Here is a 288,358-nt window from a genome sequence, read left to right as displayed (position 1 = left end):
CAAACTGCCGGGCCCCCTTTCCCATAGCAAGCAATGCCTAGTGTGTTTGCCATATAAAAAGAGGGCCTGCAGGTTCTCTGGGACGATTGCTTCACACAACACCTCATCCCCACCTCCCTGCACCCACCACGTGGCTCCGATGAGACTCTGAACAGGGATGAGCCCTTTAAACTAAACGCAAACAGCCCAGCGCAGCTGGGTTTCCCCCCACCGCATGGCTCCGATCAAACTCTCACTCACCGGAAGTGCCTTCTCCAGGGTCATGGTCTGGGAGCCTGCCTTGGGAGTGGGGGGAGGCTATTGGCTCCAGCGTTAAGACTAGTTCCTGGCTAGGGGAGAAAACGGATTCCCCACTTGCCGCCTGTGCACTGTCCTCCTCCTACTCCTCTTCCTCTTCGTCCTCCAATAACTCATCCTCCTCGCTCCATGCAACTCCCCCCTTGCAGGTGTCCACGGACAGTGGTGGGGTAGTGGTGGCGTCACCCCCCATAATTGCATGCAGCTCATGGTAGAAGCGGCATGTAAGGGGCTGTGACCCAGAGCATCCGTTCGCCGCTCTGGCTTTTTGGTATGCTTGCCTGAGCTCCTTGATTTTTGAATGACACTGCTCTGTGTCCCTGGAATAGCCTCTTTCCGTCATGGCCCAGGAGACTTTAGCGTACATATTTGCGTTTCTTTTTTTGGAACGTAGTTCTGCCATAACAGATTCATCTCCCCAACATGCGATGAGATCCAGTACCTCCCATTCGGACCATGCCGGAGCTTGTCTGCGAATCCGGAACTGCATGGTCTCTTGTGATGGTGGACTCTGCGTGGTCTCCTGTGATGGCGGACTGTGCTGATGGTCACCTGTGATGGAGGACTGTGCTGATGGTGACCAAACAGGAAATGAAATTCAAAAGTTCCCGGGGCTTTTACTGCCTACCTGGCTAGTACATTGGAGTTGAGAGTGTTGTCCAGAGCGGTCACAAGGGAGCATTCTGGGATAGCTCCCGGAGGGCAATAACGTTGAATTGCGTCCACAGTACCTGTAACCCAGAACTGTGACCTCAATTTTAGCGCTACTCCACTTGCCGAGGTGGAGTACAGAAATCGGATTAAAGAGCCCTTTAAATCAAAAAAACTGGTTTGGTTGTGTGGACGGAATCAGTTTTATTTCGAATTAACTCAGCTAATTCCGGAGTAACCGCATACTGTAGACCAGGCCTAAGGTGCCACAAGGACTCCTCATTGTTTTTTCATAGGAAACAGTACGTCAAATACTTCTGGGAGGCAAAATCAGGAAGCACACAAATGGCAGACATGTTTTTGTATTTAACAACAGAGTTTGCAGAAGTGTGGAAGAATCCTCCATCTGTGCACTTAACCAGACCTTTTTAGAGATGAAAAATCACCATTAAGACATGCCTGTGTATCTTCAATAATACCGAACAACTTCTGAGAGTGTCTGCAAGTTAAAATAACTTCTGTCTTGTACTCCATAGAAAACGCCTGAACAACAAGTTTAGTGCTAATCTGGGTTCTTTTAAAATTCAAATTAAGACAGAGTGGAAAAGTACCTTTTACTTTGCAGTGGTGTAATTTTTGCTGAGAAATGCACATTTATTTAAGAGTGGAAAGTAAAGAAAACACTGATGCCTCAGTGTCTGACTTCAGTACAGTTCAGTGCTGAAAAACAAGAGTTTTCAGTGCAAATGATTAGGCAGTCTTGCTCCTAGACACAGCACTTCGTCAAAGACAGACACAAAACAAAAACACTTCATAAAAGGCTGGAGACTAGATAACAGCCATTCGTCCCTATTGTGAAAACAAAATAGTCTGCAGTCATGCTTACCTGACAGAACTGATCTGGTTTACAGTATTCCCAGAGGTTTTTTTTAACATAATGGACCATCTCTGGGGTAAGTCTTTGGGAGACAACACAGTAACTCAAGCGATGAAATTTGGCCCCACTCTGAAATGAATATTTTAGTTACCAACAATTGTCCATTAGCTGAAAAGAGAAATTGAGGGGGAAAATAGCACTCCAAATTGTTTATTTTCCAGAACAATGAACTACTGACATTTTCATTAGAACTTAGCTCAGGAAACTCCAGCACTTCATTACCAAACCAGCCAAGTGATACAGCTTGCAGGGTAATAGAATGATATGTCTAGGTGACATAATATATATGCTGTAATTCAGGAATAAAATTCTTGATTCAAATTCATCCCTGCTATGATTCTATTGAAGCCATTGGAGTTACACTGGGATGAATTTAGCCCTACACATGTGAAGCTATACAGTCCAAAGAGAAATATTGTGTATAAAAAGAACACAGTATATAAAGACTATTTGCAAACTGTTATGTCATTAAGGGCTTCATTGCCTGAGCCTTTATTTTTCATATTTTCCTTATCTCCAAGGCCTCTGCTAACGTTAAATGTTTTATTTTTTAAAATTCTCCTCCACATTCTTCAGAAAGGTTTTTGTATTTGTTGATCCTTCATTGGCATTGGAGTTACAGATACAAATATTTTCATTTGTTTGGTACAATTCTTGTGAGTTAAGCCTCCTTTCCTTGTTTTATCTGCTCACTTAAGAGTTTGCCATTTAGGTAGAGTGATGGTTATTTTATTGGATTTTTGGCAGATCTATTGAGTTGGTTGAACTGACATAAAATGTCTATAAACCAGTTCAGTGGGTGGCTGAAAAGCTTAGCAGCACCTTTGGTTATACATTTATTTTCTACTGTGAATAATAACCCATTCACCACTACAGTATCTAAGGAAGGCCACAAGATTCCAGTCTTCACAAGTAAATGCAAGAGGGTTCCACTCAAAACATCTCCTAGTCTCATTGCAATAATCAAGTTTTGTAGTTTCCCGTTATATTCACAATTTAGATTACAAAAATTAGATACTGAGTCTATATTTTAATGTCTTGTATACTCTGACTTATGAAAGTTAAACTACTCTACTTGACCTCTTCAGAATTATGTAAGTTTTTCTATAATTGATTTAAAAAAAATCCGAAAAAATTATATGGTTGCATGAGCATACAGTTGTTTTTCAACCCTGACACACAGACTATCAGTTCCCAAACACAGAAGACTAGCATAGGTCAACACAGAATATTTATTAATAGTATCCCTACACATGGATCTATTCCCAACCATGTCTTTTCATCTCATCTGAAATGAGTGAAAGGCAGGAACATTATCAAAGTAAAACGTTGGCTTCTGTGAAGTCTGTGACAGCCTTTGCCCATGATATTTTATAGTTATTGGGCATACCACATCATAACTAGACCTTGTTATCTACAGTAATATTTCTCGAAAGATCCTCTTCAATGAACCAGGACTAAATAGTACCATCTTACTGAGTTCTCACTCAGAGGAGAACATTTTGAAGAGTTGCCATACTCGAACAGCCGTGAGCAGAACTTTGGTGCTTAATTGGGAAAGGGACTTGTATCATAATAAAACAAAAAGTATTTTAATTCAATCCTAACAGTTCAGAACAGGGTCCCATATAGAAAAGGAGGGAGGAAAGCACCTTTGTTATCCATTCTTCCTTTAGACCAAACACTCCCTGCTCACTTCTTCTTTTCTCATAAGAGTGAAATAATTTATGCAGAACACCGCTTCGTCTTGGACGAGAGGCTGGATATGAGTCAGCAGTGTGCCCTTGTTGCCAAGAAGGCCAATGGCATTTTGGGATGTATAAGTAGGGGCATAGCGAGCAGATCGAGGGACGTGATCGTTCCCCTCTATTCGACATTGGTGAGGCCTCATCTGGAGTACTGTGTCCAGTTTTGGGCCCCACACTACAAGAAGGATGTGGATAAATTGGAGAGAGTCCAGCGAAGGGCAACAAAAATGATTAGGGGTCTGGAACACATGACTTATGAGGAGAGGCTGAGGGAGCTGCGATTGTTTAGCCTGCAGAAGAGAAGAATGAGGGGGGATTTGATAGCTGCTTTCAACCACCTGAAGGGGGGTTCCAAAGAGGATGGCTCTAGACTGTTCTCAATGGTAGCAGATGACAGAACGAGGAGTAATGGTCTCAAGTTGCAGTGGGGGAGGTTTAGATTGGATATTAGGAAAAACTTTTTCACTAAGAGGGTGGTGAAACACTGGAATGCGTTACCTAGGGAGGTGGTAGAATCTCCTTCCTTAGAGGTTTTTAAGGTCAGGCTTGACAAAGCCCTGGCTGGGATGATTTAACTGGGAATTGGTCCTGCTTCAAGCAGGGGGTTGGACTGGATGACCTTCTGGAGTCCCTTCCAACCCTGATATTCTATGATTCTATGATTCTATGACTTTTTGGTTAAAGTCTTTCCAAATGAGGAAAAGGGATACATCAGCCTTTTGATAATCATACTGTCTGCTAACATTATGATTTGTTCTTAGGATGAAGACTGAGTGCTAGAAAGTAACACTAATATGGAGACCTGTACTGAAAAAAACCAAAATGAGAATGGATTAATGATCCCTATCTTCTCCCCCAAGTATCCCACAAGTAGCTAAACCATCAGCCATTCTTGTTACTGTAATCTTGTGGGCCTCATCACAAAGTTGTATGCTAGGCTGGATCAATATATTCATTTCTCTAAGCCCTGTGATTGGAAAGTAACATTAATCCATTTTCCAAACCTCTAGGAAACATGGCAGATTTCTTACCTCTTTTTCTCTCTGCCTCCTGAAGCAGCAGGATATTGGAAAGGATGTGTGTTCGGTGGATTTGGTTCTCAATTCCCATTTTCCTAAGATCAACTTCTGTCAAGTGTAGTAAGTCCTGTAGCAAACCCCAGGGAAAGAGAACATGGTAGAGAGATATTACTCCAATAGTAAATTAAATTCTCCTTGAGCCACATTGGTGGCCTTCTGTTACTGTGGGCTAAATAACAGCAGGTTTAGGAAAATATTTATACATTATGTGAAGTCCCTTTTCAATGATAATTCCTGTCACTGAAGCAGGAAGGATTTCAAATTGTCATTAAAACTAGTTAACCATTTAAAAGACATCTGGCTAATTATATGATTATAACAACATATGATGTAGCAGCACTTGGGCCAATGTAACTTTACGTAGGTTAAAGAATGTTTTTCTTAAAAAAAGCCAGTGTTGCGATGAACAAAAATGTGCACTTTTCTCAACACACACTGAATGGTGAAGATTCTTCATATTTAGTTTGGGATCCATGCTGATGGAATTTTTAACAATAAGAAAGGGTTTCTCTTCATTTATTACATTTTGAGAAATGGAAAATACCCACAAGCTAAGACTCTTAGAAGAAAAACTACTACTTTCATACTTCTTTCATTTACATTAATGAAGGGAGATACAGTTCAAATTTGATTGGGGGGGGGACATGAAAAATTATGGACTGTAAAGATTTTGGATAATGAAGAGACTACTTAATGTAATTAACAGCCATCAGGGGACATGACCCTGTTTTGAATGACATGGGTTCTGAATAACTGAGGTTGAACAGTTATCTTCTTCCATCTCCCCAGTCTCTGCAAAATCAGAATTAATTTATCAAAATAAGCTGCTGAATAACTCAGGGAATTATTTATGAAGGTCTAGAATGCTTCGATTTTACATCAACATCTTTAAAAGAGAGAGGGGGAAAATCAGTATTTTAGTTTGGAGAAAATCCTTTAGGTCACATATGTTTCCTTTCCCCTTTGCTATTTTGTCTTTTGTCTGTGGAGCGTAACAAGGCAATTCTTTGGAATTTGCTCCACTTTAGTGCTGGCAGGTGGGACTCATAACATTTCAATCTTTTGTGGTATCTTTTATGAAGTTGGGTATCTCAACTCTCGGATCATAAAATAAGATTGCATTGTTACAGTTACTTTAATTGCACCATTAAGACCAACAGCAAAGAATTTATTTTTTCAGTAGAGCCACAAACTAGCAAATCTTCATTCTTTTAAATAAAACCATAGTGCCTGAGAGACACTACTGGATTTAGGGCACCCACTTTTACTCTCTGAACCCTCATTTCAGATGCCAGTAATGAGACAGTTCAATAAAGCTGTAGAAAGAAGACCTCACTATTTTTCATTTGGAAGTGTGAAATCAACTGTGAGTATTTCCCAGATGTTGATGCATTAAATGCATGTCAATAGAAGGGGCAGGACTTTCTGATCATGAAACTGTTATGCTTAGTTTCCCCCTCTCACGTTTACCAAAAGGGGAAAATACCAAAGGTGAAGCCACAGAGAAGTGGGAAAGGTTTTAAAACTAGTGCTAATGCTGGCACAGGATCCCTCACCTCCTTCCACCCTCCCCCGCCCCCAAAAAATCGAAACCAAAAAACTCAGCCTGGCCTTCTGCCTGTCCAGCCTTTGCCAAACATAAAAGAATGGCAAAACAGCTCTAGTTCTAGACAACAGACACTGGTGGTAATACAGTGTGGGCTTTTACTGGCAGATTTCTGAAGTAGTGTTAGAGAAATTGTTATGACAGCAAAAAATAATGATACACAGACACCATGATTGTAGAAGGGAGAATAATCTCCTACCTGAAAGTTTTCCTGCTTTATTCGAGACTCCCACACAACACTTTATGTTCCTCTCTAAGAACCAGTTAAAGTACAGGATTGGGAATCAAGAAACCTATGATCTACCCCCAGCTTTGCCACTTGACCCATACTGTAGCTATGGGCACGTTACCTCTCTCTGCCTCAGTTTCCTCATTTGTAAAATGAAAATGATGATACCCTCTGCTGTAAAGATAAAAAGCCCCATGTAAATACTATTATTATTAAAAATACTAACTCTAGATAGTGGATAACATAGGTAATAACTAAGCCATCTGACAACTTAAACCCCAGTTCAGCAAGGTAATTAAGCACATGTCTAGGTAAGCACATGAGTATTCACTTCAGTGGAACATAAATCAGGCACTTTGAATCAGTCTATAGTATTTAGCTCAGAAACTGGGGAAAGAGCATAAAGATGGCAATGAAGTGGAACCTCCAGAAACAGTAAAACAGTAAATGGAAAAGTGACTGGTGGTTCTAACTCTCAGAAAAATCCATTGTATTCAGAGTGGTGCACTAAGCCTATTATTAAGTTTTGAGCAGCAGCTGATTTCTCCCCCAGACAGGCTTTCAGGCCTATTAAACTAAAAGAGTAATTTTGCTGTATGTTTCTTTCAATTTGTTGTCTGCCAACTCAGCCCTCCCAGGGTTCTATATTGGGATCTTTTGTGTTACAAAGCTAGCATGAATCACATAGCAACATGTTTCAACTTACTACTGCATTTTACTGACTGCCTGCTTGGGGACCTAGGTTATCATAGAAAATGAGTATTTTTATTAGCCTTCACAGACTCTAAATTATCTTTGAAATCCGATTATCTTTATTCTGCTTGGATTATCAGATTACCCCTAACACTCTAAATACATCGGGAGATAGGCAGCACAGCTGTGACATGAAAACCACTTTTAATTAAAACCCTATTGTCTGACTCTGTGTAAAATTTGATTGCGGGGAATGACTGGTGAATAACTGTAATTCATTTACAAATGAATCCACGAATGTTTTCAGTTGATGAAAATACTTTTAACAATAATATTTATTCTATTTATTTTTTGACTTTGTGAGATATAATTGAAATATTTAGTGATAAAAATAACAGTTCAAAGCAATGTACAACTGTTGATAAACTTGTACGCTGAGTGCAGTGCAGAATATTAGCGGTAAAGAATTTTTTTTTTTCTGGGATGTGCGGACAAGAGGTTACTCATACATGCCAACAATGCAGACAGAAAACACAGCATGGTAGACAGAAGGGTGATTCTGGTTCTGACTTCCATACATAGGTTTATAGGGGTAGGACTTTCTCAGAATTCCTGCAGAGCTTCTAGAGATGTTGCTGAGATCCCCAAAATTATTGATATGAGGGGCCAGAATTCCTTCTGGTATTGCTGATTCAGTACAGTGGGGAAGAGACACAGCAGAGGTTATCTGTAATTTCAAAAGGCTACCTCCCTCCACTCACTACATGAGTGGAAAGATGTCATAGAAAACTTTTTCTGCACATGCAGCAGGGCAGGATCCCTTTCTAGGACTCAAGAGTACTGGGAGAGAGGGCCTGTAAATTTGCCATCCTGCATACCATGATCCCAAGTGGACGTGGTCTGCCAGCTAGATGAGACGGACGTCCAGTCCTCCAGCCAGCTAACATGTATGCTGTAGTCAACAACACCTGCTAACCTGGTACGCACCTGGCTCCTGTTTAGAGCAGCAGCAATGTGTTCCCAACAGAATCTTATGTTGGCTAGCATGATTCCTGTAAAGAATGATGCATCTGTTGGTGTTTCTTTTTCTGGCTCAAATTCCTACAGTGAAGGATTTGGACTGAAGTGTTTAAAATGGGGTTAATAGGTGTATAATAATTATAGTACTTTGCACCGCTACACAGCCCTCTGTATTACATACAATTAATTAATCCTCACAACATTGCTATGTTGTAGGTTTTATACACATTTTACAGATGAATAAGCTAAGAGAAACTATGGTTACAATTACACTACTAGCGAGGGGTGTGATTCCCCTGTTTGCACACACACTAGTTCTTCCACTCGCTCTCAATCTCCCTGAAACTAGTGGGTACATACTCAGCAAGGCTAAGCCATACCTCTGTTGCTGCTTCCCACGCTACACTGCTATTTCTACTTGCAGTAGCTCACTAAGAGCTAGTGCGCGTATGTGTACGCAAGCAGGGGAGTCACAGCCCAGGCCTGTAGCGAAGATGTAGCCTAAACGACTTGTCCGAGGTGACAGAGCGAGTCAGTGATAGAGTGAGGAATGGAATATAGGAGTCCTGGTTCCCAGTCACCTGCTCGAGTCACTCTATACTCTCCTGCTGTTGTTAAACAGAATCAGACATAAGACTGGAATCAAGTGGGCTACTGCATGATGTCTTTCAAATGTTACTGCTCCTATTTGATATTTATCTACTTTCAAATGGTAACAAATAGCTCTAGTGACCCTTACCAAACGAATATTGATAAATGTGGTTATGGGCGAAAGTGGGCAGATACAGTGTATCGGTAAGAAGCCGGTACTGGCCCATACGCAACCTATCTTAAAGCCCTGCTACCTTCCCCCTCCTCCGGGCCACTGACAGGAGGGGGCAAAAGGGGCACCTGCCCCGGGGCTGATGATTTAAAGGGGCCCGGAGCTCTTGGCCGCTGCCGCCGCTACCGCAGCAGTGGCCGGAGCCCCAGACTCTTCTAAATCGCCGCCGGAGCCCCGGGCAGCGGGGGCCAGGCAGTGCGGATGGGCTGGCTGGAGGAGGTTGACCCCCAGCCCCACCCCTTCCACCCGAGACCTCGCTCCTTCCAGGGGCTGGAGCCGGCCCCTTTGCTGGTAAGAATTTAATATTACTTTCACCCCTGAATGTGGTTCTTCATCAGTATTGAACTATATTACTAGTCATGTGTGCCATTGTTCTGTATAAAAAAATACATTCATTATCACTAAACTATTCATTAAATTCAAAATTAGATATAAGATAATGCAACTTATTGGTTACAATTTGGAAAGCAAAAGTTATCTACTTGTTCTCATTTTAGTAAATGTGTCCATTAAAGCTAAAGTCTCAGATTGTCTTGGCTAATACTGGATAAGTGGCACTAGAAATAATAAACTACTCATCTTATCTTGCACTCTGGCAAAGTGTCTGTATTTCATGATGAGTTTTATTATACAGAATTACAAAAGGTGTGGGGTTTTGCTTTTCTTTTCATGTTTGCAAGAGATAAAGGGAGAGCATCATCCTTCAGTTTCCTGTGCTTGAGGCTCAGTTGGACAAGTAATTACTACTAGGCATATTGCTTACTACTTATTCCATGAGCAATAGTTAATAGAGCTACTCTTGGTAGTAAGTGTTACTCTTGATAGTTAGTGCTTGCAGAATCAGGCCCTAATGTTCACCTCTCCACAGTAATGTTACTTAAATTTAAAATATAGTTTTATCTTTACTTAATTCATTATGAAAAATGAAATCCCTGCTCATTTTGCCTTCCTGTCAACCATACACATTATCAAAAGTTCTTCTTTCACAGTTATATACAATATATTTTAGCAATAATGGGTAGGCACGAAGGATTACACACCAAACATGTTCAGATCTTAGATTTGATCCTGCAGTGAGATCTGTGTGGACCTTAGTGTATTTACATAAAGTTATACATTCTCCTGAATGGTCCTGTCTAGCCCCTAGCAGAAGTACTGAGAAATAGCTTAAGTCTGGAAACATTCAAATGAACAAAGTAATATTTATCAGGAATATTAAAACAGAAAAGTTCTACATTCTTGGACAATAGACAACTGGACTTTTGGCTAAAATAAAATCAGTCAGGGAACTATACTCTGCATTTGGGATCAGACTCAGTAAGTAAAAAAGCTTTTTCCATCACTAACTTCTGGGCTCTTAAAGCTTCTATAAATCCAGTGAATAAGGGTAAAGAAAGTATTACTTGGGCAACACTTACCTACTCCAATTCCCACCAGAGTTCTGCTATTTTAATGAGATTTCTATGTTAGCATAAAGCTTCAAAGTTCTCATTTTCTAACTGATAACCTATCTAGTCTGAGACTAATTGTACCACTTGAGACTTTCATAGGAATTTTCCTGAAAAAAAGAGAGTTTCTTACCTCTACACCATTGTATTGTTTATCAAAGAGCATGCAATATTCTGGGAGACCCAGCTGGGTTAGCCAGTTAGAAATGGCTAGATGCTTCATAATCTGTTACTCTCCTCTCCTCACAATGCCTTTGACTCTGCAGAACAAAACAAACAAAAATGTTTAGCTAATGCTAATAATGCTGAGCATCAGTGGAATTCCAACAGAGCACTTAAAATAGCCCCTTTAACAGCAAATGAGCTCCTCTGATTAATGTTATCACCATTAATTCCAAAGATATGAAGAATGATCTGGTCATTGTTTTAGAGCTCCTGTTAATGATGTATTAAGGTTGGTTACGTAAAATTAAGATTGAAGGACAGATCCTCAGCTGGTGTAAATTAAAGTGAATGGAACTATGATAATGTATGCCATCTGAAGATCTGCCCACACGTCTACATGTAATTTGTTGTTTCATTTGTAACCTTGATGTTACTGGGTATGTCAAAGGCTCTGTGTTTCTTTTAGCCTTCTCAGAAGGTGAATGACACACAGGCTTACAATATAATCATATAATCAGCAATAAATGCTCAGTCCTTCTATTTATAGAAGATATTCCTCAGTACATTTGTCCAGCAACCATGCCTTAGTTCCTCCTTCATGTTGAATAAATTGAGTGATAAAATGTATGAGAGGAAGACAAGAGTGAATGAGACTGTAATGTGTGTGTGAACATGGAGGAAGTGAATGGGACTGTGTGGTTTGTAGGGGACAAAGAATGAATATGATCCTGTGGTGTGTGTTTGTCAAAGATTTACAGACAACCTGGTCACTGAGTTACAGAGTATCCCGTAACTAGGAGATAGAAGCTTCTCCTTTGGCTCCATCAGGATGCTGGCAGCTTTGAATTTGAGCCCTCCTTCAATAAGACCTCCCTGAGCACTTTTTTCACCAATTTCTGTCTTTCTGTTGTTGGGACTCTGTTTTGGTCTCCATCTGCAAGATCTCAGAGCCCACTATTGGGCCCACCTACAATTAATTGATGGATTGGTGTATTAATTAATCTCTTAGACTGCAGTGGCCGATAAGGCGAGGGATGGGGGGGAAAACTTGCCCCGGGGCCACATCCGGCCTTTCAGACATTTTAATCCAGCCCTCAAGCTTCCGCTGGGGAGCAGGGTCCAGGGCTTGCCCTGCTTCGCACGTGCTGTGGCTCCACTTGGCTCCCAGAAGCAGGGGCATGTCCCCCCTCTGGTTACTATGCATAGGAGCTGCCAGGGGGCTCCGCACGCTGCCCCCATCCCAAGCACTGCCCCCGCAGCTCCCATTGGCCAAGAACCTCATTTCTAGCCCCACCCTAGAGCCCACACCCCCTCTTGCACCCCAACCCCCAATTTTGTGAGCATTAATGGCCTGCCATACAATTTCCATACCCAGATTCATAGATTCATAGATACTAAGGTCAGAAGGGACCATTATGATCATCTAGTCTGACCTCCTGCACAACGTAGGCCACAGAATTTCACCCACCCACTTCTGCGAAAAACCTCTCACCTATGTCTGAGCTATTGAAGTCCTCAAATCATGGTTTAAAGACTTCAAGGAGCAGAGAATCCTCCAGCAAGTGACCCGTGCCCCATGCTACAGAGGAAGGCGAAAAACCTCCAGGGCCTCTTCCAATCTGCCCTGGAGGAAAATTCCTTCCCGACCCCAAATATGGTGATCAGCTAAACCCTGAGCATATGGGCAAGATTCACCAGCCAGATACTACAGAAAAATTCTTTCCTGGGTAACTCAGATCCCACCCCATCTAATATCCCACCACAGGCCATTGGGCCTATTTACCATGAATATTTAATTACCAAAACCATGTTATCCCATCATACCATATGGCCCTTGGGCCAAAAAGTTTGCCCACCCCTGCGATAAGTGTTGGTCTCCTGAGCAGCAACAGCATCAGGAAGATTACCACCAATATTATTAGAATGAGAGACCTGAGGAGCACACAAGAAACAATTGTAATTTATCACAAGTTCCTTCATTAACGAATCCACTCAGCAGATAAACAATCCCACAACAGCAGATAGAGCGTACAAAATGTTTACCCTATGACAGGCATTACTCACATTTCCTGCTTGGAAACCATGGACTGTCAGTCACTATCTTGCTCATCATCATCACCAGCTGTCATCCTAGCATCTCCCATGGCACACAGGCCAAGTTATTCCTCTGATGAGTCACACTGATGCCTATTTGGGGCAGAGTGGGAGGGGGTGAGGGTTCCGGCTGGGGGTGTGGGCTCTGGGGTGGGGCCAGGGATGAGGCTTTGGGGTGCAGGAGGGGGCTCCAAGCTGGGGGGTGGAGCTGAAGGGTTCAGAGTGTGGGAAGGGGCTCCAGCCTGGGGAGGGGTATGGGAGGCCATGAGGGCTGTGGTTGGGGGTGAGGGCTCTGGGGTGAGGCTGGGGATAAAGGGTTTGGGTGCAGGAGGAGGCTCTGGGCTGGGGCCAAGGGGTTTGGAGTGTGGGAAGGGGCTAAGGGCAGGGGCAAGGATTTGGGCTGCGGGAGGGGTGTGGGGTGCAGGCTCTGGGCGGTGCTTACTTCAGGTGGCTCCCGGAAACAGCCGGCATGTGCCTCTAGCTCCTAGGTGCAGGGACGGCCAGGGGGTTCTGCATGCTGCCCCCGTCTGCAGGTGCTGCCCCCGTAGCTCCCATTGGCTGCAGTTCCTGGCCAATGAAAGCTGCAGAGCTTGTGCTTGGGGCGGCGCTTGTGGGCAGGGGCAGTGCACGGAGCCCTACTGGCTGCCCCTACACCTAGGAGCTGGAGAGACATGCTGGCCGCTTCCGGGAGCCGCATGGAGCCAGTCACTGCGGCCAACTGGACTTTTAGCCGCCAGCTGACCAGAGCCAACAGGGTCCCCTTTTGACCGGATATTCCAGTCAAAACTGGATGCCTGGCAACCCTAATTACTGTAACTGTTTGATCTTATAACATAGGGTCACTGATCAGTTAGCTACTCATTTCAGCCTCTGTTTAGGCTTGATGCCTTGTTTTGTTAAGTTAAATATCTTACAGGCCTCAGGTCAGTAGGCCCTGTGTTATAACATTAATTAATATTTATATTTCACTTCTATATCACAAATACACCCAATATCTTTTATCCTTGGCTACACTGGCTCACAAATTATGCCACTCCACTTTACCCATTCTGGATGATTGTGGATGGCAGTAGGGAAAGACCATACTTCACCTTCAAAGAAGGAAGTGTAAGAGCATACCTTCTGTGACGTTATTGACTTGAATGGGGACCGTATAAAACATTGTTGCAACCAAGGTCTGGTAGTGGCACCAAATCTTGTATAAAGGGGGTCAAATAAGGTCTCTAAGACAAGGTTATGGTTTGCTGGTTATGATTATGCTATCTGCATGCATGTATCACTTTTGAATTTAAAGTTGTAAGTATTGGCTCTACACTGCCTGTATTCCAAATTTATGCTATGCTTCTGGATGACACCCCAGACAAGTTGGTGTCAGCTCTGCCTAGCCTGCTTGATGGCCCATTAAGGACCATCAGCTATACAACTGACCCACTGAGAGAAGGTAGATATGCCTTGTGACTCAGCAAAGTATGCAGGGACTTGCCCATGTGACTCCAAACTCCATTTTGCTGTAATTTTCCACAGTAAGAACAAAGAGGTGTTCTTACACCTGGAAAAGACTATAAAAGCTGATGCCTCATCTCCATCTTGTCTTCAATCCTGCTTCATACCTCTGGAGGAACTTTGCTACACTGAAGCTTTGAATCAAGGACTGAAAGACCCATCCCAGCTGTGGATGTACTCCAGAGACTTGATTTGAACCTGCAATCTATTCCATCACTGCTACAAGTCTGAACCAAGAACTTTGCCATTACTGTATGTAATTGATTCCATTTAACCAATTCTAGCTCTCATCTATATCTTTTTCCTTTTATGAATAAACCTTTAGATTTTAGATTCTAAAGGATTGGTAACAGCGTGATTTGTGGGTAAGATCTAACATGTATATTGACCTGGGTCTTGGGCTTGGTCCTTTGGGATCAAGAGAACCCTTTTTCTTTTCCTGGGGTATTGATTTTCATAACCATCTGTCCCCATAACGAGTGCACTGGTGGTGATACAGGGAAACTGGAATTGCTAAGAGAATTGCTTGTGTGACTTGTGGTTAGCCAGTGGAGTAAAACCAAAGTCTTCTCTGTTTGGCTGGTTTGGTTTGCCTTGGTGTGCATAGAAACCCGAGCCTTGGGCTGTAACTGCCCTGCTTTAAGCAATTTGTCCTGAATTGGCACTCTCAGTTGGGTCCCACCAGAACCAGCATCATTATACCTTCCCCCACCTGGCAAACATGGAGGCATTCTGTCTGTCTCAACTCTCAGCAGGTAGTCTCCACCTATTATCACTGGTGCAGTGCAACTTGCTGTACCATGGCCTCAGACTGTACAAAGACTGTGGTTTTGAATCTTGTCAGAGGAGACCTAGCTGGTAGTTTGCGGGTAGATGGCCAGTCACATAGTGCTGGCTCTCCTTGTTTCCAGCTGCTCCATTGCATTAAAAAACAAATAGAAATTAAATACTCTCCTAATACCACTGCTCCATGTAACAAACTGCTGTATTTGCCACAGAGTTATGGACTTGTGAACAGGAGGACAGACATCCACAAGGCAATTTCTATTAGAAGGCGGAGCACACAATGAATAAATTTGAAAGCCTCTAATCTAAACCTATGACTTGAAGCCTGAAAGTTTCAGGACTTCTCCAAAATATTTGAGCACCAAGACCAGAAGAAGGACATGTTCATGTTCAAACATGCCACTGTCTTTAAGTCTTAAATATATGTGTTATCTTTTCAAATATTTTTCCTTTTTTGTCCACTGTGCAAGAAAAAGAATTTTTACCAGCTCTGCATAAAACCCAGTGGAATTATGATTTTTTAGCAAGACAACACTTATTCTAACCTGCCTGCCTACTCTAAATGCGTCACTTCAAATTGCCCACAGGCTGATGTATTATGGTCAGCAAAGAGCCCTAATTGCTTACTGTCAAACAATGTGATCTGTTCAGTGTTGTTATAATTCTTGGAACATTGTAACAGTGCTGAGGTTATACATTTAACTGCAAAGCCAAAACCACTACCTTCTGAAGAAATGCATGACACAATGCAGGCATTGGGTGCCTTAAAATACAAATATGTCTTATTCCCGGAAATGTTTAATAGGAATTTAGGCTAGAAAGACTGCCTTTATTAGCCTGCGGAGGGTCTCAAAACAGACAGTATTTTGGAAGTCACTAAAGGCTTGTCTACACTTACTGGAGGATCGACGCTGCAGCTATTGATGCATCGGAAGTCGATTTAGCAGGCCTTGACCCACTAAATCGACCACTGATCCCTCTCCAGTCGACTCCTGTACTCCACCTGATCAAGAAGAGTAAGGGGAATTGATGGGAGAGCGTCTCCCATCAAAGTCGCGTAGTGTGGACCCCACGGTAAGTAGATCTAAGCTTTGTCAATTTGAGTTACGCTATTCACGTAACTCAAATTGCATAGCTTAGATTGACTTTTCCCTTTAATGTAGACAAGGCCTAAGAATTTACTCTTGATAGTCACTTTGGAATGGAGCCAAAAGGGCTACATTTCAAGGACATGAATATACCGTTATATTGTGAAAGGTCCCCAACTCAGGGGGAGCCTTTGGACTGCAAGATGATCAGTAGGAAAGATACACTGGTTTCTGGGGAAGAAGGGGAATGGTAAAGAGCAGACAGGTGAGCTTATGAGACTGGTAAGTAGAGCTGGCCAGAAAATGGAAATTGCCTTCCCACAAAATTTTGTACATGGAACGATGCTAATCAATGGCACATGGTATTATCAGGGTATAAAATATATAGGAATAACAGAGTAGGTTGTGCTGGTGGGTGAGTGGCACTATATGTGAAAGAAAGCATAGTAAAAATATAGTAAAAATCTTAAATGAATCAAACTGTACCACAGAATCTCTATGGATAGAAAATTCATGCTTGAATAATAAGAATATAGAAGTAGGAATATACTACTGACCCACTGACCAGGATGGTGATGGTATTGTGAAATGCTCAGGGAAATTAGAGAGGCTATAAAAATAGAAAACTCAATAGTGGCAGGTTTCAGCTATACCCATATTAACTGGGTACAGGTCACCTCAGGATAGGATGCAGAGAAAAGTTTCTATACACCATAAATGACTGCTTTGTGGAGCAGCTAGTCCTGGAACCCACAAGGAGAAAGGCAATTCTCGATTTAGTCCTAAGGGGAGCACAGGATCTGATCCAAGAGGTTAGTATAGCTGAATCACTTGGTAATAGTGACCCTAATATAATTAAACTTAATATCCTTGTGAGAGGGAAAGCACCAAAGAAGCCTACCACAGTAGCATTTAACTTCAAAAAGGGGAACGACACAAAAATGAGGAAGATAGTTAAATGGAAATTAAAAGGTACAGTTATAAAATGGAAATGCTTGCAAGGTGCACAGACACTTTTTAAAAACACCACAATAGAGGCTCAAATTAAATGTATACCCCAAATTAAAAAACATAATAAGGGGACCAAAAAATTCCACCATATCTAAACAAGAAAGAAGTGGTGAGAAACAATAGGGCATCCTTTAAAAACTGGAAGATAAATCTCTTCTGAGGAAAATAGAAAGGATCATAAACTCTAGCAAGTCAAGTTAACAGTATAATAAGGCAGGCCAAAAAAGAAAGAATCTGAAGAACAACTAGCCAAAGACTCAAAAAGTAACAACACATTTTTTTTGTAAGTACATCAGAAGCAGGAAACCTGCCAAACAATCAGTAGGACCACTGAATGATCAAGGTGCTAACATAGCATTCAAGGAAGGTAAGGCCACTGCAGAGAAGCTAAATGGAGTCTTTGCATCAGTCTTCATGGAAGAGGATGCAAAGGAGGTTCTCACGCTTGAGCCATTGTTTTAGGTGACAAATCTGAGGAACTGTTCCAGATTGAGGTATCAATAGAGGAGGTTTTGGAACAAACTGATTAAAAATTAAACAGTAATAAGTCACAAGGACCAGATGGTATTCACCCAAGTGTTCTGAAGGAACTCAAATATTAAATTGAAGATCTAAGTGTGGTACGTAACCCATCATTTAAATCAGCTTCTGTACCAGATGACTGGAGGCTAGCTAATGTGACACCAATTTTAAAAAAAGGTTCCAGAGGCAATCCCAGCAGTTACAGGCCAGAAAGCCTAGCTTCAGTACCAGGCAAATGCGTATAGTAAAGAACAGAATTATCAGTCACACAGATGAACACAATATGTTGGGGAAGAGTCAACATGGCTTTTGTAAAGGGAAATCATGCGTGACTAATCTATTAGAATTATTTGAGGGGGTCAACAAACATGTGGACAAGGGTGATCCAGTGGATATAGTGTACTTTGACTTTCACAAAGCCTTTGACAAGGTCTCTCACCGAAGGTTCTTAAGCAAAGCAAGCAGTCATGGGATAAGAGGGAAGGTCCTCTGATGGATCAGTAAGTGGTTAAATGGCAGGATACAAAGGGTAGGAATAAATGGTCAGTTTTCAGAATGGAGAAAGGTAAACAGTGGTGTCCCCCAAGGATCTGCACTGTTCAACATATTCCTAACACAAGTCCTGTTCAACATATTCATAAATGATCTGGAAAAAGGGGTAAGCAGTGAGGTGGCAAAATTTGCAGATGATTAAATCATTAGTCAAGATAGTTAAGTCAAGTCCAAATAATTACAAAGCATCCGCTCAATGTTCAGCAGCAGTCAAAAAAGCTAGCAATGTTAGGAACCATTAGGAAAGGGATAGATAATAAGACAGTAAATATCAAAATGCCACTATATAAATCCACGGTACGCCCACATCTTGAATACTGTGTGCAGATGTGGTCGCCCCATCTCAAAAAAGATATGTTAGTATTGGAAAAGGTACAGAGAAAAGCAACAAAAATGATTAAGGGTATAGAAAAGCTTCCAGGTGAGGAGAGATTAAAAAGACTGGGACTGTTCATTTTAGAAACGAGATGACTAAGGGTATGTCTACACTACGAAATTAGGTTGATTTTATAGAAGTCGATTTTTAGAAATCAATTTTATACAGTCCATTGTGTATGTCCCCACTAAGCGCATTAAGCCAGCAGAGTGTGTCCTCAATACCATGACTAGCATCGACGGAGCGGTGCACTGTGGGTAGGTATCCCACAGTTCCTGCAGTCTCTGCTACCCATTGGAATTCTGGGTTAAGCTCCCAATGCCTGCTGGGGCAAAAACATTGTCGAGGGTGGTTTTGGGTACATGTTGTCAGTCGCCCCTCCCTTCCTCCCTCTGTCCCTCCGTGAAAGCAACAGCAGACAATCATTTCACGCCTTTTTTCCTGGGTTACCCATGCAGACACCATACCACGGCAAGCATGGAGCCCGCTCAGCTCACCACTGATGTTGTGAGCACTGTAAACACTTCACACATTATCCTGGAGTATGTGCAGAACCGGGCTAAGAGACGCCAGCACGAGGACGATTGTGATGAGGACATGGACACAGACATTCCTGAAAGCACGAGCTGTGGCAATTGGGACATCATGGTGGCAGTGGGGCTGGTTGATACAGTGGAACGCCGATTCTGGACTGGGCAAACAAGCACAGACTGGTGGGGCCGCATAGTGTTGCAGGTATGGGATGATTCACAGTGGCTGCGAAACTTTTGCATGCGTAAAGCCACTTTCCTTGAACTTTGTGAGGTGCTTTCCCCCGCCCTGAAGCACAGGAATACCAAGATGAGAGCTGCCCTGGCAGTTGAGAAGCGAGTGGTGATAGCCCTGTGGAAGCTTGCAACGCCTGACTGCTACTGGTCAGTCGGGAATCAATTTGGAGTGGGCAAGTTTACTGTGGGGGCTGCTGTGATTCGAGTAGCCAGTGCAATCACTGATGTTCTGCTATCAAGGGTAGTGACTCTGGGAAATGCGCAGGTCATACTGGATGGCTTTGCTGCAGTGGGGTTCCCTAACTGTGGTGGGGGAATAGATAGAACACTTATCCCTATCTTGGCACTGGACCACCTCGCCAACCAGTACGTAAACCACAAGGGGTACTTCTCAATGGTGCTGCAAGCACTGGTGGATCACAAGGGACGTTTCACCGACATCAACATGAGATGGCCGGGAAAGGTGCATGACGCTCGCATCTTTAGGAACTCAGGGCTGTTTGAGCAGTTGCAAGAAGGGACTTACTTCCCAGACCAGAAAATTACCATTGGGGATGTTGAAATACCAATAGTTATCCTTGGGGACCCAGCCTACCCTTTAATGCCATGGCTCATGAAGCCATACACAGACAGCCTGGACAGTAGTTAGGAGCAGTTCAACTATAGGTTGAGCAAGTGCAGAATGGTGGTAGAATGTGCCTTTGGGTGTTTAAAAACTTGCTGGTGCTGTTTGCTGACTAGGTTAGACCTCAGCGCAACCAACATTCCCATTGTTATTGCTGCTTGCGGTGTGCTCCATAATATCTGTGAGAGTGAGGGGGAGACGTTTATGGCGGGGTGGGAGGTTGAGGCAAATTGCTTGGTGGCCGATTTTGAGCAGTCAGACACCAGGGCACAGCTAGGCATGCTGTGCATCAGAGAGCGTTTGAAAACCAGTTTCATGACTGGCCAGGCTATGGTGCGACAGCTGTGTGTGTTTCTTCTTGCAGCAAACCCACCCCCTTTGTTGATTTTAATTCCCTGTAAGCCAACCACCTTCCCCCCTTTGATCACAGCTGGCAAAGGAAATAAAGTAACTATTGTTTTGAAACCATGCATTCTTTCTTTATTAATTAAAAAAAAAGGGAGATAACTGACAAGGTAGCCCGGGTGGGGTGGGGGAGGAGGGAAGGACAAGGCCACATGGCTTATTGGTAGCCACACAGAAATCAAAACTGTTTGAATGACAGCCTTCTGTTGCTTGGACCATCCTCTGGAGTGGAGTGGCTGAGTGCCCGGAGCCTCCCCACCCTGAGTTCTTGGCCTTCTGGGTGAGGAGGATATGGAACTTGGGGAGGAGGGCAGCCAGTTATACAATGGAAGCAGGGGTCTGTGCTCTTGTTGGCTTTCCTGCAGCTCCAACAGATGCTTCATCATGTCTGTTTGCTCCCACATTAGCCTCAGCATCGCCTCCTGCCTCTGCTCTTCGCGCTCACTTAATGCTTTCCTGGCCTCTGCCACTGAATGCCTCCATGCATTCAGCTGTGCCCTATCAGTGCAGGAGGACTGCATGAGCTTGGAAAACATGTCATCGCGAGTGCGTTTTTTTCACCTTCTAATCTGCGATAACCTCAGGGATGGAGATGATAGGGGGAGCATAGAAACATTTGCACCTGGGGGGAGATAAAAAGGGAGAGTAAAATTTAAGATGATACATTTCTGAGAACAAAAGGGAGACTCTTTCACAGTAAATCAAGCAATTCACAGCAGACAGCACATGAGCTTTAGGTCGCATTTTGCCTTTTATATTGAGCGCCTGCCGGTATGGTGACACATCACACACAGCTGGGCAACAGACCTCAGTTTCCAGGCAGCCATGGTAAGCCTTTTGGTACGCGGGGTTGGCTTCTTCTGCCTTCATAACATGTGGGAATGGTTTCAAACTGCAGCGCCATCCTTTCCCATAGCAAGCAATACCAGCTGGATTTCACATTTAAAAGGAGGGGCTGCGGTTTTCAGGTGGATGTGCAGCACCACCTCCCCGCACCCCACCACATGGCTATTCTCTGGGATGATCCCTTCACCGCTCCCCCCCGCCACATAGCTATTCTCTGGGATGATCCCTTTTAGCCAAGCACAAACAACCCAGCATGAACAGGGTCCTTTTACTGTTCCCTTAAAAAATTCCCCTATTTCAACCAGGTGACCCCGAATGATATCACTCTCCTGAGGCTAACAGAGAAAGATATAGTCCGAATGTTCTTGAATGCGACCAAACCCCAGGACCATTCACTGCCATGCTTTGTGCTGCAATGATTCCAGACTATTTGCTACTGGCTTGGCGTGGTAAAGTGTCCTACCATGGAGGATGAAATAAGGCACTCCTCCCCAGAAACCTTCTGGAAAGGCTTTCAGAGTACCTCCAGGAGAACTTCATGGAGATGTCCCTGGAAGATTCCTGCTCCATCCCCAGACACGTTAACAGACTTTTCCAGTAGCTGTACTGGCCGCAAATGCATCTCAATTCTTCAGAGCAAATCAAACATTAAACACTATGGCTTTTAAACCCTGTACTGTAGTTACAAATGTGCACTCACCAGAGGTGCCTTCTCTGGCTTCAGGATCGGGGATCCCGCCTTCAGAGGGTATTGGCTCCAGGGTGCTGAAAAGTTCCTGGCTGACAGGGAGAACGGATTCACTACTTGCCTGCTGCACATTCTCCTCCTCCTCCACAAAATCCTCCTCCCTGTTGCATGAGACTCCCCCCTTGCAGGTGTCCATGGACAGTGATGGGGTAGTGGTAGGGTCCCCTCCTAGAATGCCATGCAGCTGATCATAGAAGTGGCATGTATGGGGCTCTGACCCGAAGCAACCGTTTGCCTCCTTTGTCTTTTGGTAAGCTTGCCTAAGCTCCTTAACTTTCACACGGCACTGCTGTGTGTACCTGTTGTAGCCTCTCTCTACCATGCCTTGTGCGATTTTGGCATATATAGTAGCATTTCTTCTTTTTGATCGGAGTTCAGCCTGCACAGATTCTTCTCCCCATACAGCAATCAGATCCAGTGTCTCCCTTTCAGTCCATGCTGGAGCTCGTCTGTGATTCTGGGGGGACTGCATGGTCACCTGTTCTGCTGAGTTCACCACGCTGACCAAACAGGAAATGAAATTCAAAATTTCCCGGGGCTTTTCCTGTGTACCTGGCTAGTGCATTGGAGTTCGAAGTGCTGTCCAGAGTGGTCACATTGGAGCATTCTGGGATAGCTCCCAGAGGCCAATACTGTCGAATTGCGTCTGTACTACCCCAAATTCAACCCGGCAAGGTCGATTTTAGCGCTACTCCCCTCGCTAGGGAGGAGTATAGAAGTTGATTTTAAGAGCCCTTTAGGTCGATGGAATGGGGTTGGTTGTGTAGATGCATTCATTTTTAAATTGACCTAACACGGCTGTAGTGTAGACCAGGGCTATGGGGGATATGATAGAGGTCTATAAGATCATGACTGGTCTTATAGGTGAATAAGGAAGTGTCGTTTGTTCCTTTACATAACGCAGAAACCAGGTGTCACCAAATTAAATGAATAGGCAGCAAGTTTAAAACAAACAAAAGGAAGTGCTTCTTCACACAATGCACAGTCAACCTGTGCAACTCATTGCCAAGGGATGTTTTGAAGGCCAAAAGTATAATGCGGTTAAAAAAAAAGAATTAGATAAGTTAATGGAGGATAGGTCCATCAATGGCTATTACCCAAAATGGTCAGGGATGTAACCCCATGCTCCGCCTGTCCCTAGACTCTGACTGCCAGAAGCTGGGAGTGGACAACAGGGGATGGATCACTTGATGATTCCCTTGATGATTCCCTCTGAAGCACCTGGCATTGGCCACTGTTGGAAGACAGAATAATGGGCTAGATAGACCACTGGTCTGACCCAGTATGGTCGTTCTTATGTTTTCATCCCAAATCAGGACGAAAAGTCAAAAACATGAAAGTTGCCAAGAGCCTTCAAAATTGACAAGGGCATCTGCTGCGCTGCCAGCCAGGCAGAGAGGCTGCAGGTGGAGAGCTGACACTCTGTGTCTCTCCTCCTCCCCCTTGCCTCCAAATCTGGCTACTCCAGTCAGGCTGTAGTGCCCCACCTTGAAGGCTCTTGTGATTTTTGCTTTCACCCTGCAGACAGAAAGTGAAATGGACAAGAGCCATTTTATGAAAAGGGCATTTTCCACTGGACAATTATTATGAAGGAAAATTCCCGACCAGTCCAGCTAGGAAGCTTAAGAGCAGGCACGTTGGATAAGAGGCATTTTTCTGGTTCATACGCTTTTGTATGTTCAGCCACCTGTTGCTTAATCAGGAAATCTGGTTAACTTAATTTACTAGCTTCTCCCTGGAAAATATAGTTTTAAGACTTTGAATGTACATAGTTAAATGTATTTTACATTTCTTTTTGAATATCTCTAATACTATTCTAATATTTGGTAATAAAACATCTACAAAAATTGGTGCAGATTCATTGTACTTTTCATTCTAGAACAAAGAAAAAAAATCAAATACCAAGAGTGAAAGGAATTCCATGATTTACACAGAGCAAAGAACACTTTAAACAATAAAGTGATAAACAAGGGCTATCTAATCTCACGTGGCCAGCTGCATTTGCTCTGCTATTCGCTTACACCAAAGAAAAACTAAGGGCATTCTAATATAGGCTAAATAGGACCTGGTGGCTTTATGACAAGACACCAAAATGCATTGTTTTCAATGTTCTGTATTCATGTCTCTGTGGTTATTTATATAAATTACTTCTGCCTATTGTTAAGTCTTCATTGCATTCTGTGCAGGCTTTTCCCCACTGCTTTGATGAGCCCTTGTTTTTCAGCTAACTGTCTTTCTTCCTATCCTCTTTTTGTCTACTATTTTTGTTGAAGGCAACAACATAAATGTCACACAAAACTGTTTTTGTTTTACCAGTTTTGAGTAACCACAGGGGTGCTACCTGGTTCCCAAAGAATGAGAGGTTCCCCTTTCTTTGTACAGGTTCTGGGGCAGGAGGAGCAGGATTACAAAGTGGCTATAAAGGTGAATGCCTGGTGGGAGGCTGGGCTCTGCAACCACCATAATAGGGATGGGGTTGAACCCCAGGCTGGGGGAGATTTCTGGGTTTTTTTCAGTTAAAGATGACGTGTTTTGATTTCTGATTATTATGATGATCCCTTTGGAAACCTTAGTGAGTACACTTGTGTTCCAGCATCTTACAACATCAAAAATACAGAATACAGATAAACATAATGGGTGAGATTCTGGGAGATGCTGGGCATAGGTGCCCACCAGAAAACCTGCCAGAACTGGGAGCATGGGAAGGAAGTTGGAAGCTCCTATTTGAGCTCCACTGTACTTTGCAGATCTTCCATGCCAAGCACTGCAAAATGACTTGTAGACCAAGGCCTACTATGGTTTGAAGGCCTCCATTCTATGTTTGTGTGTGTTCCTTTGGGACAGGGACTGCCCCTTCTTGTGTGTCGGGAAAGCATCTGGCACATTATGGGTGCTACAACAAACTAGGGTTTTGACCAGAACGCCTGGTCGAAAAGGGACCGTGGTGACTCTGGTCAGCACTGCTGGCTGGGCCGTTAAAAGTCTGGTTGGCAGCACAGCAGGGCTAAGGGCAGGCTCTTGTCCAGGGAGGCTCTGAGCACCAGCTCCACAACTCCAATTGGCCGGGAACTGCGACCAATGGGAGCTGTGGCAGGGGGGAGGCTGCGTGCGGGCAAGGGCAGCACGCAAAGCCTCCCTGGCCGCCCCTGCACCTAGGAGCCAGAGGACATGTCGCTGCTTCCGGGAGCTGCCTGACATCAGCAGCACCGTCTGGAGCCCACACCCCGAACTCCCTACCTCAGCCCTGAGCCCTCTCCTGCACCCAAACTCCCTTCCAGAGCCTGCACCCTGTACCCCCTCCTGCATCCCAACCTCCTGCCCCAGCCAGCAGCCCCCTCCTGCACCTCAAACCCCTCATCCCTGGCCCCATCCCAGAGCCCACACCCCAAGCTGGAGCCCTCATGCCCCCCCACACACCTCAACCCCCTGCCTCAGCCCGAAGCCCCCTCCCGCACCCTGGACTCCTCATTTCTGGCCCCACCCCGGAGCCCATGCTCCCAGCCGCAGTCCTCACCCCCCCGGGATACCAACCCCATGCCCCAGCCCTGAGCCCCTTTCCCACACCCCACACCCCTCATTCCCCAGCCCCGCTGCAGAGCCCACACCCCCAGTCAGAGCCCTCAGCCCTTCCCACACCCCTGCCCCACCCCAGTGAAAATGAGTGATTGAGCTAGGGTGCAGGAGAGCAAGCGATAGAGGGACGGGGGAATGGAATGAGTGGGGGCGGAGCCTCAGAGAAGGAGCAGGGCAGAGGAGAGGTTTTGGGGCAGGGCAGAGCCTCGGGGCAGGGCAGGAGGGGGGGCAAGGGTGTTTGGTTTTCTGCAATGAGAAAGTTGAAATACCACAAATACAATATAAGTAATACCAAATACATCCTTTCATGCAGTCAGCAGCCAACTCCATGACAAACACTACACCCTCAACTATTCCTGCTTCTGGATCAATTACCTGCATGTGGGGCAGTGTGTTTGGATGCTGCTAACCAGAATACTGGAGCCTCCATTACTCTGGCTTTGGTGTTCATTTTTGGAGGCAATTTTGTTTAATTCCCAAATCTGCCATATTGGGGTCAGGCTATGCCTGTTAGTCACACACCTGTATTGCAGGTAGGTGCAAATTCATGCTATCTCAGGAGAGCATAGGGAATGCAAGTGCACCTGAGCTCTGAATGGCAGGCAGGTCCAAGGGAGGAAAGGCTTCTTGAACCCGCACCCTGCCATGCATACCCACGCACAATCACGACCTGATTTGTTAGTTATATTCAGGAGATGGTAATGAAGAGCCAGCATGGCTTGTGGCATGGAAACTCTGTCTAGAGGTGAGAGCACATGACAGGGACTCGTAACACCTATGTGCTGTTGGCTACCCTAAAACTGACTCAGAACATGATTTTGGGCAAGTGACTTAACTCCTGTATGCCTTGGTTTCCCCATTTGCAAAAAGGGGTTGATATTACGCAGTCACAGGCTACGTTTAGTAAAGTATGTATAATGCTTTGAGATCCTTACATGGAAGGCATCGTAATATTTATCACCATCATTTATGTGATTATAGAGCTTTTCACATTGCTGGATTAATAGTGATTTTAGCTGTTAGGCCACTGAATAGCTATCCCATGCTATGTGAAATGAGATTATTGTCAAAAAGTAGTCCTGCTAATTAATGACTCTCTCTGTGGCAGTAATGAGGGAGAGGGTGTTTCCAGAAGGGCGCACTAATCAGATAGCTCAGTGGTTTGAGCATTGGCCTGCTAAACCCAGGGGTGTGAGCTCAATCCTTGAGGGAGCCATTTAGGGATCTGGGCCAAAAATTGGGGATGGGTCCTGCTTTGAGCAGGGGGTTGGACTAGATGACCTCCTGAGGTCCCTTCCAACCCTGATATTCTATGACAGAGTTGAAGCCAGTTTATCTTTCGCTCTGTGTGCGTATTACATCACTGTCAGGATAATCTCAGAATAAGGAAGCCCTAGAAAAGTAAAGTAGATGCAGGCACACAGTCAAATAGTTGGAGTGGGTCTGGAGCTAACCACGGAGCGTGGTGTTTTATAGCGTGCAGCTATCATATCCAGTTTGTTTTATTCTGATGTTTTTATAGGGCCCAGATAATCTGTATCCTTTCTTCCATCCTCCGGCCCCCCGCTCCCAAACAGCAGCAAGACATGATGATATACTGCTGTTTATCTACACTCCAATGACAGGGCAATTGATATTTAATATCAGAGTCCTAGTTCAACCATTTTATGAGCAAGTTTAGAGCGAGTTTAACCCAATGCAGCTCTTAGGAAATGGACAGTTGTGTGTTGCAAAGAAAACTAGGCATCGACATTCAAAATTAGCAGCTGATGTATTAACGACTATAATTTTATGGACTGCCATGCCTCATCTATTACTCTATGCATGAGAACGGGATCAGGTAGGGGGAGGGCATAATATAACAGGACATAAGCACTACATCATAGGTTAAATCCCGGCCCCAGTGAAGTTATTGCTACACTCCCATTGACCTCCACCGAGGCAGTGTTTTATTCCATGTTTCATAACTAGGGGCCCGTATGCCAAGTCATGTTTCCACATTTTCTTGTCCAGATTTAAAGAGTGTTTTCTTTCATTTCATTCAGTGCCCTTTCCACCTCATCAGGACCAATTTCCAGCGGTTACACTCCACTTCCAACTCACCATTTACCACCATCCAGATAAAAGTTTTATGAAAAATATTTTTGATGGACAACCTTATGTCTAAATTCTATTATGATAATTTATACCAGTTGAACTTTGCTTATCTTCCTGGCTTGCCACCTTCAGTGAGACACAGCTCCTCATCTTAATACTGACTGATACCAAAATTATAGGGGGCTTTTGAGAAGGATCAGTCACTTGATTTCTACTGACTTCAATGAAAGCTGCAGGTGCTCAAAATCTCTGGAAAAAAAAATGCCATGTCTTTATTCGTCCCATAAAGTACTATGCACACCTCTGCTACTGCACACAAGTGTTAAATGAACAAACACTGACTAAGGGGTACTTTTTTTTTTTTAAGCTGATCACAGTGTATCTGTTTATGCTGAGCTAAATGGTTTAGACAGCATTTTCTTGAGTGAGCCATTGTACTTCTTCAGACTCAGAAAGCATTACAGAAGTGCAGAAAAATTCTGCAAACTGAGTAAACCTAAAGACATAAACCCTTTTCTTCCTACATGCCTCAGTGGAGTAGTTCATTATAAAGTGCTTTGAACACAGATTCAAAAACCCTTGACAAAAGCTTAGACTATACAGCAGGGAGATTTTTAGATTCATTTCTAAATAAGGATCACTTCCATGCAACAGAGCATTAGGTTAAGCACAAACGATAATTGTCATGGAAAAATAGCTGCAATGAATCCAAATGCCTACATTAGCCCATTTAAAATTTCCACCAACAAAAAAATGGTTGTAATTTTAAAAAACTGGCTACGTTTAACCGAGACAATGAAACCCAAAATGGAAAGAAACCTGGAATATTTGTGGGCCAGGAACTACAGTCATTTAGGTAGAAATTTTTCAACAAATGTTTGTCACAATTCAGGGCAACTGCCCTGTATTTCCCCCTCTATGGTCCAGGAAGGGCACCCATTCTTAGTTTCCTGTCACCTCTTTGGGCAGAGACACGCGTCTCTCTCTCTCTCCCACCTGACCTGAGTTTTTCCAAACTGTACAGTTCCCTGTCTACACGGTGTTGTTCCCAGCAAGGAAGAATGGTTATTAGCAGTTTCTGAAATACTACATGGTCAAACCTGTGCATCCAACACAGTTACTTCCTTAATTTTAATATCATACATGGGTGGGGAGGGGTTCATCAAGCAATAGGAGAAGAGAAAATGAAATATAGGAACAAGTTATTATGGATGATGTTTCACTTCTGGATACTGCATCTGATGTTTCATTTCTGGATACACCAGTATTCGTAATCTTCTAACGGCTCCATAATTTTCGTTCACAGACCCTTGATTTTCATTGCCTTTCCATTTAAGCTGAATCCTTGGCATTTAACAAAATGTTTCCTAAGAGTAATGTTATCATGCTATTAGCTAGAAAAAGTGCACTCAATTTATTATAAAACACATGTTTTATATGACGTTTTTCAGTGACAACTTAGATTAAAAAAAGATTGCACTGACAAAGCTACTAACTATAGGACAATTCTTAAAAGTTAAAGACACACTGATTATGTAAGTACTATAAGTGATGTGAATAAAAGTCATAAGAGTGAAGAGAGAATAAGTACTTTTAGCTCATCTATTTTAACATGACTGTGGGCTGGTGTACCAAAAATAAGATCCTATGTTTTCTTCTCAAACTGATGCAAATATGTAAGATCATTAAGCAGCTGATCATTATATAGTCCATATAATAAAAGGTTTCTTCCTACAGGGATACTAGTTAATTACAATTATTTTTAACACCAAATTAACTTTGTTTCTAACATCTCAGAATTCTTAAACCTTCTAGAACCCTGCCCAATTTTATGGAGTTAATTGTCTTCAGGACTGGACAGTTTCCTGAGGTTGTATGTAGAGCATGAGGGAGCAGTAGCAGGAGGAGAAAGGGGATTTTTTACCCTGGGAGGTGTGTTCAGGACAGGATTTTTGCCTGGAGTGAGTCCAGACTTTCCTCACTTTAGTATTAAGACTAAGGGCATGTCCATACAAGGACACTCGGGAACGTTAAGATGAATTAACTGAATTAATTTGGTCTACACTTTAAAATTAGATCAACTTAGCTAGTTCATGCAGGGCTGTGAAAAAACTTTGCATCCGGTGTGATGTAGTTAGGACAACCTAACCCCCAGTGTAGATGTGGGTAGGTTGATGAAAGAATTCTTCCATTGACTTAACTACCCTGTCTCAGAGAGGTGGTTTAATACTACATCCATTGATGTAGGAAGCAACACACTACAGTCCTAAAGGTGTGAAGTTAAAGTGCATTAAACCCCTGTGTGGATGCTCTCATTTGGAAGTAAAGTGGCCATGTATATGATACAGGTGCTACACAGAAGGGGTTTTTCCATCACTGTAGGTAATCCACCTCCTCAAGCGGTGGTTGCTACATCAATGAAAGAATTCTTCTGTCAACCTAGCCACTTGTACACTGGGGGTTAGGTCAGCATAGCTAAAGCGCTCAGGGGTGAGAGTTTTTACACACCCCTGAGTTACATAGCTATGTTGACCTAACTTTTAAGTATAGGCCAGGCTCTAGTTTGATTTAGTTTAAAGATTAAGCTACAGCAAACTAAATCCACTATACTTCTGAATGAGAGCATCCACACAGGCGTTTAATATGCTTTAACTTCACACCATTAGTTAATTCATGTTAACTTTCCTGAGTGTTCCTGTGTTGGCAAACTCTAAGAGAGGTCTAGAAACACCAAAATTTTGGGCATCCTCCTCTAATCAGTCTCTTCCTCTCAGCACTGCACACTTGATCACTTTGGTGTCACCTTCCTGCATACTCCCAAATGTTCTCGATTTGCCTTTCTTTCAACTCCTTCAGACTTGTATCAACCTAGCTATGCTTGTGTGTACACTTCAGTGTGTCTCCCACTGATATAAGTGCCATATTTTAGCACAACATCTTGGACACCTTTGAAGAGCCTGAGCCACAGGCCCTCAGTCTGAGCAGTGAGGACAAGAAGGTGAAGAGGAGGAGGATGGGAGACATGAGACTGGGGGGAGGGGCCAGCTACACCGCAAGCCCAGGGGCAGCGAGTTATATACACTCGTGGTGCCCAGGCTCCAGCAATATTCAGGGCCCGGGGGCCTGGCTCCCCCAGCCCCGCCTGCTGCCCCCCCACACCTCCCCCGAATGTCCCCCGGACCCCACTTGCTGCCCCAGCTCACCTCCCCCCCCCAGCCTGCAGCTCATGCTGACTCTGCTCTGCCAGCTCCCTGCATCAACTGCTGCTGCAGGGTCCTAGTGCCCCCCATTCACTAATGGCAGTGCAGGCTGCCCTTACCCTGCCCTTCCACCCTAGTCCTGAGCCTCTCCAACGCCCCAAACCCCTCAACCCCAGCCCCAGACAGAGCCCTCATCCCCCCGCATCCTAATCCTCTGCCCCAGCCCTGACCCCCTCCCACACCCCAAACCTCTCATCCCCAGCCCTCACCCCTGCACCCCCTCCTATCCCCAAACCCCCTCCCAGAGCCTGCACCCCCTCCCACTTCCAAACTCCCTCCCAGAGCCTGCACCCCTCACCCCCCCCTACACCCCACCCCTTACCCCAGCCCAGAGCCTACACCCAGCAACCAAACTCCATCCCAGAGCCTGCACCCCTCACCCCCTCCTGCACCCCCACCCATTGCCCCAGCCCAGACCCTACCCCCAAACTCTGTCCCAGAGCCTGCAACCCTCATCCCCTCCTGCACCCCCACCCCCTGCCCCAGCCTGGAGCCTGCACCCAGCACCCAAACTCCATCCCAGAGCCTGCACCCCAGACCTCCTCCTCCAATCCAAACTCCCTCCCAGAGCCTTAGGCTGGTGGGGGGGCAGAGTCTGGGGGGGAGGGGTGGGTTCTGGGCACCACCAAAATTTCTACAACCTGCCACCCCTGAGCAAGCCAGGGCCTGTTTGAGACTCCGTGGCAGTCCAATAAGTCCTGGCACTCAAGCACGGGCAAGCCCAATGCAAGGGAAGGAACCTTGGGTAAGTGAGTAATTGTATTTCCCATTACAGTGATGTACTGATGGTGTCCCAAAATTAAACAGGACACAGCTACTGCCTTTTTCATTAAGCTACTCATACAACAAAGAGGTAATGTTATCTGCTTTTCATTCCCCTGTAGAGTTAGGCAAAGGGGGCTATGCAGAGCACTTTGTTTATGTACACAGGGATGTCCCTTGAATCCTCCTGAGAGATCTCAATGAAACTTCCATGGAGGTACTCCACAATCCTCTCCTGAAGGTTTTTAGGGACGGCAGCCTTATTTCTTCCTCAATGATAGGACACTTTCCTACCCCAGCCAGTCAGAACTTTGGCAGGCACCATTGCAGCACACAGGCTAGTGGCACAGAGGCCCGGGCAGCTTCAGGACACCAGCAGCAGCTGTGCTCTCTGTGCCTGTTACCCTCAGGAGTGAGATATCAGCTAAAATCACCACAGCCTGTGGGAAGTGATGCCAGTATGCAGTGCCATTGCCCTATACTCAGTTTCATGTAACCGAGAATTTCCCTTATCCCCTGGTGCACCACATAGGCGGCAACTTCTCCTGGCAGCAGTGGGTGCTTGACTCCCCTGGCCCCAGCCCCATTCCCACCCCTTCCCCAAAGTCCCCACTCCAACTCTACCCCCTCCCTGCCCCTATTCAACTCCTTCCTCAAATCCCTGCACCAGCCCCGCCTCTTCCGCCGAGCACCCCGCATTCCCGCTCCTCCCCAGGCCCTCCCACAGATTGTTACGCTGCAAAACAGCTGTTCCATGGCGGCAAGCGCTGGGAGGAGAAGCGGGGACGCGGAGCACTCAGGGGAGGCGGCGGAGTGGAGGCAGAGGTGAGCTGGGGCGGGGAGGCACGGTGGGGAGCTTGTCTGCCGGTGGGTGCAGAGCACCCACCAATTTTTCCCTGTGGGTGCTCCAGCCCCGGGGCACACATGGAGTCGGCACCTATGGTGCACCATACTCACTATTGCTAGTGCTCTGAGTGGTGCCATGAGCAAGCACTCTGAAGAAGAAATGTCAATGAGCATTTCTTGCTTAAAACTTTAGGGGAGTTCTGAATATTTACTTTTACTTTCCATTGTGACTATATTAACAATGGTACTTCGGTGTTTTTTATCTGCAGCTGCTGCTGCTGTTGTGGCCTTGAGGGGCTCCCCCTCACACATGCATAACACCTGACGCAGATAAGAAGGAGAAAGTAGGGGACTAGGGATGACATGTTCAATAAGATCTTGCAAGGCAGAACTGTATCTTGCCGTGAGCCTGGAGAGTGAACACTGCAGACAGCCTGGAGAAGGAAAGAGCAGACAGCAGAAAAGCCTGGGAGTCCCAGAAGGAACTAGAGAGGCAGCTGCACTAGGACATAATGGGGCTTCTCCAGCAGCAAACACAGATGCTGCAGACTCTTGTGGAGCTACAGGTTCAACAATCACTGGCTTGCCTCCCTTTGCAGTCCATGGAGAACTCCATTTTCTCTTTCTCACATCACACCCCCCCCCCAATATTCCATGTGGTATCAGGAACCACATCCTTACCCCTACTTACCAGGGGACATTAAGGACAACCTCAGCTTCACATAAAATGACCGGTGAAAGCCATTGTTGCCGTATGTATAGAGAAAATTGGTCCATTTTACTTCTTCCCCTTGTTAAATTCTGTTCCATTAATATATACAATTTTAATGTATTTGCTTTTAAATTGCACAGATTTTTCTTTGCACTATTTGTTACTGAATAAAATTCTATTAGTTGGAAAATAATTCATCTTAATTAGTTCACAACAAATGCTTCAGAATGCCTAGCAGTACTGAAAGCACCTACTTACATGTTACCGTACAGTGTGATAAACTCACAGGATCCGTGATAAACAGTGTAATAATCATAAACGTACAGCAAGTACTGCAAAATAGTGTATTAACAGTATTATATTCAGAGATGTATCCCGAGCACCATCCAATTCCCTAACAGGGCCCAGTACAGGAGGGCCAGGTAATGCACAGTACACTACAATGCATTAATGTGCCTCACTGTTAAAGAGCTCTTTCAAATCTACCCTTAGCTGTATAGCTTGGGGTTAAAAACCTCTTCTAGTAGCCCTTATGTCTGGCAGTTCTAACGCAGCAGATGGCCCTCCACCATCTGAAACTTTTCTCCCTTTGCCTCACAGCTATTATGCAGGACACAACAGGCAACCATAGCCACCAGGAAAGTTTTTTTCACTGAGATCCAATCTTATGAGTAAAAAACACCAGCATCCCTTCATTCTACCAAAAGCACCTTCAAGTGTCATTCTGCACCTGCTGAGCCAGTAGTTGAATCTTTCCGTGGTGCTGCTGTTGAGGTAGCCGATGTATGGCTTCATGAGCCAGGGAAGCAAGGAGTAGGCAGGATCCCCCAGGATCACTACAGGCATTTCAACATTGCCAATGGTATTCCGCTTGTAGCTTTCTGAATAGTCCTGTGTTCTGAAAGATTGAAGCATCTTACACCTTCACTAACCAGCTAACATGGATGTTGGTGAAGCATCCCCAGTGATCTACCAATGCTTGCATAACCATAGAAAAGTAGCTCTTTCTTTCATGTACTCTGTGGCAAGGTTTTCCAGTGCCAAAATAGGGATTTGGATGCCATCTATTGCTCCAGTTTGGGAACCCCATTGCTGCAAATCCATCCACTATGTCCTGCACATTACAGAGAATCACAGTCTTATGTAGCAGAAAAAGATTAATGCCCTGCACACTTGCATAGCAATGGCCTCTGCACTGCGTTTTCCCCACTCCAAAATGATTTGCCACTGACTGGTAGCAATCCGATGTCGCAAGTTTTCACCATTTGTTTCTCCACCATCAGTGCAGCTCTCATTTTGGTGTTCCTGTGCTGGAGGGCTCAGGCTAGCTTGGCACACAAATCAAGGACTGTGGCCTTGTGCACCTGAAAGTTCTGCAGCCACTGCGGGTCATCTCATGGCTGCATTTTGATGTGATCCCCCCAATCAGTGCTCATTTTCTTGGGCCCATAAGCGATGTTCCACCATCTATAGTTGGTCCATGAATTCCAACAACTTTAAATTAGTTCTCACTATGTCCCACAGCAATCTGTCTTCCACAAAATCATCCTATTCCCTGCTGATTCGGTTCTTCTTATGGCTCTGCAAATACTGGAGGATCATGTGTCCTGTGCTTGCAGAGGTGTGCAGGCTCCATGCTCCTGTCAGAGATGGTGGACAGTGAAGAGGGCCACACGTGTCCATGAGATATTTTTTAAAAAGGCATGAAAATTATGGGATATAGATGACATTATGGGATAGAGACAGTTGCACACAGGGAAGTTGACTCCTTGCTCCCACTCATTCCTGTGCTACTCATTTTTGTCCCACCATGCATTGCCAAAGCTTCCCAAGAGACAGTGGCGGGTTACACATTGGGATACCGACTCATAGCGCACAGCACTGTGTATTGTCACAAGCAGTCCTGGTGAGTGCAAAGAGTGCCAATGCAAGGAGCCAAGTATGCATATGCACAAGAGATAAAGAAACCACAGTGAGTGTATCCTGATGTAACTTGTGTCAACCAAAGTTTGTAATGCAAACATGGTCTAACACAAGGAAAATAGTAGAGCTGGCCAGAGCACAATTGTTTCTCAACACCTTTTGAGGTTTCAGAGTTTGTTTTCATTCTGCATTGGAACAAAAACCAAACCTTTCAAACAGTTTCACACAACAGAACTGTGCCGAAATGTCCACTTTCAGATTGAAAAGATCAGGTTTTTGATTAGTCTCTCTCTCATTGGAGAGCCCACCTTGCACCTCAGGAACCTTGCCATCACAAACTTAATTGAAGATGATACATTTCCATAAAACAGCATTTTTGAGGAAAAATATTTTGTTGAAAACATTCTCATCAGCTTGAGACAATAGACGAGCCAGTTTCCCTTTGTGCTTGGATTACAAACTGCAGGGAAATGTTCAAATCCAAACTATTTTCACTGAATTTAAAAAACATTCATAAAACATTTCTAAAACAATTATTCTTTTAAAACCAAAACATGTACTGACAACCTGGAAAAATTATGAGATTGGCTTAAATGTTTTTGTTTTTTTTTAAATTGGGATTCCCTTTTTTAGTCTTCAGTTAAACCATTAGGGTTCACATCTGTGTTACATTTTCAGGCTTCTCTTTATCCATGAGAGCTAACAACTTACTTAAACAAAAATAAACCTGAAATTTTCATGTAATCCCATGATGCTAGTACTTTAGGTAAAATATTAAATATCATGACATACATATAATCATCATTGGAAAGGGCAAAACACATTAAATGTTGGGCTTAATCCCAAATGACATTAAACACATATCAGTTTGTGTTAGTTCAACTTGTTTGCAGCCTATAACATACTGTAAATTTCCTTTCAAATCTTAGTATTAAATTACTTTAACAATACCACAAATCAGTCACACACAAGCAGTTTGCATAAATACATAGTATGGTCACTGGAAGCAATTACATTTTTTCCATTAGCAAGTTACATGGTTGTTTAAAATTCAATGGGCCTGTTTCTCATTTACACTAAAAGTTTTGACTATATGAGAAAGGGTTTGCTGGTATAAGCTATACTTGAAAACCCTCCCAGTGGAAACACAGTTACACCAGAAAAATAGTTCCTTTGCTGGTATAGCTTACACCACTTCCTCAAACAAAATAAGCTATACCAACAAAAGGACTGACAGACAGTATAACCGAATCCATAGTGGGACTTTTGCTGGCATAATTATGTTGATTAAAGGGGTGATTTTTACACATTCCTAACTGACATAACTATGCTGGCAAAACCACTCCGGCAGAATGCAGAGGCCTTAAAGTGGATGTAAATTATATTTATATACACTCACTTTAAGGTCGCTTCACACTGTCAGACCAGTGTAAAGTGGCCTTGATGTAAATGAGAAACTGGTGGTAAACAGAAAAGGAGGACTTGTGGCACCTGAGAAACAAATTTATTTGAGCATAAGCTTTCGTGAGCTACAGCTCACTTCATCGGATGCAGTCAGCTTCCTTCCTTCAGCAGTGTCTTCTTTCAGTGTAGGACTATACCTTCTCAGAATCACATCATGAAAACCTTGCCACTAAATCCTCTGCTGGTGTAAACTGGTATAGATCCATTGTATTCAATAGAGCTATGCCAGTTTACTCCAGCAGAGAATGTAGCCCGCTATCTCATCTGAAACTCCCTTTTGTTACCTCTTTCCACTCATATTTCATATCATCTCTATTCTAGGAGTGATTTCCATGTGAATGAATCCCCTGCATTTATCTGAATAGACTACACTGTTTAACCAGGTTTCAGAGTAACAGCCGTGTTAGTCTGTATTCGCAAAAAGAAAAGGAGTACTCGTGGCACCTTAGAGACTAACCAATTTATTTGAGCATGAGCTTTCGTGAGCTACAGCTCACTTCATCGGATGCATGCCGTGGAAACTGCCTATTTAACCAGTTGCATCTCCAAGGGCTCCTACTGTCACAGACATTACACACGTTCTTCAGTCTGAACTGAGACAAGTGGTTTTTGTTACAATAGCTCAGATCAGCCTGAGCTAGTACCCTAGCCAGTTTACTAATAGGAATATAGAATATCAAATAATTTACTGAGCCAGCCCATCCATACCTTCATTCACATATTCTAATCCTAATTTAATTTACTTCACAGTTCGTTTGTTCACAGCATTGTTCCAAACTGCCATATCAGGTTTCAGTAGTCAACATTCTGACAATGTTTGGAAGGGCTCATCTATGGAGTGAAAACTCTACAGCCTCTGAAAAGAAATCATTTACATAGCTATTGTGAGCAGACTAGCCTCTAAACTGTCCCTGCAAACTGGAATTTTCAGATCAGTCTGATGAATACCAAAACCTATTCACAAACTGCAAAGAAACATTAGCATCAAGGGTAATTCAACTTGCATGCGTTCATCTGGACAATGGTCTATAATGATAAGATCCTACAAACTGCCACTCAGCATTTAAATACATGCTGAATCAGTAACCTCACTTGCAAATTAAAATTAAAGCTATAATTAATTATAAGTGGATGTCTTAACATCTATTCAAACTCCTGTACCAGAAGAATTCAGTCATAGAGATTATGCTTGTTTGATTTTATACATACATTTCTATTTTCCAAATGTATCCACAAAGTAGTATCACAAACACTTAATTACTCCATCATATGCCAGAAAATGTCTGAGATTTGAGCCTATGGGCTGGAAGCCAATACCTCGTACTAGTAGCATACCAGGACATGGCTACACTTGCAGATGTAGAGCGCTTTCAATTAAACCAAATTTTAATTAAATTTGGAGAGCACAGTAGGGAAAGCGCTGCAGTCTGTCCACAATGACAGCTGCAAGCGCACTGGTGTGGCCGCATTTGCGGCACTTGCTGCGGCATTGGGAGCGGTGCATTATGGGCAGCTATCCCACAAAGCACCTCTTCCCAATCTGGCACTGTGGCTTGTGGGAAGGGGGTATGGGGTGTGGGACACTCTGGGTCCTGTCTCAACGCCCCGTGATGCATTGGTTCACATCCCAGCACTTCCTGTGCTTCCGTCCCCTTTTGGCGCCATCTTTCAAAATTTTTTGTACTGTGTGCTCTGTCTTCCCTTTCTGTCTGTGGGAATGGGGCCCGAACTGCTGACGAATATGCTGATGAGTCTCGCCAGCACGTCACATTTGGCAGTCGAGTTACTCCTTAAGATCCAAACTGACAGTGAGGACTCTGACGATATCAACTCAGGAGTGAACCTATAATGCGGGAGGCCCTCTCGACACAGGCTCAAGAGACCGTGTTTGCCATGCCAACCGGACTCTATCAGTTTACCCAGCTGCCCTTAGGTCTCCATGGGGCCCCTGTGATCTCCCAGAGGCTGATGGATCACCTCCTGAAGCCTCACGCTTCCTACACGGCAACATATATTGATGATGTGGTGGTGATATACAGCTGGTGCTGGGAGGACCATCTCAACGAGGTGGCAGTCATGCTACTGGCCCTCGGGCCTAACCGCCAACCCAAAGAAATGTTGGATTAGGTGGCCAGAGACGACCTACCTGGGGTACACTCTGGGCCGAGGACAGGTATGCCCCCTCATAGGAAAGGGGCAGGTCCTTCAAGCCTGTCTCCCACCCACCACAAAGTGACAAGTGCACCAGTTCCTGAGGCTAGGTGGTTACTACTGTCAATTCATCCCCCAGTTCGCCTCCATTGCAGCCCCCCTAACCGAGTTCCTAACCAAAAAGACAACCTGCAGCGCATACACTGGACCACTGAGTGAGAGGAGGCCTTCCAGACCCTCAAGACTCGCCTGTGTGAGGAGTCAGAGCTGTACAGCCCCAACTTCACCCGTTGATTCATCATCCAGACAGATACCTTGAATGTGGGACTTGGGGCTGTCCTCTCCCAAGAGATCAATGGGGAAGAAGCCCCCCATCCTGTATTTCAGCCAGAAACGGTTCCCCCATGAGTGGAATTATTCAGTTATTGAAAAGGAAGCCCTTGCAGTTAAGTGGGCTGTGGACACTTTCTGGTATCATCTCCTGGGCAACTCCTTTGTGCTCATGACCAATCATGCTCCCCTGAAACGGCTAAACACAATGAAAGAAACCAAATGCCAGACTGATGCCCTAGTACCTTACCCTCAGCCATATGGTTGGTGCAGGAGAGTGAACGCAGGTAAGGACAATGCGAATGCGTACTTTCTAACACACGTGGGGGAAGGTAAGTCAGCCAGACCCAGGGAATAGGAGCTGGTCGTGTGTGTGTGTGGAGAACAGGAAGTATCAGAGGCGGGGCCTCCAGCTCAGTTGAGCCAGAGAAGGAGCGAGACGCCTCTGTCTTGCTGCTAGCCCCTGCACCAGGGACCAACCAGTTCCAATCCCTACCTCTGGAGGAGGACCCAGAGAGAGAGAAGTTGCTAGGACTGCTGTTGGCTGAATACCCCGAGGAGACAGAGGACCTGTGAGCAACAGAGCCCTACAAACAGATAGGGGTAGGAAGTAGCCCAGGGAAACCAGACATTAGTCTGCGTATGTTGCTGAATCCAGAGTCAACATATTTCAGGAGGATCCCCACTGACTCAGTGGCAGGACTACTTGCCCCAGTAGGGTCTGGGTTGGGACCCAGTGCAGTAGGGTGTGCCCAGGTCCTCCTACACCCTGCTGCCACACCCACCTCTGGGATGGCAGCCTACCCCACTTCAGCCAGGCAGCTTGTCTGTATTTGCCATCTCCCCCACACAGCGCTCTGGCCCACCCGCGACCCCTCCGTTCAACTCCCCCCTCTGCCACCCAGCGCCTCCTGCAGGCCAGCTGTTCCGTAGCATGTAGGAGGCACACGGGGGGTGGAGGGGAGGGGAGAAGTGGGGACAGGGCAGGAAGAGGTGGGGCTGAGTACCCCTGGGACAAGGAGGAAGCTGATGCCTGTGCCCTAAATCAATATAGAATGATATACATTTTAAAAGGAAAAAAAAAAGGCAGCACTGATATACAGAATACAGGTAAAAATAAACCATGAATATTCAAAACAGACCTTGGGGCAGCCACACTCCCCGTATCTCCATTCAGTATGTGGCAGCAGTTGTAGTGTTCTAAGTGGAAGCTGCCATTTTAATTATACTGAGCCAGGGTCCAGTGTGCTGGTACAAAGACTGAAAATTCATAGGACTGAAAGGAGTTAATTATCAAACTGGAAACCAGAGAGTTCTGAGGTTGTTGTATGTTCTATATTTTTTAATGGTTAAACATGATTAATTAACCACATTTTTAAAATGTAAAATAGCTGTTTTACAATACTGCAACTGAGATTTTAAATGTTTCAAATGGTGAAGCTGATTTCAGTTCTACTTTGTGTAATCAAATTATTGAGATGATATCTATCTATTCAATTGCTAAGGTTTCCTTTTCATTACATTTAAGACACTTTACTAATTTGTAATAACTTACTCCTTTTGGAAGTTACATAGCAATCAGAATTTCTTTTCTATTACATCAGAGTTTTGTTTAAAATACTGGTAATTTACATTTCTAATATAGCCTTGTTACAACTGTAAAAATAAAAGGTTTGTTTTGTGATTTCAAGCACAGCCCCTAAGGTAAACAAATCTGTTTATTTAAATAAGGAAATAGAAGGAAAATAGACCTGCAAAGACATTTTAAACTGATCAACCACCTAGATTATAACTGCCCTGCTTATGTACTGAATTTCAAAACAGCAAATAGAACACTGGTGACAGTTCATAGAAATGTCAGCACAAGGGTTTAGATGCACATTTCTTGAGTAGAAGTAATTTAGTTTAACTTTTTATAAACCAAATTAATATTACTGGAAAAGTAATCTCCTTCTTTATGAAATGCAGTGGAGTAGACAAACATTTCTGTTGTAAAGATTCTTGCGGCTGTTTGAAAAGCTGGAGAAGGGCAAAATCTTTTTTGTTAAAGATACCTGCCCATCTAGCTATTGCACAGGGTACGCTGTAGCAGAGTAGAATGGAGAACGTCTTGTTTTTACAGAAGAGCGGACACTCTTAGCTATTTATTGCCTTCTGATTAAAACTGGGTGAAAAAACTCATCTGAAAAATTTCAGAAAAAGAATTTGGGGTTGACTAAAACTATTTATGAATTCATGTAGAGTTCAAATAGATTCCAGTGAATCAAAGAAGTCAAAAGGTTTTGGTAATGTTGAAATGAAATATTTTGTTTCAACTTGAAAAACTGTGTTTAGACTTAGACAAAGGCAAAGAGGACTAGATTCACAAAACAGGAGGTGGTGGTGGTGGCGGCTTCCATATAAGCTTTGTCCAATGTTAGTAGGGCACTCATATGGGAGTGTATGGTTCAGTCCCCCCGCCCCAAAGGAACAGAAGGGATTTAAACTTGGGTCTCCCACATTGAAAGGTAGTGTCATAACAATTGGGCTGTGGGACCTTCAGGTATAGGAGCTCTCAATATTGCCTCATGAAGCTAGCTGTTCCACTTTTATAAATTAAATAGTCATTGGAGCAGGGACTTTACCTTGGGTCTCTGTGATGTTCCCCGCTGGTAATATCTGGACCAGTGATCTACTAGGTCACTCCAATCCTTGACTCTGGGAGCCAGCCTTACCCTGCTCTGCTGTGAGAACTCCCGCCCACTCCTGGGCTGTTTACACAGCCTTTGGCATGTAAGCTGCTCCCAGCTACTTGCAACCGAATGACACTAGCCAATATCTCTGGTCCCATATGCAACCCTAGGAACCTCTGTCTTGCAGTGTCCAGTTATGCCCGCTGGATGCTGCAAGCTTATAGGAGTTTGTCAATTTAACAAAGAAATTGATATATAACAGGCTTGCTATCCCAAGGGGAGTCTCTGACACTTCAAACCAAATGCACTGCTTCAGGTAGAACAAACAGATTAACTACAAAGATAAATTTTAAGTGATTATAAGTCAAAACATAACAAATCAGATTTGGTTAAATGAAACAAAATGCATTCTAAGCTGATCTTAACACTTTCAATGCCCTTACAAACTTAGATGCTTGTCACCACTGGCTGGCTGGTTGCTCTTCAGCCAGGCTTTCCCCTTTGATCAGCGCTTCAGTCGCTTGATGTGGTGTCTGTAAATGTAGGTGGGAGAGAGAGCACGCGAGAGCGAGCATGGCAAATGTCTCTCCCTTTTGTCATGTTCTTTCTTCCCCCTTGGCTTTGCCCCCTTCCCCTTCAGGGCCAGGTGAGCATTAGCTCATCACAGTCCCCAAACTGACCAAAGGAAGGGGGGTGATTCACTTGAGAATCCAACAGATCCTTTTGTTGCTGCCTAGGCTAGCGTCCTTTGTTCCTGTGAGGCTGGGCTGGGTTTGACCCATACATGCCCTGATGAGGTGTGAACTGCCTCTCTGCTCTTGGAGAGTTTTTGACTGGGCTTATTTTAAGCCTGAAGACACACTTTCAGCCTCATAACTATATACACATGAAATTATAACAACAATGCTGAGTGCATCATGAGCCTTCTGAAGACAGCCAACATGACAAACCTTGCATTGGATATTACACAATCATTTTATAAGGATGAACATGGGGGTGCAGGGTGTTCCCACAGGGTACTGAATGTTCCAGTCTCCCACAAGAGCGCCCATCCAGGCTGTAGAGTCGCTCTCACTCCATTCCCTGGCAAAAGGACTATCCATTGTCATTATGAACGAAAATGGATAGTCATTGGGCCAGAAAGGTAGTGAGAAGGGGCATGCTTGTCTAAAGGGTGATCCATAAACATGCTCACTACACTACATGCCTTTGAGTGACACAGCTGTGCTGGAAGAAGTATGTAGTGTAGAGCTCGTCTTTTTCCTACAACACTTTTCACTGCAGTAGCTAAGCACTACTGTATAAACACTTGTTACCCATAGCCATTGCTGTTATTGCACAGACACATTTTCAGACAGGGAGATAACAGCTGGAAGGACACAATCCCTCCCCACCACATAAATGAGAACAAAATACTCTGCCAGTATCTCCATTACAGATACACTCCAGTCACCCCTGAAATGGTGGCAAATCTATAGAAAACCTAAGAAAAAGTTAAAGCCATAGTTCTGGGAACATTGCTGAACACTAGTTCCTAAAGCTAGTGAGGCTGTTTTCTTCTGTTGAATTTGTGCATTCTTTGCTGCTCAAAACACTGGAAATAATCAGATACAATGTATTACCTCATTTCTCATGAGAAAGTTTCTTCCAGTTCCTTGTTTAAGAACTCCCTTACCAATAACTAGTGGTGTTCCTTTATTAGATTCTGATCTCTGTGTGTCACCAATCATTTCACTCATCATATAATTGATATTTCATACAAAGCATGCTATGTAAGATGCATGAAAAGTCACGATCTGCTGAAACCCATTGTTCTGGCAAAATATGTACATAGTCATCTATATAGTTGCTACTGAAATATGTTGCAAGTTTGAGAGTCTCCACTGACAACAAAGGAGGTGATCCACTCCCAATAGGGCTTTAAACAACCATCGATCAGCAGGAGAGTTGTAATAAAGGAATTTACAATGCTGTAAGAGGGCTGCGCAAGCATCACACAGTGGTGGATTGCTCAACTCTGTAACACAGCAAAGTCCACCAGGATATGTCAGGGCTAGTCTTTTCCAGGCACATGGACTAAGGATATAATATAGGGGTCAATGGCACCATGCTTTTACTTCTCTCCTCCCTCACCTATGCTGGAATCAACAAGAGTGCTGGGATGACAAAGACTTGAACTGAGGAGACTGGTCCTAGGCTTAATGGGAAAGCATCTGTATGAAGAACAATAAGCAACCTGAAACTTCCAGTGGGGTGAGAAAAACAGCTTGACCCAAATACTGCCTAATCTGATAAGGTTTAAGATTTAGACTGTGCACTTACCTTTTATTTTCTTTGGTAACTATCTCTGACCTTTTGTGCCTACCACTTACAATCACTTAAAATCAATCTTTCTGTAGTTAAATCTGTTTTATATTTTACCTAAAACAGTGTTTTGGTTGAAGTGCTTGGGAAATCTCAGCTCAGTTTACAAAGGCTAGTGTGTGTCCTCTCCACATCGAGGAGGGGTGGACTGGGTAATAAACTTACACTGGTCAGGCATTTGACCAGGGCAAGACAGTATATTCCAGTGGTGCAAGGCTAGAGGCTTGGGAGATTTGCAGGTGACTTTCTGTGTGATTCATGAGTGGCTCAGGGAGCATTCACGCAATTAGCTGCATGTGGGGTTCCATATGCTGTTGTGCTAAGTGATAACAGCTCTTACAGGAGTTTTCTGCTTGTCACTAGCAGAGCATTGTGAGAGACAGCCCAGGCTAGAGAATTAAAAAGGTCAGAGTAGTTTTTAAACTAAGGCTTGGGGGAAGCCAACAGGTGCAGAGGAGCACATGGTTCAGACAGAGACATCTCTTAAGGGAGGATTTATTAAAGGAGAGTCCTCTATCCTAGTAGAGGATAGAAGTTGATAAAGTACAGATAGGAACTGAAGAGAAACAGTCAAACCAAAAAGAGTCCCATTCAATTACATTGCATGAAGGCAGACTGCTAAAAATATTGACAAAAAATGTTAACTCCTTGTACACAAATGCAACAAATCCAAATATTGAAATGAGTGAACTTCAGTACCTGATATTAAAGGGGGCTATTGATATGATAGGCATTGCAGAAACTTGGTGGAATGACAATGAATGGCACATGGTATAAGGAAGTCACAGAAACACACCATGATGGTGGGGGAATGGCACTGTGTGAGAAAAGCAAGCATAGAGAGTCAAATATAGTAAAAATCTTGAATGAATCAAACAGCACGATAGAACCTTTATGGATATTATTGAATAATACGAGTACAGTAGTAGGAATATACTCCAGACCACCTGACCAGGATAGTTGACAAGGACTGTGAAAAGCTCAGGAGATGAGAGGCTACCAAAAAAACAAACAAACAAACAAAAAAAAACCCACCCAATAATAAATGGGTAATTTCAACTATCCCCTTATTGCCTGGGCACATGTCAACTCAGGACAGGATGCAGAGATAAATTTCTAGACACAATTAATGACTGCTTCTTGCAGCAGCTAGTCCTGGTACCCACATGGGGAGAGGCAATTCTTGATTTGGTCTTAAGTGGAGTACAGGATCTGGTCCAAGAGATGACTAAAGCTGAACTGCTTAGTAATAGCCATAATGCAGATAAATGTAACATTCTTGTAGGAGAAAATACCAAAGAAACCCAACCCAGTAACATTTAACTTCAAAAAGGAGGAGTACTATACAAACATGAGGAGGCTAGTTACATGGAAATTAAAAGGAACAGTCACAAGAGTGAAATGCCTGCAAGCTGCATGGAAACATTTTTAAAACACCGTAATAGAGGCACAAACTAGATGTATAACCCCCCCCACACCCAAAAATAAAACAAAAACCCACCATACCCCCCACAACCACAGAAGACCAAAAAATGACACCATGGCTAACAGAGTAAAAGAGGAGGTGAAAGACATTTTAAAAATTGGAAGTCAAATCTTACTGAGGAAAATAGAAATGACCTTAAATTCTGGCAAGTGTAAAAGTAGAATTAGGCAGGCAAAAGGGAATTTGAGGAGCAACTAGCAAGAGACAAAAAAAAAGCTGTTAGTTTTTGTAAGTACATCAGAAGCAGGAAACCTGCCAATCAGTGGGGCCACTGAATGATCAAGGTGCTGAAGAAGCCTTCTAGGAAGACAAGGCCCTCACGAAGAGGCTAATTAAATTCTTTGCATTGGTCTTTGCTGCAGGGGATGTGAGGGAAATTCCCATACCTGAGCCATTCTTTTTAGGTGACAAATCTGAGGAACTGTTCCAGATTAAGGTGTCAATATAGAAGGATTTGTTACAAATTCATTAAAAATTAAACAGTAATAAGTCACCAGGACCAGATGGTATTTACCCAAGAGTTCTGAAGGAACTCAAATATGAATTTGTAGAACTAGCAACTGTGGTATGTACATATCACTTAAATCAACCTCCGTCCAAGATGACTGGAGGCTAGCTAACGTGACACAAATTTTTAAAAAAGACTCCAGAAGCAATCCTAACAATTGCAGGCCAGTAAGCCTAACTTCAGTACCAAGCAAATTGGTTGAAACTGTAGTAAAGAACAGAATTATCAGGCATATAGATGAATGATATACTGGGGAAGAATCACACAGCTTTTAAAAAACTAAATTTGTTAGTCTTTAAGGTGCCACAAGTACTCCTTTTCTTTTTAAAAGGGAAATCATGCCTCACCAATCTATTTGAATTATTTGAGGGTGTTAACTAACATGTGGACAAGGATGATAAGACTTCCAGAAAGTCTTTGACAAGGTCCCTCACCAAAGGCTCTTCAGCAAAGTAGGAAGTGATGGGATAAGAGAGAAGGTCCTCTCATGCATCAGTAACTGGCTGAAAGATAGGAAGCAAAGGGTAGCAATAAATGGTCAATTTTCACAGGGGATAGAGGTAAATAGCAGAATGCCCCAAAAGATCTATACTGGAATCAGTGCTGTTCAACATATTGCCCAGTACACCACAAAAGGTCCATACATTATTCTAGAGAAAATGCCGAGGAGGACTGAGCAGTCTTGGAACCTGAAATTGTCTCTTGAATCTAAACAGTCTGGTTGAAGGTCACGGTTATAACACTGCAGTGTTCAGCTGACCTGCAGATTGTATAGTGAAGTGTTGTTACAGGAGTAGCTACTTGTAGGGCCAAATTCTGTTCTCAAACCCATTGAATTCAATAGAATCGTACAGGTGTAATGAGCAGAATTTGGCCCATAATTTTCTAGAAATGGATTCAAGACATGAAGTTTTCATCCAGACTAGAACTTCCCTAGAGTTTAACAGGTTTCATATCCAATGTTTAGTTCAGATCCATCTCTAAGAGTTTCAGCTAACTCCTCTAAACTAATTAAAAGATAAAACAGTCATGTTTACTGAATTGCAAAATACACTTCAGTCAGAAACTATAGTTCTGCTAGATTGGTTTTCCTTGATGCTCGAATCAAATGACATTAAGAGATCAGCACTAATCTGACGACACCACTGCAGCAAATAGAGCAATATGCCCCCCCCCCTTTTTTTTTTGATTGAAAGATAGAAAAGGCTCCACAACTCAAGTATATTTTCCTTCAATTAAAAAAAAAAACCAAAACACAAAAAAACCCAAGAACCACCCCTTTTATAGGACAGAAAAAGGCCAAATATCTAAAGGGTTCTCAGCCTGGCATCTACTTACAATTCTGTGCACACAATCAATGGCAAGTACAAATTTGAACATGTAAATAGTTGCAGACAGCAATGACTGCATTTAGATGTCTAGCCACCAACAAATCAGGTGGTTAGAAGTCTAAATGTTAGAATTTATGCCTGCAGAAGGCAGTTAGCAAAAAAGGTTATGGACACAAGACTAAAGGTCGTTTAAATTCAGCCAATGCTTTTAACAGGTCAGTTTTTCAGCTGTACCTATGCAGAAGTAAGCACATGGGCAGCAGGTATAATAGGCCAGGAAAGGCAACGCCTTCCCTGGTTCTGCCCCTGATCCACAGCTGGACAACTGGGCTGCGGTGGCTCCCCCACTTCCCTGAGACCCCCACCGCCTCCTCCACTCCACATCCAACCCCCAAAGGTCCCTGCTGCTCACTGCACTGCTGGGGCCAGCAACTCGGGGTGGGGGGAAGGGGAGAGGCCTTCAGAGGCAGGAAGAGCTGCAGCACTGGGGCTGCCCTGGTGCTTGGGGGGCGCGGCAGCAACTCGGTCTGGTGCTTGGGGGGCTAGCTGGGGCATGCAGCCTGGAGCTCCTGTGGTCAAGGCCCCCCCCCCCGGGCTTTTCCTTTAAGGGAGGGTTTCGGGGGCTCCAGCATGCAGGGCCTTGGGCTGAAGGGGCAGGACCAGTGGGCTAGCCTCCCTAAAGCTGGGGTTCACCCACCGCCCATGAGTGAGCTCAAATGAGAAGAGGAGCACAAATGCACCCTTGTGTGAACACAGCACACGGATCCTGGGGCTGATTTTGTATTAGAACAGTCCCTAGCATAAATTAGGCCATAGAGCTGATCCATACCACACTGCCAATGGCTCCCAAAAATTGTTTTGGCAGCTGAGGAAGGCTAGAGTACAGGCATACCTTCTTTCCCCCTCCCCACCCAAACATAGCCCCCCTATGCTGGGGTCAGGAGGGGGTTGTTCTGGAGCCACTGTGATAACTGTAAACCACTGGAGGATTTTCCAGCACAGAAGACTGACACAAACTAGCTCCAGAGAATACATCAGCTGGAGACCAGCACAAAGCTGCCCTAACAGACCTAAGAACAAGTACCAACTTTTTCTAAATCTTGTGCAATATTTCTTTAATCACATGGAATTCAAGTTATAAATGCACTGCAGTCACAGTCTTTCACAGATGTAAATTGACCATCTCTCTCACCAACCGAAGTTGGTCCAATAAGAGATATTACCTCACCCACCTTGTCTCTCTAAAGCCACCTAGGCAGGTCAGCCCGATACTAGCATTCAGCCTTGCTATGCAAGAAACCTAAGAACAATTTCTGTTCCAAATCATTTGATAATGCGGACAACCCATCACTTCCAATTCAGGAGCTTAGTGAACATGCTTTATCAGCTACTGAGTGGGTCTGATGGGTTCCAAAGATAGTCTGTCTCAGTTCTCCTTGTCAGAAAGGCATGGGAGGAGCCTAAAGTCTTTCAGATGAACAAAAAAAAACAACAACAACAAAAGTCAGAGGGCAAGAAAAATCACATCATAGGGTCTTGCCATAACGTGGTAAATGCACTTGAAACTGAATATGGTTAGTAACTTCTTCCCCAATTATGCTCTTTCCAGCCTAAATACAAATAAATTAGAGGACATCCTGGTACACAGAACCAGTAACCACAGGCATGAACCCTTCTAAAACTAAAGGCTGTGCCTCGTCACACAAAAGAGAAGCAAAAACTGGATGCAGGCTGCTATTGTAGCTAACTGCAAAAGTTTAATCTCACATTTAAAGTCATTCATTGGTGGTAGCAGCCCAGTGGATCATGTAAGAATGTGTTACTCTCTTTCTTGAGTCAGGGCTGGTTTGAAACCATAGTGATGAGCACTCAACAAGTCAGAATAACCTCAGGTCACGCATTTAGTAGGCAAGTGAAGGTTGAGAGGAACTACGTTATACTATTTCCCTGTGAGTGATTATACATTTTGCACTCCAGCACCCCCTAGTATCACCTGATGATCATCATTACATTATAGGGAAAGACTCCACTCTCTCAGTGGTAAGATCAGTGCCAGAGCAAAGCCATGGACATGGAAAGGAAGAACAGGATTCTAAAGCATATACTGGTGCCCCCAATTGGAGAGGCAGTTTTTGGTTCAAAAACATTGGAACCAAAACACACATGGGCTGATAGAACACCAAAGAGAGAGCTCTTGCTATCATAATCAAGACGGGGCAGAGTTCATGTTTGAATAACTCTCTTTGCTTTTAAAGAAGGTGATTTTGAAGTTTGCATATTTTAATATAACAAGGTTGTGTTTCTTTTCACAGATACAGATTTGCTAAAACAACTCAGATTTGCAGATTGCATTAAAACAAAACCCAGACACTTTTCTGTATGTCGTCATATTTATACCTCGCCTAGAAAATGATGCCTATGAGCACAACAAAATTTTCTGAGCGCAGAAACAAGTACAGTCATGTGAAATTTACTCTAAAGTTATGCTCCGGTCAAAGTGGGAAAAGTAGACATTATACTGACTGGACATTACAGCTGCTCCTTTTCAAAACCTTTTTACTGTACTCCGACATTATTGGATCAGACATTTACAAGGAACGTGGACAAGTTTACATCTTTCAAATCTTTTACATGTGTCTGTGTCTATCTGAAACTGATAATTTCATCCTTGCCCTTTGTTAGTAAATTTAAATAGAACCAGATACATAAAGAAAGAACGTTTTCTATAGTCTCTCTAATTTCTTCAAAGGCAACTGAAAAGACTTTTTAAAATAAGATGTATTTTTCCTCTTTTCCTAGTGACTCAGATGGCTGCCCTAATTTGTCAGAAAATTCAGAAGACTGCAAAGAACTACCCTTCATAAAACACATGAGAAAGGGCCTTGCTGCATTAGTGGACTTCCAACGTGTACACTACATGCAAGTTTTATGAAAGAGAAAGACAAAGTAAAAATCTCACTATGGTTATAAAAAATTATAAAGGAAGTAGATAACACTGAACGTTATCTAGTTCCTTGTAGATTTTTACAGCACCTTGTCATATTACTTGTTTAGAGTTTGCTGGACTCAGAACTTTAAAAGCCATGCTGACATACTGCAGAATAATTGCCCTTGCTAGGCAATCTAATCAAGATTTTAAATTTCCTCTGAGCTGTAAAATCTGCACATAGATAAACAATAGCTCAGGAAAAAACTTGCTATGCCTAACAATTTCTTTATTAAAAGATTATCAATTCCACAAATATAAAGCTGTATTGATTAGAGATTATATATATAATAGTTCTTACCATTCAAGGTGGTTGTCATATTCCACTAATATCCTTAAAACTGCAACAGCATCTTGTCAGAAGACACACCTTGAAAAGTCCTTCTGGCCAATCAGAAAAATCAGACCTGGCTAGGAGACAACAGCGGATGAATCACAGTAGTGATAGTCAAGCCTGGGGGGGCGGGGGAGGAGGGGGGGTTGTTTTCTTTTAAATGAAGGAGAAAGCTCTGTGCCATTTCCCAAAGGAATACAGGGAGCTGTTTCTCAGCTTTTTTGGATTCCTTTCTTTCTAGATGAAACTACATCCCAGCTACATTGACTGTAAGCTGTAATAAATGAAATACAATAGTGCATATTTCTCCATTGTGTGTATTTCTAAGACATTTAGAAATTGGGATAAAAAGTTTTAGAATTAAAATGCCTTTGTCGTGATGTAAGCACTTTTACAAAATAATTAGCTCACAACCCCTCTTCCCTCGATCCAGATCCTCAGTGGAACTACACATATTTACGCTAGATAGGCACTGGGTCTCCGCATTTTTAAATTTTGTGACATAAGCCAATAAAGCCAAGAGTCTAATAGTTAAAAGCTAATACTCATTCTGCCACTTGCCCTAACTATCCCCGTGCCAATGCATGGATGTTCCCTACACCTACAGGACATTCTCTAGCACTTTGGCTAGTCTGATCTTAAGTGCTCTATTAACTTTGTTTTGCATATTTTTTAAAAATTCTGAAGAGATGCCTATGAGAATTGTCACAGTAGGTCCTATTATTGTCTGTTGTGAAGATATGTATGTCCATACAATATATATACACACAATTTTTTAAAACAGATATTGACTGATGCCAATGACTCCATCAAATCCAACAGGGTCTTATGCATTATTAGGTAAAGTCTTACTACTCCAGAAGTATCATTACAATTTATCATGCATCATCATTATTATTTGTATTATAGTAGCACCTAGGAGCCTCTACCAGGATCGATCTCCCATTGCGTTAGGCTCTTTACAAGCACATAGTAAGAGACAGTTCCTGCCCTGAAAAGGTTAGAATCTGAAGAAAAGACAGATGTACAAAAGATGTAAATATAAATTACAGTGGTTTCTTAAGTTTTTCCATACCCCACGTTACAACAGAAAAAAGGTTCAGGAACCCTTCGCATCTAGTCAGAAAGAAAAGGATGGTGGCAGTGACCCACCTGACACCTATTTAGGAGTCTGACCCTCAGGGGTTCACAGTCCTTAGGCTGAGAGCCCAAGATTTCTGTGATTTAATCACAACACAACCTTTAAAGCTTCTGTCAGGCTCCTCAACTTCAGAGTCTTTCCCTATATCTCAGGCTTTTCTAGGACTCTCCTTCAGGTCCCACATGTTTTTCCTCCAGATCTTCCTCTTTCAGATCCCCTCTCCATATTCCCAGACCTTCTAAACATTGCATCTTCCACCTTCCTTTAACAATTACACTAAGCCACATTATCTCAAGGTTTGGATGTTGTGTGCACGGTCTACTTCATGATATTGCCTCTCACCTTGTCAACCTGTGCCTGCATGTTACATTCCGATTGTTGGGTTTCAGAGTAGCAGCTGTGTTAGTCTGTATCCGCAAAAAGAAAAGGAGTACTTGTGGCACCTTAGAGACTAACAAATTTGAGCATAAGCTTTCGTGAGCTACAGCTCACTTCATCAGATGCATGCAGTGGAAAATCCCACTCTCCTGCTGGTAATAGCCCACCTTACCTGATCACTCTTGTTACAGTGTGTATGGTAACACCCATTGTTTCATGTTCTCTGTGTATATAAATCTCCCCACTGTATTTTCCACTGCATGCATCCGATGAAGCGAGCAGTAGCTCATGAAAGCTTATGCTCAAATAAAATTTGTTAGTCTAAGGTGCCACAAGTCCTCCTTTTCTTTTTATTCTGATTGTTGTAAATCCTGTGCACTAGACAACTAGCCTCTAGGCCTGTTGCTGAAACACAAGGGCGGGGGGGAGGGGGAGAAGAGAGAGGGCATAAGCTTCCCTCAGGCTGTACAGTGCTTATCATCCAAAAGATTTTAGATCCCTCACTATTCAGAGCAGCACTCTGCAGAATATATAGGCAACTAGACCATGCAAAGATAAAACAAATACAATCACCCTTAAGGCTTTAACCCCTTCTTTGAATGATGTATACACTAATTTAAGCACTAATTTAATATCTTTTAAAATGGTGGTATGAAGTTTGAGCATTTACATTATTACATCAATGATTATAATGTAAAAATGTAATAAGTATAACAATTTTATATATACACCATGAACTGTCAAAAAAAAAAAAAAAACACATAAAAAGTGACTAGCTCCTCTCCAAACTGTACCTTTAAAAAGGTTTAATGTTGTGTATTAGAAATCAGATGCAAGTACCAGCCTCATAAGGTATTATCATTGACATATCACTGTTTTTTGGCCCAGAAGTCCTGCACTGTCACATCACCCACAAAGTCTGATGATCATGTTGTAGGGATTCCTCTGGGAATTTAGGGTCCTGTCCTGCAAAGGAATCCATATAGGTGGACCCTAACTTCTGCTTGGAGTCCCAGTGAAGTCAGTGAGCCTCTACTTGGGTGTCAGTGTTCACCCATGTGGAACCCTTTTTGCAGGATGGGGGTTATGACTGTGTTTGCATTGAGTTTTGGTTTTCAACATAAAATTTATTTTTAAATATGTTCTGCAACCTAGCCATTGAAAATTGGCAAACAGAAGATCAGCAAATATGCAGGCTTGTTTACAATTGCGTTACTCAATTACTCTACCCCAGGGTGAACTATGGTGCACAGTGAAAAAGGGATCTAGTGTCCTGAATTATTCATAAACTTGCAGGTACCATACCCTCAAAGTTCCAGCTGGTAATGATCTATTGTTTTGCTCCCGTAATAACTGGTACAATACTGATCAATACAGACTACACAAACTAACAAAGTTCTGACACTGCCTCATTATCTCAGAGCCCATGTTCTTTTATGGGAAACTATATGAACATGCAGCAGTTAATTCTGTCCTTAGGACTAATATCCTTTTGGTTGTTTAATCAACACTCAGTATCTGCCAACATTTTGGCAACAAAAAGACATTATTTCACTGTAGTGCTCTAAATCAGCACTGAATATTCGTAAATTCTAGCATCAGAGCTTGCACTGCACATTCATCACAAAGAAAGAAACCTTTGTTTATGCACCATCCACACAGAAGAGCCTTTGATGTACTGTTTTGAGTTTCTTCATATTGTAACTTCTGCAGAATGATGAACTGCAGTAACTTCAGGGACAGGCTCTACATGCCAGGGACTGTGAGGGTGAATATGGCACAACGCATAGGTGGGGAACAGGTGTTAATCATCTTCTTGCTCAGTGCTCTTCATTGATGGCTCTTCCGGATAAGAATGGGGTTCCTGGGTGGATTAAAGTAGTGCAGAAGCTTTAAAATGTTATGCTGCTCTGAAAAGAGACTTTAAAAATGGCACTGAGATCTGTGTTTACTTTCCCTCAATGACTTCTGAAGGAAATTTGCTGAGTTTACAAGTAAAAATAAACTTCTTCTAATTGCCAGCCTTGAAAACTCAATTTGGGTCTGAAAGTCAAGCTGTATTGCTTCTGGCTCGTGCACCATGTATCTAGCTACCTAGGTGCTTCTATAGCTTCCATCAATGTAGTAGATGAGAGCTTAATGATGTGTCTAGCCTCTGTTTGCCAGAAGCTGGCAATGGGTGACAGGGAATTGATTACTTGATGATTATCTGTTCATTCCCTTTGAAACACCTGGTACTGGCCACTATCAGAAGACAGGATAATGGGCTAGATGGACCTTTGGTCTGACCAGTATGGCCATTCTTATGTTCTAAGATTCTGCAGGGTATTTTACCTAATCTACATCTGTGAAACCCCTTGGTCTTCAAATTCTGTCTTCAGTTAGGTCTGGGGAAGACAGCTTAGGTTCTGATCCTGTAAATGATATAGAACTCAATCAGGATTTGGATTGGGCCAGACAGTACATGGTGGTTTGGCATAGGGGCAGCATTGTGAAGCTGCTATGGTGTTCTACAAAACTTCAGCTTTCATTTTCTTTTAAAGTAAGTTTCTAGCCATTATGATTGTGAAGAAAACCTCAAAAATGTGAGCTGAATGCAGAAGTGTTTTCAGGAGACAGGAAAGTCTGAAACAAGAGCTCTAAGAAGAGTGAACTGCCCCATTTGTTTCAAAGAGGTGTTAGCGGAGATTCCCCAAGATGATTTAAATTTAAGATTTAAATGTTAACACTGTTAACTATTGCATCCCACATGTAAGAAAGAGGAGGAAGAATCAAATCTATGCAACCTCCCATAAGCAATGCCTCATTCTGGTGTCACTAGTGGGCGACATTTGGGTTATACAGTCACTGCAGTGCAAGTGCACCTGTATTCTCCCTCTGTGGTCCACCAAAAGCACCCAGTTTTAAGCTTCTGTCTGCCAGCTATCACCTCTTTGGCAGAGACACATTTTAAGCAGTTAAAACACCAAAGCACGTTAAGTCAGAAATCAAGTCAGAAACGAGGCACCGTGCATGTGAGGTCACGCTATGTGGAGGATGTCATCTGAGAGCAAAATAGCATCCTCCATGTGGCAAAAGTGCCAGTATGTCATTCTGCTGAAAACCAACCCCACTGCAATGCAGCCCTCAGGGAACTGTGGGAAGGCACTGAAGGACTATCAGCACCCAAGTTAAATAACCAGGGTTACAGCCTGTATCCACACTGCAAAGTGAGCAGGTTAAAGCCCAACTTAAAGTAAAGCCAGGGCTCTAACCCACACCTCCAACCAGATAAGCTAGCCCAGGTTCAGAGCACCTCCAAACCTGAGTTAAAAAGGTTTGTGTGTGGGGATGAGAGGAGCAGGAGAATTAAACCAGTGCTTAATTTGTGCCAGGGTTTGCCAGGGCTGAGCCCCAGAACCTCTAGGCTTGCTGTGTCACTTACAGGGGCACTGGAATCGGGTGGGGGGACAGGTTAGGTGGCCTTGGCTGTCCCACTTTTTACCAGCTATAAGGTCAAGCAACGGGTAGAGAGGAGCGAGTGGGGGTGGGGGGAAGGGGCAATGCGAGGGCTCAGGCTCAAGGGGCAGTGCCAAGGTTTGGGCATTTGTGGCCCCTCCACTTGTAGGGTACTTCCTCTACTCCTGGTCAGTTCTGAAAGTAAAAAAATTGCTTGAGCTCCAGCATCTAATTGGTTGAGCCCTGGCACCTCTTTCATTACAAATTAAGCACTGAACTAAACCCTTGGTAAGAGCACAAGTTAATTCTGTAGTGAAGACATACCCTCTCCTCAGTGCAATTTTTAGATCTACTTTTGTTGATGAGACTATTCCATAAAATTAATTCTTTAAGACTTATTTATCTACCAGCTGGTTTGCAGGGAACACTTAAGCCATTTAGATTGTTCCTCTGCTGTGTTTCTATATACAAAACATTAGTTATAACTGCAGTTATAACAGAGTCAGGAAAGAAAAATCCTTTACGTATTTATACAAACAGCTGCAAATTTGCATTTTGCTGACGTTCTGGAGCTATGGCAAGAAAAAAAAAAGACACCCCAGAATACTGATTTTAAAAATACCAACACACACAATTCTCACCACATTAGAGAGCTGTACTTTACTAGACATACCTGAACCGTTCAACATTTATGTCACTCAGCCATCTGCTTGCCTGGCCTTTTAGCCTCTCATTTAGATTTTCACTCCTGCTCTCTGATAACAGAAATCCCTGTTGGTTTACTATGTTATTGTCTATACGCTTTTGGCAAAGAGATTATTTTGTCAGATGTGGAATCAAGTTCAAAATAATTAATATTACATAATGTGGATGTATTTACACACATGGAAGGAGGACAACTGGATAAACATACAAAACAATACTGGGCATAGTTTACATAGGTTTCAGTTAGAACTGTATGTGAGCCTAGAGTCTATAGGTTTTAACTTGTTACCACTGAAATTAATAGCAAAACTCCCATCCACATCAATGGGAACTTTGCTATTAATTTCAGTGGTAACAAGCCTGGGCCAATTATTTGCAATTGTATATTCAGCTTTTGAGCTAGAAGGTCTGATCCTGCAAAGGCTGAGTGCCATCAGCTCTCACTGAAATCAACACAGAGGTAAGCGCACTCACGATCTTTTAGGGCTGGGCCCTAAACCAAGGTATTTTCTTTCCAGGCAGGATTCCTTAGAGAAGGGTGGTTTATACCTGAGAAGGGAAATAAAGGACTTCCTGATGACACAGTTTTGACCCAGACCCTACAGTGAAGTCACCAGACCCAGGAAGGGATCCAGCATATGAGATTTATACCATAGGGTGCGAGAAAGCTCTGCAGTGTTGTCTGAGTGAAAACAAGTAGTGGATGTGGATGGCTGGAAAAATAGAGCTGAGAAGGAAAAACCCTGGGATTAGGAAAAAGATCTGGCTGGGTTTGTGTGTTCTCCTTGGCTCTTTTTAAGGAAATGTACTATTAGTACAGCAAAGGCTATTGTTAAGGGATGTTTGGACATTTCATTCCTCCCAGCTCTCTGACTTGGAGCTGATGGGAACATTTAAAAACTCAGCATTTTCACATTAATATATATAGTGACAGAACAAGCAGACCACCTTACTAATTCTTCTGGGAATTAAAAATATATATCTGCCTTTTCTCCATGACTAGTAGTTTCGTAGCTACTTAATATTCAGGTCATAGCAGTGACCAGGATTTCCAGCTCAGCATCTGGCTGGCAGCCTCCAAGTCAATTCTATTATAGTGAATTTCCCCTCCTCTCCATCAGAGGGGAGCTCATTGCAAACTACTCCCCAATTTGAGGATCAGAGTCACAACCTCCCAATATGCTTATAGTTACCAACTATCCATTTAGTAAGTCATCTCCAGTTGTCCCACACCCAAAACATTCACAAAGATTTTATCCCACCGTTCCTGAAACATGCCTTTAAAACTCTGTGCTCAACACAGAGACAGTCCCTGCACTGAAAAGTTACAGTCTAAGGGTATGTCTACACTACGAAATTAGGTGGAATTTATAGAAGTCGTTTTTTTAGAAATCGGTTTTATATATTTGAGTGTGTGTCCCCACAGAAAATGCTCTAAGTGCATTAAGTGAATTAACTCGGTGGAGTGCTTCCACAGTACCGAGGCAAGCGTCAACTTCCGGAGCGTTGCACTGTGGGTAGCTATCCCACAGTTCCCGCAGTCTCCACTGCCCATTGGAATTCTGGGCTGAGATCCCAATGCCTGATGGGGCTAAAACATTGTCACAAGTGGTTCTGGGTACATATCGTCAGGCCCCCGTTCCCTCCCTCCCTCCGTGAAAGCAAGGGCAGACAATCGTTTCGCGCCTTTTTTCCTGAGTTACCTGTGCAGACGCCATACCACGGCAAGCATGGAGCCTGTTCAGCTCACTGTCACCGTATGTCTCCTGGGTGCTGGAAGACGTGGTACTGCATGCTACACAGTAGCAGCAACCCATTGCCTTGTGGCAGCAGACGGTGCAATAGGACTGGGAGCCGTCGTCGTCATGTCCGAGGTGCTCCTGGTCGCCTGTGTGAGGTCGATCAGGAGCGCCTGGGCAGACATGGGCGCAGGGACTAAATTTGGAGTGACTTAATCAAGTCATTCTCTTTAGTCCTGCAGTCAGTCCTATTGAACCAACTTATGGTGAGCAGGCAGGTGATATGGATTGCTAGTAGTCCTATTGCATCATCTTCTGCCGAGCAGGCAAGAGATGAGGATGGCTAGCAGTCCTATTGTACCATCTTCTGCCGAGCAGCCCTGAGATGTGGATGGCATGCAGTCCTTCTGCACCGTCTGCTGCCAGCCAAAGATGTAAAAGATAGATGGAGTGGATCAAAACAAGAAATAGACCAGATTTGTTTTGTACTCATTTGCTTCCCCCCCTTCCCCATCTAGGGGACTCATTCCTCTAGGTCACACTGCAGTCACTCACAGAAAAGGTGCAGTGAGGTAAATCTAGCCATGTATCAATCAGAGGCCAGACTAACCTCCTTGTTCCAATAAGAACAATAACGTAGGTGCACCATTTCTTATTGGAACCCTCCGTGAAGTCCTGCCTGAAATACTCCTTGATGTAAAGCCACCCCCTTTGTTGATTTTAGCTCCCTGAAGCCAACCCTGTAAGCCGTGTCGTCAGCGCCCCTCCCTCCGTCAGAGCAACGGCAGACAATCGTTCCGCGCCTTTTTTCTGTGCGGACGCCATACTAAGGCAAGCATGGAGGCCGCTCAGCTCACTTTGGCAATTAGGAGCACATTAAACACCACACGCATTATCCAGCAGTATATGCAGCACCAGAACCTGGCAGAGCGATACCGGGCGAGGAGGCGACGTCAGTGCGGTCACGTGAGCGATCAGGACATGGACACAGATTTCTCTGAAAGCATAGGTCCTGCCAATGCATGCATCATGGTGCTAATGGGGCAGGTTCATGCTGTGGAACGCCAATTCTGGGCTCGGGAAACAAGCACAGACTGGTGGGACCTCATAGTGTTGCGGGTCTGGGACGATTCCCAGTGGCTGCGAAACTTTTGCATGCGTAAGGGCACTTTCATGGAACTTTGTGACTTGCTTTCCCCTGCCCTGAAGCACATGAATACCAAGAAGAGAGCAGCCCTCACAGTTGAGAAGCGAGTGGCGATAGCCCTGTGGAAGCTTGGAACGCCAGACAGCTACCAGTCAGTCGGGAATCAATTTGGAGTGGGCAAATCTACTGTGGGGGCTGCTGTGATGCAAGTAGCCCACGCAATCAAAGATCTGCTGATATCAAGGGTAGTGACCCTGGGAAATGTGCAGGTCATAGTGGATGGCTTTGCTGCAATGGGATTCCCTAACTGTGGTGGGGCCATAGACAGAAACCATATCCCTATCTTGGCACCGGAGCACCAAGCCGGCGAGTACATAAACCGCAAGGGGTACTTTTCAATAGTGCTGCAAGCTCTGGTGGATCACAAGGGACGTTTCACCAACATCAACATGGGATGGCCGCGAAAGGTACATGATGCTCGCATCTTCAGGAACTCTGGTCTGTTTCAAAAGCGGCAGGAAGGGACTTTATTCCCAGACCATAAAATAACTGTTAGGGATGTTGAAATGCCTATAGTTATCCTTGGGGACCCAGCCCCTTAATGCCATGGCTCATGAAGCCGTACACAGGCAGCCTGGACAGTAGTCAGGAGCTGTTCAACTACAGGCTGAGCAAGTGCAGAATGGTGGTAGAATGTGCATTTGGACGTTCAAAGGCACGCTGGTGCAGTTTACTGACTCGCTTAGACCTCAGCGAAACCAATATTCCCACTGTTATTACTGCTTGCTGTGTGCTCCACAATATCTGTGAGAGTAAGCGGGAGATGTTTATGGCGGGGTGGGAGGTTGAGGCAAATCGCCTGGCTGCTGGTTACGCACAGCCAGACACCAGGGCGGTTAGAAGAGCACAGGAGGGTGCGGTATGCATCAGAGAAGCTTTGAAAACCAGTTTCATGACTGGCCAGGCTACAGTGTGAAAGTTCTGTTTGTTTCTCCTTGATGAAACCCCCCGCCCCTTGGTTCACTCTACTTCTCTGTAAGCTAACCACTCTCCCCTCCTCCCTTCGATCACCGCTTGCAGAGGCTTCACATTCATGCATTCTTTATTCATTCATCACACAAATAGGGGGATGACTACCAAGGTAGCCCTGGAGAGGTAGTGGAGGAGGGAAGGAAAATGCCACACAGCACTTTAAAAGTTTACAACTTTAAAATTTATTGAATGCCAGCTTTCTTTTTTTTGGGCAATCCTCTGTGGTGGAGTGGCTGGTTGGCCAGAGGCCCCTCCACCGCGTTCTTGGGCATCTGGGTGTGGAGGCTATGGAACTTGGGGAGGAGGGCGGTTGGTTACAGAGGGGCTGCAGTGGTAGTCTGTGCTCCAGCTGCCTTTGCTGCAGCTCAACCATACACTGGAGCATACTGGTTTGATCCTCCAGCAGCCTCAGCATTGAATCCTGCCTCCTCTCATCACGCTGCCGCCACATTTGAGCTTCAGCCCTGTCTTCAGCCCACCACTTACTCTCTTCAGCCTGCCACCTCTCCTGCCGGTCATTTTGTGCTTTCCTGCACTCTGACATTGTCTGCCTCCACGCAGTCGTCTGTGCTCTGTCAGTACGGGAGGACAGCATGAGCTCAGAAAACATTTCATCACGAGTGTGTTTTTTTTCCCTTTCTAATCTTCACTAGCCTCTGGGAAGGAGAAGATCCTGTGATCATTGAAACACATGCAGCTGGTGGAGAAAAAAAAGAAAGGGACAGCAGTATTTAAAGAGACACATTTTATAAAACAGTGGCTACACTCTTTCAGGGTAAACCTTGCTGTTAACATTACATACATAGCACATGTGCTTTCGTTACAAGGTCTCATTTTGCCTCCCCCCACCACGTGGCTACCACCTCAACCCTCCCTCCTCCCCGTGACTAACAGCGGGGAACATTTCTGTTCAGCCACAGGCAAACAGCCCAGCAGGAACGGGCTCCTCTGAGTGTCCCCTGAAGAAAAGCACCCTATTTCAACCAGGTGAGCATGAATGATATCTCACTCTCCTGAGGATAACAGAGAGATAAAGAACGGATGTTGTTTGAACGCCAGCAAACATACACTGCAATGCTTTGTTCTACAATGATTGCCGAGTACGTGTTACTGGCCTGGAGTGGTAAAGTGTCCTACCATGGAGGACGCAATAAGGCTGCCCTCCCCAGAAACCTTTTGCAGAGGCTTTGGGAGTACATCCAGGAGAGCCGTGAATGCCACGGCAAATTAATCCTTTCACATGCTTGCTTTTAAACCATGTATAGTATTTTAAAAGGTACACTCACTGGAGGTCCTTCTCCGCCTGCCGGGTCCAGGATGCAGCCTTGGGTGGGTTTGGGGTGTACTGCCTCCAGGTCCAGGGTGAGAAACAGTTCTTGGCTGTCGGGAAAACCGGTTTCTCCTCTTGCTTGCTGTGAGCTATCATCTTCTTCTTCGTCCCCAAAACCTGCTTCCGTGTTGCCTCCATCTCCATTGAAGGAGTCAAACAACACGGCTGGGGTAGTGGTGGCTGAACCCCCTAAAATGGCATGCAGCTCATCATAGAAGTGGCATGTTTGGGGCTCTGACCTGGAGCGGCCGTTTGCCTCTCTAGTTTTCTGGTAGGCTTGCCTCAGCTCCTTAAGTTTCACCCGGCACTGCTTCAGGTCCCTGTTATGGCCTCTGTCCTTCATGCCCTGGGAGATTTTGACAAAGGTTTTGGCATTTTGAAAACTGGAATGGAGTTCTGATAGCACGGATTCCTCTCCCCATACAGCAATCAGATCCCGTACCTCCCGTTCAGTCCATGCTGGAGCTCTTTTGTGATTCTGGGACTCCATCATGGTCACCTGCAGCTTGCCATCCTGGCCAAACAGGAAATGAGATTCAAAAGTTCGCGGACCTTTTCCTGTCTACCTGGCCAGTGCATCTGAGTTGAGAGTGCTGTCCAGAGTGGTCACAATGGAGCACTCTGGGATAGCTCCCGGAGGCCAATACCATCGAATTGTGTCCACAGTACCCCAAATTCGACCCGGCAAGGCCGATTTAAGCGCTAATCCGCTTGTCAGGGGTGGAGTAAGGAAATAGATTTTAAGAGCCCTTTAAGTCGAAATAAAGGGCTTCATTGTGTGGACGGGTTCAGGTTTACATCGATTTAACGCTGCTAAATTTGACCTAAAGTCCTAGTGTAGACCAGGGCTAAGGCTATGTCTACACTGAGCACCTTACAATGGCCTGGCTGTGCCACTACAGCCACGCTGTTGTAAGGTGTGCAGCGTAGCAACTCTTTGTTGTCAAGAGAGAGAGAGGTCTCCTGACAAAATAAAACCACCCCCAACGAGACGCTCTCCCACCAATGAAGCACTGTCCACACCATTGCTTTTCATAGTTAAATCTTGTGTCATTCAGGGAGGTGTTTTCCCCTCACACCCCTGAGGGACAAAAGTGCAGTGTGGACATAGCCCTAAAGATAATCTCAGAGAAGGCAGACACACTAGGACACCCAGAGAGACATAGGCACCAACTCACTGGGTGCTCCAGCCCTGGAGCACTCACAGGGAAAAAATGGTGGGTGCTGAGCACCCACCAACAGCCCCCCATCAGAACCCTCCCCATCCCCCCAGCGGGCCCTGACGATCGGCACCTCATTCTCCCTCCCCACGCCTCCCGCCTGCTGCACTCGGCAGTTTTGCTGCATGCAGAAGTCTGGGGCGGGGAGGCGGGGCGGAGAAGAGGAGCGAGGACATGGCATGCTTGGTGGAGGGGGAGGGGGTGGAACAGGGCAGAAGAGGTGGGGCAGATGGTGGGGCCTTGGGGGAAGGAGTGGCGTGGGGCCTGGGGCAGAGCCAGGGAATCGAGCACCCCCTGGCACATTGGAAAGTCAGCACTTGTGCAGAGGAAGACATTTGATGAGAATTTTTTTCTTACTCTGTCCCCTGTAATGGGTTTACTCTACTCACTGCTGGATGGCACTATCTGCTGGCAGTTCTGGGGATTGCCTCATTCAGGCCAAACCCCTTCCAGCAGATATACCCAGTTAGAGAAAGGCTGCAGAGGAGAAACTTACTCTCAGGAATCACAGCTGTCCTCTCCATGATTCCAGGTCACTATTGTGGTTTCCCCATCCAGCTGGGGCAGGTGGAGGCGGGGTGAAGTGTATCAAGGTTCCTGCTCTCTAGCAGTCCTCTGCTTCACTGCCTGATGGTACCACTCCTGCAGTGGCTAGCAGGGAAACCAGGCATACTATCTACTCCAGGTTCCAGTTCAGGGACCCTCTACACAGAGCCAAGGTCCATTCTCCGAGCTACTTCTATACGTCCTGCCCCTCCCCATTCCTCTGGGTTTGCCAGTCTCTTCCTTCCCTCCCTCCTCCCAGGCAATAACTTTTGGCAACTCATCTTTGCAGCTTCTAAACACTCCTCCCTCTTACCTGGGAGCAACTGCAGACTCCTTCCCTAGCATCCCTTCTGTTGCTAGCCTCCCGGCTTGTGTAGAAGCCCTGCCTGTCCCTCACAGGTGAGCGTCTCTCTAATTAGCTACCTCCAGCCTCAAACTCCCCTGTTTGCAGCCTAATTAGATGGTTGGGCCCACCTGGGCTAATTCTGCTCTTGCAGGGCCAGTGTGGGGAGCACACCCTATCACAAACCCTCCCTTTCTCAACTGCAAGTATTCTCCTATTCTAAGTCATCTACCCCATAGCTCCCACACCTGGGCTCTCAAGTCATTGCTTTCTTGTCTTAGATACACAAATGCAAGAACCCTGGGAAACAAGCAGGGAGAACTGGAAGTCCTGGCACAGTCAAGGAATTATGATGTGATTGGAATAACAGAGACTTGGTGGGATAACTCACAGGACTGGAGTACTGTCATGGATGGATATAAACTGTTCAGGAAGGACAGGCAGGGCAGAAAAGGTGGGGGAGTTGCATTGTATGTAAGGGAGCAGTCTGACTGCTCAGAGCTCAAGTATGAAACTGCAGAAAAACCTGAGAGTCTCTAGATTAAGTTTAGAAGCATGATTAACAAGGGTGATGTTGTGGTGGGAGTCTGCTATAAACCACCGGACCAGGGGGATGAGGCGGACAGGCTTTCTTCCAGCAACCCACGGAAGTTACTAGATCGCAGGCCCTGGTTCTCATGGGAGACTTCAACCACCCTGATATCTGCTGGGAGAGCAATACAGCGGTGCACAGACAATCCAGGAAGTTTTTGGAAAGGGTAGGGGACAATTTCCTAGTGCAAGTGCTGGAGGAACCAACTAGGGGCAGAGCTCTTCTTGACCTGCTGCTCACAAACTGGGAAGAATTAGTAGGAGAAGCAAAAATGGATGGGAACCTGGGAGGCAGTGACCATGAGATGGTCGAATTCAGGATCCTGACACAGGGAAGAAAGGAGAACAGCAGAATACGGACCCTGGACTTCAGAAAAATAGACTTTGACTCCCTCAGGGAACTGATTGGCAGGATCCCCTGGGAGAACAACATGAGGGGGCAAGGAGTCCAGGAGAGCTGGCTGTATTTTAAAGAATCCTTATGGAGGTTACAGGGACAAACCATCCCAATGTGTAGAAAGAATAGTAAATATAGCAGGTGACCAGCTTGGCTTAACAGTGAAATTCCTGCTGATCTTAAACACAAAAAAGGAGCTTACAAGAAGTGGAAGATTGGACAAATGACCAGGGAAGAGTATAAAAATATTGCTTGGGCATGCAAGAGTAAAATCAGGAAGGCCAAATCACACCTGGAGTTGCAGCTAGCAAGAGATGTTAAGAGTAACAAGGAGGGTTTCTTCAGGTATGTTAGCAACAAGAAGAAAGTCAAGGAAAGTGTGGGCCCCTTACTGAATGAGGGAGGGACCCTAGTGACAGAGGATGTGGAAAAAGCTAATGTACTCAATGCTTTTTTTGCTTCTGTCTTCACGAACAAGGTCAGCTCCCAGACTACTGCATGGGGCAGCACAGTATGGGGAGGAGGTGACCAGCCCTCTGTGGAGAAAGAAGTGGTTTGGGACTATTTAGAAAAGCTGGACGAGCACAAGTCCATGGGGCCGGATGCGCTGCATCCGAGAGTGCTAAAGGAGTTGGCGGATGTGATTGCAGAGCCATTGGCCATTATCTTTGAAAACTCATGGTGATTGGAGGAAGTCCCGGACGACTGGAAAAAGGCTAATGTAGTGCCCATCTTTAAAAAAAGGAAGAAGGAGGATCCTGGGAACTACAGGCCAGTCAGCCTCACCTCAGTCCCTGGAAAAATCATGGAGCAGGTCCTCAAGAAATCAATTCTGAAGCACTTAGCGGAGAGAAAAGTGATCAGGAACCGTCAGCATGGATTCATCAAGGGCAAGTCATGCCTGACTAATCTAATTGCCTTCTATGACGAGATAACTGGCTCTGTGGATGAAGGGAAAGCAGTGGACGTGTTGTTCCTTGACTTTAGCAAAGCTTTTGACATGGTCTCCCAGAGTATTCTTGCCAGCAAGTTAAAGAAGTATGGGCTGGATGAATGGACTATAAGGTGGGTAGAAAGTTGGCTAGATTGTCAGGCTCAACGGGTAGTGATCAATGGCTCCATATCTAGTTGGCAGCCAGTATCAAGTGGAGTGCCCCAAGGGTCGGTCCTCGGGCCGGTTTTGTTCAATATCTTCATAAATGATCTGGAGGATGGTGTGGATTGCACCCTCAGCAAGTTTGCAGATGACACTAAACTGGGAGGAGAGGTAGATATGCTGGAGGGTAGGGATAGGATACAGAAGGACCTAGACAAATTGGAGGATTGGGCCAAAAGAAATCTGATGAGGTTCAACAAGGACAAGTGCAGAGTCCTGCACTTAGGACGGAAGAATCCCATGCACCACTACAGACGAGGGACCGAATGGCTCGGCAGCAGTTCTGTAGAAAAGGACCTAGGGTTACAGTGGATGAGAAGCTGGATATGAGTCAACAGTGTGCCATTGTTGCCAGAAGGCCAATAGCATTTTGAGATGTATAAGTAGGGGCATTGCCAGCAGATCGAGGGACGTGATCATTCCCCTCTATTCGACATTGGTGAGGCCTCATCTGGAGTACTGTGTCCAGTTTTGGGCCCCACACTACAAGAAGGATGTGGAAAAATTGGAAAGAGTCCAGCGGAGGGCAACAAAAATGATTAGGGGACTGGAACACATGACTTATGAGGAGAGGCTGAGGGAACTGGGATTGTTTAGTCTGCAGAAGAGAAGAATGAGGGGGAGATTTGATAGCTGCTTTCAACTACCTGAAAGGGGGTTCCAAAGAGGATGGATCTAGACTGTTCTCAGTGGTAGCAGATGGCAGAACAAGGAGTAAGGGTCTCAAGTTGCAGTGGAGGAGGTTTAGGTTGGATATTAGGAAAAACTTTTTCACTACGAGGGTGGTGAAACACTGGAATGCGTTACCTAGGGAGGTGGTGGAATCTTCTTCCTTAGAAGTTTTTAAGGTCAGGCTTGACAAAGCCCTGGCTGGGATGATTTAGTTGGGGATTGGTCACAGTCTCTCTCTGCCCCTCACCTCAGGGCTCTTGTCAGACACAGTCTGTGACTGACCCCTTGTATCACAGGTGACCATCTTGCCTGCATTCGCCACTTGGACTCGATGACCTCCTGAGGTCCCTTCCAATCCTGATATTCTATGATCTCTGACCATGAGCTGCAGCCTTTTCCTGCTCCTGCATAGCACCTCTGAGTTTCTCCCAGAGGAGCTCCAGGGCATGTGCAGCCTCCTGCTAGGCCTGCTCTACAGTTAACAACTTCTCTGTCAGCTGGTCCACCCAGTCCTCCAGCACCCTGGCTCCCAGGAGCTGAGTCCCCCCTGTTTTGTGGTTTTTCCTCAGCGTTAGCCCCTCCCAGGGAGGAAAGTAATTAAAACAGGGACTTTCTCCTCCGCCCCAGCTATAGCACCTTCAGGGCTGGGCCTCTGGCCTCCTAGTCCTGGAGTGCCTTTCCCATGCCTGGCCCTTACGACAACTTGTTTCTTTCCTGCAGGATTCTGTACAGCTGCTGACTAGTTACCCGCACAATACAGTCTTGTAAAATACACTTGGGTTTCCCACAGTCTCTGCTGGTTCTCCAAAATCTGTCCCCACATAGCATGGACCCACCCCTGTTGCATCTCAGCTCTCCTCTGTGGGAGCAGCAACTCTGGCATCCATCCTCTCTCTCCGTTACGGCCTCTTGCAGCAGGGTTCAACCCCCTCACAGTCTCTCTCTGCCCCTCACCTCAGGGCTCTTGTCAGACACAGTCTGTGACTGACCCCTTGTATCACAGGTGACCATCTTGCCTGCATTTGCCAATTGTGACAGCTTTGCTCTTCTCTGTGCTGGATAGCACCACCTGCTGTCAGTTCTGGGGATTAGCTCAATCCGACTGATACCCCTTCCAGGAGTTACACCCTACCAGTTTCTCCTCTGCATTCCCTCTCTTGCTCTCAGGAGGCACAGCTGTTGTCCTCTTCATGATTCAGCCCTCTCACCAGCTCACTATTGTCGTTTCCCCAACTGGGGGAGCATATCAAAGTTCCTGCTCTCCAGCAGTCTCAGGTAGTCTTCTGCTTCACTGCCTCACAGTGCCACTCCTGCAGCAGCTGGCAGGGAAACCCAAGCCCATCCTCTACTCCAGATTCTGGCTCATGGACCCTCTACACAGCTGCCAAGGTCCATTCCCTGCACCTTGCTGCCTTTCTCTGTGTCACTTCCATACCTCCTCTCCTTCCCCATTCTTCTGGGTTTACCAAGCTCTTTCTTCCTTCCCTCCTAGGGAGTAACTTTAGGTAACTTGTCTCTGACTCTGGAGTCTTCTGTTGCCAGCCTCCTGGCTTTTGTAGAAGCTCCACTCACAGGTAAACTTCTCTCTAATTAACTGCCTCCAGCCTAAAGCTCCTGTTTGTAGCCTAATTAGCTGATTGGGCCCACCTAGCCTTGCAGGGCTAACGTTAGGAGCACACCCCCTCTTCCATTTACATTCAGGTGGATGAGACATTTGACCAATGAGAGTTAGTGTTTGTGGGCCGCATGGAAGTTAGTCTTTAGGAGTCATTTGAATAAGCAAAGGAACATGGGCTGGCATATTGGAAATGAGAATGCATTTAATGCATCTTGTGGCATGGTAGAAAGCACAAAGACAGGACTGGCAGCAGGATGCAAAAGGGACACTGAGACTGGTATTGTTGGTAAAGCAAACGAAGCGAGGGGGAATATAATAAGAAACAAGATCATGGATATGGGCTTGAGCAGAGTTGTGCAGGACCCTCATGGGAAGGATAGGAACTTTGAACTAGTTATGATGGGCAAAGGAGAACCAGTGGAGGGATTCAGAGAGGTGAATGATGTGGTCTGATTTGGCAAGAAAGAACATTTTACCAACTGTGTTTTGAATGGATAAGAGCGGAGGCCAAGGGGAGGATGATACATCCAGGAGGCCAGGGCAGAAGAGGGTGAACTAATGAGGTAGAGGATGCATGTTTTATCTGTTAAGATAGAAAAGAAGGGTCAGATTTCTGAAATGTTACCATGAAGGAAGCAACAAGAATTGATAAGGGCCTGATGTGAGGGGAGAAGTCTAAGATGACTCCAAGGTGGGAGCTTGAGTGATGAGAAGTATTACCCACAACAGTGGAGAAAGGTGGAGATAGAGAGGGCACAGGAGAAAAATAAGGAGCTCTGTTTTGGCAGCCAATATTTAGCTAACAGCAGGCCATCTAGGATGAAGTATCAGAGAGCTTGATATGCATGGCTGAACAGAGGAAGACAAATAAGATGTGTCATCACCAAATTATCATTTATTATACAGGAGCACCTGAAGGCCCCAGTCAGGATTGTGCTAGGTGCTGTACAAACACAGAGTAAAAGACAGTTCCTGCCCTAAAGATTTGACCACCTAATCAAAGATCAACTGAAACAGAGATGGTAGCTGAAATTGTTTGGCTCACAGAATTTACAAACTCCACCAGTGGTGTCCCTGGGCCATATCTTTTGGTCTGGCAAACCTTCTGGGATTCACAGGTATTGCTTCCTGGTACTTGGACCCATCCTCTGACTGTGTCATCCACCCAGTGGCCAAAGGGGATGAGAAACCAGTTGCAGATGGACGTCATTGCTCCTGGCCCAGGGTTCTGAGCAGGGTTAGATGGCACAGTGGTTAAAATGCTGGTGGCCAGCTTACCCTAGTGTTCCCGTTGCTACTGTCAAGATGAGAGAGTGTGACAATGGGAAGTTTGAAGAAGATTATTAGTGTAGACAAGGTTTTGGCTTTAGAAGCTTGCAGACTCTTCAGGTATTGTCTGCAGAGTTAGTTAATTCCACAGAGACATCACAAAGCTATCAGAAAGACAAATTTTTGTTGTGAATAACTCCTAAATTTATCACCCTACTTTCTAAAAACACTCCAATAAGAATCTGCATTGAAGACACGAACAAAACAATTTTTAATTTCTAGACTAAGACCCAGATTTAGAGCTCTGCTGTAGCCCTTCTAAGGCACAAATAAGGATGGCAGAATCAATCTAAAGAATTCCCCTATGAGATAGGCATTATCACCTCCATTTTACACATAAGGAAACGCAGGTTAAATGAGTTGCCCATGGCAAGTTAGTGACAGAGTCAAGGTTAGAACCCAAGAGTTGCTGGCACCCAGTCCAGTACTCACTCAGACCACATTGTTCTCCTTGGACTTGGGCATACTAAGAAAATTTGGATGCATAATCCATCGCTGACACATTTCCACCAACTGAGAATTATAGGCTCAAACGTTTCCAGTGTAGACACAGCCTATTTAAAGAACAAACCCTTATGACCTAACACGCATTTTCTGAGCACCAAAAAGTCACAGAAGGATAATTTAGTTAAAAGAATAAACTTCCAATGTAAAAAAAGGTACATTAAAATGATCCAGTGAAAGAAATAGATGGAAAAGAAGAATGCACACACAGTACTGTGCTAGCAGCTAGTTTAAGAAAACAGTGGAACCCTCTTAAATGAAAGTCTGTAAAAGGGACAGACTACTTAAATTAATATTGTTTCTGCAATTAGACCATGCATTCACCATGCATGTATTACACACACTCAGTAAATCAAATTCAGAACTGGGTGAACTGGCAAAGAACACAAAATTCAATCAGGAATAAAGCTTTTCATCCTTTCAGAATGTGCTTAGCAAGCTCTTTCCAAAAGTAGTGACGCTTACCCCTCCCTTCCACCCAGCAAAGTTCTGAACAGTTTATAGGACTCTGACCTCTAACAGTCTTTCAGCCAGCAAGAGAAACTCTCCATACAGTACAACTAGTGCAGAACTTTTCAGGTAATCAATCACATACTCATGTGAAGGTGGCATGAGTCTGGCCTCTCTGCCCTTCATCAGAACAGGTTACACTTAGTGCAGGGTAAAAAAGCTTCGCTCAGGAAAGAAAGGTAACACCAACATTTTAAACTTGGATTTGTTACACAGAGAGAGTTCCAAAGACATGCTTGGAAAGAACCAGCAATATCTCCTTTATTAAAGAGAGCACACACTGCCAACTCTGTTCACTCCGAAAATGAGATGTGCTGGGCCAAATTTTGCTCACATTTATGCCAATATAAATTTGAAGTAACTCCAATGACTTCAGTAGAGTTAGTCCAGATTTATACTGATGCAACGGAAAGCAGAATTTATCCTACTGTTCCCCTATTCCCACACTGAACCAAATGACTTACCTACACTCATTGCACTACACCACTATCCTTAAACCCGCACTTGTTTAATATATGCAGACCATTCACAGAGCGCACTGATGAAAGGGAACAAAGAGAATAACTGTATTTAAAAGGCTGGAGAAGGTGAGGATTTCCTTGGTCTGCATTCTCTTTTAAGATTATTGTTGGAATCATGTTCTCATCATTTACACTTAATTATGTGCTAAGATTGTATAACAATAGGCTGGACTGTCTTTCAACACCTTCATAAACCCAGTTTTAAAGAAATATTATGTATTTTTTCAAATTATTTTCCCAAGTTGTTAAAAACAAATTTCTCCTCATGCTATCAGTCCTTTTCCTTCCTTTGCTTTATAAGTAAACCACTCCCTGGTACAGGCATCCCAGTCACCCCACAAGCAGATTACAAAGGATGACACCACATTGCCATTTTTGCAAAAATGGCAAAGGAACTGAGTAATGGAGTAGATAAAAGCTGACCCAGCAGAACTGCTTCACTCCACATGATTTGGTGAAATTATATACAGGGATAGGGTCACTTGGTGAACTGCAACTGAGCCATGCATTCTTTAACTTCAACTTTCAGTTAGGTTTGGCCTAAGGAACAGACACAGACAGACACATAAAACAAAATAGTGGGCACCAAGTCAATAATAATTATTATACTTCTGCATAGCAACATTCATTCCAGGATCTCAAAGTGCTTTGCAAACAATTAGCCTTCACAACAATGTGAGAGAGACAAGGTGAGAGGTAAATAGCTTTTATTGGACCAACTTCTGTTGATGAAAGAGACAAGTTTTTGAGCTCCACAAAGCTACAACAACACTGCAATTCACACCATGTGACATAGAAAAGTATTAATATCTTCATTTTACAGATGAGGAAACTGAGGCACTGAAGAATTAAGTATCATATCAGAGGCAATACAGCATGTCAGTTGCAGAGCTGGACCTAGAACCCAGGAGTTCAGACTTTAATCACTAGGCCGCTGTCTCACAGATACACACATTCTTACTCTGAACCACAGAAAAAGCACTAAAATGTCATCTCAATTGAGACACCATAAGCTCTAACAGAACTCTGAGACAGGCCCTGCTTAAGTATTTTACTGTCTGACAGTAACTTCTGCATTTAAACTTGTGTTACCTCTGAAAACATTTGAGTTGGTCATGTCTAGACTTCAAAATGCCAGAGTATTTTCAATTTAGATGAAAGCCAAGGGTTTGGCAGGTCTACCTCCATACAGACAGTCAAATATTTGAAACTTCAACTCCTCCTTGAGTAGATATATGAAGCCGTTCCCCTTCAGGACTGACTCAGAATCTGAAGTGAACCAAAGCATTATGTCCCAGATCTTTGAGGATCTGGATGAGGTAGAAGTAATATTGATAATCTACTTAATTGCAATGGAAATGACAACACCACAATAAGAGACTGAGTAATGTTCTGCAGAATGCCAAAGAAAACAACCTGAAATTGAACAAGAACAAATGTCTAAGCAGGCTGAATGAGATCAGATATCTAGGATACATATTCAGTAATTACGGAGTTTGACCATATCAAAGAAACATGGAGGCAACTGTACAAATAGATTCCAAAAAAGGAGGCTTTACAGAGATTCAAAGGTATGTGAATATATTTAAAAAATTCATCCCTAATTTGCCACAATTAAATTCTCCTCTCAGAATACTGCTTGAGAACAGGACAAAATGGAACTGGGAAGAGTGGCAAAAGGAACATTTTGAAGAATTAAAGTAGTTATCAAAGCACCCTACTGTAATATTATGAGATTAACAAAGAGACTAAGATCTCAGTCAAAGCAAACTCAAATGGATTGGGATCACCCAGTGATTTATGCTTCCAAAGCACTGACTATAACACAGTAGAACTACCCACAGACTGAAAAAAAAAAAAAGTGGGAAGAGTTTTGGTTATGAGTAGTTACATGAATATGAACAGAAAAAATGTCAAAGCACAAACAGACTGTTGGAAACTATTGGAGACTATTGTGCACAGTATGGGCCACGCTTCAAAAAAACTATCATGAAATTGCAAAAATACTCATCAAATGTGAAATACAGACCCTATAAGGAGCTTATTATAGTGCACATGATTTCAAGAGTGCCTATAAATAGTGAAAGCAAGGTACTGCTGGAAGCAGAGCTCGAAATATATGACTCAAATACTTTCCACATAGGAAACAGAAATTGATAAGATCAGTTAAAAGTCACTGATCCAACGCACAATAGCACATGTAGGATCTGCCTCAGAACTGTGAACCTCAAACGTTTGCCTAGAATGCCGTCTAACTGACACCCTGCCAGAAGACATGGCTCAAACTGGCACCTAGCCCCTTCAAGCTTCCCGTTACCCTAGAGGACAGCACTCTGAGAGGTTCTACACATGAACATGGACAGATTTGGCACCAATAGGGAGCTGGCTTGATGTAATTGTTTAGCAAATTGTTAGCTCTTCACGTCTCCAAAATGGATTTGTACATGTAATCAGTGACATTCATAACAAAGGGCTTGAATCCTGAGAAGTGCTGAGCATCTCCTGAAATGGGCTAAGTATCCTCAGCTAAACGATGTCAATGGGAACTGAGGCTGTTCAGACTCTTGCATAATCAAGTTCCAAGTTTTCATCTGTGACTTAGATGTAAACCACATTGGATCGTGGCTCATCTCTGTTCCCAAAGCCTGACAATGACTCTCAATTGTTCAAAATTTCCCTTTGGCTATCAATATCTCAGACACAACTGCAATGCTTGAGGTGCAGGGATGATGATTTAATTAAGTGGATTTAATTTTCATGTTCTTATGTTACCCAGGTTGCTGTAGAGACTTGTTTCTTTGTTCATATGAAAAGTGAAAGGCTAAAATATAATTTGTATTTATTCCAAAAGATGATCATCTAGGCAACAGGTATGTGAGTAAACATGAGTGAACTTTAAATAATGCCATTCCTCCCCAGTTCCCCTGCTGATCATCAGTTATTTCATGTGACAAAATGAGTAAGGGATCACGGTCAGTGCACAGGTGCCAATAATTCTTCATGCTGCGGGGAAAAAAATGTGCAAGAATAGGCACCATATGTGGCCCTGGGTCATGGGAATTCATCCCTGCACCTCATTTAACTTGGTGCAGGACTGAAGCAGAGGCAAAATGGTAGCTCTGCCCCTCCCCTATCTTGGAGCTTGCTGTGGGCTGCTTTAGTCCCAGGTATATGTTAGCACAGCCTCTGGGCTGCCATAACACATGCCCCAGAGACAACTACTCTGATAGGCTACTCTGGCAGCTGGGAATATTTGGGTCAGGAACATCCTGGCCATGCAAACTCCCTCCCTGACATGTCCCAACATTCCCCCTTCCTCTCTCTGCCCCCCTGCAGGATTCTGTTGTGGGAGGTGCAAAGCTATCTATATTGTCTCCATGCATGTTGGGGACTTTGCCTATGTCAAGGGGACCCCCCCCCCGAGCGGCTGTTAGGGTGGCTGTATGTGGCCCCTTTATGCAAGCACAGCCAGTGTAAAGCTACCATAATACATCCGTAAATGTGGTTCTCAATGTATTTAGCATTAAGACATTTCTGAGAATTTCTACCACAGCTAGATCTGTGAAAATAAAAAGCAGAGTCTGGTACACTTGTGCTGTCCTGATAATCAGCCAAAGCCACATTCACAGATTCTCAGAGGGGAAAACCTGAGCTATAATTAGATTACCAATCCACACACAGTACCAGAAGAGTAGTGTGGACTTTCTTAAAGGCCGTAATCATCTCACAATTATCTCTGTGGCAGTTAACCCATGAGGGCTCTACAAGCTTCCCCCATCTGGCAGCTTTTACTGTTGCTAAACTGGATGCCAACTCCCTGACAGACTAGCTTGTGTGCCTTGCCAGCAAACTCTTTAGGGTTCTGCCAGACCAAACCTTGCCTAGCAGGTAACAATCAGTGAATTCCAGCTCCTGAGTTCCTCAGAACTGTCTCTCTGCAATGCACAACTCCTATCATGGTCTGCCAACAGAGGTTATTAAGTTCACTGCTCCCTTAAAAAGACATCTTACTACCTTAACTGGGATTAGCAAACACGCTGTTTTAATTAAAGCACTAAACTGGTTTACAGTAAAAAGTAAGCCAAGTTTATTAAACAAAAAGATGTAGGCTTAAGTGCTATCAGTTATAAGGAATAGAGATAGAAAGGGCTACAGGCAAACAAAAGTGAAAATACGCTTCTATGACTAAGTCTGATTTAACAAACTAGAGTCTCCTGTCCAAAGAAATATTTCTAAATAAGTCTCTTTTCCAGCATGGCTGACCAGACTCTCTGGCCAGGACCCTTCACAGAGCTCAGAGTGCTCTGATCCTTTGTCTCCTTGGGTGAAGGATAATTTAGAGGTTCTCTCCCCCTTTTTAAATAGTCCAATAAACCTTCGAAATGTATTCTGACGGGTATCTCCAGATAATGTTGCTTTTCTCTGCTGGGTGTAGAGGCCATGCTGTCTCATGTAGATTTCAGGCTGGTTTCTTCTCCACTGGTGATTTTTACAATGCAAATGATCTCTTCCTGCAACCACCCATACAAATGAATAGCCCGTTGAATCTGGCCACGCCTGGTTTGAGGTGTTGGCCTCTTTTCTTTGTCTAGAGAAAACCTGGTTATCAACTCCCCCTGACAAGCTTGGTTTAAACACATTTTAGTCATAGATTTCCAGCATATCTATAAAATCCTTTGTTGGTTTACTCTACTTACATCATGCAAGAATATTAATGATCAGTGAGTTATTAGTTTTCCAATTATATTTACCCAAAAGATGGACTGTAACATGTTATGACAACAGTGTGCTAGCTGGCACTGGGGAGCTGTTAGGGTCACAGGTTCTCTTTCAGGGGTGATTTTAGATGGTTCCTCATGCCCTCCCATTTCCCAGAGACATGTCCCTTGGGAATTGCTCATGGGGCGCATCCTTAGTGCCTCACACACATCCTGGAGGCAGGTTCTACTCAGCTAACTGACAGACAATCAGATGGTCCTTAAAGGGACAGTGTACCTGAACAGCAAACTCCTGGTTGATAGCCTGAAAAAACAGGAGAGATCAATCAGGCTAAGGATTCTTCCAGCCCCCGAGTGGTGAGGCAGGCAGCAGCTCCTCACCAACAGTGAGACAGGTGATTATGTGCAGAACCCTCAAATGTCCCTGCAGCATCAATTGCACAAGGACCCACTGAAACTGTCCTTTTAGAAACATTCCCTGCCCCCATCTTGTAGGATCAGAGCACTCCACATCCCCTTATATGATCTAGGGAAAGGCTCTAATCTTCTAGCCACAGGTGTGTGCATTTTTCATGTAAATTGTTGAGAAGTGCCACATGGCAGCTTGTTCCCTTCTCTCTCTCCTCTGCTGCAACCAAGCAAACAGGTCTCTATAGCTCTGCCACTCCACAACTGAGAAGGAGGGGAAGTAGGAATAGGTAGAAGGACTCCTCAGGAAGTGGCAATCTCATTTATATACGCTGGCTCTGAGGTAGCTGTCTCAGGCCATGTCTACAAGACAAAGTTAAGTCGACTTCATGTAAGTCACCATCGAGCCTCGATTTAAGCAAGTTGAGCTTGCAAGTCCACACTACGCTCATTGTGTTGGCAGAGTGCATCCTCACTAGCAGGGTTTACATTGACGCACGAAGCACGGCTTTGTGGGTAACTATCCCAGAGTGCACATAGCTGAGTGGAATTTTGGGTTGGGCTTACAATGCCTTATGTGACCAAAACATTGGTGCGGGTGGTTATGGCAACATGGCATTACCGTCCCACGATGCACTTACCTCCCTCCCTCCCTGAAATCAACGGCAAACAAACCAAGCCTTTTTCGTAAGCCTGGGTTATCTGCATGGACACCATCGCACCATAAGCATGGACCCCACTCAGCTGTACACTGTTGTCGTGAGCATTACCAACACCTTGTGCCTTATCCGGTAGTATTTACATAGCCGATACAGAAGCCGCTATGCAGAACAATGTGATGCCACGCAAGCAGCCCAGCTGGAAGACATAGAGCAAAGAAATTCGCAGTTGCTAGCGACAGTCACGCATCACCTTGACATAGTCGAGTGCTGTTTCTGGGCATGGGAAACAAGCACTGATTGGTGGGACTGCATCATTATGCAGCTATGGGATGATAAGCAGTGGCTGCAGAACTTTCGAAGGCATAAGGCCACTTTCCAGGAACTGTGTGAAGAGCTTTCCCCAGCCCTGAAGCACAGCAATACTAAAACAAGAGCTGCTCTGGCAGCGGAGAAGTGAGTGGTGATAGCTCTGTGGGAGGTTGCAATGCCAGACTGCTACCGGTCAGTGGGGCATCAGTTTGGAGTGGGTAAATCTACTATGGGATCTGTTGTGATCCAAGTTTGCAGGGCCATCAACAGACTTCTGCTAAGAAGGGTAGTGACTTTGGGCAATGTGCAGGACATAGTGGATGGTTTTGCCAGGATGGGGTTTCCTAACTGCGGTGGGGCGATAGACGGAATGCATATCCCTATCTTGGCACCAGACCACCTTGCCAAAGAGTACATAAATCAAAAGGGGTACTTTTCAATGGTGTTGCAAGCACTGGTGGATCACAGGGGCCATTTCACTAACATCCACGTGGGATGGTCAGGAAAGGTGCACGACCTCTGCATCTTTATGTTGCCGGCACCCAGTGCCGAGAGACTGAACAACAGCTTGAGTGGTTCGTTACCCGGTGTGCTACACCCAATAATCACAACGGGGTGGAGAAGCAGAAAAGTTTATTTGCAGCTGCAAAAAGGTACAGGGAGAATAAAATCTCAAATCCTGCACAACAGAGCAGGAAGTTACACAGGCTTTTATACATCCTTTTTCCCAGCATACTTATCCAATAGCAAGCTGCTCCAAGTATCCATATAGCCAGCCAATCCAGTTCCCAGCTAGTTCCCTGATTCTCTGTATCATTTGTTAAACTATACATAAAGCTGCTTTATTCAGCATTGTTCTTCCATATCTCCCCTGTTTGGCCTTGCTTAGTTTCAGGCAGTCTGACTCTGCAACATACTGTTGCAGATTCTCAGCATAACTGCTGTGTGTGCCTCCAGGCGGGGGGGGCCAAGGACACTTGGGCCTAGCACACAGAGCTGCTGCGAGTGCCTCCAGGCAGGAGGGGGGGGGGCAAGGACACCGGGGCCTAGTGCGAGGGGGCTTCATCGACACTTGTGGTCTTCCATCCCCTCGAGTTACCTAGTGGCCATGCCCCAGTGTTCCCAACATTTAGAAACACAGGTCTGTTTAGAAAGCTGCAAGCGGGGAATTTCTTTCCAGACTGCAAAATAACTTTTGGTGATATTGAAATGTCAATTGTGATCCTGGGAGACCGAGCCTATCCTTTGGTCCCATGGCTCATGAAGCCATACATAGGCAGCCTGGACAGCAATAAGGACCGGTTCAACCATAGGCTGAGCAAGTGCAGAATGGTGGTGGAATGTGCATTTGGATGTTTAAAAGGTTGCTGGCAGAGTTTCCTTACTAGGTTAGACCTCAGTGAAAGCAATATCTCCATTGTTAGTGGTGCCTGCTGTGTGATCCACAATATCTGTGAAACAAAGGGAGAAAAGTTTCCGCTGGGGGGGGGGAGGGGGTTTGAGGTAGATTGGCTGCTCAAAATTGGCTGCCAGGCAGACACCAGGGCAATAAGAAGAGCACAGCGAGGGCCTCTGCATCTCCATGAGGCTTTGAAAACCAGTTTCAACAATGACACAGAGTAAGGTGACACTTAGCTGTGTTGTTCCTTACCAAACTGTCCCCTCCATTGCATTTTCTCCCCTGTAAACTCCACCCCCACCAACCACCCTGTGTTGAATGAATAAAGAGCCTTTTCTCAATCCGTTCAGTTTGATTGTGCACCCAAACACACAGAGACAGCAAAGAAAAGTAAGATATCAGCCCTTTTGCCCCACGTTAACACTGTGGGGGGAGAAACAAGGACAGTTGGGGGAGGAGGATGTAGAACTGGGCGATGATGGCAGCTGGTTCAGCATAGGCTGCAAAGGGACTCTAGCACACAGCGGCCTTTCTTGAACTTCAACATGTCTGATTGCTCCTTCATAATCCACAGCATCTCTTTCTACGTGGCATGTTCTTGTTCTCTGCATACTCTCCTGTCCTCCCTCTCCATGTTCTCAGATAGTGTAATCCTCCATGCTCTGAGCTCCGTCTTGTTACTCTCGGAGGCATGCATTAACTCATTGAACATGTCCTCACGAATCTTCTTTTTCCACCTTCTAATCTGGAAAAGTCTCTGTGCCAGTGTGGAGGATGCACTGACGGGCAAGGTTTCAGCTGCAAGGAATGCAAAGCACAAGGGTAGCACTCACAGTACATACATTGTTTCTGGTGCAAGGTTAATTTTTTTTTTTTTAATAAAAAAACCCACCCCTCAATGCACTTCACTGCAAGCCACAAAGTAATGACAACCGCTGGCTATTCCAAGAGTCTGTTTGCTGCTCCAGCCATGGTGAGTAAGGCCATGAGGCATGGGCGAGAGGTCTTGTGCTGCTGCTTTTGTGAAGACATCCTTGGAATGGAACTTGAGAAAAGCCCCCTTTCTCCTAGCAACCTGGATGGTGCTTGAGGACAGGCACCAGTGTAAAGACCCCCAAATAGTTTGTTTTTTAACAAAAGCGGCACTGGGTTGGGGGGAAGGGAGACAAACAGGAAGCTGCCACCCCACCCCACCTCACCTCTTCCCCGCCCCCCCACCCCCCCGATGCTTGCAATACACAATGATCCCTTCCAATCACAACCATGGCATGTTTGGGAAAGCATGGTTGTATGACCCAGATTTCACCAAACAGGGGGGTAGATTATTTGTTGAATTGTTTGTGGTTTAAGGGCTAGCACTGAAAACTTCCCCCGTTTCCCCTAGGTGTTCCTATGCGATCTCTCTCTCCTGAGGGTAACAGAGGGAGCAAGGAAGCAGATGCTGCAAGCGTCTGGATATAGACCTGGTCCTTATGCTGCAATGCTGTGTGCTGCAATGATGCCAGCAGTTAATACTGGAGTGACACAGGAAAGTGTCCTACCATGGTGGATGAAATAAGGCAGCCTTTCCCAGAAACCTTCTGCAAAGGATTGCAGAGTACCTCTGTGAAAGCTTCCTAGAGATCTCTGTGGAGGATTCCCAGGCCATCCCCATGCACATAAACAGTCTTTTTTGGAGGGCACCCTCTGCGTAGCTGGAGTGGCCACCAATACCCACTACACCTTTTTTGTTCAGATTAAACATAAAAAATATTGCATGTAGCCTCTACAGTTTGATTGGAAATGTGTACTCACCAGAAGTGCTTTCCCTGGCATCAAGCTCCACTGCCAACTGGTCCTGTGAAGGGATGGGCTCCAGGGTTAAAAACTGTTCTTGGATGTCAGGGAGTATGGATCCTCCATTTGCCTGCCTCACATTCTCCTCCTCTAAGGTCAATGATGTCCTCCTCGTTGTTGCTCGAGGTCGCCCGGGGCTCCTGGGAGGTATCCATGGAGTGCTTTGGGGTAGAGGTGAGGTCGCTGCCGAGAATCGCAAGCAGCTCCTCATAAAAGCAGCATGTCTGTGGGGCACAAACAGAATGACTATTCGCCTCCCTTGTCTTCTGGTATGCTTGCCAAAGCTCCTTTATTTTCATGCAGCACTGCTGTGTGTCCCTGGTGTAGCCCTTCTTATATTGACCTAAGTTTGTAGTGTAGACCAGGCCTATAAGACTGCCTCTCTTTCTTCATGGTCTCTTGGGCTCAGCAAGTAGGTTTAAGCTAATATTGCCCCAGGAAACACTTGATCACATCAGGAGCAAGGCATTCTCCTTAAATAATGTGCAGCTCTGCAAATTGCTCCATCTGGATAGCCACTATAGCTCAATCTGCCAGCCTTTCACAGGAGATGCAAGACACATCTCTTTATTCAAGCTGTGATTCTGGCAGACCAGGTGCCAGCTCATGCCAAGGTCCTTAGGCCTCACTGAGCATGACAAATGAATAGCTGGAAACCAGACTGTCTCACCTGTGCGTAATATTGTTAAGATATGTAATGGACTTATATCAATGTGTATAGTGTTTAGACTTTATGAAATGCTTGTAAATTACTTCATGCATTAATCTAACTTACAACCTCCATATCCCATGTTATATGGTAATTCTTAAGTGTTGGTTCTAGACCTATAAAATGTTTGTTTTGAAACTAAAGCTCACCAAACAGGAAAAACAGTCACCTAATGCAAAATGCTGGATTCCTACAGAAGGTGTTATCTCCTCCTACCAATCAGGAAGGACTACTGAATCGAAATGGACCATTGTGGAACAAAAACTTTGTTGATTGCTTCTCCCACAGTCCTGAAGAGGGTATGTGCCCAAGCCCTCATTCTGTCACAATTTAAATGCTGGGGGAAGGGAATAAAAATGCCTGTTAAAGAGAACTACTTATCCATTTGCTGCTTGAACTCTGAGGGGTTGAGGATTTCTAAGCATATGCAAGGAGTCCCCAGCTGTTTTGCCTGCATTAGCCCTAAAGGACATACAGAGTCTGATTACTATACAAGTTTCCATTACCTGTTGAAACCTGACAAACTCAATTGTGTGTGTATGCTTACCTGCTTTAACCTTGTAATTAACTCATTTCTTTTTCCTAGTTAATAAACCTTTAGTTAATTACAGGATTGGCTACAAGTGTTGTCTTTAGCATGAAATCTAAGGTGCAAATTGACCTGGGGTCGGTGACTGGCCCTTTGGGACTGGGAGTAGCCTGAATATTTTGTGATCATTGGTGTAAAGTGACCATCTATCACAGAGTCAAGGTTGCCTGTGTGGCAAGATAGATCGGAATGCTGAAGGGGACTGTCTGTGACTCCATGTTAAGGCTGTTATAGTGTCTGAGGACTTTACACTTGTTGCTTGGTTGGTGAAATCTAAGTAGAGAACTCACTACCAGTTTGGGGTTTGTGCCCTGCTTCTTAACAGTCTGCCCTGAGGTTGGTATTTTTGCTCATGAGCCACTCCAGACAGTGTGACACAGGCTGATAAGAATGAATGCTGGAATGCACAGGGTAAACAGTCTCCTTGAGGACTGTAATGGGGTGGCCATCTCCAGACTACCCATTCATGGCATGGGGTGATCCTACAGCACCCTTTGCTCAGTCTTCCTCTGTAACTTCACAGAGGCTCTCTCATACCAATTACACCCTTACTTGGGCTGGTTCCAAAATTAAGTCCTCAGAGTCCAAATCAAAAAGCTTTTACATTCATCCTTCCCCACTCTTAAGCAAGCTGCTCATAGGCCTTCCTGCTGGAGACTTCCCTACCTTGGCAGGCCATTCCCAATCCTACCTACGTGGAGTTTTTTCACCCCTGGTGTCTCAGGGTCCCCTGTAGGAGCCTTCTTGTTCTCTGCACTCTACAGGCACCCCCTAATGTTCTATAGCCCGCTCATCCCAACTCCAAGACCTTCCATTTCTATACCAGATTGTGTCACATGACCTCCATTTTCCCCAACTGAGGAGGACAGCTGGCTGCATCACAGCTGAGACCCATTGGCCTCTATAGGGCCAGCCACCCTGTGACAATCAATGTTTGGACCCTGAAGGACATGCCCTATATTTTATTGATGGGAATAGTTATAATGTTGTGCTATTCCTGGCTCTGCCATTCATTCCTTGGCCAAGTCACTTTAACCGCCCAGTGCCTCAGTTTCCCCATCTGTCAAATGGGCACAATGACGCCCAGATTAGTACATTGCTTTAAGATCTACAATTATAAATCCTAAGTAATAAATGTTGTAAAGTATACCCAGATATAATTGTAACAGGCACCTTATAAATGTGTGGATTAAAATAATCTAAAAAGAATCAAAAATCATAAATATAATGAAGGTGCTTGATCATTGCTAAGGGTACTTCCCATGGAACATCTCACCTACATTGACTTCAAATCATAGGACAAAATAGTTATCTGCTGTCACTCACAGGATCTAGTAGTTCATCAGTGGCCTACTGCACCTTCATGACAGTTCAAAGGGACTGTAACGACAGTAGATTTGGCACCAGGAAATTCCTCCTGTGGTACAGAGCCAGCATACCAGCACTACAACATGCATTTTCCCAGCCTCCTCGAAGCTAGAGAAGTGTGGGCATGTCCAGAGCATCCTTCCCTCCATAGGAAGCCAGATGCAAGCAAAGGGCAGTCGTGAGACTGCCTGTGACAGAGGCGTGACTCAAAACTGCAGCGCCTCCAGCTGGTTGTCCTGGGAATTAGCTCTGCATTCTCGTCAGGTGGTGTCTCACTCGCCATCACCTCTGCTCCTGGACCCATGTCACCGCAAGGACTGCGGCGTCCTCTTCAGGACACAGCCCTCTGGATGTGTCACACTCGGTTCTGCCCCCTTCCGTGGCAAGCGCAGTCTACTGTTTAGCCACTTCCCCAGTAGTGAGGAGCTGGGGGGAGGGACCCGGGCCCACCCACTACTCCGGGTCCCAGCCCAGGAACACTATATATAGCAGCCACGTACTGCATCCTCTCCGACTCTTCTGTGGATCTCCCTCAGCCACTTCCCCGCCACTCCAGTACCCTCTTTGCCCTAGCCTCAGGGCCTCAGCCTGCAGCACGGTTATGTCCAGGGTGCTTGCTGCCCTCAGCCTGCAAAGCAACCAGCCTACCTCACTCCTCAAGCACCCAGGAGTGACTTCCTCTGCTATGCCCTGCAGCCCTTCTTATATGAGCCTGCCAGGCCATGATTGGCTGCTCCCTTCATACCCTTTCTAATTGGCTGCCTCTGGCACAGCCTCCCCTAGGGCTGCTTTTAACCCCTTTTCTACTAGTGTGGGGCAGCTGCCCCAACACACTACCCTAACCTGCATCTGCAGTTGAAGCATCCCCGAGCTAGCTCCAGAATAGGGAAGGCACAAAAGTAACATAAACTCACTTTTTTCACCTTCTTAGCACAAAGCAGAGCTTCAGTACAGGGATGAATCAGACTCACAAGATCTTATTCTGCAAGCTGCATGTATTGCCCATGAGCTACTCTGATAAGACATCTTATTTCCCATGCAGCAGCACCACCTGCTGCCCAACAAACAGAGACTTTGCACTGGAACTGTAGACAGAACAAAGGAAGAAATTAATTTATTAGAATAATTTGGAATATCCCTTTGGGGTTCTTTTGTTTAACTGTTTTATTAACCAGTAACCTTTACTTATTTTACTTAGTGGAGGAAGGGTACGGGGTCAGTTTGTCAGCTGGTAAATTCCATGTAGTGTGTGATACAATCTCCAGCTTCCCAGATCAGCCCAATAACATGCCACACTTAACATCAGCAAATGTCTTAATGTACCAGGAGGATGACACAACAAATCAGGGAGCTATATGAGTCAAGAGATGCATGCCTTTTAAAATGTATATTTTGGGGATCCTCTGAAAGCCTCTATTCCCTATTGTATCCACCCTCAGAGGAGAACTGAATGTGGCTTTAGGACCTAGGTCCATGGAAAGTCCCTTAAGTCTTCTCCACTTATCTTACCCCCTTAATCACATAGCAGGACTTCTTCAGGGACCTCATCAGCAGCCATCTTATCCTCCTATACCAGGATGTAAACAAACTAATCACATAGAAAATCTGAAAAAAAATAGAAGAGGCTGGTATGAATCTCAGAGGCCTTCATATGTACATATTCAGCATCAGACTTCTCACTGTGAACTCAGGTCTGATTTGTCACTGTCTGACAGCTTGTGCAGTCATTTATTCCTATGCTAAGCGGTATATAATGATATCAGATCAGAATGGAAGCATTTGAAGAGTCTCTTTAAATACATTAGGAGCAAGAGAAAGATGAAGGAAAGTGTAGGTCCTCTACTTAACAGGAAAGGAGAATTAATAACTGATGCTATCAAGAAGGCTGAGGTATTTAATGCTTATTTTTGTATCAGTCTTCACTAAAGGGGTTAATGGTGAAAAATAATGGTGACCAGATACTCAATACAATTAATAACTACATGGGGAAAGAACACAAACCAAAATAGGGAAAGAATAGGTAAAAGAATATTTAGATAAGTTAGATATATCCAAGTTGGCAGGGCCTGGTGAAAGCCATCCCAGGGTACTTAAGGAACTAGCTGCAATCTTGGAACCATTAGCAATTATCTTGGAGAACTCAAGGAGGACAGGTGAGGCTCCAGAGGACTAGAAAAGGGCAAACATAGTACCTATCATTAAAAAGGGGAACAAAGAGGACAGGGCAAATTATAGACCAGTCAGCCTAACTTTAATACCTGGAAAGATATTGGAACAAATTATTAAACAATCAATTTGTAAGCACCTAGAGCATAATAGGGTTATAAGGAATAGCCAGACAGGGTTACTGGCCTAGTGGATGGGGGGAAACATAGATGTGATATATCTTGACACAATCCCACATGACAAAGATTTCTAACCATCAGAGGAGTGAAGTTCTGGAACAGCCTTCCAAGGGAAGCAGTGGAGGCAAAAGACATATCTGGCTTCAAGACAAAGTTTGATAAGTTTATGGAGGAGACGCTATAATGGGATAGCCTAATTTTGGCAATTAAGTAATCTTCAACTACTAGTGGTAGATATGCCCAATGGCCTGTGATGAGATGTTAGATGGGGTGGGATCTGAGTTACTATAGAGAATTCTTTCCTGGGTGCCTGGCTGGTGAGTCTTGCCCACATGCTCAGGGTTTAGCTGATTGCCATATTGGGGTCGGGAAGGAATTTCCCCCCAGGGCAGATTGGCAGAGGCCTGGGGGTTTTTCGCCTTCCTCTGCAGCGTGGGGCACAGGTCACTTGCTGGAGGATTTTCTGCACCTTGAATTCTTTAAACCACGATTTGAGGACTTCAATAGCTCAAACATAGGTGAGAGCTTTATTGCAGGAGTGGGTGGATGAGATTCTGTGGCCTGCATTGTGCAGGAGGTCAGACAAGACGATCATAATGGTCCCTTCTGACCTTAAAGTCTATGATTCTATGATTCATGTAAGTAATCTAGGGAAATGTGGTCTAGATGAAATTACTATAAGGTAGGTGCACAATTGATTGAAAGACCATATTCAAAGAGTAGCTATCAATGGTTTGCTGTTAAACTAAGAGGACATATCTAGTGGGATCTTAGAGCATGATTACAGATCTTGACCAAAAATCCTGACCTTGTTGATGTTAAAGGAAGTTTTGCCATGGACTTGGTGCTGGAATTTTACTCCCTCTGTCTTTGAGGACTTGATTTAGCAACAGGCACTCACATCATTTGGAGCCATGCCACAGGTATATTAATCACTCAAGAATTCAATTGTAAGCTACACTTGTTTTCATTTACATTTGGGATAATTCAGTCATGTAATCTGTAGAATTTTCACTCTCTAATTTATCCTGCTTTTGATCTCTCCACCCACACATTTTTTACAGAGTTCAAAAATATCTTCTAATTGGAACAATCTCTCTCTCTCTCTCAGTGACTTGACTCACACACTCATCATTCCAACATCAAACCCAAGCGCTAAGTAATTTACAAACAAAAATAAATACATAAATCCTAGAGAGCTAACAATCTAAGGTCCCCGTCCCATGAAGACTTACGCATGTAATTAACTTTCTACAATGTGAGTGCTCCCACTGACGTCTTTGCAGAACTGGGGCCCAAATGGTAATAATGTAAAGATGAAAAACTCATGGTTAACTGTATTATTTCATTTGGGTATCTAAACTACAAATTCACCTATGAATTGTACACACAAATGCCAAAAAAAAATGTGTCTCTCATCCCTGCCCACCTCTTTAGTTTACACTTTTTTTTTTTACATCTTGTTTTTCAGATTGCAAACTCTTTGAGGATGGATCTGTGTCTTTTACTAGATGTCTGTAAACCATCTAGCACAATGGGGTCTTGACCTGGTTGAAGCCTCTAATTATTAATGTAATAAATAAATAAAATAATTAAGATAAACTACACGTGCAATATTGGATAGTCATATTTTGATATTTTACTTTACATAGAAATATCTTAGAATTTCATTCTGTTGGTACCTTCAGCAGGTCAAAGAAAATCTTATGTAAGAAATTCGTTCCCCTCTGTGAGATATGTTATGAGCCAGATTTTGCACTATATATTTTGCAAAGCCATTTTATGTTCCTTGTAATCATTCTGAATTGATCCATTGTCATAACAGAAAACAAGACCAGCTCTGAAGTAATTTGAAGGAACTTGTACAAAAACAGAACAGATAAATCCAAAAGAAAAGGAGCCTTACAGTGTTGCTCTTTTCTGGGTTTCATGCTTCACAAGCACCACCATTTGTGTATAAAGGGCCAGTGAGTGGGAATTTATCAATTCTAAGATTGCCAACATGGCCTGGTAATTAATGCAGAAAAGTTCTACCAAAGCCATATTATCTGCGCAACAGATAATCACATTCTGTTTACCTAAATCCCTGCTGCAATTTCAACTGTACAGATAGTCTTCAGTTCCCATCCTAAATGGTTGCGTAGGATTGCTGTGCATTACATAGTCACAGCTGCCCAGCTGCACCCCAGAGGTGGTTGCACTTCAGAAGTATGTGGAGGAAGTATGTCTAATTTATTTCACATTTGTTTTTCTCAGGTTTGATGTCAGGTGCAAAAGTGTTTCTATGTCTTCCACATAACTTCAGAGAGCTCAAAGGTTTCAGGAACAACGAGGAGTCCGGTGGCAGCAAAGGTTTCAAGCAGACCCAACAAATTTTTTTTGTTTTACCATTGCTGCTATGGCTCCAGAAGTAGAGCCTTCAAGTTTATGTTCCTTCATGTTTATGACAAAGCGAAAGCAATGTCAAGAGAAAGCATTATTAATACTCCTATCAACAAACACAGTGATATAAAACATGCTTCATACATCTAAGACTGATTTTATTTATGGACCTTTATTTAGTGCTCATTGCTATAGTACTTGGATAACAGGACCCAATCCAACAAACGCATATGCATACTTTACTTATGTACATACTTGTAAGATCAGTTCCACAGTATGCTCTAAAAATACTTTCTCAATACTAAAGATCATAAATGATTAATAGTTATTTGTAGTGAATAATAAACACAATCATGTTTAAATGCACAAAAATATTAAACAAAGTAAATGGTTAATGATAGACATAACATTATTACCATGATTTGTTAATGTCTGTACAGAACTTTGAATATGTGCTGTGCTATTACCATTGATTTATTTTGTATAATAAATAAATAAGCATAAACCTAATTATTTGAAATAAAATATAGAGATTTAATATTATATTCATTAGTATTGATTCAAATATAATTAATCAGCAATAAAATATAATTTAAAATTCTTTTCTAACATAACTCTCCTTTTTAAAAGTTTTTTAACTAAATTTGAGAAGCAGCAGTTTAAGAAAGGCCTGGAGGAGTGAGTGGGGTTGTTTGGGGACATGATTCTTTTCAGGACCTAACCTAATTGGGTTAAGTAAAGAAGGGAGGACCGCATCTCTCGCTGTCGACCCATTGCCTTCAATACAGCAGGGTGGCGCGCTTTGGCTATAGGTTGTATGGCTGATGTGCGAAGAGTCCAACAGGTGGCTCCGTGGCGCAATGGATAGCGCATTGGACTTCTAGAGGAGGAAGGGATTCAAAGGTTCCGGGTTCGAGTCCCGGCGGAGTCGCAGGTTTTTTTTTTATTTTTTTAAAATAATTTTAATTTTTACTTCGGGAAACTTTCCCCGCCGCGGCACAGACCGACCGGAGCTTCCCGCGGCTACCCACCGTGGGCCCTGCCTTCAGCCCCCAGCGGCCGGCCTCGGAGCCTCCGTGAGCAGGCGCTCGGGGTAGCGGCTGAGGGGAAGCCGCGCTCGGCCTGCCCCGACGAGCGTGCGAGCGGCACCTTTCCCCCGGCTGCGGGAGGCGACAGAGCGCGGCCGGGGCGGGTCGCTCCCTGGCCACGGACCCCAGGGCTCTGCTCCCCGGGCCCCGCTACGGGCTCGGCGCGACATCTGCGGGCCTCTCCCAGCCGCCAGGGGCGTCTTTGAGCTGGGGAGCGAGTCACCCCCACGGGCCCGCCGCCCGCTCTCCCGTCAGACCCGCGGGACTCGCCGCCCGTCACACCGGGCAGCGCCTGCAACGACCCCCGGCCCCCGCTCGGTACGGGGTACGGGGAGCCCCGGCCCGCCCCAGGCCCAGCGAGGGGGAGCCACCCCGCCTCTGCGCGCGTCGCACGAAGGCGGAACCCAGCGCGGAAGCCGGGCGCCGGGGAGCCCGGGCTGCTGCTTTCTCCGAGCCCCTCTGTGGCACAGGAGTCCCCCCGGGCGCGCTGCACCGGCGAGCCCGCCGGCTGGCCCAGCTTTGGGCCAGGACCCCCCCCGCAAGCAGCCCAAAAAACAGGCGGGACAAGGCCCGCAGCGCAAGGCCCGAGGGACTCCGCTCCGGTCACTCGAGCGCCCGATACATTCACCTGGCCCTGGGGTGAAAGCGGGGACGTACACGAGCAGGCTCCAGCTCGCGGGCAGCAGCTCCGTCCTAGACCCAGCTTAACACCCCGAGGTCTCTGCCTTAGCATGAAGCCTCCCGGGAAAGCGTTTATCTCGGGTACAGGCCTGTGTTAACTTAACCCCGCACAATTCTGCTCAAGCCCCTGCTGGGGTGTGTTTATACGAATAAAAGATCTTGGGTTTTTGTGCTGCTAAAGAGATTGTAGGCTAGGGGTAGTAGATTTTCATTCCAATTTTATAATACTAGTACCCATGCTCTATACAGACAGTCCTCGACTTTACAACCTTCGATTTAAGTACAGGCAGTCTTCAGCCTTACGACACAAGGGGTTGCTGAAAACCGCGTTGTCAGTCGAAACATCGTAACTCCAAACTGCAATATATGCCATTGCGGGACTGAGCATCAGAAAATCAAAACCAATTGTCAAGTTGAATCTGGGTGTGAATTCTGAATTGACATGGCATGTATTGCAGTTTCGAGTTACAACGCAATTTTCAAGAACCAAGGGTGTTGTAAGGCCAAGGACTGCCTGTACTTATAACATCTTCAGGCCGAAGTGCTTTGAGACCTTTGCTTGTAACAGCTTCTGTTACACAATAAATGGTGAACAGCAGGTACATCTCATCCTAACATGACCAGTAAGTCTGCAGCAAATAAGTGTCTTTCCCTCTCTCTGTTTTCAGAGATTCCAAGGCCAGAAGGGACGACTGTAACCATCCAGTTTGAAATCCTGCATAACACAAGCCATAGCACTTCCCCAAAATAAGTCCTAGAGCATATATTTTAGAAAAACATCCCAGCTTGATTCTAAAATTGCATTTACGGAGAATCCACCATATTCCAGTGGTTAATTACTAGCACTGTCAAAAATTTATGCCTGAGGTCCAGCCTGCATTTCTTTAGCTTCAACTTCCAGCCAGAGGTTGTGTTACAGCTTTTTTCAAACAGGCCCTGCTCCCAATTCCTTATCCATGAACTCAAATTATCTTTTTATTCTACACTTTTTAAAAGGATCAGAGATTTGTGTGTCTAGTTCATAGAAAAAAACCCCACTGATCATCTTTCCTCCACCAACACCACTAGAAATGCAACCTTTAACTTTAGAGCTCATTTTCCTACTAGGTGAAACGATAAGGACTTGTAAAAATATACTCTCAACTCCTCAAAACAGCACGTATTTTCAAAAAAGCAATCCTGTAGCTGCAATGTCTTTAGTCTGTATGTACAATCTATCCTGGTGCATGCAAAATATACAAGTTATTGTTCTCTTTAAAGGAACACCCCTTTGCACTGATCATTTGAGAAAGAGAATAATTTTCCAACAAATTTCTTTAAAAGTAGGTCAAATTCATCCTTGAGGGCACCGCAATGAAGTTAGTGTTGAATTTGGTCTGTTATGTTTGTTACTGTTTTCCTCTAAAAAATATACACATTCAAAAATGAGACAGAAGTGATTAAAAAAGCATTTCAATCATCTTTAAACCCAACAAGAAAGAGGAAACCCTATTTTAACACCACCACTTAAAAAGCAGCAAAAAATTTCAAATCCTGACTTTTAGTCATGTGCATTAATATAGTCTTTTCTGTCTTGCATAATCTCTCCTACAGCTCCATCTCCTGCCAATTGCTTTAATTATAATCACGTCACTTGTCAGATTTAAAAAAAAAAAAAAATCACTAAGGGTGAAGAAGTGGGCCTAACAAACTTACAATAAAACCCATGCAGCTACTAACAAAATGCAATTAAATACTGGCACAGCATAATCGTCCTCTACCACATAAATGTTGTGGTGACAGGCATTTCTTTCAAAACAGGAGACATTAATCCAGGCACCATATTCATAGCACTGAATTAATTTTGTCTGACACTCTCCTGTGCACCAGCTGACTTATGCAACTTCAAATCTCTTCTCAGACTTCACATTTTGGTTTTGTTTCCACCATTTATCTCAGCTCTGACACTTACCCATTACAAAAAAAAGGGAAACAGTATGAGATAGTTTATGGAATCTGTTTTCTATGTAAATGCTTCACTTACCCAACAGATGTATTTCCTTCCCATTGTTTACTGTTTCTCCTCCACCTTGTCCCTATCCTTGTACTCACCATGCTCTAGTGCTATCATTTATGGAATTTTATCTCAGGACCTTTTCTTATACTATTACAAATAATTTATACAATAATGTTGTGAATGTACACAGTATTTTACAAAGCTAGATAAGCTACTCCAAAGAGCTTACAACGTAAATGAGTTCAAGAGGAAATAAGTTGGGTTTTTGAATGAGAAGAAAGGAAGGATTACTTGAAGGGAGTGTGGGAATATAAGGATAAGGAAAGCTCTCCAGGGAAAGGGAGCAAGTATGATAGAAGGAACCCAGCTGAGGGTGGAGAAAAGAGCAAAAACGCCAAGTCTTTTAGGTGACAAGAAGTTTTAACATGATGCAGTAAGAGACAAAACCAATAGAGGAATTCAAGAAGAAAAGTGACATGGTTGGAGAGGGAAAGCAGAACACAACATTAGGTGCAGAATTTTGGACCAACTGAAAAGCAGAAGGATATAAAAAGCAGGGAGGCAGGTTATAGTGATCAAAGAATTATGAACAGCATATGGGCAAAGTCTTTTAACAGAGAAAGGGTGGATTAAAGAGAAAGTGACAACTTTGTAAAATATTAGCAACAGGGTTTGAAGAGAATCACATAACATGAAGGACAGAGTGGTGTTCCTTATGGAAAGGAAGAGGAATCAGAAGAAAAGACACATTCCGTTTTGGAAAGATCAAGTTGGTGGTCAGAGAGGCAACTCAAAAAAGAGACTGGAGAGTCAGGGAAAGGTCAAGAAAGTAGTTTGAGAAACCAGCTGCATAAAAGTCGCAGCCTCTTAATTTTGTTCACTACAAGGCATTGTAATGGCACCATATTAATAGTACCAAGTTGATCATGGTACCATTGCTGATATAATGAAACTATTCGTAAATAATCAGATTTTATTATTTGTATTACACTACTGGTTGGGAGCCCTCATCATGGACCAGGACCCCATTGTACTAGGCACTGTACAAATAAAAAACAAAAAGGCAGTCCCTGTCCCAGAGAGCTTAAGACGAGACAAAAGATGGATATAGACTGGCAAGGAGTACAAGAAAACAAATCTACTCCTAATATTCAGAGAACATGCAACAGTCTAGGGACACCTAGGCCATCAGCAAGTGCATACTGTATATAGAAAACAACCACATCACCTGCTGCACCAAAAATCACAGGTTTCTACCCCTTGAACTAAAGAGGAATCTCTCTTGGCAATAGTAGAGCTTATGTTTTCAGGGCAGCCTATAGAAAGCAGTATGATTACAAACTGAAATATCTGAGCAGGTCAGTCCAGTACAGAACAACAAAGAACCCACGATATTACATACTGTTTACACACACAAAAATTAAGTTTCTCAAAACACAGTTCTTTTATAAATCTATTTTCTATAGGCTTGTTTTATCTGTGTTGCTTATCAGTGATTTGGCCTCCTGTTAGGCTTCCATTTGGCACAATATGTAATAGAGCTAATGTATTCTTTAATTAGAACTCAAGAATGCAGCAATGTGCTCATGTTCTAATTCTAAATTTAAACAGTTTTTAACACTTTCTTAGTATCTTACCTTTTATATCAGTCTTGTATAAATAGTGCAGGCATGATATTATGCCTTGATAATAATGTTAGCATAGTCAATAAGTTAGCTTTTAATTTAAGATACCACATCTTCCTCTTATTTTAAAATGTCACAAAAACTCTTTGCACAGAAAATATATTCTAATTAAAATAATTTTAAAAATAGCTACAAAAATTCTCTATAATTTTATACAAGTTCATATGACCATTGTTCATAATACTCTTAAACACTTCAAAAATTTTCTTATGCCAATTTTGTTCTTTCCTGTTTGTCCAATATTGATATTCTTCTGCCTCCACATTTCTTACAGAGCACAAGAGAGCACAGTTCTGGTTGTATTTCCTTGTTCTTGCATTATCGTCAATGATGTATGCACAGGTCTGAGATACAAATACAGGAATGACGATAGTAGAACAGAACTACATCTCAGCCAAGATTTACAGGAGTGATGGGTATCTGTATTTGTATGTCCTGAACCTGACACTTTAACTTAGCAGTTTCAAAATGCGAAAACTTGGTCCTAGCCTGTCTCCAATAGTGACTAATGCTGGGTTGCTTTAGAAAAAACAAATGCAAGAGAGAGACATGGGAAAATTTCTTCCTAACTTCGGTTGGTGATCAGTGTATGGCTTGAGCCATGGGGGTTGGAAGCTCTTCTAAGGCTATCTTAGTTGCTCAGAGCTGAGGACATTTTCAGACACAAATGTCCAGTCTCTTAATAAAATTTTTTTACTACACTATTTAAGTCATATTTCCTTTTGTCGGAAGCTATAAAATAGGACCATGAAGGCCATCTCTACACATTTTACTTCTATCATCTTTTCTCAGTTTTTCTTTCCCTTTCCTCTCCTGGACAGTCCACCCCACACAATCCCACTACTGTTGAATGAAGTACCAGTAATTTCCTACCATCAACTTCTGTTCTACCATTACATTTTCTGTATTATTCTCTATCCTAACATTAGTAATTAATTTGAACTATATTAGCTGCAAGAGAAGTACAAAAATATTGTAGGGGTCATTCAAAAGCTTAAACTTTTACTGAAAATACATGTGATTATGCAAGGTGATGGACTGACAGGCTGGGAAACTGAAGTGCATGGCACCTACAGAATCTGCAGGGGCAGTGCAAGCTTTCCACATCTATGTACCAGTTTCCCTCAATCTTGATTTGGAGGGACTATCACTAGGGTTGAAAAGAGTTCTTTCTCCTCATCCATTCAGTTCTTAGCTTCTCAACTGAAACTGCCAACAAGAATGGAAATTACCATAATACCACTTGTGGTAGTCTGTGTATACTAGAAAACTGACTGACCCCAGGGAGTCATTTCACATTAACGGCTAACCAACAGGCAAGTGGTAAAAATACATAACCCTCAACAAAAAAAAACAACAGTGGATTTAAAAAAAGTTAGATATGTAGAATCTGGAGGATAATCTACACCATGCTATGTTCAGTCTTCAGATGTGGAAAACTCCACCACCAGAGATCAAGCCGAACGAGAATTACTTTTAAAATAGCATGCAAGAGTCATATCCATGCACAAGTCATTTCTCATTAACCGCTGCTAAAGAATAGCCCAGCAACAACTCTTACTGAGGCAATGGATAAGGAACAACTAACTTAATTAAGCAATGTAACAAGAGAAAGATTAAATGTAAGCTCCTTTCAACAGAAATTGCTTCATAAATTATGTAAATAGGGGCTAGACTCTACAGAGACCAAGAAGTAGGCAAAAGTGATGATGCCTTACGTTTGGCACTATACCTTGAAATCTACATTTTTACCCTTTAAGTTAACATTAAATTAGACCAATATAGTATATGAACATCCACTTAAAGATGACAGATTTCAGGTGGCTTTATCAGAGTTAAAACTCATCTCCATTTGTGGACAATTTATTTTTCCTGTATAACACATAACAGAATGTTATTTTTACCAGGTGTAAGTTTATGGTTTTGAAGCATCATTGCTCAGAATCTGAATCGCTGCTCAATGAGATTTTAAAAAGTCACTGATTACTGTAGGTTGAATACATGTGTTTTTATAAACTCCGTCAGTAACTATGAGTCTTTAGTGACAAGTGCCTGCAGGTTTTCTAGTTTCTCACAAAACTAAAAAACCGAGGATTGCAGTTTTTAATAAAGGTTTTTCCATTAAAAAAAAAAAAAGGTATTTTAATCCCAGCTCTTTCACGTGACCATTTCTATCTACTATTTATTTGTACAGGTTCTCTGGTTTTTCCTTTTTCTATGAAGAATGAATGATGCTGTCTCTTGCATGTCTATACCAGTCCACAGAACAAAATCCCATTGCATTTCTCAAATCTCATTCTCCCCTGTCAAAATACTACTGCAAAAACAGGGCCAGCCCTGCCCTAACTCAGTCAGTACGACATCTTCAATCTTAAACCAATCAACAAAATGTTCTGTAAACAATTTTATAATTAAAAAAACAAAACAAAAAAGTTTCATCTTGTTATTTTCTCCCAGGCTTATTTGTGAAATTTCTTCTTCTTCCGATTCTTCTTGCCTGTTGCAAGAGCTGCCTTTTCAGTCATGATCTCCTGGTACTTCCTTTTATTGTATCTGAACAACAACAAAAAGTCAATTTACTTTTATTAAATATGTCAAATCAGCAAGTAAAAGATGAGTGTAGCCTACAAAAATCCTAGATACAAAATAAATATTTTGCCGGAGTAAGTTTAGTCTTGTGTTTTCTGTTTCAAACTTCTTTAGTTTGATAAGTGTATCACTAGTAAAGGAGAAATGACACTGGTAATGTTGATGCGATAGTCAAATATTTGCAATCCTTTTTGAAATATTGCTGGTAGAATGATACCACCAAACTTAGGGGAAAAGGACTCCTGCATCACACAACATAAATGAAACATTTTAGTCTTTTTACAGGCAAGCTCCCCTGAGTAAAAAAGCAATAATTAAAGTGAAATGCAAATTGTAAAAACACCCAAGCATTTTTGCATTAGCACCTCTTACCTGGAGCAATGGATTTTTACAACATGCACACAATTAGACTTCTAACATGTTTTATGGCTTGCTAAATGGCTGTGTATCCGTTAACGATGCCCAGGCTCAGCAAGAGCTGTGATGCCAATATTATTAATGTTGTCAGCAGTTTATGTTGAATGTTATGTTAATATCAGAGCACACTGAGAGGCTAACAGTCAGTCTTATTCTACTGCAGATTTGAGAGAAGACTAAGATTAATATTAAACAATACATACAGAGTGAAGACATGTTTAGCTGTTTTCCCAGGGTAGATTCTCCTGTTCCTGCATCAATTAGCAGCGTGAACAATGCCACCATTTTAGTGCTTGCTGAGGCTGCTGCTTGCCAACAGGAAACTTGACAAACAGTTGTAACACCTAAGTGCTTTATTCAGTTACTTTATTAATTACTCACAAACACTAAAATGGTCAGGATTTGTCAGCAATTCATCTTTAAACATTGCTTTTAATAAATATTTTTGAATTAATCAATGCCTATGAAAGAGTATTGGCTAAAGCTAATCATACTGGTAGGAAATAGCTATGGAAGTTTCCATACCCTACGCTGCCAATACGTTTAAAATCCTGACCTGCAATCAACTCCCGGTATCACAACCATGTTTCTCTTGCATGTGCGCACACACCAAAAAATGTGTCATTTATATGAAAAGATGAGAAACAGCAGCAGGGTATCATGTTAACAGACCAATATCCAAAATGGTTTAGGTTGCCAATCCACCCCAAGAATTATAGATGATCAAATATTAACTCATTAAATCATTCTTAAAAAAAAGATATTCAGATAAATTTGATCATCACAAAGGTGCCAAACTGACAACCCTGTAAACTGAAATCCCATCTATATGCATAGTTACAGCCCAGGTAGCAGCAGAGCAGGCTCACTTTCATTTCCCCATCAACATGCCTGAATCCTATTCTGCAAAAGTCACTTCCGGAAAAGAGGAGCTAGGTCAGGCCCAGTTCAATAGGCTCTGTGGTAAGACTGCCACTTGCGTGGACTTCTGTCTCCATTATGGAACTAAACCGAGACCACCAATAGTCCATTAGATAACTGACAATTTTTATATAGTGCATACTGCTTCCAATATACTTATCTAATTCAGTAAAGCATGAATTGATCAACTCCTGCTACTCTGATCTCTGGAATGGAAGTGTCTTGTGGTGGCACTAAGCTGGCTCTAATGAATTACTTCTTACATTTAATAAAAAATTTTTAAAAAAACCCCCAAGTTAACTGAAAGGAAAAAATAAGTTACTCTAATCAAAATTGCAATACATTCCTGGATCATACTGCTAATATTACAGTTATAAAGAAGCTTATTTTTAAATACCTCCTAAACTCAGAATCTGCAAGCAGCTCTTCAACAATGGTTCTCTTCCTTTGTTTCTTGGGGATTCGAGCATGGTAAAAGTCTATTGGAGTGTCAACCACAGTTCCAACCTTGGAAAAGAAAATTTAAAATGAGCCTTCCTGCAACATAGTATCAAGGTTTTTGTTTGTTTTTAATGACAAATCCCAGGTGTTTGAAGAGAAAAATGGGAGGAACCATGAAAAGCTGTAACGCAAAGTGCCAAAAGAAACAAGCAGTGTTTTGTATGCATTATCACCATTTTCCTCTCATGTTTAATCCAAAGAATAGCATGTGAAAACAGTGCAGTTGTGAACATAGGAACTGGTACACCATGATAATCACAACCTAGCTCTCGAAATTTATATAGGATTATATTTTTGGTTACCTGAGGGAGGGGCAATTAAATCTTTCACAGGTCTTGTCCTTTATCACTACAAAGTTTTTGCTCAGCAATTACTATTACCTTTTAACCCAGTACAGGATTTAAGGGCCCTACCATGGAAAATGTTGAGCCCACTTCAACTCCCATTGATTCATGGCTGACACTTCTCTGACTTCTGATCTTTCACAGCAGTTGGTTTGGTCACCATGGGGACAAGGGAGGCCCATGGAGCATGTATTTCCTAGTGTGGTAAAATGTGTATCTTGATCTTAATTAAATAGAATGCATCCAGATACTATCATGACAGGAAACTTACAATAGCATATAACAATGCTCAGCCTTGAAAGCAAGCCACCAATATTTTGAGAAAAATGAATATTTGTAAAAATGTGTGCTGAATATGCCAAATAGCTAGAGGCAAAGAAGGACTAAGAACCTAACTAAAAACATAAAAAACAACTCCAGATTTCCTGCAAGTTCCACCAGTTTCCAATTACTGTCATACCACAAAATACATTAAGCTGCAATAGCTACAGTAACAGGAATTTCAGTGGATCAATGGAGCCAGTCCACAGAGGAGAATCTTGACTAATAAGAGGATTAATTATTAATTATTATTATAGACTTGTAAAAAAAAGACTAATATACTGGAGAAGACCTGCAAAATATGAAAGGTTAGATACAAATTTATTACCATTGTGTGGCGTGAAAACAGATTTTGAAAACAAAGGGATGTATTTCCATCCTGTGAAATCAGTTCCAAGTCAGCAAGCAAAAAAACAATACAGAACACGGGCATATATAGAAGGACATAGATAAGGCTAAATAGTTGGTTGCAACAAAATCCCACTTGTAGACTGTAATCAAGGTCAAAAATTGTAAGTAAATGGAAAACAACATAATTTCATAGTATGTGCATCTAATTGTAAAAGTGAGTTTGGACAAATGGATGTCTAAAAATAACTAGATAGGAAATAAGCATAACTGTTCTGGACTATAAAAGTAGTAACAGGATCTCTTTATTTTTCCTGGTTCCTCACCTGAAAGTATTTGGGCAGACCATCTCTATCATTCTTCTTGTAAAAATGTTTGGGGTCCATGGAAGCCCTCATCTTCAGAGCCTTTAGATCATTTTTCAATTCATTTGTCATTTCTGGAGCTTTCATACCAAACCAGCCATCACCTGTTGTTTTCTCTCGCTCTGCCTATGACACAATATAAAGAACAATAAAACTGCACTGAAGAGCTTTTGTGGTGAAGAGGAAGGAAAAAGCAAAGGGTTGCTACGTTTAAAATAAAAGTATATTTCAGAGAACTTTACAGTCTGATTTTACAGATCAGCATTAACCAACCTTAGCAACTGGTGCCTCCCAAGGACCTGATCTATGTTTCCCAAACATTGTAAAGAACAAAACAACAAACTATGTAGACGTCACCAGGTAAGCAAAGATATTCTTATAAAAATATAGGGAAAGATGATGTCAAGGAAGCCCCAGACCTTTTCAAAACATGCCAATTTAATCAACTCTGCAACTGGAACAAGGATTCTCCTCAGGCCAAGCACTGGGATCAGAATTTGCCCTTTCAGTCTTTGTACTACAGTCTCAACATTTCCAGAAGGCTGAATCTCACATTACTGTTCAATGCTGATATGAATTTGTAGTTCATAAATCAATATACTTAAGAGGGCTATGCATATATGTCACCTCTACATTTTCATATAACAGAGATTAAAAGCAGACTAATTCTGGTTTAGTATGCCAGATGTTACCATTCTGCAACAGTCAGAGGCTATCCACTTACCTTGCGCTGTTTCTTTATCTGATGGATTGACTCCCTGAATGGTGGAACACAGTTCTTTTTTTCAAAATCTGGAGTTATTATACTCTTCTGCAAGAGCTAGATGAGATCATTAAGTTACTGTTTAAATCATGCTGCTGATGAGACTGATCTGAATTGTATTACACATTTGGTTACACAAATAAGATAGCAGAAAAATGATAGGGAATCATAAGCAAGCATCATCTCAATAAAATGGTTGCTAAGTGAGACAAGCTTCCCTGCCCTATGATGGAGGAAGTGGGAGTTCTTAATACCAAAGAGAGCACCGGGCTGGCCAGCTACAAAGTGCAGAAGGCTGGCGCTGGAAGAAGTGAGCTAGCAGACCCTTCTGGCAGAGTAAATGAGCCCACTGGGGATGGGATTGTCTAAGAAAATAACTTTGCTGGAAAGCAATGCATGCCTGTCATCCCACTGACAGTCAGCCTAAAACCCCATCCCAAACAGCTATGGAGGGGTCAAAGTCCCTTCAACTCAGCAGTTCTCATATTAAGCATTATGAGCAGACCTAATTTTGCTGTGCTGTTTTGCACCAAGTTTTAGTTCCTGCTGAGGGTGTAACTGAATCAGACTCTCTCATTTACAACTGACAGCATCAGAATTATTATCTAGAACTGCAATGATGCAGTGTAGCAGAAACTCAATGAATGAAATATAATCTCTAGATAAATACCTGGCATGTATTTGAGTGGACTGGACTTCCTCCTATTCTGTAGGATAATCCGCAGTATTTACAATGCACTGAGGGCTCTATATAGACTCTTACATGCCATATAAATTTAATTTCTATCATAAAAACAAATTTAAATAAATGCTTTGGCCATGAAGAATTTCTCTTTCCTCCAAACTCTACTAGCAAGGCTTTTCTTTTTAAATAAATGTCACAATTGGATTAATTTTAGCATCTTTGAATCCTAGACATCTGTGTAAAATTATAATCTTAGATTCACGTTACCTCTTCTTTCTTTTCCCCCTTTAATTGTTTTATTGCACTTGAGCCAGCTTTTTGTTTTCCTGCATCAAAGCTAATATATAAGCCTCCAAGACTCTTGATATTTAGACCAGGATCTATGCTGCTTGATAGATGTAAACTGAAAGAGAAATGGCTCGTTAATCATTACAGTAATATTAACAATATTTATAGTGATCTTTAATATAGTGATGTAATATTTATAGTGATCTTCCAGCGTACCCTCTGAAGAAAGATAGGATTGAGAGAAAATCCTTCTTCTCTGTACTCCTGGTGCATATCAAATAGCTGTTATAAGGGGGTTTCTAGATTGCAATGCTCCAAAGAAATGAGATAACACAACTAAAAATGGAAGTGGATAGGTATAGCAAATCATACTGTACTTCCACTTGGTATAAAGCATAATATTTATCAATAAAATTTTGTTGGAGAGAACTACAGGGGAATCACTTCCTCAAAGCCTTCCCTGACTTGGTGGGTACATCCCTATCTATGTTATCAAAATATTCCTTTTCAATGTGTTTTGACTTTCAAAATGAAAAATTCAAGGTCACTGCCTATCTTTTATACATTTTGTAATTTGTTAACAAGGAATCCAAACAGAAGAGCAAGAAGCAACAAGAACTAGTAAAAGCAGAAGAACAAGATGGAGGTAGAAACATATTAGATTCTTGAACACTAGTGCCTGTGTGTTTGCTACCATCAGACATACACTGAGATTTCTAATGCCCTTGCCTGTATTCCTAATAATACTTTATATTATTAGAAACTAAATTTTGAAAATGTAATACACATTGCACCATTTGTCCCATTACTGCATTCTGGCAATTCAATTAACTAATTCATAAAATATGTTTGATGGTCAATTTGAGAGGCATGTTTTCTGTTGAAAAGATTTAATGAAAGCTATAAAATGTTAAGAAAACAATGAACTGTGTATGCAATTAACACAACAAACCCAGGCTAGTCAGTTTCAGCCTAGCCTAAATATGCAAAGTTTGGGTTGCAAATGCTGCAGGGGGATGTGTAAACTAAACAAACATTTTCACTTGAATTATAAAATATTTTAAAAAGTGTTTTACTACTGGGTTTTGTGAAATTTTGGGTGCTTAAATAAACAAAACACCCTAAATTTAGTCAAGTGGCTTTAAAAGTCTCATTATATTTATTAATATCGAACTCAGGGACAGTTAAATCTTTCTACTTAGGGTAAGTGTACCTTTGGGAAAGTATTTGTGATCTACAAATGAAAGCACTGTCTATGCAAAGCAGGGTTTTTTAATATGTGGGAACCAAGGAACAGAAAGGTTCAATGGCAAATTAGTTAGGCTTTGATATGGAACCACCTGAGTTCTAGGCTCAGGTCTGGTGCTTAAGAAGCTTTATTTTAAAGCAATTTTTACAAACACTTGGAATGATAAAAGGCTGTGATCTGTTTGCATGTGTGGCTACCTTAGCAAGATAGCGAACTATTTCATCAAATGAACTGAAATAGGCAGGGTTCACAAATACCCATTATTAGCTTGGACAGTGCCATGCATTCCTGTTCCTCCCTTTCATTTAAGTTTTAAAAACCTTTGTCTTTATTTACCTACCTTAAAGAAAAAACAAGGAATGACGTTTGTTTTTTCAACTTCCCAGTTTTGTACACTTTATTTCAAAAACTAGTTAAGATGATTAAATGACAGTGTTTTCAGTACTAAGAACACTGCACTCCATCTAAAGAGCTCTGTAATTCATAGCAATGCTGAAACTATGAATTTTTATGAGATTCAGCCAACAAAAATAGATATTGGAGAGGGTGGGGAGAGCCACTCCTGTGGTGAGGAAAGGTACCACTACAGCTGGAAAGAAAGAGCCTCAGGTGGTGATAAAAAGATTTAAAAAAAAACAACTGGTATCAGCTGGATTGAGGGAAACACCACTAAAGGGTCCTTAAAGGACAGCCACACTGGTGGAACCTCTGCATGTCACAGACCTGTGTCTGGATGTATACATAACAGAAAGACTTGTTGAACTGTGGAGCTATAATTTCACTTTGGAGTTCAAGCAACTCCAGTTTCACACATTGATTATATCACAAGAACTCTCTCATTAGTATACTAACAATATGCCTGTTAGAATTGTATGTGGCTGCTTAAGTTATCTGTAAAAAACACTTACATATTAGGCTTTTTCTTTTTCAATAAATATGCATGTTCATCCTCATCTATGAACTCCTCCTCATCTTCCAGATCTGAAGACTCATCTCTTTCACTTTCTTCATCCTTACTTTCTGCATCGCTCCTTCTATCTTCATCCTTACTTTCTGCATCGCTCCTTCTATCTTCCTGTTCTAGGTAATACTTTTTGTTGCCGTCCAAACCAGGTTCTGTGTCAATTACAAACAGTTCTCCATGTGATGAGTCATTTTCTAAAGATTTGTTCAAGGATGACTTCTGATTTCTGGTCTCTGTACAATACAGATTTTCTCCTACATCACTCACTTCTTCCACATCACTGTTTTCCTTTTCATCACTCTCATCACTGCTCAGGAGCAACATAGCAGATTCCTTTTTATTACATGATCTTTTGGTTACATGTGGGGAGGATTTAGTAACTAGTTCTGCTTGACTTTCACCATTGTCTACATTGATAGACATTTTGCAGTCACCATCACTGTCACCACCAACTGGTGATAGGTATATGCCCTTTTGTGGGCTGCCTGTTGTGCTAGTTGGCTTGTCTGCTACCATTAATTCATCTGCATGGGTGAAAGATCTCTGTGTAGCCTCCCCAATATCTGCTTTTTGGTGTTCTGGAATTATTTTGCTTTTACTTGGGGTTGTCTGCCTTTGGGACTTAAAGGACTCATCAAGGCTCTCATGGTCAGATAGAAAAAGGGAAACACTTTTCAACTGTGATTCTTTTCCAGTTATGTCTCTCTCCTTTTCTAACATTTCCTCTGAGTTATCTACAATTTCAATCTCCTTTATTGTTTCTTTTTTAGGAGATTCTATGGTACATCTTTTTCCTGTTTCTTTAGGACTGCTGGGTGTTGAATCAATTAAAACTTGTTTTGGGTCATCACTTGGGTTTGTATTGGCAGATTCAGTCTGGCATTGGGTCTTGCAAGGGCTGGGTTGTTTATTACTCTGAGTGATGTATCTATTAGATGAAAGAGAGGAAGCTTGCTCTGTATCAGGATCAGATTTTGTGATACGTTCACAGTCAGATATGTCTACTGGTTGGGATTTAATTCTGTCCTCAGTTAACGTCTCATCTTCCAGCCCAACTTCACTAACTTTTTTCTCAGTTTGTATAATGGTTTCTGCTTGCGCTTTCATTAGCATACTCCTAGTTATTCTTTTGGTAGTTACAGTTGGCTCCACACAAAGACCCGAGCACCATGACTCTGCATCAGAAACCTCTTCAGCTTGGGCTTCACAAACTGGATCTGGGTGGAGTTTAGCTTTGCATTTCCTGCTTCTCGTAGTTCTTGTAGCACTAGTTGTACAGATGCCAGATACAGTTGAAGAACATGACTCAGCTTCAGACACATCTTCATCTTGAGATTTACTTAATTCACTTAGAAGAGCTGCCTTGCTAGGCCTATTTTTGGCTGGTGAATCTGGTTGATAAGGAATTGTGATTTGTCTTCTCCTTGTTATCCTTATGAATAAAGGTGTCTCAAGTTCGGACACGGCAGAGTAATTTGATTCTGCTTCATCTCCATCAGCCTTTGGCTCAACACATGATTTTGCTGAATGCACATTTTTGTCTCTATTCTTAGTTGTTTGTGCCTCAGAGGGATCACCAAGGTCTGATTTTGTTTCAGCATCTTCCAATCCCTCATCCTGAGATTCATGAATGATTTCTGGCTGAGAGTTTACTTTAGTTCTTCTCCTGGACATCTTTGCAGAAACAGGAGTACTAACTTCAGCAGATGCCAGCTACAGAAATAAAAAGAACAACAACAAACAAGACATTTCCACAGAAAAATACACTTTTAAAGGAGTCACATGAGTAATTCTGGCCTCAAATTCACAAGCATTTTGACTTTTAAAATAACTGTCTGGAGAAAGTTAATGTGATGACATACATTTTGCATTATGCAATGTTTAGTACCACAACCTGCAGGTGAAGAAGCTCCATTATTCATCACTCATTTGCCCACTTATTCCTTTTGCAAACTAGCATCACTTTGCCCACATTGCTTCCTCCTGGCAGAATCCTACTTCCTGAGATGTGTGCTGTTGGAGGCCTCACAGATATGCTTTTATGTCCAGCAATTCATTTTCCTGTTGTTGTTTTTTCTGCTTTATACCTCCACACAGTCCTTTATTAAATAAGTCACAATTAACTCTGACAGATTTATGTAACTGGACAGCTGAGAATGGCCTGAGGTCCAGCAATCTCCAGCTGCGAGAACAGCCCTATGGACTGTCCTCTAGGACCACAAGGGTGGTATAAATCACTGTTAGGACATCAGATCCCACACCAACTGGAATTCTATCAGACCCAAGAATCAAGCTATCTTCTGTGCAAGAATAAGCAAAAAACACCCCAAAAATACATCAACTAAACAAAATGCTCTGAATCTAGTTCAATCTGGGTTTGGCAGGCTGCCATAAGAAGCCGATTCCAAACATGGAATTCCTTAACTCAGACACCCATCCCTAGCTGCTAACTGTTTAAGCCTAGGAACTGATAGCAGGAGCATCAGAGGGGATTGTAATTCCCACAATAAGGTACAGAGTCAGCCTTTCAAAGAGCTTTGACCCAGACCATTCATGGCTATGAAGATTACCAACACCTTGAACTGGGGTATTAATAAATAAAAGTCAGTACAAAGACTTGGGTTCAAATGTTATGTATTCATTGAAGCTTGTTCCACGGCAGGCAAATGCATTCTGCAATAGCAGGAACCTTCTGACAGACAGAATATACTATGTTAAGGAGGCTATACTATCTAGAGTAGTCCTAAACCCTCCTAACACAATGGTATCTATGCAACAATGCTTCAGCCGTCTAGCCTTGCAGTGCCAAAGCATGGATAACCGTTGCAAAGTCTGTATCGCATCAAAATACTCAAAACTTCCTGGCTAGCACTGGATGATGAAAGGCACCACAAGCGACTGCTGCTATGTAAAAACTGGTAATGAATCTAACAGAATCCCCCACGCTGCGATTCCTATTTGTCAATACACTGCCATTTTATTCTGAACAGCATCTGTCATACAGAGTGTATCCCAAAAGCCCCCCAATCAGTTAAATAGCCAAAGAGTGAGAAAGCCATTACAGAAAAAAAAGATAAAAGAAATGCAGAAGTGTGTCCAATTATTAAATCTCTCTCACGTTTAGCAAAAAGAAAAGGAGGACTTGTGGCACCTGAGAGACTAACAAATTTATCTGAGCATAAGCTGTAGCTCACAAAAGCTTATGCTCAAATAAATTGGTTAGTCTCTAAGGTGCCACAAGTCCTCCTTTTCTTTTTGTGAATACAGACTAACACGGCTGCTACTCTGAAACCTCTCTTGTTTAGGGAGCCTTTCAACTGTTCCCTGCCATAGTTTAGAGCTACAACTAATACACAGGTTTCAGAGTAACAGCCGTGTTAGTCTGTATTCGCAGAAAGAACAGGAGGACTTGTGGCACCTTAGAGACTCACCAATTTATTTGAGCATGAGCTTTCCTGAGCTACAGCTCACTTCATTGGCTGCATACTTCACTTTCAAGCTGGTGGCGGCAGGCAATCGAACCGCTGGAGAAGGGGACCAGCCCGCCTCAGCAACGCAGGCGAGCAAGGACCCGCCAGCACCGTCACCTGCAGGAGAACCAAGAACCGGGACGGGGGGGGGGGGGAGACTAACAGCCCGGGCGGCTGCCACCCACCGGGACCACCCAGGCCCCGGTCAATCATTTCTAGCAGGCCCATCACCGAGGTATCTGGGCTGGGGTCACCCGCCGGGAGAGCGGAGTCGGCGGCCAGGCCTAGCACCACTACCCGGCCCTGTGGCACAGCCCGCACCTCGCCAGAGGCCCCCGGGGGCTCCAGGCCGCTCACCCGGGGCTGGGCTGCAACCCCCTTGGGCAGAGCAGGCCCCGCGCTGCAGGGCGAGGGGAGCCGCTCAGCAGCCTAGCCCCGTGCCGGGGGCCCCACACGCTGGGCCGAGCCCTGGGCAGCGCACGCGCCCGGCCCACGGAGCGCGCAGACCAGCCAGGCCCTGGCAGGGGCTTGCGGGCGCCTCCCGCTTCCTTCCTACCTCTGCCGCAGCCGGGGCAGCGGCCTCGAGCCCGCGCCGCGCTGCTCGCCGCGTGGCCACCATCTTCCCCCGCGTGCCGCAGTGTGCGCAGCACCCCGTCCGTCCGTCCGCCCGCCCTGCCCTTCCGGCCCGGGCCGCCGGGAAAAGAGCTCCGGCGGGGCACAGCCGCCTCCGCGGCCGGGGCCGGCGAGGAGGGGACACCCGGGGCACGGCCCCGCCTCTGCCGACTACTCGGTGTCACGGCGGGTCCGTCTTCACGGAGCCTGAGGCCGTGCGGGGGCCTTAACCCCCACGGGGGGACTCCTGTTGGCACAGGGCGTCTCAGCCTCCTTCAGCACGGTTCTGGCGCCCCCAGCTGCTGGGAAAAGCCCGAGCAGGGGAGCCGCGACCAGCCAGCGCCTGTGGCTCCGGTTTGCACAGCCGCTCGCCGGATGTTTGGAGTCCAACAGGTGGTTCCTGACGGCTGGGGACTGGGCCCCTGCAGGGTGGACTACGGCCGCTCAGCCCAGTCAACAGCTGTCACAGAATCATAGAATATCAGGGTTGGAAGGGACCTCAGGAGGTCACCTAGTCCAACCCCCTGCTCAAAGCAGGACTGATCCCCAACTAAATCATCCCAGCCAGGGCTTTGTCAAGCATGACCTTAACAACCTCTGAGGATAGGGAGTCCACCACTTCTCTAAGTAATCCATTCCAGTGTCTCATCACCCTCCTCCTGAGCTAGTTTTTTCTAATATCCAACCTAGACCTCCCCCACTACAATTTGAGACTATTGCTCCTTAGTCTGTCATCTGGTACCCCTGAAAACAGCCTAGCTCCATCCTCTTTGGAACATCCTTTAAGTAGTTGAAGGCTGCTATCAAATCGCCCCTCACTCTTCTGCAGACTAAACAAGTCCAGTTCCCTCAGCCTCTCCTTGTAAGTCATATGCCCCAGTCCCCCATCTGGCCTCTCTCCAATTTGTCCACATCCTTTCTGTAGCAGGGGCCTAAAACTGGATACAATAATCCAGATATGGCCTCACCAGTGCCAAATAGAGGGGAATAACCACTTGCCAACAGATCAAGGCAATGCTCCTACTAATGCAGCCCAATATGCTATTAGCCTTCTTGGCAATAAGGGGACACTGCTGACTCATATCTAGCTTCTCATCCACTGTAATCCCCAGGTCCTTTTCTGCAGAACTGCTACTTAGGCAGTTGGTCCCTAGCCTGTAGTGGTGCATGGGATTCTTTCATGGTAAGTGCAGGACTCTGCACATGTCCTTGTTGAACTTCATCAGATTTTTTTTGGCCCAATCCATGTTAGCCAAGTGTCCACATTATAGCAAGAGCATTGACTTGCAGTACATCTGCACAGCCAGCAGAAGCCCCCCACAGCGAGCCTCAGATCCTGCAGGTAGTGCCAGGATCTCGCTAGTGTCTCCTCACTGCAGTAGAACACCCGGGGGAGCTGAATGGGGTTCTGCATATCTAGGGCAGATGTCCCCTTATGGTGCACGTAGCCTAGGTACAGTAATCTGCACCTTACAGCATCTTCTCCACTCCTCTAAGCCTGGCACAATAGTTAGACTCCCTTGGGGAGCTGGTTATTCCCCTGCCTTTAGCATTCAATTTAGAAATAACCCTACACATAACCTGAGTTCTATTCTGCGCTCACACATCAATACTCTTGGTCTACAGCGTCACTGACAATTTGGCAGACCAGGTAGCACTGTTGGAAGGAGAAGAGGTTAGCAGTGACTAGATAGGAGTTGCAGGAGGGTGTAGCAGTCAGGCAGAAGTAGTGTACAGGACATGAAGAGCTAGCAAATTACTAGTTCAGAAGTATGGGTTAGACTTGTGGCAAAAAATTTGTCCCATGAGTTCTCAAGCTCATACTTCAGGAGTTCTCAAACTGGGGACCAGGGCCCCCTCAGGGGATTGTGAGGTTATTACATGGGGGGGGGGGCCCGCAAGCTGTCAGCCTCTACCCCAAACCCCACATTTCATCCAGCATTTATAATGGTGTTAAATAGATAAAAACTTTTTTTTAATTTATAAGGGGGGTTTGCACTCAGAGGCTTGCTGTGTGAAAGGGGACACCAATACAAAAGTTTGAGAACCACGCCTCTAGTTAGTATTCTAGCATGCTGACTAATATTTATGACAACTTGTTTGGGAAAGGTCTGGCTAGAAACCAATAACAGACCACTAGAGACTCAAAAAACTAATTTTATTTTAACACATTCAATTAATAGGGTGCATTCAGCACTATAAATATTTTGTTAAAACAAATGCTTTGTTTTGTATTTGCTTCATACATTACAGCTCTAGCTAAACATTTTACCAACAAAAGAAAGCCAACAAGGGAGGATTAAATAAAACCATACAGGATTTAAAAAATTACACATTTTGCCTAGTGACCTAAAATGACTAAGTCACACATTTTTGTTGTATTTTCCAGAAGTAAGGCTGAATTAAGATTCTCCCTTTCACAGTCTATTAGTGAAAAAACTTTAAGCTTTGCTAAATTAGGCAGCTAATAATAAGGGAACAGTTAAGCGACCAGTAAAATTTAATCATAAGGTTAGAAACACTTGCTTTTGAGGTGCTAGAAATAGATTTTTTTAGCCAAATTCTGCCCTAACTCGGAAAAAAAGAAAAGAAAAAAAGTATTCCAGGCTACATCCCTGGAACATTGTGCACTACCAGATGAAAGAACAAGTTCAAAAGTCTCATTCCCAATGTCCTACTCCTAGGGATCAGCAAGTGAGAGGTGATTCATAGAGGAGGTGCTGCCTCTGTCACTCAAAATCAATTCCTAGTCAGTTTAAAAAAGAAAAGGTGGTGCTGATGTGCTACAAAGGAAGTTGTCTTGTACTTTGTTAGATCTGAAGAAACAGCATTTCTCCAAATAGATTTGTCAGGATTTACATAATCTGTATTTTAGAAACATTCAATTTATGAAAGGGAATCTTTACTAAGTGCAATACAGGAACTACATAAAATTAATGAAATCTTGCAATTATCTTTGTCATTATTTGATCACAGGGATAAAACCATGCCCACACCAAGCTGTCTAGTTTCAACATTAAAAAGAAAATTGTACATAATTATGTATTTCATTTATCCTAGTCATTTATTTTATTACACTGAAAAGCTTTTGAGAAAACAATTAGAGGAAAATACAGCACAAGAACAACAATTTAACCTTTAAAACAATTAAAGAGGCTACCCTCCAGGATTCAGTACATAATCAATAGATCTAAACTTGTATAAAGTACACTTTCTGCAAGAAATAAGTTACATACAGTTAAAGGGTGCTTGATTCCCCCTTCCCCCAAACAGTTCATGTAGGCCAATGACCATTGCAGTGATACAACCCTAGAACTCCAACTCCCAAAAAAGAAATGAATGAGATGGGGGGAAATGGCACTAACATGGGTGTCTTGAGTTTGAAGAATTTGGGACTTGCTGTTACTTGTAAGTGGGATCTAGCATTCAGATTGATGAAGGGCATACATGTTCTAAGTACCTCCTACTCCCCACTAGGTCAATAAATCAAGGCATATCTTGAGTGGTCTGATGTTCACCATACATAATATGTCATTTAATGATGGAAAAGCAGAGTCATTCCTGCTTGCCTCCCAGAGATATCAATGCAAGCAATAATATAGTGAAATTTAGAATTCATACAAAGCATACACAAAAATGTAAATCTCAAAGAAGGATATACTAATAATACAGTAATTGCAATTTTCTAAATTTTCACTTCTTCAAATCTTAACTTTTGTATTCCTCCTCTGGAAAGGAATTCCCCCAATTGTCTCTCCCCCAATTTTAATTGCTATTTTGGTTAAATACAGTAATCATTCATCAGGTAATGACTTGACAAATCACTGCCTGGTTGTAATACTGCTTGTAGAGCTAACGAATTACCATGCCTATTCCAATTCGTACAAAAGTTATTTTTCTCTCCACAAAAGGTAATTATTAATATGGTTGCCAATTAGGAACTAAACTGCTAGTGCAATCTGTGCACTATTTAACTATTCTTAGCTCAATTGTCTGTTTTAATGTTTTTAGTCTTGCAGATTTAAACATATACATGTCAAGTAAATGTGAATCCTTGTCAGTCAGACTGTGGTATGCTTTGGACGCAAAGGAGAAATAAAATGATCACAAGTAGATGCTATACATCAGTACCAACCAGTAAGGAGCACCCTTGGCACATAAGTTTTAAATAAGGTTCATTTTTTAAATTTAATACACAAATGACCCTCCATGACCAAAATTCACTTTCTTCTGTCAAAAGAAAATGTTTCTAAAATTTTGCCTCTACACTATCAGTGCCCATTCTCCTCCTTGCTCACCCCATATTCATCAAGTAATTGAATAAGTCTAGAGTATTTCCTAGATATTTTAGTCACATACCTAAATATTTTAGGACTCAAAAGTTTACTACCAAACAACATTTATCAGTGTACTGAGTTTTTGAAAATAACAAAGACTAACTCAGTGGAATGGTTTAAAAAGTATATACACAACTATCTGACCGTGCAGAAAACATTGTGATTTTTCTATGACAAAAATACACAAAAAAGTTACTGTAAATTCATTCCTTTAAACTACAAGCTCAAAGTCTACATAAAACTAAGTTAACAATTACCAGACTACAGCTTGACCCTGCTCCCACTGAAATCAATAGCAAAGCACTTATTGACTTCACTGGACTACAGTGAGCTACAGATAGGAATTGTAGTGAAGAGATCTATACCATCTAAATCACACTAGACAACAAAATGTTTTTGCTGTAGACAGACTGTATTTTTAAAATGCAAAGTTCAGTCTGTGGATATGTTTCAGGTCAGAAAAGAAACTAATAGCCTGTCTTAGATCCAGCATTAGTTTCCTTTAGGTTCAGAAGCCACAGTACTGCACATGTGAAGCTGGCAACACAAGGGAACAAGAACACAGGTTGAATGCTTGTTTGATATTCCGTTCTCTGGATGACACCTGAACATCAGTTAATTCCCCAGGTAACCCAAAATTAACAGACATTATATCCTTTGTACATGATTATATAATGTACATCCCATCAACATCTGTTCTGATTTTAGTCACATTCTTAAAGTATCTGTGGCTGTTGACCACCTAGTAAATAGATTAGGACAAAACCAGGCACATTCTGGCTACAGTTTAATTTGTTTTTGACCACGTAATTCCAGATCTTGGTTTAAATACACAATACATTTCCCAATGTAAGACAGAATATGGCATCACTCCTATCCACATGCTGAACACAGTAAGAGCAATGTGTACAGAAACAAACAGGATGAGCTAATAGAATTTTAAAAAAAAATTCCAAACACAAAGGCCTTTTGTACCATAATGAAAAGAAAACCAGGTTTTCATTCACATGAATTAAGCAGCTTACTTGCTATACCAATTAATCAGATTCCAATTAGAGAATTTTCCTATGGATAAAAAACAAAGAAACCTACTTTAAAATTACTCAACTGCTCAAATACTACATAGCTACCTAATTAGTAGGAATAAGCACTTCAGAAGAAATTCAGAATGTTAAGTTTCTTTCTTGAAAACAAAAATATATACACATTTCTATATATTACCTTGATGGCAGCCAAAATATACTTAGTGATAATTTTATATTAGTCATAAAGAAAAATATTTTGAATTTCTTTAGATAATCTCAATTAGAAAACAGTTTAATGAACAAACTATTTCATATATTACTAAACTGGTCTCTATGTTAGGAAAGAAATGTGCAGTATTTCACAATGCTGTCGGAGCACTGTGCCTCTGGACAACCCAGGCCTTACTCTCACCACTTTTGGTCTTCATTATAATTTGTGACGGTTTTCACTTCCGTGCAAAGTTTTTATGCAAAAAAGGTGGTATGTTTCCAAAGCACTAAGACAGCAGGCTATTGTCAAAATAAAAGTGTATTAAGAGACATTTCTTTTTGCTTGCAAGATATAGCCTTTGGATTTGATAATGCCTCTGGTCTGAACAATGACTGAATACCGGAGAATCCACAAGGGAGTCCATTCATGTGCTCGACTGTTCTGGATACTTTCCTGAAGAGCTTCTTGGAAACTTGCCTCACAAAGCAGTTCTAAAATTAGAAACAGATATTTACATTTTAACCAAACAAAAATGAAATAATTCCTTTAATTGTAATTAGTAAGAGGTGATCTTTGTGTTAAAAATTTGTTAATTATCTCAGTAAGCAATGTGACAGCATACTTCATGTGGTCTCACTCACACTCTCTCTCACACACACACACACACTCTGAAGTTTCATGAGGCACAAACTCAAAAGTTAAAGAATTTATAGTATAAGAAAGTTTCAGAACATACTTCTCTCCTGCTCTAAGTAATAAACTGAACTGGCTTTACATAAAGTGTTGATTGGAATGACATTAATAATTGAAACTACCAAATAATTGAAGATACCAAAAATAAGATCAAGGGGTAGCTATATATTTTGTAGGGGAGAGTTAAATGACAGTCTCTTGTTTGACATTGATTTTAGTTTAAAAGGTCTAGATTCATATTTAGAAAAATGTAATATGTTTGACCAAATCCAGCAAGGTACTGAGCATTCTCAGTTCCCACTGAAGTCACAGTTAAGGGGTCTCAACACCTTGCAGACTGGGCCCTTAATAGTTATAAGTCTAAAGAGAAAAATTTATATCCTGCTCTGTAAATCCTTCCATTATTCTATAATTAAGGCACACTGGCCCTTATTAGCCAGCATAAGATTGTAGGGTAGGAAACAAATCCCACAAACCACACCCTGCCTCCCCTCTCATGATAGTTATTGGTGTGTATTAATGAATTTTCAATTTGTTTTGGTCTGCAGGTTGCAGTTGGAGTTTCAGAGGATACTGTGGTTCCAGCCAACAATTTCCAACTATGGGTTTCATCCCTGCTAAAAGATTGGTGGACCTGGAAATATGTCATGGGCATCCTGCTGCCTTTTGATGTCATATTCAGTTTGTTGGCATAGGCTCTAAGGACTTATGTGATACTGTTTGTTGACAAATCAGCAGGGTTTTACTTGGTTTAGTAATGTGTCATTTATTTCACAGTATCATAATTCTGGGTGCTAGCTCCTGGCAGCAGGGGTGTTAACTCCTTTTCAGTAGGGTAGATACTGGTTTGGTGACCTTGGTTTAAGCAGGCTGCTAAGCCCTAGTACTGTGATGCTTGGAATTTGAGCATCGACAAGGGGAAGGCGGGTAACAGAGAGAGCATTGATGGCATTGTCCATTTTCACTGTTCCTAGGCCAGACTGCCTCAAGAACTTACCCTGTTATGGAATTAATAAATTTGCGGCCTCTTGCCCAAAAATTCGAGATGTCTGTATTTGTCCTTACTGGTTCCTGCCATTCACAAATTTGCTTAAATGAAAACATATTTCTTTCAGCAGCAGAGGATGCCCAGGAGCTAAAGCATAGACCAAATGTAGCCCAGGAAGCTATAATTTATCAACTCAGTCTCTGAATAAGAAGATGGGAGATTCCTTAAATAGTGGTGGAAACTATACCCTTTCTCCATTATCCTCCACAGGTTGAACTTGCTACCGCTGCATTATATCTGACCTGCACCTGCATGAAAGCCAAAGCTACTTGCAAAAACAGGTTCCCTTGCAAGGCAACAAAAAAAGAGCTGAAGATTTGGATTTTACAGTTTACATAAGCAATCAAACAAATTCAGAAGCAGAAGTATTAGTTAATTCTTACTATTTAAAAATTAACGAATAGCATCTTATGCTGGGCATCACAACATGGGGAATAGATGGCCAGCCCTCTGTGGAGAAAGAGGTGGTTAGGGACTATTTAGAAAAACTGGACGTGCACAAGTCCATGGGGCCAGATGAGTTGCATCCGAGAGTGCTAAAGGAACTGGCGGCTGTGATTGCAGAGCCATGGGCCATTATCTTTGAAAACTTGTGGCGAATGGGGGAAGTCCCGGATGACTGGAAAAAGGCTAATGTAGTGCCAATCTTTAAAAAAGGGAAGGAGGATGATCCTGGGAACTACAGGCCAGTAAGCCTCACTTCAGTCCCTGGAAAAATCATGGAGCAGGTCCTCAAAGAATCAATCCTGAAGCACTTACATGAGAGGAAAGTGATCAGGAACAGTCAGCATGGATTCACCAAGGGAAGGTCATGCCTGACTAATCTAATCGCCTTCTATGATGAGATTACTGGTTCTGTGGATGAAGGGAAAGCAGTGGATGTATTGTATCTTGACTTTAGCAAAGCTTTTGACACCGTCTCCCACAGTATTCTTGTCAGCAAGTTAAGGAAGTATGGGCTGGATGAATGCACTATAAGGTGGGTAGAAAGTTGGCTAGATTGTCGGGCTCAACAGGTAGTGATCAATGGCTTCATGTCTAGTTGGCAGCCGGTGTCAAGTGGAGTGCCCCAGGGGTCGGCCCTGGGGCCGTTTTTGTTCAATATCTTCATAAATGATCTGGAGGATGGTGTGGATTGCACTCTCAGCAAATTTGCGGATGATACTAAACTGGGAGGAGTGGTAGATACGCTGGAGGGCAGGGATAGGATACAGAGGGACCTAGACAAATTGGAGGATTGGGCCAAAAGAAATCTGATGAGGTTCAATAAGGATAAGTGCAGGGTCCTGCACTTAGGACGGAAGAACCCAATGCACAGCTACAGACTAGGGACCGAATGGCTAGGCAGCAGTTCTGCGGAAAAGGACCTAGGGGTGACAGTGGACGAGAAGCTGGATATGAGCCAGCAGTGTGCCCTTGTTGCCAAGAAGGCTAATGACATTTTGGGATGTATAAGTAGGGGCATAGCGAGCAGATCAAGGGACGTGATCGTCCCCCTCTATTCGACATTGGTGAGGCCTCATCTGGAGTACTGTGTCCAGTTTTGGGCCCCACACTACAAGAAGGATGTGGATAAATTGGAGAGAGTCCAGCGAAGGGCAACAAAAATGATTAGGGGTCTGGAACACATGAGTTATGAGGAGAGGCTGAGGGAACTGGGATTGTTTAGTCTGCAGAAGAGAAGAACGAGGGGGGATTTGATAGCTGCTTTCAACTACTTGAGAGGTAGTTCCAGAGAGGATGGTTCTAGACTATTCTCAGTGGTGGAAGAGGACAGGACAAGGAGTAATGGTCTCAAGTTGCAGTGGGGGAGGTTTAGGTTGGATATTAGGAAAAACTTTTTCACTAGGAGGGTGGTGAAACACTGGAATGCATTGCCTAGGGACGTGGTGGAATCTCCTTTCTTAGAAGTTTTTAAGGTCAGGCTTGACAAAGCCCTGGCTGGGATGATTTAATTGGGTATGGGTCCTGCTTTTGAGCAGGGGGTTGGACTAGATGACCTCCTGAGGTCCCTTCCAACCCTGATATTCTATGATATCCATTGCTCAAAATGTACTGACAGTTGTAAATGGCCAGGCAGTTTTCTGAATTCTCCTACAAAGTCTCATTCACTTCCAAATCAAGCTTCATCCAGGTACAGTATATAATAATTTAGATCATATTTAATAAGACCTTAAAGTTTCATTCTGTTGGACACATTTTTCTTAGCAAGACTCACCAGGTGATTAAACACACAAATAAGTACCTTACTAGAAAAAAATTGATCTCTACTACACTTTTGCCTACAGCCATTTTAGTTAAATTGAGGAAATGAAACAAAATATCTTGTCCAAGTTCTTTTAGTTTACAGTTCCAGCAATGTATTTGTTTAGATGCTAACAGGGTGAAAGAGATTAGTCCAGATTCAAGAAGAACCAAATTAATATTTTAAGATGATTATTTTATAACAGCATTCTGAGGAGATGGCACATCAGGATGATTTTGGAACCCAGACGAGAAACTGTGATTCTACTATAATGTAGTAATTATGTCACCATGTCATCACAGATATTAAAAAACACTGTCAAACTTTAAATGACATTACAGGTTAAACAGGGCTCTCTCATCCTCTACATTCAAACATACTATTTCAGATTAACCAGCGGTATGTTGCTATAAAAGCTTTTTCATTGCAAGCTTCTGCGTGAAGCTCTTCCCATGTCTTTCATTGTTCTGAAGGGTACAGAATGACACTTGAGAGACTACATGCTTTGCTGGAATTAATAAACCCTAGATTTTAAACATGGTACAGTACACAATACTTTTAGATAAGGCATCCCTTCCCACTGCTTTATTGTTTTCCGATTACAATATCCCAGAAGTCCTGTTGTAGGATTGCTTTTATTTTTTTTCTTATTAAGGCAAGCACATAAGAACTTGATATAGAAAAGAAATGATATAGCGATATACAACTGAATCCAATGCACAGGGCTTTAAAGGTAAAAAAAAGTTTGCACTCAAATTAAGATTATACCCAGTCATGTTCAAAATTACTTTATTCAGAAGGTTTTTGTTAATTTTGTCAAGTAAGTTCAACTACAGCCTTACCTTTTGGATCGTTATGAGTCAACAGCTGGATGTCAAATTGTTTTGCAAATGCTGTGAGGTCAGGTGGCATCACACAACAGGAAGCTAAATTTACCTGGTTACTATTTGGTTTCACCTGAAAGAGAGAGATATCCTTCAGATGGAAAGTCACATTAATATGTTACTTCTACTTTAGACATGTATAAGCATCCTTTACTGTTGAATAAAATCTGCTCTGTATCATTATTTTGAGCATTTTGACTTGAACCTTGTTTTAAACACCAAAAACTGAACAAAGCCCAAGCCTGATCCTGCAAGATGCTGTTGAGCACACAAGTCCTATTGGCTGTAGTGATTGAACTCATCTCCTTGCAACATAAGGCCCAGAATGATGATGGGGTCTCACTTCAGTAGGCTGTGCATAATGAATAATGTTTGGTTTCTTGTCTATTGTGGTCAAGAATATCAGCAGCCCTTTGTTTCCAGTAAAACAGGATGCTAGTTCTAAAAGAAAAACACTAGACTACAAATAATGCAATACATAATTAATTTTCATTCTTCCTGTGGATATAAATTTGCAGCTATCCACACATCCAATTAGTGGCCTAATCCAAAACCCACTGAAGTGAAAGGGATTTTTCTCCATTGAATTCAATGACTTTGGATCAGGCTCTCACAAATAAAGAGTACACATATTCATGATGTAGGAACATTACTGGCCAGAGTAAGATTCCCTCCCCCCTCCACTTTACTTAAGTAAGACAGCAAAAACAGTACAAATCAAGACTCTTTTCAGGAGCCATAAGGATCCATAGTTATTAATTTATATCACTTTTACAGAGCTTGGAGGATTCTGAACAAACGAACAGTTTACATACACTAATATTAGTATGATTAGAATGTAATCAGCTCAATAACAAGCAGATGGCACAGATAAATGGAGACTTGCATGATTTGAATGTTATGGAAGGGACATTCAGTCTCTGCGAGAAGGTCAGTTACATTGCACAAAGAACAGTTCCCACTGTTTGATCCGTGTGCAGGAGGACACACAATCTGCCTAGCCTTTACAGATAAGCTTGGTATTCTAATGATATCTTCCTGAAAGGAAAGGAATTGTATCCAAATAGAGGTTAAAAAATGTAAAGATTCAGGTAATATTCCTGGGAGAAATCTGTGCCACTGCACACATGCAGAATTCACGTCCCCTGCAGATTTCTTTACTTCCCCACAGAAAAATGCCCGCTGACAGAAAAGCAAAGGGAAGCTGCAGGAGTGGTCACGTGCCCCTCCCTAGCAGCACGGGCACATCATTTCAAGTTCCTAGAGCAGCCGCCAATAAAGGTAAATCACTGCAGAGGAGTGGGGGGGAAGGAAGGGGAGGCAGCTGGGGACGCCCTGTCCAGTGGCTCCTACCGTGCTAGCGGCTCAGCTGCCAGTCTCTGCTGGGCTGGGCAGGATGGGACCTTCCTCTTTCCCTGCAAGGCTGAGTCAGACCGACCCCCAGAAACCTCCCCCGGAGCCAGGAAGCTCCACCCACCCTACCCCCGCTTCCTGTCCCCATTACTCCTCAGCCACAGGGTGAGGGGTCACTGTACAGGGAGCTGCTTCCCCGCCTGCCCAACCCCCATGCATCCAGACCACCCTATACCCAGACTCTTCTGCCGAGCCTCACCCCTCCACACCACTGAGCCCCCAGTACCTGAACCCCCACTGCACTGTCTCACCCCTGCATCCAGTGCCCCCCCATCACCTCCCGCTGCACCCTACCCCCAATTCATCCAGAACCCCCCCCCCCCCGCACCCGGACCCTCCCTAAGCCCCACCCCTGCACTCACACCATGCTATCTTGGTGTGCGTGGCCTGGAGGGGCAGGGCCCTGGGGTGTTTCCGGGCCAGGCCTGGCTCATGTGCTGTATTAGGGTCGGGTGCAGCCTCACCGCTGAGTCCATGTTTGGGGGGTGTGGGGGAGGGGTGGAGAGACTGCTGCAGTGTGATCTCCCACCTCCCTGCTCCCCATTGCCATGCTGGAGCCTCCACATTTATTTATTGACCAATAAAATATGCAGAATTTTAAAATATTGGGTGCAGAATTTTTTTTGGTGCAGAATTGCCTCAGGAGTAAGGTGATTTCTTTTTTAAAAATTGGATTAAAATTGAAGAGTTTTAATTAAAAAATAGCACTATTTACACTTCTAATTTGTAATCAATTACAAAAATCTTCAAAACTCAAATCCTTTGCTTTCCAATATATCTTTGACAAACAGATTAGCGTAATCAGTATCTTAATTTTAAAATGAAAGTCATTTTTCTATTGTTTAACTGGATATGTGGCATACCAAGGAAACAATAGTAAAAACCACGCCTCAGAGTTACTATGGTTGAATAGTCTGTCCTTACCTGTGACCACAGGTACAGTTGCTCTAACAGTGTTTTATCTAGATCAGAGGTACCTATGGCAACAATCTTTTTGTGTTGAACTAAGTTCTCAAGTTCTCCCCAGTAAGGCTGTAAATACTCCAAAGAAAGATTAATTCCATCTTCAATAGGAGGTGGAGCAATGATCACAGAATCTAATTGGGTAACCCCAAGGGCAGAACATGCTGTGGAAAAAAAGAAAAGAAAAAAAATCAATCTGAGATAAGATGATAAACAATAAGCATGACAAGATATCTTTCAAAAACTCAGCTTTACGCCACTTTCATTTCTGAATCACCATTTGAGAGTTTCAAAGAATCTTTGTACCCAAGGACAGTAGCTAGATAAAGAAATTCAGTTAAGAATCAAATACAGAGCTGAAAACTGAATTTCAGATACAATCTTGTGGTGAAAAACAACTTCTTGAACAGAGTCTGTAGCTCTCTATTCCTTTTTTGATATTAACATCTTTGATTTTACATCAAGATTGGCTGATTTATATCATCCTCATTAATGGTTGCATTCTTGACCTCTTGTTCTAGTCTATAACCTCCCCCTCCACAGTTGCCCAAGCACTGGTAAAGGACCATGAAGAAACACTGAGAAGGGCTATTCACATGCCACTGTGACTCAGGAGTTAATTGAAAACCAATACTGAACAGAATGGATCTGGACTTAACATGATTGTGATAAGTAAGATTGTGGCAAAGTTTGGGACATCATAAAGGTTGTAAAGGTTATCCAAGTTATGAGAGGCTTCTGAGATAAACATGAATGAAATTAAATCAACGTAAACTGGTAGGCCACCCACGCATCTCCCTGAATTATGTGTTAAGTGCATATCTGAAAGTCTTATAAATTACATAGTGAATTGAAACATATACATAGTGAAATGAGGCACAAAGGTAAATCTCATTTTCCTTTTGTTGCTAACAAACTCATGGTCATCTGGCATGCTATCAGCATACGTCTACACTATGAGCTATGGGTGTGATTCTCAGCTCATGTAGACATATTTACGCTAGCTCCCATCGAACACATGCTAAAAATAGTAGTGTAGTAGCATGGGCAGCGGCACGGCTAGCCGTGCCGCGTACAAACCTGCTTGAACCCTGGGGTATGTACTCAGCACATATAGCTTGTGACAATCCTCACTGCTGCCCGTGCTTTGCAGTTACACTACTATTTTGACCATGCTAGCTCAAAGAGAGCTAGCACAAGCATATCTACATGAGTTAGGAATCACACCCCTAACTCAGTGTAGATGTATCCTCAAAGTGACATCTTTCCACCCTCTGCTGACTTGCCCAAATTAAGATAGATTTGGAAGAGGACATGGTCCAACAGGAAAGGTGTAATTTGAATTAGATTCATTATGTACATTATTCTAGTTTGCTTTGTACATTAGCAGAGCAGAATCTGTCAATAGTCGAAATATAAAAAAACTATATTAAAACTGAAAGTGACTTTGAAATCTCATTTACATAAGTGACTGGAAGGGGGCAACTGACAAGAATACTGTAACGGAAGTAGTATATCTGTTCTTTACTCAATCCATTTCTGATTTGTAATTTTCATCTATACCTGATCTCTAACCCCTTTAATGCTTTTACAAGCGATTCCAGGATTTTCACACACATTTGTCAAATACATTTTAAGAATCAAAAGACAAGAGAACAGACATTTTCTGACCCTCAGGAATCCTTCAAACCCAATGAACTTTCAAGGTGGTAAAAAGGTCAGTGTTCTTACTTACTTCCTTTAAGAATTTGTGGTACATGCTTAGCTCCTCTTTGGAAGAACAAAACTTCAGACAGATACTGTCAATATAACACCTATTATTAGCATTACATTAGCTTTTAATAAAATAAATATTTTTAATTTGCTGTTGCAGCATTAATGTTACACTGCTGAAACAAGCATCATATAGAATGTGAGATATCAATACTGCAGTTTCTACAGTGTTCAGAAGCAGGCAGAGAACAAATTAAAATTGGAGAACATTTACTGTTTCAAAAATCACCTCAGCATCAGAAAACAGAACTAATTACACACCTTATGCCAAACAGTTTTGGTTTTTTTAATTAATTTGGTAAAAGAAGACTTTACTCCTACAATTAGATCCACAAAGGTGGGCTCTTGTACCTACCAGAACAAGGGGCTGCGCACACTGATCCAGTTGAAATTTCGGGATCTAAGAGTCTATATTATATTTAATCTATTACTATGAACTGAACCAACATATAAATTAGACCTTAATTTAGTAATTTTGGCCATTTTGAGAGGCTCACCCTTCCACACCACTGAGCCCCCAGTACCTGAACCCCCACCGCACTGAGTCTCACCCCTACATCCAGTGCCCCCCCCCAATCACCTTAAGAGTATTACAATTGGTAGAGAAATTGCAGAATAAATCAAGGCAATGTAAAATTCCCCTCTTCAGCACAGAGGAAGACAACCTAAAACCCAAGTATTACAAATTGAAGAATTTTTGTAACAATCAGAAAGTAGAAAGCGTTGCACACAATTTCAGTTTTGCACTTACCCATATCAACTGCATCTCTGATTGAAGAAGAGTTTGATCCTGCGATGAACAGTTTTGCTGCACACCAAAGAAATGTGAGTTAATAACTAAAACCAGCTCCAGCTGTTAGAGAATATACAGTAAAACGCACAGAGCAGTTACATTTCCAGCTATGTACTAGCATTGTATCAATCTTACATTTTGGCAAGAACTAATAAAGAGTACTTAGGACACATGTTAGCTTCTTAAGGAATTGAAAGATGTTTAAAAGTGGTGTTCTAAAAGGTGAAACAGAACTGTAGTTAATATGTTTCTGAGATATCTTCAGAAGTCTCCTAAGACAGGAGGTTACCTAATAAGGGTAGTCTCTTGCACAGGTGAAACAGAGATGTAAGTGTTTTGGTACTTTAAGCAACAATGATAATGACAAGTTTGTTTTTAAAACAGTTAACCTCATAGAACCAACAGACCTCCCTCCCCAACTTACTGAGGCTCAAAATTTAACATCTCTATAGTTTGACCTTCCTCCCTTCAAATTCATCGTATTCCACTGGATAGATCATTATAATAGAATTGTGCCTCCAGTGTTATTCATTAATTACAGGATTTATTAGTTATTTTTTGGACAACCCTAATGTTAAAGGAAAAAGGAGGCAAAGGTTTGCAAAAAAGCATTTAAAATCTGCTTGGGGAAGGTGGAGTAATTAAAAGCTGTACAGAGTATCTAAACATGTTAATGCAGGTCTTTTCAGTGAACAGCAGACAAATTCTGACTCATCTTAAATAAAGATATGAAACTTTGTACTGCTGTCATTTGGCTTATCAGGCACCAAAGGGTAACATTTATGGATATTCTGCTTGTAACAACAGCACATGGGTTCTTTCTATAACTATCTGAAGATTTATCCTTGGACTGCCCATGAGGTTATCAATATAAATATTATGTACACTCACACACTTAAAAAAAAAGAGATACAGACAGAACCTTGGGTCTAGCGAAGCTAGGAACAGAAGCCTTTATGCCACTGTTATGCTCCCCAACAATCCTCAGAGATGCCAGGAGCCACTTTATCCCCAGTGCAATGTAGGGAAGCCTCAAAGCTTCCTTAAGAACTAGCTTATTCAGTTTGAGCACCAATTTAACTAAATCCATTTAGAAACTGCAACTCACTGGTGTGGGCTCTCAAACTGGTCTAAGAGTGCCTTACGCTGATTTAGCTTAGTGCTTGTCGACACTACAAAAATTAGGTCAGCTTATTAGGTTGGTGTCCACACTACCCTCCTTCTGCCGGTGGTGTGCATCCTTACCAGGAGCACCTGCACTGACTGAAGTGGGGCATTGTAGGACACTGACAGCTGAGTGTGGGGTTCATAGCTGGAGCACCCACCTACCCTGAGGTAACAGCCAGCGCTGTGACCCTGGCAGAGGTGCAATTTCACAGCATGGTGCCTGCCACAAGTGAAATTTACATTATTGCCAATTTCATGGCTGCCTTAGATCAAAGGAGCAGGAACTCAAAGCTGGAGCCCTGAAATTAACAAGAATGTCAATTTCACTGCTGATAGGCCTCCTGCTTTGAAATTGATCAACTAGGCTGGGCTCACAGTTCAATCTGTCAGTCTGAGGTCAGGATCCAGCTGTGAGTCTGGCACTGGACTAATAGCTGGAGGAGAGGCAGTTGTGAGCCTGGTACCAGGCTCAAATTCACAACAAGGGAGCCTAGGAGAAGTGAAATTAATATTATTGCCAATTTCAGGGAACCAGCTGTGAGCCTCTCCCCCCTTGCAAAGTAGAGACAATAGCAGCCATGAACCTGACAAGAATGACAGCAATGTGAGTGACGCAGTCTCTACAGGGACACTGCGTCATCCTAACTACATCCACGTAAGTGCTACACCTCTTGCAGAGGTGAAGTTATTATGTCAGTGTAGCAGGCCACTTATTACAGCAGAAGCAGCATTCTAGCATAGACACTGACATAATTAGGTAAACATAAGCTGCCTTATGTCGCCCTAACTCTGTAGGCTAGACCAAGCCTCAGTTCGTTAAAAACTAAGAGTATGTCTACATATAAACCTCTTCAGCTCCTCAGTGAAGAGGTTAACTACACCACCTAGGTGGGGAAAGGTGGAGATTTCCCATCAGAGTAGGTACTCCCCAAGAGGCAGAATTCTCCCATTGACCTAGCACTGTCTGTACTGTATCATTCAAAGGTGTGAATTTTTCACACCCCCTGAGTAACACAGTTATACCAACCTAACTTCCTAGCACAGACCAGGCCTAAGAATTTAGTTCAACTGCTGCTCAAGCTACATGTACACCAGCCCCTTGCTGCAACAGACCCAAAGACTGTTCCAGCTGCTAAGGATTGTTGGAGGAGTTCTATCCCACATACCCTATATCAATTTAGTTACATGAATGCTAATCTCACCAGCCTAAGAATGTTTAGCAGGAAGTTGCACCCATTTAGCTAAATGCATTTCTAAACCAATTTTGTTAAATCAGTACAGTTTGCCCAAGTCGACATGGCCTGGCCTGAGACAGAGAAATCAAATGACTTGTCCAAAGTGAATCAAAAAGATGGGAATGGAACTCTAGTATTTTGAATCTCACTGTATATCTACATGGGGATAAAAACCCCTGGAGCATGGCTGCAGCTGGCCTGGGTCACTCACAGGGCTTGAGCTCAGGGGGCTAAACATTGCTGTGCAGATGTTGGGCAGGAGCCCAAGCTTTGGGATCCTCCATCCTCTCAGAGCCCCAGAGCTTGGGCTCCAGTCCGAGCCTGAACCTCTACACAGCAATTTTTCACACCCAGAACCTAAGCTCCACAAGCCCAAGTCAGCGGACCTGGGCCACTCATTGTTTTTTTTATCCTGTGCAGACGTACTCTCAACCATGCTGTCTCATCAGGTTACTCAGTATGTCCTTTTGCAGATTTTTTTTCCTCTCTCCTCTTTTCCTCCTCTTCCCATCCCCAAAACACCCTTCCCTATTTAATTAAATATTAATGAAGAAACTTAAGTCACAAGCCCTGCTCCCACTGAACAGATCCTGCTATCAAACCCAAGTGAACAAGCCTGCTAGCCAGAGCAAACTATTTAGTTCTTTTAAGTTCCCTAAATGTAAAGTATATTCTGCAAAGCAAGAGTACATTTTTTCATTCCTTACCTGACACTTTCAATTCTTCCCTTTCTTCAGGATTTATCTTCTCCATTGCTTGATCTACAATACATTCCAGGACATCTGGCATTTCCTGCAGAAAATACATAACATTTAGGAGCAGTTTGTCAATATTAGAGAGTTAATAATCCTCTGAAGAATTCATTAACTGTTACAACAAAAGCCTTATACCAGGATCAAAAAAAAAAAAAAAAAGCATAAAACACTATAAAGGAAGTAACCTAGTCCTTCCACACTTTAGAGGGGCCCAGCCTACTCCAACGCCAGAGCAGAGAAGGAGCAGGTAACAGGTAAGAGAAAGGCCACATCTACAGTACAGGCACTTCAGCAGCACTGCTGCAGCACTGCAGGTGTTCTGTTGTAGCACCTTTATGTAGATGTTTTCTGTAGCAACTGAATGGATTTTTTCCAGTGATTTTCAACCTGTACGTAGCCCATGGGCCACTTGCGGCCCAATCAGCACACAGCTGCAGCTCATGCAACGTCCTCAGGGCCATACAGGTAGTATTGGACGTGGCCCACAATGGTAAACAGATTGAGAACCACTACTTTTTTCCATTGCTGTAGGTAATCCCTCTCTCTGAATGGTGGTAGCTAAGTTGACAGAAAAATTCTTCCATCAGTACAGCCACATCTGCCCTGGAGGTTAGGTTGCCATTGCTGGGTCAACCCAACTTAAATGTAGACCAAGCCAGAGTTACATGACCAGGTTTGTCTCTGCCCTCAAATACAGAGGTACTTTTGAGGTTCCAAAAAACTTACTGAAACCTAATATATCAACTACATTTGAAGAAAGGAATAGGGGGATTCATTTTGTCCCTCCAGTTATACTTCATAACTGAAAGTTTCTCCTTCAGCACAGGATGGATAATGTTCTTTTGGAGAATTTGACAAATTGCTCTCTTTCAAAATGGCTGCTATTTCCCATTGTTCTAAATGGGACTGTATCCAAAGCTGCTCTCAGTTGATGGCCATTTTGATAAAACCATCTCTCTCTCATCGTTCTCCACGGGACAGAGTTTCACTGCCTCCGGACAGTACAGGCCACTAACATAAGTACAGCTTGTCTCTACTCTCACTGAAAGCAATGGGAAATGACAGCTATTTTGAGAGAGAAAGGAACTCTTTGCGAGCTTTGATGAACTAGACAGTTCCATGCCCTAGCCTCTGATGAGGCTGACACCTTCAGTTATGAAAAATGACAAAAATATAATTAATCACAAATATTTCTTTTCAATGCAATTCATTGCTCCACATCTACTTGAGAATGGGCAGGAGGAAGAGAAAACTAGGAGTGTGTGCACCAGGAAATGTAGGAAGGTGCAAGACGGTATCATTAGCGAGAAAAGAGATTTTATCCCTAGTTCTATCCGAAACTCAGAGTAATCTTTGTTAAAAAACTGCAGGGAACTTTTTTGTAAATAAAAGTGTATCCTAACATGATTCATGGATCAAAACAAAACATGCAATATCATTTTATCTTTTTTATTTCCAAATTTTAGTAGGTGGGCTCTAATATTGAAATGTGACCATACAAAAAGCCACAGGATCTTCAATATCGTCAAGTGGTCAGGATCTTAGTTTCATGTGTTATCTGAAAGTTGGCACCTCAAACGAAAAGTGTCACTTCTGAATCATCAGCAACTCATCCTGTATTATTCTAACATTTCACTTAGAGAGAACTCCCTTACAAACAGTGGCCAGGCCCAACTGTTTAGTCTGCATGACCTCACAAAATAGATCTATAACTCAAACTCCACCATGTTTGCATATGCCGCAATTAATTTTCAAGATGAGCTGTACTATCTGAGATTTGTATGTAATGACAAATCTTGTTTGTTAGCCAGGACTTTATGCTGATTAAGTCTTACTTCTGTAGAACAACATAGATTAAACTATCAAAAGCAATATTTGTCTTTCCAGTAACTTATTTAATTTCACAAGTACTGAACCAAGTTCGTAGAATAGAATATCAGGGTTGGAAGGGACCTCAGGAGGTCATCTAGTCCAACCCCCTGCTCAAAGCAGGACCAATCCCCAATTTTTGCCCCAGTTCCCTAAATGGTCCCCTCAAGGATTGAACTCACAACCCTGGGTTTGGCAGGCCAATGCTCAAACCACTGAGCTATGTTGTGACAAAGGGAAAATATTTGATTAGTTAAATTCTATTTGCAAAGAAACGATAGACCCCTCACCTGGTTTAGATCGAGGCTGATCTTTGAGCTCCATTCATTCAGCGTTTTTTGAATGCAGTCACGTAGCTATAAAACAACATTATATTATTAATTCATATTTAAGAGTTATGCTACAATTGCACAGGCAAAACATGTTTATATGAAAGTTAGAGGAGCTGATTGAGAGAAAAGGGCCAAGGATGCTATCCACAAAGGCACAGAAAAGATTTTTACTTCAAAGTTCTGTTGGTCGCTTGTACAAGTTAGTTTGGTTCTGCTTACATGTGCTAGTCTCACTCCTCTTTTACCAAGAGTTGGTCAGTAGTGGAGGGTACTGCACTTCATAAACTTTTCAGGTCAGTGCTGCCTTAACCTAAAAGCACTTCTGAAATCTCAGTCTTTCAGCAAAGAAAGAGTATCTTCCTCTAAGACAATAAAAATCTTGTCTAAGGTAACAATTTAATCAGACATTAGAAGAGCACTATATTGCAATGCTGGAATCAGAGCATCAAGATCAGTCATAAACCATTCATTAGGTGTCCATTTCCACACAGGAAATGTTTTTCCTCTCTTCTAGCATTTACTAACTGCATTTTTTTTTTTTTAATACTGCCAGTGCTCCTAGATCATCTGTCATCAAAGAGACTAGAATTAGGATCCTACCTTTCAGTAACACTTTCCCTGAGATCACAGATGCAGCATTAAACTGACTAGGATAGTGATCACACAACTACACGGATCATATTATATCAGAGGTGGGCAAACTATGGCCCGCGGGACCCTCCTGCCCAGCTGGCTATCCCCCAGCCCCTCCCCTGCCATTCCCCCTCCCCCGCAGCCTCAACTCACCGCGCCGCCAGTTCTGTGCTGGGCGGTGGCATGGTTGGCTCCAGCCGGCCAGCACGGCTGCCTGTCCTGGTGTTCTGGGTGGCGCGGTTGTAGCGTCGCCAGCCACCGGTGCTCCAGGCAGCACGGTAAGGGGGCGGGGGGGGGGGTTGGATAGAGGACCGGGAGTTCGGGGTGCTGGTCAGGGGTATGGATAGGGGTCGGGGCTGTCAGAGGGTAGGGAACAGGGGGGTTGAATGGGGGCGGGGGTCCCAGGGAGCAGTCAGGGGCAGGGATTATGGGGACGGTCAGGAAGAAGGGGGGGGTTAGATGGGACAGGAGTCACAGGGGGTCCATAAGAGGAGGGGGGGCGCGGATAGGGGCCTCCCCTAACCAGACTTCCATACAAAATTTGGAAACCAATGTGGCCCTCAGGCCAAAAACTTTGCCTGCCCCTGTATTATATTATTACTACACATTATTTTATACTGCAGGCTTTGCTTTAGTAAACATATTACTAAACAAGAATGTTCTATGAGGCCAGTTATTCTGTGGAGAGCTGGAAAGACAGTACTTGGACATGTACAGTACACAACTGATTTATAAGCCACTGCCCTATTTTTCTTTTTAGGTTATTTTTAAATCTGTATGGATACTCATACATTTACTATCATCCTATGAACAATTTTCTTGCTGTCGCTAAGGACAACTTACTCGAACACAAAGGGCCCAATCTTACCAACAGTTGCAAGCTTGAATAGCCAGGCTGTAAGAAAACAGGCCCACATTAGATTTGGATGAATGATGATTTTAAATTGAGTTGGGATATTAGCATGAGCAAGAGGCCTAAAGCATGTGACCAAATAGAAAGCCATCATGAGAAAATTGTGGTGTTAAAACTTATAGTGTGTTAACTTATTTAAGGTTTGGGCTGAAGTAACAGAAATAAAACATGGTTGACTGGGTACCAGGTGCAATAAATTGGTTTAATGTATTATAAAAAACTGCTTCATCTGACCTTAGCAAAGGTCCAATAATTGGCAAGTACTTCACTTGTTTGTTGAAGGGTATAAAAAGCAAACTCTTAAAGGGTTAATTGCTAATACCTGCCAGACCAAGCTGAAGCCAACCAATACGGGTCTAAGAACCCCTGGGCTTAGCCTGTTTGTAAGTAATTTCATTAAATACTTGTAAGTGATGTTACTGTTTGCATGTAGCAAATTGCTTATTATTTAGGCTTTTTTAGGCATGTTTAGAGCAATTGTATAAATACCATTTGTCCTTTGGATTTAATAAAGGAATTTATGGTTAAATCACTGTTGTGGTAATACCCTGCGTAAATAATAATTCTGACACAGGCCCCAAACGTATAAGTGGTTATCCACAAATGTAAAAATTTATTATAAGAGACAAGAATATTTGTGAATGTTAGAGTCTAAAGATTGTTTTATAACCATCTGAAATAGTAAAGAAAGGATAAAAATTCTGCACCAGGTAGACTGCACAAAAGTCTCAAAAGACAGGAATTAATGCCTCTGGGTGATTACAAAAGAAGTGAGGCTGCATTGAGACTGTTCGGGCACAACTCAGGGGGTGTGACCCAGGATCCATTTCCTTCAGGGTGAAGAAAACGTACTGCTCCAGGTGTATATTATATATTGTTCGTTAACAACTCTTCCATCTTCTCACATCCGCCAAATAAAATTGGGAATAAGAAAAAACATTTTCTTCAAATAATATAGCGTGTTTGTTTACTTTGGCTATCACTTTTGTAAGTGGGTTCTTTAAAGTTGGGCTCCTCAGCTCATAACTTGAGGCTCACGTTTTGTAAAAATCTTGGTCAAATTCTTATCTGAATCAAAAAGCACCTTAGAACATTAAAGTAGCATTGTTAAAATTTAACTTAATTTTCCACACTTTATTTATTGGATTTCAATCAACATTAACAGTCACCGAGAACAGTTAATTCTTATAAACAAAAGTTAAAATATTTTCTCTCTCAGGAATTATTGGTAACCTTTATATTAACCACAGGTTATGTAAAATGTTATTTATAAAAGACAAATCTTGGGCTTAAGTTGGCCCAATACCAACGTTAGTTTACAACTTCAATGAACTGGGTCCCCTTTTTTGGTGTCAGTTCAGCTTTACCTGGGCTTGCATGTTAAAACTAACCTGTGATTTCTTGAGTCTTTCCCTTTCAACCAATATTAATTCCTTATTTTCATCAATCACTCTGTGTTCTTATTTCAGTTCCAGAGTTTCAGACCATATGCATTTTTGCAGTACTGGTATACTTCCCACTTAATACTTATACTTTTTAAATATTTTGTTGGCTCATGAAAGGCAGACTAGACTGACAGGCCTGAAGACAAAAGTCCATTTTTCCACATACAAGGCACAACCGGGCCAGCAGCTATACCAGAGATCAGTAACCTTTGGCATGTGGCCCGCCAGGGTAAGCTTTCTGGTAGGCCAGGCCACTTTATTTACCTGCCGCATCTGCAGGTTCGGCTGATCGCAGCTCCCACTGGCTGCAATTCACTACTCCAGGCCAATGGGGGCTGCGGGAAGCGGTGCAGGCCGAGGGATGTGCTGGCTGCTGCGTCCCACAGCCCACATTGGCCTGGAGCAGCAAACCACGGCCAGTGGGAGCTGCAATCAGCCGAACCTGCAGACACAGCAGGTAAACAAACCAGCCCAGCCCGCCAGGGAGTTTACCCTGGCAGGCCGCGTGCCAAAGGTTGCTGATTCCCAAGCTATTCAAACTCCGCCCCCAGCCAATTTCTTTTCTGGAGGAATCACTTCTGAAATGAGAAGATAATGAGCATAGAGATAAACTCAGTTCTTGAGCTTTCTACTGAGACTAAGCATGCCAGCTGTGATGCAGAAACTTATCCACTAGGAATTGGTCTGAGACCTCAGACTCAATACATATAGGCCACTGAACAGCTGTCATTCAGCAACTCAATTAGAGCCAGTAACTTTAAAAACAAAATGTTTCATAATCTCATTACCCACATTCTGTGCCAGCCAGGCACCCTTTTCAGCATTTACCTATAAGTCTACTCGTATCTCATCTTAATAGTTATGAAAAATAAAACTGTAGCTCAATTAAGTTGCCAATGTTGCTTTCATATAACTATTCTAAAAATCACAATCCTTGTAGTTACTGAACAATTCTCAAATTGCTAGATAGCTGCTACCACTACTATTTCTTGTGATAATGCTCAGATAATTTTCATGTATTTCATAGCATGGATAAGATCTGAAACCCATAGCAATATGAACACCACCTCTAAAGCGTGGCACTCCCACAGTAATCTAATGGGATTAATTTAGTGCCAAATACATACTACCAAAGGTAATAGTCATGGAGAGACAGTCTGAAGTGTGTTCAAAATTTTAACAACTGTCATAAGCTTCTAGTCTTCAAAGAGGACAATGATTGTAATATTAAGAGGCGTCTCAAGACTAAAACACACATCAAAGTTTCCTAAGAGCTATCACCATCATAATACTGTGCACTATTGCATCTTCTTATAATGTGCATGGCACAAATGGCCCTATTTACTTTATAGCCAAAAATATAAAAAATTAAAAACTACTCCCTACGCGAATTCCAGTATTGTTACTTGAACCCCTTTATGCACATTTTAAAATTCATTAGCACCTTTCCAGAGAACCATGTCTCACTATGGCTCTTATTAGAAAAGTGTTAACACCCTTCTTCCTTGAAACAGATATTAGACCTGGGTACTCTTTGATCCGTATCAGTAAAGACCAGAGCTGTAATAGGATTCCATACCACAATCACGAGGCACATCACAGGCAAGACCAGAACACAACGTGGTAGCAAATTTTTTTTTATAGTAGATGGACTGTCATGGAGTCACAGAGTCTGGTCTCCCAGCCTGAAACCAATCTCCTGGGAGTGACCCCTTTTGCGTGCCAGACCCCAAGGACCTGCACATTTCCACAATAGCAGGCCCATGGCCTCCAAGGCTGAGCCTTCAGCACCAACACTCCCTGCCTTTCTCTGTAGCTCCCTGTAGTAAATCCTGTCAAGCCAAATTCCTGGGGGAGGCTTGTACTATGCCCCTTAGGGTGCAATGCTCTCAGTGAGAATTTGCAGCATTTATGTACCATAAGCTTTAATATCCACAATAGACCAAACTCAAAACTAACTCAGGCAGCTACAGGTCCACTGAGGTTCACCCACTTATTCAAGAGTCTTGGATCCTTGGTTGGTAAAGAGGAACCAAATCCTTCTAGTTTACTCATGTAAGTACTCCTTCCTCAGTCAACAATTAACTCCTGATGAGGTATAGGGTACTAGTATGAGAAAGGTAGCAGAATTTACCCCACTTTAGGAAACATTAGAGCTGTCCAGAGGGCAACAAGTCCTTTCTCCAGCGACGGGTTTAGGTTTCAAAACCTTTGGAACATTTTCACTACATGTCTGTTACCAGCTTGTAACTAAGCACCTGGGATGGGGGACGCCCAGGTTCCAGTCCCTCCTCCAGCCTCTGCATCAAGCAGAGAAGGGACTTGAACCACCCGAGGCTAGAGCCCTGACTCCCAAGCTACAGAAGGTGAGCCACCCCCCCGCTTCCCCAGAAGTGACAGCTCGCAGCAGCTCTGCCCCAGTGACTGCCACCCACCTCAAGCCCTAACGGAGAGGGGTGACAGCGGCTTCATACCCCAGTCCCCCCCTCTCCGTGCGGGCGAGGGGGGCATTTCACAGACACTTCCCCACCCAACCGATCCGAGCCCGAGCCCGCGCCTGGCCGGCGGCCGGGTGCCTTTAGGCCGGCCGGGGCAGCCCCTCACCTCCTCGCTGGGGGTGGACGGGCACTTCTTGCGCAGCCGGCCCCAGTTGAGCAGGTTGCCCGTCTGCAGGTTGAGGGTGGCCGCGTGGTCCAGGAGAATCCTGGCTCTGCCGCTGTCCGTCCCCATGGGAGCCCGCACTCCGCCCGCCGGTCGCCTTCGCTGGGGTCGGCAGGTTCCCGCGGCTCCTAAGGACTCGGAGCCGGCAGCGGCTGCTTGTGAGGGGGCGCCTGGGGGCGCCGGGAGGAGCCGGCGGCGTGCGTGCGCTGGCGGGAGCGGGCTGCGACTGCCGCTGCCGGCGGCGGTCTGGGCTCCGGGCTCTGGGCTCCGGAGGGCGATGACTAAGGGGAAAAAGTGCTTTGTAACCGCGGCTGGTCACATGGCGCAGGGACAATGGAGCGGGGCGGGGGGAGCTGGTGATACAGCCGCAGGGGAGGGAGTTCGAGCTGCGGCTGGACTGGAGCCGGGAGGCGGAGTCCGGGCGCGAGGGCAGGCTGGGGCGAGCTGCTCAGGCGCGGCCCTGCTGGCACCAAGAGAGCGGGCGAGAGGCAGAACCAGCCCGCCGCGGGTGGGCCTTTGCCGTTAGTGCGCATGTCCAAAACATCCGAGCATGCGCATCCACGCCATGAAGCTTTTGCCCTCGTCTGGGCTCTTGTGCCACTGTCTAGCCGCGCGGGCCGCGCCCTTTGGCGACAGTCAGTGCGAGGGGGCGGAGCGGTTCCGCCCCGTGGTCTTCCCAGCCGCGCGTGCTAAGGGATTGCTGCTGCAAACTAATGTATTTGTTTAATCGTCATGTTTCTGGATAGACACCTCTATCTGGATGGGTAAAAACCAGGGAGACCATGTTATGCCGTAAACGTTGTTAGATAAAAATTAAATATCCAGTAACTGCATTTCACTGCAGGGGTGTCTGCAATTTAGCACTGGATGAAAAGATCCCTGTAGGCAGGGGTCAGATTGGCTCCCAATGAAGTTATTGGGAGTTTTACCCTTGACTTCAAAGTGAGCAGGAGCAAATCGTAAGAGCCCAGTAGTCCTGCAAGGTGCTGAACATTGGGAGAACTCTGCACCTTGCAGGCTCAAGCCCTATGGCCCAACCTTACAATGAGGTACAGTGGTCAACCTGCTGTAAGCATTCTGCAGCCTCTGTAAATGAAAGGTGTTATAAAACTGTAAAATATTTTTGTAAAATTCTACCAAAATCAAACAAATCTTCAATATTGTTAAATGTAAATGTTATAAATAGAAAAGGTAATAACAAAATGTTGTTTAAGTACATCAGAAGCAGGAAGCCTGCTAAACAACAAGTGGGGCCCCTGGATGATCGAGATACAAAAGGAGCACTTAAAGACGATAAAGTCATTGCAGAGAAACTAAATGAATTCTTTGCTTCAGTATTCACAGCTGAGGATGTTAGGGAGATTCCCAAACCTCAGCTGTCTTTTGTAAATTACAAATCTTAGGAATTGTCACAGATTGAAGTATCACTAGAGGAGGTTTTGGAATTAATTGAGAAACTTAACAGTAACAAGTCACTGGGACCAGATGGCATTCACCCAAGAGTTCTGAAAGAACTCAAATGTGAAATTGCAAAACTATTAACTATGGTTTGTAACCTGTCCTTTAAATCAGCTACAGTACCCAATGACTGGAAGATAGCTAATGTAACACCAATATTTAAGAAGGGCTCTAGAGGTGATCTTGGCAATTACAGACCGGTAAGTCTAACATCAGTACCGGGCAAATTAGTTGAAACAATAGTAAAGAATAAAATTGTCAGACGCATAGAAGAAAATAAATTGTTGCGCAAAAGTCAACATGGTTTCTGTAAACGGAGATCATGTCTTACTAATCTATTAGAGATCTTTGAGGTGGTCAACAAACATGTGGACAAGAGGGATCCAGTGAACATAGTGTACTTAGATTTCCAGAAAGCCTTTGACAAGGTCCCTCACTAAAGGCTCTTAAGTAAATTAAGTTGTCATGGGATAAGAGGGAAGATCCTTTCATGAACTGAGAACTGGTTAAAAGACAGGGAACAAAGGGTAGGAATAAATGGTAAATTTTCAGAATGGAGAGGGGTAACTAGTGGTGTTCCCCAAGGGTCAGTCCTAGGACCAATCCTATTCAACTTATTCATAAATGATCTGGAGAAAGGGGTAAACAGTGAGGTGGCAAAGTGCAGATGATACTAAACTGCTCAAGATAGTTAAGACCAAAGCAGACTGTGAAGAACTTCAAAAAGATCTCGCAAAACTAAGTGACTGGGCAACAAAATGGCAAATGAAATTTAATGTGGATAAACATAAAGTAATGCACATTGGAAAAAATAACCCCAACTATACATACAATATGATGGGGGCTAATTTAGCTACAACTAATCAGGAGAAAGATCTTGGAGTCATCGTGGATAGTTCTCTGAAGACATCCATGCAGCGTGCAGCAGCAGTCAAAAAAGCAAATGGGATGTTAGGAATCATTAAAAAAGGGATAGAGAATAAGATGGAGAATATCTTATTGCCCTGATATAAATCCATGGTACGCCCACATCTTGAATACTGTGTACGGATGTGGTCCCCTCATCTCAAAAAAGATATACTGGCATTAGAAAAGGTTCAGAAAAGGGCAACTAAAATGATTGGGGGTTTGGAATGGGTCCCATATGAGGAGAGATTAAAGAGGCTAGGACTTTTCAGCTTGGAAAAGAGGAGACTAAGGGGGGATATGCTAGAGGTATATAAAATCATGAGTGGTGTGGAGAAAGTGAATAAGGAAAAGTTATTTACTTGTTCCCATAATATAAGAACTAGGGGCCACCAAATGAAATTGAGTAGCAGGTTTAAAACAAATAAAAGGAAGTTCTTCTTCACTCAGCGCCCAGTCAACCTGTGGAACTCCTTGCCTGAGGAGGTTATGAAGGCTAGGACTATAAGAGGGTTTAAAAGAGAACTGGATAAATTCACGGAGGTTAAGTCCATTAATGGCTATTAGCCAGGATAGGTAAGGAATGGTGTCCCTAGGCTCTGTTTGTCAGAGGGTGGAGATGGATGGCAGGAGAGAGATCACTTGATCATTACCTGTTAGGTTCACTCCGTCTGGGGCACCTGGCATTGGCCACTGTTGGTAGACAGGATACTGGGCTGGATGGACCTTTGGTCTGACCCAGTGTGGCCATTCTTATGTTCCTAAACTCAACAGGCCTGCTCCGTTACACTCAGTATAAAAATCCAGAATAACCTTATTGACTTCAGTGGAAGTACTCCAGATTTAAACCCAGAATTGGGTCCAATTGAACTATATATGATCTAAAGTAGAAGAGGATTCTTCTTTTGTTGTCTGCAGCTGGTACCTGGGAAGGAAACCTGCTCCTATAAGACAAACCTCTAGCAAAAATATATTTTAAATAACCAGCTAAATGAATAAACATAAAAGACAAATGTAAAAGAAAATGTCAGCATCTCAGAAACAGAAATGATAAAATCAGTTGTTATAAAAACAGAATTCCTGATCATCACAATCAACACTAATCTGTTTTTCTCATGTGTGGAATAATAAATCCCCCCCTTTATGTGTACACTAGGGAGGGATATAACTCTTTCTGGTACCTGGAATTTGCTTCAGCAAGCTGATATTTATCACTGTCTGTTGGTCTCCAGTAATGTTTTGTAAAAGACTTGGAATGATTCCAATGGGCTGCAGCTAGAATGGAGGAAAACACAGTTAATGTTGTTAGATGGCTAAACACCTCTTACTGATGCACCAGATCTGGTTACATCAGTACTTGCTTGTTTCCTGGTGGCCTATAGCCATGATTTAATCACATTATCCTTTCAGGCCTATGATGGCCACCAGAAGAGAGCTTAGTTGCTCATTTACAGTCTGAAGAACAGGAAACTAGTAAAGACACATTACAGATTGAACCAAACCCAGTACAGCCAATTGAAACATAAATTACAAATACTTTTTCTGAATCTACATCACACATTGCTATAATTAGGTAACAATATATCATCCCTTACCCCCAGGGCTTTGTGTCCCAGCACTTGAGATCAGAAGGCTCCAGAATCATCAGTCTATAAGCAATTCTAATGTGGGCAGTTTGACTGTTGCTTTTAAATTTTAGAATCAGGCTTTTCTTTCTTTCTTTCTTTCTTTCTTTCTTTCTTTCTTTCTTTCTTTCTTTCTTTCTCTGGGTAACTATAATTGAAGGGAACCTTGAGCTACAAATTATAGCTTTGCTATCACCAATAGAATTTTAATTGTGTATGTTTAGTAGGAATTTCCTTCTCTGACCTATGTATTGTGTTAAAGTGGAATTTAATTAATTTGCATAATCTCCCCACATTCCAAAACATTGGGCGTGGACTGTTTCTAATCTAGAAGAACAGTTTAAAATATTTTTATATTCTCTAATATTTTTGATTTGACTATTTTTACAAGTTTGAGTTATATTCTTCTATATACACACATACACAGTGAGTGCAGAAGTAACACTTATCAGGGGAAATGTTAACTAATTTTGAAGTGCAATAATAAAATGATATTTTCTTTTGTCCCAATATAAAAATAGAACATTTAGCCCGGCCAAGACAAAGGACCAAATTCACCTCTGGCTCAAGTGGATGCAACTCCATACATTTCAATGGAGTTGCATCTATTTGCGCGGGCAATTAACTTTGTCCCATAGGTTTTCTTAATCCTTTGCCTTTCTGATAGAAACCGTTCTTTCTCAGATGAGCTATCCTTTGATATTTTTCTTTATAAAGTTTCCATGCTAAATTCTAGGGTTGCATAGGGTTGTAAATCAATGCAGAATACAGCCCACCTGTCTACTCTAGTGGGAAACATTCAATAATGAAAAGTAACATTCTTTTAATGCATTCCAAATTTACAAAAATTGCATTTATTATTAAAATCTCATTACACCTCAGAGCCAGCTTTGTGATTTCATTAACTGACTAATGTCAGTTAGAAATCAAGATTTTTTTTTCTTTGAATCGTCTTTAATTATTCCACTAAAGTCTAAATAGTCTATTATATAACTGTCAGCAGATAACAGAGAAGTCTCTTCATTGGCCTTCCTGAGATTGATAGCAATGATGTGGTTGAGGATTTGGTTTTGTTAAATCCATTCTCCTCTCAGTACCTGCTGTGAAGTACCAACGCTCACAGAAATAGTTCAGAATATTGCAGTTGATAGAATGTATTTTTAGACCTGAAAAATTAATATCATTTAATGAGTACTGGTGATAAGAAAAAAAACTGCTTTTTCTACCAAACTGTCTCTGATGATTTCCACAAAGTCTACACCTCCCCTTCTTTGAGAGAGATAGAAGGAGAGGAGGGGAGGTAGGCTGTGGTGGTTACTGATGTCCCAGAAGCTGTAGCTTCAGAGCAGATATGCATGAAAAAATCCTTTGGCTAGGCAGGGGAACATGCTGTGGAGGACAACCAGAATCTGGTTTTGTATTCTCCCTGCTGAAGCTGCAGAGCCCCAACCCGTGCAGGGGGAGCAGCTGGGCTTCTGCCATCTCTAGATGCAGGAAACAGAGCACCGCTCTTTTCCTTCTACCTGCCACAGGGCTTTTCAACTCGGGGTTGCTACCCTCCTCAGCACATAATGGAAAGTAGTGTAAGGAAAATCTCATGGTACAAATATGGGAGCAACCAGGTTTTGCTTTTGGCTGTTACAGCCCTGATCATGCCAACCTAGATGTTTGCAGAAGCCTGAGCATATTCAGACTGATCTGAGTGCTGTTGTGAGTAATAAAAGTGCTGCTCCTTCTCTCCTGACAAACCCATTACTTGTGGGAAATGCCTAGCATGCTTCTGGGCAATGTACAAATAAACCAAATACAGATTAATGCTAAGAAATCAGGCTTTACTAACCACGTGGGCTATTATTTTTAGTCTGACTGTGCCCCTTACCTTTACCAGGAAGAGAAAAGAAGAGAGAAACCCAGGGAGATTTTGGAGAGATGGGATTGAAACAAAGTCAAACCACTGCCAGACTGCTGGTGTCTGCCATAAACAGTTCCAGCCATGAGCTCTGCATGCTAAGGGATAAAGAAGTTCAGGAGACCTGGCAATTTCTCAAGGAGACAATATTAAAGGCACAATTTCCAACTATTGCGATGCAAAGGAAAGAGGAAGAATAGTAAAAGGTAATATGGCTCCAACAGAAGCTCTTTAATGACCTGAAAACGAAAACGGAATCCTACAAAAAGTGGGAATGTGGACAAATGGCTAAGGAGGACTACAAAAAATGACACAAGCATGTAAGGACAAAATCAGAAAGACTAAGGCACAAAATGAATTACACCTAGCAAGGGAAATAAGCAGCAAGAAGAAGAAGGATAGCTCAGTAGTTTGAGCATTGGTCTGCTGAACCCAGTGTTGTGAGTTCAATCCTTGAGGGGGCCATTTAGGGATCTGGGGCAAAAATTGTGGATTAGTCCTGCTTTGAGAAGGGGGTTGGACTAGATGACCTCTTGAGGTCCCGTCCAACTCTGATATTCTGTGTGATCAAGAGGTTCTTTAAATACATTAATAGTAAGAGAAAAACAAAGGAAAGTGTAGGTCTCCTTCTTAGCAGGCAAGTAGAACTAAGAACTTTTTAGTAAAGACTGAAGCAAGATAGGCAACACCTCAGCCTTCTTGATGTCATCAGTTAATAGTGATTAGACACTCAACACAATTAATACTAACAAACAGGGGGAAGCTATTCAAGCCAAAATAGGGAAAGAATGTTAAAGAACATTTAGATAAATTAGATATACTGTATTCAAGTTGGCAGGGCAAAGATGAAATTCATCTTAGAGTATTTAAGAAACTAGCTGAAGCAATCTGGGAACCATTATTAGCAATTATCTTTAAGAACTTGTGGAGGACAGATGAGGTCCCAGAGGACTGGAGAAGGGCAAACATAGTACCAATCTTTAAAAAGGGGAACAAAGAGGACCTGGAAAATTATAGACCTATCAGCTTAACTTTGATGCCTGGAAAGATACTAGATCAAATGATTAAACAATTTGTAAGCACTTAGAGGACAACAGGATTACAAAGAATAGCCAGCATGGATTTGTCATGAATAAATCATGCCAAACCAACCTAATTTCCTTTTTTGATACGGTTACTGACCTAGTGATGGGGGGAAGTAGTAGATGTGATAGGCTTCTGATACACCCTCATGGGATAGTCTCATAATCAAACTAGGGAACTATGGGCTAGATGAAATTACTATAATGTGGATACACAACTGCTTGAAAGACCATAAAGAGTAATTATCAATGATTCACTGTAAAACTGGGAGGATGTATCTCATGAGGTCCCACAGGGGTCAGTTGTGGGTCCAGTATTATTCAATATTCACTGGAGATCTAGATTAGATATTAAGGGGAAAATTCTATCTATAAGGACATTTAAGATCTGGAATAGGCTTCCAAGGGAGGTTGTGGGATCCCCATCACTGGAAGTTTTACACTTCTCAAGGATGGTCTAGGTATATTTGGTCCTACCTCAGCACAGGGGGCTGGATTTGATGACTTCTCCAGATCTCTTCCAGCCTTTCATTTCTACCGTTATATGCTCTGTATTTGCAGTAGGCATGCGGCGCTGTTCAGCCTGCAGCTCGCAAACAGGAGTCCTGGAAGTGCTCCTAAAGCAGCAGAAGCTGCACCCTGGCTTGCCTGTGGCCGGATCTTCCTTCCCCTTGCGGTGGGGATGGTGAGCTCAGCGCAGCCTGGCTGCAGACAGCACATGGGGACGGGGGAGTGAGTGATGCATGGGACAGGGGCTGGCAGCGCTGCGCTGACCCGCGTGTAGCCCTCGCGGTAGGATTTCTGAACCCAAGGGAAGGAAGGGGAGGGCAGTGGACATCTCCTGATTGGCCAGCGCGCCGGGGACCCGAGTTAAAGTGCAGCAGCGCTAGGAAGAGGAGGAGGCGGCGTCGGCTCGGCTCGGCTCGGCTCCCTGCTCCGGCAGCCAGAGCCGGGCACAACGCTCGCAATCAGCACCCAGGATGGGCAGCAGAGTCACTTTCTTTGAGGTGGGTGCCTGGCACCGAGGATCACTGGGCAGCGGAGCGGGCGCAAGGCTGGCAGCGGAGCGAACTTGGGTGGGGTTCTAAAGAACGGGCAGTGACCGAGGCGCGGAGCCCTGCGCTGCTGGGAGCAGCCCGATCCCTGGAGCTGCACAGCAGGGAGGCTGGAGGCTAAAAGTGACCCGGGGTTTCTGCTGCATTCCCAGCAGTGAGCAAGGTGGGCTGCTGACTAGGCTCTTCCCTAGTGTCCCCATCACATCTGCAGGGAAGCTAAAGGCTACCAGCAACTCAGTTTACGGGGATTAACAGGGGCAGTTTTAAGTTGCAGGCTTTTGAAAACAGGGGGAATTTTATTTACTTGACTTTCATCAAATGTGAAGTACAAGGCCAAACCATCTGTGGCTTCCCCTGGGTGAGTGGGGAGAAGCTAGGCCACATAGACCCATGGTTCAGAGCCTTAAACCAAAATGACACTAGCTCCCCCTCCCCCCAGAATTGTTATGTTTGTGTCATCCACGTATCGGCTGTTTTTCCAGTTTTCAGAGTAGCAGCCGTGTTAGTCTGTATCCACAAAAAGAACAGGAGTACTTGTGGCACCTTAGCGACTAACAAATTTATTAGAGCATAAGCTTTCATAGGCTACAGCCCACTTCATTGGATGCATAGAATGGAACATATAGTATATATATATATATACACACACATAAGCTTATGCTCTAATACAATTGTTAGTCTCTAATGTGCCACAAGTACTCCTGTTCTTTTGTTTTTCCAGCAGCCCTCTCTTCCTGGGGCTGATCGCTCCAACTTGGCATTTTTGAGTGGCTATGTGAAGTGTTCAGGCTCAGAGGGCCAGTCACTGGAGAGGAAGAGGATCTCTGTATCCTGTTGTGGCTAGTTTCACACGGTTACTTGTGATTTGGGGAGGCCGTGGATCAGTGGCACTCATCTCTTTTTACAGCCCTTCCTAATCCCCCTGTTATGTTCAGTCTGCTCTGGGTATATATATCCTTGTTGTTTGAAAAAACAGAGGGAGATAAATGTCACTGGCACCGTTCATCTCTAGCTTCTTGGAAGACCCTTGTTCAATGCTGTATGTTGCAATGCTGTACATAGGTCTTTTGAAACAGCATGAAAGCTTAAAAGCATATGCATGGAAAATCACTGAACCCCTAGCACCTGTTCGTGAGTTTCTTTCATCAAAGGAGATGACTTCTTTATTTGTAAAGGCATTTGCACATTACAGTCTTTTGCATACAGTGTCTGCTATGCTTTGGGACATCGCATAAACTATATATAATAATGGTCACTGATTAATAGAGCTGTATTTTCTGGTTCTCAAGCACAGGTGGGAAAAGTTGTTTGAAATATTCTTGGCCATTTGTAAATGTCATTGGCTATAGATTTTAATGACGTACTTGATTCTTGCCTTAATGTGTATCAAATAAAAAAGTAATTAAGAAAGATTTTAATACATTCAACCTTTTCTGAGTGCATACTAAACACAGCATCACAAAAAGGCCTATCTTACCTTCTGGCATAACTTAAAGAATCTAAATTTAATCAACTACGTTAAGCTCTAATGGAGGGAATGTGTCTATATCTGCTAATTGAAAGTTCTGAAGGCTGGTTCATGTCAAAGCAGGGGGGGTGGAATTTCAAAATAATACTAATTAGCAGCTATCCTTCTAGATAACTGTTTCATTTTTGCAGTCTCTCATTTCAGATTCTCCACCATGAGACTCTCCCATATTAACCTAAAAGTAAATGCAAAAGCCTCTTTAATTAAAAAAAAAAAAACCCTGTAAAATGCAAAATCATCAATAAAATATCTGCATTTAAAAATTAACGATAGGTTTCAGAGTAGCAGCAGTGTTAGTCTGTATCTGCAAAAAGAAAAGGAGTACTTGTAGCACCTTAGAGACTAACCAATTTATTTGAGCATAAGCTCACGAAAGCTTATGCTCAAATAAATTTGTTAGTCTCTAAGGTGCCACAAGTACTCGTTTTTCTTTTAAAAATTAACAGGGTTTTAAACCCATCTGCAAAACAGCTCCTCCTCCATTTACTCGTCAAATCCTAAGATCCATGATTCTGTCTTTTACCAAAACTTAGAAAACACTTCCGATATCTGTAGCACCTAAACAGGATGAGCTAGATTATCTCTGATCCTTACATGGGTGAACAAGATAGAGAAGATGCACAGAGCCTTCCTCCTATGGCCCTATCTATCTTGCCCTAAGGAATTTTAAGAAGAAATTCCCATTGGTATTACCAATATTTCTGCTGCATCAATGTTAGTTTCATTAGCCCTAGCATAGACAAGCACCTGGCAACTTCTTGTACTTTTAGCACAGTGTCAGTTATACCTCAGTAGCCCAGACTATAGGGCCAGACACAACTGCAAATTCTGCTAGTTCTCCCTGAGGAACAATCCACTCTATGCTTCACACTTGCCAGTAGAGTAGAGCTGAGCTGGCTGGCTGGCCATGAAGGAGTTGAAGACCATCTTCTTAAGGGGAGGTGCATTCCCTAGGAGATTTGAGAGGCATTAGACCAGATCATCAAGTCTGTCTGAGGTGCACTTCATGCCGGATTCAAGGTGTGTGGGTGATGGCACAACAAAGATGGCTTTGCATTCCTCAGGTCTGAGGGCAGCAGCATACGTTGGGCTGCTCTAACTTACTGACAATAGCCCCACAGGGGCTGTTATCCTGTTGAGGCTCATCAGAGTGCAAAGTGCTTCTGCCACAGGCCCTGTATCTTATGTCATCTTACCAAAGAGGACAGTGTAGGTCTGGAATAGCTGGCTTTATGCAAAAGGAATCCTCCATTTACCTGTGTGACAGGGAGCAGTGCAAAAGGACATATTGGAGGCTGAGGACCTGGCCCAATGTAGCTCCCTCAGGCAAAATGCTCCCCAGAGCCCTTTCTGGGTCGGTGCAGTTCTGCATTAGGCTGTGCCTAAAACATTATCTGGCCCACTAGCAGTTTTGCTGCTAAATGTTAGTGATGTCCGCAATCTTTTCAGAGGAAGTAAGGAATCCTGAACTTAAGTCTAATTAGGTCAGAAAAGAAAGGGGAAAAAATCTAAGTATTTTAAGAGCTCCATTCTGAATCCACTGATATCAGTGGGAGTTTTGCCAATGACTTTAGTGGGCAGAGAGCCTGGCAAATATGTTCTCACCATGTTTGGGGATCATAAATAGTCTGATTTTGTTTTAAGAAGATTTGTCATTCACGTATAAGCCGACTCTGTAGGTCAAGAGCAGCCATTCTTTTTTCTATTGGCCAACACTACTGCCAGGAAACACAACAATTTTTTTGTTCCTTAGACTGGTAGAGATACAGTAAACAACCATTAGGGTCATTTTTGTTGATCACTTACGTTCCCTTCTCACCTCTCTTTTGTCGAGAGGCTTTCTATGCAATAATTCCCAGTTTCAACCAGGGCTCACAATGAGGCAGGGAAAGTCATGCAGTGGCATTCTTATAAGCTCTGCCCCACGTGAGTTGCCAAAATGAGATGCTACTATAGCTTATGCGGATGTATAAGATGATGATTGTTCTGTGAGCTCCACGGGCTACCTCAAGCTTAGTTCCCCTCAAGCGCTGCTTGAATGTGCCCACTGGCTCTGCTAGGCAACTTGGATTTGATTCCTTCTTGAGTGGTGAAAAAAATAGAAGTAGTGAGATTCTTCCAAATGCCACCCTCTCGTGGCACCAAAGTGACACAGTAAATTGTGTAGATCCATGATCTTCCCTCTCTTTTCTTACATGAGGAATGAAATAGATAACAATGTTGGCATTTAAATCATCACTAGGCATCTGAGCTAATGCCTAAATGAGCTGAACGGGGCAGAGCTCAATAGCTCAGAGCTATCAGGTCTCTCTGCAGACTCAAGTAGATGTCTGGTCTTGGTTCACCTTTTTGAGATTTTCTTCACAACCGTAACAGCTAGATCCTTTTAAAAAAAAAAAAAACAACAAAAAACGAAAGCTGAGATTCTGGAGAACTAGATAACAGCTTTAAAGAGGGGCAGGCATGCCACACTACCACCACATACTGGCCCAGTCTGAGCACTACTGGTAGCAGTGAGAGAGGCTGGAGCGAATAACTGCCCATACAGTTCACCCCACTAATTTGATTACACATATGTGGATAAAATCAAAATATTTTAGTATTTACAATTATAATGCTTCTTTGCATAAATTCAAAATGGAGTTATAAGTATAGAGAAAAGTATCTAAGTTGTAGGCCAGTATTGTTTTATTATACACTCTGAAACCCTTATTATACTTTGCAATTCTGAAGCATCTTCCACTTGAGAATCACTAAGCACTTTACAAACATTAAAATCACACTCTGAATATTTTTACCTACTATTGTTATTGGCTAAGTTTAGGATTATTGTTACTGAAAGATTTTTTTTTTCCATCTTATTTCATGCATTTAACTGACTTGGGACACAGTCAGTTTCACTTCATTTTTTTGGGTATAGTTACAAGGGGACTATACGTTGCCCATGTGCGTTAAGGGTCCCGTGGGCGTAGCACCTTTGCCCTTTAACCCCAAGCAGAGAATTGAAAGTGAGGTCCCTGTTCACTAGGAATATAAATAATATTTCTACAATTAATGTAAGGGGGAATTAATTCCTGCACTGTAGCTGTAACACACCCCACACCTGAGGAAATACTCCTAGTGTGTGGAGTCCTCTCTGGCGCGCGCACACAGCCATCATCGCTAGCTGCATATCACCCTCCAGTGGTCAAGGCTTGCTGGGAGAAGGGAGGTTGTGGCCAAGATGTCCCTTTGTCCTGGCTAGCACCAGCTATTGAAATGGTTCACATGGGCCATTGCAGTTGTGGTGGAAATTTGGGCAGCCTTCAGAGCTACTCTAACCTGTGCTGTAGTAGAGTGGCTCCTAGCAGTGCTAGGACAGGGGAGACGCACTGCCTTTCCCTTCATTCTCTGGCTGGACTCAGCACTGGTGTAGGTGTGAAACAGGCCAAAGGGAGGATCCATTCTAGCCTGAATAAATTAATGTAACTCCATAGCTGTTCTGAGACTCATGAGATTACCGGATACAGAAATGTAACCAAGAAGAGAAGTTTAATACTTATCCTAGTAGTGACTACTACAGAGAGGGGAAACTGGTCAGTTCATGAGAGACTTAGGGCTCCTCTCAGTTTCAAACAACTTATGGAGTATTTTGTAAAACATTAGTGGATCAGAAGTAGGCAATTCCAACTATTATTCCAATTATTTATCAAGTTGGACTTTAGTCAGGATTACACTGACAATGCAAATCTAACTGTACCACACATTGAAGAAGCACTTCACAAGAGCATCTCTCTGTACAGAAAATCAAAAACAGTCAAATGAATATGAAAAGCACTGCATGTTCTTTCATCAAATGGCAAAGATTTATTATGCTATGGAAAGTATAGGCACATAAGCTCAGAAATACATCATGCCAGAGAAGTGCATCTATATTTTTTTACTGTAAATGAACAAAGTGAACACTTTTATATTCTGAATAATTTATATTTTTTCCATAGCCTCTGATGTTAGTGTGTTCAGATTTGCTGAGTTCTTTAGAAATTCTTACATAGTCATTGTGGGTTATTTGGTAGAGACATGGCAATTTAAGAAGTGACAGCTTTGCTGAGCTGTGTGGCTTTTAGAACAAATTACATCCTTCAGTTGCTCTACATAGAGATCAGAAGTGTTTTTAAAACAATACCTAATGAAGAGGTTCTTATAAAAAGAGTGCCACTTTGAGAAATAGGCTTCGCATGACATTGCAAAGCACAGCCCACCATGTTACTTGAAGCAGGGCCCCAATTCTGCAGTGAGCTCCATTGCAAGATAGAGGCCTAAGGGTGGGATCCACAAAGGAACTTAGGCATTGCAACACTGCCTAGAAAATCACAGAAACAACACTGCGATCCAGAAAGCCTGAGTTAGGTGCCTAAGGCTCCCTATACAATGAATGGGGAGAGATAGGCACCTTAGGTGGAGATCCACAAAGCCCACATGCTAGGTGGGAAGCCGCCTAAATTAGCTTATAGGAGATGCCAACAACAGGGGTGTGTGTAAGCCCTGGCCCTCTATTGGAAATAGGCACCTGAGTCTGGGCTGCATGGAGGCACCTAGCTTTGCTTGTGATCCATGAACTGAGGGAAGATAGCCGCACCCAAGCTAGGTACTTGGCTGCCTAGTTGCATGCAAGACCCAAAACAAAACATCCAGAGAGGGAAAGAGGTAGGGTTGCCAGGTGTCCGGTTTTCAGCCGGAATGCCTGGTTGAAAAGGGACCTGGTGGCTCCAGTCAGCGCTGCCGACTGGGCTGTTAAAAGTCTGTCAGTGGCACAGTGGGGGCCCCGGGCTAAGGCAGGCCCCCTGCCTGTCCTGGCTCTGCACGGCTCCCAGAAGCGGCCTCCAGGGCCCTGCAGCCCTTAAGCGCATGGACAGCCAGGGAGGCTCCGCACACTGCTCCCAGCCCCAGCACTGGCTCCACAGCTCCCATTGGCTAGGAACTATGACCAATGGGAGCTGCGGGGGCAGCACAGCGGGTACGAGGGCAGTGCGCAGAGCCTCCCTGGCTGCCCATGTGCCTGGGGGCCGCAGGGACCTGGCGGCTGCTTCTGGGAGCCACCTGAGGTAAGCGCCGCCTGGAGCCTGCACCCTGAACCCCTTTGCAAGCTCTTGCCCCAGCCCTGAGCCACCTCCTGCACCCAAACTCCCTACCAGAGCTCACACCCCCTCCAACACCCCAAACCCCCTCCCACACACCAACCCCCTGCCCCAGCCTGGAGTCTCCTCCCGGACCCAAACTCCTTCCCGGAGCCTGCACCCTGGACCGCACCCCCCCAACACCCTGCCCCAGCCCTGATCCCTCTCCTGCACCCCAAATCTCTCATCCCTGGCCACACCCCGGAGCCCTCTTCCAAACCCCTCATTTACTGATTTCCTCTACTCTCTTTCAATTATAGTAATCTTAGGTATTTCTTGTAAATATAGTAGAAAAATGTTCAGCATTCAGTTAACATGTCCCTTTAAGATTCTTAAATTAAATAATCAATAAACAAATTACACTTAATATACCTGTGTTTGGAGTAGAATTATCTGGGGCCTTATCTTGTAAACCTTTACTCATCCTTACATGAAATAATAATCCCATTGATATCAACAGAATTACTTGCATAAGGACTATTTATGCGAATAAGGGTTTGCAGGATTGGGCCCTTGGTTTTCTGAGCCAGATGTGTTTGTAAATCATCAGTTAGGCAGATTTAGTCATTAGTTCTTGATGAATTCATTGCATTTAGGGAATGTCTTAAGTGAAAGATTTTTCAAACTGAAAATGACTGGATAAAACAGAGATATGGTGTCTCTCTCCAGTGATGCCAAATTATTTAAGTGCCAGGACAGTTTTCCCCATCTCTTCTTGAGGATGGACAGAGGTTTTTTTGTCTGTTTTCATGGGCCAAGGAGAAGCACACTTAAAGTTTACTGGTGGTGGGGAGGCTGGTTTGTTTAGTTTTTTAAAAAGGAACTGGACAGTCATTTTCAAAGGTACAAAAAGGTAGCTAGGTGTCCAACTCCCCTTAAAAGTCAATAAGAATTGAGTGCCTAGCTCCCATTTGTGTTCTTGAAAACCTTCACCCTCGATCCACCTATCTCCCTGAAATCCTCTCTTGTATATTCAAGTGTTTTGTCTAACCTAGTCAGGTGATTCCTTATGTTACCCCTGTGGTTATACTAAATAACCAGCATGTTGCTCAGTCCCTTCATTTGCAGATAAAGATGGTGTGAGGATCATGTGCAATTCAGCTACAGAAGTGTGTGGTATGATCCTGAGCACCTGCTGTTCCAGATGACTTCAGTAGTAGTTATAGGTGCTTGACATCTCTCAGGATCAGGCCTGGTGTGAGGATCCCTGTTTCTGGGAGGTTTGCAGACATTGCAGGACTTACAGATTTGGGCTCTGACCTCACAGTGTTTGAAATCATGCTGGAACTTACTGTTGTTGCTAACAACATGGTTCTAGCATGATTTCCCTAACTGGTTTGGATAGGGAGCTGTTCTTGAGAACAAATGTTAGCAAAACTTCATCTTGGCTAGGGGTGGATTGAGTTGAGTCTACTCCAGAAACAACAAGTGGCACCTTATAGACTAACAGATTTATTTGGGCATAAGCTTTCGTGGGTAAAAAAAACACTTCTTCAGATGGTTTTTTACCCACGAAAGCTTATGCCCAAATAAATCTGTTAGTCTTCCACCGGACTCGTTGTTTTTGTATAGGCTAGCTACCCTCTGATACTAGTCTACTCCAGGTGTCCCTTCAGTTTCTGCCGAACTGAAGCTGTCATTTTAACAGACCTTCTGGCTGTGAAGATAACCCTTTTAATGAGAGATGGTGTGGTGCTGCCTGCCTAGAGCATTGCTGGGATATTGCAGGTCCTATTACAAAGGTTTCCCTTGCTCTACTCATCTCGAGACTGCATGACTCAGAATAAGAATGTTGAGTTTAAATGCCTGGGGCAGGGTTGCTTGGACTGCAAAGAAAATTATGATTCTCTTCTTTTAAGACTGTTCCTTTGTGCATGACAAAGGTAAGGAAACTGTGCATAAGATATTTGAATGATCTGGGAACACTTAAAGGGACACAACCAATCTAAACCACATGCTGCTGACTGAAAATGTGTTTTTTTTTTTTTATTGTTACAAGCAACACTTAAGATTTTTATTGCTGAAACAGCTGACAGGAAAAAAGTTTCCCCTAGTTTCTTTGCATTGTGCATTTGACAACACTTGGTGTATAGTCAGTTTCACTGCTTCCCCTTTAACACAGTTAGTCAAGCCATTACCCTGTTTGTGAGAGTCTTGGGAGAGAATCATTTTAAAAACAGGAAAATGTGATTGTAAAGAAACACCACCTGGCAGGAAGCCTCAGTGTTTGAAACTGACTGAATTTCAAGTTCAGCGTTCCTTCAAGAGAACAAACATATTTGTTTGTTTGTCTATTACTATTATAAATACATGTTTTCAGACATAAAAGTTTCAAAGACTTTTTGGTAGGTAGGAGTTTTGCATGTTGAGCCCTAGGTGACTCCTCTGCACTGAAGTCTAAGCACAGAAGCAAGAAAATTCTGAGGGGCTCTTTTCCCTTGTATTATATCCATTGTTGCCTTTGTCCCATAAACTTTGCTAAGTAAATGATCTGTGCCTGTCAAAGCTGCTTCAAGCACCTGTCCACATTGCCTCATAAGACCCCTGGGCTAATCCTGCTCCTTAGCAACAGAAAATCACAAAGAACAAGAATCCTAGAGGCTTCAAAGTCCTCTACTGCCATCTTCAGCCCCAAAGATTTTAGGCATTATCTTTGCACTGCAGTTGGGAACAGGCCTCCCAGCTAGGGTTGCCAACTTTCGGATTGCAGAAAACTGAACACCCTTGTTCTGCCCCTTCCTGAGGCCACGCCCCTTCCCCGTCCCTTCTCCAAGGCTCCACCGCCTCTTCCACTGTTGCTCACTCTCCCCGGCTCTCGCTCATTTTCACTGGGCTGGGTAGGGGTGTGGAAGAGGATGAGGGCTCCAGGGTGGGCCCAGAAATGAGGGGTTTGGAGTGTGGGAGGGGGCTCTAGACTGGGGCAGTGGGATTGGGTGTGGGAGAGGGTACAGACTCTGGGCTGGGGGTTCAGGCTCTGAAGTGGGGCCAGAAATGAGGGGTTTGGGGCAGGCTCTGGGCTCGGGCATGGGGTTGGCGGACAGGGGGGTGAAGGCTCCAGCTGGGGGTGCAGGCTCTGCTGTGGGGCCGGGGCTGAGGGTTTCAAAGTGCAGGAGGGGGTGCGAGTTCTGGGAGGGAGTTTGGGTGTGAGAGGGGGTTCAGGGCACTGGCTCCAGGCCGCACTTACCTCTCAGAAGTGTCCCGCATTTCCCTCCGGCTCCTCTGAAGAGGCGCGGCTTGTTGCGCTGCCCCCATCTGGAGGCACTGACCCCACAGCTCCCATTGGCCATGGTTTCTGGCCAATGGGAGCTGTGGAGCTGGTGCTTGGGTTGGGAACAGTGCAGAGCCCCTATGGCCGCACCTCTGCCTAGGAGCTGGAGGAAAATGCTGGCCACTTCTAGGAGCCATGCAGAGCCAGGGCAGGCAGGGAGCCTTCCTTAGCCCCGCTGACCAGAGCTGCCAGGATCTCTTTTCGACTGGGCATTCTGGTCAAAAACCGGACGCCCGGCAACCCTACTTCCAGCCTGCCCAGGGGTACAGGCATGTGCTAGTGGGGCTCGAGCTAAAAATAGCAATATCTAACTACCTTGTCAGTAGGTAAGAACAAGGTTCTCAGATCTGACGCCATTAGGAAAAAAAGAAAAGGTGTTTCCCATAAATCAGCTACTTCACATGCATCCTACAACAAATATGAGGCTAGATATATTCTGACATACACACATAGGTCCGACCTGAAGAACAGCTCTGTTAGCTTGAAAGCTTGTCTCTTTCACCAACAGAAGTTGATCCCATAGAAGATATTACTTTACCCACCTTATCTCATCCACACACACAATGCTCTACAGAAAGGGGGGTAATGGGCGCTCTGACAGACATTTAACTATAACATTGCAAATCACAGTGCTAATACATATAATTACCTTTTGATTTCCGAGAGGTAACTGCTGCCTCTTTGGGGACACATTTATTCCCTCAGGGCCAAGTCCTGGTTCTGTTAAAGTCAAGGACAAAATGGCTGTTGACTTGAGTGGAAACAGCATTTGGCCTTCTGGGTATGAGATAATTCTATTTCATACACCTTCTCTGCAGGTCTGGCCTCAAGAAAAATGGCACCCTGGATGAACTTGTATTTTGGTGCCCCTGGCCCCCAGTGGGCTCCCAGGCTCCCCACCACCCCTTGCACCTCTAACACCTGCATCCCCCTCCTGGACCCATGAGGGGAAATGGAGCTGGATGAATAGAGGAGATGGCATTGCTGCCTACTTTCCCCCTTTGAACGTTGCTGCTCTGTGCACCCTTGGGGTTGGGGGAGTGAAGTCAGAGCTCCCCTCCGCCAGGTCACTTTGCTCTCCCCTTACGCAGCCCAGATGGGGAGAGAGCAGAAACTCCTGGTGCTCGCCTCACAGCACAGACTAGGTGGGGAAAGTGACCTGGATGCATGGAGTGCTTGGTGGTGCACCACCTGCACCACAGCCCCTTGGGGGGGCATGGAGGAATGTGTGTGTGGGGGGGGAGAGGAGCAGTGTCTGTGTGTCACCACTCCCACCCATGTTCCTCCCCCAGGAGGAAGCAGGTAGAAATCTGGATTTCCCCTCCACCCCCGACCAGCTGGGAGCAGTTTCTGACTCTACACTGGCAGTGCACACCTCTGGACAGCTCACCCCTTCACCATGGTGCCCCTGGACAGTCGCCCAGGTGGCCCACCCCTAAGGCCGACCCTACTTCTCTGCCTGAATGTTGTTGGGTATGTACAGAATGTGATCACCACATGTCAGAACCCTCATTCAGTGTTTATTCTGTAGTGAGTATGTTATGGAATATGAAACAATATTGAAAATACTGGAGATATCCTTAGTATTGAATAAAAGCAGGCTTACCCTACCCTCATACGCAGACATGCCAATGTGATCAGTGGAGACAGTGAAGTCCAGTGCATGCTGGGACTTTTCAGCATGACTGGGAAGTAGGTACCACAGGGCTACATTGCCAATGCAAGTAAATACCCACTGAGTCAGCATTAGCTTTTGTGGCGCCCCTGTTCACTTTCTGAAAGCCCCATGAGGGCTATTTTTAAGGAGGCAGAATAGCTGCACTGGAATTGTGCTGTCAAGGCATTAGTGAGGGCTAGGATCCACTGTGGAGACATAAGGCCTCTGGCACATATTGAGGTATTTTTGTGTCTTGTGGGCTAAACTCCTTCCCATTTCCACAAGGGAGCAAATCCTTCTACCCCACTCCACCCTTCTCAGTGAGAACTACATCTTGGGGTTTGGAGTCTCCTCCTACGCTGGACATTCATTCTCAGACAGAAACTTGTGGCCTTAAGTCAAAGAAGACTTATCTGTACAAATACATGACAAAAGGATCACCAAGGTATTATGGGCTCCAGACCTTTCCTATATTGTCCTGTTAAACACTGACAGTTTGATTCATTCCCAGTGACGTCAAGGAATGAAATCTTGGTCCCACTGAAGTCAACAGTAGTTATGCATCGACTTCAGTGGGGTGATTTCCTGCAATAGGACTACTCACAGAGTAAGTTATTACTCTGCATGAGGAAGGTGGCAGAAGTTGGCCCTGATGTTGCAATCTGTTTTTTCCATTATGTACTTTAGGAATGAGAGATAGAAGCAGAATAGACTAAAAGATCTTGGTTTTCCTCTCTCACAGACTGCTGCAAGACAAACTCTACTGACTTCAGTGGAGTTGTTCCTGATTCACATCAGTCTGAAATCAGAATCAGGTCCCGAGTGCAGCTTCACCTGCTTTTCTCACAAATAGCTTAGTATGACCGAGAAATCTCAAGGGAAGGGGGATATACTTACCTCAACTGAAATAAAGGAACTGTTTAGAGGGAGAAATTTGATAACTGAGGATAAAAAAATTAAGTGATTGAACCTAAGGACAAATCATGTCATGGCCCTAGCTAAATCTAAGGAGCCTCACCTATGTAAGCAGTTTAATAGAACAGGCAGGATTAATTTATTTTGTGTTGCTCTTATTCAGGGATAATTTTTCCTAGACTATAAAATAAGCTTTTTTTAAAAAACAAAACAAAAACCAACTGAGTGATTTTAAAAAATCAATACCGTATTTGCTTGTGTTAGTACCCAGCAGGATAAACTGAAATTTGGTGAGGCTATTCCAAATAAAAATGTCAACAAGTATAATTTCTAGGATGTGATGGCATGATCATTGTGTCTTTGAGTATTTTCAGAATGCTTATCACATCATTTTTGAAGATCAGTTGATACAGTTGAGAGCTGTATTAAATGCCCAAGTATGTCCAAAACAAAATATAAAGTCTCTAATTAAAGGGACACAATGATTAAAAACTGTATATCCCAAAAAATGAATGTACATACCTGTTTTATTAACAAAACTCAGCTTGGACAGTGAAACCGAGCAGTTTCCTTTTTGTTGATAGTTTCAGTTTCTGTTCCCCATGCACAAACACAATGCTGCAAAGTTTGGGATGCAGACACGGCAGGGAGTACTTACAGTCAACCCAATAACTTATTTCATTGAAAGAAATATATACCTCTCCCACAAATATTCCCATTAGTTATAGCTTCTGTATAGAATGTAACTTTGGAGCCTCAAGTGACTGGAAAATAGCCCTTAGAAATATTGTTTAAAGGTTCTCTCTCTAATACTGCAGAGCATGCCCCTGTAAAAAACATTCATTCTGAATTACAGTCTTGGGAGGGATTTAAAGCCTGGTCTATATTTCAAACTTCAATGTGCTCTATTTACAAGTAAAAAATTATGACTTTTCTGTCTGTGCCAAGCTGTGTCTGACTTTTGCAACAGTAAAAGATTTGGCAGGACAAATTCTTCCCTCAGTTACACCTGTGAAACTTGATGGAAGTCTAGCTTGCTATCCCATAGCTATGTTGTCTCCATTTTACTAACAAGTGTTTTTTGTTTTTTTTTTAAAAAGGCAAAATCTTATTTTGGTCAACACAGTAAGCACTTGTGGCTCTGACTACACAGAGGGAGAAGATCTGTTTGGTAGGAAGTGCTCTTGCTCCAGAGTACAACTGCACTTAGAGATTTAAAGACCTGCAGTTGGTCCTGATCAAAGCTGCCTCTTGGTTATATCAGAAATAGTTATATTAGCACAGTCAGACGACTGGAAGAAGGTGGTACTTCATCCTTAGCAATGATCATATTTCTAAAGAATGCCCCAAGAGCTGCGAGATTAATCAGTCAGCAAACAGAGTTGTCATTTTGTTTTCTATCAGGTGGAAATCCTTGATTGGAAGACAAAGCAACAGCTGTGCTTTCTGGATAAGGTAAATGATAATATTGTTAAAATGGCAGGTGACAGTTTTTAATTTTCTGTAAGTAAATGGAGTGCTTGTGAAAGGAGTTGGAAAACCCTTCCTCCTCCACTGGAGACAATAGCCTAGGCAGCGGCAGAGCAAACTTGCCCACGTCGCCTTACAAAATCCCTCAACCCCTTTCTGGAAGGACCAGAGCGCAGGGAGCACTTCCAACTTCATTCGTATTCAACCTCTCAGCTGAGGGGGTCTACAAGGGTGCCAGTTTAGTACCAGTTGTGAAGTGACCCTAGAGAGATTTCACATAAGCCGCAAAACTATCATCATGTTGTAATAACTTTGGTCATTATTAACATGGATGGATTTGCAACATGAGCTAGAGATTAAATGCTCCCTTTTCCTATTACGAGTGGCTTGAGCTGTCCATACTAGAAATAGAATTTTTTGGCCATGTTTCGGAAAGTTAAAGGAATGCTGTCAACTTGAAAAATCACATTTCCACCTGCACATTTTTTTGTACCTACTGATCATCTTCCAATACAAATGAACAGTATTTTTTGTTGCCTAGGTGGAACCATGTGCCACGATTAGTGATATCAGATTGATGTTCCATAAATCATGTAAGTATAATATTTTCAAAGAAACATACTAAGGGTACAAATCACATCAGAATATCCAGTACATAAATATTTAAGATAAAATTATATAGTTTGATGGAGCATGTGATACACACACACACACACACACACACACACTAACGCAAATAATCAGCAACTGAACACTAATGTAGCTGACATTTAAAATAATTTTTCATTAGCTGTCATCTCCTAATTCATGCAGATCTGTGCTTTGATCTGTAACTTGTTTTATTGTTCTAAAAAAACAACAACAAGAAGTCATAAAAATCTCCAACCAAAAACTTCTTCTCTCATTCAGTTGCAGTCATTACAACAGTGGATAATCCAAAAGCAAATACTGTGGATAATTTTATGTTTTCTAATTTGTCTTGCAGATCCCAAGTGGTATCCAGCAAGGCAGTCAATAAGACTTGATCCCAGTAAGTACCAGTTGAGTCTAGAGTAACAAGGCTATGAACATAGTGCTTGCATAGAGGGGTGCCACATCTTGCCCTCTCTGCTGGTATTATCTGCTATAAGTGGGAGTTTTGCTGAACTAGTTAACATTATGAAGGACTTTACAAAAAGGAGCCCACACAAGCTGAATTCTTTGAACATTTATTGCTCAGAGTCCCACAGATGGGTCTGGTGACAATACCCACTGTTTAGTTAACTTGGGAGTTTGCACATTGTTTTAATTTGTTTTCAACTGTTGAGCACTTGTCCTTCAATGGAAGCAGCATATAATCTATATATTACCTGCACCTAACTGCAATGAGATGGACCCCAAAGTGGTGCTCGTCTGTGAAAAGTCTGAAGGGTTATGTGCTAGTGTTGTTAATTCACAATAATTTCGTTTTATCGCAGGTGGACATTACAGTTTTCTCATGTGATAAGATAATGCAAAATGAATTAATGGGAATATAGGATCTACAGACTTAGCTGGTGCCAAATGGCTGATTCAGTTAATTTAGTCACAGGTATTTCTGGTAGAAAACTCTTGTCGCATGGCATTGGTGCACAAGGGAAAGCATAACTGGAGAAAAAATGTTAATTCTCCATAGTTATTCAAATACAATGTAGCACCTTTTCCCCCCTGCTACTAAGCATACAGTTGTTTACACAATCCCTTTAAATGATTATGCTAGTAAAGATTAACGCACTGTGTTGGGATCAGTCCCTGGGAAAATACGTGCTTGAGCGGCTGTGTTTCCTTCCTTTCCTTACGTTATCAGGCCCCATCCAGTGGCTTATGCTGGGAAAGTGGTCACTGGGAAACAACTGGAACTATCGGGATTCCCCTAAATGCAGGCACTTGCCACCAGCCCAAAGCAGGCATGTGTCTCATAGGTCAAACGTCCGAAATGGAAAGATGTCAGTTAAACAAAAGAGCTTGAAAAAGAGTTGAATATAAATTGCATTCTACTATGCAGAGAGGGGGAGATCCTGGTCTGCTCCATACCTCCTGCCTAGGACCAAAACCCTGTGGAACAACCACATATCCATTGGACTGAAGTGGAAGGCCACAAAGAGATTACATAGGGGCACTCTTCAACCTCTTGCATGGATGAGGAATGAGAAGGGGACTGGTTAGTGGGTCCATGATCTATGTAAATTCTCTCTCCCTACAGAGAGAGCAGTTACACGCCCCCAGTAGTGTCTACCCGTTTTCTGTAATGGAATATGCTACTGCAAAGCAGGGGATGAGGATTCAATTGATGGTGTGTTGGTTTCAGTGGTCTTCCGTGGGTGCATAGCAAATTCACTCCTATATTTTTTCCTATTGTTTTGTATGCAAATATAAGGAAACAGAAGCACACTGCATTTGTTTTATCAAATGGCACCCTCTTACCTAAGACTCTGGTAAAAGCATGTGTCAGGCCAAAGAATCCCACAGATTGGTCTAAACAGACTAAAGGGTTTCTTTAGGGTTAATATGGTACCAGAGTTTACTTTAATTTCACTGTGATGAGTATAACTACTTCTTCTTCTCAGAAGGAAAATCCTTGAGAGATGAGGAAATCCTGCAGCATCTCCCAGTTGGCACAACCGCTACACTATATTTTAAAGATTTAGGGCCACAAATAGGATGGACTATGGTGAGCTATGCTGCAAGCCTGAGACATTTTAATTAATGCTTCTCCTTAATTAATTCTTGCATCACTTTCTCTCTGCATTTATTTAGAATGTCCATGCGCTGCCTGGTCTGACAGCAGATGTAGACAGTGGAGCTTCATATTCAGTGACTCTAATCTTAAGAAGCATTTAACCAGAGAACCCAAAAAAAGTACATCATGAAATCCTGACAATGCACCCCATGGAAAAGCAGCAGTGATCGCCTTGCAACATGGTAGCCTGGCACCCAGGAACTAAGTGACTATGTAACTTCTGTTCCTTGGGCTGTCCGAGATCAGGCTCATCCTGTTGTCCTGGCAATCAATCCTGCAAAGACATATGAGTGACTTTACTCATGTCAGTCAATTTCATTGACTTCAATGGGTCTACTCATGAGAGTAAAGTTACTCACATGCATGTTTACAGTTCAGGTCCTGGGACACTAATGACAGCTGGTCATTTCAGTCGCAGCATGAATTGAGTTTCATTTTGGTGAATAGTTTTGGCTGAATAAACACTGAAAACAAACATTTTGAAACTCAAAGTTTGCTTTGAAACTATCAAAAGGAACCATTTCAACATTGTGTTTTGAATCAACATTTCATTTAGAAACCAAGTGTCGCTTCAAATACACCTTCACACTCTTTCATTTGACCCAAACAATTTTTTTTTTCTTTTTAGTTTTTTATTGTGTCAAGAAAGACCACCACAAAAAATCATTTCTGGTTTGAAACTACCCAAATATTTTTTCAGTTCAGCCACCAAACTGAAAAATCAGTTATTCATTCAGCTTAACATTAACAGAAATTGAAAACAAACGTTTTCTGCCCTCCTAATTCAGAGAAAAGTTCCATTGTGGCAGCATTAGCCTGTAGCATTGACTAGGTGGTAAAATAAATGGTGGCTCTGAAATGAGGTGGAAAACTGTCCCTGCACAAAGCCTTCTGTGATTCCACAACACACATATTGTCCTTTAGTTTTAATTTAAACGTCACAGCATGAAGGTAAAGTTAGACAGCAATTTGAAAACATATTTTTAGTTAACATAATTAATATAATCTTATTAATGACAAATAGCAAAGACAAAAGTAATAAACCCCCCCTATAATTTTAAATAATCACTTTTCATTGAATATAAATCTTCAGATTATCACACTGGAGCCTATGTTAGAAAAAGACGACTACCAAGTAATCCTAAATGCAGTAAGATGATCAGAACAAATAATTACAATATGAGCAGGTTATCAGATCAAGATGCTTTCATATCGATGTACAGTGAAATACCACAGCATATCAAAACATGATAATGTAAATTAAAGCATAGACCCTACCACATGATTGTCCTGTGAAACATCTAGACCCTCCCTCACCCTGCCCTCGTTCATCTTATTCAGACATAACCTAAGACAAACTTTAGCTTTAGCAAGTTTAAAGAAAAAATGTCTTCCCATCTACAGTCAATTTAACCTTTGCCAGGAAGACTGCTGATGCAATTACATCATATAATATCACCAATACCTCAACACATTTTCTGGACATATGAGTAGCTCTAACTATATCAGAAAAAAGTGGTGATTTTTTGTTACATAAGTTCAGTACATTTCCCTTATTTCTCCATAATTCAGACATGAACCTACTTTAATTAGTTATGGAAGCAAAAGTAATTATAAAAATTGAGGTCAAGTTAAAGTGATGCTGGTATGAAGTATTTCTATTTTAAACAAAATTGACTCATTAGAAACTAGTTTCTTGCCCCCCACCTTTTTTTTGGAGAAATTCTTTACCAGCATTCTTTTTAACCTACAGTCAAAAAGTAGTTTTATAGGATACCAAGATGAAAAATAAAGGCTAACATTATATAAATATAATTTGCATGCACATTTATCACAACTGTATGTGCTCCCATGTTAATTGCAAATAACTTGTCACCTGTGCATGTAAATACTTAAGTTGGATGCCATTACTGCAAATGCAAGTGCACATTATATGTATGCATTTCTAACAATCTCAGTCTATAATTCCAAATGTTGTCATGCCAAAAAAACCCACAAAAACACACCTCCATTCTGGATTGGTGGAGGAATTTACTAATCACAAAACGAAAACAAAGCACTGCCACTGATCTGCTCTGTCTAATTATTCTTTCTCTCTCTCTTTCTTTTTTTTTGGGGCAGGTATTTTTGACAGAATATGCAGGTCCATTGTTCATCTATTTTCTGTTTTATTTCCGCATGCCTTTTGTCTATGGGCTGGATGACAAGATTACATCAAGCCCACATCCAGTGGTTAAGTAAGTTCTGTTATGAGCCTCAAGCAATATTTTTGTAAGCATCCTATTTTTATTCCAAATTTCTTGCCACACTTGTTTCTGTAGCATTCTTAAATGCTTTTGTCTTGCTATTTCTAGCTTGGCATGTATCTGCCATTCTTTCCACTACATCAAAAGGTTGATTGAAACAATATTTGTTCATCGGTTCTCCCATGGGACTATGCCACTGAGGAATATTATTAAGGTAAATTGTGACAAAAATCTACCCACAGCCCTCCAGTAAATACAATCTGGCCACTCTCTGCACTGCTTCATTAGCACAGTGTTTTGGTGTGGCTTTTGTGGTAATGCACAACAGCTCTGATTATGTAAAGCTGTAATTCTTTTACAAGATCTCACAATAACCTTCCCATTGTAACCTACATGCCACCCTGCCATTATAATTGCTGTCACAGTTTTCCCATTGCTCTTTCAAGATTTAATACCTTCAGTATTCATTCCCTTTTTCGCCCGCTAGGCGCTAGCTCTCTTGGGTGTGAGGATTTCAGAAGCAGTGTTATATTTTAAGGGGGCACAGTCTAGTAGTACGTAGCTAGAGGTTTTCAAAATATTTTTAATCTGTTTTTTTGTAATAGTATCATAGAATCACGTCTCTCCTTGACAGTTATAAATTTGGCTTTGCTTCTTGTGTAGCATAAAGCACCATGGCTGTTCTACATTTCCTTCCTGTCCTGAGCACACCTTAGCAACAACTCTGTTCTGGGAGCAGGGGCTCACCTGTGCTCCCTCCGTTGTCTGCCTGCATAGTGGTATGAGAGACTGCATGGATATGCAGTAACTACAGACATTTTTTTAAAAAAAAGAGGCAGCAGAATACTATATTTTAAAATAATATTATATAGAATCTGGAAGATAGCAGATTATGTCATATCCTAATAGCCCGGTTTTACGATATTTAATATTTTGTGTTTAGACTATTCCTTTAAAATACATCTGCATTTTAAGGGATTGGTAGTCTGACCTGGGAACAAGAAGACTCTAGTTTCATATTTACACCCTACCAATAGTCCTATCTTTGTTATTACCTTACTGATCATCTGACTCCCTGCAGCTGATTAGCATTAGCTTTGTGCTTCCTAAATAGGAAAAGGGTCCTAAATATTCAGCTAGTAGCATGAGCTGGGCACTGGTAGTCACAGTGAATTTTTTTTGCACAGATTTATTTTCATTGCTTTCCTAAGCAGAGATGTGTACAGGTTTCTATCAGGCTAGCAGCTCACTTAGAAATGTCTACTCTGGACAAGTGGTAGCTATTTTACATTAACAACATTAGATGCGTGAAAGCAGGACAATTGTACCTTTAAAGTGAATTCATACAGTGCATTAAATCATCACTTGTCACTGGTGTCTGACACTCCTATTGCACCACTCCAGTCCAAACAAAATACAGCTGCTAAAATCCTTATCTTTGCCAGTCATTCTGACCAGGGCTTTTGAATCACTTCCCCTTCTCCACCACATCAAGTTCACAATACTTGTCTTCATCTTCAATTTCATTCATAACCATGTGTCTCCCTACTTATCTGCACTTGGGCCTGATTCACCTCGCACTTGCTCTGGTGTAATTCTGTTGATTTTAATGGAGTTATTTGTGATGAAAAAATTAATATCGGGTTGACCCTTAATGAATTTTTTTCAAATTTATCAGCACACCAAAAAATTTTTATAAAAATTTTCTGGTCAAATTGAACATTTTCATTTGAGGGTGTTTTTTTTTTTAAATTAAAATAAAATTTAAATTTCAGAATGAAAAGTCATTTTTAATTGAAAGATTTTGAATATGTCAAAATCCAACATTTCTAACTTTTTAAAATATATTTAAAAAATATATTTTTGAGTGAAACAATTCAGAAAGTTCAACATGAATTTGCAATAAGTCTTGGTCAGCCCAAATCTGCATTTCTTGGTGAAAAACATTTCACCGGAACAGTTTTACCAACTCTAATCCCATTATCTTTACCAGCCTCAACATACTTGGTTTTTTTTTCCTCTCACAGCCATATGTGCTTCTTCCATGCCACCACATGTGTGTGGAACATTCTTCCTGGGTTGTAAAGACAGTTCCCCATTTAAATTGGGGGGGAAAGGGATCAAGTTGATGTAAGGTCCAGTGGCCCAGACCCTTAAAGGAATTTAGGTATATAACTTCCTTTGAGGATCTGCCTTATTACTTTCACTTTGTGGGAGGAGAAAGGAGTGGGTGTACAGATTTTCAAGGACATTTAATTATATAGGAAATTTGGGCACCAAGAAACCATTTGTGAGATAGCAGGAGCAAAGAAATGTCGGACTCCCTCCCTCCCCCCCCATTCAAAATGGAGCAATTTTAAACACCTTAGAACTTCCAAACAACTCCGTGTAACTTTCACTAAAATTCCATCACTCCCCTATCATGATGTGTGTGATTTTATATTAGGCCTACTTTTTTTTATTATTATTCCTAATTAAGAGACAAATTGTTACACTCCATTCTAAAAGGAAAGCCCAGCTCAGCCTTAACTTTGGAGCCATAAATATGGTTTAATAATATATATGTACATATCTTTTTACCTAGTCTGACTACACATTTTTCTCCAGCACTCAAATATAGGTGGTAGGAAAGGCCTCCTATTTTAGATACATCATTGTTCATATAGGGGCTGTTGCTTGTTTGTCCTCTAGGAGAAGTCAATTATCTTAATTTAGCGAGAGACAATCAAGTTCCTTGTGAGCATGACTTAAAGGAGATGGGATTGGACATTTCTGAGAGGGAGAAGGGTTTCCATCCATCATATTGGCTGGGAGACCCTTCACCTTTGTTTCACATACATGGCAGTAGGGTCATTTGGGCTCTTTTATTGCTTCATTGTGCTCTCCAGGACCTGGAGGATATGAGCAATTTTTAAGAAAAGATACAGATGTAATTAAAATGGAAACAGACATGTCCTGCCCATGAAGGTTCTACTCATTCCTAGTAGGAATCAAGTAAAAACATTACACGGTATAAACAAAGCTCCTTTTGCTAGCACTCCATATACTCTTGAAAGGTTGTGTTACTTTGTTAGGCCCTGCTAAGCAGTGTCATCTGCTGGGAGTCTGTGTATGAAGAATGAGTTGTATACTGCCAGTTTTGATATGACTGATACTGCTTTCAGCAGTGGCAAATCCCACTTACTTTAGGAGTCTTTCCTTAAAACTGAACTATGTTTTTGTAGTAATTTGTGTACTTTGGTTGTTCACATTAATTACAGCATTTATTGTTGGGATCAGATTCCCAATGTTTAGATGATGCTTTAGAACAGGGGTTCTCAACCTTTTTCTTTCTGAGGCCCCCCCAACATGCTATAAAAGCTCCATGGCCCACCCATGCCACAACAACTGATTTTCTGCATATAAAAGCCAGGGCCGGTTTTAGGGGGTGGCAAGCAGGGCAGTTGCCTGGGGCTTCGGCTTCAGCTTCAGTCCCAGCTGGCAGGGCTCAGGGCTTCAGCTTTCTATCCTGGGCCCCAGTGAGTCTAATGCTGGTCCTGCTTGGCAACCCCCATGAAACCTGCTCACAGTCCCCCAGGGGGCCCTGGGCCCCTGGTTGGGAACCACTGCTTTAGAAGGATTTTTTTTCCTGCACTAAAAGCCATAGGCATATACAACTCAGCTCATGGCAAGTCCCAAATTTATGGGAGAGTTTCCTTGTAAGATTCCATTTTAACAGTCTGAGCCCTTCAGGGCAGAGACTTTCCCCATAAGTCTGTACCATGCCTGGTGTGTTTTGGGTGATACTGTAATACAGTAATGAACAGCGAGGAAGGATGGTCTTGGGGTTCGGGTGCTGGACTAGTACACAAATATCTGAGTCTGGTTCTGCTGCAGGTTTTCTGAATAACTTTGGGAAAGTCACTTAACCTCTGCACCTGGGTTCCATTATCTGTAACAGAAATAATCATGCTTTCTTTGGCCCACCATTTGTCTGTCTGGCCAGTAAACCTGCAGTAGGGACTGTCTCTTTATGTGTTTGTACAGTGCCTTGCACAATGGGGCCTCACGCTTGACTGAGGCCTCTGGGCTCTACTGTAATATAAACAATTCTAGGAAAAATTATACTGACATTCATCACAAAGCTGTGAAGGCAACCACCACCCTTGGAGCATGTGAGAGTTTACTACCTCTCAAACCATCAGCTAAAAGAACCACATTGTCAGATATACTACATTCAGCAAGTCTGGTTTGCAGATGTTAAGATTCTGATTTCAGATACACAACCAGTGGTGAGCTGGAGCAGGTTCACACCGGTTCATGGGAACCGGTTGTTAAATTTAGAAGCTTTTTTAGAACCGGTTGTCCCTTGTGGGGCTGGAACACCCATAGGGAAAATTTGGTGGATGCAGAGCCCCCACCAGCAGCTCCCCACTCTGTGCCCGGCCCCAGCTCCCCCTCTGCCCCTGAACACACCGGCCCACTCTGCTTCTCCCCACCCCCAGCTTCCCGCAAATCAGCTGTCAGCCTGGGAGGGCTGAGGAGCAGGCAGCGGCTTCGCACTCAGGTCCAAGGAGGTGAAGGCGGAGCGGAAGTGAGCTGGGGATGGGGGGCACGAGGAGGGCCGCCCGCACTGCAGCAGGTAATCCGGAGGGGGGGGGAAGGGGAACCGCTCCCCGCCCCAGCTCGCCTCCGCCTCCCTGGGCCAGAGCACGAAGCCACCACCTGCTTCTCAGCCCTCACCAGCTTCCTGTGCAAACAGCTGATTCATGGGAAGCCGGCAGGGGCGCCAGAGAAGCAGGGTGGGGCGGGGTGTTCAGGGGAGGAGGCGGAGCGGAGGTGAGGTGAGCTGGGGCCAGACGCGGGGCGGGGAGCTGCCAGTGGGTGCTCTGCACCCACAAAATTTTCCCCATGGGGGCTCCAGCCCCAGAGCACCCACGGAGTTGGTGCCTAAGGCACTACCTTTCAGTGGGGAGAGCAGCCGCTCCCCGCTGTTCGCCCCCAGCTATGCTACCCCGCCCCGAGGGACCTGCCAGATGCTTTCCGGGAGCCACCCCAGGTAAGCACCGCCGGGACTCCCCACCTTGCCCCCCAGCAGGTCCCTCTGGCTCTTGGGGAGGGGGGGGATGGGATGGACACCCACTACGGTGGCCCATGAGACCCTCCTGCCCGGTTCTGGGGGCAGTCAGGGGACAGGGTTGGATGGGGCAGGGGTCCGGGGGGGGGGCACGACCTCCTCGTGGGGTGAGGAGGGAACCAGTTGTTAAGATTTTGGCAACTCATCACTGTACACAACCTCTTTGGGCATTACTGCCAAAAATGCTGTTTCACCATATAGCCATTATCTACAGCTATCTTGTTTCTCTATATATATATTTAATAAACAGAGCCCAAGTAACATAACTCTCCTCTATATGAAAATAACTCTTTCTGAAAGACCTGGACTTTCAGCTGGTCATGGTTTTGCCTTCCATTGATATCTTGGCAGCCAGAGAAAATCTCATGTAAAGTGTAGGAGTTACCATTCTCATTCTTTTTAAAGAGAGACTTTTAGACTATGCAGATTTGCTGCATTTGAAACCCATAACAATCTGGTTACTTTGGAATCATGACTCAGCCGAGCTGTGTTTTCCATTAACTGACTGACCGCCCCATAGCGAGAGCACCTTGATTCTTGTGCTCTTCCTTTCTTCTCTGGCCCCAGTCTCCTGCCCTTTTTCACAAAGTCTTATCTCCACCACAACCACCCGCTGTGTCTACTCACTCAGTCCCTGTGGAGCATTCTCTCTCTTCTTAAAGTCAGGACGGCCTCTTCCTCCACACATCAGCCTCTACTTTTTCTTTGCAGCTTGGGTTCAGTTTTGCTGATAACATCTTTCTCAATCAGCAGCTCAGAGCAGTTTCCTGGCAGGGTCTCTCGAATGCCACCACCACCACCACAACATAGGAGTTTACCTTTGGTTCTAGCAAGTCTAACTGAGAACATCTTGGAATGGTAGTAGGTAAAAATGTGAGCCACAGTTTCTTAGAGGAGGTTTTGGCTACTGCAAATAATTGGAAAATCTATATTTTGGATATAAAAAGAGCTATCAGTCTTACCACCCATCCCCCTCCACCTCACTGCTGCTTAGATTAAATTTGCATCAATTCTGGATTGAATGGCTAGATTTTCAGAATGGTGGCATAATTCCTTAAATCTGGAACTCTTAAGGTTAAATTGTATAAAATAACAACAGTTAATGCCAAGGGGAAAATATCATTCATTACCATTCAGAATCAGGCTTCGTGTTGCATGAGGGTAGAATTTTGCATTTTTAAAATGTTCATTTTTCATGTTTTTATTGATTTTAATTTTTTATTGCTGTTCTATACGATTAAAAACATTAAACATACAGTCTATTTGGGAAGTCATTTTTTAAGCCATTGTGCTAATTAGTGAAAACACTTTGGGGTTTTTAGTTGACTCAGCAGATTATATGTACATACCCCTGTTGACTTAAGTGGAAAGTGTAACAGGCCAATAGTAAAACTCATTGGTGTTTGATTTTGTGAAATCTCTAGAAATAAACAAAACTAGGAACCAGATTCTCCTGTGGTATAACTCCATCAGCTTCAGTGGTCTTATGCCAGTGGAGAATTTGGCCCCTGGATTTTGAATATCCTAAAACATATTTCCTTTTGATTTAAATCATTATTTTCCTGGTGTCAAAATTTAAAACCATGATTTTCTAATTAAATAAAGCTAGAGCTATGTGGATGGAGCCAGGACTGCATATATACAGACATCATTGCTGGCAGTGGGGATTGAATTTGGAAATTTCAGAGAACAGCACAATCTCTTGCCACTTTAGCTAAAAGGAATAACTCTAGCTGTTATATAGTGACAGGTTCCTCCTATCCTTGATGGAGCCAGTCACTTCAGGAAGACAGTAACATGCACTAACCCACTATATCACATATGCAATCAAAGACTCTAATTTGAAAGTAATACCTGCCATGCCTCTAGGACAACTCTGGGAAGAAAAAAAATGTCAGCTAAGTTCACGCTTTATCTGTAATTTGTTGACCTTCAGTAAAATGTTGGTGCCAATATTCTGAACTATGAATGCTCAATTTAGAATAGAACATGGACATTCACCTTTGAGTTCTACTATTGTAAATTTGGAACTTAGTTCCAAATTTAGTTACTACATTTTTATAAAAGATAAACAGAATTGTTAACATGGCTTCAGCTTGGCTGTGTTCCCATATGTTTTATATTGTATCATTTGTAAATATTTTTATTATGGTAACTCCCAAAAGCCCCTATGAGGATTAGGACCCCATTGTCCTGGACTTGGTACAAACATAGAAAAGATACAAGCCCTGCCCAGAGGGGCTTACAGTCTAAAGACACAAACTGCTAAAGGATAGGAAATGGGAATACAATTATGTATGTATTATAGTCTACTTTTATGATTGGGTTTAGACGAAGGATGTAGAGCCAAGATGGTCTTAACAACCGCAACTCTGAATTTTAAAATAAACTTGGGAGTAAGGCTGCAGTGGTCAAAGCCAGAAAAGAGGAGCTTGTGGTAGTCAAGACGTGAAGCGATGAGGGCGTGGATGAGTTTTGGCTGTGGACAGGGAGCAAAGGTTGGATTTAGGAGTGTGTAAGAAAAAGTGGAAGGATTTAGAAATGTCCTGAATATGTGCATCCTGCGAGAGAGTCGAGTCAGAGGTGACACCCAGGTTATAGGGGAAGAGAGAGGGAAGGAAGATGATGAGCTCAGTTTTGGCCATGTTGAGTTTAAGGTGATGATTGGACAAAAATGTCAGAAAGACAGGCTGAGATACTAGATTTAGTGAAGGGGGAGGGTGCATCCATAGAGAGGTAGATTTATGAGTCATCAGCCTCAAGATGGTAGTTAACACCTTCCTTGCAGAGGAGAGCACCAAGAGCTAGAATATAAAAGTAGCAGAGGAGAGGGCCAAGGATAGACATCCTTGAAAGGGGAAGGGGAAGAGGAGCTTGGCAAAGAAGACACTGAAAGAGCAATCCGAGAGGTAGGAGGAGAAGACCATGAAAGAACAGAGCCATGGAAACTAACACAGGACAGAATTTCAAGTAGGGAGAAGCTGACATTGCAAAAGCTTCCAAGAAGCCAAGGATGATGATGCTAGAGTGTAGGCCCTGAAATTTGGCCAGTAACAGATCATTAATCTAGTGAGAACAGTTTCAGCGGAGCATAGAAGGTGGTAGCTGGATTGGAGAAGGTCAAGAACAGAATTAAAAGCGAGAAATTCAGCAAGTGGTTGCAGACACCACATTCAGTGCATTTGGAGATGAAGGGGAGGAGAGAGATTGGGCTATAGTTTGAGGAAGACATAAGGTAGGTGTTTAAGATAGAGAGGATTAAAGCATGCTTGTATGGGAAGGGAAAGGAAGAGGCTGGGAGGGAAGTTGGTCATAGTTCACCATTTAAAACCCATGATGTTTCTATATGTGGCAAAACAAGTCCTGTCTCCCCTAGCACTTGGTCTTTATGGCTCCTCGTCTCTGATCTGTGCGCAGTGAAACAGAATGGCTTCCCAGATAAAACGCTCCTTTAGCTTCAACTCTTTGGGCCACATTTTCAAAAGCAATTTCTAGACCAAACAGTCTGTACGCTCTCTTTGCACTGAAGGGCAAAAAAATCTCACTCCAAGAGCAATACTTCCTGCTTATTTACTGTTGTCTTTTCCTGTTCTTTCCCTTCCACTCCACCAAACTTGGTATGTTGTCATTTTTGTTGCATTATCTGCAACTTGCAATTTGCCCCCAAGTGATCATTATCACTATTTCTTTTGGTAATCACTAGTCTAGATAACGCTACTGTTTTCCCTACACACACAGGACAGTTGATATCTTTATTATAAAAAAAAATTACTTATTTTTCAGAACTGCTTCTATTACTGGGGATTTGCAGCTTGGCTTGCTTATTACATCAATCATCCTCTTTATACACCTCCTTGTAAGTAGCAAAATGGCCCTCAGAATAACTTGAACCTTTACCTGGGTATATTTGAGTGCTAATTATCCACTTTTAAACATTTTGTTTTCTAGCCTATGGACAAAAACAGATAAATTTTGCTGTGATCATGTTTCTGGTAGGACTTTTACTTTTTTTTTTATAAATTATTATTAAAGACTCTCCTTTATGATTTATTAGTCTCGGGGTGGGGTGGGGTGGGGAGACTGTCAAAGATTTATTACTGGAAAGCTCAGGACATAGAACTAAGACTGATCAGCTTAAGATAGAGACAAAGCTGTCCATTTTGACCAGAACCTGGACTTCAGGGAAAGTTTTGGCTGAGTAAGAATTTCAAAATTGGTCCGTTTAATCTGCAGAAATTAGGTAAGAATTTGTGTGTGGAGATGCACACTCAGCCACATTCATCACAGTGATCCTGGTATTACCAGAGTTTATCAAGGGTTGAGAATATCAAGTAGGTCATAAGTAGCCGACAGCTGGCCTACTACAGAATTATGAAAGTGTTAATATTCAGGGCAAGGGTTTCATCTTGCTGGCTTTCCATATATTCTGACAGAATTCCTCTGGAAATAGAATCCTGAAAGTGTCCTTTCACTTACCTCTCCAGGACTATTTTATTTCCTTGTTATACTAACATTGCTTCTCATAGGAAGTATCCATTCTCTCTAGTGCAGATGTAACCTATCTCCGCATTGAGAAGAAAAAGAATTACTATAGTGTCAATGATTGGAGGATCTCATAGCACTTTTCAAATGTGAAATTTTATTAGAGTTAGATAATGGTGGATAATTTGAGCCACATAGGTTAAAGTGACTTTCCCAAGGTCAGACAGCACAAGTGCAAAGCTGGGAATAAAACTCAGGAGCCCTGATTACCAGTTCTCTGTTCTACTCTGGCCATAATCCTATATACAGACCATTTCAATCTATTTTCCACCTAACTAGTGGTGGAAAGCATTGCCTAAAAGCAGGTGGGAAAATTGGTTAATGGAACTTTGTGAATCACATCAAGTCCTTGCCATAAGGAGTAGAAGTCGTTATGGACCAGCATATCAGTATTTATGCAGCTGCACAAATATGCCTTGGGATTTTTGAGAAATCCAAACTGCCCAATTAATTTTTTTTAAACAAATCAGCCCAGTCAAAAGGTAAAGAAAACACGCTGGAATCCACTTTATTCAGGGGTTATTGTGTTAGGGTTTGGCTGGGAAAATAGCTGGAGTGCATTGTACCTTCTTGGGACTTGGTTAACACTTGCTAGCTGGCAATCTGACAGGAGCAAAGCAGAGTGTAATATGGACTCTTGTGTATGGAAAGATGAATAGAACAGATGTCTCCTTACCATCAGTCCAAAATCTTGTTTTGAGCTTAATTAAGATCTAAACACACTTTTAATCCTGTGTTATTTAGGCTGTTTCTCAATGGGGGTTGGGGCCCTTTAAAAATATTTATCTAGGAACTGGCACTGGGAAGAGGAATAAGTGGAAGGAAAGCATTTTCCTTTATTGTATGCTGCTTCTTGCAGATATGTGAAGCTGGAAATTTCTCTATCCACGTTGCACTCAGTGACCTGAGAAGAGATGGTAAAAGTTTGTTCCCTACCTTTGTGCAGTTAAGTTAGCTCTTCTGCAGTGACCTACACTGATGATTGGCCTGATCCTGCAAGGTGCAGAGAGCCTCCTGTGAGGGGCTAATCACCCTCAGCTGGCCTCAGTGGGAGTTGAGGGTACTCAGCACCTCATAGGATTGGACCCTAAAGGAAGTTTGGGTATGTAACAAAAGCACTTAGGGCCAGATTTGTGCCATTAGTGCATGAGCCTGTGTAAGCTGCACTGGTGGTTCAAAGTGGGATGTGGGCATGATATTCGGGTTGGCTAGTTCTTCAGGGGATGCTAGCAGGAGCTGTTCTGTGGAGAGTGCAGGGTCCACTAATATGCCTGGCTTCTGTCCAGGGCACAAGCTGTGTGTGTGCTTGGAAGTTAAGGGCAGTGGCTCCCTTGTGCTTTGCTCCCTCTTTGTGGAAGGGCTGCGTCTCATAATATTTGCTAACTGCATCCACAATTTTGATATAATGTAATCTGTAGAAATACCGTTCATTTCTGAGGTCTAGGAAATGGTGCAGACACTTCCTATGGGAATGACTTAGTGCTGGCCAGTCAGCATTGCCAATGATCTTTCCCAAGGATGCTTCTAGGGATGGTACTGCCAAATACTGTGTGCAATCCTTAATGATCCTATAGCACTTCCCCACAGGCACCCTAAACCTTCCTCTGGGCTCAGTGGAGTCCTTATTTTCCCAAGTCTATCTTGCCCATCTCTTCAGTAGGCAGATTTGGATTGTCTTTATAGCAAACTACATGGTACATAGGAGCGTCAGTATTCTGTGGTTTATCTTTTGTGGTTCTTTTAATCTGTAGGATCCAAGATCCGTAAGATCCCTTATCCAACAAAGAATCCTTTCACATGGCTGTTTTTCTTTGTATCCTGTCCTAACTATACATATGAGGTATGTATTTTCCTCAGTAAACCACACTAAGATTTAAGTTTTGCAGGTTACATCTCAATTTATACTATATTATTAAAATAAACATATAAGAAACTTAAAATAAAAAATATGCAAGCCCACTTCATATTGCCAAACTCTAAGTTCAATCTTTCAAAGAGTTAACCCATGACAGACATCCTAAAGTACCTTTTATGTGAAATTTACTTCTGTGCAGAAAGACTGCATGAAGCCAATGCATGCTTCAGTCTCTCAAAATTAAAATCTAAATAGGATGTGAGTGGTGCATAGACCTGGACCTGCGAGTGGTGCATAGACCCAGACACCGTCCTGGGCACAGCGGTGAGTGTCAGGCTCTGTGTCTTCAATGCACGCAGCCCCACTGAAGTAGGATTTATACAAAATCTTGATTTCAGGGAGTTTCATTGGTGTAAATGAGAACGTTTGCCTCCAGGGCTGCATAATGTCACATTTTAAGCACTAATTTAGGAACAAACACAAAATAGGTGGAGACAAGGGAGAGAGGAAACTTAAGTCCAAAACAACACACACACACACACACACACAATAACCATGATGAAAAATGGGGAGCTTTTGTTTGGAATTAACAGGATGCTACTGACTTTGTGAAAAATAATTGGTACCAGAAATAGCTTTCGGTAACCATGGATGTATTGTTTACTTACATTAGGGAGGGATGTTTTGATAATAGAGGTATAAATGTGAATGCTATCATCAGAAATATTTTTAATTTCCTTGGCCATAACAGGTGGGGGCATGGATCAGCTTCACCATCATGACTCAGTGCGTCCCGGGTGAGTAAGGTTTTCTTTCTCCCAACTAAATGATTTGTTCTCAGGACAAGAGAATGCTGTTTCACTAGCATTGATGTCGTTTCTTTTTTTATATATCTTTTTATAGTGGGATTGTTCACATTTCTTTGCTTCACTCAGATGACAGTTTGGGCAAAGGATAAACACTACACCTACGTACGAGAATTCAAGGATTATCCAAGTCTTAGGATGCCAATTATTCCTTTCTTACTGTAAGAAGAAAGAACTGCTTGAATACCTGAGTGGAGCTACAGGAGGACAAAGCTGATGGGCTCTCTTTATTGAGAGACCTGCTGGCAAATGAGAATTCATTTAGATAACTAAACCAGGGTGGTTCTGCTGCATGGTATCTCCATTGCTGGGGGAAATTCTATACAATTGGAAGCTACATCTCCCTAATATTCTAAATTTTCAGAAAGTCATATTGGTTGCCATGGCTTTATTGCTTCATTGGCAGCCAAGGGCCTTCAAGGTTCACTATTGGCCTAGATCCTTTCAATTACTGACAGTTGTAGCTTCCTGTACTGGCCTGGTTGGTTTTGTGGATCACAACGAAGCCTTGCCACCAGTAAGCTCCAACTTGTGGAACAGCATTCCACAGAAATGCTGATTGACTACATTGGAAAGGAGACCCACCATTGATTTCTGGAGTCATCACCAGGTCAGCTGATCCAAAGGTAGATGTGTGTGCTGCCTCCCCTTGCTGGAGAGAGAGTGCTATGGGGACAGTTGCTTCATGGGGAAATGAAGTTACAAAGGAGGGAAATAGGAGTACTCAGAATAAAGAGGTGAACAATAGCTCAGATGCCCGAGTTAGCCCGACCACACACTTTGACAAGTCAAAACCTTAAATCACAAGTCACTATGAATAGAACATCCCCTGTTAGGAAAACTCCTTTATCAATAAATTGCTCACCAGCTAGTAGACTGGATTTTGAAGATGTAGTATCTTCAGTAGCTGTGATATTTGGCCTGTTTTCATAAAACAAGTCATTACGATACCAAAAAGAACTTTTACCTAGAGGTTTTATGTTAGTGTTCTCTGAAGAGTTTTTAATGTACTTTGTAAACAAATGCACTGACTACAGTCCTCAAAATGATAGTTCTGTCCCTGTTTGTAAAGCAGGGAGAAGGAATCGGTTACATAGTGAACTTTCTATATTTTGTTTTCCACAAGGTGTTCAGTTTAACTTGGAAGGTTTTCTATAAATCTATTCAAGAAACTACTGCAAATCCTGTCGTAATGATTTTTTTAACTACTTATTTTAGAATGTATCTACAAAGAGAACAGTGTTTTTTCATGATGATTTATTTACCTAGAAATGACTTATAGAAAGATTTTTGCAACGATTTGTAAAGATAAAATATGCAATAAATTCAAGCCTACATTTTGAACTCTGTCAATAATTATGGCAACAAAAGATGATGTATTATAGATGGTTGCAGAAGTTTCATAGTTTATATATAAATATAAAGCAAAATGGTCTTGTATCAAATAAAAAGTTACATCCACTGGATAAAAAACAAACCAACAAAATCCCTGGAGTTCATTATTACACAGCAAATTCTACCACTGGATGAATGGCTTAGAAGCATGTAATGATTAGTGCTGTGAGTAATCAAAGCAATAAATCATTATGAATGATTTTTCATTCTGCTATTCTATGGTAGTTTGACTGGGAAACAGAAAGAGAGCTAGAGGCAAAACTAGTGTCAGGGGTGAACTTCAAAATGTTTGATGGTTCAGTCATATAATCCTCCAAAAATGCTGGGGTCCTGTCTGCCACAATTGCCTCACTTCTCATCGACTTCAAAGGGGACTGCATGTAGGCTGAAATTCCCCTGTCTACAGATGGCCAGCAGAAGGCCTGGGCAATGCTTACATCCTGGCTTGAGCCCTGAGGGCTCTGCACAGAGGGAAAATTTAACTTCATCTGGCGACAGGATCAGGCCCTGGATGTCAGCCTAGACCACCAAGAGATTGCCTACTTCCTACTTTGGGCCAGATCAGAAATACTGAATATTGCACACAGACTTTAAAAAAAACCAAAACCAAAAATTTTTTTGGTAGTTTCACCTCCATTCCTGCAACCAGGAAATGAAGGGCTGTGTATTTACTTTCATTATCAAAAGTCACCAAGCTTTTTCAAATATAAAAGGGTTCTGCTTGGGTGAGAGGTTTGGGTGGATTCTCCGGTGCTCTAATGGCATTGCTTGACATTACAATGAGGCAACCTCTAAGCAGGAGTATTATGTCCTGGCCCAACACAGTCCTTGGCATTTTAAGAAGGTGGGTGCCCATTTCTGGTTGCAATTTAATTTGGAAGGTTTTTTTAAAAAGAAACTACCACCATCTTAAAGGTCCAGCATAGAAAAACTGTCTTTAATGCTTTCTTATGTCAGTAAGGAAGAAAGAGTTGTCTCTCTTTGCAGCATATAATGATCCTGTGTGACAGGAGGATTCTATTATAAACCAAGCATCTTCCGTTCCTTTGACCCTTTCAGTGTGTACCTCCTGTCTCTCTCCAGCCAAGGCAGAAGAAGTTTTTTGTTGCTAGTTAGTTGTGAACTCAGTACTTAGAAAGGTACAAAGCTTTATTTGAAAACTGCCCTGAGCAGTTTCTTCATTCTCCATACAGCTGTGATATGGCACATCTGTGAGCTAACAAGCTCTCAGTGTTAGCAGCTGCAGGGGAGTTCTATGCAGCTGCCTATTGAGGAAAAGCTGGGGACACCTTCACCTCCCGACTGGCTCCAGCAGCACGAGGGTGTAAAGGAATTTCTTCATCCTCCATCTGTTGCTTAGCAAAGTTCACAAATACCTACAAGAGGAGAACAGATCAATATAACCAGCCTCTCCAGAGGCCAGGCAGTTGAACTACTATTGCCACTTGCATCACATCAGATTCTCTGTAGGCAAGAAGTGTGAAGCAGAACCCAGAGGTATGTGTAGAAATGAAAACTGCCCATCAGCGGAGTTCACACATTTTTCTTTATCCTATACTGAATACATGTACAAATCCACCTTTTATGTCAGCTGAGGTAGGGGGCAAGGCTCATAGAACATGCACCACACTGGTGGGCAAGGGAGAAGATGTAGTATCCTAGAGGCACTGTGCGGAGGTCACAAGCAGTCATAGGTGTGTGGGGAGTATATCCGCTAGCAGCCCCCATGACAGCTGCATAACAGGTGTCATCTGCACAGACCCATGGCCGCCAGCTGGGTGTGATGCCCTCTAATGACAGCGTGTGCTGCCAACAGACTGCCCCGTGTTGCTGCTTTTAGTGTGGAAATGCTCCTGTATGGAAATCAGTGGCTTCTGAGGAGGAGGGATAGGTACACAATTAGTTGATTGGGTACTGCAGGGCCTCTGGACACAAGGCAGTCAAAATCTCATTAAAACTAAATCGAAGAAAACAAATTGGCTATTTCAAATTCAACAAATCTCATTCTGAATAGCAGAATCTGGTCTGATCTGCTCACTACCACTCCTGTTTCTGTACTGAGAATCCAAGGGGGATCCTAACGGAACATGTCATGTGCACTCCTGCCCCTGGGATCAGTTGTCACTGCAGCTTCACAGGGCATCAGGGTATGCATAGGTCTGATCCTGCACTTTTACCTGAGGGCACTGAGCATTTTGTCTGAGTTAGGGGTATAAGGTAAAGCCCTTCAAAAGTTGGTTTAACAGACAGTCAAGACAGATCTAGACCCTAACTTATTCTGGGTTTTTCCAGATCCCTATTCCAGATTCCTCTCCCTTGCCAGCCAGATCTTCTCATGGGTGACTTTACTGCTTTCTTACTCACCTGATCCAAAGTCGTTTGAGAGACTGAATATTCTTCAATGTTCAGGTTTTCTTTGTTGGAGAGAAGTAACCGAAAGATCCTGGCCAGTGAGGAGGAGCAAATCTGGTACTGCAGCATGTTACAGTGTTTCTCTCTTTGTAAACTGCCTGGGAAGTTGACTTGTATGAAATGCTCAGCTGGGCTTGGATCTGGACACAGCCCTGGTTTAGGTGCTTTAATTTTCATGGTGACAATATATCCGTCTCCAAATCTGAGAAACACACATGGGTTTGGTTGTTTTATGAAGACATGGTTTTACTATTCAATTGGGGGAAATCAGCTCTCAGCAGTTAGCTATACACTCAGAAATGCAGAGGCAACGTGTGGGGGTGGAGGCCACGCAGGGTCATGTGCCCCCCCCCCCCAGATTTCTGCCAGGATGGGAGTTGGGCTGAGGGGGACATGCCTGGGAAAGGCATCGGCATCCTACTGAGCTGCGCTTGGAGGCACCCGAAGCAGAGAAGAGAGACACGGCTGGCAGCGCAGCTCCACCAGAGGCGATACAGGGAAGCCCTCTGAATCCTGTTCCTTCCTCACCTCTGTTACCTGGTCAGCAGCCGGTGTCCTGAGCCTGCTCTGGCCCACACCGCACCCACAGCAGGGAGGCGATGGGAGAAGTAAGTGGGGGGGAAAGCAATGCTGGTTTGGAGTGGGTGTGGGAGGCACAGGCAGAGTGGGAAAGGGCCTAGATGCGACGCACGGGGCAGTAACATGCCTCCCCCCTCCCACCCTGGACCTTTAGATTGTGTCTGCCCACCATGAAGAGTTACAGGTCATCTCTGCAGAAACATGTGAAATGGAATCCTAGAGCGATCTCTATTGAACTGCTCTGGGAAGCTGAAGAATCCACGTGTATTCTGAAGAATTGGTCTATAATGTACTCGGGTGATTTGAGGGTCCAGGGGCCTAACTTAATAGTCTTACATATTAAAGAGTTGCACTCATAAAGTGGGCAGTGTGTTATTTTTAATGAACACAGGTCTAGCGCCTATTTTACGTAACACCTGGATGGCTGCATAATCAGATTATTTGAAACTTGTACTCTGCATGAAGTACAGGCTGTGGTGTATCTTGAGTGTCCCCATAGTCACCAGACAATTCTTTAACAACTCAGGATACAAACATTCAACTTACTTGTATTTTAAATGTTGAATAGTGCCCAGGCATTTGAAGGTCCCCTTCACCATTATGGCTAGACGAGTGCAGAGAGCTTCACATTCTTCCATGCTGATAAAACAGAGAACACAGGTTCAGGATTAGAGAAGGATTTCCGCCCTTCTTTGACTCCAGTGCCGCTGGTAGGAAGCAAGGTTTGCATTACCTGTGTGAGGTTAGAACTACGGCTCGCCCTTCTCGGATCACACTGACAATAGAGTTCCATAAAAAGCGTCGGGACTGAGGGTCCATCCCTGTAGTGGGTTCATCCTGAAGGGACAATATTAATTAGAGTCAAAGATTTTGATAAAACATGTCCAAGGTGTTAGTTTGAGATTCCTTAAAATTGAATTTGTTTTGTCTTTTTAATAGTAAAATGCAGATAGGAATACAGTGTGCCCAGTGTGGGACATAGCTATCGGGAAGGCCATTGCACCCAGCAGGGCATGTTACAGTGGACAGTGCATACCATGACACCAATGGTTCAAAATCAGCCAGTGTAGAGTCTTATCTCTTGATCTCTGAAGCATTTGTAATACTTCCACCACCAAAGCAACTACGTGCCAGTACAATGGTAAGCAGAACAGAGCTTATTCAGAAGCCAGGCTGCAGAGTGTGTAAAGCTCAGTGAGACAGGGTGCTGGGCAAACGGCTACTGATTCAGCCCTCTGCCATGCCAGCTTCCATTTAGGGGAATAAATTAGAACTGGCTGGGGATAACTTGGCCCTAACTGGGGAAGCAAAGACAGCTGCTGCCTAATTAGCCTGGGGCTGTGTAAAAGCCTCAGGGGAAGGAAGCCAAAGGGGGAGCAGAAAGGAAGGGAAAAGGCAGGCAGTGGAAACAGGGAGGTAGTGCGTCCCTCCCTCCCACAGTGAAGGATCAACTGTACATGGTGAAACTGTGATGGGAACTAGCCTGTGAATAAACTGCACCTATGGTTACTAACCCCAGGGTTTCAGAGTGACTTTGTGGACCTAGCAGAAATAGGAGCTGAGGTGGCCCCATCACGCTCTGTTGCATGTAGAGGCTTCTCCTGGATTCCTTGCCAGCGCAAGTGTCTGGCAGCCCGGAGATAGGGGAGATCATGCAATGGCTGGTCAAGCAGCAGGAGAAGCTGCAGAAGGCAATGCAGAGTTTTCAGCAAGCCCACCAGCTGGAGAGACAGGCCTTGCTCACTTGGCAAGCAGAACAGCAGAAGAGCCTGCAGGAGTTCATTAAGGAGCAGGCTGGCATCCAGCAGCAGCTCCTGCAGCAAGTGGTGAGTCCCACAGGAGGGGATGGCCTTCGGGCACCAGACATAGGACTGTGTAAAATGGGCCTGACAGATGACCCCGATGCCTTCCTATGCACATTTGAGCAGGTAGCCAAAGGGGATGAATTGGACAGGGCAACCTGGCCCTGCGACTGGCTCCTCAGCAAGCCAGCGAAGCCCAAGTGGCTGGCATGGCCCTACATGAAGAACAGGCCAGGAATTATGAAGTGGTAAAGGCAGCCATCCTACATCGGGTGGGGCTATCCGTGAAGAAGTATAACCAGAAGTTCCAGTCAGCGAGGTGGACATGAGGGTTACAGCCCTGGGCATTCACCCAAAAGTTAATGGACTAGGCCACCCACTGGCTGAGGCTGGATGCCCAGACAGTGGGGGAAATCATGGACGCACGGTGCTGGGGCTGGGCCAGCGTTCTGCTCGGCCTGGTCCAGTGGCCTGGCACTCGGAGGGGCTGGCAGCTCGGCTTGGGGTGGGCAGCAGCAGCTCGGCCTGCACTCGGGGTGGGAGGGGCTTGGGCCAGCACTGGGGCCGGGCCAGCAGCTTGGCCCAATATGGCTGGAGCTCCTCTGGTCACGAGGGGCCCGCAGGGCTCCTCCTTTTAAGGGGCGGTTGGGGCTCTGGCATGTGGGGGCGGGGCCTTGGGAGGAAGGGGCGGGGCCAGCCTCCCCAAAGCAAGGGTTCACCCGTTGCCCATGACTACCATGTAACTAGAGAGCACTCAATGCTCCCTTTTATCATGCAAACTGAAGTGTTACTATATGATTTAATAGCATACATATTGACAGTAATTGCATATGAGTTAAACCGTTACTGCCAACACAAACAACTGGAAACTTGTGTTACTCTGTAACAGGGCTCCTGGCTCTTGCTTCTGTCCCAGTCTACCAACTACACTGAGTCCCTTGTGCTGGTCCAACACCTTGTGCAGTTTATTTACAAATGGATTCCCACCACCTTCATAACATATACAGCTCCTGTATCAAGCAAGGGAGAGCAATCTCTCCCTTCCCTACCTGCCTGCTTCCTCCCTTTCCACTTCCTTCCTGTGCCTATTTGTGGGCTCTGCCTAATGGCAGAATTAGCCTGTCTGCCCTGCCCCACCCACAAATTAGGCACCTCTACTTAATCAGCTCCAATCTGCTTTGCTTGATTGGAGCTGCTGGGAACACAGTGCTGACTCAACCTTTCTTGCCTGGCACTCTGTCACATACTCTAACATTATAATTTAAGGAATAATTGAAATATTATTTACATGTTTTATTCCCAAAACGCTGTTGATGGAAGAGACTAGCTATACTCCACCTGCACTTTTCTTTTGCTAGGTACATCTGATGGCACTGTCAGTCAGGTATGGCCCATACACAGCCAGGTATGTTCTTCTGACTGTAATGGTTGTTCTCTGGTTCATTCTCCATTAAAAAGCAGAGGTGGCTCTGAGACACAAAACGGATTTGAATTTTCCCTAAATTCAGTGATGTTTGGATCCTAGATTTTAACTCAAGCCCATCTCTGTTGAAAAGTTTTCCTATGGCAGTCATGTAGGGCCCAATCCTATGAGGTGTTGAGCATCCCTGCCTCCCAGTGAAATCAAACTAGTGAGAATGCCATTGGCTTGAGGGTACTCAGCACCTCTCTGGATCAGCCCCTTATTGCTCACACACAGAATGCATTATCACAGAGCTACTTTACTGTGACACTTACTAGCAGGACAAGAGGAGGGCAGCCTATCAGGGCAATGGCAGTGGAGAGTTTGCGCTTGTTACCACCACTGTATGTGCCTGCCAGCTGGTCTGCATACATCTGGAGACCCAGCTTCTGAATCCCCCAGTCAGCAACCTGTGGGAGAGAGAAGTCATTCTTCTTTCACACAGCAGATAGTGAACCGCATGCACAGCTGTTGATAGCTGCACACTTGCCACTGCTAGGCAGCGCCACAGCAAAACCTCATCTTTTAGCACATGTATTTCAGAACTGGAATTAGGGTGAGTCCATCAGTGAGCACAAGTGTTTGTGATGATGGGTGAAATTTTGCTTCTCTACAACATTCTAATTTTTTCCTTTAGAATATGCTTTTCATTCTCATTCTCATTCTCTCTCTCTCTCTCTCTCTCACACACACACACACACACACACTCCTCTCTAAGACAAGAACAAAATAAACATGTAATTTGGAGAAAGCACCAGTCCAGCTTTAAGCCCCAGTAGCCACATTTTTAGCAAGCCTTAGTCAGGTTTCTGTTTTTAATCCCTCACTTTTGCAGGTGCAGTTCATGCCTCCAGGATGACTAGGTACCTGGATTTCTGGTGCAATCATGAACTTAGCTGTCCAAATGACTTGAACCGCACCCAGAATTTCAAGGCACGGAAAGTCAAGCCAAATTTAAAATTATTGTCCTTGATCTTAGAGGGGCCCAATCAAACATCTAAAATATTTATCGTAACCAAGAAAGCTGATGAAGAGACTGTTCGTACCCCCTCGATTTCCTCTGCAGGAACCCCTCGCAGGCGTGCATAGAGATGGAGGTGTTCCCGGCCTGTGAGGAGGTCATCAATAGCATCAAATTGTGGACAGTAGCCCATGTTTTGATGGACATTAGAGATGTGGGTCAATATACTGGAGAAAGAAAGGAAAAGCAAAGTCTGTTGACTGAAGAAATGCTAATAGCTAGGTCTGGGATAGAGAATCAGACGTCCTTTCTACTGTGGGCAACATCTCCCTCATTAGTGAAATCAGCCTAGAAATGAATTTCACAGTGTAAGACTTTGATAAATTTTCAGCTGCAGAGCAGGTGCTCTACTGTATGATGGCTAGAGTGTGGTGAATAAGGTCTACTCATTCCTACTAAGCGTGCAAAGCCATTTCCCCTTCCCTTGTTTTTTCTGCTGCAGTTAAATCATAGTGTGTAAATTGACTTAAAGACAAGTAAAGTTAGCTCCTATTCAAGCAGCCATTCAGCAAACTGTATTTTGTTAATAGTGTTTATTTCTAGATAACAAATCAGGCAGTTTAATCTTAGAGTGCATCCTCTGGCGTACATAGGTAGGAAACAGTGTTGACATTGCTTCTGGGTTGGGAGGAAATGGAGGGAGAAGTGAAATAAAACAGATAATTTCTTGTGGCCTAAGTTACTGTCGGCCTCTGCTGTTTGAGAGTTACAGTCTGCAACGCAGTATGGGCCGAAGCATTAAACAACAAACATTCTTAAAGAGCTACGGCATTCCACATGGAAAGAAAGATCTCTATAGCACAATGAAACATTCAAAATGCCAGATCATGAAATATCCAATCACAGTGTCACCCTAATGCAATTGAAGCATCCATTCACAGCGTCACCCTAATGCAATTTAAGCAACAGCTAGAGATCGCCAGAGATGGGCCCCAAGTCCCAAACCCCAGGTCTAAAGAGCCCTAGACATTAGAGGGTGCTGATCCTTCTCTGGATCTGAATACCCTCTGTCAAGTTTCCTTCCCCACTCTGAACTCTAGGGTACAGATGTCGGGACCTGCACGAAAAACCCCCTAAACTTATTTTTACCAGCTTAGGTTAAAACTTCCCCAAGGTACAAACTATTTTACCTTTTTCCCTTGGACTTTATTGCTGCCACCACCAAGCATCTAACAAATATATAACAGGGAAAGAGCCCGCTTGGAAACGTCTTTCCCCCCAAAAATATCCCCCCAAGCCCTACACCCCCTTTCCTGGGAAAGGCTTGATAAAAATCCTCACCAATTTGCATAGGTGAACACAGACCCAAACCCTTGGATCTTAAGAACAGTGAAAAAACAATCAGGTTCTTAAAAGAAGAATTTTAATTGAAGAAAAAGTAAAAGAATCACCTCTGTAAAATCAGGATGGTAAATACCTTACAGGGTAATCAGATTCAAAACACAGAGAATCCCTCTAGGCAAAACCTTAAGTTACAAAAAGACACACAAACTGGAATATACATTCTATTCAGCACAACTTATTTTATCAGCCATTTAAACAAAACAGAATCTAACGCATATCTAACTAGATTGCTTATTAGCCCTTTACAGGAGTTCTGACCTGCATTCTTGCTCTGGTCCTGGCAAAAGTAACACACAGATAGAGAGAACCCTTTGTTTTTCCCCCACTCCAGCTTTGAAAGTATCTTGTCTCCTCATTGGTCATTTTGGTCAGATGCCAGTGAGGTTATCCTAGCTTCTTAACCCTTTACAGGTGAAAGGGTTTTTCCTCTGGCCAGGAGGGATTTTAAAGGTGTTTACCCTTCCCTTTATATTTATGAGACCCCCATACCTGAGGGAGCTCAATAACTGGTTGATTTTTGTTGTTGAGTCTCATCTCTAGCAATTACATTAATTAGTTGCAAATCTTCTAACACAAAATCAATCACACAACAAAAAACATTCAGCTAATCCCTGTATCCATTTTTGTTCATTTTTCAGTCTAAACTTCCCTAGGATCTTGCAAGCAGCTGTCTCCACAGAACAGAGCAAAAGAAATTAGGAACTTCTCAAATAAGGCGGCTTCATTTTGCTGGACTCTTAATTGATTTGATTCAGGGTGAAGCCCTCTATTTATCCACAGGACAGGTACAGCAAGGGCAATGGCAGTACAAACTTCTCCCCACCCTCTGTATCTGCTGAGACTGTCAACACAGGTTGCCAGTGAGTGCCAGCCGTAGCAATGGCTTCTGTGATGTGAACACATCCATTGGTGATTGGGCTCTTGTGGTGTTTTTAAAGAGCTTACCTTCTGCCAGCCACTACAGCATCACCAGATGTCACGTCAGTATCCCCAGTCAGCATTTTGAAGGTTGTCGTCTTGCCAGCTCCATTCACTCCCAGGAGACCAAAGCACTTTAAATTATAAAATTAATCACATTCTTAAGTATTTCCCCTTGAAAACCAATGGGATCATAAAATATGAATTGATCTACGAAGTGTAATCTAGAGCTATTGAATGACCCACCTCTCCTGGACGAACGCCAACACAGAGTCTGTCTACGGCGGGCCTGTGTCTGCCTGCATAAATCTAGAATGAGAGAAGAAATAAAAATTCCTATTACAAGACATCTATAGCAGAGGGAATCCTCTGAACGTCACAGTTTACTAATGTTGGAGTTAGGTGACTGCAAATGCTTGACAGGAATAAAATATAATCTTAGAGCAATTAAAAAAAATGTGCAAACATTCCACTGAGTCAAACATTTGCCCTATTTAGGAGCCATTTTACCCATTATCATCCTAATCGAACCTGCCAGTTCAGATCTAGGCATTATGGAGGTAGCTCCCAGAATCTTCACTGTAACAAAATGTCTCTGATGTACCAAACAAGATAGAACAATAAAGGAAATTAAGACTGTGAGGAGTGATGTAGTACTTCCATTCATAGGGCGACAGCAATGGGTATGTCGTCTTAATGTCTGTACCTCGGGCTGGGGCAAGAGGCTGAGAACATCATGCAGATGTTTTCAATCTTTGGAGAGAAGATTAGCTAGCACCACACAGTGGGTCTGTCTACACTGCCGTCAGGATGTATGATCGCAACACATGTAGACATACCTGAGTTAGCTTTAATCTAGCTAGCTTGCATACCGATTACAGTGAAGCTGCGGCAACATGGACTTCAGCACAGGCTAGCTGCCTGAATAATTACCCAGGGTCCCAGGTGGGCTTGTACAGTCCAAACTGAAGCCCATGCTGCCATGGCTTCACTGCTCCAGGACCTGAGCTAGCTAGATTAAAGCTAATTTGTGTATGTCCACACACATGCTGCAACCACATATCCCGACTGCAATGTACACATACCCTGTGAGAGTCTCCTAGTCTTATAATGTGAAACCAGCTAAATGAGAGAGAAGTGGAGACTGGGATTCACAAATGGAAACCGAACAGCCCATAATGAAGGGCTAGGTGGAGAATCACGGTCTATGGGAGATGGTAGATCTTGGATAGGGTTAGGCTGGGTGTGAGTAGGGAAGCTTGTCCTGTCCATACTGGACTTTTCTATATCAAAATCTATGACTTTGGTTTGATTTCTTTGATCAGAGGGCAGTAGGCAAGTAAAGGTGGAAAACCTTGCTTTTAAAATTTTATTGGTTTTGAAAACTATATTGTCCACTTGTTCAAGTGCATTCTGGAACAATATTCTGTCAATAGACTGCATCCCAGATAAGTTTCTAACTAAAGCGAACATACATTTTAAAATTCTCAAAATATTACCTTGGTCAGTTCTTGTAATGTTAAGATATCTGTTTTGTTTCCTCCATTCATAATTCTTTGTCTTTCCTCTGCAACATCCTCATCTTCATCACTAATAGGCACCTTAGCAGGCTCAGAAAACCTAAAGAAATGCAACAGATTCATTGAAAAAAATGTGAATAGCATGGGGCACAATACAATTACAATAGCAGAGCCTGAAATCATAGTTAGATGATTGCCAGGAAATGTGACTAGATGAAGAGAGAAGACCTTAGTTTTATAATATGACATTAACTGGAGCACTCTTGGATTTGAGTAGACTTCTCCATCTTAAACCCCAAGTACTGTGAACACATGGGTGGATCAAAGGGGTTTGTAATGGGACATCAATCTGTTCATTCCTCCATCAGTAATTTGAATCTGACACAACACAGTGCTCAGTCAAAGCCTTAGATATACAGAGCTGATGGTCTCAGTCTACTTCTTAATGGAAAACTGTCCATGTGAAACTATATCCTTGGAACCCTTGCTGGCAATCACATCTGCGAATGAATTACACTCTCACGCCTGGAGGAAGCTCCCTGGTGGGAGTGAGGCAGTTTTAAGAAGCAGTGTGGGAAGCTGCTGCCCATGCTGTTACTGTGCTGTGCATAAACAGAGGGCTGCAGTCCATGGGACTTCCTGGCCAGCACCTCTCATCAGCATTTAAGTCACTTGGAAGCTTTAAAAGTTCACTTTGGGGACTAAATACCACAGTTTACCTAATACAATAAGTTAACCCTGAAACTCTAATTCAGAAAAACATTTCTGTTTTAAGAGAGCAAATAAGCATCTACTTAAATCCCACGGAAGTAATGAAGTTAATGGGACTTAAGTACATTCTTAAGTGCTTCCCTGAATCAGGGCCCTAGTGGCTGAGGATGATGCCAAAGTAAACAGGGTGAATCTTGTAAAGCCACCACAAATGGGAGACTTCCAGGAGAGAAAAGGCATCACAGTGGATAACTAAGACACAAAGCTTTTGTTAAGCTTGTATGAAAGTTTTTGGTTATCTCTGAGTCCAAGGGTTTTTGGACATACCATCTTGTGGGGATCTGATGATGCTGCATAAGGAGATTCAGAGCAAAGTATACAATGCCTTCAACTGCCATGGCAACCAGGTTCTTTCCAACAAAATCCCACTGGAATGGATTCAAGACATGCTTCTCACCTTTGGAGTGAAATCACGAGAAAGCAAGGTGAAATATAGCCCAAACACAACACTGCTCCTCAGAACAAAACTCATTAGTGTAATGACTTCAGATGCAAATCTGTAATTTATGTGATTACCAGGCAATGTCTGCAATTTTCCCAGGTGCCCTAATAAAGACTCTTATTGAAAACTCAAAACCAAATTCTAAAGGCACTCATATGTGGGAGCAAAAATGAATGCTGTCTCCATAGATATGAGGCCAGTGGCAGATCATATCTAGACATTTTCATGGGGTATTCTGGTGGCAATTTTCCTTTCTGAGTAAAAATTAATAAACTTTGTGTTGATCTATCACTGCCTTTCCAGCAAGAAGTTCTCTTTTATCAAAGGCAGCTACAGCACCACACGGGGGGCATTTAAAGAAATGCAGCCATTTTTAAAATTAGTACGAAGGCTATCAAAATAGCAGACAGCAATTAACATTGCAGACATATATCCCAGCTATGATTGTCTAGGGGATCAGGTAGCTCAGAGCAAGGAAAGCAGGGACTTCACTTATTAGTTTCAATGCCAGTCTTCAAAGCCCTGCAGTCTGGTAGCGGATGTTAGTGTTTCTGTCTTCTCAAACCCACCCACTATGAAAGGGCAAAAAATGAAGGCAGATCAGAATCTAAGTACAGTAGAAATGGTTTCACTTAGGACACAGACTACTGGTATGGGCCATACCCCACGCAGCATTTAAAGTTGTATTGGTGTATTGCAACTCCTTTAAAAGGGTTGAACTTTTGTTCTGACCATTCATGACACACATACAGACATGAAAAAGTTGGAAATTTGAGAAACAGCCACCAGTCCTTATATATCTTCGGTATGGACATGGACATGGACATGACAGGTATGGACATGATCAGCATTGGTTTCAAAACATTCCTTGAAGTTACTAGCTATTACTTACCAAACCTGGCATAGACATCTGTCACTGCTTGGTTCATGGCTAGGTCAATGAGTCCACGGCCCAGGCAGAAATGTGGGAAGATCATCAGCATATTTTTCAGTGTATTATTGAATTTCTGCAAAGACTAACATATGGAAACAACATATGGAGTGAAACTCAGGCATCTTAGAGCATTTTATTTAAGAAAAAAGTGAAATGAATACTCAGTTCTCTGTCATATCAGTGAAATTAGGTCTTCTCTGTTCTGAAGACAGAGATAATGTTAGAGTATCTATCAGTCTATACACCAAAGACTTGCAAAATAGAACATAGGGATATAGTTTGTAGTAGGACAACTCTAGCAAATGAAGCAAATTAACAGGGAGTTTTATGTGGAAAAAAATGCCAGTGAGAAAAGAAATGTTTTCTTCACCTTCTTCACACTGAAATATTATTGTATGTACTGTAGGCAATGTGTCATTCTGTCCCCATCCATTATAAACTGGGACAGGGACTCTTGAACAGAAAGATTCTTGCTCGCCGGTTATGATGTCTTTAATGCCAGGAGTATAACTCTAAAAGGACGAGCATAATCTGGGAAAGACTCGGTCTCAGAAGTAACATAACATTGGCCTGTTGCACCTCAGGCTGAGCAGCACTGGCTTGTATTGTCATGTTATCACAGCAAGAAGTTGTGAAGGAGCACACACACGATTTTTGAAAATACAAAGGAGAATGGATAGATAACAGTGCCAGAGGGCCTGATAACGCTGGCACACGAAATCATGAAGCTAGATGAGCCAAAACCATCATCTTTTCCAGGCCAAGCAAACACGCTGTATCATCACATGTACCACTCTGAGGAAGAAGCTGGCTCCTGGCAGTGGCTCAAGATGGATTTTTTCTCCTTGATCAAAAGCACTTCACTGTCATTCCTTTGTGTGTGTGTGGCTGGTAGCTCAGCAAGTCAATTGTGCCTACCCCCACTTCATTTGGTTCCTTTGGCTTCACTCAGAGCTCTCCACCCTCCAAGTCCACATACAGCCAGTAGCGTCTTCCCTACTCACTCCCAGAAAGGTCAGCGGAGGGCGAAAACACAATTACTACAGATGGTGACCCGCCACATACTAGGCTGGGACACCTTACATGCAGTATGCTGTCTTGGCACAGCTCTTTAAATCAAGGTCTCCATGAAAACATTGCTTACTGGGTTATTTTCGAACAACTCCAGGATAAATGTAATGGCACTGCTGTTGATACCAATGAAGAGATTAAGACAAGACAATGCAACATAGGCAGTGCTAGGAACACTGAACATGTAGGACGCTGGGTACATCATGGGAATTACTGCCCACCTGTGTGAAAGACAGAAACACAACGTATCAGCTTCTGAGTATTCCCTTTAGTTTGTCAATCAGAGACATATGCTGAGCCCTCCTCTCCTTGTCCCATACATGGCGAAATCTCAGAACTAATCAGAGATTTCATTCGGACTCCAAGCTTTGGTTACCACACAATGGCTTTTTTTCCCCATCTGCCTAGTTCTGTTCGCTGCTCAAATGTGAAGCAACAGCATCAGGTGAAATTGATGAGATTTTAGCAAACTAACACCTGTATGGCAATCATCACCACACAGCAGGTGACTACCCTGACATCTCTGGACAAGCCATGAGTGCCACAGCTGAACTCTGTATCTATGAGAGAAGCAGGTAAAGGTTAGATGTAGTAAATGAGCTGTGTGGTTTTGCCAAATACCACTATTTCAACCCCTGGAACTGGCCAGAAAAATCAGACACAATTACTTACTAGAGGTTAACAACACTTCATCAGTCAAGGATTTTAGTGATTATAAGGGCAGCAACTGCACATAAGTGAAGGAATTGCACATGATTAATTTTCTATTATAAAAAATATCATGGGTGAAATTTTGAGGTCATAAAAGTGAGACACTAACACGATACTGGTTTGAGCAGAACATAGCAGAGGTTGATACTTTACAAACTTATGTTCTCTTAGCTCTACCAATGCATCTCACACTTGATCTGCAACCCAGCTTGGGGTTCCCTATGCCACTACTTATGACACAGAGACCCCTTGGCAAAGTGTCCCCTGTTCTTTGCAAACAGCTCTCGCCTCAGACCTGACAGACTCACTACACCTAACACATGTCTTACAGAATATTTATCCATAAAGAGCAACATGTAGGGTATCTACAGAAAGCTTATAACTTGTCAAGACTCAATCATTGTGAGATGTTCCTACAGGTAATATTTAAGGAACAATGTATTTATACTGAAAGTTTGCTTTATGGAATTGGAGAAGAAATTAGTCAGCAGCAGGTAATGTGTCTCAATGAGGACCCCTTTAACCAAAAAGGAGTTGTCACCCTCCCTAGTCAGTCAGCAAGGTAATGCAAGGTTCTATTGTCTATCCTTGCCACATCACAGAACAGTCAATGGAAAACCATCAGAGACAATGACATACAATCAAAACCACTTAAAGGTAGAAAAGAAACTTTGCAACTAGGTCAGGGTACGCCCTGCCTGTGAACAGAAACAAACAACTTCACTAAAGCACAGTGTGGGGAAAGACACTCTGGATCCATTCACTGAGGAAACCTTTAAAGGGCAGGGGGCTTTCATGAATATTTGGATCCTGATTATTGAGAAACCAGCCAGCTCTGCAAAGTACTGAACTTTGGGGGAAATCTACTTTATTATATTGGATAGGTAACTATTGATAAATGTAGATCCAGCTTCCTGTTTTATATTGTAAACACTTGTTTCCCCCCACTCTCTTGTTTCTAGTTCAATCTTTATTTTTCTTAAACAAACCTACTTTTGTTCTATTATAAGTGCTCACAAGTGCTGTATGGTTTACAGAAGTGGTGGTTTAAGGACAAAATGGCAAATTGGGGTACACTGCACTTTTGGGTGCAGAGAATCTGGAATTTCTGGGAGTAGCCAATGTCAGGGGCTGGAGACCACTGCAGAATGATTCAAAGGGATTTGGGGATTGGGGTGCACCTACTGTTAACCTGCCTGGCAAAGGAAGGGCTGGCATAAGCCCAGGGGAGAGTGCTTGAGTGGCAGAAGGGCTGACAGTGTTAGAGAGAAGACACCCACTACCGCACAAAAGACTCCATCTTGTTAGAGGTGAGGGTAAGAAGATGACTAAGGGCAGGTCTACACTTAAACTGCTGCATTGGTGCAGCTCCACCAATGCAGATGCGCCACTGTAGCACACGTGAAGATGCTCTATGCCGAGGAGAACTTCTCCCTTGGGCGTCGTTAATCCCCCTCCCCAAGAGGCAATAGCTGTGTTGATGGGAGAAGCTCTCCTGTTGACATATCGCTGTCTGTACAGGGGGATAGGTTGGTATAACTGCATTGCTCAGGGAGTGTGGATTTTTCACACCCCTGAGTGACAGAGTTATACTGATATAGATCTGTAGAGTAGACCTGGCCTCAGAGTCCTGAGTACCCAAAGAACTGTCACACTATATCAGGTGTTGATTCAGCGGCAGAACAACAGTATGCTTCTTTAACATACTGATAATGTTGGGCAGCAAACAGTCTGACAAGGAGAAGCTGCAGTGACAACAGTGCTGAATTGCTCCAAACTGTGTCATACATTCCTGGTATGTACAAACTGGGGGCTAAGTAGATGACACAATTTCACAAGTTTCACAATTTGCTGCTAAAAGAAAATCACAAGATGATGCAGTGGGGATCGTGCACTAGCTCTTGCCTCTGAAGACATATTTAAAACCTGGCTATGGTCACAAGTGGAAGTTGAAAATGACTCACATGGGATGCTTTTTGGCAAACATTTCTTCATTTTTACAGATGCTTTTAAAACAACAGACACACACTCCTTTTAATATAGTACATTCTTATGCCTGTAAAATTCCTCTGCCTATTCTGATTAAATGCGTGTCTTTAACTAGTGACCACACTTCTTAGTGATTGCACTATTGTAACTTTGAAAAAGCATGGGGAAGTGACTAGAAATAAAACAGTATCCATCATTTATTTAACGTTTTTCATCTTCAAGTACTTTGCAGACACTAAATGATGCTCAGCAGTTGTATAATGCCTTCCATCCAAAGTGCCTGACAAACCTCAGCACATTAAAGGTGACCGCTAAAGAAAAAGCAAAATTGGATTTCTGCCCATTCTAGGCTTCTTTGTGGTGTATGAAGGGGGCCTGGAAGGCCCCTGTGTTTAAAGATAAAAAGCTGCTTGTTGTTTTACATTAGTAATTCAGATCTTGTCTGATCTATTTTATGTAGCGGACACTGTGGACAGCTGCAGAACTAGTAGGGTTGTGAGATTAAAAGTGAACCCTGACTAACTGAGAGGGGAAGTGAATTTTATTCAGTCTTGTAAAAACTCTTTTTGCAAACACTTATTTAACTGAATTGCTTAAACAGCTGGAAGAAATGGCCTATTTGTTAAAGACTGAATACATTCCACCCCTTCAGATAGAGGCTGAAAAAGTTCACAGTAGATATTTAAGATTGCCAACGAGTACCTCAGCTAAACCTCAGAAAACAAGATCTGATATTTCTGGAATTTCTAGGAGTAGAAAACAAACAAAATATATGGGTTAAAAAAAACATTTAGACCTTCTTTATCTGTCAGAAAGCAGCAGAACAGCACACAAGTCCAATTTCACCTTTAAGACTCAATACCTCTGTGAGGTACGTAAACATTAGTAAACCCATTTTGCTGCATGTGGCAGAGCTGGGGATCAGAATCCTTGTGTCAGTTACAATTGTAGGCTGTGTCTCTTTAGTACCTAGCTCTTATACAGCACTTTTCATCAGTAGATCTCAAAGCACTTTACAAAGGAGGGTCAGTATACTTATGCATTTTACAGATAGACAAACCAAGGCACAGAGAGATGAAATGTTCATCAAATTCACCCGAGTGAACAGAGCAACTATACCTGGATTTCTTGAGTACCAGTTCAGTACTCTACCCACTAAGCTATACTGCCTCCTTTGTCTTTATCTGTGGTTGCACAGTGTCTAGCATAATGGAGCCTCAATTCGGATGGGGACCTTTGTGCCCTACCATAATAATGGCTATTACTAATAATTAGCCATAAAAAGTTCCATCCCTCCAAATCCTGTCCAGCCCAATTAGCTAGTTAATTCTCAAAACATCCCTGTGAGATAGTAAATAAATATCATGTCCTGACTTTGCAGATGGGAAGACTGTGGTAGAGGGCTTAAGTGTCTTACTCATGGCCATATAGTAAATTATTGTTGGGGCTGGGATTAGAACCAACAAGTTCCTCGTTCCCAGTGCTCTGTTGTGCCCACTAGATTATACCTCTTTAAAACTAGACATCACTCACTACCAAGCTTAGCAACCTGAAATTTGTTTCTAACATGAAAATAAAGGTCACTGCCTGCTTACTAGACTCTACATGAATAAATTGCCTGGAAGACTTACCCATAGAGAAGCAGCAATGCAATAAGTACAGGGAGATTGCTTGGAGACGTGTAGGCTTTCTTTTCAAATCCAATGAATATACCCACAACCATACCAGCACTCACTGTGTAATTCACCTGTCACAGCAAAGGAAGAAGTGTGATGTGTGAGCCCTGTAGAGCTGCAAACATTCCCAGGCCTACTGATCTGCTCCAAAACGGTTTTAAATTGAGGGGCATTGGAAATAATGGGTTAGATCGTGCCTTTAGCTGGCAGGCAGCCCATCAGAAGGGGCAGTTTGTAAGTGATCTGCATAGAGGCACCATGCCTCAGAGAGGCACAATTCCTCCTCCCCAATTGTCCAAAGTATTGGCATGTGGGGAAGAGAAATAATTTGCAACAGCTCTTTCTGTGGGCACGTCTACGCTACAAAATCAACTTGACTTAAGTTAAGTCGACCTACAGCCACTGTAGTAATTAAAAGGAGTACTTGTGGCACCTTAGAGACTAACAAATTTATTTGAGTATAAGCTTTCGTGAGCTTGAGCTGTAGCTCACGAAAGCCTATGCTCAAATAAATGTGTTAGTCTCTAAGGTGCCACAAGTACTCCTTTTCTTTTTGCGAATACAGACAAACACGGCTGCTACTCTGAAACCTGCAGTAATTAAATCGGCTCTTTGTGTCCACTCTATGCTCCTTCCGTCGGCAGAGCATGCCTATACTGACTGAAGTGGGGTATTGTGGGGAGCTGACAGCCGGAGCCCCACTGGTCGATGTAGTTAGGTCAATGCAGTGTCTGTGTAGACACTGTGTTGTTTACATTGTCTGTTGCTGCCTTTGACAGCCAGGCGGAGGGGCTCTGGCTGTAACCCCCAGGGCAGCGAGGCTCCTCTGTAGGGTAGACCAGGCCTGAGAGACCCTCACTCCCACTCCTGCGCCCTTGTGTCTTTGTTTGAACAGGGACACAATGTAACCCAATGCAAAGTACAAGAATTGCTCAGGATTCCCTAACAATCCCTTGCTTGGTTCCCCTATCTTCCTACATAGCAGGTTCCTAGGATACTAAATTTGTCCAGGGTGGTGGTGATGTCATGCCATTTGGGGAACAACAGAAATCTAACTGCACTTCATAGATTTATATTTCCAGCCTGGGCTAGCAGGATGAGGACTGTAAACTCTAATTTATGTAACAGATATATATATGTAAGGTATTGGGGCAATAGAAACACAGATATATTAGATTAAAAGAACAGTTCTTGTTGGCTTCACTCCACTAAATTGAACTGCTGCTATATACCAATAGGAGGATAAAGTGACAGCAAGCTCAGCCATCCCCCTGCCCAGTATTTATGTTTATTACTTTAGTAATACTATATGACCAGAATGATCAAAGGTTCATAAGGCACAGGGAAAGGCATTTTTATAGCATAAGAAGCATTAGCTAATATGTCTAGAACAAGTGCTAAGACAAAACTCCTCGCAATGATTTTAAAAGTTGATGGAAGGCTAGCATGACTGTCTGTTTCAGTACGGTGTACAAAATCCAGACTATCTACTTTCTTCCCCTCATATACTAAATTACTGCCCTCTATATCCTTCCTGTGAGGTCCTAGCTGAACCCCTGACGATCCCTTCAAGTGCTCATGTTTTACGCATCCTGTGGACCCAACCCTAATGTACTCTCTTCTTTTTAAATGAGAAGGGCTGGAACTGGGCTCCTTCTGGAGTCCGCTATTATCATGAATATAAAGGGAAGGGTAACCACCTTTCTATATACAGAACTATAAAATCCCTCCTGGCCAGAGGCAAAACCCTTTCACCTGTAAAGGGTTAAGAAGCTAGGATAACCTCACTGGCACCTGACCAAAATGACCAATGAGGAGACAAGTTACTTTCAAAGCTGGAGGGCAGGGGCGGGGAACAAAGGGTCTGTCTGTCTGTGTGGGATGCTTTTGCCGGGAACAGATCAGGAATGCTCTTCAGAACTTTTGTTAAATTAGTAAGTAATCTAGCTAGATATGCATTAGATTTCCTTTTGTTTAAATGGCTGGTAAAATAGCTGTGCTGAATGGAATGTATATTCCTGTTTTTGTGTCTTTTTGTAACTTAAGGTTTGGCCTAGAGGGATTCTCTATGTTTTGAATCTGATTACCCTGTAAGGTATTTACCATCCTGATTTTACAGAGGTGATTCTTTTACTTTTTCTTCAATTAAAATTCTTCTTTTAAGAGCCTGATTGCTTTTTCATTGTTCTTAAGATCCAAGAGTTTGGGTCTGTGTTCACCTATGCAAATTGGTGAGGATTTTTATCAAGCCTTCCTCAGGAAAGGGGGTGTAGGGCTTGGGGGGATATTTTGGAGGGGAAGACGTCTCCAAGTGGGCTCTTTCCCTGTTCTTTGTTTAACACGCTTGGTGGTGGCAGCATAGGGTTCAAGGACAAGGCAAAGTTTGTACCTTGAGGAAGTTTTTAACCTAAGTTGGTAAGAATAAACTTAGGGGGTCTTTCATGCAGGTCCCCACATCTGTACCCTAGAGTTCAGAGTGGGGAAGGAACCTAGACATGGTGGCAGCGGTGGTGTACTCTCTTCTTTTTAAATGAGAAGGGCTGGAACAGGGCTCCTTCTGGAGTCCGCTATCACTTTGCCTTAAGCCTGATTCACACTGAAAAACTGGATCCACCTAGCTGTGGCACTTGGGGCTGTAAAAAATTTCTCACCCATACTGCTGTAGTTAAGTTGCATCCTGGTGTAGACTCGGCTAGACTGATGGAAGAATCCTAGCTCCCACCTCTTGGAGAGGTGGATTAACTGCATCAATGGAAAATACTCTTCCATCAATGCTGGAAGCATCTACACTACGGTACTGTAGCTGTGCTGTAGAAGTGCAGACATGGCCTAAGTCAGTCAGAGAAGTTCTTCCCTCCTGGCCTGGGAAGTGAAAGCCAAGCTCTCAGCACAGCTCTAAACTAGCCCCAGCGACGGCGTTATTCTATATTGCAACAATACAAAATAATAGTATGTACAGAAAGATACAATTGTATGCACTGGAAATCCATGAGGTTAGGCGCTTAGTACAAGCTACCCAGGTAATGGTTTAAGAAATGAATAGTTTGCTGGGCTTGGGATCTACCTCACTAAACAGGTCTACAGGTTCCAAGCTAAACCAAACCCAGGAATAGCTCCAGACAAAGAGCTCCAACTAGCAGTTACTCACGATGTCCCAAATGAAATTGGTTAGCCAGTAAACAGCAGGGCTAACACCACTGACAAACTGGAGGTGCTTGGCCTTTGTCACCCGTTCTTGGATCAGATACAAAACAAAACTGGCCGGGATGAAGGACATGGCAAAAATCACACAGATGGCAACAACAACATCCACCGAAGTGGTCAGCCTGCAACAAAGCAGAGGAGGGAGGGACCGTATGAGCAAGAGTGAAAGTAATTCATAATGCCACTAGAGAGCTCTGAGCCAGCACAAGCAGCTACAACCCATACTAGCTAACACCAGCAGGAAATCCTTGAAAACTACAGGCGGTTTTAATGTCCAGCTATCACAAGGGTATTTTGGAAGTCAAGGGTTATTCAAACGTTGGGAATTTGTTAGTATATTTTGTGGCATTAAGTTCAGGGTTGTAACTAACAAGTACACACATACAGATCGATCTGCTCCCTGCACACCCACATGACACTCGCTCCCCTCAAGGCAGCCCTGCTGTTACAGACCATACTGTCACTCAGGTGCAGCCAGACAGAGACATTCAGCAATGGGGATTAATAAAAGACCCAACACAAGGACCATGCACAGCTGTGAAAATGCCATGGTATGAGAGCTCCTTGGGCCAGGGAACATGTTTGACTGTGTGTCTTGTACAGCACCAAGTACCTGTGGGCACCTAAGAGCCAAATTATGATGCCTTTACTCTGGCTTTTCTGATACATGGCACAGGCGTGCCTATACCCATAGTTATGTTACCAATGGAGATAGCCTGAAGGTAGGATGGGAGAGCCTCTCTGCAAGGAACAGTAATGAGCTTGTCTCACAGGCAAAGAACACAGAAGAGATTTTTTACCTAACTTCTGACTATGATAAAATTGAAGGAAAGGGTCCCCATGCAAATGGCACATAAAAACATATGCCATGAATTAAACTATACCACTCAAGCTTCAACTTGGTGGTTGAGCTCTCAGGGATGAAGCGGGGGGTGGGAATAGGCTGAATGGAGAGGAAGAGAAATAAATGTGTGAAAGAATCCAGGGAAACTACTGCAGCTTACACAGTGACTTCTGAGAGCTGCTCCTTGGTGAGGTTCAGAGGATGATTTATTGCAGTGATCCCATATTCCTCAGGAGCTTGGCCTTGTCGCAGATTGGCTCTCAGGACTGCATTGTTGGCTACATTGAGAAAGCTTACCATGGCGTGCCAGCCTTTATTGTTAAACCACACCTATAAGAGCCAGAAAGCAGAAGTGTTTTAAGCAGCCTGCACTACTAACACAGAGCAGCAGGAGGCCACATGGCTGCCTTTTGTTTACTTCTCAGATGGAAAATGTCAACAGGAATGTGCATAGCTCTGAGGGTTTGTTAGATACCTGAAGTGACCCAGCAGGGGGAGCCCACACGTTGTATTTTAGTGAGATCATTCCAAAACACTGGTTTTAAAAAAGCTTTCCAACAATGGGGCAATGGATTTTACAAAGTCAGCTTTTTAATACCTGAAAGATATTCTTCGAAAGTGTATAGAATGGCAACAGGATAACAAAACAAAATAGAAAACTACTACATTAAACATAACTTTGCATGTATCAAGTGTGTCCAGTAAAATTACTTATAAGAAACAGACATTACAGAGTCAAGGTGGGTGAGGTAATATATTTTATTGGACCAACTTCTGCTGGTGAGAGAGACAAGCTTTTGAGCTTTCACAGAGCTCTTCTTCAGATCTGGGAAACTTACTCAGAGCAGTGACACACTGGAACAATTTTTATAGTGGGGGTGCTGAACCCTGTATATGATGGAAACCTCTTAAAACCAGGGGGTGCTACCGCACCCCTGACTCAGGGCATGTCTACTCTTACAGCGGCGCAGCGCGCTCTATGCTGATGGGAGAGAGCTCTCCTGTCAGCATAAAAAACCCACCTCCATGAGCGGCGGAAGCTATGTTGGCAGGAGAAGCTCTCCTGCTACATAGCATTGTGCACACTACTGCTTATGCTGGCGTAACTTGTGTCTCTCAGGGGGGTGGAATAGTCATAACCTGAGAGTGTCACAACTTAATACAAGGTGGATCAGGTTGTTTAGCACATTTAGCACGTTTAGATTGTTTAGCATGTATTTCAAGGAACCATTCAAGGTGAAGTGGTCCCTGGAAATATGTATTAACTACTTGTGCTAATATGTATTAACTACTGTTCCACTTTGTAGTTAGCTGTGCCGCTCTGAATAAATAGGTTTCCCAGACCTGAAGAAGAGCTGTGTATAAGCTTGAAAGCTTGTCTCTCTTAGCAACAGAAGTTGGTCCAATAAAAAATATTACCTCACCCACCTTGTCTCGCTAATATCCTAGGACCAACACAGCTACAACACTGCATACAAGAAACGGACATAACATTTAAACTCTCTTTTTAGCTACGGACAATAATGTTCTTACAGAGTGGAATCTGGCTCCAAAACAGCAGTGTGTTTCCAGACTATCCTCCCCACATACCTTAATGTTGTCTTCAGTTTCCATGTATTTAAGGAAATTAGACATTTCTTTAGCAACAGACATCGCGGCTTGACCCTAAAAGTCAAGAAAACAAAGTCTAAAATCAGCCAGCAGAATGAGATTTTGGTTCTACACATTTGCAACATTTGCTTGCTGTATTTTAACAAACAGACAAAATATTCCTGCTTACCCCTGTTATATTCATCATTTGGCCAAGATCTCTCAAAAAATCAACAATTTGATCTCCAGTGACATGAAGGACTGGGAGTTTTCCTCCAATGGAAATTCCTCCATACCTAGCAGAAGAGCATACTTATATTATAGATCCAAATCTCTCTAGTCAACAGAAATACTAAAAGCTGCTTTAGTAAATGTTTGCTTTAGATACATAATTTATGTGTAAAAGCCTCCATTCGCTAACAAACCACATAGCTCTTAGAGATTTTGCAAGTATGTCTACACTGTCAGAGTTATATCACTGGCAGTTACATTGCTGTTCAGAGAGGGAAGGGAAGGGAAGGGAAACCTCTGTTGTGTGTTCACACTGTCAGCTGCCTACGCAATAGTGTGTTCACACTTGCGTTGTTTGCATCGGTACTCGGAGAGGTACACTCTGGGCAGCTATCCAAAACAGCATCTCTTCCTCTTCTGCCACTAAGAGTTGTGCGAAGGCAGAGGGGGTCTCAGGGCATCCTGGGTCCTGTCCCAATGCCCCATGATGCATTGCTTTGCATCCCAGCTATTCCTGTGCTTCCGTCGACATTTGGCACCATCTTTCAATGGTTTGTGTACTGCATGCTCTGCCTCTTCGGTCTGCAGGAGTGGATCCTGCACTGTTGACCAATATGCTGCTCACTCTGACTAACACGTCAGGAGTGGCAGTGGAGTTATTCCTTAAACTACAAAGGCAAGAGGAGTGCGACATTGATCTCGCCATGCGTAGTAGCTATGACACGAAATTGCTTGTGGCATTCACGAAGGTGTTGACTACAGTGGAACCCAGCTTTTGGGCTCAGGAAACAAGCACCAAGTGGTGGGATCACATCGTTATGCATGTCTGGGATGATGAGCAGTGTCTGCAGAACTTTCGGATGAGGAAAGCCACATTCATGGGGCTGCGTGATGAACTCGCCCCAGCCCTGCAGCGCAAGGACACGAGAACGAGAGCTGCCCTGTCGTTGGAGAAGCGCGTGGCGATTGCACTGTGGAAGCTGGCAACTCCAGACTGCTACCGATCGGTCACTAACCAGTTCGGAGTGGAAAAGTCGACCATTGGGCTCATGTAGACGGAAGTGTACAGGGCCATTAATCACATCCTGCTCTGAAAGACCATGACTCTGGGCAATGTGCATGACATTGTGAATGGCTTTGCACAAATGGGCTTCCCTAACTGTGGAGGGGAAATAGATGGCACACACATTCCAATTCTGGCACCAGACCACCTAGCCACCCAGCACATTAATCGCAAGGGGTATTTCTCAATGGTTCTCCAGGCGCTTGTAGATCAACGTGGGTGTTTCACAGACATTAACGCAGGCTGGTCCAGAAAGGTGCATGACTCACGCATCTTTCAGAACACTGGCCTGTTCAGCAAGCTGCAAGCAGGGAATCAAAGGAGCAGCTGCCCCGGGGCTGGCGATTTAAAAGGGCCTGGGGCTCCGGCTGCCACTGCTGCTACTGTGGCAGCGGCCGGACCCCTGGGCCCTTTAAATTGCCGCTGGAGCCCTGGGTGGTGCGGGCCAGGCAGCGCAGAGGGGCTGGCTGGGGGATGTTGACCCCCAGCCCTGCCCCTTCTGCTTGAGGCCCCGCCCTTTCCGGGGGCATGGTGCGGGGGGAGAGAGCCGACCCCTGTACCAGTCAGAGTTCAATTTTACTTTTACCACAGCTGGATTGCTGAGGCTCAGTGCTTGGAGGCTGAATTTGAACAGCCAAAGACCGGGGCTATTAGAGGGGGGCAGCAAGGGGGCCATAAGGATCAGGGATGCCTTGAGGCAGCAATTTGAAGCTGAAAGCCACTAATACTTGTTGCTATGCTCGGGAATGCAGTGCTTGTAATGCTAGGAGGTGATTGTGATTGGTGCAGACGCTGCACTGTGAAGGTTTAAGAAAATTGCCTGTTGCTTTGCAGGGCCGTTTGCTTCCAATTAATGGAATAAGATGGCTTTCAAACCAAAACAATTCTTTTATTAAAAAACAACCACCAGAGGAGAGAGACAAACAAAAAAACACATCAGCACTGTGGGGGATGTGGGGAGGGAGGGTCAGCCGCAGGACGGTTAAAGATTTGTGTATGTCCAGGTATCATATGCAACTTTGTCCTTTGGAATACAGTGCAGCGGGTACTGTACTTCAGCAGGGCTAAACTGCGGAGGGACCGGTGTTGAGCGCAGGGGGTACTGGGAGGCTGCAGGGCTGGACTGTGATGGGGGAGGAGTGGAATGCAGCGGGTAGAGACTGGAGCCAGGAGGTTGATAAGTGCGTTGACGGTGTCGGGGGGCGCATGGGAAAGAGTTTTGCGACAGCGGCTGCAGGGGAGGGCGGGCGCGGAGCTGCTCGGTTTGCAGTGCTAGGAGTGCCTGGAGCGTGTCCACTTGATGCTCCATAACATTTAAGAGCCGCTCGGTGGCTTCATTCTGGCGCGCTGCGTTCTCCTTTCAGTCCCTCTTCTTGCTGTCTTGCCACTCCTTCAGTTTTTGTTTTTCGGCCGTGGAGTGCATCATGACATCATGCAGAAAGTCCTCTTTTGTTCTTCATGGCCACTTTCTAATTCCGTGCAGCCGTTCAGCCCGTGATAACAGAGAGGGAGGCTGGGCTCCCAAGGTCATCTCTGTGAAGCCAAAATGCAACGTTTTACAGAAGCAGTATTATTTGCCACACAGAGACCACTAACTCAGTCGTTTAATGACAGGTTTCAGAGTAGCAGCCGTGTTAGTCTGTATTTGCAAAAAGAAAAGGAGGACTTGTGGCACCTTAGAGACTAACCAATTTATTTGAGCATAAGCTTTTGTGAGCTACAGCTCACTTCATCCGATGCAATCAGTGGAAAATACAGTGGGGAGATTTATATACACAGAGAACATGGAACAATAGGTGTTACTGTACACACTGTAACCAGAGTGATCACTTAATGTGAGCTATTACCAGCAGCAGAGCAGGGGACACCTTTTGTAGTGATAATCAAGGTGAGCCATTTCCAGTAGTTGACAAAAACATCTGACAACTGCTGGAAATGGCCCACCTTGATTATCACTACAAAAGGTCCCCCCCCCCAACCCCGTCCCGCTCTCCTGCTGGTAATAGCTCACCTTAAGTAATCACTCTGGTTACAGTGTGTATGATAACACCCATTGTTTCATGTTCTCTGTGTATATAAATCTCCCCCCTGTATTTTCCACTGATTGCATCCGATGAAGTGAGCTGTAGCTCACGAAAGCTTATGCTCAAATAAATTTGTTAGTCTCTAAGGTGCCACAAGTCCTCCTTTTCTTTCAGTGATTTAAAACATTCACATACCTATCACTAACCGGCTGACCCCAGGCAAGCACACATGAGCCACAAGACCCCCAAAATGGTAAGTAACTGCAGGGGCAGGGGAAATGAGTGTTCCAGGACTGTACTGTACACTGGGCATACGGCTCTTGGGGAGAGCCAGCACTGTGTGGGAGGGGAGGGCTTATAATCATTCCTGTCCCCACATTTTCCACAGGTTGTGTTTATTATGGAAGATATCTCAGTGCTGAGGGTGAGCAGGGAATCAAGGAAGGGTCTACTCCAAGACTGTGGCTTCTGCCCTGGCCCTTATGTGGCTTGCCTGTGTGCCCCAATGATCCCTGCAGCCCCAGTGATAATAGAGTGGCACGGGAAAGTTACTCTTAATGGGACAAGAAACAAAGAAGCTCTGCCAAAGAACTTGCGGCAGTGGATTGCCCAGTATCTCCCTGAGAGTTTCATGGAGATCTCGGAGGCAGATTTCCGTGAAGTGAGGGAGTCAATTAACACCCTGTTCCACTGCTCAGACTAGGCATGTGGTGGTACGCGCATCATACAGACACAAACCTACTTTCTGCAACCCTCCTTCCCCCAACAATTCACTTCAGCAATTGCCAAAATCAAGGACACTTACCAGGGGCCTCCTCTCCTGTTTGTGCTTTGCTGTGACTGGCTAGCCTCCTCTGCAGTAGAAAAGAGCTCCTGGCTGCATGCATGTCAGACCTCCTCTACCTCTGGGTCCCCCTCCCCTTCCACATCCTTGTCCAAGATTTCCTCCTCCTGGCTCGGGCCACTCTCAACTGGCATGCGAGCCACCAAAGTATCCACAGTGGTCTTCGCAGTGGATGTGGGGTCGCTGCCGAGTATCGCATCCAACCCTTTGTAGAACCTGCAGCTCATGGGCACAGCACCGTAGCAGCGGTTTGCCTTCCACGCCTTGTGGTAGGTGTTCTGCAGCTCCTTCACTTTGACTCTGCACTGCAGTGTGTCCTGGTCATGGCCCCTTTCTGTCATGCATCGTGAAATCTGTCCATAGTTATCATAATTTCTATGGCTGGAGCGCAGCTGGGACTGGACGTCCTCCTCTCCCCAAATGCTGACGAGGTCCAGCAGCTCGGCATTGCTCCAAGTGGGGGATCGCCTGGTGCGTGGAGCAGGCATGGCCACCTGGAAAGATGCACTGAGACCACTGCACGCATCACCGAGCAAACAGGAAGGGGACTTTCAAAATTCCGAAGGAATTTAAGGGGCGGGGCTCACAGATGGTCACCTGAGGGCAGGGCAGTAGCGTTCAAACGGATGACCAGAGAGGCGAGAACAGGCATCGTGGGACACCTCCCGGAGGCCAATCGCAGCGCTGTAATCGACCAGGGTGTCTACACTGGCACTGCAGTGCTGCAGCCCTGGCGCAGGAAGCCGTACGCCTCTCGTCGGGGTGGTTTTTTTACAGCGCTGCAACTGCGCAGTTTCTGTGCACCAAGTGGCTTGGCAGCATGTGCCCCTCAGGAGTTACAGCGCAGAAAGCTGCTTCACTGCGCAGAAACTTGCCAGTGTAGATAAAACCAGATTGATTTTAAAGTGATGGGATTATTCTGACAAACACTGTTAAAAAAGGATAGTGATTTGTACCTTGTGAAATCTATAGATCAAAACAATTTAGAAACTTGACCATTTCAATTCTGGCTCCCCCCTTTTCTTAGACATAATAACCCAACTGCATGGATACCTGAAGCACCTGATTACCTATTGTTTTCTTAACACCTCATTAACTTAGTGCAAGGGAGCATCTCAAGCATTCATGAGGTGTTAATGAGAGAAACAATAGGTGGATAGGATGAGAAAAAGTCAGAGCAGGGAAATGGCATGGGAACACACTGAGTCAGAGACATGAGGTTGCACCTGGCCTAGGAGAAAATGAAGCTGGTGCTGGTTTCCTTGTGTGTGTAGGGCCTTCACAGCTGCTGGGGGCAGCTCCAGTTGAATACAATAATGCTGCTGTCAATTCCCCAATGACCTCCATCCTTAACTCATGCAGCATACTAGTTTCTGTAGCCACCCCTTTGTCTACCCCATGCTATCTGCCACAATTCACCTCTCCCATTCGGGGAAACATTTTTAGGTTCCAAAGTTAAACAGAAAAATCACTGCTTTGTTTATTTACCACTGTAGTTGATAAATCAGTTTCCTACCTTTGCTCATTGACCCAGTATTTACTCTTCAAACTGCAACAGAAAAGGAGATTATGAAGCGTTTCAGATCAAACTAAGGGTATGTCTACACAGCATTTTGAAGGAGAGAGAGTGAGCCTCCCAGCCTGGCTAACTGACTCAGGCTAGGGGGGCTTGCTCTCATGCTCTAAAAACAGCTGTACAGACAGCACCTTGAAGCTGCAGCTGGGGCTGGAGCCCAGGCTCTGAAGCCTAGGGAGAGGGACAGGCTTCAGAGCCCAAGGTCCAGCTCCTGGTGCATCTTCAAAGCTCTGTCTATTCAGCTATTCTTAGAGCACTTAGCAGAAGCTCCATTAGCCCCAGTCTGTTGACCAGTGCCGGGAGGCTTGTTCCAAAATGTTGCATTCACATACCCTAAATGGCTTGCTCTGGCTCAGATGAACATTAAGCATGTACTTAAGTGCTCTGCTGAACTGAGGCCTCTATGGGCATACTGAGTGTTGATGACACTGAGATGGGGATTTATCATCAGGAGTCCATAAACTTTCTGGAGTGGGCTTTTTGCTTTTTTATTGCTGCCAAGGTTCATACCAGGATAAGGGCCAGAAGAGGGAAGAATGGAGACTGAAGGCATCTCCAGATTAAGCAGAGGTGAGCAAACGATTTGTAAGGTCACACACAGCGGTGCTGTTCTAGCTCTATCTTGAATCAACATCAAAATGGTTTATACCAACACATCACAAGAGTTCATGGTGTCTCCTAAGGAGGGCAGGTGCTAGTGAGAAAACAACACCTTAGGATAGTTAATCTCAAGGACATTTCAAGCAGTGCGGGGAGTATTGGAAAGATAGCACAGACTGAACTCTGATCTTGGGGTATGTCTGTGCTGTAATAAAAGACTTGTGGCGTGACCGCAGCTGGGGCTCAAGCTCATGGGGCTGAGTCTGTGGCACTATAAAACTGCAGTGTAGATATTTGGGCTAGGGCTGGAGACCCTGGTCCCAGCCCGAGCCTGAACAGCTAAACTGCAGTTTTTAGCCTCAGAGCCTGAGCCCCATGAGCCCAACTCAGCTGACCCAGGCTCTGACACTCGGTGCCGCAGGTGTTTTATTGCAGTGTAGACATGTCCTTGGAGTCAGGTACTCTTGGGTTATGTCTACACTGCAATGTAAGCCCAGAGTTAGTAGAACTCAAGTTAGCAGACCCCGGGTTTGTTAACCTAGGGCTTAAGCACCCACACTCATTCATATCCCCAGGTTAGGAACTGTTGAACTCTGGGTCTCCAGCATCTATACTGCATTATGTGGGTCCACGTCCAACTACCCATATCCCAAGTCTTCCTAGTGCCCTCCCAAAATGTGACCACTCTACCCCTTTGTTTGTGATGCAGTGTGGGAAAACTTCACTGTCCAGAGGACAAAAAAGGTCAGTGGATGTCAAGAGCGCAAGCCCAGTGGGGCTGAGTCCACACTGCAAAGCAATAGGGCTTGAATCCCTGGATCCCAGCTTGGCACAGGCTTGGACCCTCCTGGGATCTGGGTTAATACAATTTGTGTGTAGATGGAAAGGAGTGGGGGGAGGGGTTAGATTTGAGCTTGAGTTTGAAAGGCTTACACTGCAGAGTACATGTACCCTTGAAGTCTAATCCCAGATCTGCCTCTACGGGCTTGTCCACACATAAAAGTTGTACTGCTCTGGCCATACAGGTATAGTTAAAACAGTACACGCTGCTTAGGGTGGATGCAGTTATAGTGGTATAAAAGTGCTTATATTGGTACAGTTTAATCCCACCCAGGAAGGATAGTAATCCTTATCTACCTCCCAGGCTGGTGAGGGTTAATGGCTGTACACTGTGAGCGAATAAAGTGCTATGTCATATTACTGCTACTGAGGATATCACAAATGTGTATTCTATGCGGAATGTGACAAGCAAATAGAAACCTCTCAGCGAGAATGACCCCTACCTTTCTCTGATCAGACTGGGATAAGTTTTCACCAGGAAATCAGAAATGTTTCTGTGGGTGAGATCTTGAAGAATTTCTGTGCTGCGCTGCACTCTCTGGGAGGCAAAGAAAATTCAACCAGTTAGAGCAAACCAACCAGTTACAGTCCCTAAGCCCATCAAGTGGATGTTTGTCTGGAAAAACCACACCGTTGGTTTTAGTTCACGGGATCTCACCTGAAAGTAACTTTTATCTAGCTTTGATTTGTGTGGATTCCCAACACCGCTGAAACCAAAAAGTTCCACCTGGGTTTGAGTCAACTCTGCTTCACTGGGGTTTGAGGGGAAATCATGTGAAAGTTCCACAGAAGTCTGCAAGGCTTGAAACAAGCCATCCTGGATTCACTCTGAAACTTTACCTGCTTGCTAACTCTACCCAGTCATCCAGAATCCAGGCTCAGAGCAGGGGAAAATGTATTTCCCATCTCTTCCATACCTAACGCAGTGCTGTTTACTAAATGATTCACACACACATATTTTGCTGGATAAGCACCTTCTTCCCTACAAAAACAGGCAGTGTAGTTTATTTATCACATAACCTCACCGCCCAACTGACTGGGGTGGCTTTAGAGGTGTATGTGGCCGTTGCATGGTACCTGTGCAGGAGGAAGGCCTCCAGCTCCTGCCGGGCATTCCGGGAGCATAGCGAGCTTCTTGCGAGTGCTGCAGCTGCAGGAGGGAGAAGGGTCATCAGGGCTCCATTTGTGGGTCAGAAACAGGTTGGTTACGTTCGGAGGAATAGGTGGTATGCTCCAGGCAGTTGACATATTACTGCATGGGTAGTCCCTGTACAGAGGAACACAGTATCTCTTAACAGCGCCGTCATATAGCTCACCAGAGATCATAAACACATGAAAAAATGCCACTGTAGTTGAGATGTTTGCTCCTTTTGCACTCCTCCCCTGCAGTGTGTCGTTACCAATGAGAAGAGTATCTCCCAGTCAGAGAACCTTAGAGTGCTTGATAAACACCTGTGACTCAAATGCCACACCTGTGAGGTTATTGTCCCCATTTTGCGGATGGGGAACTGAGGAACAGTGAGGTTAAGTGATTTGCCCATTGACACACATTAAATCGGTGGCAGAGCCAAGACTTTAACCATTTTCTCCTAGCTCTCTATTCTAAGACCATCCTTCCTCCCTTGTTCTCTCATCACACTGTACCTCCCATCCATCCTCAATGCTTCGAGCTTCATCTTGTTCTCACTTAGGTCATACCTACACTACAGGGACCCTGGTGGCTTAACCACGGCCCTGTAGCTAGGCAACCCACAGCAGCGGAACGGGGAGGAACACCAACTCCCCAAGTGATGGTAGTTAGGTCAACAGACGCATTCTTCTGTCAGCCAAGCTGCATCTCCACCAGAGGATAGGTAAGCACAGCTACAGTATGCAGGGGCATGAATTTTTCAGATCCCCTTAACACAGCTGTTATATTGACCTAAGTTTTAAGTCGTGCTACACTATATAGAGGAAAGGAGATGAAACAGGAGCCACCAATGGGCTGGCAACATCCAAAGAGGAGAAAGGAATCAGGCAGTGGGCAGCAGGAGAAAGGACAGTGAAGGGGTGCAGGCAACAAGGACACACATGCAGGGGCATAGGGGGAAGAAAAGAAAAAGGGTGGGAGAGGGAGAAGAATTTAAGAGTCAAGGCACATAGTGTGACTGACATTTTTTTCAGAGCAAACAGTTAAAAATTCACAGTTACTTCCCTAATAGTTACTTTTCCACTTAAGTAATTGCTGTAGCCGCCTTTGCTGTCTTCTATCTATAAATATATAAAAGTGTGACTTGTTCTTAGCCTGATTGCATTATTTTCTCACTATTTGTTGTCATCTCCAAACATCATTACCAGGACTAAACATGGAGCATGTGTTTCAGTGAAAAGCTAGCCCACATCACTCTCAGTGTGGTATCTGCACCCCACTGGTTATATCTTACAAGGGACAATTTCTTCTTCAAGAGAGAATATCCAATGACTTACTGAAGAGGCTCTTCCTTCATGCAACGATTTCCAAATCCTGGCTTATTCAGGAAGGCATCAGTGAGGGAAACCATCTGCTCACTGCCAGGCTGCTCATTGCTAAGGAGATTGCACAAGATTTACTGTATAAAAACCTGTCAGACTGCAGAAGTAGAATACACAAAACCAGCTGGTGACAGCATCACACAGCTAGACACCAGTGGCAGGTTAAAGATTTTGCCGCCCCAGGCCCTGAAATAATTGCTGCTCCCCCCCCTCCCCTGAGCGCACGGCCAGGTCCTGCTTCTCCCCGCTCCCTGCCAGTGTTTGTGCGCGAAACAGCTTTGCCAAGGAGGGAGAAGAGGGGGGAACGCGGTGCGCTCAGGAGAGGAGGCGGGGCCGGGGCGGGGATTTGGAGCAAGGAGGTGGCGGGGAATGGGTGGAGTTGGAGCGGAGGCGGAGGGCGCGAACCTCTGGCTGCTATTATAAATTTGCTGCCCCTGCAAATTTGTCGGCCTAGGCGTTAATACGCCGCTGGTAGACACATAGCTTCTTCTAGGCAGACTCCTCTTAGATGCTGATAATCTAGTCTCTTCAATAGGATATGGTACACAAACCTTAGAAAGATTCCAAGAGGGCTTAAAGGTCAAAGAAATGGCCATTTTTTTCCTGAGACCAAACCACCAATTTTAACATACACTTAATACAAATACACACTCCCCTTTGTAAGCTTGGGATCATCGCACTCACGAGTGAACACTGATCTTCATCTCAGACCCACCCAGAATAAACTGTCATACTGGAACTCAGCAAACACAGAGAAATCATAGGACAAGTATCACATCCCCTCTTTTTAATAGGATGAGGCCAAAGAAAGAATTCTAACCATGTCAACAAAGTATCTAACAACATTAGCGCGCTGCCGGTGCCAGGTGCTATATACCAGTGATTTTCAAACTGTGCTCCACACACCACTAGGGGATTAGTTAAGCTACTTTGTACAAATGCTTCACAATCATTACAGCCTTCAAGTACTGATGCTTTCTGATGGTTATATCTAGGACTCTTACGGTTAAAAGAAACATTTTTCACCTGATAAACTAAAAACAAATGTGTTTCTCTGTACCCTGCATGATGCATACTTTATATCTTTGCCAAATGTTTCTTTGGTGTAAATTCAATTGTGATCATATTTGTGGACAGCACAAAGGGTAGTAAATACACAGGAAGTCACAGGCAAACTGCCAAGTGACCTAGAGGTTTGGCAGCTAATGAACAGAATTTGAGTACTGACAAATGTAAAATCTTATGCCCAGGAAATGGAAAGCAGCAGCTACCAAAATGGGAGGGACACAGCCAAGCAGCAGCAGCACCCCTCACATCAAAGCAAGTTTACTTTCATCTTCTCTTTAGCATTGTCCAAATAGTACATATAACTAAGTATAACAACCCCCACCATACGTCATCTGCAGGTTTTGAAGCTGCAACCCTCAGCACCAAAGCACAGATCTACCACTGGAGCTAAAGGAACAACTCCATAACTTGTTGGAAGTTGTTGGCTTTAGTACTCTAATTGGACCAGGTACTAGAGGGGAACAGGACACTTTAAACACAAACTCTAGATTTGGCACATGGAGGTTGGGAGATAGGCCATTCACAATATGAAAACGTTTGAGAACCATTCTTTTGCAGTAAGACAATAGACACAATGGGCTGGATTCTCCACTCATGCTAATTTCATGTTAATGAACTATTCTGGGATAAGTCAGAGGGGAATAAGGCCCAAGAAACAGCAGATATAACCCAGCAGTCCTAAATGCTAAGGAGGAAAGGGGATGGGAGATCTAGTTTAAAAAACGATTCCTCTCACCTGAAGAAAGTAATCTGGTATCCATAGATCCAAGGATGTAGTATTAAGCTGGGATATTCTCCAAATGGAGGGATAATAACTGTAAGTATCAGAGCTAACAACACAAAAGTAGCTGGGAGAACAATCTGCAGGAAACAGGAAAAACATCATAATGTGCAATAACATTTGCGTACAGCTCAGAACACACATACACAAAGGAGGGACAGCAAGAGCACATGGATCAGGCCTACTTCTGTTCTCAGACACCACCATTTCATTCCCAGCACTACCAGCAGCCAGAGCTGCCATAGTGCTGGTTTTTACCAACATGGACTATATCAGGGACAGTCTCAATCAAAGCAAAACATTTTGGAGGAGGCAAATTGCAGAGAGAGAGAGTCTATAGTGTGTGTACATGTGCTTGAGTGTCAGATGCAGAACATCTGGGATATTAATTGGAACAGCCTTCACAAGGACATTGGCACCTGTCATCATCACCACCCTTGCTTTTGATGGAGGTATCCCTGTGGCCACTAGTGCTGAGGACTCTTTAGGCAAGACTCAGTGACAGTGATGAAGGAACGAGTGGTACCTGAGCAAGGAAGTCCTTACGGCTACGGGTAGCACGGTGGAACCGTTTGATGAGCAGTGCTTTGATTTGCTGACGGACAAGCTGAGAACCTTTCTTCTGCCGGGACCCTTTGCCTTCACTCCCAACCCCTGTTCGGCCTGCAGGTGTTCGAGAGGCTCCATTGGTCTCCAAAGGGGGTTGTTCAGCCTTCTCTTTTTGCTCAATGCAGGTTTTTCTGAGAGTGAAGCCATTTTCTTGAGCACCTCCTAAGTTTTGGGAATTGAAGTGATCATGTGCATTACTCCCTAGGAGGAGGGGCTGAGAGGCTATTTCAACCTTGTTCATCATTGCTGGGTAAGCTCCTTTAGAAGTTTAGCCCGGTGGAAGCAGATATTCCCAAACCTATATATTCCTGTCAGCTACATTGTTTTGCATTACAACCATTGCAATGATGCTCCATCAACTGGTACCAGGCAGGCTGGTTACTGCAGCCTTAGTTCTCTATTCCATTCCCTTTTTTCAACACTATGGATGAGTTAATCAAGCCTCTGGTGAACATACTGATAGACAGCAGAGTGCTGGATGCCAAAACCACTTATACTTTAGAGACTTGAGAATGGATTTTGTGGTTAAGGATCTGATCCAGCAAAAATGGAAATCTGACTTCTATTGACTTCTCGGATAATGGATCAAACCCAAAATCAGCATCACTTGCTGATCAGCTATATAATTAACAGAAAGACATATGGGACTGGAAGCTATTACTCTCGTTCTTAATAGGCTATCAGAATGCAGAATGTCCAAGAAAAGAGCATCAGACACTGAATATCATGGATATCTACCTGCATTCTGTGATCCAGGGTCAGCATCTGCTGTGACCTTCAGGAAAACCTGCCAAAGACATGCACACCTCTTGGTTAGTAAGACCTTTGGAGTCATCCTGCTTGTGAGATGCTAGACATCATCCTCTAAAATGACATTTGCAAATAACTCTGGGTACTGCTGCTAACTACAGAATCAAAGATCCACTAGCATTTGCTTGGGAAGCAAAAAGGTGTGGGGAAGCAGAGAAACAGAGATAAAAAGCGAGGAACATTTGAGGCTAACAAGTCATGGTCCATTTATAAACAGATCTGATGGGCATCCAGGTTTGAATTATTTCTGAATTCCCATCTCTAAAGATCTGCTGTGTTACAATGGACATTACTTGGTTTTTCTAGGTTTTGAGGGGATTACTATGGCGCCATGTTTTGGAACTTGAGATCTCCCAAAAGGATTTCTGGAAGGACTGACAAATATTTCAAAGCATCCATTACCTCTTCAAGCGGAGTGTCCGATATCCCAAAACTGCTGAGTCCCAAGTCAGCTAGGGTTTCTTCCAATTCTCTGAAGAGACTGGCGTAAGCTCGCTGTTTAAAGTCTTTACTGGGCAAAAGGTAGATGAGTTCCTGACCAATACTTTCAATTAACTTTGCTTCTGGAACATGATGATGAATCAGTTCTGTAAGCTCATTCACATCCCCTGTAAAGAGTCAGAACAGTGTTCAGAAAATGAGTTTGAAACTATTAGTCTACAGTCAAGGAAGACCCAAGCTTCCACTTTACAGTCTGAGCCCAAGATCTTAGAAGATGTCTCAGACAAGCGGTTTGTCACAGAAAGGTAAGCAAAACCACCAAGAAGCCTTAGCGATTTCTAGGTGACAGTAAAATACACGCATTTGAGACAATGCTGACAAAGGGAATCTCAAAAGCAAGGTTCTCTAAGATTTTAAGTGGCAGTACACTAGGAGAAACAGCCATGTTTCAGAAGAATAGGTCTTGGACAAGATGAATGATCCCAATTCTTACCATCCAGTTCTCGCTCGGGACCTTCCGCTGTATCTTTAGGTGCGCACCTGGAACAGGAACATGAGCACTGAGATCCACAGCTAGGGGAGTGCTAGTACAGATAAGTAAGAAATAGGATGTTAAGTGCTTCAGATGCATATAATGCATGCAAACTAGTGTGTAAGAGTGTTATCTTCAGGGATTGTTTCATCAGCTTTTACACAGCTTCAGGGCAGTAAGAAATTTGTCTTAGCTGAAACATCTTGAACATATCACACTCAGACTTGCAGTCTGAGGACTAGCATAAAAGACATACAAAAATTAAATTTCACACAAGCATTGCATCACACCACCATGCATGTGGTAACCACATGGAATTCTAAATTACGTGCATTGGGGAAGTTGAATGAACAATGGCCATACATACAGACACTATGATGTAGTGGGGTTTACAAACTGGGACCTACAGGATCAAAAACAATCCAGATCCCTCTTATCTGAGTTGCTGGAGAACTGCTTTTGCCAGGACTAAGTGGCAGGCTGCCATAGTTCCTGAGTTACCTGCTCTAGGGAGACATGATCACATCTAGTGTATTGCAGAAGGACTCATGCTTGGACAAGTGAGACTCCACAGGGAGATGTTCAATGTAAGTGGGGCGGGGAGAGATTTTCATATAGGCATCAGCCTCCAGAACTGGCTGCCCAATTGCCATTTGTGCCTTTGAAAAGCCCTCTGCCCTAAGGCATATACATTCATAAAACTGGAAAAGCTCTGTTAAGAGGTGAATATTTAAATCCCTAAATAGTCCTCTAATTTCATGTTTTCATTGCCTTATTCCCTAGGATACACCATTTACTGTACAGTCACCTTTGTCCACAGCAACAAACAGCAGCTACTCAGGTTCTGATCTGTTGCAGTGAATGAATATTTGAAGACTGCTTGTGCAACGAGGGAGAAGAGAACTTACTGAACCCCATTCTCCTCCCCCTTGGGTGTTTTTCATCTTGCGAACCAAGGTGAGATAGAAGCCAGATCCAAAGCAGTTCTTTAGGAAGACAGGAGAGCCTGAGCAGAACAATTTTCCTTGGGAAATGATGGCCACCCGGTCTCCAAGGATGTCTGCCTCATCCATGTGATGCGTAGAGAGGATGATGGTTCTGCCTAGGAGAAGGAATACAGAGATGCTCTGCAAGGTACTGTTCCTTCAGTACAATCAGGGCTGTATGTGGATTACAGGGATTAATATAGAACTTCTGAAAGACATTCCCAGGAATAAGAGCCAAAGATTTCATCACGAGTTGATCCTATAGGGTTGGGCCTTATTCATGGCAAATAGTGGCGATGCAGGCAAGATGGCAAGTGCGCAAATTAAAAACAAAGAGCTGCAGAAGTGACAGATGCTCCCACATGAGCAGGCAAACTCCCAGTGAGGCCCATGAGCATGCGACACTCATAACAGCACCGCCAGCTGCATCCCAGGATGACTTTGCAGAACATATGTTACATAACTGAACATGTCTCGATAGTTTAACACATATTAGCTTGAGCATCCATAAAAGGAGAAGCTGACAAGGAACTAGGGGCTGGCTAACCCAGGGTGGGAAGAAGCTCACACTGAATGGAGCTAGTCACAGAGTAAAGTACTACTCACAATGAATAAGAGTGACAGAATTGGGCCCATTGATGAGAAATCTCTCCAGCACTCATCCTCAGAAATGAACAGCTTCATTTTTTTTTTTAAAACGGGAGTGAGGCATTTGATAGGTTCAGAAAGAAGCTGAAGCTCTTCCTTACTGTAGCAGTTGTAAGCGCAAGCAGCAGGATACCTAAACTTTTCCAAACCTGTTCGGCTCTGGGCCCAGCTCTGTCTCACTTACTCTCACTGAGTCGTGCCTCACACTGTTAAGGAGTCCCACTGAAATAAATTAGATCATTTGCCTAGTATGACTCTACTCTGTGTGAGTTAGATTAGCAGAACTGGGCCCTCTGAGCACAGTTTAGTCTGCTCTCTCCTTGTAACATTAAGTTGCTATATCATATCTCTAGCTTTTCTGACCTCCACCGTAAACCCCCAGGTCATGAGACAAGTGGCTTATGTGAATTTACCACTCGTGTAACCTGTTTGTGCATGTTCATACCCTTTACTTTAAAAAAAGCTTATGCAACAGACATGCTTATTTGTGAAAGGGCTTAAAAAGTTTTCGTCTCTGGAGCGTGTTACCTGAGCGATACTTCAGTAGAAGATCCCAGATAGACCTCCTGGAATATGGATCTACTCCAGAGGTGGGCTCATCCAAGACGACCACCTTTGCTTCACCAACAAAGGCAATGGCAACAGATAGCTTTCTCTGCATGCCACCTAAAGAGTGCAAGGACACAACTGTGGGAGTGAGAAGGAAGAGCAGCACACATTGCAGCATGTGATGATAGATGGCTGATTGTGTCTGCTGGAGAGAGACCAGGTAAAATAAGAACCACTCTCACTCCTGAACCTTGGCCCAGAACTTGAACAAATACACACATTTTTGCTGTAGTTCCAAAAATTTAGCTTAATTTTTTCATTACTTTTCATTTTCATGCAGTGTCTGCATTTTCTGGTTCTAGCTTGGAGCCAAAGCAGGAAGTTCTAGAGATGGTCTAAGAAAGTTTGTTTTCATGATATTGTCGGCCCACATTTGCAGAACCTAGAGATCAGTGAAGTATAAGAACTCCTGAGTACTTATCTAACCCAACCTGCAACTCTGGACATTTATAGGTGTATCCATCACTACACCCACATGCTGCCCCTCCTTGACACTGTACTACATACAGTTTTACCTTTTAAATGACATGAACAGCCCTTATAAAAATATTACATTATTCTAGGGTATTCACCCAGGACACTGAAGCAGCAGTATGGGAAGGTGTTGCATTTTGGACTATTACCACAGAATAGTGGTGGGGGTTGCGTTATGTTGTTAAGAGAACACATATTTTTGTATTTAAATATATATTTTTATTCAGCATCATTAAAGTAAGTTTTATACATCACAGGTACACTCACAGCTGATGCCTTATGGACAAATTCTGCCACCCACACTGCTTGAGCAAGCCCATTGAAATTCATGGGGCTCCAATTCACTACTCAAGAGGTAAGGGACTACTTAGTGTGAATCATTGGCAGAATTTGTCCCCATGGAACTAAAATGGTAATAGAACAAAAACGGTGCAGAAGATTTTGAGAACAAATCCTTGGGCACCTGACAAGTTTTGAGCCTCTTCATTTCTTTTATGGGGGAGACCTATATCTTCCAGCATCATCTCCATCTCCAACACAGCTTCCTCTCGAGACCTCCCTTTCAGCTGGGCATAAAACAAGATGTGCTCTGCTACAGTGAGGCTGAGAAATCAGACAGGAAGACATGGAGACAGTTTAAATGAAGAACCAGGTTGCATGGTCCAACATCAGTCAGTTCATTATAGCATTACCCCCTTTGAGGAGAGGAACCGGTTTGTCCCTTACATGCGCCAACATTGGCTGGCCTGCAACTCCTCAGGATCACCCTGACCTTCCTTGCACTTGCTGCTTCTCTGCCTATCCACCTACCGTCTTTCCAAAATGGCACCCCCAACCATCAGCACAGCCTACTGCCAGGATTTTGAGGAACTGGGCCCTGGATTATTGTGTGCTTTGATTCTCATGTTAAGTCCCTCCCAAGCCCTACCACAATGCAGTACCCATGTCAGGAACACTTATTTCCCCTGAGTAATAACTTTGGGCCCAGCCAGTGCAAGTAGGGGATTCCCAGATGACCCATGCCTGCCAATAGTGGGGAAAGAGGGGGGAATAAAATGTGGGCAGCCAGCTTCAGCAGTGTTACTGAGCGTGCTCAGTCCATGTGAGCATTATCAGTACAAACCAAGCAACAAATCTGGGGGGAGATGGGGGCACATGACCTGCATGTCCTCCACCCCCCATGTGTCTCCTCTTGGGGATTGTAGAAAGGGTAAAATAGTATCTGTCCTTCAGAAATACTGACAGGAGAAGAAGGAAGGAGGATTCTGTCTGAGTTACATGTACTTCCAGAAGAGCACAGAGAAACAACATGGGCTTCGGGGACATCCCAAACATCCAGACAGGGTGGAAGGGGCTCAGTTCTTGAGTATGGCATCAGATGGCACTTACTGATTAAACAAGATGTTGTACTGAGGACACATGCCTAAACTCTGCCGAATTGAGTCCATATGCATCTGGATGTCCTTGCCACCAACCAGGACAGTTCCAGATGTGGGTGGGAACAAGCCTGTTAGGATTGATCTGGTCAAACAACACAAGAAAAAAAAGCAAATGGACAGTCCTTAGGTTTCACATATGCAGAGACACTTCTTTCATGGGCCACTAGGTGGCACATGACGACTTCTTATTCCGGTGGTTGCTGAAACACAATCCCACTGGGAAGCATGGACACATCTAAATCTAGTCCTAATAAAATACACAAGTGAGACCCTGGGAATGCGTACAGTAACTCTGCTAGTGTGTGGTTCTGGGTTTGGTATCAATTGTCTATATGGTCCTCTCCTAGGCTAGAAAACTGACTCCAAACTTGGTTTGCACAAGAGTTTGATCTGGTCCTTGTTGGCTGGCCAAACGGTGTTTAAGTCAAGTTAACCTGAACTTGTACTTTTCAAACCAGTTCTCCAGGCAAGTTTCCCCAGCCCTGACTACACATGACCTAGAATGAGTCTCCCTGTGGCAGAGATCCAGAATAATGGTTCGAAGCCTTGAATGCAGTCATGTAACAGTGCTGCCCGTGGGTTATACAAGGGCTACCCTGCCCTCCTGACCTGCACTCTGCTTTGCTGTAGACTGAAAGGAGTTGGAGACTGTATGGTAGATCACTAATGTGTGGATTTGGTATTACCTGCTGGGTACAAACAGAAAACACATGTAACCCCAGGCTTTTTAGGGCCGTTTTAAATTGGATTGTCGTGTATTTCATGCTCTCCCTTTTCTATAGTCAGCATGTCCCTACATGGGGACAACCTGTCCTTACGTGCTAGTTGCAGAGGTGGTAGCTAGGAAAGAGAGAAGCTAGGAGAATGGAAAGATCAGCCTGCTGCTCTACAGAACTCAGGGTCAGAGCAGCAGGGCAATGCCCTGGATTTACACAGCCAGAGCTTCTTCTAACACTTACATGGTGGTTGTCTTTCCAGCTCCATTGTGGCCGAGGAAGGCTGTGATTTGGCCCTCATAGAAAGTAACATTCATGCCATCCACTGCTGGCTTGGGCCTGCCTGCAAAAATCTTCACCAGGTTCTGCGCACACACACCCGGGATCAGGTCTGGAGGCTCAGGTTCAAAAAAGGTGTTTACTTGAAAGGCAAGAAATCAAGAATGAAAAGGGAGTTAGAGCCACACTCTGGCCACAGCTCTCAGCACATCATTGCTTACAGCAGCACAATCACAGTGTAAACTACAGCACAAAGTCCCAGGTCCCAGTTGTCCCCTCATACCAGTTTTGAACTGGGGTAGATTTATTGACATCCATAGAGTTATTCCTTATTTACCTGGGTAAATGAGAGGATTTGTGGAGACACAACTCACTCAGGCAGATGAAGGTGACTGTGTTTAGTGTTTGTTCATATGTGACAGAAAGACATTGTTTAGGTTTCATTGTCTGTCTGTGTGCTGGGAGATTAAACCAGCCTGGAGATGGAGCTATATTTCCAGCTAAGCCAGTCAAGTCATCAGCCCAGATGTCCCTTTTCTTTTATTTTTCTAGGCTGTTAAAATTTTTTTATTAAAGTTAATGTTTAAAATCAAATTTACACAAGTTAAGAGGGAAGGTACTGTACATCTGGGGTCGGACTTGTGTTATGGGGGATTGCAAGTATTGGTTACAATTTATCCACTGACGCTTTAAAAACTCCCACACCCCAATCTGGATCTATGCTGGTTGTGATATGTAGGTACCTCGTGAACCTTTAATAAAGCTTCCTTTTAATCCTAGTGGGGTGAAATTCACACTGGGCAGAGGGCCAGCCCAAGATCTAGGTACCACTTAAGATGAGCTCTGCACAGGGGTGAATTTCCTCTAGGGATCACAAAAGCATAATTTTAAACTTCACCATGAAGTTCTAGGCAAAGCAAAGACCATCTGAAGGAAATTAAACATGAAGACAAATGATAGGAGTTGAGAATATTTATGCTACAGACCCTGTGCACTTCTATTTACATAACGCATTTAAGGATTTGCAGGGAGGGTTATTCTGCAATTGTGATTTACTTCACTTTTCAGCCCCCAGAAGGGCTGTACTGAGGTGCAGTCCAGGCTGCCTGGGTGTGGCCAATCCTGTTGGTGAGCCCCGTCTCCATCAGCAACTCCCATGGGTCTACCATTCTAAACAAAGCTAGCAGAGGAGCACCAAGTGGCAGGGTGGGTCTATTGGGCACTGCAGAGCAGCTACAATCACAGGACTGGACTGTGCAGCTTTGTAATACAAGACACAGCAGACCATTTCTTTGGGTCTTGCACCACGAGGGAGTCGAGGGCTCTCAGTACTTCACTGGATTGAGTCCAAACACCCTGGAGTACCTGGTGCGTGTTTGAATGCTAAGACAGGAGCACGCACACACAGATTCCAGCAGCCTGACTCTTCTTGATCTGCAGGGAACATTGGTCAAGTTCCCACCACAAGTCTTACATTTGACATGAGTTCATTTCTCGTTTGCCTGTAAAACTCCTGGACTCAGGCTAATGCATGTGTTCTGAGGGTCTATCCCCAAACTCTGCACCTTTTTTGTGGCCATCCTGACGCCTCTGCTCTGCTGGCTTTCCCGTGGGGCTAAGGACTGGTCATTCTCCTGACTCTACAGGTGGATGTTGATAACATTGTGTTGTTTGTTGGGAATGTAGATGAGGGCTTAGTGCAAACTGCCTGAAGTTCACCAGCTAAGGCAGATTTATCTCATGCCAGTCATTAGACTGTGCCCTGCTGTCTTGAACTGGATTGGCTTATTGCTAGTTCATCTATCCTTTGCACCACTGTCCAACTCCAGTTATACCCACTCATGCCAGCTCTGAATCCCACTGAGAGTGCCCCTGCCCCTCCTACTGGTAAGTAGAACTTTGAATTGAACTTTGCGATTGTTTTATTGTGTACTGTTCACACACACCAGTTACTATGTAGCTGGCTGGAGACCTCATGCCAAAAATGGGGAATGCAGGCTGTTCCCTTTAGTGACAGGCAAAGCCCCTGTTACTGCAGTTTCAGAGCTGCTGGAACTTGGGAGCTGATGAGCAGAGCAAAGCAAAGATAAAGAGGTACTAGAAGCAGATTTGCTAAAATGACCTTTGCCCCTTGCCCGGCTTGTTCCTTTTGAAGCACTGTCCTGTTTCCATTCACTCTGAATGCAGGTCATCAATACCTACATGAGGATGAGCTCTCATGACCCCAGTTTTACCTCTAGCTTTTCAAGAGAGTCTGAGAGCTGAGCCCTTAGCTGTCTGTGGTGGTGGAATCTGCTGTGCAATCACCAGCTTGCTGCCATGGATTCCTCTGGGGACCACATGCAGAAAGCTCATCTGTCTCCCCACAGAAGGCGGCACTGGCCCTTGAATACCAACCAGGTCTTATTCAGGAATGTTTAGATGGGAGCTAATGTCAGCATCACACCGTAGAGACAGAACAATTCACATATATCCCTTTGGAACCAGCCATTCCCCTACATACACAGGGCCTGCTGCAGGATGGGTTTTGGGAGAATTTTTTGCCTTTATCTTAGCTCATCTCTCTCAAGTCTTGGTATTAAAGTCATGGCCACAATTTAACCCGAGCAAGCCAGCATGTGTCTCCCTCAGGTGTCACTTAGCAAGGGTACTAACATGCTGTAAGAACAGACAGTATGGGTTTCCACTGGAAGAGACCCAGCTGTAGAGCCTTTATGGTAGAACACTCTCCTCCAGAGGTAGCCATAGCAGCCCAAAGGATAAGTGGCTGTGGACCACAAGGAGCAACAGTGCAGTGGCTGGGTGTTTCAACACATCTCCTGAGAAAGTTCTTGAGGCAGAGCACCTGTGGAGTCCCTGGCAGAAATTAAAGCTGCACCCCAGTGGAGGGCTGCCAGCAGCAGTACCATTGCCCGCTCTCCTGGGACAGCACTGACTTGGTGGCAGATCGGAGCTAACCAGCACAGGATAGGCTATACAACCCATCACTGCTGGTTTGTGGGCAGCTCTGTGCTTTCTCAGAAATAAGGGCTCAGGTCTATGCTCCAACATGGAGTGCTTCTCTTGTTTCTCACATGTACACAATTCTGGTCTTCTGCAAAGTACCTGGGGATTAAAACGTTTCTCACAAAGTGTCATGGTTACTCAGGTTGCTCTCTCTCTCTCTCCTTACTAGTCATTTCATCTTTGTCCTTTGCCTCTGCCTTAGGCTTCCCCTGCTTGGCGCGCTCTTTTTTTCTTTTGTGTTTACATTTGGATTCTTTACCATCCTTCTCCCTCTGGTTGTCACTCTGTTCTTCCACCTTTTCAGGCTCATCTGCTTCCTCCCTCATGATTGCAGTCTTTTCCTCTCCTGGGGCCTTCCAGGCTGGACTGCCTTCTTTCCTGGGACTTTTTTCTACATTAACCAAAAGTTAATTTAAAGATTACCATCATCTCTGGAGATGTATTGGGAGAAGTGAGATAGTAATAAATTACAACAGTACTTAGCTCTTAGCATTATTCATCATCAAAGACTTTCAGTGACATTAGGAACATAGCAATTGCACTCTGACCTATCAGACTAATGATCCACCTAGCCTAATATCCTCTCTTCCAAGTACTCAAGACCAGGTACTACAGAGGCAAGACTGACATCTTTTCAATTCCATGGCGGAAGTTTCTTCCTAATCCCAGGTGCTTAGTGGGCTGGTTTATGTCCTAAAGCATAAGGTCTGATATGCACTGACTGTGTTGGTAACTGCAGACTATATTCTTCAGAAACCCCTCCCTGTTAGATCCCTATTTTGCAGGTGGGGATCCGGAGGTTAAGTGATGTAACCAAGGGCAGAGTGAAAGAGTTAGCATGCAGTTCCCAATCATGTGCTTCGATCATATCTCTAGGAAGGAAAGCAGCTACATGAATTTATGTGGAGGGGGGACAAGGGAAGCGAGAACAGTGTGTCCTAGGATGGGTTCCCCCCCCCCCCACAACGTAGCTAGAAGGAGAGGTTCACTGTTTTGCAATACATTGAAATGATCTGGAACTATCAGTCTATACCTAAATTTTCATTATATCAGAGTTTAGTCTTGCCCAATCCTGTTCCGATTAAAGGCAATGGAAAAACTCTAACGGAGTTGAGTGGTACACAATTAGACCCCATAAGCAGGTTTCACAGTAGCTGGAGGCGCACCTCCCAGCCCAGGTAAACAGTCTTGTGCTAACTCTGCACACTGAAAATAGCAGTGTGGACGTTGTGGCATGGGTGGTGGCTTGGGCTAGCCACCGAGTACAAGCCCGCCTGACCCATTGGGTCTGAGCTCAGATGGCTAGCCCAGACTGCTGCCATGCTGCAATGTCCACACTGCTATTTTTAGGGTGCTGGCCTGAGCGCAGCTATCTCAGGCCTGTCTGCCCATGCTGGGAGGCACGCTCCTGGCTGCAGTAGAGACATACCCTAAGCAACTTAATTGCCATAGGAATACACGGGTACAACTACTTAGTTTTAAAATGTATCAGGTTGATTTAGCATTTTAGGGCTTGTCTACACTTAAAACACTGCAGCACTTCATTGAAGATGCTACCACACCATGGGTGGGCTTCTACTGTTGGTGTAGGTAGGTCATGTCCCTGAGAAGTGGAAGCTAGGTTGATGGGAGAATTCTCCCACTGGCGCTGTCTACACTGGGGTTAGGTCGGTTTAACTGCATCACTCAGCAGTGTGGATTTTTCCTTATTTCCTATTGTAAACCAGGCCTCTGGCTATGTCTACACTTGGAGCTAGAGGTGTGATTCTTAGCTCAAATAGACATATTCACACCAGCTCTCATCAAGCTAGTGAGCAAAAAATAGTGTAGCTGCAGTAGCGACTTAGCTGCTCTGAGCACAACGCTACCCAGACCCTGTGGGTGCATATTTTGGGCAGCTCGACCATGCTGCTGCTCACCACTGACCGTGTTACTCCAGTGACACTACTATTTTTAGTATGCTAGCTCAATAAGCACTAGTGTGAGTATGTCTGCTCAAGCTAGAAATCACACCCCTAGCTCTAAGTGTAGACATAGCCTTATTTGCTCTTGGATTTCCTGGCATTTTCCTCCCCCCCACCCCATGTTTTTCCTAGTGCATGACAGCTTCTCTAAAGGAAGAAAGATATAATTGTTCATTATAATTGTTGCCCTTGTGACCCAGATGTGGCAGGGCTGTGGGAGAAGCTAATTTAATAAGCTGAAGAACTAAAGGACCCTAGTCCTTCAAATAGATGAACTATTATGTGCTTCCCATGGAGCGATTCCTCAGAGATCTAAGATCTTTTCAGTTTTACCTTCTCTAGAAAAGAGGAGGGGGTGAGTTATGACAGACTGAATTCTTGTGATCCAGTAGGGGCCTGTCCTAAGGTTACCTGAGATAATATCCTTTCCCTCTAGCCAAGAGCAGCACTAGGTTCTCCAGATTACTACATGTAATTCATCATCCATAATTATGATGTGTCAATTTTTTCAAAATAATTTTGATCCTGGAAAATGAACTGCTGCTTGGGGCAAATGCTCAGATTTCATTTAGGCAGTAACACTTCACTTGAACAATTTGAAAAGTGCTATAAAGAAACCTATACCAGAAGACTTTAGAGTTTAAAGGCTCCCTGTCTACCCCTCTCCTAGGCACACCTGGCAGAAAATACAGCACTTATGGGGCATTACGAACACTCTGAAAGTAAAAATATTTTTCTATTAGTATTGAGGGGCATCCCAAAGGTATGTGCTAAATGCTAAAACCCTCTAAGTGACTCTATGCTATAAGTGTGGAGTTTTCAAAAGAGCCAAAGGGAAATGCATGGCCCACCTCCTATTTGTGCCTTTGAAAATCTCCCTCCACACCTATATACAATGTAGTTCGCTCCCCTGCACCCAGTGCCTCTTTGGCTGATGGGTGCAACGAAGCAGAGACAGAGAATGGACTCTAGCATCTTGGGTCGAAGGCGCAGGGGCCTGCTGGGAGCAGGACTTCAGGAAGACACCATGTCTGGGAGACTGTGGTCCAAAGCCATTTTTGCTGGCTATAAGCATGGCCTCCAAAACCAGAGGGAGCACACTGCCCTTCTGAAAATTGATGGAGTTTATGCCCATGATGAGACTGTATCCACCTAGGATCTAAATTTGTACTAAAAATAAAATTCAGAAATTGTTAAAAAAAATATCCAGGCCAACCTCTGTAATTCTGAATTCCCCTCACAGTGGGAAAGCTGTTTATTCAGTTCAGAACATACCACAATATAAATCCCCTTTAAAGAGATCAATGTTGCTGTTTCTTTCCTCTCAACCCCAACATGTGGGCAGACTGGGAGGGGAATTTCAGAATGTTTGCAGAGGAGATTAGACCCTTCTGGTCTAGAAGCAACTTCTTGTGCCCAGACCCCTTGCAAACAGTCCATCAGAGCTGACGAGGGGTCATATTGTGATGAGTAGAATGACCATGCAAAAACAGGCAAAGAATGATTCCTTCATCTCTCTGCCCGTTACAGTAGAACCTCAGAGTTACGAACATCTTGGGAATGGAGGTTGTTCGTAACTCTGAAATATTCGTAACTCTGAACAAAAGGTTATGGTTGTTCTTTCAAAAGTTTACAACTGAACATTGGCTTAATACAGCTTTGAAACTTTACTATGCAGATGAAAAATGCTGCTTTTAACCATTTTCATTTTAATGAAATAAGCACAGAAGCAGTTTCCTTACCTTGTCAAATCTTTTTTTAAACTTTCCCTTTATTTTTTTAGTAGTTTACATTTAACACAGAATTGTACTGTACAGTATTTGTGATTTTTTTTGGGGGGGGGGTCTCTTCTGCCTGATTGCGCACTTCCAGTTCCAAATGAGGTGTGTGGTTCACTGGTCAGTTCATAACTCTGGTATTCATAACTCTGAGGCTCTACTGTATTTCTATGAAAATACAATGAGCCAGATGCCGTTCTTAATTCACTAGCATCAATTAGGAGTGCTTAGATAGGCATTCTCAAAATAGGCTATATATACATACATGTGTGCACATACACACAAAAGGGGCACAATTCTGATCTCACTCTAGTGTAAATCAGGAGTAGCTCCTTTGAAGTTAATAGTTACACTGATGACAAAGTAAATGGGAGAGACTCAGGTCCAGAGTGAGAGGTGTAACCCCAGTGTAAACATAGTGTAATTAAAATCAGTATCATATCCATTGTGACTCAAGTCACCAATATTCTAGGTTGGGTAATAACAGCTCATCAAATATCCTCATATGCATGAATTAGAGAGATGTGGCTCTGATGTTCCCAGCTAAATTATGCATGCTTTAAAAGCCCTCCGATGGAACAATGACTCATCCTCTAATAACTCTCTAATAATAGTGGGCCACTCAGAGTTCAAAGCCACCTGCTAAGATTCCCACTGTACGTCTGTCTCTAATCTTTTCAGTGGCTCACATAATGAATGTACAATGTATTCACCTCTAAACGGATCAGTGGGTTTTGAAGTTATTTCCGAGCACCAGAGTTTTCAAATAACTCACCATCGGCAGTTGCTGTTTTCTCAGCTTTTGGGTAGCCAGACCCAAACCAGTAAGACTCCTGCAGAGGGAAATACCAAGGCCGTGGTATCCCATACTCCCCTAAAACACAAACAGACCCAGTCCATACAGAGAGTCCACATTCTTCTATGGGCTGGAACTCAGGTATGCAACTTTCATAATGTAAATATCAATACTTGGAGTTTCATTAGCAATCCTGTTCCAACATATTAGAAGATCTAACAAAGCACAGCTACCCACTATGCTTCCAACAGAATAACCCCAGTTTCCAAATATTTTGGGAAAGGGAGGGGAAATAAACACATTATGTGTGATCGGAGCTAACTTTAGTTTTCTAAAGCATAATCTGGTTTAATTAAGGAATTCAGCTACCCCCTGCCTTGGGCTAGTTTGAACCCTTAAGACCAGGCACTAGCTGCCAAGAAATGTCCAATTCCAGCAGGTAGGCTCCTGACCCCAAGCAATGATTTCTTTTTGAAGTCCCCTTCAAAATTCTAGAGACTGAATGGGTGAAAAGCTCATCATGTTTACAAAGATCGCACTGGGCCTGAATGCACAACAGGCATCAAAATGAAATTAAGAGGCAGCTCAGGCCAAAATTTCAACATGCAGCTTTCCAGGAAAAACAACTAAAAAATGTGGTGTGATGGCAATTTACACCCGCTAAGAATCTGGTCCTCTATGTTTAAAGTCTTATTCTTTGTGAGCCTGCCTACATAGTGTCTTCTGCCACTTACTCAAAATCAGCAGTAAGATTTGCAATAAACACTGCTGTGTAGTCTATTTCTGTGTGATAGTTACTAGAATGCCTGCTCATTTACACTTCATTTCTCTGGATTGGCTTTCTAACAAGGAAAGCTCTAAACAAGGACTGGATGACTCCCCTAGCTGTTTGGGTAATTTCCAGAGAAACTTTTTGCAAACAAGCAGTTTATTCCGTCACTGCTTCAAACCTGATACAAGAACTTTGCAATGATTGTATGTATATGATTTCCACTTAATCATATACATACAATATGCATCCGATGAAGTGAGCTGTAGCTCACGAAAGCTTATGCTCAAATAAATTGGTTAGTCTCTAAGGGGCCACAAGTCCTCCTGTTCTTTTTGCGAATACAGACTAACAGGGCTGTTACTCTGAAACCAGATATAGGACTGTATGTTCTTTGTAATTAAACAGGACCACATGATCAATTTCTCCTCCTAATAGAATAACCCTCCACACTCTGAAGTTTGGCTAACCATTGCCACCTGCTTCAACAACAGGCAGTGGAGCTATGGTATGTGTGCTAGAGCAGCAAATCCATTCAAAGGCAACCCCATTGCTTCTACAGCTTTTAATGTAGTATTTCAGTCATGTTTAACATGAGGCTAAACAACTTTTTTTAAGCTACAAGGAAATGCTCTTGCCCATGAAACACTCACTTCTTAATTTGTACCATGTTGCTAACATCACACCCAGGATTCTCTATAAAAGCCTTAAAAAACCCCTTAGGGAATGTTCCTGACCATCTAGTCAGTGAGAAGAACCGTTTGTCTCATGCTCCACAGGAATTATAACCACACCAGAAGAAACAGCTAACATAAAGGAGCCACAGCACAGTAGTGAGTCAGGCGCTTGTAGTTTGTATTTTGTGCTTCAAAGTGCATTGTCAGGGCTTAAACATTTTCACTACAGCACGTCAAAATTTTTCAAATGAAAAAGAATTTTGATGAAAAATGGCATTTTACAAGCATAAAAATTTTGCAAAGAGATTGTTTTATTAAATGTTCCCTTTTTTGACCAAAAACACCACAAAAATCTGTTTTCCTTTCTCCCCACCCTTTTCACTTGCAAAATGGAAAAACACATTATGGAAAGGAAAAAGTGAGAAAAAGGAAATGCAAAAAAACAAAAATGGTTCCAGACTAGATTAGACTTGTGGTTCATCTGATCCGATATTCTGTGTCGGACAGGGACCAGCACCAGCTACATCAGAGGAAAATGCAAGAAGACAGGCAGATGTGGGGTAATCTTCCCCTCCCCCCATTAAAGTCCTATTCTACTCCCTAATAGTTAGAGATTAATTTAGGACAGTGTTATTTACAACCACTACCACATATGAATGGGAGATTGACATACCTGGAAAAACATTTTCAAGGTACCATGTGAGCATTCCATAGAGCAAAGCATCAAAAAGCATCATCTCAATGGAGAAGAAAAAACTGTATTCATCTCCCTCCAGAGGACTAGTCCTGATATTGTTCCACTGTAGCCCAACACCTTGCTCTTCATAGCGTGACAAGTATTCTGTACCAAATCCAAAAGCCACTGGAGAAAGCAAGCTCTGGAATAAAGGTGAAATAATAGGGATTCAGGCAAGGGGAAAGCCCACATCAATAAAAAAAATACTTTTTGAGTTGAAGTATGAAACTTGGTTGTGCACACGAATGATCAAGATTAGCAGAAGGAAAGGGTTTTATTTTAAACACAATCTAAGGTACAGTAGGACTGGAAAGTCAAGTATTCGGAAAAGAACACTGGGACACCTTTAATCTCAGGACTGGTGGCAGCTCTATGAAGGACTTAGACACAATGATCCAAATTTAACCCTGGCGTAAACAGGTTCAGCTCCAATTGACTTCAGTGGAGCAGCATCTGCTCACATGAGGGTGTAACTCATTTGTTATCTCTCCATATGGAGACTAATGGAGATGACTTTGGCAGTTTGAGCTCATTCAAAAAGTGTCTTGTCAGCCTCAGCAGAATGAAATATTTGTATGAAATAAAATGTAGGATGGTGGCTCAGGTCTCCTCTTCTTTACCAGGTGTACTGTACTCTCACATTGACAAGAGAGATACATGAGGGCACAAGAAATACCCAGGCAAAGGAATTCTACGGTGTGCATGGAGTGACAGTGTTTGTGCAGCAGAAGGGAAAATTCACAGAAGACCCAGCCTCAGCAAAACCACAACCCCCGCCCTTTTGGGGTTTCCAGTTGATTTACACAGTTCTTGTTCAACCAAACCAGCATAATCTCTGGCCACCATTTTCCATGATGCACTGCAACAGCTCAGCGAGAGGGGACACTATGCTGCATCACAGCAGATGTAGCCTGGCACAGCCCATACAGAATGGAGGCCTGCGCCACTGTGATTGGATCTGTGAAACAAAATTTTCAGTTTTTAGGTGAAATTTTCCCAGTTTTTGATTTTTTACAAAACGTTGACATTTTCCATGGGAAAATCTCACACGCACACACACCAATCCAACCAGCTCTATTTCAGTCTGTGAAGCTCTAAACAAGCAACATAAACCCAAACACAACACAAAACACAGGGAAACTCTTGTTTTGCCAGTGCTTCCCATCCTGGTTTCCGTCAGCAAGGGCCCGATTCCCTTCTTTTACACCAGTGTAATTCCATCGACTTCAGCACCCTAAAATCCTGTTAATACTCCAGAGTTAAGGGCATTGAGCTTCTCACAGGATCAGGTCCTTGATCCAGTTTTATTGCCTTCATCTACAGAACCTGAAATGCTCTATCCCAGGGGTGGGAAAACTATTTGGCCCAAGGGCCACATCTGGGTATGGAAATTGTATGGCGGGCCATGAACGCTCACGAAATTGGGGGCTGGGGTGCGGGAGGGGGTGAGGGCTCTGGCTGGGGGTGCGGGCGGGGACTCCAGGCTGGGGCAGGGGGTTGGAGTGCTGGGAGGGGTGGCGGGGGGGGAGTTGAGGGCTCCAGCTGGGGGTATGGTCTCTGGGGTGGGGCTGGGGATGAGAGGCTGGGGGTGCAGAAGGGTGCTCCAGGCTGGGACCAATGGGCTTGAAGGGATGGAGGGGGATCAGGGCTGGGGCAGGGGTTGGAGCATGGGAGGGGGTCAGTGGTGCAGGCTCCGCGGCGCTTACCTCAAGCAGCTCTTAGAAGTAGTGGCATGTCCCCCCTCCAGCTCCTATGCGGAGGCCCAGCCAGGCAGCTCGGCGCACTGCCCAGTCCGCAGGCACCGCTCCTGCAGCTCCCATTGGCCATGGCTCCTGGCAAATGGGAACTGCGGGGGTGGTGCTTGGGGCGGGGGCAGCATGCGGAGCCCCCTGGCTGCCCCTACGCATAGGAGCCACGGGGGGACATGCTGCTGCTTTCGGGAGCCGTGGGGCAAGCCCCCGCTTGGAGCACCGGAGCGGGGCAAACCCCGGACCCCGCTCCCTGGCGGGAGCTTGAGAGCCAGATCAAAACATCTGAAGGGCCGGATGTGGCCCCCAGGCTGTAGTTTGCCCACCCCTATTCTCTGTCCTGTGCAGTTAGAGAGCCTGATCTACAGCAGAGTTAGAGTACCAGTCAAACCACTATGCCAACAATTGTAATACAGATGGGACCACAATGTATTCTGCAAATCAAAGGAGTTTGCCTTTGAGGTTCTGGATTTGGCCCATATCTAGTTTAAAGGGGACATTTTCAAGTCAATTTGAGCCCCAAATTTTATTTATATAAACACACGCACTTTTTAAAGGTTGGCAAATGCTCACAGGAATACAAATGTTTGAATGAAAACAGCTTTCAGTGAATTTAAAAGTCAGTTAAAAATCACGTTACAATAGCTCTGTCGCACTTGTGTTAAAATACAGTTGGCACATTTAAATCTAAAATCATTTTAAAATGATAATTTGCATCTTCACCACTTCCTCTGTTTACTTACATTTTGCACCTATTTGTTTCTAGCTGGTTGCACTTGCTGGCTCTCCTGCTACAGCACACTGCAGCGAGGTACAGGTTGCAAACACTGCAGGGGCATGTCTACATCAAAAAGACTAGTTTTACTGAACTTTTTAAAAAAAGCCATGTAAACCATTCTAGTGACTACGGTTTGTCAGAGGCTTATTCCCCTAGATATCTAACTTCTCAGCCTAAATTACTTGATAGTGTCCCTCTGAGTCAGGAGTAACTCCACTGAAGTCAGTTGAGTTTCCCCAGTGCAAAACCATCATAAGGAGGGAGGACGGTGGCTCAGGTCTCTTCCTCTTTACCAGGTCCTGTACTCTCAGTTACTCGCACGCTGACTAGAGAGACAGAGACAGGGGCACAAGAAAGTCAAGACAAAGGAATTATACAGCCAGAGAGAGCCTGAGGTCATAGATTTTCAAAGAGGGAGGCAAAAGGCGCCTTACTGCCATAATCTTCAGGTTAATAGTCATGCGGTCCTGCCACGCAAAGCAGACGACGTGGGGCAGGTAGAGGGTGAAGTAGAGGACTCCGCTGCAGGCGGCTGCCAAGTTAGCTTTGGAGAAGAAGGTACTGAGCAAGAAACACTGCATTATGGTGGCTGTGGTGAACGTCAGCAGAAACAGGAGGAGGATGAGAGGATTGCTGTAGTGAAGCACCTTGCCACACTGTAACCAAAGGAAACCAAATGAGTTTAGGTACACTGCTGTCTCACAAGCTAGCAGCAGGGCTCAGAACTACCCTTGGTACCAGAGTTATAATGGTTAATCGATTTAAACTACCCACTCTACCTAATCTATTTAACCTCTCTCTCCAGGCATTTTTACAATTAAAAAAAAATCACAGCTAAAGTAAGTCAGTGGTCTAATTTCATCCCTGCTCGCTGGCTCTGAGGTACCTGGCATTGTTGCCAGTCTCACTGGTTTTCCAGCTCAGAGTTCTATTTGATGGCTCTCTGTTGTCTTTGTTACAGACAAAAATCTGATGTTCTCCCTCTGCATTGAAGGAAAGTTCCCTGCAGACATTACAACCCTACAAATCCAAGTGAGACATGTCTGCATGGAAACCAATTCTGTTAAAATAAAATTGTCTGAACTATCAGAACAAATTCCCATTCTTCTCCCCGGGACCCCACACCGGAGAGAGGTTATGGGGAAAGTTGGCTGACACACATTTAAAAAGAAAAGCTTGTAGGCAGATTATAAAGCACTATATTCTGCACTTGAATTACATTCACATTCCCAGAGCCTGTGAGGGCTGAAGAGGATGACTAAGATCTCCCAGAATCCTTTGTGTAGAAAGTAACCCACTGGATGAACTTGTGTTGACCTTTCTTCCTTAATGCTTTTGAATCTTTAATGTCCCCTCTTACTGAAGAGTGTGGTCTCAGCTGACTGTCAGCTTACTCCTAGAGGGAGAAGGGCTGCTTTGTTCCTTAAGAGCTGATCTCCACACAATTTTTGTACCAGTATAACTAGGCCAGTTAAAGGTGTGATATTTTTACCAACAGAGTTATACTGGTGCAGCTCCATGCGTGGATGCAGTTGTACTGGGATAGCTAGTCCGGGTCCCCCATGGGTAGTGGAACAATTATTTTGGTATAAATACATTTATAGTGGTATAACAACCTCCACCCTAAGAAGCTTGTACCACTTTAACTATACCAGTACCCTGTGTGTGTAGACAAGCCCTAAGAGTGCAAATACACTGGGAGAGCTTATGAGGACAGGATTGATTAGAGAGAGCAGACTGAATTCTGACTCCGTATTTGTAACAATTCAGTGCAGTGGGGAAAATGTCAGGTAACTCTTCCCTGCCAGAGCAGCACCCATTAAGGAACCAATCACTCTAGCTCAGTTAAAGAACAGTTAGTCTATCATCTAGAAAAGGGTTGGGTGGCTTTGGAAATTGGGTCCAATTCTAACATAAGCCACTTTGAAAAAGCAGCAATTCTGAGACTAAGGAGCCAGGAGAGTTCTTGCCAGGGAGTGAGGGATACATTAGGCTTGAGTCAGTCCCTGGTGCCTCTCTCCCCCATTTGTGATAGTGTCTTAGTTTCAAAGCAGGCAAGCACAGCCTATGATAAATGACTCAGACAGTGAATGAAAAGATAAGAATTCCTCAGATTGAGATCTTCTACGTTTGAAGCAGTGATACTTATTGAAAGACTTGCCCTGTATACTGGAAATGCAACAAATGGAACATGACCTGTCAGTGTAATCAGGCCTGACGCATCCTCGTGCAGACAGTCTTACAATAAGTCTCATTAGTGAATTTATCTCGCTCTGTCTCTGCCAAGTGCTGATGCAGCCTGGAGGACTGCTTACAAGAATGATCATTCTACGTGCTAAAATCAGAGTAGACCACCAGTGGTTCTGGTCTCCTTATGTATAGTTATTGTTTCTTGATGGACAGCTAATATTAACAGTGCAAACATGAACTGCAGGTTTGGGGCTTTCTAAAGTCACTCCCAAGTTAATCCTTACCGTAATTAGTGCTGTTAGGAGAGACACACTCACAGACATCATGATGAAACTGTCTAGGAACCAGGTGTACCAGATAACCCCATTAGTAACTCCCCGGTTCTTCATGGCTTCTTTCAGTCTCATTTCCTTCTCCAGCACAATGCTCTTCACTGTCATGGAGACTGAATAGATCCAAGCCAGCACCATGAAGATAGGGAAGGAGCGGTTCAGGGTGATCATGAAGCTACCCATGCAGGGAGAGAGGAGTGAGTGAAATGCAGGCAAAGCAGGCAAGGATTGGGATGAAAAGGAAGAAAGAAAGGGAAAAGGAAAAAGAGGTATAAAGAATTCTTTGACTTTATTACGGCTGAGCATTTCAAAGGAACCTAAGGTTAGGCTTCTCTGAAAATGCCAGTCTAAGACTGTAGTAACCGCTCTCAAAGAACTTTACAAACAATGAATTAAACTTTGCAGCCCCATCCCCAGGGGCTAGGTGTTATTGACATTTTACACATGGGGAAACCGAGGCACACAGCAGTTATGAGACTTGACCAAGGCCACTGAGTCTGTGGCAGGGTATAGATCTCACTCCACACCTCACTTTCTGAACACTATGCCATGTTGTAATTATTATAACTTGCAAAGAACGTTTTGAGACAGATGTTAATGGTAAGAAATCAGTCTCCCATGTAAAAAGAAAAGGAGTACTTGTGGCACCTTAGAGACTAACCAATTTATTTGAGCATGAGCTTTCATGAGCTACAGCTCACTTCATCGGATGCATGTCTCCCATGTGTTATATCTTTGAAATGTTTCCCCAAGTTTAAGTAGCAAATAAATCAATCAATATTAACTATTAAAAGCAGCCAGATGCTATGTTGCTATGCTGTATGCAAAACATCATTCATGGAAGGTCTTGAGCCTGTCACAGATGGTCAGTGCTAGCCGTTAGCTAACAAAATCTGCACTACTGTGTCAGACAGCTGGAGCGCTCCCTCTCTCTATTAACACTGGATCAATTTTAGGTCACAACCTGGAACCTTTTATGCATGGCTGCCATAGTTTTGTCCCCAATCCCTACAACAGATATGAGCAGTAAAAAGTAGCCATGGAGAACACATTTAGGATGACCATGAGCTACGATAAAACACGTTTCCTGCTGGCATCTCTTTACATGTGTTGTGAGGCGAGAGTAGCATTATGGGAGATATTGGACTCTCATTTTGCACCGCTTTTGTAATGGTGACATTTGAATGAAACTGACCAAAAAGTCAGAGGACGTCCACCCCCCACCCCCACTTCTTTCTGTATGGGGTAGAAGCATGGGACTGTAAAAATCAAAGGAAGAGACATTCTTCAGGAGTAGTCAGACTGATCTGAGTACTAGCGGGCCCTCTAGTGTGTTAGCAGGGCAGTGCCAGTCAGCAAAACAGGCAGGGAAACATCACTTTCCCGCCAAAAACTTCCAGAGAGCAACCTGGACTGCTGAACCAAAAGAAAATGCTTTGTGGAGGCAGGCTGGGCAGGGCCTCTTGCTTTTGCCTCTTGTGGGAGCTCTGGTCCCCGGATTGGCAAGCAGGGTCCCAGTGTCAACCCAAAAGCAGCATACCTCTTCCAAAAGCATCTAGCCATTTTATTTAACTAAGTTCTTTGAAGGGGCCACAACTAAACACAGTCTCTCTCTGTGGTTTTCTGTGGTCAACCCTCAGCCATATGTGACTGTTGTAGGCCTCAGGCTATGTCTACACGTAAACCGCTACAGCAGCCCAGCTACAGAGCTTTAGCTGCACTGCAGTAGTGCTTCAGTGTAGACACTCCCTACAGTAACAGAAGGGGTTCTTCTGCCACCGTAGGTAACCCACCTCCCCAAGAGGGGGCAGCTAGGCCAATGGAAGAATTCTTCTGTCACCTTAGCGCTGTCCACACAAGGGTCAACCTAACAACATCTCTCGGGGTGGGGATTTGTCATAACCTTGCAAGACGTAGGAATGCCAATGTAGCTTGTCAATGTATACCAGCCCTCACCAACCTTTGCCTGGTTTGGGTTTCTGCAGCTGCAATAATCTCTCTTGGTGAAAAAAAAAACAAAAAAACCCAGGGCCCATTAGCACCTTTCTGTCAGAAGAACAGGTATTGAGAAGTGGGGAATGATAACACAAATGATATACCCCCTTGCAATCTGCAATTAGCTGCGGTGTTAGTAAGGGAGACAGCAGCACTATTCATGCCGTGGGATTCCTGGACGTAGGACTGTGCCTGATTCAGAGCCACAGTGTTATGGGGAAATGCTCTCTACGTGGGCCCATTTTAATCATCAAAAAAGTTCATTTCTTTTTAATTGAAATCTTCTTTTCCCCCTCCAGATCTCACAGACTCAGCTATGAACTGTGCAACTTTTTATGTGCCTCGAGTTTCGAGGCATTCTCCTGCTGCTATTAAAGTCAATGGGGTTTTCTTGCTGATTTCAGTGGGAGCAGAATCAGACTCTTCAGTCTCCTTTTTTAAAGTTCCAAAGTACTGGACTTTTTCTGCTTCTCCAATTTCCTTATCTGTGTTAACCAGGGAAGCACATCCCTGGCTCCTTGGGGTATTTCACGAATGCCATAGTCCTGGGATTTCTTTCTGGCTTTTAAACAAGATCAAAGGCAAAAGTAGTCAAGCCTCCTGAAAATCCACTGCATCATCCAGCCCCCCGATTAGTTATCAGAAATAGAATCACTAGCTGCTCTTACTCACATATCGTCTACAAAGCAGGGATAGGGCATTTGCTGCAGGTAGATTCCTGATGGCACTTCAGCGTTAGTCTGGGTCTTTATAATCCCATGCTCAATCATGTCTTGCAGATACGCAAACCCTCCCCAGATATAACGTAAATCATCCACTGGGTCAGCTCTTGGACCAGGATCCCAGTACCTGAGAAGAAAAAAACACATGGAAATCACTGAGGCAGGCAGGCACTTTAAAAGAGAACACTTAGCCGAGAACTTCCCGGCGGCTTCACCCAGTGCTGTTCCTTCCAAGTTACGGCTGTCAGGCTCCGCTACTTGAGAAGGGGTCAGACGTTCATGAGTCAGAAAAATTAGCTATTGTTTTGTTTTTGAAGTTCTATATACTGTTATGTAAAACAGTAATTTTGGCCAAAAATGCATAAAGGGGGTTCAAAATAAAACAGCGATTATATATTGCAATGTGCCAAATTTGTTCAAAATGTTTCTGGTATTTATGGATTTTGTTTTGTTTTGTTTTAAAAGTATTATGGCTTCATCTAGATGGACTCACTCTCAGCTCCCAGTAGCCTCTGTAAAATCTCAGCTTTTTATTTTAAAAGTTTTTTTCTGGATGTTGAAAGCTTTGAATGGATTTGCTCCACTATGTTTGTCTGACCTTTCAGCTTCTATCCTAAAGATCCAAATCAGATGACTATTTCATTTGTCTGGAATTTAAGCTTGTGACCAGGCCTGGTCAAAAACTGTCCATCTATGCTGTTTTTTGAGTGGAAAATTGGATTTCCAACTAAATTACGTCTTTCACAAAACATATCTGCTTTCTGCAGAAACATTTTGCTTTTTTTTTGACAAAATATTTCAGCTGAAGTCTTTTGGTTTTCAGCTGAAATCTTGCAGTGAAAACTCAAAAATTTCTGTGGAAAAATCCAATGAAAGCAAACTTTTTTTTTGTTTGTCAAAAATTTCTGCTGGGGGGCGCGGGGAGGGAGAACCTTCAAACCGTTTCCCCTTGCGACACCAGAAGTCACAGTTTTCAGTAGCTGTTACACACCTCTAATGTGAATAGCCCTTTCTTTAACCATTATAGTATTTTCAACCACAAGTGCTCAAAAATCATGCGTCAGGCCCCAAACGCTCCTGAAATTGGCTTGCCAAGTGGCATTGGAGCATTTAGAGATCATGTTTTCAAGTTCTTCTCTGCAGTCATGATGTCTAGAAGCTTGCTGTTATTTAAACTGAAAGCTGAAACTCTCAGGTAAATATGGGATTCCAACATTGGTAGCTTTGGGAAAACTGCAAATATCATGTGACTTGCCATAAAATCATACACGCTGGGAACACTGCTTAGAAACTCCCAGCCCATATAGAAGTAGTCTCAGAAAACATGTGTGCTAATACTTTAAGAAGAAAATCCAAGGTGGCAGAGGACCCTTGTACAGCAGCGGCAGCAACATATTCTGCTGCATAGGGGGAGAAGACTGGATGTGCATGTCAAGTTTGGCAACATGCAGGGGGCAGATAAGTAGAACTCCCTGTCCACTCCCCACATGCGGAGGTCCCCTAAAGACCCTGTGCAGGCTACTCCAGCCATCAGAGTCCTCCCTTCTACCCTTCCCCCCACTCTCCCAGCCCCTGACGCAGTTGCTCAGTGCCAAGCACTAGGGTCTGGATATGACTTCTGCTTTGCATTACGCATGTGAAACACCACTGAATTCAATCAGCTCTCCCATTTGTATTTGAATGCAGACTCTGACCCACCCTCTGGCTCCCAGAATGTTGGAGAGGGTTCCCATGTTTTGTGTTACTGGTTCAATGGCAGGCGCAGCTGAGGAAAGCAGAAATCATCACCTGTCTTTGATTTTATTTGTTTTCTCCACTGCATCTATATCCATCCGGATCTTGTAGTTCACATGTGGTGGCAGCTTGCTGGCCTCGGAGTGTATGTCAGGGAAGACTACTCCAGCCCAGAATTTGTTTTCCTCCAACATATTAAGAGCTTGATGAGTCAATTGGGTTTCATCAGCAAGACCTTCAAATTTATCCAGGGTCAAGCACTGCAGATAATCACAAAGGTGACAGCCTTATGGGACTACAGTGGCAGGGGTTATACACTGAAAACACACAACACTGGTTCGCAATGGGGCAGGAAAGTAGGTTAGTTAACTTTGGCGGTAGATGTCACTTTTCAGCTTTAATACTTGTATTGAAATTGTGCTCAAAACTGATTTTTCCTCCCTGAAGACTCCTCACTTGGTCCAATTCTTATGGCAAATTCAATACACACAATAGTTAAAGACAACTGAAAAAATGCAGCAACCACCTTACAACTAATTCAATAAACCGAAGAGGGAGGAACTGACTGAAGTAATCATGAAACACATTTTTGGAGACAGCTCATAAAAGCAAGTGTCTTCCCAGCAAGATAAAGAGAAGAGAACACTAAAGCTGCAAGCAACCCTCATCTCTATAAACAAACACAGACAGAGGGAATATTCTGAACCTAATGCCTGGAAAATAAGGATCACATCCACCAGGAGGGCAAACAAAAGTACCAGCTAAAAACGGTGGGGGGGGGGAGATATTATTCACTACCTTAGCCCTTTGCAGGACTACAGTATCTAGTGAAAACAAAAGCTCATATCTGATGGTAAGATCATAGCAAATCAAAGTTAAATAGTTGCTTTAAAATGGAGCAAACACTAGAAAAATATTTGTGGGGAAATCACAGCAAACCATTAGATAAACACTGATGAGGAGCTGGTATCAGTTTAGAGGGATAGAGGAACTAGAATTGTTATTCTCTTTAGTGTTTTGGGTGTCTTAGTAGCCACACACTGAGTTTCTGAAAAGCTGTATTTCTGCCATGGTAGTTCTCCTGCAAAAAGCCAATGGCTAATATAACTGGCATGGGCTGTTGAGTCAGGCTGCTTTTGTTGACAGTAGCAGCAAGGTTTGTCCATCTTTGATTTTCATGGAGCATATTTGCAAGTACTGTGAGTACATGAGTGAATTTTTCAAATAAGAGTTTAAAACAATTGTGCTCACAATTTTTTTTTGCATGAAAAACCCTGAATTTGTACAAATTGTGAGGAGACGTCAAACAAAAACCAAATATGCTGGTTTGCATGTGCAAGTCCAGATATTTTATGCACACTAAAAATGAAGGGGCAGATTGTGACAGTATGCCCTCAGCTGGGGTAGTGTGAAGCAGCCATACCCCAGGGCAAGTACCAGGAGGCACCTGAGGATACAGTGATTCTCAGAGCCCCCTGGTGATCAGGGAGAGCTTGGCTTCTGATCTGCCCCTTTGGAGAGTGCATGTATGCTCCATTCTGCAGACCTGGATTACGGTGGGGAACAGGGCCGTGGCTCCATCTCCTCCTTTTTGGCGTAACTTACCCTCCATAGCAGTATTAGTAGGGACTCTGTACTCAAGAGTGCAGGGATTGCAGTTCTTCTGGCCCCCACATGGGGGCACAGAGTGGGAGGATTCCTTACATGGCCTTCCCGACCTTCTTTATACATCTGCACAATCTAGCCTTTGGGCACAATTTTGGGACTTGGGTTGAAGCCCCTTTGAAAATATAGTCCTTGAAGTGAAGAGATCGCCGAATAAAATGCATGTGTCAGCCAACAGGTGCCGCTCATATGTCCCTCCTAGCCTGCTGATAGCACTAGCCTAGCGACAGCAGGACTTGAAGCATTACCTCATGGCATGGAACAATGACAAACTGTGACCCTCTGGACAAATGTGAAAAAGCCCTCCGGGAACCCATGAGGAGTTCCTACAACAGTCATTGATAATCTGAGTGTGTCACTTCAATGGGAAGCTAATAATTATTTTTTTTGGGGGGGGCACATCAGAGCATTATTACTGCCTTTTCCTCAGCTGCAACTGAGAACACACGGCCTCCAGCACAAGGGTATTAAACTGAGACATCCCCATTCACTGCCTGCTTCTATCTGAGACAATACCACAAACCTGCCAGTTTGGTCAATATGGAGATCTGTGCTGTTTGAGATCCGGTCCTACAACCTATTCAATGGAAACACAAACACCATTCCCAGAACAGTTGAGAGAATACTCTGCCACAAGAATCTCCATGATCTGCTACACCTGTGCACCCTATCCCATAGGAGGGGTTGATCAGGCCCAAGGATGAAAGTCTCCAAATCCCACTAACCAACCCAGAGTCCCCCAGTCAGAACACTTTCCACTCTATTCAAAATAATTCCATTATTTTAATTCCCCCCCAGAAATTATTTGATCATCAGATAACCATAACTTCAGACGTTTGTGACACTGCAGATATCAAGATATACTAGAGGCTTCTCAGTAAAGCAACCCAGGATATCTCATGGCTCTAAACAGCAGCAAAATATTTAGGAAAAGCTTAGATTAAATCAAGTGACAGAATGAGATGATCAAAAAGCATTTGTTCTTGTGTCCACACTGGTACTGAGCTTAAATAATTCCTCTCCCTCCCTGGTATTTATCCCTCTGATATATTTATAGAAAGCAATCATATCTCCCCTCAGCTGTCTTTTGGTTAGGATAAACAAGCCAAGCTCCTTGAGTCTCCTTTCATAAGGCAGGTTTTCCATTCCTCGGATCGTCCTAGTAGCCCTTCTCTGTACCTGTTCCGGTTTGAATTCATCCTTCTTAAACAGGGGAGACCAGAACTGCACACAGTATTCCAGATGAGGTCTCACCAGTGCCTTGTATAACGGTACTAACACTTCCTTATCTGTACTGGAAATACCTCGCCTGATGCATCCCAAGACCGCATTAGCTTTTTTCACGGTCATATCACATTGGCGGCTCAGTCATCCTGTGGTCAACCAATACTCCAAGGTCCTTCTCCTCCTCCGTTACTTCTAATTGATGCGTCCCCAGCTTATAACTAAAATTCTTGTTATTAATCCCTAAATGCATGACCTTACACTTCTCACTATTAAATTTCATCCTATTACTATTACTCCAGTTTACAAGGTCAACCAGATGCTCCTGTAGGATCATAGAACCATAGAATATCAGGGTTGGAAGGGACCTCAGGAGGTCATCTAGTCCAACCCCCTGCTCAAAGCAGGACCAATCCCCAACTAAATCATCCCAGCCAGGGCTTTGTCAAGCCTGACCTTAAAAACTTCTAAGGAAGGAGATTCCACCACCTCCCTAGATAACGCATTCCAGTGTTTCACCACCCTCCTAGTGAAAAAGTTTTTCCTAATATCCAACCTAAACCTCCCCCACTGCAACTTGAGACCAACTTACTCCTTGTTCTGTCATCAGCTACCACTGAGAACAGTCTAGATCCATCCTCTTTGGAACCCCCTTTCAGGTAGCTGAAAGCAGCTATCAAATCCCCACCTCATTCTTCTCTTCCACAGACTAAACAATCCCAGTTCCTTCAGCCTCTCCTCATAAGTCATGTGTTCTAGTCCCCTAATCATTTTTGTTGCCCTCTGCTGGACTCTTTCCAATTTTTCCACATCCTTCTTGTAGTGTGGGGCCCAAAACTGGACACAGTACTCCAGATGAGGCCTCACCAATGTCGAATAGAGGGGAACGATCACGTCCCTCGATCTGCTGGCAATGCCCCTATATATACATCCCAAAATGCCATTGGCCTTCTTGGCAACAAGGGCACACTGTTGACTCATATCCAGCTTCTCGTCCACTGTAACCCCATGTCCTTTTCTGCAGAACTGCTGCCAAGCCATTCGGTCCCTAGTCTGTAGATATCCTGGTCCTTCTCTGAATTGGCAATACCTCACAGCTTCGTGTCACCTGCAAACTTTATTAGCATACTCCCACTTTTTGTGCAGAGGTCAGTAATAAAAAGATTAAATAAGATTGGTCCCAAAACCGATCCCTGAGGAACTCCACTGGTAACCTCCCTCCAGCCTTTCAATATGATCCGCTGTAGTCTCCCCTTTAACCAATTCCTTATCCACCTTTCAATTTTCATATTGATCCCCATCTTTTCCAATTTAACTAATAATTCCCCATGTGGCACCGTATCAAATGCCTTACTGAAATCTAGGTAAATTAGATCCACTGCATTTCCTTTGTTTAAAAAATCTGTTACTTTCTCAAAGGAGGAGATCAGGTTGGTTTGGCACGATCTACCTTTTGTAAAACCATGTTGTATTTTGTCCCATTTACCATTGACCTCAATGTCCTTAACTACTTTCTCCTTCAAAATTTTTTCCAGGACCTTGCATACTACAGATGTCAAACTAACAGGCCTGTAGTTACCCAGATCACGTTTTTTTCCTTTCTTAAAAATAGCAACTATGTTAGCAATTCTCCAGTCATATGGTACAACCCCTGAATTTACGGATTTCATTAAAAATTCTTCTAATGGGCTTGCAATTTTATGTGCCAATTCCTTTAATATTCTTGGATGAAGATTACCTGGACCCCCTGATTTAGTCCCATTAAGCTGTTCGAGTTTTGCTTCTACCTCAGATATGCGAGTATCTACCTCCATATCTTCATTCCCATTTGTCATGCTACCATTATCCCTAAGATCCTCATTAGCCTCATTAAAGACTGAGGCAAAGTATTTGTTTAGATATTGGACCATGCCTAGATTATCCTTAACCTCCACTCCATCCTCAGTGTTTAGCAGTCCCAAGTTTGTATTTTGAGCCTCAACTCCAAAATCAGTGAGACTCCAGCACAGAGGGTAGCTGTATTTAGCCTCTAAACTGACTGGGAAGAAATGTATTCAGTTACTTCACAGAACGCCAAGAGGCTAACTTGTTTGATTTTATCTTTTTGATCATCTCTTGCAGGTCAATAACCAACAATTACTCTACATCAAAGTGCTCATAGAGACAACTTGTTATTTAACTGGCAGACATCTTTGAAATGTAAAGACTCCTTTGTTTAACTTTTCCATCTTGTGAATTACATTTTGCTTTTTTTTTTTTTTTTTAAATCTGAAAAATGCTTGTAACAGAATTAAGGTTCTTGCATTACTACAGCTGATAATATTCTGAAAGACTATTTTACATTTAGGGGTTATGTGTGGTAATATTTTTTTAATTGACAGTAAAACAACAAAAGAGGCACTTAAACCACCAGTGTTATTACTTTGTAGCTTTGCACTCGGATAGCATCTTTTATACAACTATCACCAAGTGCTTTAGAAACATTAACTAACATATAGTGCTTTACAAACTTTCAATAAGCCACACAATTTCTCTGGTAGGTATTATTCCAGGTGGGGAAACTGAGACACAGAAATGGCCTGATTTTCAGATGGGAATAGAATCTAGGTTGGGTTGCCCAGCCCAGATTGGAATAAATATTTCTCTCTGAGTGTCATGATATTTTAGCCCATTGAAAAGAGATTAAGTGGAAGCCAGAAGTCCTGACTCCCATACCTTTGCTCTAACCATTAGACCATGCTACCTCTAACATTAATTATATCGAAAAGAAACAGTAACGGATGGAGAGAATAATTTGTGTGTTTGTGTCACTATGGTAGAATAAATTCATTTTCTGTTTGGCCCTTTTTATTTAATCTTATCTCCAAATACCACAGGCTCTATGTAAATAGCAAACTTAAAAGACACTAGAATACAAAAGTACATGATTGCAAGGCACAGCTACTGCCTTGGCTATGAAAGTTCTAGTGCAGACCCCACAGAAAGCAGAGTATTGCAGGTCAGCATGCACGATAAGTTACTCTGCTAACACAGTGCGAAGAGCAGAAGTAAAGTTAATATGGTCATATGCAAAAGTCATTGTTTTTGCTGATACAGACTAATATGGCTACCACTCTGAAATATGCAAAAGCTTCTCTCTCCCTCTGTTGTGATAGCTACAGATAGGACGAAGCTGATTAGGCCTTCACTTCCTGACTTCTTCGATAGAAGAGATAGTTTTTCTTTGTGGTTAAAGCACAGGACTGGGACTCAGGAGACCTGGGTCCTATTCCTTGCTCTGCTACAGACTTTCTGTGTGACCTCAGGCAAGTCATACTCACTTAGCCTCTCTGTGCTTCAGCTTTCTTAACTGCTAGTGGTGTTGTGAGATGTAATTAACATCTGTAAGGCACTTACAGATTCTCAGGGGGAAGGTAATATAAACAGAAGTATGATTACCATGAGCAATGGCTTCAGATTGTCAGCCCTATTCTGCCCCAGGGTTGAGCCCATCATATTTATCTGTGCTCAAAAATTTACAAATCAGAGTCTGTATTTTATTTCTTTTTCTCCCTTCCTCATTAAGACCCCACCTCACCCCACCCAATCATACCCATACCCATCTCTTGTTTAATTCCAGCTAGACTTATTTACCCCTTTTGCCTGCACCCAGGAAGCTAGAGGCCCATCAAGGCCATTCCTAGAAACGCTGGGGAAGTAATTGACACACCCTTCAGCCTAGCCCCCATGACTGAAAATAACACCTTTGCATGATTTGTTAACTTAGTTAATGGGATTCTGAACCTATCATTAAGCTTGGATTGCCCCAGTCAAATCAACTTCTGATTATAATGCTTCTCAAAGGACCTGTCTGAGAATGTGTCATGTTACCTTTAGCTCTGGAAGTGAAAAGAACAGATATGCGCTATTACACAGCCATTGGCGTGTCACTGAGAAAGGCAATGTAAAGACACTATTAGCTCTTTCTTTACCTAGCAAAATTGCACCGAACTTGCTCTTTGGTGCCTATGAGTGGCCTCAGTATAGTCCTAGAGAATGGAAGCTCTAGGACAAAGAAATGGTACACAGCCATATTTTCAGAAGTGGCCACTCATTTTGGGTCCCTTTGTTGCAGGGCATCTGGACTGAAACACTTTGGGTACCCCAAAACGGAAATCATTTTAGAAAATCTGCCCATCAGTCTCTTTGCTAGTTCAGGTGTGATAGTTTGTCATCATACCATACCAAAGGTGCAGGGGTGCTTTTATAATCTGAATTACAAAATAGCATGGAGAGATCCCTTACATGAGAAAGTATTATAATCCACAATTTTGCTGCTGCTGTGTTTGGACTGATTCCTGTAGAATACAGTGTTATATTTTTTTAAAGCGATAATTAAATCTGATTGGGAAGAAGCAGAGCAGGACAGTTGCATTCTCTTAGCATGACCATCTGAATTGGATTCCTTCTGGCTACTCCCCATTATGCACAGGATCATATATAAACCTCTAACTAGAACCTTCAGATTTAGGTACTATTATCTGGGGAATATCTGTAACATTCTGTTGTATTAGCAATCTTTAAATATAATTATAATTCTGGTTTTATTTTAAAGCTTTCTGCTCTGAATCCCCGTTACACAAAAGTTCCATAGAATTTAATAGAAAACGATGTTTCTAATAGAATCTTTGAACCATCTTATATATTTTAGAGAATTACACAATACCATGGATGGTCAAAAACCAATAGAAAGAAGATCATTCTCTGTTAAATTCTAAACATATTAGAGCAATTTCTCTAGAACCCCATTGGTTGATTCCCTATTAGATGCTAAAGGATTTTTCCAGAAATGAAGTGGTTCTGGGTCCATGATAGGCAACCATCTGAATGGCTTTTTAAATGTTTTTCTCTCGAGTGTGTGATGTAACTGCACCACACACAGAACAAGGTGAAGAAGAAGAGGAGAAGAGGTAGGCTTCATAGCGACAGGGCACCTGGACAGTCTTTAGAACATAAGTTCCTCTGGGTAGTCTGTAAACTCCTGGGATGTTTGGAAAGCAGCTCGCACTTTATGGTTGCTCCCATGTATAAATAATACTAGTAATGAGAAGGAGGACAGAGTGGTTTGGTTATTTATATAGACAGTAGGGAGGGAAAGTTGATTTTGGTATTTGTCCTAAGAAAAAGGCAAAATAATGAAATAACCAATATGTTATATTAAACAAAAGAGGCAGGAGTTAAAGAAAAATGAAGCAAAGTGAGGTTTTAAAAAATAAACAAAAAGAGAGGAATAAAAATATGAATTAAACTGGTAAAAACCAAATGACTATGAGTTAATTAAGAGAAAGGCAAAGAGCCCAGGGTTAAAAATAACAACAGGGAAGAGAATTTACAACGAATTATCACCTTGTGTTTTCATGCTCTCCCTGCACTCCCTGCCCCTCCCAGATACATCCATGGTTTGTATGTTATCTCATTAGGTGATAAGCTCTTTGGGGCAGGCACCTGTCTGTTTTCATCTCTCTAACTGCCTAATGCATTTTTTGGGGGGGTGGGGGGTGGGGGGAGGGGAGGAGCTGTAGAAAGGGCTCTAATGCTTCACACTTCTGACATCATTGTGGCCACAAGTGATGCTAAAAAAGCTATTCACTTTTGTTTTTTATCTAAAGAAAAAGCATCAGTATTGTGCAGTGATGAATTTCCCAGAGCTAGTATTTCTTCCTAAATAAGAAGTAAAAGGAAAAGAGTCACTGAAATTGTGGTTTGTCTTAATGCAAAAATCATTTTGAGAATGAAACTGTTATACCTGCCAGATCTTTTAGAATCTACATAAACAATAGCTTCTAGGGAAGGGAGCCCAGTGGTCTTTTTCCTGAGTCCCATTCTCTGCTTTTTTACCAACTCCCCATCTGACCTCGGACAATTCACATGAGGCTTGATCCAATGCCCATTAAAGTCAGTGGAAACATTGACTTTCAGTGAGATTTGGATCCAGTGGTTAAACTCAGGGTGGGATTTTCAAAAGCATTCAGAACCCTGCTCCCTCTGAAGCCAATGGTCGGCGTTCTGAAATTCTCGCTGTGTGTGTGTCACTTGCCGCTTCTGTAAAATGGCAATGATGACATTTTTCTGTTTCCTGTGTATGTTTCCAGACTCAACTAATACTTTTAATAAAGCCTGTGGGGATCATCAGATGAAAGTTTCCCTATCAGAGTAAGGCATTTATTCTTTGGTTTCAGAGTAACAGCCGTGTTAGTCTGTATTCGCAAAAAGAAAAGGAGTACTTGTGGCACCTTAGAGACTAACCAATTTATTTGAGCATGAGCTTTCGTGACCTCACGAAAGCTCATGCTCAAATAAATTGGTTAGTCTCTTCACAAAAGCTCATGCTCAAATAAATTGGTTAGTCTCTAAGGTGCCACAAGTACTCCTTTTCTTTTTGCATTTATTCTTCTGTCACTTTATTATTTTAAAACAAGTAAGGTGAAATAACTGAAATACCTTGTGATTTAAATCTCTCTGTCTTAGCACCCATAGCATTTAAGCACTGATGATGATGCTCTGATATAGTCTCTCTCTAAGGATTTCCAGTGGTGCCCACCACCTAATAAAAGTTCCAACCTTACCTCCAAATACTGATTAAACAAACGCAAAGCTTGGTCTGTGACATTGAAGATATTCCGCCAATCAAAGTCTGCCACACCCTCTTCGCGGTTTTCTGGACATCCATTATGGAGGAAGTTGATCACATCTTCAGCAGTTAAATCTTCAGCAACCAGCTGTCGATTCAAGAAGTGTCTCACTGTGGGGTTCTTCAGAGTGTTCTGGGAAGCACATCAGTTCTGATTTACTACATCACTCTTTACGTGCTTTAGAACGAGCCCACTCTAGCTGGAAAGGTTTACATGCCATCCTATTGAGTCCCCAATTAATGGGAAAGGGTAGGCCACGGAGTTATGTCTGTAAAAAGGCATCTAAGAGGGAGAGTTACAAGCAACAGATCTTTGTTTGATCCTTAATTCTATTCCTCTTTACAAGGCTTGGAATACGTCTGAAACATCAGTTCCACACGCAGAGAAAACAGCTCTCAAACAAACACAGCATTTCTCAATATGAATTGCTCTTTATATCTAAGCTATATGAGTTACTTAACCGTTTGCTCTGGACTTTAGGAGACCCAGCATATTGATCCTTTTGCCGATGTAAACAGTAACTTTTGCAGAATCCTTCCTTGCAGGCCCCTATATAGGGGACTTTGCCAGAAGGGAGAGGACATGGCTACCGAGTTGCTATCCCCAGCTGCCAGAATGGACCTTGGGGCTAGGGGCAGCTGGGTGCAACTTGGAGCAGCCCTGAGACTGCTCTAAGTTGTGCAAGGGATCAAACCACCCCTGGCTGACCCAAGGATCAGGCGGGTATAAAAGAAGCATAATACCACTTTTTCTCTTTCATTTCCTGCACCAAGCAGAGCTTAGCTAGACCTGGGGATCAGGTCCAGTGTCTTCATAATGCATATCAGACAAGTCTGCAAAACAAACCCAGTGACCACAGACCCATACGTTCTTAGGAATCATAACATTGCTTCATGCAAAGGTTGTTCTTCCATCCAAACTTTCCAGGTTAACTCTCCTATCCCCTATGAAATAAGGAAGCTGAAGGGCTGCTCTAATCACAGTTCCCCAGCCAGGGCACAACATACTCGGATCATATTCATTTGCAGGCTGCTTTGAAAGAAGTGCCACAGCTGAGGTCCCACTTCTTCCCAGGCTTTGGTCAACAGTCTGAGGCGCTCAAGTTCTTCAAATGTGGAGTTTGCCTGAGGCATTAACAACCAGAAAGGAATATCAATATGTTAGAGAGATAACCCAAACACATACAGACCACTCAGGGTCAGATGCATGCAATGATGCTGACCCTAATGATTTGTAGCAATCCAAAGCTTACTAATCTAATTTAATTTAATTACAATAACTCAATAAACACGATAGAAGAGACATTGTGGCAATGGAGTGTGACAGAAAGAGTGCGCCTCACAAAGGGCATTCCTTGAATTCTGTTGGACTCATCCAAGACACCCATAGCACATTTCTTCTGTGTGTTTAACAGAAGCAAGCGTGACTAGATAGATAAATCTATTTATATAACCCTCTTCCCTCAATTGCAATAATAGCTGCACACTTCATAAACATTTATTTTTTCTTAACATCCTGTGGAGGACAGAAATATTACTACCCAGTTTTACCAATGGAATCACAGAGAAGCTTGAGATTTAAATACCAATCTCTTGAATTCCAGTCCAGTGTCTGAACCACAAGACCATCCTTCCTTTCCATTTGCCCCTGGAACAGCCAGCCTGCCCCCTTCCCCACACCCCATATAATATTCTGCTCTCTTCTCTGCCGTTTCTAATCAGTGTTAAAAAATGGGTCCAATACATTTCTTTTTCTGAGAAGAAAGTTGAAACTTTGTTCATCACCACTGAAAAAGACTTCTCAGGCCAAAGAATCTTCACAGAACTATGGGTAATTTCCCATTATCCTGTCTCACTTACAACTGGTTTTCCTTTGCCATCAAGATAGAATAGTTTCAGGCTTGCAAAGAGGGAGTGGGCCAAATTCTGATCTGGTATACACTAATATAATCCCACTGACGCCTAATTCCACTAGTGTGAGAGGAGACACAGGCCCTCTCTTCCAATTACCCTTAAGTATAATCTTAACCTTGATGTCATTGGTTTGAAATCTCTGACTTTCAGGTCTCAGCGAATGTCACAATTTCTTCCTTCCTATGATTCATTCTAGACATCAAAGCAAAAAGAACTCTGTGAAGAAAAGGTCACGAGGGCAAAATGGTTGGGTTATTCATGGGGGGGATAGCTGGTTAAAAATACTAGTTGTATATATATCAGAATTTCTTACATTCTTCAGTATTTGCCTTACAGCAGGAGAATCAGGAGCAAAGAGGATTTTTCCCATCAGCAGGGGCTTCACAGCACTCCATGCTATTTTGGTTAAAGGGTTTGATTCCATGCTCTGGATCAATGCATTACAAAAGGGTGCTACAGGAAAAAATTAGGACAGATGTTATGTAACCATACCCATGCTCTATTGTTTATAACATCCTTCAGGCTTCAGTCTGCCCAAATCACAAATGCAAACCTCTTTGACTCTGGGGTCTGAACAGGCTACTTTGTGCTGTACCTAAATAGATACACAGTAGCTGAAAAGCAACACAACAGTGTGGGATCTCAAATACATCTTTACGCAGGGGAAACAAGTGGCAAAGTTTGCTGAGTAGATTTTAGGGCTGCAAAACAAAGACAGGTTTCAGAGTAGCAGCCGTGTTAGTCTGTATTTGCAAAAAGAAAAGGAGTACTTGTGGCACCTTAGAGACTAACCAATTTATTTGAGCATAAGCTTTCGTGAGCTACAGCTCACTTCATCGGATGCATCTAAGGTGCCACTAGTACTCCTTTTCTTAAAACAAAGACACGAAGCAGTTTTGAAGCTGAGACACAGTGAATTTCAATATTTGCTAGTTTTCATTCATAGGACATTTCGAATGGCAGGAAACTAGAGAACCCATCTGTATCCCCCTCTCTTTTCTTAACATCTATAGTTTTTTCTCCAGTGATCTACCTTCTTGTATGGTTGTTGATATTGTATGTAGTTATTTCTATGCCTGCCCATGGTAGTTTAATCCACACAGGAGGTGTGTCCAAACTAAAAGCCCTGGGACTGAACATCCTGAACTCTGAAAAAGTTTGCAACTGGATCCTAAGATATAACTCAGTATTAAACTCTCTGTGTAAAGAATTTCCATCTTATTCTTTTAGAGTAACAGCCGTGTTAGTCTGTATTCGCAAAAAGAAAAGGAGTACTTGTGGCACCTTAGAGACTAACCAATTTATTAGAGCATAAGCTTTCGTGAGTGAGCTGTAGCTCACGAAAGCTTATGCTCTAATAAATTGGTTAGTCTCTAAGGTGCCACAAGTACTCCTTTTCATCTTATTCTTGCATTTAGCACAGTCATTTAGCTGGATAGCATTTCTTTCATCTGTTCCCTAACCGAGGAAGCAGAGTACTGGGCATGTGTCGACAGATCTATAATCCTTGGTGGCTACACATTCATAGAGAGAAAGGGGAGTTAAATGGCAGCAGGGTTTAGGATAAAATACAGGAAGCATCCTACAGCAGCGGAGCTCAGATCCTAGGGTATAACTGAGCCAATAACAATATCTATCGCTACGTGTTCCATGTTCTATGGACAAAAAGATACCCAGCACCAGTTATGATACAGCTGTTAAGGCACAGCAGAAATAGAAAGGGCTCATATACAAGCAATGAAAAATGTTTAAGGGCATGGAAAGACTTCCGTATAAGGAAAGACTGTAAAGATTGGGAAAATTTAGACAGGAGGCAAACAGGAGGGGGCCTAATGGATATAAAATAATGAATTGTAGAGATGGTAAAAAAACAGATGTCTCTATTTACCCTCTCTCATAATACAAAAGCAAGTGGACAGTCAATGCAACTGACAGGCAACAAATTTAAAACTGATACATGGAAATACTTTTTATATGATACATGACCTGTGGAACTCATTGCCACAATATATGATTAAGGCCAGGAGTTTATTTATCTGCATAACAAGGATATCCACAGTACACTATACAGGATTTTTTTTTTTTTTTTTAAAAAAGAAGATATGTGCTTGCAGTCATAAATCAACCATTAACTGATGGACTTAAGAAAATTCCCTTTTGGGCAAGTTATTCCAGAATTGTTCACCAGGAGGTCCTGCCTACTGTCAGAAACAGATACTGGACCCAGTACACCAATAATCTGGATTTAATATGGCATTTCTTACATTCCTATATTGTAAATGAAAGTATGCTTCGGTCAGATTTATCATCATAGGATTTCCTGTCTCCAGTTCCCAAATGTGAAGGGTAACCATCCAGGCACTAATTGTTCAAACCAACTGCTTAAAAACACCACTCTGTAGTGCTATAGCCAACCCCAAAGACTTAAGTGTATGCAGGAGTTGATGGGAAAACTTACTGGTTGTATTGTCATAAAAATAAATGGATTCCTTCTTGGTGGAGTCAACCCCTAGGAAGGCTTTGTAGTTATTATCTTCATACCAGTTGAAGGAGAATATTCTGGAACCACTTCCCTCTGGATAGCCACAGAGAAGATTAGACAAGGCGCTGATCAGGTGGCTGAAGGATTCTGGCCCTCCACCTTGTACAAACGGTTGCAGAACCAACAAAAAGTCCTGAATGCTTGGCCTCCTGGCTAGCTGTAGCAAAACAAGACTTCTTTATTAACAGCAACCCTCCACAAGAAAACCAGAATGGGTAGGACTTGATTGTGCCCAGCCCTCCTGGAGGTGAGCAGTGGGACCTGAAGGTGCCTTCTCCTTTTTTATCCCACACTAGCAACAAGACAGTTTTGGTGCTTGTGCTCTTCTGCCTTACTGAAAAATGCTGTTATGTTTCATAGCCATTGAAGTTTACACCCATATTTATGGTGGGGAAAGAGACTAAGGATGCATTTTCCAGAGATCATCACTCCTTGACCATTCCACTGATGTAGCCTGGATTCTTTCAGATAAATCAGATGTTTGTGAGACAAACTGGTGGATCAAACAAGGGCAGAGGAGCGCTGTGCACTGCCAAAAATGGGTGATTCAGTTCATTATCAGATTGCTTACCTCTCGCACAGCTTGAGACACATTAGACAGCACTCTCCCCCAGGATCTCAGGTCAACACCTTGCGCCTTACTGTCTAGAACAGTGGGAAGCTGTGATTAAATTAAAAATAGAGAAGAAATGAGTCCAGTGTCAACCGGTCAATGGTGTCTACTACCCAGTTACACTACGGGGAACGGAAAGCTCTGTTTAAAGGGCTGTCGATTCTCCTTTAGCTCAAGCGGTAGGAGTCTGTTTTTGAACAGAAGGTTCAAAGTTCTGTCCCAGCTATTGACTAAATAAATTGTAGCCCTCCGGGATTTTACACAGTTGGGATGTGGGGGGGAAGGAGTCTGAGTAAAGTAACTAACTGCTCTAACTCTCAATGGGATGAAATGGCCATGGGGCACTGAAAACACAGCTGGAGATTTATGTGGTGCATGGTAGTCCTGGCTTCATCCCTTTCCTCTGCTATACCAGCAACAAATATGGGGAATGGCTTAAAAGCCCTTGTGTCAGGTGCTTTGCATTGGGGTTATCCTCCTGGACCCATAAAAATGGGTTTTTAGGCCAGATTATGCCAGTGGTGTGGCTCAAAGCCCCATCCTGCAGTGGAGTATCTCATTTGCTCTTCTTCCACAGGCTGCTATTTTCTTTAGGATTACAACAAAATATAAAGCTGGTCTTTTAAATTAACTATTACATTTTATAATCAGGCTGTCTCTTAAAAAGGTTCCTTTGGAACTGCATGTCTATACTGCTTTCCGACCCTATGCTCTTTCTTCCTTTCAGATGGCAGTAGTTAAGAAAGCAGAAGAAGCTCCACTCTGCAGATAACTAACAGGAAATCACAAAAGTAGCAGTTTCATGGAAAGCACATGCTTGTACCTTAACATGTCAGTTACATTGAATGGAGGAGCTTGCTAAAAAAAACTGCCTCAAATTATGTTTTCACTTTCCCCTGATGCCTCCAAGAGCCTAAAAATGGATACAACTCTGAAAGGCCATAGAGCAGCCTTTTCTTCTTTGAAAGATTTTGCAACACTGAACAGAAATCAGTGTACACAACAAAAAGCTAGCAAAGTTCCTCCTAAGCAAACAGAAAAGACCCCAGGATAAATACCCTACATGGAAACAGCTTTCATTAGCCAGAGGAGAAAGGAAGAGAAATTGTCACCTCCTCCTCCATAGTACACAGAGCAATGCATGTGTGTGCTAATTACTGTTTTTAAATATTTCTAGCATGATGCATCTGATACGATTCATATATCACAGAAAGCCTTCTAAATAGATGTGCTCTGGAATAACTGAATGATTCACTAGGAGGAAAATTCTTCCCCACTGACATCCTCCTACATTACCACAGCATGGGGCTGAGACAGGACTGGTGGGGAGTGGGGCATGTGCAGGCAGTGAGCTTCTTCCACCCCAAATATTATAGAGCACAGTTCTATAGCAGCTTACTGAACCCCAATGTACTAGGAGTTGCAGCACAGAGTGGGATGGAAATTTGTCCAAACGTTTTCAGTTTCACTGGGAGAGAAGGTGACATCATTAGAAAATGGAGCCCTTCAGAATGGAAGGGATTCTTTGAGCCAATACAGGCCCCAATTCTGGAAACCTTACTCCCAATGGGCTGGCTGACTCTGCACTGCCTTGCACTCTGCAGTCATTTACTTCTGTGCAAAGTGAGTGTGAAAATGCAAAGCGGCAGTGCTTTGAAGTGTGAGTGTGGTCGCCCGCGAGCACTGGGAGATTGCTCTCCCAGGGCTCCTGGTAATCCACCCCCATGAGGAGATTGGCTCCCAGCTCTCGAAGCCTGTTTACACTAGCGCTTTAAAGTGCTCTGACTTGCTGCGCTCAGGGGGGTGATTTTTCACACCCCTGCGCCAGCAAGTTAGAGCACAATAAAATGTAAGTATAGCCAAGCCGTTAGATATGTGGTGGGTTATGTTGTACAAGTGTAACCACATGGCCATATAATACAGAGTGGCCTAAGGCAGTGAAGACAAACAGAGCCAGTGTCAAACTCACAGATATTCTTAATCCAAGTGGTTCCATGTTAATCCACTTGATACTGCATTGAGCAAGACTGATTACACATGAAGCAGGTGAAGAAACACTTGATCAGGGTGGATTTTTGTATTTCAGTGAGCAACTGATTCTGCATTGAGTAAAATTGTAATTCCCCCCTGAGCTGTGTTAAGATATTAAATAACTTTATCTTTGTGTTTATACTTCATATAACTCGAGCATCTGAAATGGAGAAAACACGACAACTACCCAACCAGCTGCAATAACAGCAATGCTCTGGAAAGAGGCTTACTTTCCTCACTGCAGCGAAACAAGCCCAGATAGCAAAGGAAGGGATCTTATTACTCTGCATCCATTTTACTATCAGAACTGTGATTTGCTTTCATTGCCACCAACAAGCCACAGGGTTGTGTAGACACATGCATGTGTGTGTTAATACATACACACCCCTCAATTTTAAATCTGTTCACAGATTTAAACAATAAACGTGTAAGTGGAATCAATTCCAGGGCAGCGAAGAAGTGCATTTCAAAAGTACCTGTGGCAAAGAATGTTTGTTTATTATACAGAATCACTCTGTGTGGCTAAACAATGTTGAGATGGGCTTTGACTTGAAGAGGGACTTTTACACTTGAGAAAACTCAGATATATTAGACAGATTTATTATTTAATGTTTATATTGCTGGCGAGCAGGGAGACCTCAACCCAGAAGTAGAGATTTAGTCAGGGGTATTTTTGGTAAAAGTCATGGACAGGTCACAGGCTGTGAATTTTTATTTATTGCCCGTGACCTGTCCATGACTTTTACCAAAATTACCTGTGACTAAATCTTAGCCTTACTTATAACCAGTAACCTAATTATCTGCCCTAGCAAAAATGTAGATGTCTGCTTAGAACATGGGTGCTATAATGCAAAGAAAATCCTTGAAGTAGAATACCAGAAACAACACACGCCAAGCAGATTTGTGTTAGTACTCACCAGCTGGAAAAGCTTAAAGAAATCAATATTTGCGTACAAGGAGTCTTCTATTTGTTGCAGGTTCTCCTGGGAAAGGGCACACATTGCATTGTACACAGCATGCATACCCCTTTGGCTGCTGAAGATAATGAAGCGGTTGAGTAGGGTCTGGCTACAGGCGATGTCTTTCAGAGTCAAGTCAGGGACTCCATAGGCAAACTGCAGCCAAAAGCAATTCACTTTTATCATTGTGGAACTTTCAGGCTTTTCAATAAGAACTAGAGACAATACTAATGCTTTGGTGGTTACAATTAGACCCTACCAATGCCTTCATGGACTGTAGGGTGACACCACCTTCTGAAGCCACAGCCCTCGAGTGACCGCCAGTTGATGTCATGTGTAATCACCTCCCCTAGGCAAGGCTTTTCTCCCCTCACTGGGGAATCCAAGTTGTTTTCAGAGACAGAAGTATTCTTGTCCCCCCCCACCACCTCAAGAAGGGCCTGTGTCATATCCAGTCATCCTGCTGGCTAAGGAGGAATGAATGTGGCTCCCACATGTATGTCAGTGTTGCCCCGGAACCTGCCAAACATGCCATGTGACTCTACCTTTGGTATGGGTCAAGCATGCTCCTAACCCTGGCTGACCAGAGAGCAAAGGGCCAACCCTATTCTGATTCTCAAACTTCCAATGACAACGAAGGTCTGGTCTACACACATATTTTGTACCACTGTAATTATTTCAGTTAGGGCTGACTTTTTACCAAAATAGTTATAGTGGTACAAGTCCTAGTGTGGCTGCAGTTATACTGGTTCCTTATGCAGATATAGGTTACTGTGTGCATACAAGGAGGGTTGTGCCACTTTAACTGTGCCAGTATATTAAAGCATCACAACTTGTGTGTGTAAACAAGGCTGTAGGGAATGTGTCATATGACACAATTAAAACAACATTCACATATGAAATACAGGACACAACTGAAATTAATATTTTAAATGACTGCTTATATTTTGAGCGTGTGTGCAATTCAAGTTATTAGACAATGCAATACCCATAGCCAGGCCTGGCATCGCAAAGGATCTAAGGAGACATTCCCCCCCACCCTGATCTTCAAGGGCCCCCAAATTATTGTCAGAAAGGCCAAAATATGTGCAGTATGTACAATCCTTATCCATGATATAAATTATAAATCACAGCAAAATCCTGATACAGTAGCCAAATTTTACTTTTTTAAACTCTTAAAATCCAAGATTTTCCCCTGGGGCCTAACTAGTTCCTAGACACCTTGAAGGTTGTTTGTTTTTTTAAACAGGAATATCCAGAGGCCCCCCCAAATACCCAATTCCCTTCCCACTGCCCCAAATGGGACCCTAGAACCGGCCCTGCCCATTGCACTATGGGAAGGGTAGGCTCTCGTGCTGGGATAGGCACACTCGGCAATGGCCCTGCTTCAGGCTAATCTGCAGCAGTGATAATCTCGTCATTAGATGATCAATCTTCAAAAGTTAAATATGACCGATCAATGGAGTGTGGCCTGTGACTGTGCCACGTGATGTCCCCTAGGGGTGAGCTGCTGTTGCAAAGTTACTTTATACTGATGCCTAAACTCATTAACACTATGCGAGCCAGATATTCTAAGGGCTCATGGCTATATTATTAGCACAATCTGATAGTAAGGGAGAGGATAGAAAGCAACAGAAGACATGTCAGTACTGACTGGACTTTTAAGTTTGGTTTGTGTTTTTCAGGCAAAATCCAAAGAGGGATGGGTGAGAACAAGTTAAAAGTTGGATTGTTCCAGTTTGACTGAATTAACCCACTGTGGTAAAGGCATTTGCTCAAAGCTTGGGAAGCACAGACAGCATTTTTGAATGTGGACGCAAGAGCTATATCTACACTACATTGTAAACCCGGGTTTGTGGGACCTGTGCTTGTGGAGACAGTGTTTCCAAGTCCATATTTAAGCGTCCACACTGCATTGAAAACTTGGGTCTACAATTGCTGGACCTGGGTCTCACAACCAAGCTAACGCATTATACTGCACTACTACTGACTTGGGTCTGTGGCTTGAGCTATGTCCACACTACAAGATGACAGGGCTTGGACAGAAGTCACAGTGGGACTCCCTGCCACTCCAGTCAATCCTGTTCTGAGTAATTGGCGACCCGAGTCAGAAGATTTGCGTGTGTACGGTAGCAGGGGTTTGGGCTCAAACCTGAGTCTAAGCCCCAGTTTAGAAGGCAGTGTGGATGTATTCAAAGTGTTTCACAAGCGTTCCAGATGCCTGGCTTGGGGTTGGCAATACCTAAGTTCCAGGCTCAAAGTGAGCTGCACTGATGACTAGTAAGAATGCTTTGTTTGGATTTGTAAAGCAAGTGAGGAAACCATGACGTGGATGTTACTGATAGGGATTCATCGCAGAACTGCAAGAGGTTATTTTATTTACACAATGTAGCTGCCCTGTGAGACTGCCCAGGAACAGAAGAGGTTAGAAGCACACCCAATCTCCACCCTTTTAAGTTGTTCTACAATGTGGGCTGTAGCCAACCTTTTCTAAGCTGCTTATCTTTTTCTGTGCTGCAACCCAAAAGCAACTCTTTAGAGGAAAACTCTACTAATTTTATCAGTGTGTCACTGTTTAGCCAGAACACGCAAGCTGAAGTACAAACTATTTTTCAACTAGCAGGCTTTTTGATCAGTTTTTGCTTTCATTTCAGTGTGTCATTTCCTGCACACCCAGCATGGTAGGAGGTTGGAGCTAGAGCAGCAGCTAGCTGTTTGCCAAGGAGTGAGACTCTTGTTAACAAGTTTCTTTGAGGTTGGGGGAAAGAGAGGGAGAGATTGCGTTTAACTATGTAAATGTGTAAAAGATCCAGATCTGGAATAGCAGAAGATCCTTGAGAGGACATATGGTCTTGTGATTAAGCCTCTGTAGCAAGACTCAGAAGATCTGTATTCTAGTCCTGGCTCTACCCCCTTCTCCAGCAGGGGCAAGCTATATGGGCTGCAGTTTTCAAAGGGGCCTATGGGAGTGAGGCATGCAATTCCCACTGAAAGTCACTCCCACAGGCCCTTTGAAAATTACAGCCTTAGGCCAGGTCTACACTAGAGACCTATATCCGTATAACTAAGTCGCTCAGGGGTGTGAAAAATCCACGCCTCTGAGCAACATAGTTATACCAGCCTAACACCCCATGTAGGCAGGGCTACATCAATGGGACAGCTTCTCCTGTCAATGTAGCTACCACCTCTTGGAGAGGTGGATTAACTACACTGATGGAAGAAGTTCTCCCAGCGGCGTAGGAGCGTCTTCTCTTACATGATACAGCGGTGCAGCTGCGCAGAAGCAGCATTTTAAGTATAGACCTGCCCTTAATCTCCCTGTGTCTCAGCTCACGATGGGTGAAGCGTGGCTAATACATGCTCTACCTCATAGGGTGAAATTAACCTTTGTAAGGTGAGCTGCTGCTACAGTGACTAGTGCCAAAAGCCTAGAAATAAACTGTACCCATGGAAATCTACAATGGCTGTCAACAGAGCTTGTTGAAATTCAGAATGTTTTCTGCAAAACATTTTGGTTTCTTCAAACTGGCATTTTCCAATTAAAAAGTATTTGGTTGGAAAATTCCTGACCAGTGCTCATGGTCAACAATAGGTCTCCTTTGGCTCTTCCTCAGCTGGTGTTAAAAATGGTTCGGATTCTGATGTAGAAAGAGCCAAACTTTTCATAACACCATTACAGAAAGCATGACAGATATCCACGTTACAGGAAGTCAGGATCATGCTTTCTGCAGCTGTGTTGAAAATATTTTGGCCCTGTATATAGCCAAACTGTTTTCAATACTAGATAAGGAAAGGCACCTGGGAACCCACTACTAACAACCAGTCAACAATGGGTCATTTCCTTAGGATAGCAGACCTAGGAGGGGGATGAGGAGTGAAAGAAAATGTGAAGTGAGCCCCAACAGGGTCCTTTTCTGTATTTTTACTTCAGAAGCACTAGAGAGACCTAGCTTTTCAGCTCCTCAGCTGGTGTAAATTGACAAAGTGGCATTGAGGTCAGCTGAGATATGCCACTTTACACCAGCTATGGATCTGGCTGGGTGTGTGGGGGGGCTCACTGGGTGAGGGAGCTTCCCGTAGCTCTAGTCAGCCCTGTAGTGGATGAGTAATCTGGCAACCAGTCACACCAGCTAGAACCTGTAAAGTCTGAGAAGAAGTGAATGCAAGTTCATTAATCCCCTCTCCTGCTGGCCACAAGCAGGCCCACACATTTCCAGCATTTGTGCTTTATGTGACAATGAAAAAGAAGAATTGTGTCATTCAGCCTGAATTATTGCCCCCTCCCCCCCACCACACACAGCATGGAGAGCAGTAATCCCAGGGGTCTGATTCAGCAACGTTCATTCATCAGCACAGCATTCCTCTCAGAGCTCCCCAGCCACTGGCACACAGAAGGCCAAAGACAGCCTGGACTTAGTCACATACAATCCTCTGAGTAGCTACCTCAGGAATGATCTGACTTGCAATTTTCACTGTGAATTTTAGATCTATTATTCATTAAGGATCCAGGACAGCTGGTCTGCTTTTCACTGCTCCCATCTTTCTCCACGAGACAGTGCCATAAAGCCCCTGTGTGATCCAGCTGACATTGGGGAAGTGAAGTTAAACGTTTCTACCCACAGAGTTCTCTCTTGCTGCTCACCACATTGTTGAGTTAAAATGGGGCACAGCTGCATGATGTTCCTGAGCCAAGTCTTTGATCACAGGGCCAGATTCATTGCTAGGCAGTGTAGCTACCAGATATGAACTCAGCTGCTTTGGAGTAATGCAGGCAGCAAACCATAGTGCCTTGGTTCAGTCCATCCCCCAGGTATTTTTTAAGGCCAAAATAAGTCTGGATTCTGGAAAAACTAACGAAGGGGGAAGAGGCGCTATCACCCATCTGGTGCCTCCAGCTGGGCAGCTTTTTATTCCTGAATGTACAAAGATTCCACTCCACACAGATAACTGCCTTGCAATAGCAGGTGGCTGCTGTTATACTAAAAGGCCTTGTCTACACTGGGTAGGGTACAGGTAGCTACATGCCACAGTGAAAGGCAGGCTGCGCCCACACTGTTGTGTAGCTACATGTGTGGTAGTGAAAGGCTCCAGGACACTACACTACTAAAAACAGCAGTATAGACAGGGGAGACACTGCTTAGGCATGTAGAGAGCCATGTAGGGAATACATGCTAGGGTTCTGGCATGCCTTTCCTCTTCTCAACTAAGCAGTGCCTCATCATCTACACTGCTGGGGGCGTTTGCAGTGTATGTACTCTACCTGCTGCTGTAAGTGTAGACATAGCCTATATCAACCCACCTGTTCAGGGCGCACTTGAGAATTAATCAGCTGGAAAACCACTGAGTCTGAGAGGCCAGCATCATTCAGCAGAAAGGACGTCAGAGACTCCTCTTCTTTCAAGAAGTCTCGGATTCTTAACCCTCTTCCTGAATGCAGAGGGAAGCAATGTAAAGAGCACTGAGAAGATGGACAAGGTGAATTAAAGAATGCCCTGCTTAGACCCATGGAAACTGTGTGCTTTGGCCAAGGTTTTCAATAGTTACTAGTGACTTTGAGGTCCACCACGAGACACCTGAATAGCGCTTTGTTTTCAGAAAATATTGAGCACCCACCATCTGAAAATCAGATCTCCTAAACAGTGCTTGAATTATGGGGGAAAAAGTAGGGGGCCCTTAATGAACATACGTATTTAAAAACACACACACGCCAACCTGACATCTCCTCCGTCCCCCGCACTTTGAATGAGACAAAAGTGAGGTAGCCCCTAAAAGCAGTAAGAGGGCCTTCCCCATAGTTGAGCACGGCTTTTAAAAGCTCCTCAAGGTAAGCAACTGAAAACGGAGGCACCCAAAATCACTGGTCACATTTGGAAATCTTGGCGTTTTCTTTTGAAGTCATGTTTTGTTTTATATATTCAGTTACTATGATGTTGTGACGTCCCAGTCTCCCCCTCCCCCTTCTACTGGGTGTTGTACAAACAACCTTTGACAATCGGTGTCATTTACACTCACTTCACATTCACTATCAACAGCAACATGCGCAAACAGCCTAATTTTATATTTTGTAAGAATGGCCCTTTTAAAACTTTTCACAGGCAAAACTTCATTACTCTTTTCAAGGGGCATGTCTCAAGGAACAGCGTTAAAGCTTTATAGTCCCCACTATTAAACAAATCCTACTCAAGAAACAATACACACAGACACAAACACACAAGAAAGGCCACAAAATTCCATTCCTTCCATCTTTATGATAATATATATAATTGACAGTAATGGGTCCAAAACACCTTAACTCCTGATAAGGTTACTAATGAGCCAAACCCTGAAAACTCTTGCTGAAGTCAACAGGAATTTTGCATGAAAACTGTCCAAGTAGAAGCTCAGTAAGGATCTCAGAATTTGGCCCATAAGTTCTGCACCATTACTGTTGAATGTTCTAGTGTATCTCATAGATAGTGCAGATAGTGCCACCCATACTTAAGGTTGCTGGATACCTCCCATTATAAGATCCTGTTTTCAGTTGCTTTTAACTTCACCAGACTAGTGTTTGGGATGAAATTTTCCATGCTAGATGTCTGCCTCACACTAAATTGTTTTGGAAAATTTCAGCAAAAACAGTTCAGCTGTTTCTCAGAATGAAGCTAGGGGAAAATGGTTTTTTTTGCCCATATTGAAAACAGTTCTTATAATTGTTTGAGAAACTCTAGTCCTCCATGCTTTGCAGCAGGCTCTTGAAATTTGGCTGGGGAACTTGAGGAAGAAGGGAGGTTGCACTGGTGTCAGGATGTGTCATCTTTTGCCATCCCTGGGAAAATCTGCTAAATTTGGCCAAGTTCTGAGCTTCTGAATATCTCAGTTCACACTCAGTAGAGACTTGTTAGGGTTTGGCAGGTAAATACGCCAAAGATTCCATCAGCACTGAACACACACAGGAGTCTAGGGGCTGAGCAAGACCTTCCCTGTAATTGCTCCTGCAGGAAACCTAGGGTTGCTGTGGCACCAAGGACAGGAACTGAGAGCAGGGAGACTGTATCCTGTGCTGTCTGTGCTCCCCACTGTTCGTGCCTCACCAGTGTGGAGGAGGGATCAGGCTCACAGGCATGCAGAAAAGTTAGGAGCTGGGACTAGGGAAATGGCAAAGGGAGAGACTGGGTGGGATGGGGACTGTGATGGGGTAGCCGAGTCTTGGGACTTGTTCAAAGAGCCAGGGGAAGGTGGACTGATACAAACAACCTTAATTGTGGCATTTCCTAATTTTTGTATGCTTGACTTTTCCCCCTTAATGTTCTCTTAACACAGTTTATATATGTAACTTACACACACACACACACAGAGCTAGTAATTCCTTCCATGCAGAGGAAAGAGTAGTGCTTCTCATCCTGTTTCTTTATCCCCCTGCATGAGTTTTGTTGGCTGCTTTATGAACAAGCAGAATACAACTTTTATTTTAAAATAAATCAGGCTATTGACTTTTTTTTTTTAAACTGGGATTCTGAAGCAGCACTAATATTGGGCTACACAGGATGCCTGGCAGCTGGAACACACTTGTTTATTTTCTGACTTAAATAGAGTTGACATGCCCTGTAAAGGAACACCAAATGCAGAACTGGGATTGCAAAGAAAGTTGAAAAGCTTGAAAAACCTGGAGTGCAGCCCTGGAACTCTGAACTTCAAAGCTCTGGCATTTTGTGCTTTCCCTCACTCCCACAGAGCTGATTGTTTGGAATCAGTTTTTGCAGCTCGCTTCCAAAATGCAGCTCAGAATATATTTGTGTTCTTAAAAAGCCTACATTTTGGGGTATTTTGAGGTGCCCCAAGCTATTCACAATGAGTTAGTCCCCTCAAGGCATCCATACGGTATATGCACACACCATCCTAGAACACCTGCATCAGATGAGTTTATTGGAGTCACTGTATATATTCTTATTAACAAATATTTGCTGAGTCACAATATTAGATTTTAGTGCGCGCACACACACACACACACACACACAAACAAACAAACACACTTCTGAGGTGAAGGACTTGTAGCTAGAATAGGTCACTGCCACACTCCGGGGCAATCCATTTTTGTCCCACTAATTTTGGGAGTGTCCTTTTAGAATTTAAATCAATAATTTGTAAGGCCATTCAAATACAGAATGTTTAAATGTATGTTTATCAACAGGCAGGTGTGAATTGTATGGTCACTCCTGACATTATCTGCAGAGGCGAGGATTATCCAGCTCTTGGGCGGGAATGTACTACAGTCTAAAGAATATAATGAAACAAATTGCCTGCAATTCTTTCAGGATTAGTCCTCATTGTTTCCATAAACTGGATCATAATGCGTAATTCCTCCCAGATTCTGCCCAAGTCATGGATTTCAGATGCTTGGAGTAGAAGCTCTTGAGCATCTTGATACACTCTTGCTAAGCTGAAAGAAGAATCAATGAGTCATTAGAAAAGACTAATGACACAGGGCAGGTAAGACAAACCTTACATGTCATGGGAAACACGGAAACAAAGAGCATGAGGCTCTTCACACACAGGTTAATCTGGTCATACTGTTCACTAGACATATGGAGCAATGTTTGGATCTGGATTAGAATCCAAACTTCCCCAAAGTTTGAGCATGTTAAAACTTGGGATTTTGGTTAAACCCTTTGGAATGGCTTTAACGTTGTCAGGCTATAGACATGTCAACCTCTATGGATTCATTACAGCAGCATCAATCTAACGACTAGTACAGAGAGACTATTTGAGCTATTGTAACAGAGTCAAAGTTTGCACTAACCAGCAGCAACCTACAAGCCCAATTTGAAAATGAAAATTACTTTGAGCCTAATTTGGTCATGCTTGCTCATGTTGAGTAGTATTTTACTCAGGGTGCAGCCTTCCCACCCCATAGAGTAAGGTACAGTAGTACAATACAAGTAAGGGTGGAAGAATCAGGCTCTGTATTTGTGGAACAGGTACAAATAAATTCTAATAAGTAGCAGTGAGAAACAGAGCACATCTAGGTATTGAGCTGTCACGGATGACCACACCCTGTGCAGTGGGCATGAGATAGAACCTGGACATACATCGGTGGTGATACACTGCATTTTTTTAAGAGTGCTATATTTTTCCATACAAAGACTGATACTTTCAACCTAAATAACTTATTTTAGATGATAGGAAATAGCAAAACAAGAAGGAAGTCAAGTCAAATCTCTCAGAGAGCACAGTATGTTTGCCTCTTCTGATGTGTTGAATCTGATTTGCCTCACAAAGCAGCAGCAGGAAAAAAGAGACTACCTAGAAAAGTAAAGATAGCTTTAGATAAGCTATTACCAGCAGGAGAGTGAGGTGGGGGGAGAGAAAACCTTTTGTAGTGATAAACACCCATTTTTTCATAGTCTGTGTGTATAAAAACATCTTCTGTATTTTCCACAGTATGCATCTGATGAAGTGCATGTGGGGGGGAGGGATAGCTCAGTGGTTTGAGCACTGGCCTGCTAAACCCAGGGTTGTGAGTTCAATCCTTGAGGGGGCCATTTAGGGATTTGGGGCAAAAATTGGGAATTGGTCCTGCTTTGAGCAGGGGGTTGGACTAGATGACCTCCTGAGGTCCCTTCCAACCCTGATATTCTATGATTCTATAAGTGAGCTGCAGCTCACGAAAGCTTATGCTCAAATAAATTGGTTAGTCTCTAAGGTGCCACAAGTACTCCTTTTCTTTTTGCGAATACAGACTAACACAGCTGTTACTCTGAAACCTAGAAAAGTAAAGGTGCATTATTCAGAAAACAAATACACTAGCTCATAGGCCACTCAGTTTGATTTAACATTTTAAATGTTCACAGATAAACAAAAAAAGAAAGTGGAATGAAAAGGGAAAACCAAAGTGGGCCAGTTTCAGATGGCTGCACCTTTGACGGCCTTGATGTTGTTAGCTCATGGATGTTTCCGCTTTGGAGTCTCTAAAGCAATGTTACTCAGATTGAGGCTCATGAATTGCAAGTGACTCTTTAATGTGTCTTTCTGTAGCTCTTTGCAGCACATGATATTAAAACATTGTGATTTAATTATTAACCAATCAGGATGCTTTTCCTATATTAACAACCAAATGTAATGGATAAAATAATAATACTTGGTTAGTCATTTTGCTGTAAACTAAACTAAATATTTCCCATCATACTGTTTAAATATGAATATATAGTACTACAGTAAATGGAACAATGAATTTCACACTAATGTGGCTCTTTTAGGCAATGTTGATTGCTAATTTGGCTCTTGAACCTCAGAGGTCTGAGTATCACTTCTCAAAAGATAAAACCACCCCCTGACAAGTGGGCATATGGCCATTACTTTCTGCATGTTTTAACAGATTTTGCAATTGTCCTCATTTTACTCTAGATGTCCTTGCCCTGCTAAACTCTGTGACTTGCATGAGTCAGCTATAATACACGACACACAGAAGCACTTGCAAAGATCATTCTGACCAAAAGATCAGAATTTTGCCCATCTCCCCATGAGTGAATTTAGTGTTTGAGAATTGACAGACTGAGGGAAGTCTTTTATATGTTACCAAGACATATAAGCATGGGCGGAGTCAATGCAAGCTTTCCCACATTGCCGGTTTGCCCCAGTCCTGATTTAGAGGAAGTATCTCAAATGGTGGGAAAGACAACTCAGGTTCTATACTCTTAAATCCTGGGCCTTTGTTCTTAGATTTCTACTATAATTGGCAACTGAAGTGGTGGTTTTTGTGATGTGGACACCTGTTCACTGGCAATTGGAGGGACACCACCAAACTCAATTCACGCAGGCCATAGAACTGCCATCAGATGCAACCTTTTGGTCTTTATTGACCAGGGCTAGATCTAGATCTACATGCTACAGTTACCTCCATCCTGAACCATCCAGTCTTCCTGGATGCTCAACTTTCTGCCAAGGGCTGGATTTTAATTCACACTGCAGAATAATTCTATAAAATACCCTTTATCATGAATCCACCCCATTGATAGGGGATGGGGATTACAGCCAATCTGAGGGTGGACTTTGTGTCTGAAGTTATTCCATGACTGCTCACCAAGATCTGTCACATCTGTGATATGCATTAGAGACAAGCTGCTAGGCATTTCTCTAGGACCTCAGTATACTAATGCAGCCCCAACCTAGCACACACATCTCTTCCCTGAATGCAGTAGGTTCATCCTTGCTTACATGGAATTGTTGTAGTTAGACACAATGCCAGGAGATTCTCCACGGGTGGGGCTGCGGAAACAAGGATTGTTCATATTACAGAAGATGCCTTGTAACCATGGCAGTGTTCCTGCAGAGGGCATAGCCTTATTTGGAAAATGGCCTGTGTATATGAAACAGAGAAGAGAAGACAAAATATTAATTGTTGGGTTTCATTCCTAAGGCAGCTTGAATGAACATTAGAGCTTCACACGTTTTCTTGTTGCAAGAGGAATATTATGGTTACTTTGTTAGCCAGGAAAGTTTTTTTCAGGTTTTTGTCTTTGTCAAATAAAAAGACATATGTTCTGTGTATTATTTTCAAAACCACTCAGAATTGGTCTAACTCTGCTCCCTCTGAAGTCAGTGGTAGAACTCCCATTGATTTCAAAGGGAGCAGAGTTAGGCCAATGCTGACCATTTTGAAAATCCCACCCTCCACATTTACTAAAATGATTATGTTAAGGACCATGTCATATTAATATTCACAAATGTGAGAGTTAGAGGGGAGTAATTCCAGGCCTTCCAACCAAATAATTAATTTAATAGAATCATAGAAGATTAGGGGTGGAAGAGACCTCAGGAGGTCATCTAGTCTAACCCCCTGCTCAAAGCCAGACCAACCCCAACTAAATCATCCCAGCCAGGGCTTTCTGAAGCCCTAGGTAACCTATTCCAGTGCTTCATCACCCTCCTAGTGAAATAGTTTTTCCTAATATCCAACCTAGACCTCCCCCACTGCAACTTGAGACCATTGCTTCTTGTTCTTTCATCTGCCACCACTGAGAACAGCCTAGCTCCATCCTCATTCACCTTCCTCTGTAGCATGGGGCACGGGTCACTTGCTGGAGGATTCTCTGCTCCTTGAAGTCTTTAAACCACAATTTGAGGACTTCAATAACTCAGACATAGATGAGAGGTTTTTTTCAGGGTGGGTGGGTGAGATTCTGTGGCCTGCATTGTGCAGGAGGTCGGACTAGATGATCATAATGGTCCCTTCTGACCTTAGTATCTATGAATCTTCGGAACCCCCCTTCAGGTAGTTGAAGGGTGCTATCAAATCCCCCCCTCATTCTTCTGTTCTGCAGACTAAATAAGCTCAGTTCCCTCAGCCTCTCCTCATAAGTCATGTGCCCCAGCCCCCTAATCATTTTAATTGCCCTCCGCTGGATTGTCTCCAGTTTGTCCACATCCTTTCTGTAATGGGGGGGCCCCAAAACTGGATGCAATGCTACAGATGTGGCCTCCCCAGTGCCCTTGATCTGCTGGCAATGCTCCTATTAATGAAGCCCAATATGCCATTAGCCTTTTTGGCAACAAGGGCACACTGTTGACTCATATCCAGCTTCTCGTCCACTGTAACCCCCAGGTCCTTTCCTGAAGAACTGCTGCTTAAGCCAGTCGGTGCCCAGTTTGTAGCAGTGCATTAAATTCTTCCGTCCTAAGTGCAGGACTCTGCACTTGTCCTTGTTGAAACTCATCAGATTTCTTTTAGCTTAATCCTCCAATTTGTCTAGGTCACTCTTGACCCTATCCCTACCTTCCAGTGTATCTACCTCTCTCCCCATCTTAGTGTCATCCACGAACTTGCTGAGGGTGAAATCCATCCCATCATCCAGATCATTAATGAAGATGTTGAACAAAACCGGCCCCAGGACTGACCCCTGTGGCACTCCATGTGATACCAGCTGCCAGCTAGACATCAAGCCGTTGATTACTATCCATTGAGCCCAATGATCTAGCCATCTTTCTATCCACCTTATAGTCCATTCATCCAATCCATACTTTTTTAACTTGCTGGCAAGAATTCCGTGGGAGACTGTATCAAAAGCTTTGATAAAGTCAAGATATATCACATCCACCGCCTTCCCCATATCCATGGAGACAGTTATCTCATCATAGAAGGCAATCAGGTTGGTCAGACATGACTTGCCCTTGGTGAATCCATCTTGACTCTTCCTGATCACTTTCCTCTCCTTCAAGTGCTTCAAAATGGATTCTTTGAGAACCTGCTGCAGGATTTTTCCAAGGAATGAGGTGAAGCTGACCAGTCTGTAGTTCCCCGGATTTTCTTTTCTTCCCTTTTTAAAAGATGGGCACTATATTTGCCTTTTTCCAATTGTCCAGATGTCCCTGATCACCATGAGTTTTCAAAGATAATGGCCAATTTCTCTGCAATCACATCAGCCAACTCCCTCAGCACCCTCGGATGCATTAGATCCAGCCCCATGGACTTGTGTGCATGTCTAGCTTTTTTCTAAATAGTCCTTAACCTGTTCTTTCACCACTGAGGGCTGCTCACCTCCTCCCCATACTGTGCTGCCCAATGCAGCAGTCTGAGAGCTGACCATATCTGTGAAGACTGAGACAAAAAAAGCATTGAGTACTTCAGCTTTTTTCACATCATCTGTCACTAGGTTGCCTCCCCCATTCAGTAAGGGTCTCACACTTTCCCTGACCACCTTCTTGTTGCTAACATACGTGTAGACTCCCTTCTTGTCACCCTTCACATCCCTTGCTAACTGCAACTCTAATTGTGCTCTAAATCTGCCCGATTACACCCCTGCACCTTCGAGCAATATTTTTATACTCCTCCCTAGTCATCTGTCCAAGTTTCGACTTCTTGTAAGCTTCCTTTTTGTGTTTAAGCTCACTGAAGATTTCACTGTTAAGCCAAGCTGGTTGCCTGCCATATTTGCTATTCTTTCTGCACGTCGGGATGGTTTGTTCCTGCGCCCTCAATAAGGCTTCTTTAAAATACGGCCAGCTCTCCTGGTTGCCTTTCCCCCTCATATTAGCCTCCCAGGGGATCCTGCCCATCAGTTCCCTGAGGGAGTCAAAGTCTGCTTTTCTGAAGTCCAGGGTCTGTATTCTGCTGCTCTCCTTTCTTCCTTGCGTCAGGATCCTGAACTCGACCATCTCATGGTCACTGCTGCCCAGGTTGCCACCCACTTCTACTTCCCCTACCAATTCTTCCCTGTTTGTGAGCAGCAGATCAAGAGAGGCATGGCTCCTCGTTGATTCCTCCAGCGCTTGCACCAGGAAGTTGTCCCCAACACTCTCCAAAAACTTCCTGGATTGTCTGGGCACTGCTATATGTCTCCCCCCTCCCAGCCGATGTCAGGGTGATTGAAGTCCCCCATGAGAACCAGGGCCTGTGATCTGGAAACTTCTGGGAAATTTCTTGGGAGGATTTCCAACAACAGGCCTAATTCTGGCCAGATCTATAACCTTCCAACACCACCGATATCCCAGAGGGTAAGTCAGACTAGCGTTTAGACCAATATGTGCATAGAGCCAAGCAATTACATTTGGAAATGAGAAGAGGGGTTATTGGCAGAGCAAGGTGCCATCAATGGCAGAGAACTAAGCAGCACTCAGAATCCTCAGAACAGACAACTCCCAGTATCTACTATTAGGATAGTATTGGTACGGCTGCTGCCTTTATAAGCAGGGAAATGGCCCATAAATTAACATAGGATTTTTTGTTGTGTTACTTTAATTCAGGGACATTATATGTCCCCAAATTACTAAAACTATAAACTACTTAGGGCAGGGCCATCTTTTTATGTGTACAACACTTAGCACAACTGGGCCTTGAGTCCTGATTGGGGCCTTTAGGCATTAATAATTTTTATTGCAATAATAATTATTATTATTATTTTAGTTTTATAACATATATTCTTACATTCATGTTGGCGATAGACTGGGTTAGCCTTCCTCAGCCAGACAAGGACAAGAAATAAAGACAAAGGCCATGCAAGCTCCACCAGAAAACGAAGCTGGGGAGAAAAAAGCGTATACAAAATAAATGTGACATAATTAATCCAGTAATTTACCAAATAAACAGAGCCCCACTGAACATCACCATGAACCCAGTGCTCCTCTCCCTCCCCTGGAAGAATGTTTGAAAACCAAGGGCGATTAAAGAGCTAAGGTGAAAAAAAAGAGGAGGCAGCAGGTGCTAAACAGCTAAGAATAGAGGACTAAAATAATAGCAAAAAATAATAATTCTAGACTGTTGTTGAGAAGAGCAGCTAGTGCGACAGTGACGCAGGACTGCCGGGCTGGGGGGGGGAGGCTGGAGAAGAAGAATAGTAACCATGCACTGAGCTTCTCATGAAATGGGATTAACAGCCTCTGTGGCCCACAGGAAATTATAGGGATGAAAAAGGACAAGGTTCATGTAGCACACCTGAAACCAATGCCTTCTGCTGAGTTAGCAGTTGTACCCCCACAAAATATATTTTCCCTTCAGATGCTTGTCTGGCTAGTTAAAACTATTCATTTTTTCCCTTTTGATATCTTTCTTTGATAGCTATAGCATATAGCAACTACCACACATTCCACACTTCGCTGGTCCTTTATTAGTATTGTTTGGTGCTGTATGCGCTGGTAGAGCTTGCTGTGTTTTTCTGTTCCTATCCACCTTGCGTTACATTTTTCTGTAACAGCTACAACAGATTCTTCCGAAATCCTGAGTAGTTAGTTTGCACATAGGAAATTCTCCCCCGGGGCACCAGATATGTACAGCAATCTGCAGAATGCATCATTTGCCCTGGGTCTTCTTCAGGCTAAATGGTGACAGGGGATCTAGCAGAAAGAAATTCCACAGTATAATTAAAAACAGGGTTTTGGAGCTGCCCTGTCTTTTCCACTGTAACTTTGTCTATTAGCTTTAATTAAGCTCAGCCTAGGTTTATGGCCAAAGGGTGGAGAAATTTTTGCCAAGCAAGCATTTCCTATTTTACACATTTAATCTTGAGTTAAAAAAATGCAGTTTAGTGCTTCTAAAAGCCAGACAGGAGTTTGGGTTGTGGGGGGTGGGGGAGGCGGGAGCACTGCTAGACCAAGGGATTGGGAAACCTGACACTGTGCAGATCCTCCTGTTTTCCCACCTCTCTGGCCTGGAGTAAGGAATAGCTGTGCAGTTGGGATGACGCCTCTCTGTATGGTGACCAGACAGCAAATGTGAAAAATCGGGACGGGGGTGGGGAATAGGAGCCTATATAAGAAAAAGACCCCAAAATCGAGACTGTCCCTATAAAATCAGGACAATCTGGTCATCCTAACCTCTCTGTCCCCCCCAGCTTTCACCTTCCCAGCAGCTAATCTGGCCACAAGGCCTGGATTTTCCCTAAAAATTAACATCCACTTGAGTTCATTTGTTAGGATGGCTGGACAGGCCCTACCACCAGTGATTTTAGTGGAAGAAAAATCAAACAGGCTCCTAGGGTATGTCTTCACTGCAGAGTTCTCCAGGGTTCTTACCTGGGTGTTGTTGCCTCTAATCACCTCCTGTCCACATACAAAAATCTCAGTCTCGACCCAGGATAGCTGGCTCCTCTCACGTGCGAGGCTAAAACCGTGTGCTGCTTTCACTCAACTTGGTAACCCAGCTAAAAGGCCACTTGAGTGCTGACAATACTCTAATGCCTTCCCACAGTTCCCTGTGTGTGCTCAGAAGGAAAGACAAGTTCTCCCACAGCTCACTGGGAAAGAATCCGAGTGGCTCAGCTCACTGCACCATACAGAGCCATGGGCTAAATGCCCTCAGAAGTTGCAGCGCCTCGCACAGGGGAGCGCACTGCCACTTAGTACAGCGCTTGCCATGCGCTCGGCCCACACTCAGAAAGGGGCACAGTGCCCAGACCATGGCCCCACCCCCCTACTCTGTTTGTGCTCCGCCCAGAGGCCCCACCCACTGCTCACTCCTCTTTGCCCCATCTCCCTCGCTCGCTTCTCTCCGCCCCGTAGCCCCTCTCCCGCACCCACAGCTGGCTCCTCTTTTCCCCCCATGCCTGCCGGCCGCTCGCTTCTCTCTGCTCCCTGACCCCTCCTCTCCTTCCCCCTGCACACCCACCACTATCTCTGCCCCTACCCTCCACCCGCCTGCCCCCTCACTCCTCTCCACCCTCTGGCCCCTCCCCCACACAGGCCCCTTGCTCCTCTCCATCCCCTGGCCCCCCTCGCCTCTACCCCCCATCTCCCACTCCTCTCCACCCCATGGCCCCGCCCGTCCTCCATTCCCCCCCCGCTGCTCACCCTGAAGGCATAGTCCTTCCACTTTTAAAAGAGGGGGGCCATGGCCTCCTGACCCCCCCCATTCGGGCACCCCTGTTGCCAGGTGTCCGGTTTTCAATCCGGAAGTCCAATCAAAAAGAAGACCTGGCAGTGTTGGGTCAGCACTGCTGACTGGACACTAAAAGTCCGGTTGCAGGAGTATCCGCAATCAGCCTCCCCGCTAGGAGGGTGGGAAGAGCAGCTGCTTCTGCCTGGAGGAACTGCAGCTCTGCTGGAGAGAACTGGCTCCCCTGGCTCTGGCAGAGAGAGGTAGGTGCTGGCTCCGCGCCACCCTGGGAGGGATCCTATCTGTCCCCCGTGCCCCACTGTGCTTGTCCCCCGGCTCCTGCCTCACTCCAGGGACTGATCTGGGCAGCCCCGTACTAGCACAGCCCTGCCGCTGCCTCTGACTCCCAACCCACAGCCCCTGGTATTCCAACCCTGGGATCCCCCTTCCAGCCCGGCTAGTGGCCCTCACTCCCAAGCCATAGCCCCCTGCCAGCCCATCCCTGGGCTCCCCCACAGAAATTAAGGAATAACAATAGATGAAGGCAAAAAAACCCCACCCTCTTCAGCGCAGTGAGAAGCGCATTAGACAAGACTTTTTAATTTTTGTTACTGAAAGTTGTGCATTTTATCCTCTGTGCAGCTATTGAAATCTCAAGGATTTTAATTCTAATCCTGCTCCGGTATATATACAATATATAGCCTTGTTTTACAATTTTACTATTATGTAGAGTTTACTACCATGTCCAGAAGTCTTTGATTTTTAGATGCCAAAGAAATTAAACACAACTCTTATTTATCAGATTAATTACATTTATCTTTTAATAATAGTTTTAAGGTCTGGCTTTAGAAAGTGCCATGTACTGAGTGGTCAAAAATGGTATTGTATATTATGAAGGACCAAATAGCTTATAATAGGCTCATTTATGGGGAAAAGTTTCATGCATGTTTATTCCTGCATTTCTTGTAAGTGGATAGTTGGTCCAGGTGATCAAGGCCGGCGAGTTATATATGGACAGCAATGGGAGAGGGGACAAGCAGATTTAACATGGAGACCAGCAGATTGATGGATTGGATCCTGCAGTCCTTAAGCACACAGGTAGTCTAGTCTCCATTGACTTCAAGGTCTGAAGGAGCTATTGCAGAGGGCACAATGGCTGCTGTATTTCCTGCAATTGCTGCCATTTCCAGTGCCGCCTTCGTTATTAATTTTTTTAAAACCACAAAGTATTTGGGGTTAGCATGAATGTGAAAGATACTCTGTGAAACCTGACTTCATATCAGTAAGTCTCAGTTGAGTTTGCAAAATTGCACGCAACATGAAAGGTGGCCTAAAGCAGATTCAACTAAGATCCGGTGGCAGATGACTGGCTATTTCTATTATAGGGCTCAAAGACAAAGGCACACTAAGAATCAGGTCTGTATAGGGAATCATTTCAACCCATTCCACGATTCTGTGATAGCCGCAGGAATGTCTCACTTACCATAGTTCATGTCTCGTGTTTAAGCCATATTGTCTTTAGTTAGGGTTACCATACGTCCAGGTTTTCCTGGACATGACCCTTTTTTTTCATCCTCTGTCCTCTGACCGGGTACATTTTTGAAATAATAGGAAATGTCAGGAAATGTCTGCTCCTGACATTGCAGCTCAGAAAGAGCTGTCTCCATGCCCTGATTGGTCCCTCCCCTGCATTCTGCCTGCCCCGGCCCCAGCCAGCCTGCCAGGTAAGCAGAGCCACCAAGCACCTCTATGCTGGACCACCTGCCCTCCTGCGGGGCCTCAGAACCCAGCCAGGAGGGATGACAGGGCCTGGCCCTGGCTCCCTGCCCAAAGGAGGGGGAGAGGCCCTCAAGGAGGCTCTGACTGAGAGCTGGCACTGCATCTTGGGCCTGTGCCCGCCATCCAGCTACCATGACAGGGAGCACAACACTACCACCCACCTTGAGTGAGAGGCACAGGTGCCCCCTCCAGCATCCACCAGGTACTTCCTACAGCACCCCCCAAATATCCCCTCCCAGTACACATACCCCAGTCCAGCACTCCTCCCCCACAAAATACCCCCTCAAGCAGCCCCCAAATAGCCCTTCTAAGGGGACACAACCCACCTGCACCCCCCCAAATATTCCCTCCAGCACCGTACCTCCAGCTCCCCTTTCCCCTCTCCTGATAGTGACTTATTTGGGAACTTGAAATTTGGTAACCCTATCTTTAGTTAGAAATATAAGGCCTGATCCTGTGAACTCCCTCAGCTTCTTTTGACTTGAAGCCAGTGGAAACGGCGAGCTTCCATCACCTCAGAGAACCAGGCTGTAAGCGCTTGTCTACGCTGGCAATTTACAGCGCTGCAACTGTCTCGCTCAGGGGTGTAAAAAAGCATCCCCCTTAGCGCAGCAAGTTTCAGCACTATAAAGCTCCAGTGTAGACAGTGACCCAGCGCTGGTAGCTACGCCCCTCGTGGAGGTGGGTTTTTTAGAGCGCTGGGAGAGCTCTCTCCCAGAGCTGTGCCATGACCACACAAGCCACATTAAAGCGCTGCCATGGCAGCGCTTTAGCGTTGCCAGTGTAGACTAGCCCTAAGATAATTTGGTTTAAAGAAATAAAAAATGAACACTAGTAAATAAGGCATTTATGTAATATGTATTAGTTGCTCTGTCCTAGAGAAAGTATTACGTGAAAGGATTTAAACTGTTTCTCCAATTCTTGCTTACCTTGTTACTGTTGTCATTCAACCATGTAATAAAAAAAATTGAGCTTTTTTCTGTGCAGTTGGATTCACATCTAAATATAAGTGCACATGAGTGGCAACATTAAGATTTGGAGCCAGACTTGCCCTAAGTTGTGGGGTACACAAGTCATTTTTGTTGGTGCCTATCTTTACAGCCAAGCACCAAAACCTCAGTACCCAGAACTATCTTCACTGTATGCCATGCTGTTTGTCAGATACTCAGTACAATGACCTCTGTTCTAAATTTACTCTGTAAAGTGTATCTTGCAAACAAATGGACGAAGCCTACAGACAGGCCTACAGACAGCACAGCCGATTTCACTCTGTGGTACGCACGTGTTTAGCAGGCTGATAAATGCACCAGTCATTTGACTATCTGCACTGTATTATTCTCAGCATGTTCTAAAGCAGAAACCCGAAGACTAAGGTTTTATCTTTTACCTTTTGCCTTTTCCTGAGTGTCCAGTTCTTCCACAGCAGAAGTCTGACCTGTCTAAGGAAGCTCATTGTTCTTCTGCATCAACAGCGCCACAAACCTGTAGTATAAAATGCATCCATCTTTATCTCTTACACTTGGGCTCAGATAATACCTGAAACAAAATTCTCAGCAGAATAACTGCCTTTAACTTCTGTTCTTTTTACATCTCTCTTTCCCTTTACTTGCCGTGCTTTTCAGTTATACCTTATACATCTTGTTCTAGACAAATGTTGAGCTACAGAATATGGTGTTTTTCCCTTGTTGGGAGCATGGTTGTCATGACTCATTTTTCTGGGTCAATAAACAAGAGGACATATTTTTCAAAGACCTCTTTTTACTCATTTCAACTATTACCCTGGCATTGAAGGAAACTTTTGATTTATTACCTATAACTGTTTCCTTTTTTATTTTTAGTAGAATCAAAGATGACAATGACTCATAGGTTAATCTAATCTCTCCGATACCTGGATTTTCAGAAGTTTTAGAATAAAACCAGTATTAGTTACTTGACACTTCAAGGAAAACATTTAAGGTGAGTTTCTCATCCCCTGAGAAAGTGCTTAAACCTCAACCAAAGATAAAAAAAAGGCCAGCCTTGGACAGAAGACGTGGTACTAATTATGAAAAAACCTGCTAGAAATCACCTCTTTCTTTTCATTTTGAGCATGGAAGAGATTAGGGCAGGAAATTTAAGACCAAATTTAGGTCACACTGACTGTGCTGCATATCAGCTGTCAGATAAAAAGAGAAAAACTCCACAGCAGGAGTTTTCATGCAAAATTACCAGCACTGACGCCTGGAGGGTTCTCATTCTTTGTAGGTTAACAGTCGCATACACTGTTCATCATCATCCCATCAGCTCTAATTGCTCATATTACAGACACAGCACAAAAGGAAGTCAGATTGGCTATAGAAAACTATTGCAACACAAGAGAGCAAATGGATTATGTATTATGCTTTGAAAGGATGCACCTCTGCCTGTTACACCATTGGGTGGAGGCAACTGGGTGGGGGCCACAAGGAAACATATTTTTCCCCCCAATTCAAAACTTTGTGTTTCAAAATGTAGTTCTATTGTAAAAACAAGACAAAAACAAACAAAAAGGGATCAAAACACTTTAAAATAAAACAAAAAGTTTAGTTTTGGGTTGAATGAAATATTTAGTTTCGCCCAAAACAAGTATTGTTTTTTTTTTCAGTTTAGCCACCTAACCAAAAAAAATCAATTATTCCCACAAATGGTTGTTGAATGCTGTAATAATGCTACAACTGAAGAAACAAAGCTTCTTAATGCGTGTTGGTAGACTGAAGACCCAGAACAGGCATCACAGTCTCAGTGAAAGGGAGGTCCAGTATTCGGGGGTGAGGGTGGTGGTGATGGGGAGTGTTTCCTTTCATGCTGCTGGTGGAGTTTGAGGCCAATCCCAACGCACTACTGGTGCTGGGAAGGAACATTAATTGGGACTCTGGAAAGGGAAGAAAGCCTGGCAGAGTTACAGAAATAACAAAATATTGAATGCAGGGGAACAAGAAAACTTCTTCATAAAGATGGCTAAATCTTGTTCACCCATGTTCAGCTGAAAAGCAGCCAGCTACCCACCAGCTAAGCAGAATTTTACAGACAAGAGAGTGTGGACACACAGATATTCATTTCTGTAGAGCTGAGACTCTGGTATAAGGAGGACAATCCTGGTGTATTTTCAAATACTACAATGTGCACTCAGATTATGTAATGGGCTAATTTACTACCGAATGGTCATTTTTCCTCCTGTTCATTCCAATTTGGAAACAGGCACCTTCAGTTCTTCTGGAGACACACGTATCCTTCGGGAGCATCTCTGAACAATCAGTTGTCGAAAGGGACATGGTGACGGGGGAGATAAAGTTGAGCATCAGCAAGTTGATAATGACAATTTGGCAACAGCACTAGTGACTGCAGATTCTGTGTGTAAACAGGCTAACTAGCAATACAATAGTGTTCTCAGAAAGAGGGTCCTAGATCTTCATTGATGACAGCTCCAGCAGTAACAGGCTTGAAATTGCCAATACATCATTTTGATCAAAAATGCATATACTGAGCAAATATATAGAGGAAGAACAACTGTACGTGGAAGCTGTTAGTGTGGGCAGGGTCTATGATTCAACTGGAATCTTCAGTGAGGTCCCGTCTAGAGCTGCAGACTAATCAAAGCACTCTCTTTATTAAAGATGAAGGAGAAATGTGCTGGGCACAAAGGCCAAGTTCTGATATGTTGCATGTACATACTGCATATAGGCAGCTGCCAAGAAACCCACTGTGATACTCCCAAAACTGGTGGTCAACACTGAGGTTAAACTCCCCAACCAGTCACAAACTGTGCTTCTGATCCCTCACACTGGTTATCAAGAAACTTTAAAATAAATAAATATATCACATCCCCCTTATTGCATTCCAGTTCTCTGGCTCCCAATCAGCATCTAGACCCAGTACAGTGAGAAGTTATTTAAAAAACTCTGCTTACATATACAAAATGTTCTTCTGAACCCCAAAGGGCCAGCCACATTGCCAGGTCAATATTAGGTTGAATCTTACCCCAAATACCACACTGCCAGCCAAACCTTTAGTGTCTAAAACTAAAGGCTTATTATAAAGAAAAAAGAAAGAACAAGGAGAGAGCTGTTAAATGATAAAGCACTCAGATACATACAGAGATTCAAAGTCCATGTATCAGGTTCTTAGCAATATTGGTGAGTTTGCTGGCATGAAAATCCTGGAACACATCCACAGCTTGGATGGTCATTCAGTCCTTTGTTCAGAGCTTCAGTTTGCAGAAAAGTTACTCCAGAGGTAAGAGCAAGAATGAAGACACAATGGAAATGAAGTAGCTGCCCTTTATATTCCTTTTGCCCTGTGATTTGTTGCATTTCCTGTGCCCCAAACAAAAGCTTCACAGCATCTGGCATGGAAAAGCCTTAGGGTTCTGTTAGGGTTGCCAACTTTCTAATTGCACAAAACCGAACACCTTTGTCCCACCCTTTTCCCCACCCCTTCTCTGAGGCTCTGCCCCTGCTCACTCCATCCCTTCTCCCTCTGTTGCTTGCTCTACCCCACCCTCACTCGCTCATTTTCACCAGCCTGTGGCGGGAGTTGGGGTGCAGGAGGTGGTGAGCACATCAGCTGGGGATGAGGGGTTTGGGATGAAGGAGGGGGCTCCGGGCTGAGGCAGGGAGTTGGGTTGTGGGAGGTGGTATGGACTCTGGCCTGGGAATGAGAGGTTTGGGGTGCAGGAGGGGGCTCCAGGCTGGGACCGTGGGGTTTGGAGTGTGGGAGGGGGCTCCAGGCTGAGGCAGGGGGTTGTGGTGTGAGAGGGGGTACAGACACTGGGCTGAGAATGAGGAGTTGGGAGTGCTGGAGGCGGTTCCAGGCTAGGGCCAAGGTGTCCAGAGTGTGGAAGGGGGTTCCGGGCTGAGGCAGGGGGTTGTGGTGGGGGAGGGGGTATGGGCTCTGGGCTGGGAGTGCGGGCTCCAGGGTAGGGCCAGAAATGAGGGGTTCAGGGTGGGGGAGGGGTGAGGGCTCCAGCTGGGGGTGTGGGCTCTGGGGTGGGGCCAGGGATGGAGGGAGTTTGGGTGTGGGAAGGGGCTCAGGGCTGGGGAGGGGGTTGGGGTGCAGGCTCTGGGAGGGAGTTTGGGTGCAGGAGGGGGCTTGGAGGGAGTTTGGGTGCAGGAGGGGTGCAGGCTCTGGGAGGGAATTTGGGTGTGGAAGGGGGCTCCAGGCTTGGGTGCAGGAGTTTTGGGGTGCAGGCTCTGGGTGGTGTTTACCTTAGGGGGCTCCCCAAGAGCTGCAACATGTCTCTCGACTCCTAGGCGGAGGCACAGCCAGGCGTCTCTGCGCACTGCCTCTGCTCGTGTGTGCTGCCCCCGCCCTGCTCCAATTTTCTGCAGTTCCTAGCCAATGGGAGCTGTGGAGCTGGCGCTTGGGGCAGGATGGTGGCAGAGCATGGAGACCCCATGGCCATCCCTCCGCCTCAGACCCGAGGGACGTGCTGCCACTTCTGGGGAGCCGCGCGGAGCCAGGTAGAGAGCCTGCCAGCCCCGCGCCAACTGGACTTTTACAGCCCAGTCAGCAGTGCTGACCGGAGCCACTAGGGTCTCTTTTCAGCCGGGCATTCCAGTTGAAAACCGGATACCTGGAAACCGTAGGTTCTGTCCATAGGCATGCTCCTGCATGCCTTGCTGACTCATTAGGTGTAGTCCCTGACTTTTTCTATGAGTTCATTGTACAACTGATGACCCTTGATGGGCCATCCAACAGGCTAGGCCATGCTGATGCCAGTTTATCTGCGGGTGTCACCCAGAAACACAGCACAAGTTTTGAAATGCAGATATAACATACATATCTATAACTTACAATAAAAATGTGATACAAACATAAACAAGATCATCATACTTGGCAAATCATAACATTTTCACTGATGCCTTGACATATCTGGCACAATTCATTGCAATTTTATAATATTGGTATTAATATTAATATAAAATGTCTCACAATTCCATACAGCGTCACACCCACACCCAGCAGAGGCAGCTCAGTAGGGTGGGAATTAGACATGCCTTATCTAGCTCCCCCAGCCACATGGGAAAGCTTCTCCACAGGCCTTCTGCAACAACTGTGGACAGGAATTCCTATGTTTATGCCTATACATACCACCTGGCAATGGCCCCTTCCAAGTCTCCCACACATAGTAGTCCTCTTCCTGGCTCCATTAGCTGGACTGGCACATAGGACAATTACATTCATTCTGGGAGATCTAGGTATTTTTGCCACTGTGTTCTGAATCTCATTGAGATTTCCAGCAGCAAGAATAATTCTGGGGAATAGAAGGGTCAATAATGGAGTTATCCAGACCCTGCTTAGAAATTTAATTTGCTAGTTAGACTTGCTGACGGTAGTAGGGAAAGAGTCATAATACAAGCGTTCCTTATCTGGGGAGGGACTCATTAACAAGGGACAAGCTAATGATCATGTGGAAATTCCCAAAGGAATCCCTTATTAAGACAGCAACAAACCACTGAATTATTCATTTGACAGTGTTAAGAATCTGCTAATGCTGTAAAATTAAAAGAAGAATTTAAAGGGACCTTTCCTCTTTGCCTAAAACAAACTATTAAAGTTCCCTTTATTACATTAATACTTGAAGTAATTTTGGCACAGAAAACAAAAGAGGGAAGATCACAATCAGCTATTAAGTCACATTTCAACAATGGCTCCAGTTTTTCTGAAGATGAAGGAGAGTATATTTTTGCATCCAAAAGCAGCATCATTAGTGAAGGCTTTACCAAAGGAAAGAACCTCGATTTCCTATTTTAAAAAAAATGAATCGTTTTAAAGATGTGGGTGCTAGATTGCCTTGAATTTGGCCTATTTAGAGTATTATAATTACACAGGCTGAGATTAAGACTCCTGCATAGGAAAAAATCTTAGTGATATAAGGACTAGGTGGAGAAATGAGATGAGACACAGACCTAGATTCTGCAGCCGGACAACTTTAGTTTAGAATAACCCAGGGTATGCCCTTAGTATTCCTTCCTCCTGCATGGAGGTTTGGCGAGACCTACAGAAAGAAGAGAATTGTAAGTTTTCAGATACAGGCCCTATTAGGTCAAATAGAGCAAAACACTATAATAAAATCATGGATAAAGAAGTCAGGGTCAGAAGTATGCAAACTTCTCATGAGATTAGTTTTGCTCTGTCTTCAGTTTTAAAGGCAGAATGCCAGCCAGAAAGATCAGTGTAGACTTGAAATCGTTGTATTAATGAGCAATCTGAATAGTCAGCTTCCAATAACTGGTACTAGAAGAAATATAATTCTCCAGCATGTTAAAGCTTGAATTGTTGAACTTTTTTTTTTTGTATGGGGGAAAACAAATTACAAATGGGTAATTCAGTTTTTTATAAAAAGGTAGTGCAAATTCGCATCTATTACTATTTAGAATGGTACTTAACTCCCTCCTGATCCTCACGCACACACAGGATGTGAGCTAGGTACATTGCATGTGTTCATTTGTGCTTTGTTAATTTTGCTTTTACAGGAAGTGATCTCCCTTCCAGGAGGCTGGGCAAAAGGGCCAAGAAAAATAAAATACTTCTATCACAAGAGGATTAGCGAAGCGTGGGAAGTCTCTTCCAAGGTTCCTGCTTATAGGAAAATTAAAAAACCCTATTCTTGCTCAGTTTTCTTCGCTGGGCTATTACAGAGTAGAAGAATTATTTTTACATCCTAGAAAGAAAACCCTGTCCCTTATTGGCTGAAGACAGTCATATGATGAGTCATGACATTTCTATATTTCATCTGAGATCTGCAGTACTATGTCTAGAAAAGAGTTAAGGATATTGTGTATAAGAAATAGTGCATCTCAACTGGCTCCCCTGAGCAGTAAGCAATGGCTTATCTCATCCTGGAACCAGGTAGTAAAGCCACTTTTTCAGTGGTTAGTAAGGGATCCCTTATAAAACATTACACTATCAATGACTCCACATTATCAAGGGCTAACCAGTATTTATCTAAGCAATACAGAAACAACTGTAAGTTTAAAGAATATCTACAGCATGCTCAACTCTGCTTTAGGAATGTGAACAACAGAATATCCATTGCAGATTTCTTCCCCTCCATTTGCTTAGCAACAGTTTACTTGTTCACTAGTTCTAAGAAATTCCTGTCCCCCCCCGCCCCCCAAATTGTTCTTGTACATGATCACCACCCTTTAGAACTTTAAACAGCAAACTGCCTGAAGTGCCAGAAATTCCCCTCTAGATGCATGTTTGACAAGACAGATGCGGGGAAAGAAAGGATCTTTTGCCACTGTGTAAAAATCTAATCAGTCCATACAGCTTTCACCACTTTTTCTGAGCTCTAGCTGTCTGATAAAGTGGCGTAAGTCTCATCTTTTTCTACTACAACCTAATTGTCTTGTGGGAATTTTGTAGGCTCTGTAGATAAATCAGATCCTCCTAATGTTTAGGCCTAGTAACTTGGAGATTCAATTGTCCATAAAGGACATTAAATATAAATTGACATATTGGATGGATGTGTACTCTCAAAACTCAGTTCTGTTGCCATATTACCCTTGCTAAAGATTCCAGACAGGTTCACTTTATACCTCAGTTTTGTTTCCATTGTGCCCCCACGTTTCTCAGGTCTGACATTCAATGCTTTCCAGAAATACCTGTAAGATAAGGGTCAGTTTGTCCTCTCTGTCAGCCTTTCAATTTCCTCACGGATCATCACTCTCTACCTTTATCTCTTCCTGTCCCTACCTCTAGAGGCCACACAATATGGCTGGAGAGCCAGTCTCTCTCTGGAGGCTGATGAAGTCCACTCTCCATCCTACTCTTCCCTCTAGATTTTAAAGTTACTAACAACGTAATCCAGCAACAAGCTCACTGAAGAATACAGTATATCAAGCTGACAGGAAGCTGACTGCAGTGCTGTTGTGGCCGCATCGGTCCCAGGATACTAGAGAGACAAGGTGGGTGAAGTAATATCTTTTATTGAATCCACTTCTGTTGGTGAAAGAGAGAAGCATTCGAGTGAACATCATAGGCGCTGACTTCCCCACTTTCCCTTCGGTGCTTGATCCCCCTCTGCCCCCGGTCCCACCCCCGCTCCACCCTTTCCATGCAGCCCCACTCCTGCCCCACCCCCATTCCAACCCCTTCCCCAAAGTCCCCGCCCCAGCTCTACCCCTATTCCAACTTCTTCCCCAAATCCCTGCCCCAGCCCTGCCTCTTCCCCACCTCCTCCCCCACCCCCAGCATGCTGCCAAACAGCTGTTTGGCGGCGGGCAGGGGAAGCGCTGGGAGATAGGCGGAGGAGCAGGGACACAGCACGCTCGCAGTGGGGGAGAGAGGGAGTGGGGAGTTTGGCTGCCAGTGGGTGCAGAGCACCCACAAATTTTCCCCCATATGTGCTCCAGCCCCACAGCATCCACGGAGTCGGCACCTATGGCTAACAGAGCTCTAAGGAAGTGGACTGTTATCTATGTTCTGGACTCAGAGCTCCACAGAAGTGCATTCAAGTAGCTCAGTGGTAAGTTGCGTTCTACTCTATTTAGTTTATTAAATAAAAGCTACATAGTGGGCCTAGATGGCTCATCCCAAGTCTCAAGAACAACTCAGTCCCGACTAGTCTCTGCCCAGGGGTCTAGAGCCAAAAGCAGTGCTCCACAAAACGAACAAGTACCGCATAGCTCCAGATCGCCATGAGTTGGGACGCACAAGCATTGCGGCAGCAGCTGCTCATGTCAGCCTCTGGCTCGCCACAGCCACTGCCACAACCTACTCCACTGCCTCAGCCTTGTGCCTGCTGTTCAAACACTCCAGGTGAAGCATTTCTTGCTGAGTAAGGACCGAGAGCAGAGTGCTCCTCCAGAAAGGAGAAAAGGACTTAGAAATGGGGAGTCTGGCCTTTTAACTGGGCTCCCAAGGCTTTTCACAATCTTGCACAAGCTGTTGCATCATGGAGTTTTGCCAGGAACCATGGCACTGTCTAACTGCAACAGTGTGTGGATGCAGGGCAAAACCACAACCCAACAGCATGGCTACCGTTGCTGACACACTGGACCCTCAGTGCTTACACTGGTGCTATCCTAGCAGCTCAGTGCCATAGTGTAGGTGTAGCTCAATAGTGCCTACATCTGCTCTATTTCAGAAATGACAAGTCATTGATATCTGACAGCCATTCAGGGACTTCTGCCATCAGTTTGATGGTCCTGGTTCAGCTTCAGTTGGATAGATGTTCAGATTACAACTGGGTACTCTTGCTGTACTCAGCAAAGATATGAGGGGTGGAACAAGGCCTGGAGACAGAGGTCCATTCAGGCCAGGGTGAGATACATCGGTGATACAGAGTGGGGGAGCTTGCATGACTTCTGCCTTGTGCTACACCTGTTCTGCGGATAAGCAGAGGACTTAGTCTCCAAGGCCATCAGCAATCCACTACTTCACACATTCAAACAAACAAACATTAAACTTTGTAACCAAAAGTCAGTTCTGAGAAAGGAGGCACTGGTTGCTACTGCATGCCTGCACAGAGAGCTGTATCTGAATAACGGATTAAATTAAACTGTAATCACCCTAATTAGATAATACCATCACATTGGAAGGTGGGGTGAATTTGCTTTCCAGTTCCCTTGCCTAGGCTGTGCCTGTGACCTACTTCTGCTCTGTGTGAAGGTTGGGATTTGTGAGAACAAACATGAAATGTTTTTGTGGAGCATTTCAATACACACCGGGATTAGCAAACTCAAACTGATAGCACCTATAGTTTGAATACAGGTTCTTAGCTAGCCCCACTACAGTCAGCATCTTGTCACTAAGGATTTCCAAAACATCCTTAATTGTTGCTAGTAAATAAGATATTCCGCTTAAAGTAAATATCAGACTATAATAATAAGTGCATATAACGTAAATGCATATTTGAAGATAGACCTTGTGCTATTCTTATCAGGGACGACGTAAAGCTCTCTCTGAATTGTGTGTATATACATGTTCACGCAATACATGCATGAGTTTCAGGTGGCCTCGTGACTTATAAATTACAAAGCCACAATTGAGTTATGCTGGTCATCCTGAGTCCCAGTTAAACCTTTACACCATCCCACCCTATCACGTATTCCGGACATGCTGCAATTTTAACAGAGAAGCTATTTTTAAAATGGCAGCGTATTACTGGGATATTTTTATTCCTTCAGTTTGCACAAGGAAATTTCCGTAAGTGTCATGAGTCCAATCAATTTAGGAGAGAGCCCTCCAGCAAATCTAGGGAAGACAAGAGTTCACATCCCTGCTGTTTTTAAGATAAGCACAAGCAGGAAAAAAAAATAGAAAAAATAAAGTGTGTGTGGCACAATCTCATGCTAGCACTGTAATTAATACACCCCTCTGTGTGGTAGTGGAACAAAGGCGGCCAGTGTTCTACACCGTCTGAGAGACAAAGCCACTTTTTTTTTTAGCTTCCATACAATTAGTTACTATATGTCTTGTCTTGCAGGCATAGAGGTCAGGACCCCTGCCCCCTTCCAGCCCCATATGGACATTTTAATACGTGCTTGCACATTTTGCTGAGCTAAGCTGTATACATACAAAGCTATGTACACATGCCAATTCCCTATATACACGTGCTCACTGGGGCTCGGGCTTCCAAAGGAGTTTAAGGGAGTTAGGCGCCCCAGCAACTCCTTTTAAATTCCTTTGAGAATCCGAGCCAGTCTGGGGGTTTTGCAGCACAGGTGAGATGAGCACACAGAAATTTGTCCTTTTTTGCCCCTACATCAAACCAAGCACATCTTAAATTAACATTATATGGGAGACGTGAAGGTTAAGGGTAGAGAACTGATAGACAAAGGCTATTTTCACATTCACAAAAAAAGACCTCTAACAACTTAATAACAAGCCTACCTAGGAGCCATTTTCCCTGTGTCGTGGCTGGGCAGATGCCTCAGTGCAGCATGACCCTACATCATCCAGAAGGAACCTCCCTTCTTCTGAAGCAATTCATTTCAGACGTGCAAGTACGAGCAGAAAAATCTTTTGAGTTTTAAAAATATCCTTGAATACTAGGAATGTGTTCTCTTCTAACCCCGGGGAGCTGGCCTATAGATACTATTTGTTCATCTCTGTAAAACAAAGGGCATCAAAGCAGTATGGGCTTCAACTCAGATCTGTCCTGATGTTCTGATCAATTTTCAGAAAGAGCAAATTATAATCCATTCCTCTCCCTTGAGTCACAGCAGGTCCGTAAGGTACCGTCCAACACTATAGATAAACATTTAAAAATCAAAATGTCTACATATCATAGATCACTGCCCCAAAGGGCATTTAAATGGACACCACACAGATGGAGGATGGGATGCAACACAAAGCAAGTGATGGAGCGGTGATGTATCTTGTTGGTTTCATAAGTTCCTTGAATTTTGTATCATTCATTTCATCTTTTTCAATTTTGGAGGGGTTTATGTATTTTGTGACCACTTCCCTTGGGGTAGGGCTGGGGTGTTTTTTTTAGGCCTTGAAGAAGCACGTACAGAGAGACTTAAAGGAGAAGGAGGTGGAGTTGTGGAGGGCTGGATCAGAGAGGGCATTACAGGGATTTGAAGCCAAGTGGAAGTAAACATGGAGAAGAGAGAGAGAGAAGGAAATGAAGGGAGAGGAAGGAAGGGGAAGGGGGAGCAGAGAAGGAAATGAGAGCTATATTGTGCACATTGTTTCTGATATAACAATGTGAAGAGATCATTGATACGAAATCAGTAAAGAGAAGGAGGAAAGGGCCAAGGAAACCGCCTTCTAATGACAGAAATCTAAGAATCAAAGAGCAATCAGAGTACTACTGAATCCACTGCACATCACAACAAGGACAAACTTAGCACCACAAACTGATTCCTCCTGCAGCGTGTACCCGGAGAGTTGGGCAATATAGAGGATCCGTATATGGACGGGGCACATACTTGTAGAACAAGTCCAAAGCATACTTGATGCACACATAGTGAATCTGTTCTTTGCTTATGGCCAAAGCCTGATTTTACACAAGAATACTCTCATTCAGGCCAATTGTGTTTTGTGTGAGGAAAGCAAGCAGGATTTGCCCACGCTATTTAACACTGTTGACCTTTGATGCCTTTGAATGGCAAGGGCTGTTCCTCTCTCTTTTAGAGTCGCAAACATTAAGATTTTTCCAGATTCCTTTGTATCACTGTCATAGAAATGGATTCCCAAAGCAACATTTGCACCTAGAAATCAACCTTTGTAAAGTAACAAGTTGCCCTCTACAGCCTCCTCCTGGGAGTTGTACTGATACCACCCACTTTGATTTTGTTGTTTTCATTTTTGTGTAAATAGCAGCATATCATTAATAGACAACACTCAAAAAGCTTTTGCAATTGAACCCTAAATTGGTTTGCTCCAGTTTCCCTACCACACTCTGAACGCTTTACAGAGCATGTGAAATCAGCATTCAAATGGACTCAATTAGGCCTTTGCCAGAGTACAGAAACTAAAGAATTCATGGATTTGCAAGAAAAAGCAAGGATTTAACTAGTAACAATAAAAGCCTGGAAAAGTCACCAACTTACCTCACATACGAAGAGGCATGGAGAGCATTGCCCTGCTAGAGGACATTAAAAGGTTTCTGAAGGGATGTTCAGCATGGCTGGAAAGGAATGCATCTCTTAGGAGCAGTTAGCACTTGCAAAATAACACAGCTCAGTTGTAAGGAGATTGTTTTAATCCCCAGCTTGATGTGGAATAACTCAGTCTGAGAGTGTAAGCGCCGTTACATGAAAAACATATGATGTACACTGTGCACATACTATGGAGCCAGCACAAGAAAGTTGATCCTTCCTTGAGAATTGTCTTGTGACCTGAACAAATGCTACATTTGAAACAAGGGCTTCAGGACTACAGCTCCAGTAGCATTAGGGACCCCTGCAAAACAAAGCATTGTCATGACTAATTAGGTCAGGAAGTTATGGAAATCAGCACTCTACCAAAGCTCCAGCAGGACTGGGTAAGTGTAGTATAACTAGAGAGAACGTAATTACCATGCAAATCAGGCACATGGAAAACAGCTTGCCAAAGGACTTGCCCACAGGATATCAACACTTTGACTCCAAGCACTATTGCACTTGGCAAGCTTATGGTAATATCACAAAGGCAATTCAGTCATTATAAGCTCTTAATTGCATTAAATATTGTCTAAATGTGAGTTCCCTATACTATGAGATTTGCATTAAAACCTAAAGAAATTATCTATAAAATTAGCATCTCCAGTTAAAAACAAAGCCAAAATCTTCTCTTCAAGGTTTGTAAGAGGTAATGTGGTCTAGGGCAGGGTCTCAATCTATTCAGGGTGGTGACCCCTTATTTGAAGTCAATATTTGTCATAATTCCCCACCCCATTATATTTATAGAAAAAGTAAAATGTATCAGTGCTAACAACGATCAGCCTAAAGAACTAATGGGTGTGTGTGTGTCCTGAGAAGCTGACAGAGAATACTGGAGCTCGAAGGGTGAGGGTGTGCAGAAAGTGAGAATTTGTTTGCACCTCATAATCCCTTTTTTTGGTGTGACCCCTTTTGGGGTCATGACCGACTCAAGAAACACTGGTCTAGGGGCCTGGGAGTCAGGAGAACTGGGCTCTATTTTTGACTCTGTCACTAGCTTGCTGCATGACCTTGGGGAGGTCACTTTACCTCTGTGCATCTATTTCCCCACCCACCCTCTGTCTTGCCTGTTTAGATGAGAAGCTTGTTAGGGCAGGGACTTTCTAGCACAACTGAGCT

General features: G+C 43.5%; 4 protein-coding genes, 1 long non-coding RNA gene and 1 other non-coding gene across 9 annotated transcripts; 3 read left to right on the top strand and 3 right to left on the bottom strand.

The window, feature by feature from the left end:
• Positions 1–88,013: 88,013 nt before the first annotated feature.
• On the bottom strand, positions 88,014–107,230 carry DNTTIP2 (deoxynucleotidyltransferase terminal interacting protein 2). 3 transcript variants are annotated; one of them, XM_073357019.2, is made up of 7 exons: positions 107,092–107,227; positions 103,010–104,778; positions 100,832–100,967; positions 99,841–99,936; positions 99,078–99,242; positions 97,635–97,744; positions 88,014–95,863 (listed from the first exon to the last, which is right to left on the bottom strand). In XM_073357019.2, the coding sequence occupies exons 1-7, from the start codon at positions 107,152–107,154 to the stop codon at positions 95,770–95,772; spliced, it is 2,433 nt and encodes an 810-aa protein (XP_073213120.2). In that variant the 5' UTR covers positions 107,155–107,227; the 3' UTR covers positions 88,014–95,769. The 3 variants fall into 3 exon arrangements, with proteins under 3 accessions (XP_073213120.2, XP_073213119.2, XP_073213118.2); XM_073357018.2 differs by lacking the exon at positions 107,092–107,227 and adding an exon at positions 106,497–106,991; XM_073357017.2 differs by lacking the exon at positions 99,841–99,936 and having other exon boundaries at positions 107,092–107,230.
• TRNAR-UCU (transfer RNA arginine (anticodon UCU)) lies at positions 88,707–88,791 on the top strand. Its single transcript is given in 2 exon segments — positions 88,707–88,743; positions 88,756–88,791. It is a non-coding gene; the product is annotated as a tRNA-Arg (tRNA).
• A 2,056-nt stretch (positions 107,231–109,286) lies between the features above and the next one.
• Positions 109,287–133,982, bottom strand: GCLM (glutamate-cysteine ligase modifier subunit). Its single transcript, XM_073357016.2, has 7 exons — positions 133,486–133,982; positions 127,849–127,914; positions 125,642–125,726; positions 122,491–122,547; positions 119,928–120,130; positions 117,549–117,663; positions 109,287–113,211 (listed from the first exon to the last, which is right to left on the bottom strand). The coding sequence occupies exons 1-7, from the start codon at positions 133,609–133,611 to the stop codon at positions 113,042–113,044; spliced, it is 822 nt and encodes a 273-aa protein (XP_073213117.1). The 5' UTR covers positions 133,612–133,982; the 3' UTR covers positions 109,287–113,041.
• On the top strand, positions 133,180–140,220 carry LOC140916068 (uncharacterized). Its single transcript, XR_012160409.2, has 2 exons — positions 133,180–133,247; positions 139,420–140,220. It is a non-coding gene; the product is annotated as an uncharacterized LOC140916068 (long non-coding RNA).
• A 935-nt stretch (positions 140,221–141,155) lies between these two features.
• LOC140916065 (very-long-chain enoyl-CoA reductase) lies at positions 141,156–174,480 on the top strand. 2 transcript variants are annotated; one of them, XM_073357014.2, is made up of 13 exons: positions 141,156–141,529; positions 155,506–155,556; positions 156,113–156,164; positions 156,557–156,601; positions 158,157–158,260; positions 160,451–160,566; positions 160,684–160,789; positions 169,475–169,547; positions 169,640–169,683; positions 171,093–171,150; positions 171,985–172,073; positions 172,840–172,885; positions 172,992–174,480. In XM_073357014.2, exons 1-13 carry the CDS (start codon positions 141,503–141,505, stop codon positions 173,117–173,119), a joined length of 939 nt encoding a protein of 312 aa, XP_073213115.1. In that variant the 5' UTR covers positions 141,156–141,502; the 3' UTR covers positions 173,120–174,480. The 2 variants fall into 2 exon arrangements, with proteins under 2 accessions (XP_073213115.1, XP_073213116.1); XM_073357015.2 differs by having other exon boundaries at positions 173,024–173,130.
• Positions 174,481–175,614: 1,134 nt separating this feature from the next.
• ABCA4 (ATP binding cassette subfamily A member 4) lies at positions 175,615–275,073 on the bottom strand. Its single transcript, XM_073358296.2, has 49 exons — positions 275,008–275,073; positions 269,460–269,553; positions 265,754–265,895; positions 262,840–262,979; positions 259,863–259,990; positions 254,522–254,719; positions 251,532–251,621; positions 250,877–251,117; positions 248,732–248,871; positions 247,513–247,629; positions 246,440–246,637; positions 237,000–237,205; positions 235,162–235,338; positions 232,447–232,669; positions 230,407–230,628; positions 227,384–227,588; positions 225,285–225,342; positions 221,059–221,117; positions 217,685–217,862; positions 216,676–216,807; positions 215,750–215,889; positions 214,732–214,869; positions 213,478–213,671; positions 212,531–212,621; positions 211,999–212,204; positions 211,525–211,573; positions 210,704–210,948; positions 210,133–210,257; positions 208,284–208,382; positions 206,895–207,084; positions 206,261–206,355; positions 204,318–204,350; positions 198,830–198,935; positions 198,640–198,714; positions 197,210–197,379; positions 196,150–196,327; positions 192,957–193,072; positions 188,699–188,846; positions 187,513–187,636; positions 186,446–186,575; positions 185,387–185,507; positions 184,134–184,196; positions 183,915–184,021; positions 181,651–181,792; positions 180,880–181,014; positions 178,074–178,177; positions 177,887–177,979; positions 176,714–176,963; positions 175,615–175,725 (listed from the first exon to the last, which is right to left on the bottom strand). Exons 1-49 carry the CDS (start codon positions 275,071–275,073, stop codon positions 175,615–175,617), a joined length of 6,792 nt encoding a protein of 2,263 aa, XP_073214397.2.
• Between the last annotated feature and the right edge of the window lie 13,285 nt (positions 275,074–288,358).

This window comes from Lepidochelys kempii, chromosome 8 (assembly GCF_965140285.1).
Source record: "Lepidochelys kempii isolate rLepKem1 chromosome 8, rLepKem1.hap1, whole genome shotgun sequence".
NCBI classification, from domain to species: Eukaryota; Metazoa; Chordata; order Testudines; family Cheloniidae; genus Lepidochelys; species Lepidochelys kempii.
The sequence above is the reverse complement of the archived record's forward strand: the minus strand, read 5'-3'. Positions and strand labels throughout refer to the sequence as shown.

Bases quoted from the DNA above. Each gene is read 5' to 3' on its own strand.
- DNTTIP2 (XM_073357019.2), bottom strand. From the start codon at position 107,154: ATGGTGGCCACGCGGCGAGCAGCGCGGCGCGGGCTCGAGGCCGCTGCC. The intron at 100,968-103,009 runs GTAAGTGTTTTT...TTTCTCTTTCAG, and splicing joins AAAAAGAAAAAGCCTAATAT to TTTACATCTATCAAGCAGCA. The intron at 99,937-100,831 runs GTAACGTGAATC...GATCTCATCTAG, and splicing joins AGGGGGAAAAGAAAGAAGAG to CTCTTGCAGAAGAGTATAAT.
- GCLM (XM_073357016.2), bottom strand. From the start codon at position 133,611: ATGGGGACGGACAGCGGCAGAGCCAGGATTCTCCTGGACCACGCGGCC. The intron at 127,915-133,485 runs GTGAGGGGCTGC...GTTGTTTTATAG, and splicing joins CGTCCACCCCCAGCGAGGAG to CTACGTGACTGCATTCAAAA. The intron at 125,727-127,848 runs GTGAGGGGTCTA...TATTTTCTGCAG, and splicing joins TCAGCCTCGATCTAAACCAG to GAAATGCCAGATGTCCTGGA.
- ABCA4 (XM_073358296.2), bottom strand. From the start codon at position 275,073: ATGAGCTTCCTTAGACAGGTCAGACTTCTGCTGTGGAAGAACTGGACA. The intron at 227,589-230,406 runs GTAAGGCGCCTT...CCTTTATTCCAG, and splicing joins TTAACCTGAAGATTATGGCA to AGCTTGCTTTCTCCAGTGGC. The intron at 188,847-192,956 runs GTAAGTCTTCCA...TCTTTCACACAG, and splicing joins GCATTGCTGCTTCTCTATGG to GTGGGCAGTAATTCCCATGA.
- LOC140916065 (XM_073357014.2), top strand. From the start codon at position 141,503: ATGGGCAGCAGAGTCACTTTCTTTGAG. The intron at 156,165-156,556 runs GTAAGTATAATA...TTTGTCTTGCAG, and splicing joins ATTGATGTTCCATAAATCAT to ATCCCAAGTGGTATCCAGCA. The intron at 169,548-169,639 runs GTAAGTAGCAAA...TTTGTTTTCTAG, and splicing joins TCCTCTTTATACACCTCCTT to CCTATGGACAAAAACAGATA.